The 243,793-nt window shown below is 44.4% G+C and overlaps 4 protein-coding genes across 6 annotated transcripts; all 4 read right to left on the bottom strand.

Annotated features, from left to right (window-relative positions):
- Nucleotides 1–1,147: 1,147 nt before the first annotated feature.
- Nucleotides 1,148–15,378, bottom strand: FDX2 (ferredoxin 2). Its single transcript, XM_066617403.1, has 5 exons — nt 15,265–15,378; nt 7,159–7,198; nt 6,104–6,210; nt 2,925–3,012; nt 1,148–1,925 (listed from the first exon to the last, which is right to left on the bottom strand). The coding sequence occupies exons 1-5, from the start codon at nt 15,371–15,373 to the stop codon at nt 1,769–1,771; spliced, it is 501 nt and encodes a 166-aa protein (XP_066473500.1). The 5' UTR covers nt 15,374–15,378; the 3' UTR covers nt 1,148–1,768.
- A 3,211-nt stretch (nt 15,379–18,589) lies between these two features.
- On the bottom strand, nt 18,590–59,608 carry RAVER1 (ribonucleoprotein, PTB binding 1). Of its 2 annotated transcripts, XM_066617676.1 has the most exons (14): nt 59,328–59,608; nt 43,637–43,703; nt 36,690–37,159; nt 34,326–34,517; nt 33,583–33,712; nt 32,772–32,872; nt 32,100–32,186; nt 30,359–30,470; nt 27,196–27,440; nt 25,500–25,593; nt 24,365–24,507; nt 21,961–22,086; nt 20,398–20,481; nt 18,590–20,276 (listed from the first exon to the last, which is right to left on the bottom strand). In XM_066617676.1, exons 1-14 carry the CDS (start codon nt 59,526–59,528, stop codon nt 20,130–20,132), a joined length of 2,199 nt encoding a protein of 732 aa, XP_066473773.1. In that variant the 5' UTR covers nt 59,529–59,608; the 3' UTR covers nt 18,590–20,129. The 2 variants fall into 2 exon arrangements, with proteins under 2 accessions (XP_066473773.1, XP_066473774.1); XM_066617677.1 differs by lacking the exon at nt 32,100–32,186.
- A 5,928-nt stretch (nt 59,609–65,536) lies between these two features.
- On the bottom strand, nt 65,537–129,808 carry TYK2 (tyrosine kinase 2). 2 transcript variants are annotated; one of them, XM_066613655.1, is made up of 25 exons: nt 129,726–129,808; nt 124,091–124,147; nt 119,997–120,204; nt 116,581–116,704; nt 104,430–104,583; nt 102,611–102,774; nt 99,006–99,390; nt 96,980–97,174; nt 94,371–94,528; nt 94,147–94,264; nt 93,045–93,237; nt 91,813–91,919; nt 91,196–91,372; nt 90,181–90,268; nt 88,353–88,480; nt 87,115–87,250; nt 85,602–85,753; nt 84,403–84,553; nt 81,555–81,652; nt 77,928–78,120; nt 77,001–77,119; nt 75,138–75,310; nt 74,910–75,027; nt 74,292–74,402; nt 65,537–72,031 (listed from the first exon to the last, which is right to left on the bottom strand). In XM_066613655.1, the coding sequence occupies exons 3-25, from the start codon at nt 120,181–120,183 to the stop codon at nt 71,897–71,899; spliced, it is 3,564 nt and encodes a 1,187-aa protein (XP_066469752.1). In that variant the 5' UTR covers nt 120,184–120,204; nt 124,091–124,147; nt 129,726–129,808; the 3' UTR covers nt 65,537–71,896. The 2 variants fall into 2 exon arrangements, with proteins under 2 accessions (XP_066469752.1, XP_066469753.1); XM_066613656.1 differs by lacking the exons at nt 102,611–102,774; nt 104,430–104,583; nt 116,581–116,704; ... (1 more) ...; nt 124,091–124,147; nt 129,726–129,808 and adding an exon at nt 100,056–100,134.
- Nucleotides 129,809–141,239: 11,431 nt separating this feature from the next.
- CDC37 (cell division cycle 37, HSP90 cochaperone) lies at nt 141,240–161,341 on the bottom strand. The gene is made up of 8 exons (XM_066615768.1): nt 161,186–161,341; nt 156,344–156,625; nt 155,205–155,313; nt 149,275–149,390; nt 148,227–148,349; nt 147,008–147,190; nt 145,671–145,742; nt 141,240–141,785 (listed from the first exon to the last, which is right to left on the bottom strand). Exons 1-8 carry the CDS (start codon nt 161,285–161,287, stop codon nt 141,642–141,644), a joined length of 1,131 nt encoding a protein of 376 aa, XP_066471865.1. The 5' UTR covers nt 161,288–161,341; the 3' UTR covers nt 141,240–141,641.
- Nucleotides 161,342–243,793: the final 82,452 nt, after the last annotated feature.

Here is a 243,793-nt window from a genome sequence, read left to right as displayed (position 1 = left end):
TTAGATGAGCTGCCTTCCTAGGCTGACGAGTCCCATCTACCCGGTATTGCAAGGGAGAGCAATACTTCCGTTTGCCTCCTCCCTGCTTGCAATCTCCTCCCTGCATTACAATCTCTGAGCATGAACTGGAGGTTGTCCATGACTTTGTGTACCTTGGCTCAACGATCTCCGACACTCTTTCTCTCGATACAAAGAGAGTCTGGTCCAACAAGAAGCTGACGGAACATACCAAAATCCAGGTCTACAGAGCTTGCGTCCTGAGTACACTTCTGTACTGCAGCGAGTCATGGACTCTTCACTCACAACAGGAGAGGAAACTGAGCGCTTTCCACATGCGCTGCCTCTGACGCATCCTCGGCATCACCTGTCAGGACAAAGTTCCAAACAACACAGTCCTGGAACGTGCTGGAATCCCTAGCATGTATTCACTGCTGAAACAGAGATGCCTGCGTTGGCTTGGTCATGTCGTGAGAATGGATGATGGCCGGATCCCAAAGGATCTCCTCTATGGAGAACTCGTGCAAGGAAAGCACCCTACAGGTAGACCACAGCTGCGATACAAGGACATCTGCAAGAGGGATCTGAAGGCTTTAGGAATGGACCTCAACAAGTGGGAAACCCTGGCCTCTGAGCGGCCCGCTTGGAGGCAGGCTGTGCAGCATGGCCTTTCCCAGTTTGAAGAGACACTTTGCCAACAGTCTGAGGCTAAGAGGCAAAGAAGGAAGGCCCATAGCCAGGGAGACAGACCAGGGACAGACTGCACTTGCTCCTGGTGTGGAAGGGATTGTCACTCCCGGATTGGCCTTTTCAGCCACACTAGACGCTGTGCCAGAACCACCTTTCAGAGCGCGATACCATAGTCTTTCGATACTGAAGGTTGCCAATACAATGTAAGGAATTTATTTTATTTGGTTTCTGGGATAGATAGTGGCCTTTTGCACCCTGAGCTGGACAACTTTTTTTTTCTTTTTTAAAGCTCTGAAGCTAAACATCACGTTTTTCTTTTCTCACAATACATAGCCCTGGTCAGTATCAAGTTGTTGGTTTCCTTCTGCTGGAGACTTTTCCCTGCATTCTACATCAAACTATTTTGTATGAGGGAAAAATAAACAGTAGCCTGTTTTTAACAATAACATTTATTGACAAAACCACATGGGGCACGTGAACCTCTTCCACACAGACTAGGTTGATAGCACAAATTGCAACAGAAACAGACATTTCCAATCCATGTTTCCACACTCAAATGGCAAAAGAGAAATGTAAAGGCCCCCAAAATTAACAAAACTACTACTTGTACAATGAGTGGAAAGGAAAACAAAGCTAGAACGAATACAACCAACATACATGTGCAAATAACTTGTAGGTTTTTCCTCTCCCCCTCTATGCAGTCCATGCTTGCTATGTATAGCTTTATATTTCTCTACAAGATTGCAGCTGTTGATTGCAGTACCTCCCTTAAGTGCTTGAATCATCCCCCATTCGTTGCCCAAGGGGCTTGGGGAGGAGATGGTGGGTCTTCCAGCATACTCCCTTTACCATGAATGAGGCTATGCCTTATGGAAGCTGACACTTGCAGGAAACTTGGAACTTGCTTCTCTTCTTGCATGGCCTGAACTGGTTGATTCAAAATACCTTCCGCAACACCATCCTCTTACTCACCAACATATGTCTGTTTCAACCCCACTCCTGCTTGGCTCTCTGAAGTCTGCTCTACAGACTCGAGCCATCCTCCCTTTGCAGATTGGTCCAGCTCTTAGCTTCATTGTCTTCAATGAGGTTTGGGGATATGCCCATCCACATAAAAGTTTCTAGTGATCTTGGGGAGGGTGAACTCTGCTCCTTCTAGTGCTTTGCAGAGGATGATCTGGCAGCCCAGACGCGAGTTCTCCTGCAGTAGTGGTGCCATGTCCAACATATCCTCCTCCCTAGGAGAAGGAGAGAGATGAGAGACTGCCAGGAATAAGAAAGGCCACCTAGATTACTCTTCTACTATAGGTGATACAGGGGATGACCATCATCCTTTCAAGCAAAAAGTAGGAGCTCTTACAAAGATCTCCAAGTGTTGCAAATAAGAGAGCTAAAACACCCTAATCTGGAATGGGGAAAAAGGGGGTACTATGATAATCAGTCTGAAGGATCGTGTAGGTTTATTAGAAATTTTACAGTTAAAGGCATAGTAAGTTTTAGTATTAAAGATTAACAATGTATCTTTAACAATTACCAAATGGAAGGGCTGAGATTTTAGATTAGATCAGATTAAGAGACATTTTCAAACCACGAAATACTGCAGCCCTTAATTATAATTAATTACTAAATTTTAGTGTCTTAACTCTTTGCTCTCTATTTTTTCTGATTTTATATTTCACTAATAAAGCATTTTTTTCTCATGTCCTTGAAAAATGTTTTACAGGAAGGTGCTGCAATAGTAAGAGTATTATTAAGGTATAATTGTTGATGATTGATGTTAGAAGATGGGGTTTTTGTTTTTTTAAATGATATGACCTCTGCCAGATCAGAGGCATGATCCTGTGTGTTGCTTTTCACCTGGGCAGTGCTGCTTCACAAGCAGCTTGCTAGGGGAATATCACCACCAAAAGCCCAAGCTGAATATAAAAGAAGTGTGTGCTATTTCTGAGCCTTTCTTGGTAACACTTCACACCTCAGAAAATGGCACTGCCTGCTGCTTTTGGTCTAGGGAAAGAACAATTCTTGAGCTGTCAGAGGGAAACAGCAGAGGCTTCTTCTGTGAGAATACCTGTCAATTTTTTCAACCTGGGAGAACTGAATCTTCTTCCACCAAGCTACTTCAAAGGAGGCTGATGAGGGCATCAACAGGTCAACTAAGAAGGGTCTGGCCCTACTTCCTCAAAATGAAGAAGTCTGCCACTGCTGCTTTGAAAGGAAAGAGTGATGGTGGTCCTTACCGTTCTTCAGGAGTAGGAAGCTTGTCCAGGAAATCATGGCTCACATAGACATGACAGGTTGAACAGGCCAGAGAAGCTTCACAGGCACCTGTAAAAGCAAGAAGTGGAGGTAGTTGTCACAGTCAGGCCAGATAAAGAAATGATAAAAATGTTCAGAACAAAGGGTCAACACAGCTTTATCAACCGAAGTGCTTTTGCTGCTGAGCCAAGAATAGGCAACACAAAAAAGGAAAGTAGGGTGCGTGAAGGGTTTGGTTGACTGCATCTCAAAAGGGCTATCCAAGTTGAAAAAGACACAGAGTAGAGCAACTAAGGGCGCAATCCAAACCCGCGCTGCAGCAGGCAAGCCAGGAGGCTTGCGCTGCATCCAACATGGGTTTGCAGCGAGCAGCAGCTCAGCCATGGGCAAGGGCTTCCCCTTATGGTCTCCTCAGACCTGCGCCACCTCCGGAGGTGGCACAAGTCAGAGGAGAGCGGAGCGGCTTGAAGTCCCAGCCGGGTCTCAGCCCCATTAGGCTCTGCCTAATGATCTAAGCTAGTGATGGCGAACCTATGACACACACGTCAAAGATGGCATACCATGACGTTTTGGATGACACACCAGCATTCACCAACACCCAACAACTGAGTTTCTTTTACTCATATTTCATTTTGCAATTATTTGACATTTCTTTATATAATATATTGCACCACACGATCGGACTGTATTTTTTTTCTAAATAAATATGTAAAATATTGTTTCTCTTTTGTTCAGGGGGGGGGGGAGAGTGACATGCCGGTAAAGTCATGTTAGGCATTTTCCAAATTTTTGACACGCTGAGCCCAAAAGGTTCGCCATTATTGATCTAAGCCAAAGCTTAGATGACTTTAAAGAGGGGTTAGATAAATTCATGAGGGACAGGTCTATCAACAGCTATTAGGTACGACATCTAAACATCGCCAAGAGAACCAATTGCTAAGAGGTAATGTGGGCTACAACTTCCATGCCCTGCTTGTGGACCTCCAGAAGAACTGATATAATTGTGTCATAAAAGGTCTCAGCACCATGTGCTGACAATCTGTATAATTACAGCAGCGGTTTTCAACCACTGTGACATGGCACACATGCCACGGGATCAGAGGAGGCAGGCAGCAGCTGCGCACCCTCCTGCAGGAGAAGAGGATGCTTTGAGCCTCCCCTGGCAGGCAGCACAAGCAAGGGAGCAGCCAGCGAAGGGGCTCTTCGTGGCTGCTTTGCATTCCAGGAAGCAGCTGAAGAGTCCGCTTGGAGCTTGCTCCTGCTACTGAGCACAACTCAGGCTACAACCTGATCGTCACTTTCCTGGGAGTAAGCCCCATTGGCTACTATGGGGCTTACTTCTGAGTTGACATGCATAGGGTTGGGCACAAAGGCGGTTGTTGCCTGCCTGCGTGCTGATTGCCCAACCAGAGAAGTCCGGAGGAGCCGGGAGGTGGGAGCTGCGGAGTGAGTGAGAAGAGGGAGCCAGAAGCGGGCAAGCAGGTACACATCGAGCGAGTCTGCTAAGGCCCCCAACCTAAGGACTGGCTGGCTGAGAAGGGTTCCTAAAAGTCCCTTTTCCTTGCCAGTTTGCCTGCAATTCCCCAAAGCGACCCGCCCTGCACTTTGGGGCTTTTAGAGGAAGGGCACTGGGCCACAATCCTATCCACACTTTCCTGGGAGTAAGCCCCATTGACTATAATGGGGCTTTCTTCTGAGCAGGCATGCATAGGATTGGGCTCTGGGGGTGCTATCCCATCCACACTCACCTGGAAGTAAGCCCATTGACTATAATGGGGCTTTCTTCTGAGCAGGCATACATAGGATTGGCCTTTTGGTTGCACTCTTTTTTCTCAAATACACAAGCAGGTAATTGGCATTTCTCTCCTCTTCTCCCCCAACCCACCCCCTCCTCCAGGCATATTTACCCCCCCCCCCAAATCTCACAGTCACAGTTAGCAACTCTCTTACTGTCCCTCCCCTCACTTGTCCACACCTTCCAAAGATGCAGAATCACTGCCTCACATTCTCTCTCTCTCTCTCTCTCCCCCACCCCCAGTTTAATCCTGCACTTGATCCAATCATGTCTCCTCACTGCCCCTAACCCACTATGATCAACCTGCCCTGTCCTTGCCAACACTTTCTGGCACTTTTGATAAGAATTTGAACATAGGATTTTCCCTCCTTTTCAGAAACTACATATACTTCCCTCTCCATGCTTCTTGTCAATTTTTTCGTCATGTAATGATTTAATTGTATTAATTTTATTAATTCAAGATTAACTGTAATGTAATAATTTAATGTAAATAAAAAACTGGTAGTGAGCCTTGTCAGCGTGCCACGAGCTGAAAAAGATCGAAAATGGCTGGATTACAGAATGAACCCTTTTTGCCAAGTTCAATTCTCCTTACTTTTATCCTTGTTCGTTTGGTTTTGTTATCCTCTTTTCCTTTTACTATAAATTTTTTTATAAAACTTTTCCCTTTTATTCCGAGTCTGCCTGGTTTTGGAAAATAAAGTGGATTTTCACATCTCCTCACTCTGCAGGTGTTACTAGAATGATTTTTTTTGGAGACCTCTGAGGTTCTATTGTTTGGGGGGGGGTCTGCCCAGGGAGCCCCTCTCACTAGCCTGATCTCATGGGCAGTAGCGATCCTGGCTCCAGTGCTGCCTGGGGCCACAACCACAAATTGCTATTCCCTCCCCACTGGCTGGGCAGCCCACCCCCCCACCAGTTGCACTGGCTGCCTCCCACCTGAGGCCTTCTGAGAGCCTCCTTAACTTTCAGAGGGCCTAAAAAGTAACTTCCAGTTTCCTCGGCAAATCGGAAGTGACGGTTTTAGGCCCTCTGAAGGTCTTGCAAGGCCTTCTGAGGGTCAGGGAGGCCACAAACAGCCTCTCCAGCTCTCAGATGGCTTCCAGGTGGGAGGCAGCTGGTGTGCACCACCCCCTAGATGTGCCACCTGGGATCCGGCACTGCTCAGGTACACCACTGCTCCTGGTTAGTGGATTCAATCTACCCCAAGTAAGCTGCATTTCCCAACAGGGAAGAGGGGGGAATGGGAAGGAAGTGAGCGTACTAACCACCAGGCACTAGTGCCCTGGATCAGCATGCAGTCCCTGACAGCCCCTCTGTTGACCCTGACAAATTGACATTTGGCAAGCAGGATCTGAGACTTACCTTCTAAATCAATGCCATTCCTCTGAGCCAAGTGTAGCACATCATCTCCCACTCTGCCTTGCACTGGGACCCTCTCCCCAGATCGGTCTATGAACACCACATTCACTCTGAAAATGAAGAAGAAACAACCGGAGTTGTGACACATTGCTGCAAACCACCAACCCCCTGCCATAATGCATGGCTGAATGTCAGTTTCCATTTCAAAGTAATTCAGTATGCCACTCAATATCTCAAAGCTAGCACAGATATTAATTACAAACACACTATTGAAAAAGAAGGAACAATTAACACATTTTTAGTCCTCAACTGATTAAAAACTTGTATGGGTGATTATCACCTGGCTTTTAACTGGCACTTAACTGGTTATATTTACATGTTATCGCACTGCTGTAAAAGATGCTATTGTGAGGATGTAGAATGAAGGTTTTCTTAAGTACCAGAAAAAAAAGCAACTTTTTGCTCATCAAATCTGTGAAGAAGGAAATACTCTGACCTCTGAGTTTAATTTCTAATGCCTGAGACAAAAGAAGCCTCCACTGGTAGAATTCTATTCTGCCAAATTAGTTGGTGATCATCAGGCATGAGTTAGACCATCAGCCATTTAACCCAGTACTGTCATCTAGGCTGTCATGTAGAGGCCTTACCCACCTTGCTACCTAAGATCTTTTTAACTGAAGATGCCAAGGATTCAACCAGGAACTTTCTGTATACAAAGCATGTACTTAACTACGGAGCTAGGCTCTTCCCAAACATATCAGCCTGCTAAGACTGGAACAGTCAAGTACAGCTACTGCAGAACAGTGCAATATCAAGAAATTATGCAGATGCATCTGAAATCAAGAGCAGGGGAAGCAGCTATCTGGACACCTGTACAAAAATTTTCCTGATGGGAACACTTGAAATTACCCAGTCTTACCAAGGTGTCTACATTAGCAAACCATTCATTTATGACACAGCTTCTCATTGGGCCTACATTGTCCACAGCAAGGCAGACCACTCACAAGGGAGATCCAAGATCAGTTTGATCTCAGAAAATCACATTTCTGGATACTTACACTTCTGTTGTACAGCTTTCATCTTCTGCCTGGGAGGCCACTGGAAAAAAAATCACAGTACTTTGAAAATGCTTTTATCAACATAATCTTGGGTGCAAGTCAACTTGTACATGTATTGTACTGATGTTTGTGGGGAGGGGCAGCTCCTGTCCTAAAATGCAAATCAGTACCCTGGCCAAGTTTTCTGATGTCTTAGTAAATGCAGACTGGACATTTTTGGATGGCTCCTGCTCCAACTTCTCCTATTACCAACGTCTTGTCAAGAGTCAGAGTACCAACTTTTATATTGTCAATATGGGAAAACTGAGAAAATCCATATGTTCAAAACAAACAATAAACACATGTGAACAGTCTATGTATCAAAACAGCTTCATCTGAGTACTTGGATAAGGGATGAAGTAGTATAGCTGGTGTAGCACAGTGCTTTAAACACTGGGAGCCAGAATACCCTGAGTGCATGAGGTAGATTTGACAAACCATTGACAAGTCAGATTCAGCAATATGGAGATAATTGACTGGCTTACCCTACAAATCTATGGGAAAAACTACTAAGAAATGGCAAATGGTTTGAATAAAAAAAAAATTATAGTAATGCTATTGCTATGTGTGGGAGACAATACACAGGGCACGATGAGCAAACAGAGATCATTATCAAGCATGAATCTCATAGGCACTGTCTATTCTAGCCCAGAACAAAAGATTCAACTGCTGTCCCAGGCTGCATGAGGGTTGGGGATGTCATATGAATTTTTAAGAGCTGAAGTATTATTCCATTCTTTTTCTATTATCCCAAACGCACAAAGGTAATGTTATTCCTTATCACATTTAGTAAAAACAAAATTCTTTATAAATTCCAGACTCTCACCACTCCACATTTAGGCTTATTAAGTTTAATAAAAAACTTCAAAGAGTCACTACGGGCACAATCCTAACCCCTTATGTCAGTGCTTTCCAGCACTGGCATAGTGGTACCCAGGGCCTGGCCCCTGCCTGACCGCACAACGACCCCACGCAGCTTCCAAGCCGGTGGAGGGCGCGGGGGACACGCACCGCCGCCAAGGAGGAGGACGGCCAGCCAGCCAGGGAGATGGGCTGCAGCATCCACAGAACGCCCAGGTACTGGCTTGGCGGAGGAGGAGGGGAAGGAAGCTGGCTGGTGCAGCCCTCGTGCCAATCTGCAGCACGAGCCTAGGCGTGTCTACTCAGAAGTAAGTCTCATTGTGCTCAATGGGGCTTGCTCCTGGGAAAGGGTGCATAGCCTTGCAGCCTGAGAGCCCAAGCCTATGCATGTCTACTCAGAAGTAAGTTCTATTGTGTTCAATGGGGCTTACTCCCGGGAAAGTGTCATAGCCTTGCAGCCTGAGTAGACAGGCAGAGGAAGGGCTCTGAGGCTGCAGTCCTCTCCACACTTTCCTGGGAGGAAGCCCCACTGCCTCTACTGGGACTGACTTCTGAGTAGACAGCCATAGGCTTTGGCTCTGAGGCTGCAGTCCTCTCCACACTTTCCTGGGAGGAAGCCCCATTGACTCTAATGGGACTGACTTCTGAGTAGACAGTCCTGTATTGGACTCTAAGGCTGCCATCCTATCCAAAGTAAGCCCCATTCACTAAAGTGGACTTCTGAGTAGACATGCATAGGATTGGGCTCTTAGGCTGCAATCCTAGGCACTTTCCTGGGAGTAAGCTCCATTGACTAGAATGAGACTTACTTCAGAGTAGACATACCTAGGATTGGGCTCTTAATCCTGGCAGAGATATATATCTGCACCTGTTTTCACATGCTAAGGGCAGGTGAAAAGGGATTCTAAGTGTGTACAACGTGCTGTCCAGCCTTGCCGGAGATCCTCCTCATCCTTCCCCCACCAGCATGCCCTCCACCAGCCAGCATTTGCAGCTCCTCTCCAGCAATGCACAGCAGCTGCTCAGGGCAACAGAGAACATACAATTGCATGCCAAGCGCCTTCCCAAACACACAGAGTATTCTGATACCTGAATTAAACCATATTTAATTGCTTGTTTGCAAACGTAGCTGTTTCTATGTGCACCTAAGGACCCCTCTCATGTAAGAATTCCTTTTTTGTTCTTACTCCCACAGTTGCTTAGAGTAATTTTACTACATGGAACTCATGTAAGCCATTTTTCGGAAGCCATTCACTGCTTCCTCTCCTCAAAGTAGTGCCACACTACATACTACACTCTACAAGTGCACCTGTACAGTATTTTTCCCCATGTGTAGAAAAAGTACCTAGGGGGAACGGGATGTGGAGATTGACAGCCCAATCCTATGCATGTCTACTCAGAAGAAAGTTCATCTTTAGGGGGGAAGCACATAAAAATATTTTATTTCTCCAATTAAAAAATGGTTTAAAAATAAATAAATAAATAAATGATTAACAAGTTGTGAGTTCCTGCACCTTTTTTTTTTCCTACAAAAAAAGCACTGGTGGTACCAATGGGACATGTGCTGCATCCTGCAAATGGGTGTCACTCACGGAGGCCTCCTCAAAGTAAGGGAATGTTTGTTTCCTTACCTAGGAGCTGCATTGCCCAGTGCTGGGAAGCGCTGACATAAGGGGTTAGGATTGTGCCCTATGTCACCCACGTGAAATTTCTGTGAAGATCTGCTGAAAAGCGTCAGAAATAAGGTCTGTTGCCTTTAAAACAAGCCCATACATGTCAGAGCAGAGAGCTAACCTACTCTGAATTCCAATTTTATAGTTTGCAACTACACACTGGGAAGGGGAAAGAGGGAGTGGGGTTGTTCAGGACAGAACTACCAAATCCAACTTTTATTACTAAAGGTACTCAGAGTAATTACTAAAGGTAATTACTAATTACTTAAGGTAATTACTAATTACTAATTTAGTAATTTTCCCCTGGGGGCTGGGGGCTAAGAATAGGCCCTCAGTTTGGCTGTACTTGTCGTAAGAGGCGACTAAACAGCCACCGGGTAGATGGGACTCGTCAGCCTAGGAAGGCAGCTCATCTAAGAGAAGGAAACTCTGACCTCAAACCTCCACTGCCTTGTGGCTACATCCAGTTCTGGAAAAGGCTTCAGGAGTCAACCTCGAGGCAAAATCAGGAGCCGGAGTCCCTTAGGCAGTTCATGGCTGAACACAGTCACGTTCTGGCAACTCCTGCGACGCCGCTGGAACCAACCGTATTGGCTTCTGCCTTTCCATTGGACCATTCCAGCGACGTGTAGAGGGGGGATTTGCTGCATGGGTAACAGCCTATCCTCCATACCTTCTTTACCCAGGCTTCGCGCACTGGAGAGGACACTCCAACTTCGCCATACGGCGTCGGCACAACACGGGAAGCAGCAGTTTACCGGTTATAAGTCTTTGCTCGATTGGCGTAGAGCATGACGCCAGGGGCTGCTTCCGACGGTGGGAGAGATCATTGCATCTCATTGGGCAGCTACCGCCCGCCTTAAGCTGGGCAGTCCCCAGCCAGCAAGGTGTTGCCTCGCCACGGTCCGTTAACCTCATGGGGTGCGTGGGGTTTAGGGTGAAAACCGACAAGCGGATCGACAACTCTGCACCATGCAACAGAAAACAGAAAACTACTGCCCTAAAGCTGGGCACCTGGAACGTTAGGACAATGACACCTGGCTTCTCTGATGACCTGCAAGAAATAGATGACGCACGCAAAACAGCTGTCATCGACATGGAGCTGAGCAGACTGCAGATGGACATCGTCGCCCTTCAAAAGACTAGGCTGCCAGATTCCGGATCTGTCAAGGAGAGAAATTTCTCATTTTTCTGGCAGGGAAAACCACCAAACGAAACCAGGGAACATGGCGTTGGCTTTGCGGTCAGAAATACCCTGCTGAAATCCATCATCCCACCTACTGTGGGAAGTGAAAGAATTTTGTCCCTGCAGCTCCAGTCATCAGCAGGACCTATCACTCTCATCAGTGCTTATGCACCGACTCTGTCGTCTCCAGCAGAAGCCAAAGACAAATTCTATGATGACCTGGCCACCACTGTCAAGAAAATCCCTGTAAAAGAGCCATTGTTCATCCTCGGCGATTTCAATGCTAGAGTTGGTGCTGATAACAGTTCATGGCCCACTTGCTTAGGTCAGTTTGGCACTGGGAGGATGAACGAAAATGGCCAACGCCTGCTAGAGTTTTGCTGTCATCACGGTCTCTGTGTCAGCAACACATTCTTCAACACAAAGCCCCAACATAGAGTCTCTTGGAGACATCCAAGATCAAAGCACTGGCACCAGCTCGACCTGATCCTCACCAGACGCTCCAGCCTTCCCAGCATCAAGATCACACGCAGTTATCATGGTGCTGCCTGCGACACTGACCACTCCCTGGTGTGCAGCAGAGTGAAACTGCAAACAAAGCGACTGTATCACACGAAAAAGGAAGGAAGACCTCGCATTGATACCAGCAAGACCCGGGATCAGAGAAAAGTGGAGGAATTTGCACAAGCGCTTGAGGAATCTCTTCCAGGCCCGGCCGACGCAAACGCATCCAACAGATGGGAACATTTCAAGAATACCGTTTACAACACCGCCTTGTCCATATTCGGCAAGAAGACCAACAAGGCGGCAGACTGGTTTGAAGCCCACTCTGAGGAGTTGACACCAGTCATTGAGGAAAAGAGGAGAGCTCAAGCAGCATACAAGGCCTGTCCCAGTGAGCGCAACCTGCAGGTCCTCCGAACTGCTCGCAGCAAAGTCCAACAGACTGCCAGGAGATGTGCTAACGACTACTGGCTCCAGCTCTGTTCCGAAATACAGATAGCAGCTGACACGGGCAACATCAAGGGGATGTATGATGGTATCAAGCAGGCCCTAGGTCCAACACAGAAGAAAATTGCCCCTCTGAAGTCTGCCACAGGCGAGGTCATCCAGGATCGGGCGCAGCAGATGGAACGCTGGGTGCAGCACTACTCTGAGCTATATTCCAGAGAAAATGTAGTCACCGAAGAAGCACTGAACAACATTGAGTGCCTGCCTGTGCTGGAAGAGCTTGACAGTGAACCAACCCTAGAAGAACTTCACGTGGCCCTGGACTCCCTTGCCTTTGGCAAGGCACCTGGAAAAGACAGCATCCCTGCTGAAGTCCTAAAATGCTGCAAAGAGATCATAGTCACTGAGCTGCATGAAATCCTCTGTCTCTGCTGGAGAGAAGGTGGAGTACCTCAAGACATGAGGGATGCAAACATCATCACGCTGTACAAGAACAAAGGTGACAGGGGTGACTGCAACAACTACCGCGGCATCTCTCTCCTTAGCGTTGTAGGAAAGCTGTTTGCCCGAGTTGTACTAAAGAGGCTCCAGGTACTTGCAGAGAGCGTCTATCCAGAATCGCAGTGTGGATTCCGAGCCAACAGGTCCACCACTGATATGGTATTCTCCCTTAGACAACTGCAGGAGAAATGCAGGGAACAACGACAGCCACTCTTTATAGCCTTCATAGATCTCACAAAGGCTTTCGACCTGGTCAGCAGAGACGGCCTCTTCAAGATTCTCCCCAAGATTGGATGTCCACCCAGGCTCCTCAGCATCATCAGATCTTTCCACAAGGACATGAAGGGCACTGTTGTCTTCGATGGCTCCACATCAGACCCTTTTGACATCCAAAGCGGAGTGAAGCAGGGCTGTGTTCTTGCACCAACCTTGTTTGGGATTTTCTTCGCTGTCCTGCTGAAGCAGGCCTTTGGAACTGCAACAGAAGGCATCTATCTCCGGACCAGATCAGACGGAAAGCTCTTCAACCTCTCCAGACTGAGAGCAAAATCCAAAGTCCAGCTGAAATGTCTGCGTGACTTCCTCTTTGCCGACGATGCAGCTGTCACTACCCACTCTGCCAAAGATCTCCAGCAGCTCATGGATCGGTTTAGCAAGGCCTGCCAAGATTTTGGACTGACAATCAGCCTGAAGAAAACACAGGTCATGGTTCAGGATGTGGCCTCACCTCCCTGCATTACAATCTCTGAACATGAACTGGAGGTTGTCCATGACTTTGTGTACCTTGGCTCAACGATCTCCGACACACATTCTCTCGATACCGAGCTAAACAAGCGCATCGGTAAAGCAGCTACCGCGTTTTCCAGACTCACAAAGAGAGTCTGGTCCAACAAGAAACTGACGGAACATACCAAGATCCAGGTCTACAGAGCTTGCGTCCTGAGTACACTTCTGTACTGCAGCGAGTCATGGACTCTTCGCTCACAACAGGAGAGGAAACTGAGCGCTTTCCACATGTGCTGCCTCCGACGCATCCTCGGCATCACCTGGCAGGACAAAGTTCCAAACAACACAGTCCTGGAACGTGCTGGAATCCCTAGCATGTATTCACTGCTGAAACAGAGACGCCTGCGTTGGCTTGGTCATGTCGTGAGAATGGATGATGGCCGGATCCCAAAGGATCTCCTCTATGGAGAACTCGTGCAAGGAAAGCGCCCTACAGGTAGACCACAGCTGCGATACAAGGACATCTGCAAGAGGGATCTGAAGGCCTTAGGGATGGACCTCAACAAGTGGGAAACCCTGGCCTCTGAGCGGCCCGCTTGGAGGCAGGCTGTGCAGCATGGCCTTTCCCAGTTTGAAGAGACACTTGGCCAACAGTCTGAGGCTAAGAGGCAAAGAAGGAAGGCCCATAGCCAGGGAGACAGACCAGGGACAGACTGCACTTGCTCCCGGTGTGGAAGGGATTGTCACTCCCGGATTGGCCTTTTCAGCCACACTAGACGCTGTGCCAGAACCACCTTTCAGAGCGCGATACCATAGTCTTTCGAGACTGAAGGTTGCCAATACAATACAATAATTTAGTAATTACTAAAGGTAATCAGAGCTGTAGGTACTCTGAAGTACCCTGAAGAAGTGACAAACAGCTCCAGCCAACAAAACATTATGCATCGAGGAATCTGTTAATCTTTAAACTGCCACAAGCCTTGTTGTTGACTCCCCCCTTCCTTTTCTAGAAACCTTAGATGTGATAATCAACAGATTAGTCTATTTAGATGGGGAGATCCAGGTACAGATTCAAAGTCTCAAAGCCTTACTGGCAGATCTTGAACCAGCTTTCAGAGAGCCCAATCCTATCTGATTTTCCAGTGCTGGTGCAGTTGTGCCAGTTGGGTGTGCAATGCATCCTGTGGTGGAGAGGCAGTCCCTTCGGCCTTCTTAAAGTACGGGAACATGTGTTCCCTTACTATGGGGCTGCATTGTGGCTACACCAGAGCTGGAAAGTTGCCTAACCTATTTCAGTCATTACAACAATGAAGCAGGGTGGGAGGGGGATAAAACATGCATATACTGTTCTAGGCTCCTTGGGAGGATAGATAATATGGAATTTAAGTGCAGAAAAGGGAGGGGAAGAGAAGCATCTACAAAAAACAAAATGATCTTGGTAACTGAAGCATTTCATTAAATGAAATCAGGTCAAGTATCTAAAAAACAGGGAGATCATGGGAAGGAGGGAGGGGGAAGCATTTGAAAAGAGAAAGGGAACTCTGCTCCCCTTCAGGGACCAGGCTTGGTAGTGGGTCTGCCCAAACCCCTCCCTAAAGCAGAGACATGCAGGGAATGGGGAGGCAGGTGAGACAGAGCCTCCTCACTGGAGTCCTTTGAAAAGTGCCACTGCCATGTGTTGGGAGACAGATGAGGCAGAGCCTCCCCACTGGAGTCCTTGGAAAAGCGCCACTGCCATGCGATGTGCACAAACACCCACAACCCACACGCTGTGTGTGAGGAGGCAGGTGAGGCAGAGCCTCAGCACCTGTGTCCTTTGAAAAGCACCGCCACTGTGGGAGGTGCCCAAGCACTCACGACCCATGTGCCAAGTGGGTGCTTGAGCGCCTCACATGGTGGCGGTGCTTTGTGAAGGCTTCCAGTGGGGAGGCTCTGCCTCACCTGCCTGCCCGCCCACCGCACATGGATTGCAGGTGCCTCACATGGCTGAGACCCTTTGCGAAGGACTCCAGTGGGGAGGCTCTGCCTCACCTATCTGCCTGCCCGCCCACCGCACGCCCCTGCCCTAAAGCAGCAGCCAGGGAGGAGGGCGGGACAGGTCTGAGCGCCCCTCCACCATCACAGGTGGGGGGGGTCGGAGGAAACACGCGGCGACCGCTCCCCTCCCACCTGCAGTGCGGAAGCCTCGGAACAGGAACTGCCCGGCAGCGCCGAAGAACAGCCGCAGCCGAAGGCGGGTCAGGCTCACGCCTCCGCTGGCAGCCCAGGAGGCCGCCATGATGGCGCATCACGTGACTGCCGGCCAGGCCGGGTCGGAGGTCAAGGCTGTCTCCATGCCGACAGAAGTGGGGAGGGGGAGGGGGCCAGTGTCAGCGTGGAGCAGCAACAGGCACGCTGAAGGGCGGGGGCGGAGGGGGGGTCACTTTCTGCACAGCGTTGCACATGCGCAACAGGGATCAAATGTGTACACCTGTGGGCTGGGCTAGGCAGGAATGGGTTAAATCAGGGTTTCTCAACCGCTTGAGTGCTGTCTGGTGCAGGGACATGGGGTGGCTGGAGGCGCCCAAGCACCCACAACCCATGTGGGGAAGCAGGTGAGGCAGAGCCTCCCTATGAGGGCCACGCAGCCACGGAGCCAGTTTAGGAACCCCTCCGAGAGGGTTAGAAGCACTTGTCTTATTTAACACTGCCAGCCTGCAGTAAGTAAGTCCTTTCCTGGAAGTCTCATTGAACACAACCTGAGATTGATTGAACACAACAATGAGACTGCCTTCTGCATAACCATGCACAGGATTGTGATGTTGGTCATTCTTACAACAACCTTGGGAGGCAGTTTAATAGTTTACATTATAATTAAATATTGTAATTAAATCATATTATACTAATATTGCCAGTCAAAGGATGAGGCTGAAAGGGAGCAACTTGCCTCAGACCTAATGTTGTCATGGGAGAATCACAATTCGCATGAGGGACATGTGCATGTGTGTGTTGGGGTTTTGCAATAGTTTATGAAGATTATTACCTGGGCACGAATGGGGAAGAACTATTTAGACAGAACCCAAACAGTGCCCATTTTTGATTGCAACAATTCTAGGACCAGATCACAGTGCCCCTGAGTCATTGGTTGTCAATGTTTGTTCTTCACTGTACGACTTCACATGGTCCACCTATTCAAAGTACCACCAGAAGTAACTGGTGATGACATCCTTGCCAGTTATTTCTGGGTTGAGGCCAAATGTGACATGACAAACACCAGTAAGAAGCTCAGGGTGCACAGGATGACTTATTTCCAGTGCAGAAAAGCATGCTTTGGAGCTCTGCCCACCAAGTCAAGCCTCCTACTGCTGTTTGTTGTGGCGCATTTCTGGTCTCTGCCAGGCAGCAGGTGTCCAGGCATCACCTCAGGTACCGCTGGTGGTACCCATACCACTGGTTGAGAAACACTAAGCGTATCCAGAGCATATTTTACTTTTAAAAAGAATCTGTTTTCTTGTGTTGGAACCCCAATCCAGAATTGTCTCAAAAGTTCTCTTTAAAACTGCAAGCAAGACCAACCATTTTTAAAGTTTGTACAGAAATTTGCTTCTCTTTCCCATGAGAACTGGGGGCATCCAATGAAATTGCTTGGCAATAGACCCTGGCCTGCCCCCAGCTGGGACTGACATGCAACAGCTGGTTGGACATCCAAGCCCACCTTGAAAGTAAAGTAGGGAGAACTAGGTGGTTGTAAACCAGCCAATTGGATGATGACCTCCTTCAAAGCAACCTTTTTCTATCCAGGCTTTCTAGTCTGCTAGCAAAGTTTCTTTCTGTCTTGTGGGCTCCCCAAGGCATCTGGTGGGGCACTAGTAAACCAGCCTAATCCAGCAGAGGAGTTCTTACATGTTGGTAGCAGGAAGATTATCCATTTCCCAGGAAATCCCAGTCTGACCAATAAGAAGAGTGAAGCAGAGCAAGGGCTAAGAGGCAGCAGAACCTTGTAGATCCCACTATTTTCAAGTCCTTTGGTGACATGTCTTCCCTTTGTAACATCATCATATGCTTCTTAAATTCTTCTTTTGCTTGCATTGGCAACTTCCATTTGTTTCACCAGTTTGTGCTTTGTTCTTTTCATATAGGCATATTTGTACTTTTAAAAAGAAGCCTCCTTGCCTCCCCCCCATGCATCAGCATCTTCATGAACTTATTTGAGCCTCCTGATCTGTGGTATACATTCTAGCTGAGCTTTTATTAGTGTTTTAAGTAGCCTCCAAGCATTTGGGGAAAGAGTTATGCCTCTTGGTGCTTTGTTTCAAGTTTTTAATCAAACCACTTCACTTAAAATTATTTAGTGCTTATAAAAGTTGTGGAGAGGCTGTCAAGAGAACATGGACAACACATGTTGAAATCGCAGAAAGCAGTACAGGGGAAGTGGAAAGAACTACCCTTCATGGGGCGGAGGATTCTTGCCCTTCTGCATAAGAATCAGGCATAGGATAAATTATTCAATGTAAGCATATCTGCATTATTTTAATGTCAGCTTTTCAGAGTCAGATGCACTTCCCCCCAGACGTCACCTGGTGTCTTGTTTCTATACCACACTTGTTTATAAGCCACAACAGGAAGTAGAATTATTCCCCCACATGCATTCCCCTAATGTAGAGGGTGTCATATGAATCCATAGTTTATACCCATATTGCCTGACAGCTGAATCAGCTCATTGTTTAATTTCCTTTATTGCTTGAATTTTATTGCAGATCTGATTTGTTTGCAGTTTACTTTTAAGTTGATTTTATTTTAGTTAGCTATTTTGAGAGCATCAGATACAAAACAGCTGTTGTAGGCAAGAGGCCGCCTAGGTCAGGCCAATCTAGACAAGCATTCCATTTCTCCTGGTGGCCAACCAGATTACTTTGGAAGCCCCAGCAGGAGTTGAGATATACCCAACCACCACCACCCCTCAACTGGTACTTGGAAACATACTACCTCTGAACTGAAGGTAGCATGTAACCATCATGTCAAATTTCTAAATAAAATGTTACATTCATTACCATTATCAAAAGTTGCCTTGTGTAAACCAGACTTTTATTGCTGATAATTCTGCAGTTCCACCTACCTCTTGACAAGCAGAGAAAGCTGAAGGGAATCAAAGCAAATGAAGACAACCAGCAAATCCTGCCTCCTTTTTGTCTATTGCTTTTGTTTCTCTTCCTCCTCCTCCTCTTGCTGTTAAAGACATAAGAAGCAAAGGGATGGAGAAAGCAGCCAGTAGCTCCTGCTGGCCTTCCCTGCCAGTCTGTAGGACAGGGAGCTTCAGAATTCTCAAAAGTGAGCTTGACTAACACATAGCTAGTTTTTAGATTGTGTGTAGTATGCATCCAGGCTCCAAGATATGTTACAGAGACCAGGAGGAATCTCAGTATATCTTGCTGACAAACATCTAGGCTCACTGAGTGTCAAAAACAGAAAGTTCCAGACATGCTTTTGCGGAAGTATGAAAAAAGCAGCACAAGAGTTTGATATAAATATAGCTTTACTTTGGAAAGTTGGTATCCAGCTGCCGAAGGATTTCAAACCCCACGACAAATACAGCAAACCAGCCAGTATCTACAGTAGAAACATTGTAGGATGTTTATAAAACAGAAAAAGTGTCCTATACAGGAAGAGCTATAAGTCCCCCAGAGAGAAAGCCTCAGACCCACACCATCTCCAAAAAAAGGGAGGGGAGAACCAACAACCAAAAAACCATCACTAACACAGTTCCTCACTAATGAAAGTGGGCAGTGGAGACCACCACCCACCCTGAACCAAAGCTGGTTTAAGCAACAGATGGATGCTGAGCTTTCCACCTCTCTAGCAGGTTAAACCTGGGCCTTGCTCAGACCATAGACTTCCCTGGTGGGAGGAGGTTGCACTTTTCATCTATTCTCCCTCAATTTAGGGGAAAGAGAAACATTCACAAGGTAGGAGTGGGGGCCAGAACTACCAACTTTGGTGGAACTATCCCATAACATCTTAGCTCCACTTAAGCGCTGGTACAGCTTCAAAGCAGAGCACTCTCAACAAGCCAGATGTTCATTCCTGTTACCACCAAGATACAAAATGGCTACACAATATTCTAAGTAACCCTAGTAAGCACTGCCCAAAGATTGTCCCAGCCACAGAAATTTGGCCTGAAAGCTATTAGGCTGCAGGTCCAGCATTTAAGACAGTTGTCAAAATAGAAAAACACTCTGAGGAAAAAAAACAAACTCTAAAACATTTGCACCCAAAGGATGAATTGGTCTAGATAACAAAAAAAATTTAAAAAGGATTTACAACACACACCCCAAGTTCATACACATGCTCACCAAAATCCCACACTCCTAAACTATATAAAAAGGAAATTAGAAGCATGAAAATTAAAAAATGTAGTTTACAAATTTATCATTATCAAAATAAGTAAAACAGATTAAGATTAAAAATCCAAAAAGCAAGATTGCAGGGAGGCAGAGACATTAAACTCAGCCTGGGGTCCCTAGAAGCAAGGTGATGTTGAGTGCTGAAGTTTACGGGGAACCTGCTTCCCCAATATGAAAACCTTCCTCTTAGCAGTTCACTGCATCACACTGCAGCATCTGGATAAAGGCACCTTCATAATCCAGGTAACATTCCTTTGCTAGGCGTAGTTTTAAGGCAGAATCCTTGCTCAACAGGACCATACACAGGTCCCAGGTGCAGCAATCAGAACACAGCACAAGGAGCAACACTGCATTCAGGTTTGTTTTGGTCCAGCTGCCTGATGAGCAGTAGGGGCTGTCTGTAGCTTGCAGAAGTTTCTCATGATTGCTCAAATAGCCTCCACTAAGAAAATGCTTGCTCCAGAAAAGCACCAAAGATCCATAATAGTTCATGGTGCTCACTTTAAAATACAAGATGCACTTGTACCAAGCCCAAGTTTAGAAGCCAAATCAATTATACAGAGGCTTAAAAAAACTACACACACTAAACACATTTTTACAAAATGTACACATTTAGACTTGGGGGAGGAGGAGAAGTGTTTCACTAAAAATGGATTAAAATATCCTCTTTCTCTTCAGGTACGAGTCTGCGTAGTGGCCTCCCAGGCCCTGAGAATGCTGACCAACGTAACTGCCTTCAGGGCTGGGTTCTGGGGATGGAAGCAGGTGGGAAAACGCCCGTTTCTGACCACCAACTGGAGTCTGCAAAACAAATCAAAAAGGGAAGGGAAGAGAAGTAGAGTTAAGGAACTGATAGGAAGACATGCAATAGTAAAGGAAGACCCAATGTTTTCAGAATTCCTCCTCAATTGTACCAACTCACCTTTGAGTGGGCGCTATGTGAGAGACTGGTTGGTCCTAATCCCAGTATACTGTCTCCTGCACCCACAGGTGGCATTCCAATACCCTGGAAGACAAGGCAAGAGCAGAGCCAGAATTACTCTTGACTGCAAGGTTTTTCTCACATACCCCATTATTCATCAACTCTACAAGATCTTATATCAATCAGAACAAGATAGCAAGAATCCTTAAGAGCAGCCCCACTGGATCAGGCCATGGGCTCATCTAGTTCAGCTTCCTGTATCTCACAGTGGCCCACAGATGCCTAAGGGAGCACACAAGACAACAAGATACCTGCATCTGGTTTCCACTCCCTTGCACCTGGCATTCTGAGGTAGCCTACTTCTAAAACAAGGAGGTTGCACATATCCATCATGACTTGTAACCTAGGATGAAGTTTTCCTCCAGAAATTCCCTTTGTCCAATTCCCTTTGAAAGGCATCTATGCAAGACACTATCACCACATCCTGTGGCAAGGAGTTCCACAAATTAATTATATACCAGGTAAAGAAATATTTCCTTTTGTTTATTTTAACTCTCCTGGCATTCAGTTTTAGTGGATGCCCCCTTAATGGTATGGAGGCAAGACAAAGCTGCATGGCAAGTTTCCAAAAGTGTTGGTTGGCTGTCCCGGATTGGCCTTTTCAGCTACACTAGACGTTGTGCAAGAACCACCTTTCAGAGCGCGACACCATAGTCTTTCGAGACTGAAGGTTGCCAATACAAATGGTTGGCTGCAGAAGCAGAACCCAAACTCGCTGTCAGGACCCTGCCCTTAAACCTCACACTGTACCCAAAAGAACATGAATGATCCTGCTTCCTTCCCCAGTTCCAGATTAAGAACTGAAGACGATCAGGATGGAAGGAGTTCTTTTAACCCCAGCCCAGTCTTGAGGAACCTTTTCTTTTACAAACAAAGCTATAGATCAGCAATTCAACTGCATGATCATTTTCTTTTACAAGATTTATAATTCAAAACACCCTGCTAGGTGTATCTGGAACTGTTTTTGTAAATCATATTTATGTTTATCATATTCTACTTGGCCACCATTCTTCTCTATGTACATAAGTGAGACGGCTGTTGCCAACAAGAGACTGATTGCCATAAACTCAAAAGGCACAAAGGATGATATGTAGTCCCAGAAGAAAATCAAAAGTGATTTTGAATGACACCAGATGGCATGCTGAAGCAGTGAAAGGGGAAATGCCAAGTTATTGTAGCACAATACCCAAAGATACCCCAAGTCTGTGGCATAGCACAGCAACTTAGCAACTGACTAAGCTGTGAGTCAGGACTTCCCCAGTTGCAATCTTGCCTCCACCATGAATTCACTATGACATTGGGATAGACACTTCCTCTCAGTCTCAGTCCCCATCTGCAATATGGGGATGAAAATACTTATCCTACAGGGTTATTATCAGAATAAAATAATTCATGAGAAGCTCTCTGAACTCTTAAAAGTGCTATATAATTAAGTTTATGAAGTTACTTCCTGACGCAAACAAGGAACAACTAGCAATGCAACAGAACTGCACGTAGTCTTACTTTGTTTAGGTGGCTCTGTCTGAGCCCAGCTTGAAGGCCACTGGTGAAATAGGAGGTTGGGGATCCTGAATAGAAAGGTGGAAGAGGGGGTCCCAGGTTATTCCGCTCAAACCCAGGTGATGACACCTGAAAGAGAAGCAGGATTCATACCATTCCGCTTGCAGGCAGAATTTCTTGCACCATTTTCACATTTTAAAAGTAGTGAAGAACAAAACTAAATAGATGAAGTATTAAGCCACTGTTACCAGCACTTCAAAATAACAGCTTGTGCTCAATTCTGTTGCTGGGGGGTAGGAGGAAAGAAGTAGGAGAATAGCAACAGGAGCTTGGAACTAATTTAGCATTGTGAAATGACAGCAGGATTGCAATACTTGGAAAACAGAGTGGGGGGTGGAACAAACCAACATATGCTACAGTAAAGTGCAAAAGCAGTGGAACACTGATTATCCCCACCATCCCTGAAACAGTCACAAATAAAGCCTCTTCCAAGCAATCTGAAAGCCCGGTAGGCCATATCACAGCATATTATGGCAAGAAATACAAAAGTAATTACATATTGTGTAAAGCAGCACCTTGCAAACTTGTCAGCCCTCTTTCAGTGGCTAAGGTCAGGAACAATTTTTTAGGATATACAGATGCAACCTGTGCAAAAATCCACAGATTTTTTTTTTATCTCATGAGAATCGGGTGGGGGGAATTCAAAGTTGCACACACCTTTGCCTCCTTTGCCCTGCACTGGTGTCTCACTCTGTTTCAAGGCAGCCCAAAACACTGCAAAAAGGCTCCGCCTCACACAGGCAGGGAAATAGCCATGGAGCCATGGAAGAGGTTCCCCCTGCGAACACGTGCAGCAAGGTGGAGCGCTCTCGCACTCTCTCTCACACACAGGGACAGGTGCAGTAGTAACAGAGAGGATTGTTTTAAAAAACCCAGGGAGTGTTTGCCAAATTCCCCCCCATCAGAATGAGATGGTGCAGGCTCTCCATGCTCCAGCCTACACAAACAAAACAGCCCAGCAAGCAAGTCTTCCCAGCAAGCCAAAGCATGAGATTTAGGCTACAATCCGATCCACACTTTCCTGGGAGTAAGCCCCACTGACTAGAATGGGACTTACTTCTGGGTAGGCAGGCATAGGACTGAGCTCTCAGGCTACAATCCTCTCCACACTTTCCTGGGAGTAAGCCCCACTGACTACAATGGGGCTGAGTCCCAATGCACAGGACTGGACTCTTAAAAGCTCAGCATCCCACCTGTGAAAGAAGCAGGGACAGCTGGCAACTGGGAGGGCTGAGTATGGAGCAGAGGAGGGGGAGGTGATTGAGAACCACTGTCTTAGTTTCCTTCCATCCCCAAGTGTCAGGCTGTAGTGTATTTGCGTAACTCTATGCAATTTGTGTTAAACACATCATTTCCTGGTCTGATTTAGCACAACGCATTTTTTCCTAATTGCAGCAGGTCAGGGAATCATGCATAAAAAGGCTCCACCTGTATTTTATAACACCATAAGAAATCAACACTTGAATTTAGGAATATAAATGTTTCAGTGGCAGGAGTGGGCAGCTTCCTATTAGCCCCCTGGAGCTTGGTCCTCCCTAGCGGAGAAGAAACATTTAATACGATGGATCTTTATCTGTGGTTTGTTGTGTGCAAACCCACCAAGTTGGGGCCCCATCTCTCTTGCCTGGGGATACATTCCCAATCTCAAGTTTTTGATTTGGGGGGTGGGGTAACCAGAGTTGTAGACATCTGATATAATTAGGTTTTCAAACTAGTTATGATATGAGTTTACAGGATCATTTATCAGAAAGAGAAATCTGTGCATACAGGGTAACTCTTTCCCAAAATCAGCAGTACAGTCTAAAAGCAGAGGTGGCCAAATTTGCTTAATGTAAGATCCACATATGATAAGCTTCAGAGGTTTGAGAGCTGCAAGAGAGATGCTTCAGAACTGCAGTATTTAAGCATTTAAATTCTTAATATTTACTCCCATGAACTTATGTTTTAATTCAGTGGACTCTCAGTTTATACCTGGTAAATAATGCCAAGTAAATGCCTCGTTTGTTGTGCCCGGTAAATAATAATGATGAAGTTTTTAAAACATTTAAAATTTCTTATCTATTTTTTATATTAATTGTGAGGCAAAAAGCAGCTCGGACAACATATTTCTGAGAGTTGCATATTATATGTCAAAGAGCTACATGTGGCTTGCGAGCCATGGGTTGACCATCCCTGGTCTAAAGCATTCTGAACCAATATTAAGGTCTAAATACTACCAAAGGATAAATGCAAACTCCTCCAGTGCTCTAATCCTTGTTGCTAGGTTGTACTTGGAAAGCCAGATCAATTAAAACATGATTAAATATTAAATTTAATATAAACTAAAACATGATTCTGTTGTACTCACAGGCTGATAGTCAAATGCACAGCTGTCTCCTGCCAACCCAGCAGAGGGTAGCACAGAATCAGTGATGGAAGCCTGTGGAATTCTGGGATTGGAGACATTGCCAAGCACTCCAGTCTTCAGGTTGAATGTTTTATTGGCTCCACCTGTAAAGACCCAGTTGACCATTCTCATGCAGACAGTGATGGAGAATCAAAATGGGACAGGCTACCTCCCACTTCTGACTAACCCCAGGACAGCAAAGAAGATCCTCATCACAACCATTTGAGAATTATAGGTACAGGCAGGGGTAGTCTCTTAGAAGCAGCATATACCAAACAATGCCCATCCCCACTTTGGGCTCTCTGAGAACAAGCTGCAAGTGCACTCTTGTTTGCACAGCCAGGGCCAGCCTTGTCATGCACCAGACTCAAAATGGTTGTGTGAAGCAGTACCCTTAGAGGGGTGGAGAACAGACAAGCCCCCAGCCCATTTGTCCACTGCCCTTTTCAAGTGCTCTTCCAGTGTGTGTGTGGTGGGGGGGGGATCCAATTCTGACCTGCTGAGCTGCTAGAAAAAAAAGAGGAGAGGAAAAAATGGCTCCAAATTGCTTCTTCTTGCCTACTTGGTGCTTATGAAGCACCACGTGGGCAGGGAAAGCCCATTCCCCTTCTTTTATTTACAATGAGCACAACATGCTGCCTCCCTCCACCACACTGTTTCTGTGTAATAAGCATGAATAGATATGCTGGGCCTGCTTGCTTACCCTCCCCCACAATCCCTCAAGGGTGTACACGTGAGCATGCAGAGGCAGCATGGATGCATGCAACAACCCTGCCCACAACTCCATATTGCTAAGCTGACCAGGATACTAACACAGCCACCGACAACTTGCTGCTGCATTGAGACCAGTGTTTTATTGTACTAGAGTTTGTGCACCTGGGGAGCAGAGCATGGGTTGGCAGTAATACTTCCCCTGATGAAGTGCTTTTGCCCAAAACACTGGGATTGTGCTTATTTTATTTACTGCATTTATATTCCGCCTTCCTCCTCTGCAGAAGGGTTATGCTAACCCATAAGAAATACGGAGCTAGCACCATTTTGGAGTGTTTTTTTGTGCCAAATCCCCATGATGTCTCCCAAGCTATCCCTTCCTTACCTCCAAGCTTGTTTGTGGGAAGAAGACTATGTAGGTTTAAGTAGGGATTGAGTGGAATTTTGAAGTCTTTTGGTGGCTCTCCTAGCAGAGAAACCTGTAGAAGGAAGAACTGTGAATAGCATTTCCCAGAGTGCCAGGGTACATGTTACATCCCAGCTAAGACAAGTCATACCAGTGGCATCACTATTTTATTTTTAAATGGCATTATTTAAGAGAACCCTCCAAATAGAAAAGCAACCAAGGAACATACATGCACAACCACAATGGAAACAGTCCCATGTTGCAAACTGGAAGTAAGATGTGGGTCCTGGGTAAAAAAGGTTTCAGGTGGTCTCTAAGGAAGTTGTGCAACACAGAGTAGTCCACTGAAATCCTAATTTCATTCAGACGTTTAGAATAAAAAATTGACAATGGCACAATATGTTCATCTGATAGCTGTGATAAGCATGTGAAAACATTCAACTTAGGGAAAGCTGCCATTTTGAGAAAAATAGTTGTTCTCTCCATTTAGCACCCATTCCTCTGAAACTAATTTATTGAACAAATGATCTTGCACTCAAAATGGTCAGAAGATCTCAGAGAACAATTCCAGCTAGAATTTTATGATCTAGTATTCCCGGGGTGAAGGGGGTTTCTATGTTTACCAGTTATCAAACTTATACTGAAATGTTCAATTTTACTGTACAAGTCCGGTCCAAAATTTAACTAATTCCATTGGACTAGAAGTCTTCAGCAAGCAGACAGGTCATGCCACTGCTACCATCGTTTTGAAGTTCAACCCTACACAGTTTTGGGATAGGGATCCTAGATGACATTAATTCCAGAGATTCTGGCTTTGGAGAGGTTTCTCTGACCACAACCCTGATCTCTATTCCACCTGTCAACTTGCTTTCCAGCACTCCTCTTTTCCTAGCCCCACTCCCCCAATCTATGAAAACTGAATGCACACTCATGTCCCACGCTCTGTTTCTCCTCCTCTTCCAGTTAACCCAGACAGAAAAAAGGGCAGAAGACACAGTAGGAGTACACACTGACTGGCTACCACCAGACAGGAAGAGGATCTAGTTCAGCAGTCTACCTTCTTGCTTGCTGGCTAGTCAGTCAACCAGCAAACCTGCCAGTATTAGACAGTGGAAGATGCAGCATAAGTTACTTGACACCATCATCGGTGCCTGCAGCCGCCTGTTGCTGCTATTGTGGCCAGGTGCATGGCACTATTCTAACACACATGCTGCCAGGTGGGGAAGGGCAGAGGCAGTGCAGCAGGAGCAATTGCAAAGTAGTCCACAGGTGGGGGAGGGCAGGGTGGTGGGGTCATGAGCTCTTCAAGGCATGTCCCATGTTGTGGATTGGGATTCAAGGTGGGTCCTAGCTCTTGTCAAGTTGAAGACCATTTATTTAACCTACTGGTTTAATTCCAGTAAGAATTCCAGCAATTAACATTAGGCTGGAGATCCTTGCCAGATTACAGAAGGGTACTAAATTTTTGGAGCAGGAAGAGAGCTGCAAATGAGATGGGAAGGGGAAACATGATTGGAGGCTCATATGTAGGGCAAAGCCCCTTATTCACACATTTGCAGATGAGTTTCTATAGTAACAGGGGCTAAAACTGCACCATAAAGATATCCACAAATGCAGTTTCACAACTGAATATTCAATAGATTCAACAGAACGGAAGACATAGCTCCACACTTACCCCTGATATGGGTGGTGCATTCTCTGCCTGCTTTGGCTTCTGAAGCCTGCTGATTACAGATCCAAGAATGGAGGTGGTGAGGCCTTGCAGACCAGGTGGAGTCAGCTGGGACGTCTGTGCTCCCATCACAGAGCTTTCCCTCTCCATTCCCAGTGGTCCCAGAAAGGAAGACAAGGGCAAGTTCCCTGAAGGCAATATTGGAGACTTTACAGACCCTGGGGCCATATCAGTAGGCAGAGAAGCACCTGGAAGGAGAACACCATATAAACAGATGAGAAACACTTCTACATGCCTACGTGAAGTAACCTCAGAAGAATTTGACATGAATCAATTCACTGGAAAGATACTGTCAACTACTCATCTCTTCTTTTACTGTGATCAAATATTCTATGAGCATTACAGTGCCTTTCTGACAGTAGTGGCTCATCTCTGTAGCTATAAACCAGCTGTTTCCGAGCTGATTTTTGGTGGGCCATGAACCCAGAGGAGCATGTAGCGGACTACAGCCCCACATGGGCATCCAGGCCTGCTGTGTTCACTGCTGAAGAGCAACAGAGATACTCCTCAATCCACCTCTAAAGAAAGCACCGTGAAATGAAGAGGGGCAGGGTTTTGCTTCACATGCAGGAAGCAGAGAATGATGGAAAGGGGAGGGAGAGAGTGCCTGCTTGTGTTTCACAGCTCAAAGAATCAGAGTTGGAAGGGACCTAATAGGTCATCTAGTTCAACCTCCTGCCTTAGGCAGGAAATCCTCTTAAAGCATCTCCAGCAGGTGCTTGTCAAGCCTCTGCTTGAATATCTCCAGTGCGGGAGAGTCCACCACCTCTCTCAGCAATCTCTTCCACTGCCGAACCACCTGTACCATCAGGAATTTTTTCCTGATGTCTAATCAAAATCTCCTCTTGCAGTCTGTACCCATTGGTTCTAGTTCTGCTTTCAGAGACAGTTGAGAATAAATTATTCCCTTCTTCTATATGACAGCCCATTAGGTATTTGAAGAGAACTATCATATCCCCTCTCAGCCTTCTCTTCTCCAGGCTGAACACGCCAAGTTCCCTCAACCTTTCCTCATAGGGCTTGTCCTTCAGCCCCCCCCCCCAATCATCCTCATTGCTCTTCTCTGAACCTGCTCCAGTTTGGTTTAAAGTGGGATGCCCAGAACTGGACACAATACTCCAGGTGAGGTCTAACCAGTGCAGAGTAAAGCAGAACCACAATTTTTCATGACTTGGAAGCTATGGTTCTGTTAAAGCAGGCTAAAATTGCATTTGCCTTCTTTGCAGTCAAATCACACTGCTGACTCATGTTCATCCTGTGATCCACCAAGATCTTGCAACTCCAAGATCCCACTCACATGTAGTGCTGCCAACCCATGTATCTCCCATTTTATACCTGCATCTTTGGTTGCTTTTGCCCAAGTGCAGAACTTTGCATTTATCCCTGTTAAACTTCATTTCAGTCCAGTATTCCATTTTGTCTAGGTCTTCCTGAAGGCTTCTACTGTCTGTTGTGTTAGCTAATCCTCCCAGTTTGGTGTCATCTGCAAATTTGATGAGGCTCCCTTGTATCCCCGCATCCAAGTCATTGATGAAGATATTAAAGAGAACCGGGCCAAAGACAGAGCCCTGGGGTACCCCACTCGAAACTGTCCTCCAGGTTCATGCAAGCCATTGACAAACACCCTTTGCGTATGGCCGTTCAATCAGTTCTGAATCCATCTAACAATTGTATCATCGAACCCATATTTTACCAACTTGCTGATTAGGATGTCATGTGGGACCTTGTCAAATGCTTACCTGAAGTCAAGATATATTACATCTTTCACATTCCCACTCCTTGCAAGCCAGAGAAGATTTTTGTCTCTCCAGGCAGCACACATGTAGGAAGAGAGTAAAAGCCTTCTATAGTCTGCAACTTGCCGCAGAGATAGCAAGAGATAAACAGGTGCTTCCCTCAATGTCTCTAAAAATGTATGCCCTTGGAACTAAGACCCCAACTCTTATCTACACATGCAAGCAAGCCTGGAAAGGTGGAGAGGTAGGACCAACTGTTACTCTGCAGATGCCTGATCTCATCTGATCTCGGAAGCTAAGCAGGGTCAGGCCTGGTTAGTATTTGGATGGGAGACCGCCTGGGAATACAGGGTGCTGTCGGCTTATACCATAGTCTTTCGCGACTGAAGGTTGCCAACCAACCAGGATCTCACCTTACTTGGAGAAAGTTTCAGAGGACCACAGAAATTTATGCAAAATGACTGGATTCCCCTACTCTCATCCACTTGTCTTCTCTTCTGTCTAATAGGCACAGAGGATTCACTCACTGGGGGAAGAGGCACCCACCCCTGGCAAACAAAACTGTTGTTGCCAGTGTATATGTTCCTTTTCTAAAACAAGGCTATTTACATACCACATGTATTCAGCAAAGATGCAACTCTTTTTTGTGTAGTAAAGCTAGGGGGGTCCTAATGGATTGTTGTCTTAAACAGTGGATTCTGGTGCTAAAATGTTTGGGAACCACTGCTAAGTTATTCATCTATTTCTAAAGTTGACATGGCAGGGGTGAAAGAGGATTGTAGCCAAAATAGGACCAAACACAAAGCAGATGAAGGTCTCTGGGTACTTCAGTTCTAGAGGTTTAAAGAAGCTGGAATGTTTCAAACACAAAATACCTTTGGGGGCAAGAAGCTCTCAGGTGCTATGAATCCTGGATAGTTCAAGGGTTAAAGAATCTGGATTCTTAGAGAGGCCATGTGCTGAATGAAGGATTATAAAAACAGCAAAAATACTGCTGAAGGTCCTCTGACAAGCCTAGCTCTCTCCATTTATTCTCAAATCCTCATCCCAGCTAAAAGGAGATTGTCATATCACAATCCAAATATTCTTCTCTCAATTACAAAAAGGCTTTCAAGTTGGATTAAAAAGATATATGAACCTCTTCCACTAATGAGTTATATCTTATCATCAACCAATTTTAGCATGCAGCAAGACAATTATGAAATCATAGTTTCAGTCTTTTTTCTTATATTAATGTTCCGTTTTTTCTGCCCACTTGTGAACCTTGGGCACATTTGGGAAAATCAGGCCCAATCATTTCCAATAAAAATAATGGTTCAAGGATGGCAGTCAGAAGCTATTGATAACACCCAGCACCACAAAGTACATACCTGAAGACATCTCACCCAATAGCTGACTTCCTGCCTGAGATGGTGTATTTGGGACCCCCAGAGGACCATGCTGCAGGGAACCTAGTGGAGACTCTCCCAAGATCCCTGGTTTCTGCAAACAAGGGACAAGTTTCAACACCCAATATGGAAGGCAAAGTTATGCATGCTACAAACCAAACAAACCAAGCCATGAGCCCACTTCAAGTAGCTAATCTGAAGCAATAGTGCCAAAGGCATGCTGAGGTTGAATGGATATCAGAAAGGCATACTATAGAGATAAGCAAGAAGGGAATAGGCTACAGTCACATCCACACAGGTGACCCGAGGCATTCTAGAACACAAGGAGGAACTGCACACTGAACAGGATGGGCAAGTCTTGAGAAAAATATGCTACTACACCCTTTCTGGAGAGAAAAATGCCCCAACATCTTTCAGGTGCTCCAAGGACTAGTCTCAGCCTTTCATGAAGAAAACTTAGAATTGAGTTTAGTTGTTCTGACTACAGTGTAACACAAATGCGAACAGGATTCCATTGCACAAACTGTTAGCACGCAGGAGCTTAAGCTATCTTTCTTCACTAGTGGAGTGAGCAAGGAGAAACATGAGCAGCAGCTGCCATGAGTGCTTCTTTCTACAGCTAGCCCTGAAAACAATCAGCAAGGGAAGCCTTGGTGCAGCAGTTTGTCAAGATCAAACTAGGCACTCCCATTTGCAGCTCAGGACTGTTAAGCCCTGGCTATCCAGAACCAGATTCTGGTCAGGAATTGCTGGGATGAGTTTTGCTATTCAGTTGCTACACTGACAGTACATGTAGTATTTATTATCATGAAAGCCACAATACTCAAGCCCATCTAAGTCTTCTGTGCCCTCTTACTGGAGGCAGTGAAACGGAAAAACAGAATGGAAGCCTGGAAACCCAGAGGAGAGGACAGAAGACTCAAACTGGCCAGACTCTCTTGAAAACCACTGCTTGAGCATATGCTACCAAGGAAGGAAGAGCTTTCACACTATACATAGGCTACCTGGAACCGGTGCACAGGAAGGCATCAGGAGGAAAGAAATGTGCTATCCTGAAACGCAGTTAGCCTGAGTTGTCTGTTCATTACATCTCCAGTAGTGTTATGAAAGGGAAACATATTAAACAGGCTTGTTTTCTGTATTTCTCTATCAAGTCACTGTCCCATCTTCCTACCACTCCTTGCAAAATCTTAAGCCACCAAAGCCAGAATATTTAAGCACCCAGATTTTGGCAAACCCACATCATTGCACATGATGCATGGTTCATATTGTGAAGATATGAAATATTCAGCAGAGTTCTGTTGATGGTGCACAGGCACATAAACCCTAGAGACTCCAAACCAGCCATACGAGAAGCATCAATGGAAAGGCACAAGCAACAACATGGGCCAACACACATAGGCAGAAGCTCTTCAACTAGCATCTTCCCTTTATTTTGAAAAGCTACTATGCCTGTCCTTGTTCCAGAGTCATTTTAAAGACTGATGCAAGGGACTGGGTTAGTCTATTGATTCTATTTTGGACATGAAACCACAGTTTATGGGGTCTGAAGATTTAAGGCCAGAAGTCACAAATCTAGGAGGATGTGCTATGTAGCACATCCTTTTTTGTGAGATTGGAATTAGTTAATACTAGAGATTAGTCACTGAAGTGCACCTTCATGGAACACACAAACACACACAAGTAGCATAATTTTCACACACAAGTCAGGCCCACCACTCACATGGAATATGGCCTGGTTTTCCTTGTTCTGCAGCAGTTGTGCCCAGACCTGGTTTTGGACTAAGAGTAAGTTTCCAAGCAATGCCTTCTGGAGCAGAAAGCAAAGAGAGACCAGAGAGAAGGTCAGCAAAAGCCAAAAGGGTTAAACAGGAAAAGGACAAAAGAGAGGAAGAGTCTACTTCAATCTCTTATCCAAATGCAAGTACAGCAGTATATTTAGGATATTTCAATGACTTGTAGCAGGTTTGCAGACTCCAAAGGCATAGCAGACTTCTGCATTGCACCAACCGGAGAAGCCACAGCTGCCAAAATTCTCCCATTAAAAACAGTATTGCAACTATGTACAACAAGAATATAGAGAAGGGCTAAAGAAAATAAGTCTCCTGACTTAAAGGTTCAAGAGAATAGCCCAAACAAGATCCTCCGCAAATGGAGGATTTTAACCATCTGTATAGCCAAACACACCAGCTTTCAGTAGTAACTGTAATCCTAGTCAAGCCAAAGATGTGCGTGCATGAAGTTGGTAGACCTTTAGGGCAAGTAAAGGATTTATCACCTGCCAGTTTGGGAGTGAGGAGGAAGCCAAGAGAAGACAAAAGCAGCCCATGAGCAATGACTATTAGCCATTCTTTGAAAAGGGAAAAGATAATCAAATTCCATCTGTGACCATTACCTGTTGTGCTTGTGTTTGGTTCTGGAGCGCTAGCTGAAGTAGAGCTGTGGACAGGGCTGGGTTGGTTAAGACAGGTACTGATGGAGGAGCTCCCAGGATTCCTGAAAAGAAACCAAGTTTGAGATTTTCATTTAAATAAGTAAAAAAAATCCTTTCATCCTGCAGCAATGCAGAATAAACCATAGGGCAACAGTGAAACGCTTCAGCCTTCATCTTTTGGAGGTATCTGACCATCATACTCAATTTAGTTTTTGATGGCTATGCTGGTTTTTATTTTATTTCATATGACTACACTTGTTAGGTATAAGCCCTTACATTGAGTGAACTAACAAGTGGGAATTATCATTCTAGTCTGCCTCACAAAGAATACATTTGTCAAGAGTTCCATACCAACACAGAGTACTAACTTATCTGTTTTATATCCAACTTAAAACATTTAGGAAGAATTTGTGCTTCTGATAAGCAAAAAGATTCTCACAAATTAATACAACATTATTAGTGTTGAATACTGACCTGTCTTTGTAAAACACATAAAGGCTTACATGCCTGGTTTTACGGAACAAGTACTTACATCTAGACTGGTGGTGCCCAAGATTAGAGACTATCAGATCTATGTCGCAAGCACAGACCATCCCTGTATTTCAGCTCTGACACAGTAAATGATGGCATCTGGTAGTGGCTAGATGTGCTACCAGGTTAAGGAAGCTCCAGCTTAGCTCAATGGGCTCAAAAGGCAGGAAGAAACCCAAAAGACTATCTAGCTATAGGCACCTGTCAGATGCACTCTATAAGATTGCTTGTTCATACTTGCCTTGCTTTCCACCAATGGTTCCATGGAGAAGGGGGTTGAGTAAGAGCTGAATTGATGAAGGATTCCCTAAGCTGTTTAGAATCTGAAGAAGATTGGGCTCAGGAAGAAGCCCTTTCCCACGGTTAAGTGCCTTTAAAAAGAACAACACCAAGTGAATCAAATTACATCTGGTTTCTCTCTCCGACTGGTAGAGAAAGCATCACGCTCATAACTTCTATCACGTGGGAAGAAAGCGCCAAGGTGTACAGTTGAGGCTTTGGCTTACATAGCAGTTTCACATTGCTAAACACTGCAGCAACACTGACAGACCTTCTGCTGCTTTGCGTGGTTGCAAAGAAAGATTACCAGCTTATGTACCTTGTGTGTGCAAATGCGTGTTTGTTTTGCTTTTGCTTTTTTAAAATTCAAGTGTTAACCTGCTCCAAAACTCTGTGATGCAGTGGGCTGAAAATCACCCCTGCCTTCCACCTGTCAGTACCAAGGCATATCTATCCTTTGTATAACATGGCAGATGTCCATAAGCAGCAGAAAGGCTACAGGAGAAATATTGCTGATGAGTAGGTAGAGAGAAATCTGCTTTAAAGATGCATTGTGCCAGTCCAGAGATGCGGCAACCTGTCCGAGGCCAAAATAACTATTGTGCAGACACAGGGAGCAAGCCAAACAGATGAAGAAAAGCAGGTGGTGAGGAGGCTATTTCAAACCACACACAGTCAGAGGCATAATTGTGAGCTGAGCCTTACTGTTGCCTGGGCAGCTATCAGAGCCGCTAACATGCTTCGCCCGGGAGGGCCTGGAGCACAGAAGGAGACTCTGATGTGGTTCCCAGCAAGTGGCAAGCCATTGGTGGCCTGTTGGACCATCTCTGTTATCTCAGCTGACTCGTACTCCAGGACAGCAAACCCCTTCAGCTGGCCATCCTGACCACATGCCAGCTATGCAAAAGTAAAAAAAGGCAAAAAGAAAACTTAGCATAATAGGAAGAGAAGTTGTATTTACAGTAAGTCAGAAGCAAATAAAACTGAGGGAGAATGCCTAAAGCCTCTTATAAGATTCAGCACCAATAAATGTATCAGAACAGGTCATGCACTGAACTGGACCGTTAATGGTCAGCAAATGATTGTCAGAAAATTCACTTTGCAAAGGAGTGGGGGAAGAGAACAGGCCAATGACATAGCCCACCCAGCATGTCCATCACCACAGCAGTTGCTTCCTCAACCTTCTTTTGTCTCAAGTTTTAAGATGAACTATGTGCTTCCCCCACCCCACCACCAAGAAACACTGACTGACTTGTGAGGAGGAGGAACCAGAGGTATATCATTTTCCCCTTTACTTTTGTACTCTCTATGTAAAAAAAATTGTAAGCCATCTTGGGCACCTCCTGATTACAAGGGGAAAGGCAGGATAAACATTTTAAATAATGGAACCAGTTACTGGTTTTTCATCCCTTGTAGCATCCAACAATACAGCCAAAACATCCCCTTTTGGGAAGACCCATTTAGTTAATGTCATTCACAACATTGTTAGAGAATATTGAAAAACTTTTGTTGCAGAAAAATGAAGTTACAGAAGAAATGTGAAGTATGGCAAATGTCCTCACGATTGCCACCCATTATTAGTCAGATTATCCCTTTAGGTCTTCAGGACTGCTACAGGTACATTACCCCTTATTCGGACATCTGAAATCCATACATTTTTGTCCAAAAGTTTTTTTGTAATTTTCTGTAGCGTGAAAAATAGAAGGTCTTGTGCTCATTCTCTTGTATAGTGTGGGCACAGGCTGTAAGTTCTATTATCTGTCCATGGTGTGTACCTGTACCTACATTACTGAAAAATGTCAAAGAGACCAGCAGACATATAGGTTACAATGAAAAGAGCAATAGGAAGCATTTCTCATATTTACCCAATTAGTTATAACTCGGTTACTATCTTGATTTAGGAAACTATATCCCATTTGCACTGATGGGAGTCATTTACTTTGCCCGAAAGCAACTACCCAAGCAGAGCCTGATACTTCTTGGGATATTTCCCACCCTACTAAAATTAGCATGACAAGCAGCCCAGTTGCAAGTGATTCTACAGTTTGACCCTATACCTACCTATCTCTTATGAAAAAAGTACTAGTTAAACCCCAGCCAGAGCCTGTTGGCATAAAGTTCTTAACTACACTGAGACAGACCAAACTGCAGGACTCTGAACACCACTTAGTTTTCCAAGGATGAGTCTCATGTTTTGAGGAAGCCACAAAAGACAGATGCTAACAGTGTCATATGAGACAGGATGTGAATGGAGATTTGCCAGTCATTACCACTAGACTACTTCCACATTAAACACAATTCCTGGCCATCTTGCTTTTGCAATGGCAAATCTCTCACACAAAGTGCACCTATCATTTTGTATCACAAGCACAACCTAGCATTCAACATCTTGAATGTACAGATTAACATTTATATTTGGAATGGAACTGTTGAGCAATCAATCTTTTTCCAGCTGCATTTTTGGCTCCCTGCCAATGAGTGTCACAGTGCTTACAGCAATACCTTGCACTTTCATCTGGTTATGGACCAGACAATGGATGAATGTCAGAAGATAGCCTTGTTTAGCTTGCAAGTTTATTTTGGCCATCCAAAAACTTAAATAACTATATAACAAGCAAATCTTAAACAGAAATAAAAGAAAAATGAACATAATGTCAACAATGTCATGGAAGGTTGGATGAAACAGGATGAGAGAGGAAAGCACATGGATGAAATGTGAAACATAGTTATAAATGAAAACGGCATTGTTTAAATGCAAAGCTATGAAAGTAAAGTAGATGAAAGTCAAGGTATTGCTGCATGACCAGCAGTAGCAAACTTCTGAATGTCTTCCCACAAGGCACTATGCCGGTGTACTATTCATAGGAACAGTGTGGGTGGTTGAGCTAAACAGTTCTCATTTGCAACTAAAGAGGGAATGACAGTCTGATCTTGTTGCCCAAAAGGCATCCAGGGAAACGGGTTCTAAGAACAGGCAGTCTTGCAGTGAGAATATTGCATGCATCCATTTCAGGTGGTACACTGGACACACAGAAGGCAGTCTACTTTCCAGTAGCCCCAGGCACTCACCTGACAGAATGTTGGAGGACAAATGGCAGAGAAGGCCTGTCTCAGTTCTTCTACATCACTATAACTGTGGGGCAGTTTATCTATACATAAACACTTTGAATGAATAAGATCTACAGTCAACTGGTTGACATCAGTCCAGTGAACATACAGAGTCCGTGTTCCCAGTTGTTTGCCCAGTAGGTCAGATTTTGCCCTAGCTGCCGAATCCTTTTTCATGTACTCCACAAAGCCATAGCCTTTGGAGTGTCCTGTTTTCTCACTGTACACCAAGAAGCAGCGCTCCAGATTCCCAAAGGGTCGAACCAGGTCCTCAAACTGCTGTTGTGTGTACAGTTGGGGAAGGTTGGCAATGCACAAGAGAGCATCTGTGGGTTGCAACTGCACTGAGATTTCCTTGTCGCGTAGTTTGCTCAAGTGGAATTTCTTAATGGCCGATTCTGCTTGTTCCCCATTCAACAAGGTGACGAATGCTGCAAGAGATACAGAAATGTAAACCGTATAGCAAACCAGACCAGAAACCGTATAGCAAACATACAAGTCAAAGGTTGAAGCTCTTCTATACAGTTATTTCAAAATTATATCCAACAGAAGAATTGCCTTGCTGGATCAAACAGGAAAGCCACCTGATCGATCCAGCATTGTCTTCAACAATGGCCAGTCAGATGCCTTTGGGAAGTTCATGCATAGCATGAAAGAAAAAGTCAGTCCCTCATAAGAATCTAGGCTTTTGTGGTCAGAATCATCACCAACTGGAAGAGCCTTCCTATGGGCTTTTTGACCACCACATTTCTCAAATTTAGTTTTTCCTGACGTTTCGCCTAACTATGTATGAAGGGCATTGTCAGAGGACTAAAATGCTACCTAAAAACTAAAAGTATCAGAAGCAAAGATGTAAATGCTCTAAACACATTCAGATAATAGGACTAGAACAGAAATTTCCCCAGCCAAAGTCCAAAAAAATCCTAAACCTTCAAAATAGAATCTAGCTCCTGAAAAAGCTCACTCCCATCTGAAAGAGGAGAGAAAGGGTATTTATAATCACAGGCTTCCCTGGCCCAGGAAGCTATAGCTAATCAGTTCCCGATTACCTTCTTTATGTCTCTAATTAGATCATTCATCTACCTGTTCCATCTCCTTTCTGATCAGCTACATTATTCTTCAGAGGTACCTACTGCTCCAGCCTGCTCTCCACTGAACTTCAGGATTCTGATGTTTTTGAGCACAGAGGTCAGAGCATGGCTAAAGGCCTCTTCCTTACAGATCATATTCAGATGTTGTTTCAGGATCTCTATAGCCTCTTGAAGAATTTGGGTCTGGTAGTGCTCTTCTTTAGTGCACTTGTGTCTGGGCAAAGTTGATCTGATGCCCTGTGCTCAGGGCATGCTCAGCTACCACTGACATGTCCATCTGCCCTAACCAACAATATTTCTGATGTTCTTTAAGCCTGGTGTTGATGGATCTTTTGTGGTACCAATATAAACCTTTCTGCAATTGCATGGAATTCTATAAATACCTGGTGTATCCCAGGGGTGTTTGGGATCTTTTATGGGTTTGAGGAATGTGGTCATAAAGTCCATAGTAAGAATTTAACAATTAGTGAAGTCAGTCCCTATTCATCACCAACTCCCATTACCAAGAGTGACCCAATGTTTTAATCAGACTGGTTTTGGGCAGCCAGGGATAGGAAAAATTAATGTTCTTACCTACCCCATGCCTTTTAGATATGTATGGAGATAAAATTCCAATTAAATTCACCCATTTTTACTAATACCCTTGGGAGTGCAGCAGAATCTGCTTGGTGCCATTCTAAACACTGGTTGCATCCAATTGTCCGCAGATTTGGCTCAATGCTTGTCCACTGACCCACGCTGAGCCCTGGTGACCTGTAGCCCTCTGAAAGATCTGGTCATGTCAGGAGGGCATTCCAAGGGCTTGGGTGGCCACACTTGACCTCTGCAGCCCTCAGAATGACTTCTAAGACCTCTGGGAGGCCTTAGGACAGCATTTCAGAACATTACTTCCAGTTTTCACCAAAAACCGGAAGTGACATTCTAAGGCCTCCCTGAAACCTCTGAAGTCATTCTGAGGGCTGCAAAGATTGTGCACAGCCTCCCCAGCCCTCAGAATGTCCTTCAGATATCTGCTCTGGTTGCGTTCGGGGGGGGGGGGGTTTAAAGGTGTCAGATCTGTGGATTCATTATCCACAGATTTCTGCATCCATGTGGTGTCTAGGAACGGATGCAGATACTGAAGTACCACCTGGACATTTAGTATCTTCTACAAACCAGGCAAGCTCTGTTCATCCTGGATTGCAGATCATTTATAAGTTACATTTCCTCACATTCATCCCTTGCTACTCTTACTTTTCCTGCGTTCTTAACTGTAAGAATTACTGTAATCAATTTGCTGCCTCCCCCCACAAAAACTTACTGCAGGGCTCAAACTCCCTTGAAGTTTGAGAACTGCTGCCATAGTTACTTTTCTCACCTGCAAAAACTGTCCTTTAATCTGTCCAGAGTTTAATCTGGACAGAGTTTTTTTAAAAGCTGATCTCCCATTCTTTCAGCTGACACACCCATTATTTTAACCCCCAAGTCCTTAAAAGTTTTTTTATAAAAACATTTTTGAAATCAAAGTGCAACATATCTATCAGTCACCACCATCTTTTTTTAGCTTTTAGGTGCAGCAATCTCATGTCTATAGCTGTGCTGGATTTTGAAATCATTCTTGCAGCTTAAAGTCTTGCAGCTTCCAAGTGCCTACACAACCTAGTGCAAGGTCAGAAGCAAGCCCTTGTCCATCTCTCCTTTGCACAAGTCATGTCAAGAGATATGCTTTCCAGTGCTGAGCATATTTGTGGACCCCTGAATTCCTTTCATGTAAGGAGGCTGAATTGCTTGCTTATTACATAAGGTGCCACACTGGGATACATCTTCATTGAGTGTTGAAGCTTCTGGCATGTGCTATAGAACACATTTTTGTGTGGAACTGCCACCTGAATAATTTTTGGCTCCTTTGTGGGTTTGTCAACTACTTGTTCCTACTTTGGGGGCATAGAGAGCCTGTGTCATCCTAGAGAGGAGTAATCAACAACCAGATGCCTCCTAGTACCAAACAAACTTTCCCCAAAAGCCCATTTAAAAGCTTGCTCAGTTTCTACTGAGGCAAGCTGCCTTTTAGTTATAGCTCAGGCAAGCTGCCTTTTAGTTATAGCTCCCAAATGCTCCTCAGTGATGTTCAAATCTAAGTATTTTATCTCTTCACACACTCCCAAGAGTCCCTGACTACATAGTAGGTCTTGCTTATCAAACTGTTGCCGTTCCAGGACAACTAACCCTAATCTTTTAAATATTTTATATAAAACTATCATTTCAACAGGTTCAAAGTCTGACATGCCTCATCAAATAGCCGCTCATGCTCTCTGGGGAGTTTTTGGAACATCAACCACCACTGGGTTAAGTTTTCACTTCTGTAACCAGTAGCTAGTGCCTAATTATTCACCACGCAATTCCGCAGCAACTATCAAACATGGAAAAAAATATTCAATAAGCCATTCCCAGACCACTGACCAGATGGCAAGGCAAGACCAATCAACTGCTTATCAGAGTTGGTAGCAATCATAGGGTCCCCAAACACAATCAGAAATGCACATTAGCTGTGTTTTCCCATCATCAACATCTTGTTTACATGCTGGATAAAAAGCTCATAGCTAAAGTCAAGCAGAACACCTTGTAAAGGACTGCATGTATTCATGTTTTCTTTGGGACAAATCTTAACTGATATTAAGTAGGGTCTGACTATAGAGTTAAATAACTTTGTTTCAGAAGCATAAATGATAAGTGTAGTTTTTTTTTCTCCACGTCAGTGATACAGATACAGTCATACAAAGCAAAAGTACTCTGACCTTTGTCGTACCTTCCACCTCTGGGGAAAAACTAGATAATCATGACACTCCTGGCAGATAATCGCAGATAAAGCTTCTACACCAATTGCCTAAAGTGGCCGGCCATTGGAGCTTTGGAGATATTTGTCAGAGGTGACAGTAAAAGGGGCTCAATTCTATGGGACAACAGATCACTAATTGTATGTTAGAACTAATGGAATGAATAGTCCAGTATCACAGCAACAACTTCCATGTGTGCAAGAAGCCCTGTTCATGAGAGATTTCTAACCCACAAAGATACTAGATTGTTTAAATAGGGTACCACAGGGTTTCTCAAACTGTGGGTCACGACCCACCAAGTGGGTTGCGAGCTGATGTCAGATGGGTCCCGAGAAGGTCTGAGCCGCCATCTTGGAATCTGGCAATTGAAGTGGGCACCGCCATCTTGGAAACTGGAGCCTGGCAACATAGACTGCCGACTCCACCTTTAAAGCTGTTACAGCCTTTCCCCAGCTGGAACGGCAGTCAGCTCCCCCCAGGAGCAAAAAAGCAGCAGGCACAGGCAGACAGGAGCGAGGCTCCTCCAGGAGCAGAGTGTGCTTCTTGATTTGGAGGTGGGCTGCATGCTTTGCTTTTGTTTGTGCCTGGAAAGACGGGCACTTTGTTTTCTTTGCTCTCTCCCTGAGCAGGACCTTCCCTGGTTCCTTTCCACTCCCTTCCAAGACAGTGCAGGGAGGCAGGCAGATTCTGCTTCTGTTATTACTTGCAGCAATTGCTGGGAGGGGGTGGCAATTCTCTTTTTGAATGGCTAATCTCCCCTCCTTAATTATTCAAGAGGGCCCAAGGACCTGCCCTTGCTCCTTTCACCCCTCTGCTTCCTTCCAAAGCAGTGCAGAGAAGCCACTGAACCCCACTTCCAGGCAGCACCACTGCCTTTGTTATTACTTGCAGGGATTACTTGCTTCCGAGTGTTCTCCTTGGTCATTGCAGGAGTGGGGTGGGGGTCTCTTTCAGTTCAGGAGCCATTTCTCTGCAGGTTTCTCTGCTTGTTGGAATAACAAAGGGAGGCCCCTGCCACCACCTCTCCAGCCACAAAGAGCTGCCTGATTAACTTCCAATTGAGCCACTACAAATCCTATGCAGATCTATTCAGAAGTCTACTCAGAAGTAAGCCCTACTCAGAGTTCAGTGGGACTTACTCTCAAGTAAGGAAGATCACACAGATACAAAATACTGGTGAAGAAAATGGTCAATGTGGGTATGCATAGAGGTGGACTCTGCAAGTGATAAGATGGCAGGAGGATATTGTAGTATCATATGATGCACATGGAGAACCTCCCAGCAGGTCCCTGCCCCAAGGAACTTATAAATAATTGACATAGCAGAGACAACAGAAGAAGGCAGGGGACTTCCTGAGTCTATAATCTTATGCACACTTGCTTTTGTATAAACCCCATTTATCTTTGAGAGACTTACAAGTGAATTTGCACACAACTGGGCTGCATAACACCCATGGCAAAACTCCAGCTTTTTTTTTTTTTTTTTACCTGAGTGTTAAATTTAGGAATTTAACTATTAATATAATTTGATCTCATTTTTCCTCCACTTAGGTGAAGTGTAAATAGCCTACTGTGGATTCAAATATTGCTTGACTGCTTTTTCATTTGGCTTCTGGAATACAAACAACAGACTGATTCACTTCAAATGGGGCAGTCAGACTGCAGGTTGATCTTTATTCTAATTTGCTTTATTCTTAAGCAAATTAATGGGGGGAGGAGAATATGCACTCACACAAGTTGGAGCTGCAGTGTGATGCTGAGTGGTCCATGTTGTGACACTATCCCATTTATCTGCCCACCCCTTTGCCTCTTCTCTCTCTCTTTCTGGTTCTTTCAAACCTCCCCACCTCTGCAATGACTGAACTCTTCCCTCCAGCCCTCCTCATCCCTCTGTCCCCATACCCTTAGAGTGCAATCCTATGCACACTTTCCGGGGGGGGGGGGGTAAGGAGTAAACCGAACTTAACACAATGGGGTTTACTTTTGAGTAGACATGCATAGGATTGTCCAGTTAATACAACATGTGCATAGTATGCTATACAACTCTAAGAGACTAGTTGATGACAATGTTAAGAGATGAATGTGGAAAGATGCATCTGTTGCAAAGAATGGTCTCTGAAATGCAAGGCAGGCAACAGTCCTTCCTTGGGCTCTCTTTGCAGCCTGCTGTTTGGCTTTTTTAGCTGTACTAAGACAGACACAGTTTTCTGAGCTTGACTTTCAATCTGTGGCTTTCTGTGCTCTGAGAAGCCATTGGTAGTGGGGGAGGGGAGAACTGAACGTAGCTTCTGAGTTGCAATATTTTATTTTATCATTTGCAATTTGAGTTCCTAGGTGAGAACAGTGGTGTCACTTCCTGCTTGATGACATCATTTCAGGCTCTGGGACAACAATGATGGCACTTCCTGTTTGATGATGTCACTCCCAGTCATGACATCACTTCCAGGTTGATGACATCACTTCTGGTGGGTCCCAGTCAGGTTGTCATTCTCAGAAGTGGGTCCTGACCTAAAACATGTGAGAACCACTGGGGTAGCAGATACAGTATGTCTTTGCCCATCTACACACACAGAGAGTTAGAGATACTGTATTCTGCAGTGAATGGGAACAGCCAATGGCTTTGTTGTTACCAGCACAGACACTCCCATTCTGTACATACATAGTCTCACAGGACTTTAAACTTATACCCCTTTGTCCCAACTTTTCTGACTAAAGTTGTTAGTCACCTCAAATAGGGTTCAAGGCACACAACTGAAAACAGACCACACACAGAGGACAAGACAATCCATAGCATACATAATGATCACACTAGTGTCAGCAGGCAGGAACAGTGAAGATAGATTAGTATCATCCCATCTCCCTTCAAAATATCCCTTGGGGTACTAAGAGAAGTTGAAATTGTACTGCCGAGATGCAGCAAATTTTTTTTGGTGCTCTATCACAAATTCAGCAGATCCCAAACACCAGACAACACAGGGGAATGTTGTAATGCAAATTTAACTCACCTGTTCCTTTGTATTTGTCCACAAAACAGTATTTAAGTTCGTAGTCACTCAGAAGATCATGAACTTCCTGCAAAAAGTCAACAGAAGAAATCCAGCTGAGGTAGAACAGGGAAACATTATCCCTTGATAAGAGACATACACCCCCCCCCCATGTCCAGAGGACAAAAATCCTGCAATACAATTAGCCTTCTTTCTTGGAACCAATCAAACCCCATTATGAACTATAAGACAAAGCCATCACCTCCTGAACCAGTAGACAGGAGAATGCCGCCAAGGAGTAGGTGAAACAGTACAATCGCCTCTGGAACTCTTACTACATGTTCAGATTACAAGCTTGAACAAATAAAAGCCAACCCAAACATGCCACACAATACTGCAGGTTGTCACCTAACTGGTTTGAACAGCTCCCTCTTGTTGAGCAGAATAATGAAGAACTGGCAGTGTTTGGAATGCATGAACTCAAACAAAACAGTCAGTGGCTCCTAGTGTTCTCCTATCTGGATGCAATCTTACAATACTAATGCTTCACTTCAATAAAGTAATGTGATGTTTGTTCTGGTAACTTTCAAAAGCTGCTTTTAAGAAGCTGAAGTCCAGCAATATGGCTGCAATCAACTGTAAATAGAACAGACCCTGAGTGTCTCCACTAGGACTACCCCTAGAAACTTTGCCAGTAGTTGTCTGAGTAAATAGAATATGAACATCTGCAATCTGTTATCATACATAGGGCAGCAGAAACCAAAATGGGCAAGTTTTTTTTTGTTTGTTTGTTTGTTTGGAGAAAGTCTAACAAGCCAGTCAAGGTCTGTTTGTTCACTACAACTGTGGTTCCAGAATCACTTAGCTAGGAATGCTTCATTATGAGAAACAAGAGGATTCACCTAAATATATCAGATACCAGAAAGGGCCAATGTACCGTATTTTTTGCTCCATAAGACGCACCTAGTTTTTAGAGGAGGAAAACAGGAAAAAAATATTCTGAACCAAATAGTGTAATAAAATATTTAATAAACTATAACAGAATAACATTTGAACCATGTAAAGTGAACAGCAGTCAGCAGTGGCATTAAGAACCATTATCACTGTCATTAACAAATGGAGAGACTTAAAGGTTTGAGTACTCTAGTTTTCTGGAAACCCCAAGAACTCATCATCACTAGAGTCAGAATTTATGAAGCTCACAAAAGCAGGTGCACACAAATAGGGGATCACATTATCTTACAATGATGTTCTGCCAAATCCCAATCCACTGGGCCAGCTTAAGGCTGATCAGTCCCCCTTGTGCAACTCACCAGTGCAGCAAGCAAAAGCGAGTCCCGTTCCAGTCCACAGATGCCAAGTAAATCAGTCCCATCAATCAGAGTTGCCAAATCAGAGTCCAGAACCAATAAGCCAAATTACAGTCCAAGGTCAGTCAAATCCATCAGGGTATCCAAGTCAGATTCACAATCCAGTCAGATTCCAAATTCAATAAACCCAGTCAGTCCCCTCTACTACCTCCAACCTGCACTCCTTCAAAACCCACAAACCCTTTCTGCCTCAGGTACTCCTTATATCCCTGAGGGCCCTATTGCCTTCCAGTGGCTGCAGCTGTGCAGCACACTCTGCTGAATGCCCAGGCCTTACCCTTAAAGGGGCCACTGCTGACACCACATCTACCTCCTCGCCAGTTCTTCCGTGATTCCAATACAAATGAACAAGTGGAAAGTCCAACCACAACTTGAATTCTCGAGACACAACAAACCTCTGGATTTATTGTGAGAACCAAGCCTTACCTGGGGCTTGTGCAATAAGCAAACACTGGCATTCTGACCAAGGAGACAGTTTTTTCTTTGTGATTGGGGGGGGGGGGGCTTACATTCAGATGCTGGATGAAGTGAGTGAAAGCGCCCCTCCCCTGCTGTGTGAGTGTGTGGGGGGGCAGAGCATCTGTGTGTGTAAGAGAAGGGGGCAGCCTGTGTGTGTGAGAGAGGGGGGAAAGTGTTTGTGTTGCAGAGAAGTTGTGATGCTCCAGGCTTGGGATGGGGGGGAAAGAGAGGCTGTGATGCTCCAGGCTTGGGGGGGAGAGAGAGGCTTTCCTGGGAGTAAGCCCCCCTGACTCTAATGGGACTTACTTCAGAGTAGGCATGCACAGGATTGGGCAGCAAGACTGCCACCCCACCCACGCTTTCATGGGAATAAGCCCCAGTGACTCTGAGACTTACTTCTGAGTAGACAAGCAGGCTTGGGCAGACTGCCACCCCACCCACGCTTTCCTGGGAGTGAGCCCAGTGACTCTGAGACTTACTTCTGAGTAGCCTCTGACTGCCGGGGGAAGCAGAGCAGAGCGATCGGGCAGGGGGTGGGGCCAGGGCTGGGGCGGAGTTGTTGTTTTTTTTTTTGCAGTATTCGCTCCATAAGACACACACACACTTTCCCCCCCACTTTTTTGGGGGGAAAAAGTGCGTCTTATGGAGCGAAAAATACAGTAAGTGGATGCACTATGCATATCTCATTCACTACATGGGGGGTGAGAGTAAAAAGATAAAGAGTCCATGTATTTCTTACAAAAAGAAATACCTCAACAAGAATGTAAAACAGGGCATCATTCAACAGAACACCCAGCATTAACTCTTCTTCCTGCAAAGGAGTGCTCTGATCGATCCATCAACGCTTTAGTAAAATTATGCATTATTCAAGAACAAATATTGCCAGTTTAAGGCTGTTACTACTTGAATACTGGTTCTTATAGTATCTGTAGGCACAATCTCTTTGTGAGTACACCCAAAGTACACTTGTTGCAAGGTTGAAAAGGCAACTCAAGAATAACTCGGTACTCAGGAGGTTTGCAGGTTTTTTTAATTTCATTGCAAAAAATGGACATCTCATGGGACTAGTGTCCAAAGCATGAGAGCAATTCCCAATATGGATTCCATCTTTTTATACAATTTTTGGCTTTGTCCCAAAATCTAGACTTCCCATCGGCTGAAATTTTACATCAGAAATGGGGCTAACACCTAATAGGTCACAGATAAGGTACAATTCACCTCATAAGTATATTTCAGGTTACATTTGCATTAAGGATGGAAATAGGTGGGATTTCATCTTTAAACTCAGACAAGTAAAAAGTTTCTGGACGCCGGTAGAGTGCAGTATGATACAAATATTCAAGCTTAGGTAGAAAGCAAGATAAATCACAAGTGATAAACCATTTCTTGGCATACATTCCCCTCAGACTCATCCTAATTAGGGTGGCCTGATACAGTTGCCTAGTGTTATCTTTACACCTGTTGCTTAACATATACACCGTGGGGCCCAGTTTGCAAAGCCAAGGCTTTCTGTAACACAGTAAAGCAGCTTTTGGTTCCTTTTATTAAAGAGGTTTTTAAAAGCTTTACTAAAAACAAGCATTTTGGGTTCTAAGTATTGTGACCAGTTACCTTGGGTATGGTTTGGTATCAAGGGTCACTTGGGCTCCATATTACATATGTATGCTTTTGCTCTGAAAGCATAAAGTATGAAAGCTACAGAGTTTTCCTAGTAAGCATAAATCAGTGAATGCCCTTATCCCTTGCCAAGGAGTGAGCTCATTCCTCTTCAGTAGCTGCCTAGCACCTGCTATCTCTTGAGCTACAAAGTGTAAACACCATGAGCTGAGGCTTCAGTCAGCTTCTCTCAGATTTTTAACCAAACTTGCAAAATGATTCTCTCTTAATACCAAGCAGCTTTTTACCATTCTGTGTCTGTACATGTGGGTTACAGCCTGGGGTCAAAAGTCACAGTACCTTACACTCTGTGCAAGAATAAATGCCTTCTTCCTGAAAACTGCCCTAGTGTACTAAACTTCATTACTGCCTAAAGGTGCAATCCACAAACCCTGAAATCATGAAGTTTTGTGACCCACTTTCAAGTCAAAGTGGAACTACTAAATCTACACTTTATGCTGCTTAGTTCACACTTTGCTGGTACCTAAAAGGACAAGCCCAGAAGTCATTTGTGGCCAAAATGGCATTCTTCACCATTGACCCCATGACAAGATTCATGTGGAAGTTCAGACCCAGCGTGCATTCAGCCCTATAGTCTCCATGTTTTCAGCAAGCATGGTTTTTGTCTCTATCCCATAAGTGGTCAAGTTCTAATGTACCCAAAACAAATGGAATAAAGTGGGGGAGAAGATACACCACTGTATACGCTTGCCTAATTTGCCTAGTGATAGGATCTATGGCTGAAAACCAAAGATTTAAAGTGTGACATGGCCCTTTTGGCAAGAAGGCATTTAAGAAAGCCTGCACTTACTGATTGTGCCAACCAAAGAACACAGGGCAATAACAACTGTCAGCACCATAGGAAACATCCCTTTAAAACCTGTTTTCTTTCTGATCAGTGGCCAACCAGTTCTTTAACATATGCTTTAGTGCCGTCTGAGGCAGCACTTTTACTTATTACACAAGACACCTTTCATCTCAGGTAGGGACTAGGAAGATAGCTTATCAACTCTAAGCTATGCGCGTTCATGTGCACTCACACCCCAATTGTGAACTCCTTTTCAGACAAAAGTCAAACTTCCTCAATGTCACATCCTGCAAGCCAGCTGGCTCCACATTCTCACAAGACCAGCTTTCTTAAAAAAGCCTCACGCAAAAGTGGGCAGGCAAGATCCTGCTTTAATATGTGCCACCAGAGGCAACCCACAACATTCCAACAATACAGTTCACTCCTCCAGCATAAACCTAGCCATACCCTAAGGAGGCACATGTTATTTACACTCTTGAAAAGGTAGGGATACTAATTTCTAGAAGGCTGATTGTGATTTTAACAGCAATCAACAGAACCCTGAAAACAAGTGATCCCACCCAAACAATGAGGACAGGTCACAGGGTCAGACTTTTACCTGGTAGGCTGCTAAGCCATTTCTGTGTAAAAACAATGCAAATGTACACAATGAGGATTTCCTACAAAGTTCCATTGTCCTATCTGATGAAGCAACTCATCCTGCTACATACCAGGTGCAAATTAAATACCTGTGACTGAAGGGGCAATGAAAAATATTTGTAGCCATGCCTGTAGCCAAGGATCATATCCTTTCATGAAGCAGAAATCCCAGAAGAACTGGCATTCGTGTCTATACGTATTTAATCATGGTGACAGATCAGGGAATAGTAGATCCTACCAACTGCAACTTGTTCACCTACCAAAAGAATTTCAATCAGGGAACCAATCTAGTTCTTTCAGACACAGCTGTGAATCTTGAAATTTTGAGTTTGTTTTGATTTGGTTCTCATTCAGACCTATACATACAGCACACTTGACTCCACTAGCTCATGTGCGGAAATGTAACTAGTCACACTGCAATACTGAATAACAAACGTAAGTGAATACCGTACCTTGCTCTCAACATTAGATGGCTATATATTATACAGAAACAAAAATGCTATCTTTACAGGAAGCTGGAATATCAAAACAGGGAAACAACAAAAGAACACAGGGGAACAGGTCATCCTAGAGCAAGTAATAACTGAAATGCATAGTATGATGGAAGTGTCAAGTTATTAGATTTCTCTGGCCTCTTGGAGCGAACTACTTCAGAGCCTAGAGACTTCTGTACTTTCCCAATTTGCTGCTGACCCTGAAGGCCGTACCACCACAGGTTCTCCAAGGACAGAGCCTGCTCATACTATTTATACATGGCTGAGATACCATGAAGAAAGCACCATGCAAGGACATAAAAATGCTCTTCCTTCTGCCTTCCTCCATGAAACTTCAGGTTGCCAAAGCAGACTGGAGTCTTAGGCATGATAGACGCACTAGTGAGTCATGACCCAATTTTTGGTAGGCTGTGAAACTGACAAATCAGACTACAAGCACCAAGGGTTAAACAATCTGCTACTTGGGGGAGCACTGCTACCCGATCATAATCATAGTCAGAAGCTTGAGCAGCTGGTTAAGTGGAGGGAGGGAGGGAGAGTGTGTGCAGGTATGTTTTTTCTAAAAGGTGGGTTCTGATGCTAAAGAATTTGAGAGTCACTGATCAACTCTTGAGGCCAGCAAGTATACTACTACTACACAGATTTTTCCCCCCCTTCAAATCACACCTCCTCTTTATTTTTGAAAGGTTCTGTTTTGGTTTGAGTTTACAAAAGTGCACGATAGCTTCGGCTGACAACAGTCAGTTTAACTCACTGCTTAAGATGGATTCTAAGGTACCTTTACACTTCAGTTTCATGAGGCAGCTACCTGTAGTTTGCATGTCCAAGGAAAATCTGGTATTAAATCTTGGGCTACTTCAGAGATCTACCTGCAGAGAGCCCTTGCCAGGCTGTGCCAAGACTGTGGCCAGAGGTGGTTTCCTCTTCATTGCTTCCTTACCTACAATTCTATTCCATCTCTTGAGAGCAAGGAAGATCTATACACAATTCTGCATTCAGGGCTATGAAACAAAGATGGTAGATGAACAAGCATTCTAAGTGGCCAAGGTGGTTCACGTGTCTAAATGCAGTGTCCTAGTCTCAGCTGATAAGTAGAGAAAATGAGATCAGTATCAATACCCAACCAACTACCCAGGGGAAACTGCCAGAATAATAAATGTTCTATCTATTAACTCTTCTGATAGGTTTAGGCACTAATTCAGCAGTACGTGGTTGGGCCAGCTTTCTCCAGGTGACCCATGAGTAATTTCAGGTTCTTCCTCATTCAGATGATCCCTACAAGAAATCTTAAACTCAACAAGAAACAAAAGCCATGTAATCTGAAGAGCTGGGGTAGCACAGCCAAGCTGTCAAATCAGGACTTCCGTGGTTCAAATCCTAGTATAAATTTTCACAAGGTGGTCTCAGTCTCAGCTACACTACAGTAATAACTGTATTTATTCAAACTTACACAGTTGTTGCATTATTCTTTGTTATCCTTAAATGTGAAAACACCTTGCATACTTAGAAGGCATTTTAAGTGTTGCTGAAAGTTGACCCCTTGCCACCCCCCAGGTGTCCATATGAAGTAACTCCACCTGCTCATTTGCCTGTACTGTGTAAACAAAAACTGCTCATAGCCAACCAATTCCCACTCACAGCTATGTAGTATCACTGGTCTGCTTTCAGAAAATACAAAAACATGGCAGCAAGGCAAATCTAAACACATTCAAGCTAAGATCTCTACACACATGCTGATTTCACTTAAAATAATTTTTTTCATAGGGAGGCAGGTGTGTCCATAATAGCACTATGCCCAATTTGTGGAGAACTCTGTAATAGAAAGTGGATATTAAATTTTTAAATGGTTAAGTTCACTGTTACTGTGAAAATCAAAACTAAACATTTTACAAAACAAATAAAGGCAATTTCTTCCATAGGACAAATCCTTGTGTGAAACCAGACACTAAGATAATTAAGGTAAAGCTATAAACAGACAGATAATTGCCTAGAGCAGTGTTTCTCACACATTTAGACCAGGACCCACTTTTTAGAATTAGGTCAGGACCTGCCAGAAGTGATGTCATGACCAGAAGTGATAACATCAAGCAGGAAAATTTTTCACAATCCCATTTGCTGTCATTTTTAAAAGAATATACAATATAGTAGCCTATTAAAAGTACAGGTCCATAACATTTCCCCAGATGCAGTCACATACATGGTAGCATCAAGTCTAATATATTAAAAATAAAATAGTGTAATGAATGGGGACCCACCTAGTGGGTCCTGACCCAAAGTTTGAGAAACACTGGCCTAGAGCAGAACCACAGTTCTGTATTTTCTAGAATCCAACAAAGGCTACATTCTTAAAAAGAAAAGAAAAGCAAATTTCTAGCCTTCATTGATAGAGAAAAAAGATACAAGCAGCACTTGTAAAAGTCTTCAAAGAATACCTCCCACCTCCAGAAGCAGATCTCTAACAGCAGCCTCACCTTACCTTATATGCACCGCAGATACTCAAGCACGTCGACCTCGCAGATAAGTCGAGGGCAGGTTTTGAGTCGTATACCATGGGATTTTCTATGACTCTCAGATAAGTCGGGGGTTAAACTTAGGGGGGTGTCTGACTCAGTGGCATGCGAAGGTCATTTGGTTCCCAGGGCCCATAAATTTTTGGCACGTCCCATACAATGAAATAAAAATTAAATAATATATTCTACAATTAGTTCAAATATATTATTAAGAAGCATTAATACACTATCAATCTCTTGCGATGAAATTCAGCATGCTCTGACCTCACAATTTAGTTCAGTTATCTCCACTTTTGACTATTGAAAGAGGGAGAGGTGAAGGAAGACCACTGGAAATAAGGCAAGAATTAGCAGCCATCAAAGCACCTATTCCACCTAAAGCAATTGTCCTCTCTCCTGACCCTTTTAAAATTTAATGTATTACTAGTAAGGATCAAGAAAAATATTCAGAGAAAATTTCTCAAGCATAAGCTAATTCCTCCCCCCCCCCCCCAAAAAAAATCTCTAGGAACACATATACAAGAATTTAATTTAAAATATCCATATTATAATAAACAGGACAACTAGCAAGGCTGCAAGAACGCAACTAGTAAAAAGTCAAAGTGTGAAGTACAATAAAGCAAGCCAAAAAGATTATTCACACACAACCCCCAGTGGGGGGTGGGGACCTCAGGGATGGCAATTAATCCCTTACTTCTCCCCCAGGAGGGTTTCAGTGGCTCCTGCATGGGCACAGAACATTGCAATGGGATCTCAGAGGCAGCTAAACTTTGCTGCGTAAATGCCTGATTGCCTGGGGATACTGCAGAAGCAAGCATGCTCTCCTAAAAGCTTACCACATAAGCAGCAGTTCAAGTGCTTCAGAGCTCCTGCCAGCAAATAGCAAAGGTCTCTGGCTAAAATACCTGTTGCTGCAGAATAATTCTACTTTAATTTCTACTCTCTGCTTTTCCTGTGTTTTCCACCTTTGCAAGGTCTCCAGGACTCTTCCAGTGAAAAGGACACACACACAAAAGGTGATTGCTTTTCTCTCTTTCACAGATGCTCCCCCTCCACACACACATGCAGGGACTTTTCCCCTCCAGTCCAACTTCATTGGTGAGGATAGGGGGAAATGAGGTTAGCAAGGAGCTTTGCAAGGGAGAGATTGAAGAGCGACTGTATAAAGTAAAGCGGGGAGGTGGAGAGGAAAACAAGAAGGGGGAATAGACTGGGAGCCCAACCCTAGGCATGCCTACGCAGAAGCAAGTCCCTTAATAGTCCATGGGGCTTACTCCCATGAAAGTGAGGACAGGATTGTAGCCTTAACTGTTTTAACTGCACTCACACACTTTTCCTTTTATAAAAGTAAACTCTTCCTCCCCCCCAGTACAACTTCATCAGTGGTGAATGATTATGGGGAGAGGGGCTAGCAAGCCTCAGCTTTGCAACAGAGAGTTTAAAGTTTGGATTCTATAAGGGGGGGAAGGGGCAGAAACAAGAAGGAAAGAGGAGACAGACTTAACCCTTTCAGTGGCTTGAGAAACATGGTACAGCCGTCTGCAGGCTGCCCCCCCCCTCTCTCTCAAAAGATCACTCTCCCACCTTCCACACCCTATCCAGCTTCATCTGTGGGGCAATGGGAAGGGGGTTAGCAAGTTGGGCTTCCCAACAGAGTGCTTGAAGTTTATATATGGTAGGAAGGGGGGGAACAAGAAGGAAAGAGGAGACAGACTTAACCCTTTCAATGAAGCCACTGAAACAAAGGTACAGCCTTCTGCAGGCTGCCTCTCTCTCTTCTATTTTTTTAAAAAGAACATTCCCCCCCCCCTTTATCTGTGGGGCAATGGGAAGGGGGTTAGCAAGCTGGGCTTCCCAACAGAGTGCTTGAAGTTTATATATGGTAGGAAGGGGGGGAACAAGAAGGAAAGAGGAGATGGACTCAGCTCTTTCAAATGACTGCTTCTCCCTCCCACACAGTTCATTGCCTCCTGCACATCCTGCTCTGTCTTGGGTGCCACTCCAGCAATGCCTTTGTGGGCGCTGGTGCTGAGCGAGGGGGGGCTGCTGATGGCTGTGGTGGCATCAAGCTCCTGCAGCTGGGCAACAGCCTAGAGCATGTGGAGCTCACCCCACAGGCAGCTGTGAAAGCTCTGCAGCAGCCCCAGCCTGCACAAAGCCTCCTCTCTGCAGATAACTTTCTTTCTTGTCCCAGCTCCCTCCCTCCCTCCCACAATAGTGATTGGCTGGCTGGCTCACTCGCCGCCTCCCCCCCCTCGCTGCTTGGCTGCCCCGGAGATAAGGCAGGGCAATGATTCAGGCTGTCTTTCTGGGAAGAAATTTTTTGCCTTATAGGCGAGTATCTACGCTATTTATTTTTTGCATTTTTAAACACCCTTCCTCCACAGAGCTCAGGGTGGTATACATGGATCCTTATTTCCTTTTACGGGCACAACAAACCTGTGAGGTATGTGAGGCTGAGAGATAGTCGTCAGGTCACTCAAGATCACCCAGGAAGCTTGAAGGCTGACTGGGGGTTTGAACCTGAATCTTCAAGTGCAAGTCCAGTTCCCAAACCATTACACCAGCAGCTCCCAAACTCTCTAGGAGTTAAAGAACCAGGGTAAGTGTTTGCAGGGGAGGCGCAAAGGCAGCAACATGGCTATCACAATTGCACTGCTGAAGGAGGAAGGGTTTTAAAAATTTACCTGGCGGTTGTTATGGCTCTCTGGCAGGCCTGGGGAGACCTCAACCCCCTCTGCAGCCTTCCCAACACCTCCAAAGTGCTGTAAAAGGGGGAACCACTTCTGGTTTTCCTTGCAAAACCAGAAGTGTTTTTGCCCCTTTTTATAGTACTTCAGAGGTGTGGGGAGGGCTGCAGAGGGAAGATCCACAGGCTCCCCAGACCTTCAGAGAGCCATAGCAACCCCCTGGTAAGTTTCAAACTCCCCCCCATCAGTAGCACAATGGGGATCAAATTGCTGCCATCACTGTTGCCCCACCCCTAATGGGGCAGTGACCAGGCTTCCCTGACTTTTGCCTTTCAGCACTCTACTGCTACACCAATACAAGGAAGTTCAAACCATACTGATTTATCCCCTATATATAGTGACTGGATGATGCCACCTGCTTCATTTCTGCTCTATTCACCATCTTAGCTGTTGCACTCCAAGTTTTGTTAGCTGCTCTTCCTTTGGTACATGACTGGGTCATGGCCAGACATTCATTTCCTCTACATTTTACCCACTCCTTTTCAGGGGACACACACTAATCCAAGTATTTCTCTGGAATGGAGAAGCCTTACCCTCCACAGCCCACCTAGGCATGTATTGCTCACTTCATTGTTCTCACCTGTTTTCTTCCATTGGTTCTCTTAATTTCAGATTATAATCTTGCACAGGACACCATCAATGGGCATGAGCAACATACATATCAGTGCTAGTCAAATTCCTGCTCAGCTTCATCACTAAAAGTGGTGAACACTTATTAGATCTGATTTGAGAATAACTTATGGATCTAGCTAAAACCTTATGCTGTCATTTACTAGCCCCCCATCAACTAGTCTGAATTCCAGCTACCTAGCCTTCCACTTCACCAGTCCTCCCCCAAGAGCAACTTTTCTCTACAGTCCAAGAACAGCTCCCATTTATTCTCCCTGAACTACTAGATTGTCTAATATATTTAAGAAAAAAAAATAGTTAGCTAATTCACAGGCATGCCTGCAATATCACATAGTTTTAGTATCACAAGAAACAGGAAAGGGAATGAACTTTGTAAGAGTAATTTGCTGCCACATTGCACACATGACTCAATGTGGCTACACACCTAGCTAATTAACAGCAGAGATAGGGCATCATGCCCCAAGGCAGAGCAAACTCAAGGAGCTCAAGGCGCACAAACAGATAATCTACTAATGAATTTTGAAATCATCAAGTGGTTAGTTAGAGTTCCTTATATGCCAGGAGTAGAAAAAAAAATTATGAATTTTAACATGCATGCCTTGTCTACAGCTACCTACTGAGTTCATTGCTTAAATGGAACTTGAACCCAGTTATCTCACTACAGCTTTTTACAGTGAACCTGTAACTGCTTGTTTATCAAAAGGGAAGAATGGCACTCTCGTATACAGTATAATCAACTTTATCTCAGTACCCTCCACAACTACATATTATCAATAAATACCCATGATTCCTTCCTCAATTCAGCTCTTATCTCTCCTTGGCCCTCCCCCTTGAAATAGATTGTAAGCTCACAAAGCAGGGGACCTGCCTTTGATGCTTATGTTCCATGTAGACTTATAGTACTATGACGTTTCCAGAACCCATTCCTTCACCTTCACCAACAACAACTTTTCCTGCTAAGTGATTCTACACCTCCCACCACCATGCCCTACTTCTAAAATGGCATCCATTTTCAATACACACTAGGGACTCCGCAGATAGAGGGTTTCTGCTTCACCTCTTCAAATTTAGGGCTTAGCTAACTGGACAAGACAGAAACTACATAAATTGACTCATTTTATGCAGTCCTTCCAGTTGCTTTGGAGGACAATACTGGTCTATCTTATAGTATTGTTGCACTTATAACAGCGTACATTAAATATTTTAAGTACAGGGCAGGAGGTCTGGCTCAGTTGGTAGAGCTGCTGCCTTGTATGCCTGAAGATCTGAGGCTGCCAGTTCGAAACAACCAGAAGTACCCGAGAACCGACGACACGCTGATATACTGATGAGCTGACCCTCAGTGGCAGAGAGGAGTTGCCCTCAAGTGAAGCGTGGGAGGCGAAGGGCCAGAGAGAGGCCAGACCGGGAAGCAATCCAGCTGGAATGAGGAATTCTATGAAAGACTAGAACTATTCAATGGTAAAAATCCCTACCGGGGGTTTAGAACAGCCTGCCTATGTAAACCGCCTTGGATTAAAGTCCGAGGAGAAATCTGACAACCAAAGAAAGGCGGTATATAATTACCTGTATAAATATAAATAAATACATACATATTTAAGCTATATAAATGCTCACATTTCAAGAACATGAGCAGCCCTGTTGAATCAGACCAAGCATCCATCCAATTCAAAATTATATTTCTAATACCAGGCAGTCAGAAACCACCAGGAGGCTTACAAACAGGGCATGAAGGAAATGGCCTTCCCCACTGTTCCCCATCCAAGTACAGGATGGGTCTCCTTATTCCCAATGGTTCAGGTTGAGTCTTGTTATTTGCGAGGGTTCCATTCCCAGAACTCATGTGTATGGTATAAAAACCACATTCAAGCAAAACCATTTAAAAAACAATGTCCCTTCCCTAGGCAATTTAAAAACAGCATCATTAGATAGACCATCAATCAGTCTCTCTCCAAGCACTTAAAAAGGCTTTAAGTCAATGACCTCTCCCTTCACCAAGATCAAAAGAATGCAAAGTGATTACCTTTCTCTCAGGTGCTCAGGGGGAAGGAGGGGTCACTAGCCTTGGAGTGAAGCTGTTCTAAGTGCCTTGAGAGAGTGATGGATTGTCAGCCAGCTGCCCTCTCTGGCATTAAGGAGGCCATTGTTAAACAACTTTTTTCCTTTAATTTAAAGGGCTCTTCTCATGGAGCTGAGATAAAACTGTAGGTGAAAAATCTGTGGATAATTAGGTTACACCTGTACTGTTTTGTGAATGTCTATTTAGCTAATACTGCTAATGGCAATTAACAGACAATCCATCTTGAATTGTTTAACAAACTATCGCAGCTAGACTCCATTAGCATTCTTGCAACAGTGAATTTGGTAGATTGATGATTCATTACATGTAGCTTTTTGGGGGGGGTGCTATCTTGAATCTATTGCTAAGGGCGATTTTGTTTGGGTTGTTGTTTTTTTGTTAAAAATGCAAAAAAAAACACAGCCTTTTTGGTATTCAAATATCCAAATAAACACATACCACACTTAGTGTTTAAGATATTTTCCAGAAATTACAATAGATTACTTTTCCAGCTAGAAATACTGTGGCTGCTTCTGCTGACACTTTATCATCTATATCACATACCTAGTACATTTTAAAAGCAATTATGCTTTATAACTATAATTTATTAAAATGTGCCTTTGGAATAAAAAACACCTACCACCATAATCTGCTATTTTAATCAAGAAATTATAGAAAGAAAATATCACCAAAAAATGCAGCCCATCTATTGCCCATCAACTGAACGGAGTGGCCCAACCTTACCCTCAACAGTATGAGAGAGAAAGAAATCATTTCTTCATATCATTAGTTACTGAAATCATACAGATGGAGCCCTTTGAACATTTAATAACTGCTGTGTTAAATAGATGGACCAAATGTGCCCATTTACAGGGAAATCTTTATTTTTTTTAGAGTGTTACTGGGGATTAATTTTTAAAATGCCGTTCATGCATATGCAACAATTTTAGTTAAGTACTTCTAGTTCCAGCCCCCTTCCCCCCGGACTCCATGGATTAAATCAGAGGTACGCAAACATTAATTTGTTTCAGTTTACATCCACCTTCCAACAAAGTCAAGCAATGAGCTGCCATGTAGCCTCCCACCCCACTACTTCCCAGAGCCACACCAGCTTACTTTCAACAAGGTTGCTGAATATGTGCCTTCAGACTGTGCTCTGAAACAGTCTGAAGTTCCTTGATGAAGGAACATACATGTAAACATATACAGCACAAAATGCCAGAACACTAATACTTTACCATTCCTCCCAACCCCTCCCCCCATTACTGCTTTTCTAGAGAGCAAGTGTTGCTGGATTGCTGCCATTCCACAAACTACACGACTATATGTTCCTTAGAAGCAGGCTGCTAGTCTGAAAGGCAGCATGCAGAGAAAGGCCTTCAACATCTAATAGTGTGAACAAGTTACTTTTTATCCCAAGTCTACTGCCTATCAATTTCTTTGGCAACTGGGCTTGTTCAAGTGTATACATGGGCGAAAGCAACAAGCTTCTCCCCCACCTGCTCTCCACATCACAAGGATGGAGCAAAGCACAAAGGCAGCAAGTGCTTTCAGGAAAAGGGAAGCAACTAGTACACCAAAAGTTCCATGCTAGTCTAACAGGAAAAGAACAAACTCGGACTTGTGGCAGCCCACAAATTAAAAAAAAAAAAAAGTATGATTAAATACAGAGAATCCAGCAACACCTTACAACAGCAGTTAAGAACATAAGAACAGCCCCTCTGGATCAGGCCATTGGCCCATCTAGTCCACCTTCCTGTATCTCACCCACCATCTCACAGTTCCCAAACTGTGGGTCACAACCCAGTTTTTGGTGGGTCGCAAAAGTGACAGAGCAGATGAGGCTACGGGCATCGTGGGTTAAACATGCTGCTGCTTGGGGGGTGGGGGGGTGGAACACTGCTGTCCAAGCACCACCACAGGCTCCGAGGGTGGTAAAGCGAAACCTTTTCTCTAGGTCGGTCCCAGGGCTAAGAAGTTTGGGATTCCCCTGCCTTGGAGTCTCACAGGTTTACTGCGCCACAAACTCTCCAGTGAGTCCACTCACGTGGGAGCGGGTTCACTCTGGGGCTAGTGGACAAACCTCGAGGCTCGCCAGGAAGCCTGCAGGGACCAGGCAGAGGGGAGAGAAGGCGGAGGATCAGGGAAGAGGCGGCACAAGATGGTCCGACGCAGCTTCTTGCGCTCTTTATGGGTGTTGGAAGCACAAGTTGCAGGAGCAGCTCCTACCTCCCCTGCTCCAGCGTGGCTCCAGCCCGCGCCCGCTCTCGCTCCTGCCCCGCCTCCACTGGAGGGGGGGAGCAGGCACCCCCCAGGCCCTGACCCCCCCCCCGTTACCTGGTTGGCGACGTCGGCGGGCAACCCCCGAACGAGGACTTTGCGCCGGTTGCGGAACTGCCGGGCGCTCCTCTCCAGCCGGCTCCTCACCTCCGCCGGCTCCAAGGGAGGCAGCTCCTCTTCGGGGGCGTGAGGCGCGCCGGGCTCCGGGGTGGGAAGGCGCGCCCCAACCGCAAGCCCAGCAGCCGCGACCGCCGCCATTTTGCGAACCAGCAGCGACCGCCTCACCCTCCTCCGCCGCCGCCGCCGGGCCTAGGAACGTCGAGCGAGAGAAAGAACGACAGCGGCGACGGCACTCCGGCCGCTGATTGGCTTAGAGAGACTCTCCCCGCCTCCCGGACGGCCGTTAGATTAACCGACCAATCAGAGGGCAGAGGGGGCGGGACGAGAACGCATTAACTCTTCATGGGCTGGGCGGCGCGTGCTCCAGTGGCTGAGCGCGTGCTTGTTGTTTAGCCGCCTCCATTGGAAGCTACTCTGGGCTGTGCCAGGCAATCAACAGTGCCTCCATCACCCCTGCAGGCCCTTTGCACGACCTTTGGGCCATAGTCACATTTTTTTTCCAAGTGTGCAAAAAAGAAGGGGGGGAGGAGAGAGAGAGCCTGATTCCTCAGGCAGATAGACCAGTGTTTTTCAAACAATGGGTCAGGACCCACTAGGTGGGTCGTGAGTTAATTTCAGGTGGGTCCCCATGCATTTCAGTATCTTATTTTTAATCCATTAGACTGGATGCTACCATGGTGTGTGACTGCATTTGGGGAAATGTGACAGATCTGAACTGTCTTTCTATATGCTTTTATTTACTTACAAAGTATATAAAACTTTGTAGTTGTTCTGTGGAACTCCTTGCCATGGGATGTGCTTGATGGCATTGGGCCGAGTCGCCTTTAAAAGGGGATTTGACAAATTTCTGGAGGAAAAATCCATCACAGGTTACAAGCCATGGTGTGTATGTGCAATTTTAGAAATGGGTTATGGCAGAATGCCAGATGCAAGGGAGGGCACCAGGATGCAGGTCTCTTGTTGCCTTGTATTCTCCCTGGGGCATTTGGTGGGCCACTGTGAGATACAGGAAGCTGGAGTAGGTGGGCCTATGGCCTGATATAGTGGGGCTGTTCTTATGTTCTTACATATGCTTTTAACAAAGATGGGGCGTACTCCTGGGTAAGGGCCCAACCTGTCCAAATTTCCAGCATCAGGGCAGCCGCAATGCAGCCCGGAGGTAAGGGAACAAATGTTCCCATACCTTGAGGAGGCCTCTGTGACTGCCTTCCCAACACAGAAAGCAGTGCACAACCTATAGCAGTGTTTCTCAAACTGTGGATCAGGACCCACCAGGTGGGTCAGAAGCTAGTTTCAGGTGGGTCTCCATTCATTTCAATATTTTATTTTCAATATATTAGACTTGATGCTACCATGGTATGTGACTGCATTTGGGGAAATGTTATAGATCTGTACTTTTAACAAGTTACCGTGTATATTCTTTTAACAATGGCAGTAAATGGGACTTACTCCTGGTAAGCATGGGTAGGATTGCAGCCTAGGATTGTTAAAAATGTTCTGGTTCGATGATGTCACTTCAGGTTATGACATCACTTCTAGTAGGTCCCAGCAGATTCTCATTCTAAAAAGTGGGTCCCACTGCTAAATGTGTGAGAACCACTGCCCTATAGGCACAGCAGCACTGGCACTGGAAAATTGGATAGGATTGGGCCCCAAGTATGCTAGGGTTCCAGCCTTTGAGATGTTTGGGGAATTTTTTTTTAAACAGATCAGCAACTGGTTGGGAAGGTTAGGAGGATTTTTCTTTACTTTAAATGCATTTTTAAACTTAAATTCTTAATTTACTTGATTTTGTCATATGGGAGTGTTAAAAATTTCCTGCTTGTTGATGTCACTTCTGGCCAAGACATCACTTCCAGGTTAATGACATCACTTCTGGTGGGTCCCGATGCTAAAAAGTTTGAGAACCACTGAGATAAACAATGCCAGCAGAATTCTATCCAGTTGCTCTGTTAGAAATAGGCTGTGGTAGTTGGAACATCCCGAGCTAGTGGCAGCAACAGCTCTAGCTGCAATTGATTGTAATTAGTAGTCTGTAGCCTTTTCCTCAGCTGGTAAGGTGTCATAAGATTCATTATTTTGACATTCCAGCTGTGCAGACGTTGAAAAAAAAAACCATCAGCCCAGAAAGTCTCCAAGAACAGGGCTTGGCTGTTGTTCTCAGGGAAAAGTTTGATTCAGCAGAGGAGAACATCCACAACACTATCAAGAGCTAGATTGCATGTGGTGCCTGTGTGTGAAAGGTATATGAGAGATAGCATATGATACACACACATAATATTTGTACAAGACTGCACATATAATGCTGACCAGCATGGTTTATTTTCTGGTTGTGTTTTAATATCTGTTGCACCCCCTCTGTATCCCCCACACACACACCCTCCCTCCCTCCCTTAAATCATCATCCACCACAGCACCTGGTAAGTATGCTAGAAAATACCCAGCAGGCTTCTTGAGTCATAATGCAAATGCTCCTGTAAACCAAGCAATAATATTGACTTAGTGAAATTACCATGCTGGGGGTAGCCAAGGAAAGAATTTCAGTCTCCCTTGTAAATTAGAATATCATTCTGTCCCCATCCGGATCACAGACTCACACCGATTATATTCATGGGCAGATCAAGTAAATATAAGCCATAAGACTTACTTCTTGAATTACAGCGTAATCTACATGAATAAGATCAAGAGATTTTATGCAGTTAAAAGAACTTGTTTAAGAAGGCACAGGAAGGGTTACACTACATGTTCATTATGCACTTGGTTTGTACTGATATGCTTGCTTTTTCTTCTCAAAATAGCACGGGGGGGGAGCAATCCACCATGGAGTAAGCTTTTAGCTCTTTGCTCCCACCACAGTCACAATCCGGTTTGGTCCCCCTTGTTGGAAAATGGGTACAACATTTGCAGGACACTGGGGGCAGTTTATTGGCCAGCAGACAGATAACTCAGAGGCTGCCAGTCTTGTCCAATATGACCAGTGAAGGTGCATCTTCTGCCTTGCTTCCTTCCTTTTCCCCCACTCTCTCTGACCTTCCGGCTTGCAGGAGTTTCCTCCATGAACTCTGCCAGGAGCATAATGTTGACCATGCCACGAGGTCTTGCACAATCATGCAAATAGCTTTAAGATCCCCTGTTCCAAAGCAGAGGACCTGTACCGCCAACACAGATCTACATGCCTTTAAACTGTAAGTAATGTTTTCTTTGAAATCTTTTTCTTGCCTCTTAGATTCCATCCTTTGCAGCAAACTAGCAGGGACAGATGAAGAGCAATCATAAAAAGGATGCAACACACAACACCCCTATGACTATTTACCCCAGATTGCTGGGGTAACTCAACAGTCCCAGTCTTTGCTTTTTCATCTCTTAATAGCAGCCTGGTGAGGCAATCAAGTCATCACCAAACATGTGCTTAACATATTTGGCCCTTGGACTGCAGGGGTGTGTGTGGGGGGGCATATATTTGCTTGATATTCCACATGAAAAAGTCTCCTCTGCACCTACATAAGAACAGTCCCACTGGATCAGGCCATAAGCCCATCTAGTCCAGCTTCCTGTATCTCATAGTGGCCCCACCAAATGCCCCAGGGAGCACACCTGCATCCTGGTGCCCTCCCTTGCATCTGACATAGCCCATTTCTAAAACCAGGAGGTTGCACATACACATCATGGCTTGTAACCCGTAATGGATTTTTCCTCCAGAAACTTGTCCAATCCCCTTTTAAAGGCATCCAGGCCAGATGCCGTCACCACATCCTGTGGCAAGGAGTTCCACAGACCACCCACACGCTGAGTAAAGAAATATTTTCTTTTGTCTGTCCTAACTCTCCCAACACTCAATTTTAGTGGATGTCCCCTGGTTCTGGTGTTATGTGAGAGTGTAAAGAGCATCTCCCTATGCACTTTATCCTTTACATGCATAATTTTGTATGTCTAAATCATGTCCCCCCTCAGGCATCTCTTTTCTAGGCTGAAGAGGCCCAAATGCTATAGCCTTTCCTCATAAGGAAGGTGCCCCAGCCCAGCAATCATCTTAGTCGCTCTCTTTGGCACCTTTTCCATTTCCACTATGTCTTTTTTGAGATGTGGTGACCAGAACTGGACACAATACTCCAGGTATAGCCTTACCACCGATTTGTACAACGGCATTATGATATTAGCTGTTTGTTCTCAATACCTTTTCTAATGATCCCCAGCATAGAATTGGCCTTCTTTACTGCCACCACACATTGGGTCGACACTTTCATTGACTTGTTCACCACCACCCCAAGATCTCTCTCCCGATCTGTCACAGACAGCTCAGAACCCATTAGCCTATATGTGAAGTTTTGATTTTTTGCCCCAATGTGCATGACTTTACACTTACTTACATTGAAATGCATCTGCCATTTTGCTGCCCATTCTGCCAGTTTAGAGAGATCCTTCTGGAGCTCCTCACAATCACTTCTGGTCTTCACCACTCTGAAAAGTTTGGTGTCATCTGCAAACTTAGCCACCTCACTGCTCACCTGCTTCCATCCAGGTCATTTATGAAGACGTTGAAGAGCACCGGTCCCAGGACAGATCCATGGGACTATGTATGTATTGGCAACCTTCAGTCTCGAAAGACTATGGTATCGCGCTCTGAAAGGTGGTTCTGGCACAGAATGGGACACATTGCTTTTTACCTCTCTCCATTGTGAAAATTGCCCATTCACCCACTCTCTGTTTCCTGGTCTTCAACCAGGTCTCAATCCATGAGAGGACGTGCCCTCTAATTCCCTGACTATGGAGCTTTTTCAGTAGCCTTTGGTGAGGTATCCTGTTGAACGCCTTCTGAAAGTCCAGATATATAATGTCCACGGGTTCTCCCGCATCCACAGGCCTGTTGACCTTTTCAAAGAATTCTAAAAGGTTCATGAGGCAAGACTTACCCTTACAGAAGCCATGCTGATTCTCCTTCAGCAAGGCTTGTTTGTCTATGTGTTTTGAGATTCCATCTTTGATGAAGCATTCCACCATCTTACTCAGTATAGATGTTAGGCTGATCGGCCTATAGTTTCCCGGGTCCCCCCTTTCCCTTTTTAAAGATCATTGTGACATTTGCTATCCTCCAATCCTCTGGCCCCATGGCCATTTTGAGGGACAAATTGCATATTTTAATCTATCAATGAGGTCTGAAATATCTTCTCTTAATCTATCTGACTTAATTCCTTGGTCAGGAGGGCCCGTTCAGGCAGCGGTATCTGCCCGAGGTCTTCTGCCGTGAAGACAGATGCAAAGAACTCATTCAATTTCTCTGCCATCTCCAAGTCTCCTTTTATTTCCCCCTTTCCCTCCCTTACCATCCAGAGGGCCAACCACTTCTCTGGCGGGTTTCCTGCTTCTAACATATTTGAAGAACCTAAACTAGGATTGCACCCTAGTCTTTTCCTAGGTAGAAAACTAGTTTATGTGCAAGTTTTCCTCTCCCCATATAAGGAGCATTCACAGATGCAGCACTCCCTACCGCATGTGATCACAATCTAGAAGTGGCACAATCTAGAAAATGTAATTAAACTTTCTAGATTGTGTCACTTCTAGATTGTGATCACATGTGGTAGGGAGCGTTTGTGTGGAACAGAGCCTAAATAAATGGACACACACCAAAACAGTTGTTGGAACTCTCCATGGTCTTGTCCTGAAAGATTCCTGCCAATGGCCTTTGCTTCTACATAATCTTCACTGCTTGAAGGTAACCTGCTTTCTTAATCTTCACCAATTCTCCCTTGCTGCCTCTTTTGTCTAGAATCTGGTTCCTAAATGTGTAAGTGGTGCCATCTTCATTTCTTCAAACCTACCTCTCCTGTAAAGCTTAACTCCTTTCATTCTCATCTTCAGGTGAAACAAATCCTAAAGAAATCTAACTGCATTTGTTCATGTTCAGGTCATTGCCCCTGCACTTTCCTTTCTCTCCCCCTTTGTCAGACTTTAGATTGTGAACTCACTGGGGTAGATACACATATTTTTCTCTAACATGTACATCACTAGCACAATATAAATCAACTAGCAATAATAACTATTGCTTGAAATATGTGTTCTGTAATACCACACTTTGACCTTTGTATTTTAGATAAGATTTTCTACCACAATCCTTTAAAAAAATAGTATCAAGACTCTCCAGAGCCATTAAAAGTTACATGTTTATTTAAAGAAAATTTATAGTACAATACAAGTGGATTGTTATTCTAGGTGCTGCTAGGCTAGCACAGAGTTCATTCACATTTGAGCCAAGTTTCCAGTAGAGAATTTGTTCTCTCTTTCTCTGTACAAACACAGAAATATACAGTAGTTTTAGACACATAACCAGCAAGGGAGGCTGCAGCTGAAGTTTGCTTATGCTTTCTGAGGAGAAGGAGCCTCAGATCTTCAGTGCAGTTCCAGATGCAAAAAAACACACAATGCTGTGAAGTTCTCCAATTTAGCTTTCTAAGCCGAAATATAACTTGCCAGATAAGACAAGCAGCATTGTTCTGCATTCCAGAGACAGGACTGGTAGTGCAGGCTCTTGGGGCATAACTCTGTACCAGGAAAATAAATATAAGGAGGAAGGGAAGTAAGACTAGTTTGAAAGACAATGACACAAACTGTTGTACATGCAATCCTCAAAATAAATAATTAAGGACCCAATCCTGTCCAGCTTCGAATGCTGATGCAGCTATAATGTAGCCCTGAGGTAAGAGAACGAACATTTCTTATCTTAAGGACGCCTCTGTGAATCCTCCACCAATACAGAATACAGTGCAAACCTCATTGGCACAGCTGCATCAGTGCTGGAAAGTTGGATAGGATTGGGCCCTAACTTTTGGAACTTTGGGAATACCTTACTATTATGGCATTGATACAACTTTGACTCGAGAATTTATTTGCAAATTTTTATAGATTCAAAATTCTAAAATTTTCTCCCCCTTTTCTACTAACAATTCCTTTAAAAAAAAATCAATAACTTCACAGTTAAGAGCCAAAAAAATCACTTAGGCTCACGGAGCTTGGGGTTTACCCAGTGAAATTTTGACTTATAAGTCAGCTAACATCATATTACATCATAAAGTGCTTTTGAACTACCCTCAGCTTCAAAAGTTGTTTGCCATGTGGTTGGGGACAGCTGCTGTTTGAGAAAAAGTGTCTAAAGTTACAATCCTATGCACATTTACTTGGGCATAGACTCCATTAAACTCAGTGGAATTAACATATGAATAAACAGGCACTGCATGGGTGCACAGATACCTTAGGCCAGGGATGTCAAACATAAGACCCACGGGCCGAATGCGGCCCCCAGAAGTAATTTATCTGGCCCCCGTTATAATTGGGCTCTCTAATATCTTGAAAATATGAAGATTTGCACATTTTCAGTCATTTGCAGCTAATGAGTTTCTGTGCAAGAACAAAGTGCATTTTTCTAACATCATAAGAACGTAAGAACAGCCCCACTGGATCAGGCCATAGGCCCATCTAGTCCAGCTTCCTGTAACTCACAGTGGCGCACCAAATGCCCCAGGGAGCACACCAGAGACCTGCATCCCGGTGCCCTCCCTTGCATCTGACATAGCCCCTGTGACATAGCATCTGACATAGTTTCTGGCCATCATCTGCTTAAATGATGTCACTTTCTGTTTAACAATATCATTTCCAACCCTCAGCAGGCACCATGAATACTAACGTTGGCGCTTAGTATGAAACAAGTTTGACATCCCTGCCTTAGGCTCACAGAACTAGTTTCATGAGTCTCTGGATCTTGGTCTCGGCTTGTCAGGAGTTGGCAATGACAGAACAAATTCAATAGCTTTGACCATCCTTGCAGAAGATCAGAAAAGGGATGAAGGACTGGCTTTATCTATGCTTCAGAAAACATACACAGTCCTCCAGTTTTGGTTTCTGAATTATTCTGACATGCATTTGGCCCTCAAGTTAAAAGAATTCAAAAGCAAATGCTCATGCAATACTACATGCTGTCCAGACCTCTTGAGTATGAGACAGTTCAACACACCAGCAAACTGTTTAATCAGTCTGCCCCTAGGATGGCTTTAGAGTTGTCAGCTTCCCTCTTCAGTACAGTAATCCAGATGGTAATAACATATATCTGTCATTTCACCTTATTTGGTAAGGATTTAGGACTCAAACACATCCAGCTCACACTAAATCTCTCAAAAGGTGCCCAAATGAATAATGTTCAGCACTAAACATTTTAAAACACACATACCCATCCACTTCTGAACATATGGTATTCAGAACCACACAACACCAATCCAGAGTTCAAAGTCCTGAGATACTTGGGTAAATACGGATAACAACTTCAGAAGGTGCCTAGCTCTTCATGTATACCCTTCTTTTACATCACACTTCAACTGATTTCCCTTATTTCTAGTCAGTGGACACCTAGAAGCAGGTTGGGGGCTGCTTCTAGTTCTTGTAGAACTGGACTAGTGAAAAAATGCTCAGGGATAAGCAGTTGCATCAAGTTCCAGGCATATGGCTGACTTTCACAGCATAGCAAAGAATAAGTGAAGGGCTTTAAATAACTTATATGCATCAGCCTTTTGTATTTTGCCCATCCTTTGAAAAATGGAGATGCAAATGTTGTGGAACTGTTGCCTTTGGGTAGACGATACAGAACTATTAGAGCACACACCACACGATTCCTGAACAGTTTTTATCCCAGAGCCATAATTACATTGAATAAGGCAATATAGTTGTTACCATGCTCCTGGGCTTTATGGTCTGTTCTACTGTTTTTATATTATGATGCATGTTGTATAGAATGCATGGGTGAGTGTAGAGTGTGATTGTTGGAATTGTTGTATATATTTATGCTTGTATCTCAAAGGTGCATAAATTTCATTGTGCTATAGCACAATGACAATAAAGTTACTACTACTACTACTTAATTCCTAAAAGCCAAAACAATCATTACCAGTCTTGAACACATGGGCTTAAAACAGGAAGTGGAGCGGAAGTGGTCGTGTTATGGCATCGCCACAGCTAAGAACATAAGAACAGTCCTGCTGGATCAGGCCAAAGACCCATCTAGTCCAGCCTCCTGTATCTCACAGTGGTCCACCAAATGCTTCAGGAAACACACAAGACAAGATACAACCTGTGTCCTGGTGCCCTCCCCTGCATCTGGCAATCTGAGGTAGCCTACCTCTAAAACCAGGCACTTGCACATACCTGCCATGATTTGTAATCCATGATGAACATTTCCTCCAGAAATTTGTCCAATCCCCTCTTAAAGGCATCTAGACAAAATGCCATCACTACTTCCTGTGGCAATGGGTTCCATAGACTAATTACACATTGAGTAAAGAAATATTTTTATATTTTAAACACTCAGTTTTAGTGGATGTCCCCTGGTTCTGGTGTTATGTGAGAGGGAAAAGAGTATTATTATTGAGTGTAAATTATACACTCTATCCATCTGTCAGGCACCTCTTTTCTGGACTCAAGAGACCCAACTGCTGTAGCCTTTCCTCATAAGGGAGGAGCCCCAGTAATCATTTTGGTTGCTCTCTTCTGCCCCTTTTCCATTTCCACTATATCCTTTCTAAGATGTGGCGACCAGAACTGGACACAATACTCCAGGTGTGGCCTTACCATTGATTTGTACAATGGCATTATAATATTAGCCATCTTATTATCAGTACCTTTTCTAATGATCCCAAGCATGGAATTAGCCGTCTTCACCGCTGCCGCACACTGGGTCGACACTTTCATCGAGCTGTCCACCAGCACCCAAGATCTCTCTCCTGATCTGTCACAGACAGCTTAGAACCCATTAGCCTAAAGCAGGGGTGTCCAAACATTTTGGCAGGAGAGCCACATTATCTCTCTGGGGAGAGAATGTCAGGGGACAGGGAAAAAATGAATTTACATTTAAAATTTGAATAAATTTACATAAATGAATATATTAGAGATGGAACTTCTATGAATGAATGGCGGTCATGCAACAGCTCAAGGCCTATAAAAGGTCTTGCACAAAGCAAGGCCGGCCTTTCCTTCATTGCCACTGCTGTTTCACAGATGTGAAACAGTAAGTAGTGGGGGGAGCCCTCGGCCCATAGCTCATGCAAGAGGTCGAACAGTTGCCCTCAAGCTAAGAGCAGTTGCGTCAGGCCAGTGTGGACTATATCAAGTCTTCGGAGTGCCAAAGGCTCATTGGAGATTGGGGGCTCCCTGTGGGCTGGATTGGGGGTCCCTGAGGGCTGCAAATGGCCCTAGGGCCGGTGTTTGGGCACCCCTGATTTAAAGTTTTGATTCTTTGCCCCAATGTGCATGACTTTACATTTACTTAAATTGAAACGCATCTGCCATTTTGGAGCCCAGTCTTCAGTTTGGAGAGATCCTTCTGGAGCTCTAAAGCACTTGTATACAAAGTCCCAGGAGATGATCTGCTTATTTGCTGCCGGCATGTGCAAGTTTGTGGGTGGGTGGGGGTCTGTGCAGGAGCATAGCACACCTTCAGAGCGAGTGTGCTCTCTACCATTTTTGCAGTGAAAATTCCCCAAGCAGCATTTTATCCCCCAAATGGCAATTTCCACCAATTGCCTCAATTTCCACCAATTGCCACTTTGGGGGCAAAATGCTGCTGAGGGGATCACAATTGTGATGGAAGAGGAAGTATTAAACTCCCTCTCTGATGGTGTGCTATGCTCCTGTGCTGAATCCCCACACCACCACCTTCCAGGGGCTGTGGGGTGAAACGAAAGGACCTCTTCTGATCCCACTTGCTGCTTTAAATTTGTATGTTAAAGATGAGTTTAACATCTAGTTTGAGCCTCAGGTATACTTTTGTGATGAGTCATACAGGAGGAAAGTATGTCAACAGCTGTCACCCTTTCTCTCAAAAAAGACAATTGGTCTGGGGCAAATTCATCAATGTTTTGCAAAATCAGGCTGGCCAAACACAGTCTGCATGAATTTCAGTCTGGGAGGAGGGAAGACAGACACTCCAACATGCAGGTTAGTAAGGGAGGAATTCATATCCAAAGTATTCAACACACAGACTGACACTTGACCAAGGATCTGAAATACATCTGTGAAAAGTGGACTAAATTCTGCTGAAAACAGATTTGGTGATGGTGAAGAATGACACTCAAGATCAGGAACAAAAGCAATAGCTCCTGTGGTTTAAGGAAGCAAGAAGGCATTTTCTTAAAATCTGATAAGACACATAACAAACCCTCTGAGGTGTACGTTACAGCTGGTTTTTCCCAGCAGGCGTAGCAACTAAGTTAGAGGCTAAAAGGCATTTCCCATTTTTAATTTTAATATCATTTAAGGCCAGCAACTTCTGTACTACCTCCCCTCTCATATCCTTTATATTCGTGGTTTCTGGATTGAAACAGCCAGGAATGAAGTGCTTCGGTTGGTAGTTCCAAACCAACATTTTGGAAAATGATCTGTGGTACAAGAGAAAACTCAGATTGTCTTGAAAACATAATGGACTGAGGAATTTCAGAGAGGCAGCTGCTACACGGGATGAGTTCTTATAAGATCTGCACCAAAAGGATAATCCTCCTCCATCTATTTGGGAGGCAGCAAGGATAGTTCAAGAGATTCTTTGGGAGTAAACCCAAGACTATTATACAATATAGAGATTTTAAAAAGCTTATGATCAGACACTTTGGCAAACTTAATGGCTGGTGACTCCCTCCTATACTAGTTTGTATCCAATTACCTGAGGGTGCATCTTACTCCACGTTGGACTTCTAAGGAGTAGGTGAGAACCAAAGAGAAAAAGCAAATGCAGCTGTGCTATAGGTCTAAGAGATGTGGAGCTTTAGCAATTCTGAAATATCCAGAAACCAAGCAAATGGAGAAGAAAGGCCATTCACACATCTTTGGAAGTCCAAAGCATTTGCTTTGAAAAAAGAGTAAAGGCAAGTCTCTTTTCCTTGGAAAGGTATTATAAGACCACATAAGGGCCTGACAGCTTCCCCACTGTTCAGTAAGCAGGTGGAGCCCTCAATATTCCATGCAGTGCACACTCAGTTCAAGACAAGTCTTTCCTATAGCAAGCTGGAGTGTTGCTCTTAAGTACCTTGGCCTCCTTCCCAGTGTTCTTTCAACCCAAGCTGCACACCCCATCTGTACTGGATTGACCAACAGAGCCTGGTGGTCCACTGAAATATAGTGAAGAATACAACTTCCCCACTCACTTTTCTGCACCTGTGACATGACCTCGTACTCAAATCTTGGCTTTCCAGGTCATTTTTGAAGGGCTGTGTGCATAGCAGTGGACAGAATTTCAAAACAGCCTCTGCCTTTCTTCAGGAAAGAAAAACTGGTGGGCTTTTCTGGTGGGAGTAAAAAAAATCCTGACAAGGCAGCAACTCTCTGCACTGGTGCTGGACATTAAAGTGGCAGAATCCAGAGTCTCAATATTCTGAAGCAGGTTCCATGGCACTATTGCTTTCCAGACACAGTGATAGTATCAAGTTGCACAGCGCAGATGAGTGTGGTCTTTGGGCGAGAATCAATACACCATATCCTGCTCAACACACACTGAAAACTGAAGGCGCCTGTGCTCTGTACTTTTCATGGAAGGTTTTGAGGACCGGCACAAGGTTTGTGAAGGCTGGGCGGAAGGAAGCTTCCGATTCCCAACAGTTTTTCATCAGGCGGTAAATCTGTGGAAAAAGAGGTACTGATTTAGACTAGAAGAGGCATACAAATAAGAGAGAAAGCTAGGCCAGAAGATGTCCTGGGGGTACATGTACTGACAAAGCTAAGCAGCTCTGGCCCCCTTCAGTTGCCTGGATGGAAAAGTACGTATAAGCCAGTATGCTATTAAGAAGACAGGAGAATTATATCTTTCATAAGTACAATAAAATCCTAATAAGAGTAGTGGCTCACTGAGTCATGGCTGAATAGTTTCACAGCTTCTACTGCACGAGTCACCACTAGTGGAAAGTACAACCACAATCAGAAGCTCCCATGATTCTCTTACACCTCTGATTCAGAGTTTCTACAGTATTAACTGCAACAGAACATAACTGTTGCCATATATCAAAAGTTCTAGAATCCTAAATGGACATGGACAGAAGGGCTAATGATGATAGGCTTTTTACTTCCGGATAAGAATGAAAGCCTATATGTTAAACATTAGTTTGCATAGTTTGGTTTTGGAGGAGGGTTGATGGCTGCTGCTAGGAAGGCCATGGCACCCCCTTACCCCCACTCTGGGGGCACACAAGGATTAAACAAGTGTTTAATATACAGGCCTTCATTCTTACCCAAAAGTATAAAGCCTATCATCATTAGCACTTTCTGATTAACAGAAAGGATATTTAGGATTCTAAAATTTGTGATATATGGGAACACACATTTAGAATGTTTGCCAACATGGAAGCCTAATATGAAATGTACACCCTGTTTAGCTTGCTCAGAGATATGACAGTGACTAAGGCCCAAACCAAATATGCAAAACCCTTCATGAAAATGGGCAGAATAAAAACACAACTGGGTGCAAAACCCACCTGGGTTTCCTTATACATGAGACATCTGTGAGGTTTTTGCCCCAGAGTATCCAAGTACCTCTCCCATTTTTTTTAAACTTCTCAATCCATGATTACAGAGTCCTCCACCTGAGTTTCTGAACATATGGTTGCAAAAACCACATGGTTCTCAAGGTCTTTGAGTTTGGCAAGTGAGGTGGCACTGTAGACTCTCCTCCTAGGGAGCCCTACTTCACCACAGCTCTTCTGATTTTCAGCTTTAAAGGGTAGCCATCTCCTGTCCGATGCTTGTGGTGAGTAAGAGAGAAAGATGTGAAAGTGGAGATTGTCTGAACAGTACCTGTGATAATCATTACATTGCACTGGCTCAGAGGGAAGCAATATTTCTGGTGCTCAAGGTACTCTGCTCAGCAGCTGGGGTCTTTCTTACTATCTGAGGAATCCTTTGTGGAACATGGGGAAATTGAGAGATTTCCTTGACATCTGGCAGGAAAAGGTGGCCCAGGCAGTTCTCAAAAAGAATTATGGAAGTGTAGAGCAGGAGGGCAGGAGGTCTGGTCTAGAGGGTAGAGCCTCCATTTGCCTGAAGATAACATCCACAGGTCGCCGGTTTGAGGCACCGTGCAACCTTGAAGCAGCTGACAAGCTGAGTCAAGTTATTCCATCTGCTCTGAGCGTGGGAGGATGGAGGCCAGAATGTGAAACCAGATCAGAGTGAAACATCTGAATGTTGTGGTTCTTGAAACATAGAACCTTCTTTCAATTGTAAAAATCCCTACGGAGATTTAAATAGCCTGCCTATGTAAACCACCTTGAATAAAGTCTTGAATAAAGACCAAGAAAGGCAGTATATAAATACCTGTATTATTATTATTTATTATTAGAGCAGTTCTATTACATTTCTGAGAAGCTGAAGGACATGGGCTACCACAGGTATCAGGGCGCATGCAGGAGCAAAGCCAAGGAATGCCAGGGGAATGACAAGCTGGTACAGTAGTCATTTTGGGCACTCCTGGACCATGCCCTTCTTTGATATCATAGAATTGAAAGGGACCCATAAGGTCATCAAGTTCAACCCACTGCCTGTAGCAGGAAACCCATGGCTGTGACTCACAGATGTATTATTTCCCATGGAATAGTTGCACGTTTGGTTCGAGCCTCAGTAGTGCTCAATATTCTTTACAGAGACTGAATGGGGCCATGATAATAGTTTTCATGATAAGAATCTACTGCACCAGATGAAGCATGCAGCTGCCAGTTCAGTGTAAGCCATCATAGGATCCTTGGTTAGCTTTTGAAACTGCTTCTAAATTCTGCATAAAATGTATGTTCATAAAAGATGGAAGGCTGCACCACAAAGTCAATTCCTAGATCACTGACCCACACTTTAAGAAATAGCAGTCAGAAAAAAGCAAGGGAGAACCAGACTCACTTCATAAGGACAGTCTTTTGGGCTGGGGAGCCTCTTCCCTCTATCCAACTGCTCTATAAGCCTCAGCACTGTCATTTGACCGTGAGTTGTTCCAATCATCTCAATAAATTTCTAAAGAGGGAAGAAATCTATTAGCGAGCATTTGAAAAAGAGGCAGGGAAAGACCACCTGTTACACTTCTCTTGTTTTTCATAAGACTTCAAAACGTACATAACAAATGTAGTCCTTCAGAAAAGAAAAATTATAGACAGTAGTCTTTTCCAGGTAATAATTAAGTTCCAGACACACAATTAGAATGAAACTTCACATACTTTAGCTGGGGCAGTCAGTCAAGAGCATGGGAGATATACTAAAAAAGGATGAGTATTTTTCCAACCCCCAAATATCTGTGTAGGAACCATATAGTAACCTGTTGCCGCATGACCCAGCTAATGCACCTGGACAGCGGAACTACGAAGATAAAGAACACTGAGAGTATTCAATAGTCATCTGAATGAGTGTCGTCCCCCCCACACACAGAGTCATAGGCTTAGATCCATACAAAATCCCTTTTAAAAATGTTCAGCAGTGCTGAACAAACATTTTCACCTCCCTCATATCTCCAGTGACAGGACTCACCATTGGAGGGCTCTGACTAGAATCACAATGTGTCAAGAGTTCATATAAAGTGACTCCAAAGGACCAGACATCAGAAGCATAATAGAATTTACAATCCTTCAAGCACTCTACAGCATACCTGCAAAACACAGACAACAAGGAAAGAATGGTGGTGAATATTAGTTTGTCTACTTTTATCCCACCTCACGCTAGATACTAACAAACAAAGTTCTGCAATCATGTACTTGCCAGAAGACGGGGCTGTCTCCATCTTCACAGACACGGTAATATTCATGCCCTTCAGGGATGGCTTTGGCTAGGCCGAAGTCACCAATCTTCACTACATTTTCATTCTCCAGAAGTACATTCCTGGCTGCCAGATCTCTGTGAATGTAACGCAGGGAGTGGAGATAAGCCATTCCCTGGAAAGAACAAATATAGGTTTATGTTTCCAACTCTGATCCAAAGAGGCCCAGATTATCCAACAAGTAAAAGCTACACCTGGAATTCTACTTGTAATGTAGAGTCTGTTTACATTTGTAATGGTAGACAGGGAGCAGGTTGAGTGCAGTCACTAGGTGCTGCACTCAACCTCCCTGCTCCCCACATTGCTTCTTTAATAAGAAATAACATAGGAAAAGGTGGTTCTCACTGCCATCACTCAAAGCTAAATGGCCCAGATAGAGCATCTCCAGCAGATCCCTATTGAGCCTTTGTTTGAGGATCTCCAGTGAGAGAGAATCCACCACCTCTCTCGGCAATCTGTTATACTGCCAAACTGTCTTTACCACAAGAATGTCTTCCTGTTATCCAACTGGAATCTTGCAGTTTATATCCATTTGATCTAGTTCTACTCTCAGAGGTGGTTGAAAACATGTTCTTCCATATGACACATAACTATAGCCTTCAGGTATTTGAAAAGCACTATCATATCCCCCCTTAGCCTTCTCTTCTCCAGGTTAAACATATCAAGCTCCCTCAACCTTTCCTCGTACAGCTTGTCCTCTGATCATCCTTGTCACATCAGAAGCTCTTGACATGGGGACTGAGCAAACGCAGGAAGGGGCGTGCATGAGCCAACTATTTACAACCTGTGAATATTAACCATGTTTCACCTCTGGATTGGGTACTACAGGCTGGTGTCATCCAAGACCCCAAATTCCCCACTTTTGGAAATCAGGTTGGCTTCTTGGTGACTTATAGTTCTTTGTTTACCAGTCAGTCATCAACAAAAACAGCTACCTCATCTGAATGACTCAGCAGTCCCTATGGGATGCTGAGGCATCACAAAAGCCTCTGAGGTAATGCAAAGATGATGACTTCCCCAGTGGCGTAGCTAAGGTGGTGCCGGGGGTAGCAGTTGCACCAGGCATCAGGCTTTAGGGGGGCAACAAGCTGAGCTTGACACTAGTGACCAAAATTGTGAAAATCTTTATATGTATGAATAATACCATCATGTTATATATCACTGGAAAAGTAATTTAATGCAGAGTGCTATGAAACAAACTGCACTAGAGTATCTGTATTCTATCAAAAGTTATGACCAATTAACCAGAAAATAAAAACAACTGTCCTGTGGAACAAAAAGTGGATTTGCTTAACTCCAAACTGATCTATGAGACTGATTGTTCTGAGTGCCAATAAGATGTTGTTATGATACAGCATGGAACCAATAACTTTTTATTTATTTTCTTAATTAAATTTGATTTTATCATGCATGGGGGGCTACAAAATCTTCTTTTACCCCAGCTATCAGATAGATGCCTTAGCTATGCCACTGGGGGAGGCAGCAGACCAAGTAGGTGGTGAGCAACTGGGGGGAGGAGGTGGGTTCCTCCCAATTTTTACTTTTTAAATAACCCGAGTGTGATGTCACTTCTGGTTGTGACATCACCTCCGGAGCAACATTTTGAGCTTGGCATCGGGCTACACGATCATTAGCTGCGCCACTGGACTTCCCCAATCCAAGGAAGAGCCAAAAAGCAGACTCCCATCCTCCTTCAACTATTCTAGTTTGTTTCTCTCCCAGACCAGGGAATATAATTCCAAGACAGGCATACTGCTGTGTTAGCAGTCATATTAATTCTGCATCAATAGCGGGTAGATCTTTACCTCACAAATTTGCTGGGCAAAAAGGAGAATGTGAGCCAGGCTGACATTGTGCTTGGGTAGATAATCCCTCAGGCTCCCTAAAGGCACATATTCCATGATGAGCTGCACCACCTTTTCCCCTGGAGTTGAAAGATGAAACCATTATTTTTTCCACTTCTCTAAAGACAGTACAGTTACCTGTCCAGATCTCTTCTCTTTAAAAGCCCTGCCATGAATTATCATAGGAAATGGAGATCAAGGCTACAGAATATACTTATGGCTGAGTTGAGACCTGAACCAATGATTCTCAATGTTCAAACATTATACACATATGGCAGGCATGGCTGCAGACTGAAATGCAAGATATAATGGGACAGGGCAGAAGAATACAGGTTTGGCACACAATGTCCTAAACCCTTAAGTAACCAAACATAGGTCAATTTTATCACTCCACCTCAGCATCATACAAATGTGTTCTTCTACTTGTCACCACCATCCTGAATCCATAGCCTGTTTTAAATCACTGTCATCCCCTCTCCCCAAATGAACAAAAGCAACAGATTCTTGACCAATTCCTTAAATCACTCCCCACAACTTCCTCTTTTTCCTCAACATGCAAAAGATATTTCTTTCAAAGTTTCCTCTTCATGATGAGGACCACGGAAACAGTCACTGGGGAATCCCATTTCCCTGATCCTCCTCCTCAAAGGGAAAGTTTGAAAGAAGAAACATCTTACATGTGGGGAGGAAAGAGACAGAGGTGGAGAGGAATGAAGCAAGACGTCCCAGTACTTTCTAAGGTTCAATAAGCTGCGTGGGTTCTGAAGGCAAAAAAGAACACAATGAAACCTCATCCTGTTGCTTGAAACTCTTATCCCCCAAGGCAACAGTAATGCTACATCAGCTTATGTGTCTCCCAAAGATGACACAATTCAGCAGGACTCATACCTTGCTCACTGCAGCAGCCCTTGTATTTGACAATGTTCTCATGATACAGTGTCTTCAGAATCTCAATTTCCTTTTTCCAGCTGGTTAGAAGCTGCTGGCTACAGCCGGATTTCAGTGACTTCACCGCTACCATTTCACCAGTGCCATCATTAGTGGGATCATAGCAGTACAAGCTCACTTTGCCAAAGTGACCCTAGTAGAATGAGTGAGAAAAAAACAAGCCTAGGATTTTGGTATTTCAAAAGACAAGCATGCATTCTAGTTTGAAACCCTCATTGGGTGCAACAGAGGAAGAACTGATCTCAAGGAGAAGAGAAATTAATCAGAGGACAAGGTAATCTTTGCTCAGCTCTGCTAAGGTGCCAATCTACCGAAGACACCCGTCTATAAGTCGACCTCACAGATAAGCCGAGGGCAGGTTTTGAGCCCCAAATAATGGAATTTTCTATGACCCTCGGATAAGTCGGGGGTTATATATATATATATATATATAAAAACTTAGGGGGGGTGTCTGACTACAGTTTTGTCTGATTTTACCCGAATTTTTCATTTATCTTGAAAAATAACCTTCCAGTAATTGTTACCTAAAAACTGTACAGTTTCTAATTTATTAAAAATACAATAAAACATCATAAAATGCATTTTTGACATTAACTTTTAAAATTCTGGACTTCACAACATTTGTGTGAACACTGTCAGAGTAAGTGCCTGAAAACAACATACCATTAGAACCATTAATCAAATCTTTCCTTAAAGTGCCTGGTGTGTTAAGCCACAGGCGCAACATATAACATGCAACATAAAACATGTAATTGGGAGTGTGCAGTTCAGTTCACAGCATGGAGACAAGCAACAAGGACTGAGACAGCAGGGAGACAAGCAACAAGCACAGTTGCAACCCTCTTTACTCAGAAGGAGACCCAGTGCTTTCCATGGGTGTTATTCTTAAGTACTGCTGCATTGCAGCCTGGGACTTTGTTTCAGCTAGAAATGAGGATCACATTCTGGGGTTTTAAAAACCAGACCCCTAAACTTGGCGGGGGTGTGTGTGAAATTCTTTGCAAATGACTTGTCAGGAATGTTCAGGGGCAGCAGCAAAAGAAGAAAAGAAGGCATTTTCCTTCTCTAATCTGGGAGACAAAGGGGCTTCTGGGAATTGTGGGGAGGCTTTGTGGGAGTATGTGCTGCACTTCCATAGCAGCAGCCCCATACAGATTACAATTCCCAGAAGTGCTTTCACTTCTCTTCCTGTCTGGAGAAGAGGCTACAATACCATAATTACTGGTAAAAATTCTCCTTTTTCTCCACTTGCTTTCTGCTTCTCAGCCCATTTCCACGCCCCCCCCCCCCACTTCCCCAGACAGCTGCTGATCTTCCATAAGCTTCCCAGAAGCTCCCAGAGGACCCTGCCTCACTCACTCACTGCATTGACCCGGGTATAAGTCAGCCCAGGATCTCAGGTTCCTTTTTAGGCATAAATTTTTAGACCTAAAGGTGAGTATATACAGTAAGTAAGAGACTGAATTTCACCATCAAGCCTATTTCAGAGCAGTACTTCCCAGAGATCCTTAAGGGAGGAGCTATAGCTTAGTGGCAGAGAAAACACTTAGCATGTAGAAGACACAGGTTCAATTTTTGGAATCTCCAGATAGGGAAAGACTCATCGGAAATTCTATAGAGCTGTTGTCATTCAGTACAGGAAATAGGGACCTGAATGAACTGGTCTGATTTCATATAAGGCAACTTTCTATGATCCCATCTCACAACTCAGGCAATTCTTCCAGCAAAATTAATTTTCACTCTTGTTTTATTCAATGCAATGCTCAGTATATCAAGTGGCTGACACCAAGGACTGAAAGTGCTAAAAGACCTGAAAAGGTCAAAAAACCCATGTTAGCTATACTTGACAAGGTAGTTTATGATACAAACATGGAAAAGATGCATGCCACTTCAGACATCATGCTGAACCATTGCTAAGGAAGCTTAAGTGTCATCTGCTAACAACATTTCAGTCATCAAACCATGGACTATGACTGGCTGACAAATCAGGATCAGAAACCATAGTTTGAGAATAGCTTCCAGATTGGCAAGGTGTCTGCAGTGCCGTCACTAGGGGTACGCGCAAGGGGGGTGACGCACTAAAATCACTGTGGTTAGGAGTACTACCATCACGTTATACACTGTTGGATGCGGAATTTCCAGCTGAATGCAATGCAGAAAACCAGAGTGAAATATCTCCTTTCTATCAAAAGGTATTGGCAAAAAACTGGAAAACAAAAAATGCATGGAGTTCAATGGAAAATGAAACCGAGCCATATCACGCGTTTACTTGTGAGTAGGCGAGTGTGCCTTACTCCACCTGAAATGGCAGGCTGAGAGGAATCCAACAACACCAGAATGGTCCTGACCCAATGAATGCAACCCAAAAAAAACACCTGAGAAGGAGGTCCCTCCCTCCAAGCTGGTGAATGTATTGAGCCTTATGGAAAGCGAAACGCGCCTTGGCTCCTGGGCAGGTCAGGCAAAGGAAAATGTGAGGCCACCAGAATGGTCCTGATTTGATGCAACTGGAGCTCAACAAATGCTCCAGAAGGCAGTCCCCCCCCCCCCCGAAAGAATGAAACAGAGGCTTGACAGGGTAAGGTGAAATTTTTTTCTGTTTTAGGCTGCAATCCTTCGGCAGGGCTCCCTGGGGATCGCGCTACTGCCTCCTCCCTGCCTCCTGGCTGTCCCCACCCCTTAAGGGGAAAGGGACCAGGACCCTCAGGCTGGGGTGTCACAACGCCCCAGTTTGAATACCACTGCCCTGGGGGAAGGTGACACCACTAGTGACCAAAATCACAGTTTGCAAAAATAATATCATCATGTTATATATCAATGTGTAATTTTATGCAGAATGTAATGAAACAAACTGTGTTGAAATACCTTTATTCTATCAAAAGGTACTGCCAAAAAACCAGTGGGGCAGGGTGATGGTAGATCACCACGCCCAATACCTAGAGTGTTGCCCCGCCCACTGCATGGGTGTGAGGCGCTGGCCTCCCGCATTGGGTGACACGAACCTTCGTGACGCCATTGGGTGTCTGAGCTGACAAACCACAATTGCAAGCTGCTATTTGTGTCTGAAGACCACTGTCCCAAGATGCAGGAATGCTAAGCAAACAGAAAATGCAAGGAGATAAGCAGCTCTAAACTATAGTTTGCCAGTTTAGAAGTTTTCAACTATGGGAAGAGCAAATCATGATTTGACACAATGCCGAAATTGAGCTTCAGGTATGCAGATCACATTTTCACTCTCACACTAAGACATGAAACAGATGAGAAGCCTGACATGTTTGTTTGTTGCTGGACTGCAGGTGAGGGATTGAATGTTTGAATGGGCATAGTTCCTGCACATTCAAAAAACAGCATATTGGGGAAAGATTCTGTGTTAGATTTTCCCTGACACAGTAATTTTGTATGCATGAAGAAGATTCAAACATTCAGTGCTCCACTTGCAGCCTGAAATAGTACAGTTCTGGGAAACAAATCATGAAAGACTTTAGCTTATCTTTTCAGTTCTTCTTGTTTGGCAACAAATGAAGAAAAAGAATCAAGGAAGTTTCACTCTTAACATAGGCAATTTACCTCTCCCAGATCTCGAATCTTCTTCAGGTAGCGCTTCTGAAAGACAGTAGGGTCAGATTCAGGGAATTCAGGGTTCACAGAGGTGATATCAAGGAGGTCTAGAAAATAATAGGAAAGAGATGTACATTGGTTAAAAGGGAATGTTCAAACAGCAATATATGGATAATGTTCAGGAGGCATGCAAATAGGTTGAGGGAAGAAAGGAACATGATTGTCCAAAGTGTCTAATTAAATGAGCCTTGTTAGAATCTAGTATTGGAGCCAATGTAGTGAACAGAGTTTCACATTTTGACCAAGGTGGATTGGGTTCTAAATTCCTGGCCCAGTCATGACACTCTTGGAGTAATCACTGTCTTTCAGCCTAATCTACTTCACAAGCTTAACTGTGAGGATGAAATGGGGTGGCAAAAGCTATGTTACCCTGAACACTTAGGAGGCAATGCAAATACAAAGAAATTAAAATTATAAAACTATTTAAAAGGGGAACCCATTTCTGCTCAGCCCACAGGTGTACACATTTGATCCCTGTTGCGTATATGCAACGTTGGGCAGAAATGGCTTAAGCTTGTGAAATCATTACACTAAATAGACACTCTTTACCCTTCTCACAGTCATGCTTTTATAACAGCTAAAAAGAGAAATTCATGAGCTCATCACTAACATTACCTCAAACACCTCTCAGCAACTGCCATGTGATTAAGATGATTTCTGAACATTGCATAAATTATCCAAAAGGCCAAAACCAGACATAGCCAGACATAGCCACAGCTCAATGGGATGAAACCTGAAACCACCCCAACTACATAGGATGACAGAAGAAGGGAATCTGCAAAAAACTGCAAAAAAAGGGGGCATTCAGAGGTATTAAACTCCTTGCATGCCACGTTTCTCTCTTCAGTTGAGTGCTAGTACTGGAAGGGGCCTTAGTTGAGCAAAATGTGCTTGGGGAGAGGGCTGTGGAGAAGTACGTCACAGGTAGTGGGGAGGTACTACACTTCTCATCCACACAGTCAGATCCCCCTCTCAGACACATAGAATTGCTGCCATCATATCTCGTTTTGTTCTCTTTCAGAGATGCTGTTTGCTCCCACTGAAGTGCCGATTCCTGTCAAACTTCAACTGCTTACCAGCACCTAAATGGTATCATTCTTCTCTAGCAGGTTTAAATGCTGGTTGTCTCACAATTTTTTCATACTACTATAAGTTGTACTTTTACTGCAACTCAACTATTTTTCTTCTCTTGAGTTTTAGGGATTGTCCCATAGAAAGCCAGGATGGAGTAGTGGTTCTGGAGTTGGACTTAGACCTGAAAGATCCAGGTTCAAATTCACAGTCAGACATGAAGCCTCCTGTGTAACATTGGGCCGTCACTATCTCTCTACCTCACAGGGTTGTTGTGAAGACAGAAGGAGGGAAGAAACTATGTATACCACCCTGAGCTCCTTGGAGGAAGGGCAGTATAAAAATGTGAAAAATAAACATTTAACATTTTATTATATAGCTTGTAATACTGTAGATAAAATTTATAATTTAAATTTCTACAACCCCACCTTCACTGGTTTTTCAGCCTTATCAACTGCAACCAGACCTGTTACGTGAAAACCCCCTTTTTTCTTTTTAGTTGTGATTTTCTCTCTATATCTGGTTACTATGGACTAAAATATCATGCAGGCCAAACTTCTCACACAGGTCACATTTCCAAAACTCTGGTCAAGTCACAAGCTCATGGTTACACAACCACCACCTCCCTATGGTCACACATTATGGGAGGAAGTCTGGCATCTTAAATCATTGTTTAAGTGTCTCCTACATTACTGTATTCATTGTATTGTTTTAACCCAATCACTGTTTAAGAACTGTATGCAAAAGTGTCTCCTAATCCAATCACTGTTTAAGTCCTGTATGCAAACTTGAACTGCCTTCTTGCGTTGCTGATCCATTGTATTGTTTAAGTTCCCCCATCTAGGAAGCCAGCCATTAGACCCCATTGAATTTTGCTGATAAGAGACATCCTGACCCCTTCAATGTTTTACACACTCCAACCACCCTGCTGGGTGGTAGTAAGCAAGCTACAATCCAGCTCAGCTCTGTCTGAAAACCCCTTTTTAAGGGAGGGCTTCCTCTCACATGCTCTTGCTGGCTCTCCCTCCAAGGACCAACACATCTGTGTTGTGTCAGAGGGTCCTCTCTGCAGGACTCTCCCCTCCCCCATCCAACTGCTCTACAGGACAGGTAACTATCTTGCTACTGGAACTCTTACTCTTCTTCCCCCACCCCTTTTTCTCCCCGTCTTTAGTTAGCAGCTGGGATTGGTAGATCAGGGACCCCTAAAATCCTTCCCTACAACCTTTCCTTTTTCTAATTTCCTTGGATGCACCAAATACTTTTTACATGCAACCACCATGAAAGCTAGGTACACTGGATTCAAGTACTAGGACCAAGAAACATACACTCATCATTTCTCCATGTGCATTATGTTTACCTTTGTGCTTTTGTAATAAAACTATCATCTTTTATTGAAAGTTGTCTCTCAGTCTCCATTTTAAGCAAAATGGAATTTCTCTGCATTACGCCGTCTTGTTATCTAGCCTGCGATCCTAAGGTTCCAATAAGGGCAGTGTAATAATTCCCCTAAACAAAACAGCCCTTTTTGGTAACAGACCTGCAAACTGAGGAATTGGTGACTCTTATCACACCCTAATTGGACCCTGGTTTACAGTTAACTCTTTTTATGCCATTCTGAGGCTTCAAGGGGGAGGCGAGCATTGAGAGCCATTTCACGGTATTTCAGATAAGCTGCATTAGTATCCCACAGCCCCGGCTGCTTCTTCTGCTCTGAGGTCCTTACTGTGTGGCTGCAACTGGGTAAGGTCTCGCAAGATGGTTCGGAAAGAAGGCCGCTCTTGAGGAGTATAGTTCAGGCACTGGCTGATCAAAGTAGCTAGCTCTTTGAAAGATGGCTCTGGAAGATGGTGTTTCTTTTCATAGAAACGCTCTTTCTGCAGTGAAAAGAATAGATTTTATGGATACAAATGATCATGTTGCAAACTGACGAATCTAACTAGGAGTGGAGAATCCTCAGATACTATCTTGCAAGAGGAATTTCTGTCTCTCATGGACACAGCAAAAAGTTTTAAAATATGATACATGCCTCAAAGTTCAAGATACTACACTGGGTTCACACAGTCATGGATAGGTCTCAACAACCATTCCAAGAATCCTATTTCTCTCCCCCCTCCATTATTCCAATTCCTAACCCACAGATTCCATATTATGAAAAGTAAACAATAAAGTCACCCAAGCTCAACAACATTTGCAACCATAGCATCCTATTCAGAATCCTTTAAACTTTTTAAAGCATTGTTTCAAATGTTTTATATACAGTATCTTAGTAATTCTTAACAATAATCCTATCGGGCAGGGTAGTGCTTTATTATCACCCATATTGCAGGTGGAAAGCTGAGACTAGTAGTACCTTGCCTAAAGAGCTCATAGATGACATATCTGTTGTGATATAATACCAGCTCTACAGTTTGTGTTCTCTGGCCACTTATTTGGTACTGTATTGGCAACCTTCAGTCTCGTACAGAAATCTAGATTCCCCCCAATTATTAATAACCTCTCACTGGACCCTTTCAGAAACAGTGCCGGAGCCCTCCGGTGTTTTTTGTATGCAAATTGTTGATGAAATAAGTTATCACCAGACTTCCAAACTCTAAGCTGCATGTAGCTTGGTCTTCTGAGGGCTTTGAGCTGTGCAGCCACCTGGCAGCGCAGCTGAAATGGAAAACTTAATTATGCATCTTGAAGTCAGGTCCAACAGATTAGCACAGCAGTCCTAGAGAAGAACCAATCTTGGCAGTCTTGGTCTGCATACAGTTTCCTACTTCCTGTCCAGTAGCTTGACTTCCCCATCCAGTAGCTATTCCAAAGCTTGACTGGGTGTTGGACTAGCTCCACACTCTCTGCAGGCAACTTATTCCAAATCCTGTATCAAGATCCAGAGGTAACACATGGGTTTATGAGCAAAAGGGCAGCAAAGATTACCTCAGAAGGAGTGCGTTCTTTTAGTGGCATATCTGCATCAAAGCATATCTCTAGCAGCGTTGTACCGAAGCTCCACTTGTCAGCTGCTGTGCTGAGGTTGCTTACATCTTTGACACACTCTGGGGCAATCCATGGGATCCGATCAACACGTTCTTTCCAGGAGAGGGGGTAATAAGATCAAGGATTAGCAGCTGTCTGATGAAGGATATATGAAAAAAAAATGGCAGGCAATATCTGGCCTGCATAAATGAGGTTGCATCAAGCTAGGAAGGAAAGGCCTTAGACCCAGTTCAGACACTTACTAGGGCAGCCACAGTGAGTAGATGAATGGGTATGTGCCCCTACACTCCATTTCACAGAATGTAACACCAGTATGGTGCTCCAGAGGTCTGTGCATGTAACTGTCTGTCCAATTCACACAATTCTTCCCCCTCAAAAAAGGATAAAAATTGCTAAGCTTTTGTGAACTAGGATTCTGCACATATGGAGCCTGAGTATTGCATGTTACAGACTTTGGACTAATTTCTCACAGTTGCTAATTCTGGGCTGTTCCAACTGAGGCTAATCCAGTGGAGTGGGTCTCACACGATCAAATGCTCCGAAGACAAATTCCGTACATAGAGAAAGCGGCCCTACCAGGAAGAAAGCCAGGTGAGAACCCTTCTCCTTCACTTGTTAGCTTTCTATGTGCAGGAAACATATTTGCAGAGAGGAGCATTCCATTTCAGCATGCAGTCTTAGTATAATGGGCAGCCCAATCCTAAACTAGATCAGAGCCAGAGGCCCACGCACTGCTCCATGCACTGCCACTGCCATAGTGCATGTGCTGTATGGTAGTTCATCACTGGTCGGGAGCATGCTGCAAGGTAAGGGAACAAACATTCCTTTACCTTGCAGAGAGCTCCATGACCGCCCCTCCACCACAGAATGCAGTGTGTCCCCCACTGGTATGGCTGCACCAGCACTGGAAAATTGGTTAGGACTGGGTTGTAAATTACTTCAATATTCTCGGCTATGCCCACTTTAGCTAGTCAGGCTTCAAATCTAAATGAGAATATGCCAGCTACACTAAGGAAAAGTTTAGGATCTTCCCACTTTTCTAAAGATGCGAGATAAAATCAACACAGGTCATTTTAGTACTCATTCCTTTTTGAGTAAATAAAAGATGGGGCTTCTTCTGATGTAACACTCCTCTCCAACGGAGTGAATCACAGAGTCACAGATGGTACAAATATGAGATTACCCATTAACAACTCATTGTTTAATACAGTTCTCACCACCACATATACAGAGCAACACTTCTGAAACACATGTGAAAAATATTTGTAATGATCACCCGCACCATAGGGATTAGTACCCTTTTCTGGTATCTTTCCTTTACAAATAACTTAAACTTGCACAGTTAACAATGTGCAACATAATGTGTCTATGTTAATGACTGCACAAAATATGCACTCCCAATAAAGGCAGGTGTGACAAAAAAGCTAGCCTTCATATATTGGGGGGGACATACCTTCTCGGGAGAGTACAGTAAAGCTAACTCCAGGGTCACTGAGCTTTATGAAGGGTAGTGAGCCATCTTCCAAGCCTTTCCTGGCCAACAGGATGTTCTTGGCACACACATTGCCATGTACCAGGTTTTTGTCTTCCTATTTAAACAAACAAAGTCATTCTGTGAAAAGTCCTGTCTCTGACACTCCCTTGGTGAGACACACAACAGAAGTCAGCCCTAAAAGGAAGGGTTTGACTCCATACTAGGAAGTGGGAGAAGTTTCCAAATTCAACTCTGGATAAGACTTTTGTCTTCAGCTCCATTATACTGTACTGTTGGTACTCAATTACTCCTATGAAGAAACTGGGCATAAGTAGAAAGCTTACAGATTCTGTAGTCAGAAGACATAGGTGGAATCCTTTGCCATGCCAAACATGCCCTGTAAGCACATAGTTTACGATCATGGCATGTCAACTCCCCTTCTGTTTGTAAGGGAAAATAGCCCTGTAAATTGCTGCCTTACAGGGCAGATGTTGCTGCCCACTAGAGATTAGAACACCAAGTCTGAAAAGTGATACACAATGATACAATGATACAGGAAAGCAGCCAGAAAGCATGTAAATCTGATTGTGCTCCTCAAAGCAGGACCACCATGCTCCTGGAAATGGCAAATTCAAGGCTTAAAATAATTTTACAGCAGACAACCATCTTCAGGTCCACATTCTTGGTCTATCCAAATGTAGTACTTCAAGGTGGTCTCTAGTTCTGCAACTCTCAGTGGGTTCCAAGATAATAATCTACAGCAACAATTTTCAACCTTTTCCATCTCATGGTACACTGAGATGGCACACCATTAGTTTTTGGACAACTGACAAGGCATAACATAATGCTGGCCAGGGGCTCGCATCCCCAAATGGCCCTACTAATAAATGACCCTCCCCCAAACTCCTGCAGAATACCTGCAGACCATTTCCAGCACACCAATGTGCTGTGGCATACTGGTTGAAAATCGCTGATCTACAGCATGGAAAAATTGGTTTAATCACTTCTTCTGAAGGGAACAGTAGTTCTGCAAGGACTGGCAGAGAGAATCTCTAATATAATTCTTAATACACTCACTAAATAATATTCTAAGTTCTTTGATGGAAGCCATGATAAACTCGGTCTTAAACCAGTTCATCACGGAAATCTGGCATTAGAGATATCCAATATTAACACTCCCAAAGTTCCACTCCAAGCCCACCCCACAGGAAACTTACCAGGTAACTCAGGGCACTAGCTAACTGTGCAGCAACAGTGAATTTCCAGCCCACTATTATTCGCCCTTTATTTTTTCGCAAGAAGACATCCAGGGGACCGTGCTCAATGTACTCTTCTACCATTATATCTGAGAGTGGAAAAGGGAGGAAAGCTGAAACTATCAAGGCCAAACACATACACAAAATACAAGAGGCGTACCAGTCTTGCTCCACAGCAGTAGGGTAACAGACTGGCTTCATGCCACAAGGGGACACTGGAAAAGGCTGTTTTTCCTGCTCTAATTACAGGGTGGCTCTCCTATCCGCATGTCTGGGACCCAATGATTAGACTTGCTATGTGCTCCGACCCATGTCTGGAGGGCTTCACTGAACCTCCTGGACACAACTGGAAGTGCCAGTCTGACGAAAAACCGGAAGTGCTTCTCAGAAGCCTCTTGGAGGCCTTCTGGGGTGCGCAGAGGTCGCAACACAGCCTTTCTGTATCTCAGAACACTCTGGACATGACCGGAAGGCACTTCCAGTCTTGTCTGGGGGTCATCTGAGCCCCCCCCCGGTGGATCTCAATATCTGCAGGGGATCTGGAAACTGATCCCCCATGGATACCGAGAGCCAAACTGTATAGGTCTAAGACAACCACAAAAGGAAAATGACCTACAGGTTAGGAATGGAAGACATGTGGGCAGGAGGTCTGGCTCAAGTGGTAGAGCTACCGCCAACTATGCCTGAAGATCTGGGGATGCCGGTTTGAAACAAATGGAAGTATCTGAGAGCTGTCAACATGCTGATAATGTTGATGAGCAGACCTTCAGTGAGAGAGAAGAGTTGCTGTCAGCCCAGCATTGGAGGTGAATCAGCTAGAGGGAGGCCAGACTGAGAAGGAATCCAGATGGAATGAAGGCATTCCATGAAAATTAGGACTATTGTACTATAAAAATTCCTAAGGGGTTTAGAAAAACCTGCCTATGTAAACCGCCTTGAATTAAAGTTTGAGGATATTTCTGATGACCAAGAAAGGTGGTAAATAACGACCAATTATTATTATTGTACTCCCGTCAAATCCGGCTCGTCCTCTTAGGTCATCAGAGAAGGCCTTTTTACAAGTGCCACAGCCTAGGGAGGTACGTGGGGTAGCGGCAAGAAATAAGGCCTTCTCAGTAGTGGCACCAACACTATGGAATTCCCTTCCCCTTGACTTAAGAACTGCTCCCTCTCTTGAAACTTTTCAGCGAGGCCTGAAGAACCTTCTGTTTAGACAAGCCTTCTGAGCTCCTGGCCTTTTAAACATCTTTTTAACATCTCTTAATATTTTTTTTTTTAACATCTGTTCACAGGCCTGATCCTTTTCTAATTTGCTGCACTATGCTCTTACCTGACTAGTTTTTATTCGATTACTGTTTTTATGATATGTTATGTTTTGTATCTGTTTTTAAATTATGTTTTAAATTTGTTTTAACCTTGTTTTGTAAGCCGCCTTGAGTCCCTTCGGGGAGAAAGGCAAGGTAAAAATATAATAATAATAATAATAATAATAATAATAATAATAATAATAATAATAATAATAATAATAATAATAATAACGTGACCACTAATAATTATGTGACCACTATAGAAATCTGCCAGAAATTGTTAAATGTGGTGAAGCAGTTTCAGTCTTTCTGGTACTTTGTTTCTGACAGAAGAGTATTGCTTTACATAAAACAGTATTGTTTTAATTATAAAAAAAGAAATGCAAGGATAAAATGTAATGAAATCCAAGGGGCAGCAAAGAATCTCTGAAAGCCAGACATGGCAGGAATATGCCATACAGCAGAAGGCAGTTAATACTCACTCTCTGAGCCCCGCACACAAACTCCATGCACAAAGGCCAAATGGATGTGGGAGACCTGGCTCATCAGGCTGGCCGTTTCAAAGAATGCCTACAGAGAAGAGATAAGAATTTCGCATGCAGACTGCTATCTAAGCACCACAGCTGGCCAGTCTCACCCAAGCATATCACCAGACTATCTACAACTAATGGTTGGCTTCTAGTTGGTGTTAGTGGAGTGGGGCAAGGAGCGCCATTCACAGGTCTTACAATCTTCATTTAATAAAACAAAATGAATTCACTTTCATGCATCAGCAGTCAGTTTCCAACTCACTCTTATCTGCCCTTTGTTTTTCCCACAACATGATCAAAAATGTTTAGAAGTTAGGATAAATACAACTTATAGCTACTACTTCGGAGTAAATCTGGCTGAATGCCTGTTTGGATTTGATGTCATTTACAATTTTATAATACTGTTTTGATAATACAATCCATCAACAAGCGCTGACAAACTTAAAATACATTTTGTATCTAAAGAGAAACACTAGTTCCTTCTGAGTTACTTATCACATTTAAGGAGGACACACTTTAGAGTAGACCCAGAAATCAACTTGGCAGAAAAAATAATCTGTAGGAAGGGACAGTGAGGGGAAAAAAGTACACCATTATATGCAAAAAGCATGCAAGTTCCTATTTTATCATAACTACATGTGCAAGAAGCTGGGTTTTTTTGTACATAATTTTTCCCCCGCATGTAATGTATACAGCAAAAATGCATTTGAAGGAGTGCTGAGGAATGGTCTTCAAAGCCATTTTCACCTTCTACCATTAGTCTAAATTAGGTTGCAAATTGGAGAAGTGGGTGGGGAAGGGGAGAAGAGGTCAGCACGAGACACAACCAAGGGAGGTGGCTGCCCTAACCATGGTCTTTGAAGCAAGTGAGCTTGCCAACCTACCTGGTTGCAGGCAGGCAAGCAGAATGCTATGCTCTCAGACTGCCCACTGGCTCTCCCTCTGTGGTTTCCAGTTGCTTACTCACCAAGGCAATGTCCCTGTGGCTAGGGTCCAGCATCTTGAGAACTACATGGATCTCACGGTGGTTGTTGTTCTGTTCCGTGGAGAAGCACTCCGTCTCATCATCACCAGTTGCCCCACCACACACATGCAGCACACCATCATAGATGTTGGTGCATGTCCCTTGTCCCAAGTGGGCTTTCTGAAGAAGGTTAAGACACCACTGCATCAGCAAAAGTATCCCCCTATTTTCAAGCATTTAACAAACCCTTGAAAGCCTACAAATATTTTATTCTGCCCAAAATCATGGGGGTGAATTATTTCTCCAATATAGGATTTAGTGGTCTACAGCAGAGCAATTTTTTTTAATGGTCTCCCAGAGTAGGGAAAAGAAATCAGGAAACCTCTTACCAAGCATTTCATTTGCTTTAAATGAACAAGCTCTAGTATCCTAGGAAGCAAAGAACCAAAACTGGAAAAAATTAGGAGCTCCTAAGGAACCTGGTTATTGCATGGTTTTAAGATTGGGGTTTAGTATTCTCCTTCTGTGCAAGGAGCAATAGATTCTTTCCAGGCTGTTTCACCCTGAGCCCCTGACGTTTGACCTTCTCCTCTCAATAGGTATAAACCAGCTATGCTGACCTGGGTGATCTCATTCTTTCGGATCTGATGGAAGCTCAGCTGGCTCAAGCTCAGAATCTGCCGAGAGTTGTCCTTCACTTTCCGTGTGATTAGCAAGTCTGAGACCTCTGTAGAACAACAATTAGTCCAAGGGATAAAGATCTTGAAAAAAAAAATCACACTAAAAGATTTCTAGCAGGCAGTTTAAGGAAATATCTACAAAATTTATTGACAGTTGAATGCTGAAGTCCAGGAAACCATATGAGACCTGGAAATGTACTGCACAAACATATTTTAAAAAGCATTCCACAAACGAGTGTGATCAGTAGTGCTCCCTGAAGACAGTTCCTCTTTGTTCACATTCTGCTCAACATGATCTCTTACTGGCCACTGCTTCTGAGAATCAGTAACACAAACTTCCAACCTAACACAAACTTCCTTCCACAGGTTTCAAAACATTTTCATAAAATTTAGCTTATTTCTCAGTAAAATACATATTTTTTAAAAGGTGGGTATTTTTTTCTAAGAAAAACTATGGATTCATGAACTATGGTCATGAAAAGCAAAAGGCAAGACATGTAAGAGAGGTATATGCTTACATCTAACTTACAGTGAAAAGAGAAAACTACAGCTACTGCTTCTGCATTCTACTTTCAACATAGATTTATTTAATTCCAGTCAACCAAACAGACACTATAATATTATTGGGGTCAAATATCCCTCCTGTTCAGAGACCAGACTCACTGGGAATGTAGCACCCTTTGCACTCACAGGGGCGCTGCACGGTGCCACACAGCCTCTTCTTCCTGGCTTGCTGGGCCAATGTCGTATGAGATCTCGCGCGGATACAGTAAGATCTTGCAAATATAGCATGGCATCTCATGTGATGCTGGCCCAGTGAGCTGGGAAGAAGAGGCCGTGCAGTGTCCCATACTTTGAAAATCTCTGGACTAGACCATGACTGAGAAACCAGCAATATAACTGCAACAGATTCATCACAGTCTTTGATCAGCACTTGTTGTGCCCTGGCATCCTAAATCTGACAGAAGCCAAGATTTTGGAACTTTGCACTCTGGCACCGGCATCCAAACATTACTTATATGCCTTATAGTTGGAAAAAGACCTGATGCTGTGAAATAGATCAACATTTCCTATATTGCATTCCTCTGACCCATCTACCTCCTCATTATCTGGATTTCAGTACCAATGTATGTCAAAGATGAGACAGACTTTATAAAAGGCTTGCTTTGTACCTCCTGGTTTTGGGAGGCAACATCTCTTCAAAGTGAAGGTCTCATTTCCAGATTTCAGGGTGCAGATTTTGAGATCATTCATCAGTTCTTGGACACTAGAAAACTCCTTCTCCCAGCCTTCCAGCACAAAGGAATTTTTCTTCTTCTGGATCCGGAACTGTCTGCAGCTTGAGGTGTTCTGAATTTGGAAGGTCTGGTACAACCAAGGTAGAGAATAAGAGATTCACCACCTATACAGAAAGCTGTGTCATAGCTTCAAAAATGCATACCATGAGACAGATTTACATGCAAACAAAGCACCAAACTTGAAACCCCCTATTTTACCACTGATCACAAGTCAACAGCAGCCAGGAACCTGCTGCTTACACCTTCTCCCTCCATGCTGGGAGGGGGAAAAGTGGGCTCTACTCTGATAACTTTTTAGCAACAAAATAAGCAAATACACATGTCCTACCAACTGGTTTACAGCCCAGTCCTATCTTGCAATGATGCAGCAGGGCCATACTGGATTCTACGCAGGAACTGAGCAGGCTGGAAGTCTTCTTGAGGTAAAGGGACATTTGTCCTCTTGACCTGGGGAAAGCTCCAGTAGCTGCAATGGGTCTACTCAGAACTGTGCCTGTTAAATCAATGGCACAAGTCCGAGGGGTGCCATATCAGGATTTCAGCCCAGGAAGAGAGTTATGATATGGCACATGCAGCAGTCCAAAATCCTAACCCGTTCCCGGGGATGATATACCCACCTCCCGCAACCTTCTGCACTTTCTCAACATGCTTTATGGCATGTTTGTAACAATCACTGCACCAACACATGAAGTGAACAGGAATGTGATCTTAAAAATTCTGGTATGGATTAAGAATAGTCTTGACTGTATTAAAAAGGTAAAGTGTTGAGAATTTCGGCATGCTGCCATCAACTTTGTTTCTGAACATGGTGTCTGCTGGACAGTAGCCAAGCATGCATTTAACATAAAGGCCCTCCATTTAGAATGCTGCATGCTTGTATTTGGAAAAGACTCCCCAATAGCACACCAGGACCAAGCCACCATAAGGGACAAATCTATAGAAATGAAAGCACCCATGTCACTCTGCCATGCCTCACCTGGTCTCTCCTCAGTACGGACAAAATCAATCTACTGAAGTCAACAACACTCCAGCGGAGAACATACAACCCTTCTTCCTGCTCTTCCCGCTTCAGCTTAGCCACGATGAACTCCTCCCTAAACAAAAAGATAAAATTCAGACACATATGTAATCGGTGAAGAATCACAGTCCCAAACCAAACCTGAGAAGAGATAGCTTAAGCCACTTTTGAGAGCCACTTACTGCATGGGTCCATGGATATTATTCTGAATGCTCATAACCAGCCTTGGTGGGGCTACTTCATGGCAAAGATAGTGGCTGGAATCAGCTGTCAATCTGAAGTAACCATCCACCAGTGAAACCAAAGAGAGGGCCGCCTCATAGGATGGGAGAGTCAGGTCCTGGGTAGAAAAAAAAAAAGGAACACTGAAAGTTTTTTGTGTAGGTGAAAGAAAGGCACTTGGTGTGAGTTGCCTCTTCCTATTCAGTCAAAAAAAGACAACTTGTGGTAATTAGTGAAGGCTTTAAGAACTTCCATTTTTTATGGACAAAGTATAGCTTGAAACATAGATTCATAGAGTTGTAAGCAGTATTTCCTCTAAGGCAATGATTCTCCAACCATCTAAAAAAAGCTCCACTTTACCAGCAACTCAATCCTCTGTGGTCGTAATAGTGATTGGGCAGCAGTGCTTCCCCCACAGCAGCAGCTTGTTTAACCCCTGATGCACATCGTCTAATCTACCCTGTCAGTTTCATGAACCACCAAACATTGGGTTGTGACCCACTGGTGGGCTGTGGGCTGACAGTTTAAGAACTACTGCAATATAAGGGGGTCCACACTGCTATGGGGACTTTTTCCTGACTATGCAGCACATCTCTAGACGCTCAGTATCTTCTGACTTCTGGGAATGTCAAACTCAGAACTGATTGCAAAAGAAGGCTACACCTTAGATCAGGGTTCCTCAACAACCTGATTGTTGGTGGGCCGCAAAGCTGCAACTGACAGCAGACAAGCAAAATGCATGGAGCCCTATGGAAAGTGAAACTGAGCAATATTGCATGCTTACTCATGAGTAGACAACCATGCCTTGGTCCATTACAAAGGGCAGGCTGAGAGGAATTCAACATCACCAGAATGGATCTAATCCAATGAACGCAGCTCCCCCAAAACGTGAGAAGGAAGCTTCCCCCTCCAAGCTGACAAATGTATTGAACCCTGTGGAAGGTGGGGCGAAGGGGAGTGCAAGGCTACCAGAACAGTGCCAATCTGATACAAGTGCTCCAGAAGGCAGCCTCCCCCCCCCCCACCATAGTACAGTAAAAAGATGCCTGAGCTGGTAAGACTTTTTTCTTTTTTAGTCTTGTAAAGCTAGGTTTATCCAAAAATTCTTTTCTCCCCTGGATGCTGGGGATAAGAATAGGCCCTCAGTTTGGCTGTACTTGATGTAAGAGGCGACTAAACAGCCACCGGGAAGATGGGACTCGTTAGCCTGGGAAGGCAGCTCATCTGAGAGAAGGAAAACTCTGATCCCAAACTTCCACTGCCTTGTGGCTACACCCAGTTATGGAAAAGGCTTCAGGAGTCAACCTTGAGGCAAAATCCGGAGCCGGAGTCCCTGAGGCAGTTCATGGCTGAACACAGTCATGTTCTGGCAACTCCTGCAACGCAGCTGGAACCAACCGTATTGGCTTCTGCCTTTCCACTGGACCATTCCAGCGACGTGGAGAGGGGGGATTTGCTGCATGGGAAACAGTCTATCCTCCGTATCTACTTTACCCAGGCATCGCGCACTGGAGAGGACACTCTGTTTCAGAACCACCATTCAGAGCACGATACCATAGTCTTCCAAGACTGAAGGATGCCAACAACAAAGCTAGGTGGGTCCTAATGGTGTGCAATTTTAAAAAGTGGGTTACAGTGTTAAAAGGTCTGGGAACCACAGCTTTACTGAAAAGCGTTGTTGTCTTTTACAGACTCTTTCCTCCCCACCCTCCCGTGGAACCTCAAGTCCTCTCCTAATCATTCTGGGGTTTTAATGCTGTAAAGAGGGAAGTTTTGAATCTCAATCCAGCCCAAATAAAAAACATGTTGTATTTAAAGTCAAGTTTGTCCCAAATCACACTGAACTGGTTTAAGTATAAGAACTTAAATTGAACTGGGCACTGGGTCATGTTTAAACTTTTTTGGGTGTTTTTTTTTTGGGGGGGGGTTGAGGTTTTTGCAAGCAGGCTACAGAGAGAATTCACTTGGTGAAACAGAGTTTACTGTTTCAGGTACTACTTCAGGTAGTACTGTTTCAGGTACTGTTGGGATACCAGTACTTCAGGTACTGTTTCAGGTACTACTACAGGTACTACTGTTTACTGTCTCAGGTACTACTCTGCCAGCCTGAGAGCCTTGAAAAGTTACCCAAGATTAATAACTTGTATCATTCCTTTATGCATTTCCCTGCCGCGATCAGTAGAGCCAATGATGTGGACAATGTTACGACATCAGGAAACAAACCAGGAATAGAGGAAAGCAATCTATAATTAAAGAAATTCCCTATAGATTGCTTTCCTCTATTCCTGGTTTGTTTCCCGATGACAGAGGTGCAATTTCCCACAGTCTGAGCCTCGCAGAGGCAGCATTTGGACATGCGCTGCCTCAGGGAGGCTCAGACAACCCTCCAGAACGGAGGGGAGCAGGGCATACCCTTCCCTGCGGAGGGTTCAGATTGCGTTGAGCGCCACTTGACAATGGGGATCACAGTCCCGAACCCCGTCATTAACTGGCACACGACTTTTTACCGATACCATTACAATATATGCTAAACAAAGCAATTCTGCAGAGGGGGCAGACTCCCACTTACCAGGCACTTGTTGTCTTGACGGTGGATGCTGACTTCACAATCCTTGAACACAACGTGTGTGATCTCCTGGAAGTCACAGAAGCTGACCCATTTGGGTTCACGTTGCTCCACCGGTTGGTACGGCCATCTGCGCTTGTGGTCTTTAGTCCTAGCCTTCCTCCCCAAATAACTTCTATGGGTGTGGCTTTCCAATCTCTGCAAGACAAAGTGTCAGTGCTGAAATTCTGGAGTCTTCACATCAGCATGGAATGCAACATTACAGCATGGCTATAGGTAATAATAGTAAGCCTTGATCAACTCACATCACATAATGCAGAACACTTTTACCTTCCAGTTATAGTTTAACTTTCTTCTCTCTGATACTGAACTGCCCTTTAGAGTCCTTCAGTTGCACATTCATTTCTAGAAAGTAAGGGCCACAAGTGTCATGTCATGTACCTAGTGGATCTCCAATGTTGTGAAAAGGGAACCATCTTTTTATTTCTTTAGCAAAAAGTTATCAAAGCAATTTAGATAAACTCTCCCCTTAATTACTGCAGCTTATTTTCCAGTGGGGGAGGGTCACTGGAACCACACTGCACCTATGTTCTAGTACAGGAAGTCCCCAACACGCAAGTAAGTTGCAATTGCACATTTTGAATGTTACAGATGTTGTTAGGTTCTCTGGCTTTTGCATTCAGATTTCTGAGCTTGGCACACTTTCCAAGGGCAGACTCGTTTACATCTACCCTACCATGGTATCCTCAAGGATTCCATTCTGGACCCCTCCCCCGCATAGATACTGGGGACAGCCTCTGCACGATTTTAATACTTACTCAGGAGAAGATTCTTCCTTTATTGAGGCTGCTATAAGTTCAGCAGCTCATAGCAACCTTCAGGCTGCCTCCAAGCAGCCTATTTGCTTCAAAAAAACTACATGGAGGTTAACAGGAAGCAGAACTGATGAAACCACAGATATGGGATCTATGGGTATGGGGGCTCCCCAGTATTCTGCCCAACCCTCTTCTCACTCCCACTTGAGCACTTTATCCTCAAGTTCCATCACCTTGTGTTTCTGCAAATCTGTCCCTCTAATCTGGATCCTTGTCACTCCCCCTTTTTGCCAAAAATTCTCCCTTCCTTGCTAAGGATAAACCATAAGTTCCTTCCCTCCTTTCTCTTCATCCTTCAACTTTTTCCACTTCTTTCTCTCTCCCAGGGAATACTGCAGCACTACTATTGGGTCATGTTCTCCCTTCCATTTGGGATAGCCTTCAGAACACAATATGCTTATTTGTCCGATAAATTCACCTTCTGTTAATGTATCTTCCCTTCCTGTCAACAAAATTCCCTTGCATAGTTAAAGTCCTGAAGTCTCAACCGTATTTTTTTATCCGCAGAAAACTTGGGAGTGTTGATCCACTATCCAGAAGGCCAAAGTTCTCAAATACACAAGCGAGCCACTGTTAATTTGTCTAAGGGACTATTTGTTTTCTGAGTCAGATCTGCAGGAAGAAGAGCTGCCCATCTCCCAGCAGGAACTGAGCAAGAGGCAGCAATGGGAAGAGGTCTGCCATGTACCAAATGAATTCCTCAAATCAGCTGCAGTTCTTGAAGGATGCCTTCTCAGGATATTAAACCAGGTTCAGACACATGTCAGGCGCACAAAACACATGGCACCAACAGACACTTTTAAATAATAGTTAAGCTCTGTTCCAAGTTAGGGGAAAAAACTATACTGTATATAGTTTGGTTTGACTTCCTGGTTTTAATCATTGGTAATTTGAGCTTCAAATTCACATATTACCCTGAGTTCTGGGAATGGGATGAGATAAATCAAGGCAGAAAACACATCCTCCATCTTTGATATTAAACAAAATTAAGTACCCCGGGCAGTTTCCCAACCTGAGATGCAGCAAAGTGACTACACAGTGGACACTACCCAACTCCTTTGGAAAAAGCTGAGAACTCCAATGCCCAAGCATGGAAAAGTTGGTAACCAATGCCAGCAAAAAAGTGGTGAAAAATCCACAACAAGCAAGCTTACCTCAGCAGAGATGGGCCGCCACTGAATACCATCTACACCTGTGACCAGAACTTCATGAGTGGCTGGCCTGTCATTAGAAGGAGAGGTATGGGAGTTATCCAGATGAGTATGCCCACCATTGATGTAGAGTGGCACCTTGTCGCCCTCTGAAACTGTTGCCAGTGAGAGGACTGCATACTGCTCACTCCCAAAACGCGGGGCCAAGTTCTCCAAAGTTGACAGGTACTTGTACATGATGTCCTGCTCTGTCAGCTTGCCAGTGCTCACTGTGTGCTGCTGGAAGCGCTGCAAGAACTTCTTGAAGACGTTTCTCATGCGGAACTTAGTCAGATAATTGTTCTGCTGAATCTGCCGGCAGAAGGAGCAGGGGATGCACTCCTTGAAGCTGCAAGGCACATGAAAAGCCTGTTAGAAGAACGAATTCTCATATGCGTTCAGACCATGTTTGCAATGAGGCAAGATAATGAAAACCCACTGTGGCAAAAAAAAAACCCCAATGAGATAGATGGGAAAATTAAAACCCACACTTGAAGCAAAGAGGACACTGACCTGCAGTGCTCTAGTCCCAAGCATAAGAACTCCAAAATCTTTTCTTCCACAGAAAAATGCAGGAATATAACTATACTGCCTGCCTCATATCCTGCAGTTATGAACATATGAAGCTATCTTGTACACAGTTAAGGGTACTGGTCCATCTAGCTCAGTGCCATCTACTCCAACCGGCAATCTTACTCCAGGTTCTCAGATGTCTTTCTCCAAGCCCTGATTGAACCCAGGACCTTCACCATGCAAGGCATCTGCTCTGCCGCAAAGTTATGTCCCATTCCCTTTGCCACTTAACAGTGGCAAAGCAAAAGCAGAAACTTCATATCTTGGTTCTCAGTCTTCAGTCTTTGATACCTACGTCCCACTCTTTTTCCAAAGCTGGGACTGTAGCTCTGGCTCCTAATGTAACACATTTCAGCCACTAAGCTGAATTCATGGAATGCAAGTAACAAATCCTGTACAGGTCAATGACCCACCTGCCAATTAGCTACTATCAAAACCCACCAGCATTTCTTCAGTTCTAGAGTCCAGTGCCTGGCTTGACAACCAACATGAAACAGTCTTGGGCTTTGCTGCATGGACATACTGGATCCAGCTCTTGCAGGCATCTGACCACTGTTTTTACATTACATTACAAAATCAGGGATGAAACATACTGAGAGTGTGAAAAGATAGTCACTGTGTAATGGTGAAAGCACTGATGCCTATAAAACATGCACACCACTCAAGATATTTTTATCACCCCTCAAGCTTCTCTACATTTTTTAAGATGATGAACCTCAGATTAACTTCTGTGTGCAGTGTAAGTACACACGTGTAAAAAGTGTACACAAAAATCAATGTGAAATGTGAAAGAGAGACAAGCGCACCCGAACAATCAGGTCTCAGGGATGCACCATACATCCAGTTACAATTTGTTGCCACTCACAGACATATTATTTCTGGGAATCCCCTTCACACTTAAACTTATATCAATATTACCCAGTATGGCTAAAAAAGCCCCCAGGTTCAGAGGCAGTATACCTACAATACAATTTATTGAGAAACAGGTACAGTAAAGGCTGTTGCCTTAAAGTCCTGATTGAGGATTTCTGGGAAGCATCAGGCTGGTGTTGAAGACAGAACTGCTCAACTAGATGGGTCCATGGCCCAATTCAGCAAGTCAATTCTTAAAACTCTTAGAACCAAAATTAGGTTCCAAGGCTGGGAGGACTGGATATGCTACCACAATGAGAAATGTCTCTTCCCCCCTCCACAGTCTTTACTTTAAATTTTTTTTTTCTAAATTACATTTATTTATAATAAGAAAAAGGGAAAGAAAGACATAAAAAAAACAACATTAAAGATATGTTAAAAATATAAAAAAATAAGAAGACAAAGAATACTTCTAACAGTGTAGCACGAGTAATGTTCTAATTACTTATAGCAGGGCTTTTCAATCCCTGCTAATTGGGTAAGAGGCACTTTTTCAAGTGGGTGCTCCTTTTTTTTTAGCAGGGGGAGAGTAACTGGCCCACCTCACCCCAGCACTGTCTGTTCTAGTGGCTGTCTGCTGATATTCATTTGCATCTTTTTAGATTGTGAGCCCTTTTGGGACAGGGAGCCATTTAGTTGTTTGATTTTTCTCTGTAAACCGCTTTGTGAACTTTTAGTTGAAAAGCGGTATATAAATACTGTTAATATTATTATTAATTATTATTATTATATAATAATAATCCTTTCAATCTAATTTCAAACCCACAGTTCATTACTCATTATTCTCTCTCTCATGCAGAAAGTCAATAACTGATTTCCATTTCTTCATCAAATTTTCTGTGAATTTAAGTAAGGTGGTAAGCTTTGTCCATTTCTGCAATTATATATATATAATTCTGCATTTATATATATATAATTATATATATATAATTCTGCATTTATATATATATAAAATAAAGTTTTGAATCTTTTTTCCACATATTCATCATACCCAGCAATATCTTTTTTCCACATATTCATCATACCCAGCAAGAAGTCTCCAGGTTTCACTTGCAACTTCCACTTGCAAGTTTGTTTTTAAAATCAGTTGCATCTATGCATGAATCTGTATCCAATATTTTTGCTTTAGTACATGTCCACCACATATGATAAAAAGATGCCTCCTGTTTTTTTTTTACATTTTACACTTATGTGACATTTTTGTACATCTCACAGTTTTTACTTTTTAATCTAAAGCATTACAGCTTGGGGTTGCAGAGTAGGGCAGTCTATTAAATTGATTGAGTACTCTGCAGAGGCAGACAAAAAACACACATCATTAGGTTCCAACCTGGAAGGTCACCCCCAAATGACCAATACCCAACATAAAACTGGGTTAACACCCACAGGGTACATAAGGAGAAGGTGCACATACTCTTGTTGCATGATTTGCTCTGACCTGTCATTGAAAACAACTGCTGCTTCACCAGGTCTCACCTGCTCACCTTGCTACAAGTGCAAGGTTTCAACCCTGGAATAGTGTGAGCAATTAACATAGGGACCATACCAATAAGTTGTGCTAGGGCCTGCACTTATTTTCAACTTGTCTTTTATCCGCCATGTCATCCTTTGCTAACTCCACCATCCTAATTGATTGGTGCCTCACTTTTAACTCCCCCCCCTCCATTTCTTGGATTTTCCAGCCTTCTAATAAATTTACTATATTTTTACTGTTGCCCAGTCTAAGTTCGCTAGCGAAGGAGGCAGCCTACCATGTCTTTCAGATGGTCCTATTCCGCTACTGTTTACTTTTAACGGGACCCCCTGAATTTTAATCTGAGAGGGAGGCGTTCCAAATCACACTCCTTCTGTCTGGACTTCCTAGTCCTTGGGAATTAGCAGTGAACTACCATACTGCTAATTAATTTCCCAGTTTATTTCCAGTTAACTCCATAAGAAGAGTGAAGCAGAGAGCAAGCGGAAAAGGTCCACCACTACCTGCTGCATCCCCATTTGCCCTCAAGTGCTACAGTTAATTTTCCAGTGCTCTGGAAAAGCATAGGATGCACATCACGTCACAACTCCCCACTGCACTCCCCACTTACCTGATTCTTTCTGACACTTCTTCAAGGGAAATGCCTTTCTTGAGGGCAATGTGACAGAGATGAAGGACAGCCATCCCCAGGCTCTCATTTTTAAACTGGTGAATTTCCTGCTCTGTGCGTAGGTCTTTTAAACAGGCAATATCATTAATGAAGTCATATTTCCCCTGGAAAACAGAATTAAAAGTCTGAGGGAGGTGCAATCCCAAATAAGGTTCCCAGACCCTGGACAGCTGGGTTTGAGACTCACTAGAGTGGCTGTTCCAGCTCAACTACTTGGAGGTACAGAGTTCCAAACTACAATATCGTACAGGAACTATGGATACAACTACCAATAACTGCGCAATGAAAAAATCAAAGGGGAATGGTTAAAGGGCAGAGATTTCCAAATGTTTTGGCATCAGGACCCACCTAAAAAAAGTTTCGATTTACCAGTTGCTCAAGCCTCTGTGGCTATAACGGTGATTGGGCAGCAGGGCTCCCCCCAAGTAGCAGGTTGTTTAGCACTTGATGCACATAGCCTAATCCACCCTAACAGTTTCATAAACCGCCAAAAATTGGGTCCTGACCCCAGTGAGCCACAGACCCACAATTTGGGAACCACTATTCTAGGGGAGGATTTCCATATTGTCCCGAACCAGTTCTATCTGGATCCAACGACTGGCAAACTAGTTAATACTCCCCACTATATCAGCAAATGTCCTATGCTCCCAACCACCATGCATTTTTTTCTCCTTCTACATCTTTCTCAATTCAAGGAGAACCATTCTGGTATCAGAGTGAAGTAGTTACCATTAATTCAAGTTTTACTATTTTGTATGAACCATATCTATTAGATCAAGTTTTAAAAGAATACCAAAGTGCTCAAGATACATGAGTGGCATTAAATTGTGCTCCAATAAACTTTGTGGATGGGTTTTGCTCAATTGGGTTTAAACCTCAACTGAGAGGTTTATGGGGCAGACGGAGGACCACATTTCTTAGTAGCTGAGGCAGTTTTTCCTTTCTTCAGTAGAATGTGGCTTGATTTGCTTAAAGCTCTTTTACAGGAGTCTGGCCATCTCCACTATACGGTAATTCCTGGGGAAGTACTTCCTGGGAAGGCTTGAACTATACACATCTACTCCACTTTATAGAGTCAACCCACTGCCATCTCCTGAGAATCAAGGAGCCTTCACACCCTCTCGTGGCCAAGTATCTGTGCAACACATCTGTGACCACCACATCTTTTACTTATTCCGTGCCGCTCATCAAATGTAGCTAAGGTAAGGCATAAATTCCTCTGTATTTCTTTGCCTGATCAATGATTGGTGGCTACCCTGAATGTTTTAATTTTGTTTTCTTGTTGGATTGTTTATGCCAATAAAGGTGGAATGAATGAATGAATTTTACTTATTCCTGAAGCCCTGTCTGGCAAATATTTCTTGGCATCTATTCATCCTTTTTCATCAATTGTTTAGAGGTAACCCTGATTGAAGTGGACACTTAATTCCAGATGCTAAGCACTTTGAGCCTATTTCCTTTGTATACACTTTGTTACAGAGCACCTCTTCTCTACCTGAGGTACACTGCAGCCTGGACTGCATAAACAGCTAGGGAAGATGCAAGAAGTAAGGTATGAGCGACCTACAACAAAGAATTAGACTTACTGGCTTTGAGAACACAATTCAAGAGCCATTTAGATTTCCTAGATTTGCCTAGGGAATGTTTCCAAGGAAGAATTTAGCTTTAAGAACTAAGGAAGAAAAACCCAAGAAATGCCAAACATACAGCACGCTTAACATGAACATCCTAGGATGGGAAAAAAAGAAACTATCCATACTTGTTCAAAGAGATATTCAAATGATGATTTATCCAGTAGGGCACTTCCTTGATCACCCCTGTGTGACTTGTCCTCTGAATCATTTGAGCGAAAAACACTGCGACAAACCGCTGGCTCCTTATCATTTGTTCCATGCCAGTTTCGGAAATAATACCTGTGTGAGAGAGACACACAAATCACATTGTGTTTAACTGCACTCAAGGTAGGAACATATTTTCAAGAAATACAAGGCTTTGGTTCAGAAAATGTTCTCTCATTTCAGTTTCCATCTTTAGTTTATAACAGCTATCTCTTATACTGTTGGGCAGCCAACAGGTCCAAAAAAAGTTTACTAGCTCACATATACTTGTTAGTCATCTGTGCAACAGGGATGGTTTGCAGTGGTGTTCCTGGACTTGTTTGCGCCCAGGGCACCAAATGGTTTGCTGCCCCCGCCCCTGACTTGGAAGTAATTACAGTGACATCATGATATCACTGCAATTGCTTCCGGAATTGTGCTGGAAATATAAGCCTACTTCTGGTGTGATTCCTGCTGCTCTGGGCTGCCCCCCTTCCTCTCTTCCCACCCTTAAACGATACTGAAGGCTGCCCACCTTTGCACACCTGTGAGTAAACTGCACTGAACCCAGTGGGATTTACAATGCCTCCGATTGAGCTGTGTGCATGTTTCAGTCCATTCCATTTGGCAACAACTATCTTTAGAAGAGACAAGTGTTGTCATGAACACATGTGGCAGGGGATGTTTACCTTTAATAAAAGACATATTTCCAAAGCTGTGTGCTTCTACTCTGGGGTGCGTCCTTTGTCTCCTTGGACAAAGGAGCAGCGTGGAATCGTACCTGGAGTGGCTGCCATTTTGGGCTGTGACTTTCATCTCCTTGGAGGAGACGAAAGACGAGGCTCAGAATTGCGGCCGAAGAGACAGCAAGCTGCTGCTTGCCCGGCTGTGATTCAGCACCAGACTGGGTTAACCTCCCTCCTATCCTCCTTCATAGGAGGATAGGAAAGGGATTGCCTAGAGCAGGGGTGTCCAAACCCTGGCCTGGGGGCCACAGGGGCTCCCAATCTTGAGTCTCCCTCTGGAGACTTGCTGGAGCCCGTACTGGCCCAACACAACTGCTCTCAGCACGAGGACAACTGCTTGACCTCTCACCTGAGCTTGGGACAAGGGCCCCCTCCACTACTTGCTGTGATGCAGCAGCGGCAGCAAAGGAAAGCCTGGCCTTGCTTTGTGCAAGCCCTTTTATAGGCCTTGAGCTACTGCAAGACCTTCATTCATTCATATAAGTTCCATCTCTAATAAATTCATTTATGTAAATTTATTCAAATTTAAATGTAAATTAATTCTTTTTTTCCTTGGCCCCCGACACAGTGTCAGAGAGATGACGTGGCCCTCCTGCCAAAATGTTTGGACACCCCGGCCTAGAAAAATGATTATCAAACTGTGGGTCAGGACCCATCAGGTGGGTCACGAGCTAATTTCAGGTGGGTCCCTATTCATTTCAATATATTTTAGACTTGAAGCTACCATGGTATGTGACTGCATTTGGGGAAATGTTACAGACTTGTGCTTTTAACAAACTACTATGTATATTCTTTCAACAATGGTAGTAAATGGGACTTACTCCTGAGTAAGTGTGGGTAGAATTGCAGCCTAGAACTGTTAAAACTCTTCCAGCTTGATGATGTCACTTCCAGACATCATATCAGTTCTAGTGGGTCCTGACAGATTCTCATTCTAATAAGTGGGTCCCAGTGCTAAATTTGTGAGAACCACTGGCCTAGAGTGGTAGTGTGCTGGGAGTTCTGAGCAACTCCTGGCACACTGCCACTCTAGGCAGTCCCTTTTCTCTCCTCCAGAGGGGGAGCGGCAGCCTAGAACAGCAGCATGCTGGGAGTTGCAACTCCTGGTGCGCTGCCTCTCTAGCTTGCCCCTTTCCTCTCATCGTATAAAGGAGGATTGGGGGGGGGGCAGCCCAGTCTGGCCCAGGCAGGCAGCAGCTTGCTGCCTCTTTGGCCGCAATTCTGGGTGCCCCCTCCTTTACTGAGAGGAGGTTTCTTTTTTTTCTTTTTAAAGGGAGAGTAGCCAAAGGAGCTGCTGGTTTCTTTTGCTTTTAAAAAATGGCAGGCAAGTGCGAGGCTGGCAGTGCTGTTCCCTGGGGGCCGGCACCAGGGGTATTTGCCCCCCTTGCACTCCTCTAGGTCTGCCACTGATGACTTGCAAGGGGAAAAACCCCAATACTTCCAGTTTTCAAAAGCTTCCCAGCCTGATCACTTACAGCAGTGGTTCTCAAATTTTTACCACTTTTTAGAACGAGAATCTGTCAGGACTCACTGGAAGAGATGTTATTGGAAGTGGCATCATCAAGCAGGAACATTTTAAACAACCCTAGGCTGCAATCCTACCCATACTTACCCAGGAGTAAGTCCCATTTACTATCATTTTTAAAAGCATATACATAGATGCTTTTTAAAAGAACAGATCTGTCACATTTCCCCAAATGCAGTCACATACTATGGTAGCATCAAGTCTAAAATAAAATACTGAAATATGAAATTGGCACCTGAAATTGGCTTGCAACCCACCTTGTGGGTTCCAGCTCAAAGTTTGAGAAAAACTGACTTAGAGGAAAGTGGCCACCCACCTAGATAGCTGAGGCAAGCTATTTAAAAGTCTGCTTTGAGTTAGTTTCACACATTTCATGCATTAGGGGGGATTTTCTTGCTTCAAGAAGGGGGTTGGACTACATTTCAATTTCAACCCCTTTCAATCATATTGCAAGTCAGACACTAATACAACTGGGCTGTGACCTGTAACCTGTAGTAACAGTTCTGGGCTAGTTACCTGTAGTAACTAGCTTCCAGTCTAGTGAGAAAGAATTAGCAAACACCCACCCACACACATCACATTGCCAAACACTATACTGTGAATCCCCACTTTACAGTGGAAGTCTATTCTGGAAAAATACAAAATTACAAAATACTGTAATATGAACCCAATAATGCATTTTTTTGGTAATTTGTTCCAAGACCTTAGAACAGTGGCATAGCTAAGGGAGTGTAGGGGGTAGCAGTTGCACGGGGCATCAAGCTTTAGGGGGGCAACAATCTGAGCTTGACACTAGTGACCAAAATTGTGCAAATCTTAATATGTATGAATAATACCACCACGTTATATATCATTGGAAACGTAATTTAATGCAGAGTGCAATGCAACAAACTGCACTGGAATATCTGTATTCTATCAAAAGTTATGGCCAATTAACCAGAAAATGAAAACACAACTGCCTGTGGAACAAAAAGTGGATTTTCTTAACTCAAACCTGACCTGTTGAGACTGATTGTTCTGAGTGCCAATGAGATGTTGTTATGATATAGCATGGAACCAATATATTTTTATTTATTTAATTAATTAAATTTGATTTTGTCATGCAGGGGGGGCTACAAAATCTTTGACCTCAGGTAGCAGATATATGCCTTAGCTATGCCACTGACTGGGGAGAGGCAGCAGAGCAAGTGTGTGATGGGCTGCTGGGGGGAGGACATGGGTTCCTTCCAATTTTCACTTTTTAAAAAAACCCAGGTGTGACATCACTTCCAGTTGTGACATCACTTCCAGGGCAACATTTTGAACTTGGCACCGGGCTACACGATCATTAGCTATGCCACTGCCGTGGAAGTTGCCATTTGTGCATAGAACTAAACTATTTCCTTTTCTAATTGGTGATTTTTAAAAGGTGCCTACTGCACTGTTTAGGGGGCACAGTTATCAGTTTATACAATGTTGTAATTATAAAACACGAAGTACAAAGTATCCTTCCCTCCATACACATAGCATGATTGCTGCCGACTTAGTTGCAATCTAGATGGCTTATGCTTGCACCAGCATTCACATCAGCTATATCATTCCCTCCAGACACACAGCCACAATGTTAAAAACATTGCTATTAGCTGAGAAGTTACCAAATGCTTGTATTTGCATTGCTGATCGGCTCATGAACCAACCATAAGGTTCTGCTGGCAGTGATCATGAGCCCATTGTTAAATGAATAACTTATCAAAATTGAACCTGGTTTTACCACAGAGAATCCACTGTAAAGTGATCTAATCATAAAGTGAACCCATTAAAAAGTGGGGGTCCACTATGCTATGGTCAGTCAAAGTAAGTTAGGACCAGATTTAAGAACTGTGAAAAATGTCTGTCATGTACTTTTCACAAATTCAGGGTAGATTACTACAACAGCTTCCTTCAGTCTGACAAGTCATGAACCAGTAAATGGAGAGAAGAGCAATCAGGGAGTGCATCAGAAAGGTGAAATACTAAACACAAACCCAACCCCTCCAGCCAATCTGCAAAGGAGAACACCAACACAGCTGAAATGACATCATATAAGTAGACAACTTGTGCCTAGGACAAATACACTCTCTAATCCTATGTAAGGATTTAATTTCACTGAAATGAGCATGTGCAAAGTGCAAGTACACCCAGCTGAAAGAGTCTTAGAATTCCAAAGTGAAGGAATACAGAATCCAAGCAGGCAGTTCAGACATCAGTTAGGAGAGCATGTGCACATGAACAGTGAAAAGCAGCACACTATATGGTCCAATAGAAGTGCTCAGCCTTGGAATGCTGGTAAATGAATGGAAAAGAAAGAGGGCCCAATCTGATCCTGGGCCAGCACTGATCTCCAGCGCACTATCCTAGTGATGGCCGTCACAAAAGTGGCTCTCGCAACTAACAGGGCCTACAGCAACCTGCTGATTGTCAATGCCACTTCTTCTACCCTGTCACAAAATATGAGCTTCACATTTAGATCTATATTCTAAACTTTGTTGGCTTAAAATAATCTTTGATAGCTGATTTACCAGTGCGATAAAAAGCAAGACTAACCTCAATTACGAACTCATTCAAAACCACTCTTGCTCAACCTTATATCTCCCTAACTCCAACATCTAATACGAGAATACAGGTTCATCCTCCTTATCCACAGATTTACAGTTTAACACACCATGGGTTCTGAACCCGTGGTGGTGGGCTGCATCTGAGCTCCAGGCTACGACTGGAGGTGATCTCTGGTTGCACCTGGGAGGCTTTCTGAGGCCTGCAGAGGCAATGCGCACCTCTGTGATCCTCAGAAAGGCCTCCAGACTCAGAGATTATCTCTGGAAGCATCCAGCGGTCCTATAGAACAGACCAGCAGATTTGCTTATCTGCAGGTTTCAGTATCCATGGAATGCCCAGAAACGGATCCCCTGCAGATACCAATATCCTGCCTACCTGAAAGAGTTGTTGCAAGGATTACTGAGAAAACATGAAGTGATGGGAGTAGCACAGCGTAAAATGCCAGCAATTATAGCTGCTGCAGTAATAATTGTTTAACTATTTGGGATAAATCAGAGCACGACTTTGCTTAGGCAAAACTTACAGAGGCAAAAATATACAGAAAGTAATAGAAATACATAAAACACAAGCATTTTATGACACTGCTTTTGCTGTGGAATGGCCTTTGTGAAATTCCTTCTCTGTTGATTTGTGCTGGCTCCAAGACAGATGGGTGATGAATGCGGATGACTCATCCTGCTAGCCCCTTCATGTGGCAGCAATTCCCTGACTGCACAACCTGCCTTGATAGGCGATTTGAAATCAAGTGGGCACATGGAGAGTTCTTCTCCCTTAGGCTTTCAGGCCTTGTTTACATAAAAATCAGTAGTCTCAAGCCACTGGAGCAAATCAGCCAAGGTTTCACATAATACTGAGCAATTTGTTGGCCACAACAAGTCCACTTACAAAAGGAGTCATTTCCTGCATTCTGGAAGCATCTGTCTGGTAAGGTAACAATCTAATGGCCCAATCCTATTCTTACGTTACACTGATGTTACAGAAACGCCAGCCTAGGGTGTCACAAATGTACCGTAAAGCAAGTTTATGGCACATGGTGAGTTGGCTGCACTGGTGGGAAGGCCTGTGCCATCTGGCAAGGGCTGAATTCAGGAGCAGCACCCAACAGAGCAGGTAAGTTCCCACTGGGTAGGACAGGGGGAGGGTGTAGCAGGGGTGGGAGGGGTTTAACGGTATAGGGAGAGGCCAGAGAAGAGACAGTTCAGGTCTTGGGAGGGGGGATTGGCAGCACTGACCTATGTCAAATCCTTATCCCTCTCCCAGGCTTGAAAGCCCAACACAGAGCTTCTCAGACTTACATCAGCTATTTGGATGGCACAGATCCCATTAGCCCCATTGCACAGGCTAGGGCTCTACATAGGGTAAGGGAACATTTGTTTCCAAGGAGACCTCTAGCCTGCTCCTTCCCAGTGCTGGATACAGTGTGGGCTGTGCCACCACTGGTTAGGACTGTGCAGTGAGTTGCTGCCCTCTGGCAAAGAGTTGAAAGGAAATGATGACAGAGCCATATGAACAGGGAGATAAAAGGGTTGGATGACCAAACTAGGCAGGGGGCAGATGGCAGCCACTTATGGCGTACTTACAGAGCCCCTGAAGGGGTCTCAGGGTGCCCCAGGACTCCTAAGAACACACTTTGAGAAATGCTGCACTAGACAAATTATTTCCAAGACAATTTCATGTTTGCTTCGCACATTACAAAAACCAGAGTATGCCTTCCTATTTGCCTTTGCACTTCTGAGCAGTTACAGCCACATACAGCAGTTGTTTCCAAGCCTCAGTTTGCAATGCATCATTATGTATTCATGTCCCATTTTCTATAGCGATATGGACCACAGCATAACCCAGGTTCTCTCTTCCTTGGGAAGAGAGATCACTGGAGGCGTCCAATGTCTTTATGTATTTGCTTCATGCGCAAATAAACAGACTCGGCATTTGGATGGAGTTAGGGAGTACACTCCTGAAAACAACAGATTACATTCCCAGCTGGCAATTCTGTACTCCAAAAGGTATCCTGGTCTATAGGCTGGCTGTCTCCCTCCACTTCTATTCCAGCCTCTGTCTGACTCACTCAGAATTTACCTGCCACTGTTTTCCTTTGTTCTCACACCACTAGTTATCTCCTCTCAGGCAGAGTTTACTTGGAGTTACACCAAGCTTCCAGCAGGTGTCTGTTTTTCTTCTAGGTAAATCACTCACATCTCTTTCTGGTTTCCTGCCTGCCAGCCAGTCCTCCTATTTCCAAGAAAGCAGCTTGGAAGTCAATATTCTATACTTTCAGAAGTCAGTTCATACACTACCATTCAAAATTGCACATAATTCCCTCACTCCATAAAAATATTCTCTCTGTGGAAAAGAAACTAGACCAAGTATTTTATCACTAGTTTGTGGGCAGACCTTTTAGCCTAATGAGACTTTGAATGTTTATTTCTGGTTATACTGAAATCTTCAGAAGCAGTCATTAACATTTCATTAGCAGTAAACACTGCTACTGTAAACACAACAGTAAACACTGAGCAACTCCTGCTGGGCAATAAGACTTGGAGGCTACTGGGTAGCAGTATCTCTCTCTCTCTCTCTCTTTCTCCCTTCCCCCTCTGAGTGCACCAAATGCTCCCAGGGTCAAACCCAAATAGTCTGCTTAGGGGTAAAGAACAAACTATCTCCCTCATAACATGCATCTGTATCTTGGTCAGTGGTTTGGCTCTATGTTTTGACCACACTGGTTGCCTCTGCTGGAAAGCATCATAGAGGTACAAAAACAGCATCCTGTTTGCTATACCAAAGGAAGACTGTGGTATCTGAAGGTAGGGGTACAGGGCCTCACAACAGGGCTTAAGTTTCAGAGTGCCCTCCTTTAGGAGTTGTAGTATCTAATATGTTGTAGATCCACTGAGTTGGAGAAATATTTTTGGACAAGTTCAGTATAGATGCTGGCAGCGTACACTTCCCTTCCCTCTTTCTTCCCATACACTATGCAATCCTATGCATACTTACCTGGGAATCTGCTCTGTTATGCTTAATGGGACTTCTGAATAAGCATGCATAAAATTGTGGCATAAGATTTGCACCACATAAGACTGTGGCATAAGATTTGATTGCTGTACAAACTGCCCTGGAATCTTCTGGCATATTTGCATGTATGCATCATGACCTGGGAAGAAAGTGAGTAGAGTGCCTAGCACAGGAATGGGGCGAACCTGTTTCACTTTGGTGACCCACTGTATATGTTGGTTGATCTTGGGCAATTGCTTATTTTTTGTTTTTAAGAGGAAATAACTATAACTTACTGGATCAGAGGAATGCTGCAATTTTGCAGAAACCATGTCACCATGCAAAGCTTCCTTTCAAGCAAATTTCCTCTGACAAAAAAAAATTCATTTTAGCTTACAGCATATCAGACTTCCTGTCTAGTTAATAAATTCAATTCCTGAACTAATTTTGTAATTTTTTTATTTTGTTTGACAGCAGTAGATAAGGAGTGTGACACAGATAAAATGTTCTAAGTCAGTAGTCTTCAAACCCCAGCCTGGGAGCCAAATCTAGCTCTTAGGAGTATTTTATTTGGCCCCCAAGGTTCACCAGCCTTTCAGTGCTAAAAATAACTTGAAATATGCATTTCTGGGTATATACCTCATTCAACCACTACAGGTGCTGAATGCAATGCAATCTAATGAAAAGAAGTTATTTCATTACACTGCATTACATTCAGCACCTCTAGTGGTTGAATGAGGTATATACTGATGCTGGGAGACCTGGAATATAAAGTTCATTAAACTTAAATGAGTTTATGAAACTTAAATGAATGCCTAAGAAACTGAGACAAAAAATTTGTGATTTGTGTCGTAGGTTGTTTAATGCTTTTTCAAAATCAATTCCCCCCTCTTCCTGTGCCCTCTGCTCTCCCAATCCTTTTTGAAAATCAATTTCTCCCTCTTCCTGTACAAATCAATTTTGCCCTCTGCTCCCTTCCTCCTTCCACCCCATCCACTTACTGTATTCAATAACTGTACTCCATTTATTTATTTATTTATTTGCCAGCCCTTGACACCATGTTAGATATACAATGCGGCCCTCGCACCAAAAAGTTTGGAGACCCCTATTCTAAGTTAACATGAAGACAGGGTTGAAGTGATCTTCAGGTCAATATTTAAAGTGCTGTAGGATATAAATATATGACAACGGTGAGTACTGAGTGGCTTTACCCAACATCTGATCTGGTTGCTCTTAATCGGTAATGTCACATCAGTATTCAACAACATGAGGCCCAATATTAATTCCTGAGAACCCCCTACACAGCAGAAACTGAGCTTGTCTCATCAACTACAACTACATTCCCACAAATAAAACCAGAACCAGAAACACCTAGTCCAATAGACCTCACTGAATATTCTAGCTCACCATTTCTCTAACTGTGGGTCAGAACTCACCATGAGCCAATTTCAAGTGGATTATGTAGCTCCTAGCTCAGCTGCCATTGAAAGTACAGAGCTGCTGGCCTGGGCAGGCTGCTGGCAAAAAGAGGCACGGTGCTTTGCCTTGAATAGGTGGGAAAATGGCATCCTGGAAAGGGGGGAGGGCTGTGTGGTTGGAGAAGGATCCAAGTTTGTATTTTGGTTTGACTTCCAAGTTGGAATGTTTGAATTCTGAGCTATGAAAAATAGCAAAACAAGTACACTGTGTAATGGGACCTTTTGGCTCATCGCAGCTTAGCTTTGAAGCCTAAATTGATTGCGTCACTTCCTGCCATGACATCACTTCCAGGTTAATGCAGTGGCATCACTAGGATGGGGAGGGGAGTGCAGCCCACACCAGGTGACACAAACTGGGGGCGGGGGCCGACACCACTAGTAACCACAAATCATTAAAATTGTGGTTTGCAGGAATAATATCACATTATATAGCATTTGATGTGCAATTAAAGCAGAATGCAATGGGGGGAAAAACCAGAGTGTATTATCTTTATTCTATCAAAAGATATGGTCAAAAAACCAGTGAGGGGAAGGTGAGGGTACATTACCATGCCCACCACCCAGGTTGTTGCCCTGCCCACTGCATGGGAAGAAGTCCATCATGGGGATAACATAAACCCTAGTGATGCTACTGGGTTAATGAACCCACTTCCAATGGGTCCCAACACACTCATTCTAAATAGTGGGTCCTGGGGCTAAAGAGAACCATTGTATTAGCCATTGGAACATGAAGTTATGAGTGACAGCATCAAATGCGTTGAGGTCCAGAAATAGCAGCAGAGAAGAATTCCTCCATCAGTCTCTAGACATGGATTGTCCACCTGAGCTGCCTTAGCAATATAACCAGGTCAGAAGCCTGATTGAGAAGGGCCATAGGAAAAGCTATGCTGGAGCAAGCCAAAAGGCTGACCAGTTCAGCATTCTGTTTCCCACAGTGACCCATCAGTTGCTTCTGAGAAACTCACAAGGGGGAAAAAAGGCATACTTCTCTTCCACTACTGCTGCCCTGCAATTGGCATCCAAAGTTATACTGCTGCTGAAAGTGGAGGTAGCACATTGCCATCATGTCCAGCAGACATTAGCAGAATTGTCCTTCATGACTTTGATCAGTCCCCCTTTAAAGCCATCCAAGCTAGTGACCGTCATCACATCTTACAGCAATGAATTCCACAAACTGACTACATGCTGTGTGAACAAGTACTTTACCTCCTTTTATTTGTCTGGAGTCTCCTGCCAATCAGTTTCACTGAATGACCTCCTGATTCTAGTAAAGGAGAAAGTTCTCTCTCTCCCAGTCATTCATAATTTTACAAGTCTCAATCATGTCCCTCATTAATCACCTTTTTACCCCGTGAGCTAAAAAGCTCCAAATGAGGTAGCCTTATGTTGTAAGGAAGGCATTCTAGTCCTCTGATCATTTGGCTGCCATCTTTTGAACATTTCCAGCAACACAGTACCCTCCTTGAGGGGTAGCAATCAGAAGTATGCCTCAACCAAATTCCACAACAACTATGTGCTATGAGAAAAAGGACCTCCTTTTGTCCATCCGAAATCACCCACTAATCACTTTCATTAAGCTTCCAACAACTTTCACCCCACATTCACCATAAGGTTGGAGCACACAACAAAAGAAATTTACTTTCTGAACTGCACAGTTGATTATAAGCACCACCCTAATGATAATAATACTTATCACTTGTACAGTACTTTGTGGAGTGCTTTACACACTTAGATGTCTTACCTTGTTGGAATCCTGACAACAACCCTAAAGGTAAACTAGAATTATCTTCATAATGCAGTTGGGAAACTGAGGCTGAGACAGCATGACTTGTCTACAGCCATTTAGTGAGTTGTAAAGGCAAGGCAAGATTCAAACTGGGAAAGTAATGATTAAGAAACGGAGTTGTCAGCCACTAGTCTATGCTATAGTGCAGGGGTCTCCAAACCCCGTCCGGGGGCCAGATGCAGCCCGCAGCAAGCCTCTATCCGGCCCGCAGCCAACCTCTTGTCCCCTGAAAGCCTCTGGCCCACTTGACTGAACATGACCAGAGCTATGCTCCGATTGCATCTGGAGGGTGTTCTGAGGGCCGGAGAGGCTGACTGAATGAGCCCACTCATTCATTTATTCATTCATCTAAGTTCCAACTCTAATTTATTTATTTAAATTTTATATTTAATTTTTTTTCCAGCCCTCAGCACTGCGCCAGATATTTGATGCGGCCCTCTGATCAAAAAGTTTGGAGACCCCTGCATGACAACTACGCATGCTTCCAGCTTCCACCCAGAACATACTATACTCCCTACTGTCTACAGCCGGGTCCAATGATTCAACCACATCTGTTCCAGTCCAGATAGGGACTTACACCTGAAGGATTTACAATAGGCTTCTCCTAAAATGATCACACCTAATGAACGCAGATTGACAAGACAGAACTGCTACCTAGGAACAACCTAAGATAGGAAAAATCCAGAAGAAAAGACTGACAGATCATCACTGGTTATCACCTTCAGGTCGCAGCTAAAACCACTGCAAACCACAAAGAGAAGTTTGCCTGCTTTTGCACCTCAGTTGGTTTTGCCATCACCCAGTTAGGAACTATTGACCTGATCATCCTTTTTTGTGGCTGGCATCCACAGGGCTAGGGCATTTCGGTTACAAGTTCCCCAATACATTTTACAAGTACCCAACTGAATTGCAACAAATTTTCTGTAGCAAAATTGTAACCCCAAAACTGAGGAAATAAAGGTCAAACATGCCCAGAGAGCCAAGAGAAATTATTACCTCATGCGAAAATGCAGGGTCAACTTGATGCCATTGCTGATTTCAAACACATGGTTGGGAGGGAACCATAGTCTGGTCTGTGGATCATGGAGTGCAAACAAACTGTAGCAGATTGGTGTGATCCCTGTAGAAGAGATAGTTGAAAAAAGTGGAGGAACAGCAGCTTTTCCATTATTTATATATATGTATGTATAATTTCTGAGAAGTCAGACATCTAAGCATCTATTTCCTAGCTGTCCTCCTCTCAGAGATGGAATTTTCTATCAAATGAATGCAGGGTTGAGGCAACTGTCATAACAAAGGTTGTTTTGCAGGCTATGAAGCCAAGAAAAAAACCTTTGTAGGTTACGACCAATTCTTTTTATTGCATCCTGGAGACATCTGCTAACACAGAAAAAAAGAGAGAGCTCCTTAGGGGCCACACACTTCTTTTAGAAGCAAACCCTTCCTTCCCTAACTCTCTTTCTGGAGAGTGTTCAGATTCCTACCCCAGCCTCAGTTAAACTACAAAGAGCTATATAAGCTATAGTTGTGTGGATGGCACTAAAATGAGTTACACAAAAAAATTTGTCAACCTACTCATGTATGAAACTGCAGTGATCTCCACAAGGGGTTCAGAAAGCAGGAAGTAAACACACAAGCAGTTACCACAATGGTAAATTATCAAACTTGTCCCAGAGGTAGAACTGCCACTGTTGTCTTACCAAACCTATAAGCACATTTTAAAATGTACTTGTCTTTTATAGTGGCTGTAACCATTTAGAACTTCGGAAGAAAGTCAAAAAGAACTATTTGTTTTCTCTAATATTCTCACACATTTTATTTAATTTCTATCCTGCCTTACACTGGCAAATCCAAAGATAGCAAAAAGAATAAAGCATAAGCACAATTTACAATTAAAGCAAATTCAACCATTTAAAACAATCAGAAATTGACTAAAATGCCACACTACAGTAGCAAGGGCAGCTGCCAAAGGAATAGTTCAGCTTCCCATCCCCCAAAAATACATGGCAGAGTAGATGCATCTTGTGGATATTTTTTGTTTTGTTTTGTTTCAAGCAGAGAAACATAAAGCTTCTTGGAATCCCTGAAGCAAGGAGTTCCACATCCAGTAGGTTACCAGGGAGGAGGTTCTGTCACAAGTATATGCCCATCAGGTCTCGCTCAGGGACAGCACATGAAGCAGAGTCTCCCCCAAAATCTTAACAGGTATATACATGGCATGACATTAAGATATAGGGGACCCAAACTATATAGGTAACAACCAGATAAGGAACCAATTGGAAGAGCATGAAGTTCCTGCAGAATGAGAGTAATATGCTCCCCCCATGTGGCTCCCACAAACATAGATTTGCAAAACACTGTTATAAATAATTCATTAGAATTGTATAAAATTTGTTTCCTAACTGCAGTGAGTTTTAGGACCAGCTCAGTGAGTTTTGTATGTGAACCACATTGCTATAATCTCACAGATCATACAATTTAGAAGAGAAGATCTGGCTCATTTAATTACTGCCAAACCAAATTACAGGAAAATAGTTGCTGTTAAGAAGTCAGCATACAGCACATAATGCAGAATCTGTTCTTCTTGACCCTCTCTCAAACAGCACTTTTGTTAATACTGCAAATCTCCCAAGTAGTATAATGGGCCCTTGGTATCCGCAGGGATCCATTCCAGGATCCACTGCAGAGATCGAACGCCATGGCTGGAAAGCCTCAGGGGACCTTTTGGATATGACTGGAAGTGCCTTCTGATTGCGTCTGGGTGGCGTTCGGAGGTGTGGGGGTCATGGCCATCCATGCTGAGTCACTAAAACAATCTAGTCCCTTTAAAATGTTTGAGTGAGTGTGGGGGGAGGGAGAAGAGAAAAAACACTTCCCTTACCTTAGTGTGGCAAGCTGGAGGGCTGCAGGGCAGTCTGTTGTGCTCCCTAAAGCAACATCTGGGTCATGCTGAGGCCCCCTCCCCTGGCACTGCATCATCTCAGAATGCATCACAGATGCATTTAGGAAACACTTCCGCGATGAATTCTTGGGTGATGAAGAGCCAAGGGAGAAGGAAGGGGGGCCTTGGAGCAACCTGGGTATTATTTCAGAGAGCATCATGGACTCCCTCCAGCCCTCTAGCTTGCCACACTAAGGGAAGCTTTTTTCACTTTTTGCCCAAAACAGGTTTTTGTTTTTTAAAAACCACAGATTTGACTTAATATGGTTTCTGCACCTGTGGAGGACCCTGCAACAGATCCCTTGCAGGTAACAAGGGCCTACCTGTACATAGTATTTGAGAATTACAATGTACAATGCGATTATGCCAAACCTCATTTGGCACTAGAGATAAAAAGTTCCACAGCAAAAGGCATAGCTTTCAGACAGAGCATCTCATTTCAGTACTGGGAATTTCAGAACAACAAGCTGCTTACAAGAGCCATAAAATATAATTTGGTGTGGGCGTGCGCATGCACATGTGAGTGTGTGTATCACAACCCTAGTTCAAAATTAAGTTTTATGCTAGAGGAGAAGCAGAAAAATGCAAAATGATCAGGGATTAAAAGAGAAAAAATACAGCTCACACAAGGGTCCACTCTGCTTTCTGCTCCCAACAATGGATGGTAACTTCTATTACACTCCATGCTCCCTACACTCTCCTCAAAAAGATTTAAAAATCCTTTTCCTTGCTGTTGTACCTACCTCTCTTCTTTGCTTAATTAAAATCCAGGGACATTCTGTACTTGACTTAATTTCCTGGCTGGCTTTACAATATTGATAAATTTCACTCTCTTCATCCCAAGTATACCTGGATTTTGTTCTGGTCCCTCTAGTTGTTTCCCTTTTCTATCCCAGCACACCCAGGCTGTGAAATCAGGCTTCCAAGGGCAACAGGAGACAGAGGAGATATCAATTTCCTCTCAGAGTATGAAATAAAATGTCATCTGCAGAACATTAGGAGAGTTCCAGCCATTCCTATTTGCTCTCTAATAAAGCACGGTGACTTGAAAGGGCCACATAAACTAGTAAGTCAAATTTCATTCAATGTGGGATGAGGAATTTATCCAAAAAAGCATGCAGAAATATAGTCCACTATTGTGGCTTTTCTTGACTTTCAGAAATATGAACTATACTGCCAAAAAACAGAAGCCATATAACCAGCGATCGATTTCCCATCCATGTAACTTATGCTGTGGAATTTAAGAAAGAATAGGGGATATAGCAGTTCTTAGTGGTTACAACAAAATCGTGGGTGCTGGAAAGATGGATTCTGTTCCTCGTTTTGTGAATGCAGATGATTTACTTTATCTCTTCAGGCCACTTTACCAAAAGCTAAACAGGACTAATATTTCTGCAGGAGATTTGTTAGGATAGCAAGATCTGCACATTTCCTCTAACTTAGCCAAGTCAGGACTCTGTAGGCTGCTTACCAATCTTCTGTGCAATATCAATGCAGATCTCTTCAGCACTGGGAGATCCCTGTGTGTAGGTCTGGTACTGTTCCTCCTCATTCTCACCCTTCCAGTAAAGGTATATCCTCAAACCTCCAGCAAGAGAAAAATGACATCCTTCCATGTCTGAGTCACTGTGCTTCACTACACAATGGCACAGAGGCATTGTGTCAACGTCCCAAAGGCCCTAGGTGGAAAAAACAGAAGCCTCGATAAAGGTAAGAAAATCTAACAGTTTCAGGAATTGAAACAGAACATTCAGCCGCACTGGGTCCCTTTAGGGAGAAGGGCGGGATATAAATAAAGTTTATTATTATTATTTATTATTCAGCAATGAGTATTCAGCAAATATATACAGACATACCCTTTTGAATCTATCAGGTGGAGCCCCTTCCAAACACGTGATGTCACATAACAAGACAGGATCATCATTTAGCTGGGTGAGAAAAGTGATGCATGGGTGAGGTCTACAAATTAAGGGCTGTATTGACTTCCAAGCATCACCATGTCCCATCTCAACCCCCCTACACAGACACACCGCAATGCCCTGAACAGAAACAATTCCTAAGAGAGAAGATTAAGGGACTTTAAAGAATAGAGTAGTTAAAGAAGATCATAGGCGGAGTCTGGGCAACTTGGCTAATTAGAAAGTCTTTTCCCAACTTAGCGCTATAAACTTTCAAATCTAGCACTTCCTCACTTCAACTGAGGTCTTGATTGTTAGCAGAACTTAGAAGTGAATTCACTAGTCATACCAACCAAAAGTAAGGCACACATTCCTTCTCCAGCTATTGAAATATTTCTTCATACTTAAGTAATCAGGCATTATAGATAGGTAAGAACAGCGAACATAAGCTCAAATTTATAGTGAAGCAAGAAGTGAAATAAATGTCAAAGAGAAGCCATAATAGTTGTAAAGTCTTCCTTACAATTATCTGCTTGTCAGTTATATTAGCCAGCAATAATTATACGAGCAAGCAATAAAATCCCAGTCTGGGAATGTACCTGTTTGCCAGCCCTTTGTTCGTGCATTACAAGCAAGAGCAACAGAATTCTGTTAACCAACCCAGCTGTATGTAAGTCACTGGTAAAACAGACCTCAGCTGTCTTGCTTCTGTAAGGAAGTGATTGATGCTTCAGTTTCTGCCATCAAATGTCAAGTACTCCTTCCCCATGAAAAGAAGAGGAAAGATGTTCAAGGAACTTGGCTGCAAGTTCATGCAGGACATCATGTTGGTATCCTTCAGTCTCGGAAGACTATGGTATCGCACTTTGAATGGTGGTTCTGAAACAGAGTGTCCTCTCCAGTGCGTGAAGCCTGAGTAAAGTAGATATGGAGGATAGACTGTTACCTATGCAGCAAATCCCCCCTCTCCACATTGCTGGAATGGTCCAATGGAAAGGCAGAAGCCAATACAGTTGGTTCCAGCAGCATTGCAGGAGTTGCCATAACGTGACTGTTCAGCCATGAACTGCCTCAGGGACTCCGGCTCCAGATTTTTCTCGAGGTTGACTCCTGAAGCCTTTTCCATAACTGGATGTAGCTACAAGGCAGTGGAGGTATGGGATCAGAGTTTTCCTTCTCTCAGATGAGCTGCCTTCCCAGGCTAACGAGTCTCATCTACCCGGTGGCTGTTCAGTCGCCTCTTACAACAAGTACAGCCAAACTGAGGGCCTATTCTTATCCCCCAGACCCCAGGGCTAATATATACATAATATATACATGCAGGACATATACCTAGACATAGGTTAGGACTTATTGGATTTTCTTCTCAGGCACTGCTACTTATTGCTCTGTCTAAAACAAACCTGAATGTACCTTTGGTGTGCAAAATTATATAAAGTCCTGATGGGCTTAGTTTTTCCTTTCAACAGTAACAGACACAAGTCAAGTGAATTTAGGCCAAAGTTTCTTCATCAGTACCACAGACAGACAATTGCGGAGCACCAAGTGACAGATCACATTCAGCTGACTGTCTGCCATCAGGGCAATCTATTGCTGGAGAGAATATTAACACAAAAAGGGGATTTAGAGCCAGACAGCCCTCCATATTGACTGAGATAAACAGCCAGTCTGTGGCAAACCCAAACTTTGTTTATTGGGGAGGGATGGAAGAAAGCATAACACAAGAAGTTCTTTCAGTCTGAACAAGCATGGTCAAAACAAACAGAATCTACTCTATGGTTTACTTGTCCAAACAAAAAAGTACACCAAGTTGTGGAGTGTTCTGCCACCTACTGATACACAGATTCCAGAAGCTGAGCTTCAGCAAATTCCTAATTCTGTCATTGTCCTTGAAATGTTTCCTAGGAAGTATGACTCCCTTCAAACAAAATACAAGAAAGCTTGTTTCCTCTCTAGGATGAGTCTTCAGTCTACCTACACTAGAGAGGGGCAAATGGCAACATGAGGTTGAATACCTAGCAGCCAGTGCCTTCTTTTTATTCTTCTTGAAACTGCTTAGAGGGACCAAAAAGCTGCAAGCAGAACTCTCCTTGCTTTTCGGAAGGAAAACTATGGCTAAAGCACATCAAGAAAGGAGGGAAACAGGGGAAACCTATCCCCCTCCCCTGCCTCTCTCTTTGGGAAAGAGAACCAGGGAGCAGATCTCTCCTCTACAGCACACCCACCACTGGGCCTTCCCATGTGCCTTCCCTAAAAGTAGGAAAACTGAAAATGGATCCTGCCAGGCAAAAAGGCAGGGGAAGTGGTGGTGGTAAACAGTGCCTAAGCTTGTAGGCAGGCCACTTTGATGGGTTGGGGGGAGTGAGAGGCAATATCTTGATCATTCACTTCCCACTTAGATTTATACACAAAATGAGAACAAAAGATGTGCAAAATGAGGCCCATTAAACTGACAAACAGATGCAATTCCCTGCAGACTTCCTGTTTTCCCCACCTATTTACCTTCAGTGTGGTTTAAGATTACTATGCAAGAGACAGCATGACATTTCAAAGTTGCCCTATTGTTTTATGGTCCCCCCATCAAAATTATATATTGCTTTTGAAACAAAAATCTTAAAATGACCAGGATAGTGGCCACTTCTTCATGAGCTACAGCAACAAAGAAACAAACTAATGGAAACTGAAACAGAGTTATAGTAATTTGCCATAATTTCTACCCTGTGATGCAACCAAATTACATTTTACTTGTTTCTGTTTTAATAATACATGGTTTAATTACTGTCTCATTTACATCCTTCCATAAGAGAAAGATACCTTCTACAAGAGAAAGTGCTGTTAATTGAACTGTCACAAACATACAATGTGCTAATTCACAATTCCTATCACCTCAAATAGAATTCAGAATTTTAGCAAATATCATACCATTTCAAGAACACACAAGTTTCATGCCCATTTTTTCAAAATAATCAACTTGAAGCTGAACCTCTTAAACAGAACTAATCAAAAAGCATGGTTATCCTGTTTAGTATCGCTTCTCCCCACAGACCATAGCTATCTGTATTCCCCTTCAGTCACTTCAATGAGTGTGCGATGTTTCATGCTGAAAGGTCCCAGAAAAAAACTGGAAAAATTAAGAAAAAAAGGTTTTTTCTGTTTTTTTCCTGAAGTCTTTTTTGTTTTTTTCCCAAATTTTAATTTCAAAAAATTGAAAATAGAAAAAGGAAAAAATGATTATGGAATGTTTTATTTTAACAAGATGAATAAAATATTTTAAGACAAGGTGTTCAAATATTTTCCAAATCATTTCTAAAAAATATGCATGGTATCAGATTATGTATGGTATCAGATTATGATTATGCATGGTATCAGATTATTCTAATTTCTGTGCACTGAGGGCAAGCAAGTCCTAGGTTACAAACTGAACTCCCCAATGCAAGGACAAGATGCATTTTTTTCCTTTAGGAGGTGCTGCCATTGTCACAAGAAAAGAAAAAGGTTTCAGTTTTATTTTTGCATGTGGATGGGTATGTTTTGTTCTGTTCTGTCCTCTTTTTTCAATTTTTCCAAAAATTTCTGGTTTTTTCTGAAAAAACAGAAAAAACCTGGGTTTTTTCCAAGCTTTAAAATTTCCAGAAATTTTACATCTCTATAACAAGCATGGCATTACCTTCAGGTGTTTGTAGCAGTGAGTAAGAGGTGGCCCAACTTCTCTGCCTCTTTCACACTAGCAAAGAAAGAACAGCAGATGGCAAACTTGAGTAAGTGGACAGCAAATAATCTATTGGCTATTTCAAAACATGACTAACTGAAGTTCACAGCATAGCTTAGATGCTACCATGGGGGAAGGAAAGAGGAACAATCTTACAGCTGAGCAATATCCTCATTATGGAAATATTCAAGTCTGAAGTATAGCTTACAGGACTAATTTGTGTCAGCCCAATTTCAATTCACCTGCTGCCTGTAGTAAGTCAATTGTTCTCATGCTCAGGTATCTTGTTGACTTTACATATGATTATATAGGATTCAACACACATCCCATGACCACAGCAGTTTATTTTTACGTTATATCTGTGCTGACCCCTCCTATAGGTAGGCCAAGAGTATTATAAACCAAGGATATTAAAAATAAGCAGTTTACAACTGCTCCATACCATATTTTGATTTGGGAAGGGGAGTACCGCTAATATTCAATTTGGAACCAAAGCAGTAGAACTGTGTAGAAAATGTGATTAATCAAGATCTCAAGTGAATAGGTGCAAGCCCAAGACTAGATTTAAAAGCAAGTCTAAGGCTGCAAAACTACTTGCATCCAGAAATAATCCAGTAGAAGTTACTCTGCATTAAACGCATGCAGGACTGAGCAACATACCAGGATTCTAGCTGCTTCAGTATAATCCAGAATACTCCTTTCTTTCGGTGAAACAGCTTTCACAAATTTTGGATGGGAGACTGAAAGCTGAGACAGCTGTCATGAGACAACAGAGCCAGGAGGAGGCTTTTCACAGCCTGGCCAACCTGAAACTGCTCCTGCTGGAAGCTTGGAAGGCATAACCAGATGCGACAACCACACCGTGAAGAATTCCATCCAGAAGAGAAGGGTTCTACAAGTTGCCGGTAGAACAATGATTGTAATAAACTCATTCATACTCTTCTATGGAGCTTTGTAAGCCACCTTGGGCATTTGCTTTGGCATGGGAAAGGCGGGATATAAATTTCTCACAATAAAATAAATAAACTACAAACATTTTGGAGGCAATGAGCAGCCACAGCAGTACATTACCCTCTCTCCCACCACTGGCTTCCAAATTATAGACAGAGACCCTTGATTCCAGGAATCAGGAGTAACCAAACCCGAGTAGGAGATGTGCTACAAGATCTTTTCAGATCCTTCTTCTAATTGAAATTTTATCCTTCTTTAACCATAAATATACAAATATAAAAAAATCAATAAAATATTCCTAAATATTCTACCTTCCCCCCCCCCCACTATCTATCTTGTCAGTAGTATAAGACAAGAACAAATGAAGACAGCTGTTCATGGAGCAAGAATATTACAAACCTACATAAAGAGATTACCAAATTTTCATCCCAAAAAGCTTTTACTTTCCCTTCTATAGACTTTTTTTTTCACACACTGCCAGAATGCTCATTTCCATAAATTGAGTACTTGTATCTGGAGGATAGCTTTCTGCTATGGCATAAGTCTTTCTGCAATTAAAAAAAACAACTTCTGCTTCCTGCATAATCCACTGATTCCTGGAAAGACTCTAAGCAGGTAAAGATGGAACTAAACAGACCGAATTAAAATTAAGAGTACAGTATTAAAAAGCATATGTCATAAAGATTTTATTACATGAAATTTTCTGGCCCATGCAAGTGTTGCTTTATCATCTTACATTGCAGACACTTATTTGCTTTAATTTAGTCCACTATAATAATATAATATAATAATATAGAGTCAAATACACTGTATTCTCAACAAGAAAACTTTCAGCTTTGCATCTATGACTGCATTTACCTAAGCCAAACAAACAATTTTACTTTTCTTTAACTTTTCTGGATCTTTCTTTCTGGCAGGCATACACCACATGCTGCATTAGAAGTCAAACAAGCACAATACTAAGGCAAGCCCTATCTCCCCAGTGCAACACTTGCTTGATAATAAAACCTTTGTACACACAAGTCAAGCAGCTGCCTAATCCCTGTTTTGCCAATGAAAACAATCTTAGAGACCATCTAAGAACTTCTGCCCGATATCTTTGAAAGTCAGCAGCTCTTCCATGCTAAACGAAGAACACAAAAATACATCCCAGCAAATCCCATGAGCCAAGCACCTGACGAGGGAGAAGTCTAAAGAAAAATGCAACTTGTCAAGATCCCAAGTACTAAACACATCTCCACAAGGAACAGAGTAGACCAAACTATGCTTCCCAAGTCCCTTCATGAACAAATAAAATTACCACTTAAAAGTATGAAGACAAATCTGTCTAGCCCACTAATATTCTCCCTTTTCCCTCTCCCCAGTAGCTTTTCTAGCCTCCTACACATCCTTTCCTTGTTCTCCCTCTCTACAGAGCCCTTCCTACACATAATTCACAAATGTGTTCCTCCAACCTCCACACTCCACTTCTTTCAACTCAGATACAATGGCCTGTAGAAATTTCACTTGTACCAACTTACATTGGTTTCAAGATAAGTTTTTAAATCCTAGTCCCTTCCTACAAGGCCTTCAGCTAACAACTCTCAAAACCCCAGTCTTCCACAGTGCACATCAACAGATTCTTCCTACTTCACAGTAAACAAACCTCTTCCAGAGTCAAGTCATCATACAAAACAGTTTATTAATTGCTTGCCTTGCATAATACACTTAGCACTTAGATAAAGCTTTTATAAAACAAGTTATTCCAAAGTCTCATGCACAGTAAGCAGCTGCTGAATTGCCTTACAAAGTTCTTGTAAAATCTTATTATTTTCTCCATATTGCGGGGGGGGGGGGAGAGGGAGGGAGGGCCTGAAACTCATTTTAGTACAGTAGCAATATCTAAATCAGGAGGTTTGTGATTTATAGCTTGCTCTCAAAGCCACTTTACCACACCAAATCTCTCATAGCCACAAAACAAGCCTCTTAAAGCACAATCCTATGCATTTTTACTCAGAAGTAAGTCTAATTTGCCTTAATGGGGGTTCATCACAGGAAAATGCATATAGGATTGCAACCTTAGTGACAGTCAGCCTTTCAACCAATCCTCAGAGTAGTCCCATTCCTCTTTTCTACTATTTTTCCCAGTCAGCTCCAGATCTCCTCATATAATCTACTAAAGCCAAAAGATCCCCATGCTCTACCTTCTGTCCCACTTGTGTCAAAACGCCAAGTTAGAAATGTTACAAAACTCTGTTCTTTCAAAAATTCGTAATTGAACACATAGTTTCAGACTCTTCCCATTTCCCAGAGAACTGGACTTTATAAGATATGGATATGTCCATAGATTCTATGCATTCCATACATGTATGGAAATCCATATTTAAATAAATACTTCGTAAGGTATTTTAGCACCAGCTGTTTGAATAGGAAGTATATGAAAACAAGAGATTTATCCATCTATTTTGTATCATCTACCAGGATTATCAAAAGACACAGATATGTTGCCACTAAATAGCTACATCACATGAGGCTCCAAGTATCAGTTATAAAAGCAGAGGATGTTGGGACACACTTCTCAAATGGTCTACAGGTGATTGTGTTGCATGAGTTGCATTCCAGCATCCTCTGGGTCTTTGGGAAAATACAGGAAACCACCCATCAAGAGGCACCTTATTGTGCTGCATGTGTAACGGTTTGGTAACCCAGGGCCCAATCCTATCCAATTTTCCAGTGCTGGTGCAGCTGTGCTGATGGAGCGTGCACTGCATTCTGTGGTGTGGAGGCCTCATCACAGAGGCCTCATCAAAGTATGGGAACATTTGTTCCCTCACCTAGGGGTTGCATTGTGGCTGCACCAGTGTTGGAAAGTTGAATAGGATTGGGCCCCCAGTCATGCTGGATAGTACAGTCAAGCACTAAGAAGAATTGCACTACAGTACTTGTTGACTTGAATTTCTCCATCACTGAGAAATGATAGGCTTACCAAACAGTTACCATCATGCCATAGTAAAGCAGTAAACATTATCTATGTCCATCCATTGCAAAAGACTTTACAGCACCTCTAAAAAAATTACTACCATGCACAACCCTTTGAACTGTTGGTACAGCTTGAGGTATGTCAGAAGGTCTCTGGATCAAATTTTCAGAGACTCACCATGTGGCAAGTCACTGTTTTGTCATCCTCTACACCTGTATCTGAAATATGACCTACCTTGCATGACTCATGTAGAAATTACTAAGTTGTACTAAAAATACTAAGTAAAGCACAATAAAGCACCATGCAATTTTAGGAACTTCCTAAATATCTGATGGTGAATCCAACTCTACCATGTGCTCCAAGCCTCTGACTTTCCACAAGAACTTCCCCGTATAGCCTCCAGATGTTCCTCATTTCCAGCTTCCATTGCCAATTCTTTCCCATCTCTCCCAGAAAACTACATACTGATATAGACTAAAACTCAAGGTTCATCTGATCCTATGTTCTCATTTCTAACAGTAGCCAGCTAAATACTTCTGGAAAGAAAAGAAGCCGAGGATGGTTGAAAGAAGCATCTACCTCTAGTACCTGGTATTTGGAGGTAGGTTGCCTCTGTACATTTAGCTATTGTGGCCAGTAAGAACACTGACAATAGACTGATCACTGATCAGAAACACTGAGATCTCTCTCCTTAACCATGAAACCGGACATAACACAGTCATAAGCATAGATACAAAATTTTTTCAGCTTCTATATTACAGCTCTAAGTAAATAAACAGAAGTTGTGCAAATCACATTTAGTTTACGTTATGGTCTGTTTTATTGACCATATTAAACATTTAAAAGTTTTCAAAATTACTGGAGGACGTAAACAAACACTTTCCTCACCAATCACATTCCTCTCTTCAACAATTACTCTTGCTCACACTCACTACCTCTAAAGCTCTCAACTCCACCAGGGTTTAATCTGATCCATTTTTGGTGTTCTGTATTTTGCTTAACAGACATTTGCACTCAACGTTCCCACTCTCAAGAAGCTTGGGGCACTATCCTATCCAATTTTCCAGTGCCGATGCAGCTGTGCCAACGGGGCATGTGCTCCATCCTGCAGTAGAGAGGCAATCACAGAGTCCTCCTCAATGTATGGGAACATTTGTACCCTTACCTGAGGACTGCATTGTAGCTAACACTGGTGCTGGAAAGTTGGATAGGAGTGGGCCCTTGTTTATCCTACAGGGAGGGGGAGAAAGTGTTGTAAACAAGATGATTCCTTACTGCTGGTACATCAGTCCACTTGTAGCCTCTGCACAGTCTGTTCCTCCCCTTCCCAAACCATTTTACTTAAGATGGTCATGTCCATTTGGGGGTGACATTTCCTTTGCAACTGCCTCTCCCACCGCTCATTCTCAGAAGGCCCCCTCCAGTGGCTTCTCCCTAGCAGCTGTCAGGTACACTGCCCCTGAACATGGAGGTTCTACTGGCAGCCATGGTGTCAGGTGGCAGCCCTGCCAGGCGGCTGTGCCCTCCATGAGTGGGGTCTGGCTAGCCTGCCCAGAAGCCCCTTCCTTGCTTCTCGCCCTCAAGGCTATTTCCTCCTCCCCGAGGGCTTCCCTGCCCGGGGCGCCATTTCTTCCACAGCCACCGCCCGCCCCTTCATCCCTACAATGCCGCCCCCTCGCCTACCTCACAGGCTGGGAGCGGGGGAGGGAGCCCCTTCGCAGCGCATCACCAACGCTCCTGCTCCTGCCAGCAACGCTCCAGGTAGCCACAGACTTGCTCCAGCCCCCACCCTCTAACTGCAGGTCGAAAGACCGCTTCCTATTGGCTCTATGAGACGCCTTCTTCTATTGGCTCTCTCTCTCCCCCCCCCGCCCCAGCTTTGTTTTTATTTTTCGCTTTCCTTTTCTGCCCCGGCGGGCGGCGCGCGCGCCTTTTCATTGGCTGTCGAGACAGGAGAACATGGCCTCGCGCCTCGCCGAAGCCGCTGATTGGAGCAGCCCGCGCATGACGTGCTGCGGTCTGCGAGCCATGTTGGCAGCTGGCGCGCGGCGTTGCTCTTAGAGGGAGGGGAGGAGTGGAGCGAGCGCAGCCTTCATGCAGGCAGATGCAAGGATGGAACGTTGAAACATCTACGGGTGCTCTGAACGCGTGCAGCTGCCTCTCAGCTTTGCTTGCCCCGGTGGCGTAGCTGGGGGGGCGCAGCGCTCAGGCTGGCTGGGAGACTCAGTGGGGCGGGCAAGCGGCCCCTCCCTTCGGAGCCTTTCCCGGCGGAAGGAGCAAAAAGGAATGACTCCGAAGGGAGGGGCCGCTTGCCCGCCCCACTGAGGCTCCCAGCCAGCCTGAGCGCTGCGCCCCCCTCCAGCTACGCCACCGGCTTGCCCTCTAGAAAAAGGGGCATTGGAGGTCCAGTGTGCTTGCTGCTGGGCTTTTCAAGGTGAAGGGGGAAAGAAAGACTGCTTCAGCAGCTGGGCAGAGTGGGAACTTCTCATCTCCTGAAATTCCCTCTCCTACAGTAAAGGTCCAGGATTCCAAAAAGAATTGCTCTGCCAGCTTTGTATCCCTGTATATCAAGAGAGGCAGAGACACCCTGACAAGTCCTAGTACTGTACCATTGACAGATTATCTTTAAAGTTGAGAGCACCACATAGAAGTTCGTGTCCTCAGTTTTTCCTCGGCAAATGGAAGGCTCTTCCATTCAAACAACATGGGGAGTGAGAGTTTTGCTAATTTCCTCTGACGTAGGGTGACCGTATCATTGATCCTCCAAACTGAAACACTTTGGAGAATGAAAGGGAGCATGAAATAATTGAAAAAGATATAAATAATTTTTTGAGATCTGTATTTCTGACAATTTTTTTAAAGATCTTTATATTAATTAACTGAACATTAAAAAATAACATAAGCAGAATAATTCTACTTGGTACATATTCACATACCTAAAACCAATTTAAGCATTGGGAAAACTCCTCAATTAAGGGCCCAATCCTATTCAACTTTCCAGCACTGGTGCAGCCACAATGCAGCCCCAAGGTAAGGGAACAAATGTTCCCATACCTTGAGGACACCTCTGTGACTGCCTCCCCACCACAGGATGCCCCATGGGCACAGCTACACCTGCCCTGGAAAATTGGATAGGATTGGGTCCTAAGATAGACAAGTATAATCAATTTAGGGCCCAATCCTATCCAACTTTCCAGCTCCGGTATAGCCACAATGCAGCCCCATTGTAAGGGAATACATATTCCCATGTCTTAAGAAGGCCCCAATGACTGCCCCTCCACCACAGGCACAGCACACCTCATTGACACAACTGCACCAGCACTGGAAAACTGGATAGGATTGGGCCCCTAGTATTTTAAATAAATGACCAAATAAATCGCCTATATGAAGAGGTAGAAAGCTATGTACTAGACACCAGTAGTACAAGAAACAAAAAAAGGAGATCAATACTGAAGACACAAAAGAAAAAGAGAAATTGAATTAAGAAAAAAAAGGGGGGGGATTGCCTTTATGAAGAGGCAGACAACAAAATACCAGTGTTACAATATCTGTGTAACTAAGCAAGGAGAACAACCACCAAACTGAGGACTCAAAGAGAAGAGGGAATGAACTGCAAAAAGTGAAACAGCAAACTTCCCCCTTCAAAAGGGGAGGGGCAGGAAACGAACAAAGTATGAAAACAGGCAGTGAATAAACAAGGGTGAAAACAGCATCTTGGCTTTACAGCACACATGCTCTAAGCCAAAGGTTCTCACACATTTAGCACTGGGTCCCACTTTTTAGAATGAAAATATCTCAGGACCCAATGGAAGTGATGTCATGACCAGAAGTGACAACACCAAGCAGGAAGATTTTTCACAATCCTAGGCTGCAATCCTACCCACACTTACCCAGGAGTAAGTCCTTTTTATTATCATTGTTAAAAATATACATAGTAGCTTGTTAAAAGTACAGGTCTAACTTTTCCCCAAATGCAGTCATAAACCATGGTAGCATCAAGTCTAATATATTAAAAATAAAATATTGAAATGAATGGGGACCCACCTGAAATTGGCTCGCGACCCACCTGGTGGGTCCCAATCCACAGTTCGAGAAACACTGCTCAAAGCCATTCCACCACACCAGCTCTAATAAACTGTCAAATCCATTTGGCGATGTTATGCTACTGCTTATGTTTCTAGCACAGAAAGTTTTGTGATGAGGTTCCTCCCCCCCCATCTCCATCCTCTATTATTGCAGAACTTGCAGATTGTGTAAAATGATGTAAAAGGTTCTTTCAGGTCCTCCTTTTCTACTCTCCTCCAGGTTGTCAAAGGCTTAGCATTATGCAATGGGGGCAGGGATGAATCACAGAAATGATGGAAATGGGAACCTTTACAAATACACTGGGAATAGATTATTGCAAACCAAAAAAGCTGAAAATGAAAAAATAAAGCGTGAAAAGGGGTTATGGACCTACACATTTGCTAAATAACTCACCCAGTATCAATAAGGTTGTTTTGTGCAGCCAAAGTACATGGAAAGAGAAGGACATGACTTTAACAATCTGAAGATAAGTCTAGCAACCAAACATTGTACAGAGAACAAAAATGGGCTGGTTCTTCCATTTGTTATATCTGGCTAGGAAAATGACACAGAGGGGAAGTCAAAGAAGGGTACTAGTAGCAAGGATTCTTAAAAAGGCAAAATTGACACTCCCACCCACACCCAAAAAGTTCTGCAACATCACTGGTAGCATCCACTGCTATCTTGGGGGGGAGGTGGCAGACAGATCAAGGTTACACAGGGCAGTCGTGCATTACACAGGGCAGTCGGGATCCCTTCTCCAGGGGATGGGCCCGTATCCGAGCGCACTCGGGATACTCCTCGGCGGGAGGGGGGTCGGGGGCTTCTTGTAGTGGGGGATTCGATTATTAGAAACATAGAGAGGGGGGTTTGCGACGGATGTGAGGACTGCATGGTGACTTGCCTGCCTGGTGCGAAGGTTGCGGACATCACTTCTCGTCTAGACAGGCTGGTAGACAGTGCTGGGGGAGAGGTAGCGGCTGTGGTGCATGTCGGCACCAACGACGTGGGCAAGTGTAGCTGGGAGGTCCTGGAGGCCAAATTTAGGCTTTTAGGCAGGAAGCTGAAAGCCAGGACCTCAAAGGTAGCGTTCTCTGAAGTGCTACCTGTTCCACGCGCAGGGCCAGCTAGGCAGGCGGAGATCAGGGGTCTCAATGCGTGGATGAGACGGTGGTGTAGGGAGGAGGGGTTTAGATTCGTTAGGCACTGGGGAACGTTTTGGGACAAGCAGGACCTGTACAAGAGGGACGGGCTCCATTTGAACCAGAATGGAACCAGACTGCTGGCGCATAACATTAAAAAGGTGGCAGAGCAGCTTTTAAACTGATCCCTGGGGGAAGGCCGACAGGAGCCGAGGGGCATCCGGTTCGGGACTCCTCATCCCTATGGGATGAGGATGGGGAGGTTAGAGAACAACAAGACAAAGGCAGGGTAGGAGAAGAAATTGGGAAAGGTAGGGAGATGGGATGTGATAGACGGTTTGGCACAATGAGAGGATGCGGGGACAAAGGAGTGAATAAGCAGCCCATCCTGGGGCATTCCGTGTATAAATGCTTTTATGCGAATGCCCGAAGTCTACGAGCAAAGGTGGGAGAACTGGAATGTCTGGTAACAAGGGAAAACATTGACATAGTGGGCATAACGGAAACCTGGTGGAATGCGGAGAATCAGTGGGATACCGCAATCCCGGGCTATAAACTCTACAGGAGGGACAGGCAGGGGCGTGTTGGAGGTGGGGTGGCCCTTTATGTTAAGGAAGGGATAGAATCCAGCAAAGTAGAGATTGAAGGTGGGTCCGACTCCACCGTAGAATCTCTGTGGGTTAAATTACCAGGCTTGAGCAGCGATGTAATACTGGGGGTGTGCTATCGTCCTCCAGACCAGAAATCTGATGGGGACCTTGAAATGAGGAAACAGATCAGGGAGGTGACAAGGAAGGACAGGGTTGTAATCATGGGGGACTTCAATTATCCTCTTATTGACTGGGTCAATTTGTGTTCTGGTCACGATAAGGAAACCGGATTTCTTGACGTGCTAAATGACTGTGGCTTAGATCAGCTAGTCACGGAGCCCACCAGAGGACAGGTGACTCTGGATTTAATTTTGTGCGGTACGCAGGACCTGGTTAGAGATGTAAACGTTACTGAGCCATTGGGGAACAGTGATCATGCTGCGATCCGTTTTGACGTGCACGTTGGGGGAAGAATACCAGGCAAATCTCTAACAAAAACCCTTGACTTCCGACGGGCGGACTTCCCTCAAATGAGGAGGCTGGTTAGGAGGAGGTTTAAAGGGAGGGTAAAAAGAGTCCAATCTCTCCAAAGTGCATGGAGGCTGCTTAAAACAACAGTAATAGAGGCCCAGCAGAGGTGTATACCTCAAAGAAAGAAGGGTTCCACTAAATCCAGGAGAGTGCCCGCATGGCTAACCAGCCAAGTTAGAGAGGCTGTGAAGGGCAAGGAAGCTTTCTTCCGTAAATGGAAGTCTTGCCCTAATGAAGAGAATAAAAAGGAACATAAACTGTGGCAAAAGAAATGTAAGAAGGTGATAGGGGAGGCCAAGCGAGACTATGAGGAACGCATGGCCAGCAACATTAAGGGGAATAATAAAAGCTTCTTCAAATATGTTAGAAGCAGGAAACCCGCCAGAGAAGCGGTTGGCCCTCTGGATGGTGAGGGAGGGAAAGGGGAGATAAAAGGAGACTTAGAGATGGCAGAGAAATTAAATGAGTTCTTTGCATCTGTCTTCACGGCAGAAGACCTCGGGCAGATACCGCTGCCCGAACGGCCCCTCCTAACCGAGGAGTTAAGTCAGATAGAGGTTAAAAGAGAAGATGTTTCAGACCTCATTGATAAATTAAAGATCAATAAGTCACCGGGCCCTGATGGCATACACCCAAGGGTTATTAAGGAATTGAAGAATGAAGTTGCAGATCTCTTGACTAAGGTATGCAACTTGTCCCTCAAAACGGCCACGGTACCAGAAGATTGGAGGATAGCAAATGTCACGCCTATTTTTAAAAAGGGAAAGAGGGGGGACCCGGGAAACTATAGGCCGGTCAGCCTAACATCTATACCGGGTAAGATGGTGGAATGCCTCATCAAAGATAGGATCTCAAAACACATAGACGAACAGGCCTTGCTGAGGGAGAGTCAGCATGGCTTCTGTAAGGGTAAGTCTTGCCTCACAAACCTTATAGAATTCTTTGAAAAGGTCAACAGGCATGTGGATGCGGGAGAACCCGTGGACATTATATATCTGGACTTTCAGAAGGCGTTTGACACGGTCCCTCACCAAAGGCTACTGAAAAAACTCCACAGTCAGGGAATTAGAGGACAGGTCCTCTCGTGGATTGAGAACTGGTTGGAGGCCAGGAAGCAGAGAGTGGGTGTCAATGGGCAATTTTCACAATGGAGAGAGGTGAAAAGCGGCGTGCCCCAAGGATCTGTCCTGGGACCGGTGCTTTTCAACCTCTTCATAAATGACCTGGAGACAGGGTTGAGCAGTGAAGTGGCTAAGTTTGCAGATGACACCAAACTTTTCCGAGTGGTAAAGACCAGAAGTGATTGTGAGGAGCTCCAGAAGGATCTCTCCAGACTGGCAGAATGGGCAGCAAAATGGCAGATGCGCTTCAATGTCAGTAAGTGTAAAGTCATGCACATTGGGGCAAAAAATCAAAACTTTAGATATAGGCTGATGGGTTCTGAGCTGTCTGTGACAGATCAGGAGAGAGATCTTGGGGTGGTGGTGGACAGGTCGATGAAAGTGTCGACCCAATGTGCGGCGGCAGTGAAGAAGGCCAATTCTATGCTTGGGATCATTAGGAAGGGTATTGAGAACAAAACGGTTAGTATTATAATGCCGTTGTACAAATCTATGGTAAGGCCACACCTGGAGTATTGTGTCCAGTTCTGGTCGCCGCATCTCAAAAAAGACATAGTGGAAATGGAAAAGGTGCAAAAGAGAGCGACTAAGATGATTACGGGGCTGGGGCACCTTCCTTATGAGGAAAGGCTACGGCGTTTGGGCCTCTTCAGCCTAGAAAAGAGACGCTTGAGGGGGGACATGATTGAGACATAGAAAATTATGCAGGGGATGGACAGAGTGGATAGGGAGATGCTCTTTACACTCTCACATAATACCAGAACCAGGGGACATCCACTAAAATTGAGTGTTGGGCGAGTTAGGACAGACAAAAGAAAATATTTCTTTACTCAGCGCGTGGTCGGTCTGTGGAACTCCTTGCCACAGGATGTGGTGCTGGCGTCTAGCCTAGACGCCTTTAAAAGGGGATTGGACGAGTTTCTGGAGGAAAAATCCATTATGGGGTACAAGCCATGATGTGTATGCGCAACCTCCTGATTTTAGGAATGGGTTAAGTCAGAATGCCAGATGTAGGGGAGAGCACCAGGATGAGGTCTCTTATTATCTGGTGTGCTCCCTGGGGCATTTGGTGGGCCGCTGTGAGATACAGGAAGCTGGACTAGATGGGCCTATGGCCTGATCCAGTGGGGCTGTTCTTATGTTCTTATGTTCTTATGTTATTATTTTGAAACCAAATTGTTGTTCTTTGAGGCATGACTTGGATTAGTAAACACCTCTCTGGTGCTTAGAGATTCAGACATAACTGACAGTGAATGTTTTCTCTTGAGCTTTTGTTCATAGCAACTCCACTGCTTATGCTCATCCCAGGGGAAAAAGGTGGTAGATGTAAGCTCCCTGGGGATCTCAGATCGGGGTTCCTGGAAGCTAAATCCAGGTGCCTCTCTATGCCATCATGACTTCTTACTGAAGGAGTTGTCATTGTTATCCTTTAATAACAAAAATGGGCTGGTTCTTCCATTTGTTATATCCAGCTAGGAAAATGACACAGAGAGGAAGTTACAGAATGGGACTAGAGCAAGGATTCTTAAGTCAAATTCAGATTTGACATGACACTCCTCTCCCACTCCCCCAAACATCACTGGTAGCATCCACTGCTATCTTGGGAGGGGGAGCAGGTGGCATACAGATCAAGGTTACACAGTGCAGTCGTTTGCATTCAGGGTGCAATTGTGCAACTGGGCCAGAAGGCAGTATTACAGCTACCAGTCTAGCAGCTGCAATCAGGGGCCACTGTCTACCCCTTCCCCACAAAGCCTCCATTTCTGGGGTGCAGAGTTCTAAGATATAGAATTCTCATTCCTGTATGAGAATCAAGGGTCTCCATATGAAGTATGAGACTGCTGGCATTCTCATACACAAATATAACAGAATTCAGGAATGATTAGTACAGAGGTTACTTTGGCTCTATTAGGATAGCAGGGCAGCAATTCCTAAGCTAGCAAGGCTGACTGAAGGACCATGTTGCAGCTCATCTTGCAGTGGACCCTCAATTTACAATGGTAATCTGTTCTGGAGACACTATTATACTGTGAAAATATTGCAATGTGAACTCAACAATGCACGGTTTTTCAGTTATTTGTTCCACAACCTCAGAAACTGAAGTCACTGTCAGAAAACTAAGCTATTTCCCTCTCTAAAATGTGATTAAAAGGTGTCTACTGAGCTCTTTAGGAGTCATGGTTATCAGCTTACACAATGCTTTAATTATAAAAAATAAATTAGAAGATTTCATCCTTCTCTCCATACACAGCCACGTTAAAAATGCTGCTAATGGAAGAGAAGTTACCAAATGCTTGCATTCGCATTGCTGGTTGGCTTATCTATCACCCACAAGGTCCTGTTGTGAGCCCATTGTAAAATGAGAACCTTATTGTATAGTGAATCTTGTTTTATAAGGGAGAGTCCATTTTAAAGTGATTTTGAGTATAAAGTGAACCTACTGTAAGATGAGGCTCCACTGTAAGGCTGTTGGGGTGGTTTGCTGGGCAAAAATGAGAATCTAAAAGGTCACCAATTTCAAAAAGTATTTGCATGTTGCCTTCAGAAGACATGCAGAGAACTGAGAAATTGATTATATTGAGGTAGTTGGTCATTAAAATTATGCCTAATACGTTATTGCAGGGGTGCCCAAACCCCAGCCCAGGGGCCACTTGTGGCCCTTGGGGACTCCAAGTCCAGCCCACAGGGAGCTCCCAGTCTCCAATGAGCCTCTGGCAACTTGCTGGAGCCCATGCTGGCCCAACACAACTACCTCTCATGTGAGCTGTGGGATGAGGGCTCCCCCCACTGCTTGCTGTTTCATGTTTGTGATACAGCAGCAGCAGTGAAGGAAAGGCTGGCCTTGTCTTATGCAAGGTCTTTTACAGGCCTTAAGCTATTGTAAAACCTTCATTCATTCATATAAGTACCATCTCTAATATATTCATTTATGTAAACTTGTTCAAATTTGAAATGTAAATTAATTTTTTTCCGCCCCCCCCCCCCAAACACAGTTTCGGAGAGATTATGTGGTCCTCCTACCAAAAAGTTTGGACACCCCGGGTTATTGGTATGATTTAAATGTGAGATTTATGGAGGAAAACTCCATCACAGGTTACAGGTCATGATGGATATATACAACCTCCTGGTTCTAGAAATAAGTTACCTCAGAATGCCAGGTTTAAAGGATGGCACCAGGATGCAGGTATCCTGTTGTCTTGGGACTCCCTGAGGTATCTGGTGGTCCACTGTGAGATAGAGGAAGCTGGACTAGTTAGGCCATGGCAAGATCCAGCAGGGAGGCTCTTCTTATGTCATTGAGTACAAATAACTTAGTGTTAGCCAAGATACTGTCCCCTTTTGAATCATCTGGTAATCTTAGAGTCAGCCCATAATGCTGTGCCACACAGCACTGCAAAAAACCAAGAACAGCAACGCCAGAAACTTCAGCTCCTTCAAGGACCAACTGCCCCAGAGTCCAGAAACCATGCAACCATGACCACACATCAAACCTGTTGTAAGAGTGCTCAGAAAGGCATGGTATAAGCACCGTTGTGGATTAGGCCAAGATTGCCCAACTCTTGTTTATTTATTAAGTAAACAAACAAGAGTTTGTTCTACTGTCTCACAAACAAAAATGTAAAACATCTACAGTTACACTAAAATGGAAGAAAATGCCATTTCAAATAAGACAGCTATTTTTTAAAAAGTCTACAGTCACCTTAAGATTCACCATCAGGAAATGTGAAGTAGTTGAAGTAGTTCCATCTCTTATTGGAAACACTCTTCTGAATAAATGAATCTCATGTTCAAAATTTCTCGCAGAGAATTGAGAAAGCCTCTAGATCAGTGATTTTCAACCTTTTCCATCTCATGGCACACTGACAAGACACTAAAATGGTCACGGCACACCACCAGGTTTTTGATAATTGACAAGGCACACCATGCTGCCAGTGGGGGCTCACATCTCCCATTGGCCCTATTAATAAATGACCTTCCCCCAAATTCCAGTGGCATACCTGAGGGCCACTTGTGGCACACCAGTGTGCCATGGCACAGTGGTTGAAAATGGCTGCTCTAGATGCAAGCATTCCACAAGGTGGATCCCATCACTGAAAATATCCTCCATGGGATCTGCAAGGTAGACCCTTTTCAGGAGGCTCACAATTGTGTTGCCTTCTCACCCACATCACCATGACTGTTGTTTCAGCTTGGAAGCAATTATCTTACCTCCTGTAGATGCTCTAGTGAACACACTCAGCAACAACTCTCCAATTTCTGCACAAGGCCATGAGTAATAAGCAATTGTATGGAGAGCACAGGATGTAGTGTCAAGCATAAATTCAGCTTCCTAAGAAGCTCAGCTTTTTGTTTGATTGTTTAAGGAAGTTTTTAGCCTTTATAGCTATAAAAAATATTTTAGTGTGTGTGCCTACTGAGAAGTTGAAGGGGCATCTGAAAAAAAGATTTAGAGTGAGAATAGGGCAGTGGCATCCCTCCCTATGACTTACAAAGTGAGAATTTTGCAAAATAATACATTCATGCCAACTTTCACCAACTACAGGGATTGCAAAAAGCAACTTTTGGATTTCCTGGGGATAAAGATTTATTTTTAAAAGTATTAATTACAACAGGTATGCCCAGCCATCCCCTCTGGCAAATTGGTATGATTTACAGCATGCAAGGTTGCTGCAGCAAAAAAACAGTGCCAGCAGCAATCACCTGCTGCCAAAACAGTTCAGAGGTTTTAGTTTCTTAACAGAATCATAGCCTTGATGTCCAGCATGGTTGATCTTCCCAAATACTTGTGAATCATTACTTGTTTTTTCTGCTTCAAGAGAAACAGCCTCATTGAGGAAGGCAGAGGGGACAGCGTCAGTATGCCTTGCAGAGTACTTCCCCCATGGTGTAATACTCAGTCTCTGTTGTTCTTCAGGTTTCATGAAATATTTTCTAACTTCCAACCCTTACAGACTAGGCTGCATTTATGTTCCCTTTACAGAGAGCCTGTGGCAGTGAAGCCTGCAGAGTCCCAGAAAGCATACTGCACAGTAGATGCTGAAGCAGGTAAACTACAGAGTCTGGAAACCACACAACTGGTTGTCCCACCACACTTTGCACATGTAATGAGGTGAACAGTGCATGTTAAATTAGCTGCTAAGCCTTTACTGACCCAAACAAGAAATCAGATGCAAGCATGAAACTCATAACTGACCTGACCTGAACTCATATAACTGATAAATGCTTACTCTCTGTTACCTCAGAAGGTAGAACTAGACTGAAAGACCTTAGGTACCAAGAGGATAGATTTCAGATAAACCTAAGTGGAAAAAGCAGCTCTACAATGGAACCAATTACTGGTTTGGGGCGTTGGTGCTCTTACTCATTTGAAATCTTGAAGTAAACGCTGGACAGCCAACAGTTGGGGATTCTCTAGCTCTGGATTTCCTACATGGAACAGAAGGCAGACCTAGATGGTCTAAAAGGTCCCCTCCAACTCTAAGACGCTATCTAATCCAGCACTGCTGACTAATTGGCAGCAGCAATCCCAGGTTTCAAAGAAAGAGGCCTTTCCCAGTCCAGCTACCCAGGACTCTTTCACTGGAAAGCCTGATGACTGAATTCAGAACTAAAGCAAACACACTATGTCTGGGTTACAGACCTCTCCCCACAGCTCCTTTCAGTCAATCACAAAATGAAACGAAACAGAGAGTTGATGGGTACAATCCACCTTACAACTAGGGGATCAAACCATCGACTCCATTGCAGTCTCGGCTATTCCAATCTTTTTATTTGCTCAACAACCACAGCTGGTTACCAAACAAAAAGATATAACAGCACATTTGTAACTATAACAGCAACTGGCATTACCACAGCAAAACAAAGAAGGCAGAACTGCTATGCCAAGCCCCCTTGATTCTGTGCTGTGCTCCGTGACCTCCCCTAAACTGTAACAACAGGTTTTCCAAAAAGCTTCCTGAACATTGCAGGGCTTGGGGGGAGGGGGCATTTTGATGCAAGAAGCAACAGAGCCCATTAGAAAGCAGCTCATACAACTCATGAAGTGTCTAATTGTGTAAAGCACATCATCGCTGAACAGTTTGGTGTGAAAGAAAGAAAATAACAGAAGCTGAGGGTGATAATCTGCTTTACAAATGTCTGGCGAGACATTCAAGGGTTTCCTTTGTCTTCCTCACATATATCCTTCTTTAATTCCTCATAAATGCCTTCGGTCTTCTCTGCTCCTTCTGCTCCTCGGGCATTTGGCACCCACAGGCCAGAATCAATGCATCGCTGCATGTGGTATTTTGCTTCCTGAAATGAAACACACACACACAAAATCTTGCTTAGGCACCATTTGCATGCTGTACTTTAGAAGTCCAAAGTGGGCCATAGAAATTAATTACAGTTATCTAAACAATGAACTAGCCTAAGACAGGGCCATCCAAACCCTGGCCCAGAGCGGACCTTACAGCTCTGTCGCGTTGTGGCATGTAGTCCTCCTTGATCAGGGGACAAGGACGTTCTAGGCAGTCATGTCTGCCCAGACTTCCTGTCACACAGCTTTCTAGGACACTGGGCAGCAGATACAACTGCCCAAAGCGTCCCTGCCCCTCAATCAAGGAGGACAACATGCAGCAACCTGGCAGAACAGTAAGATATGGTCCGAATGGGGATCACATTTCTGTTGTGCAGCAGAGGTGAGTTTGGGCACCTTTGGCCTAAGAAAAGAATCTTGGAACATGCTACAGTTTTGTTCTTTAAAGAGTGCTGTAGGGTGAGCAGGATGATACTGGGAGAAAGGTACTCGCCTATAGTACATCACTTCGCCTTATCTCCGGGTCAATCAGAGGGCAAAGCCTTTCAACTCGGAAAAGTTTCGTTTCTCAAGGGCAGACAGGCGCCAAGTTTCTCAAGCAGCAGGCAGGCACAGCTCCTCAGAAGCAATTTGTTAACCTTTTATTCTCCTTTCTTCTGCTGCAGCCTGGTTGTGCTTGGCAAATGCTTGCAAAGCAGGTCTGTTTTTTGAAACACCAGGATGGGAATCCTCCTTTCCATTTGAAGCAGGCTACAATTCAATCCACCCTTACTTAAGAAGGGTGGAAAGCATGGAAAGCAGTGGGTCTACTTCTGAGTAAAATGGGTTGCAAATATATGCAGCTGCATCTCTCTGCTGTGAATTGAATTGCACACTCCCAGTTATGTGTTATTAGTTGTATGTAGAGCTTCTGGCTTAACACACCAGACACCTTAAAGGTGGATTTGATTCATGGTTCTCCTGCAGTGGTTCCCAACCTTTTTCACTTGCCTATCCCTTGACAGCCCATTTCCATAAATTGTACCCTTCATATTAGCAAAATGTTTGTAATTAATAATGTCATCTCCTCATCTCCTCTATATGAAAGCCCAGACTTCATGTATTTATCAGTGTTTTCTCTTTTCATCTGTTTGAAGAACAGAAGACTCTGCCTTTCTACTGTTTTGCACCAGAAGTGTGCTGAGAAATTCTGGGTGATTGATCACTTTCCATATTATGTTTCAGCTTTTTTACTGTGCTGGTTTTCAATCACTGGTTCATACATGAATTGATGACCAAAAACTAGCTACTGGTGGGGCTTTCACAGTCAACTAGCTACCTCCCTTCCTGCCTTGCTGGTCCTTGCAAGGCATTCGTGTCTTGCAAGGCATTCTGGAGCATGACCTGCCTTTTTCTGCCATTATTCCATTCTTTTTCAAGTACCCCTAAAGGTCCTGTTGAGTGTCCCTGGGTGTACATGAATACCAGGTTGGGAAAAACTGTTTTACTGGTATGTAGTTTACAGTACACTTACTCTGATAGTGTTTACAAAAAGGTGGTGAAGACCAGAATTTAAAAAGAATAAAAATGTCTCTTATGATCTTTTACTATGTTTTTAATGAATTAGAGGCTACAGTTCTTAGGTAACAATTAGTGATGGGTTATTTTTCAGGATCTGGTCTCGAGTAAAATCAGACAAAATTATAGTCAGACACCCCCCTAAGTTTAACTCCCAACTTATCCGAGGGTCATAGAAAATTCCATGATTGTTGGCTCAAAACCTGCCCTCAACTTATCTGTGGGATCGACTTAAAGGCGAGTGCGGTGATGGGGAAAAAAATGAAGGCTGTAACTGCCTGGTCTGGTAAACCAATCTAACTCATACTGCTTGGCTGTGCTATATGTTGCAGAAAACTGCAAAACAAAAAACAAAAAAAAAACAAAAAAAAACTGCTGTTGTATCATAAGTTTCAAAACAGGTCAGTAAAACCTGGAAGTAACATTTAAACAAACTTTACACATCGTGTAAAGCACATCGTGGAAAAGAAACAAACATGTTCATTGAGGAATGGAGTTTATTTGCAATGTTCTGGTTTTTTAGCTGGTTTTTTTAACACTACTAAAGAAATTAAAAAATTTGTGTGTGCCATGGTCATAATGGAACACTACTGGAAAGGGGCCTTATGATTCACTTCTGCACTTTAAAATTTACCATTATGCCACTGGATTGATACTTTACAGCAAGAGTTGGCAACCTTTTGGGAAAGGGGTTAGATGTTCAGTGATGACATCATCACTGAAGTTCCAGGTTGCTGAGCTCCTGGAGGTATATCATGAGGGGCCCACAGAGCAAAGGCCTTTGCTGCCCAAGGGCCTTGCTTTGTCTCTCCATCTCACCTATAACCCACACCCAGCATACAGGGAATGTGTCACCCCCAATGTCTCAGCTTGGCATGGCCATGGCGATCCACTTCTTCAGCAAGAACATCTTGTCAGTGCTAGCCACTTTAAAGCCAGCGGAGCCCATGTGAGAAGTAGAAATGCCCGGCTCATCTCTGTCCACCGCACTGGCCATGGTTGGTGGAGGATGAGAAAGGTCAGTGACACAGGGACTCCATGAGCCTGGGCAGGTGGCTCCACCATTCCCCATCTAGCATATGGAAAATTGGGTGGTGGGCTTTGCCTTCCAAACCAAGCTTTGCACAGGCCAGATGACTGGGGGGGGGGGGAAGAGACATGAATCCAGCCCCCAGCCCATAGGTTGCTAACCTTTACTTTAGGGAGTAATGTAATATTTATGCATGGGTGCATGTGCTCTGTTTTACTTCCATAATAAATCATACTGTTCAGTTGGATTATGAACTGGATGCCATTTCCTCTATCAGGGGTGCCCAAGCCCTGGCCTGGGGCCACTTGTGGCCCTTGAGGACTCCCAATCTGGCCCGCTGGGAGCCCTCAGTCTCCAATGAGCTCTGGCCTTCCAGAGACTTGCTGGACCCCACAGTGGCCCGACACAACTGCTCTCAGTGTGACAGTCAACTGTTTGACCTCTCGTGTGAGCTGTGGGACGAGAGCTCCCTCCACTGCTTGTTGCTTCATGTCTGTGATGCAGCAGTGGCAGCAAAGGAAAGGCCGGCCTTGCTTTGTGCAAGGCCTTTTCTAGGCCATGAGCTATTGCAAGACCTTCATTCATTCATACAAGCTCCATCTTCAATATATTCATTTATGTAAATTTATTCAAATTTGAAATGTAAATTAACTCTCTCTTTTCCTGCCCCCGACACAGTGTCAGAGAGATGATGTGACCCTCCTGCCAAAAAGTATGGACACCTCTGCTCTAGACATTCTTTGTCAACTTGAAAAGTTGAACAGAAATGCTGACTCTGCATGTACAGAATCAACAGACCAGGCAACCAAAGTCAGCTACTTTTTTTTTTTTTTTTTTTTTTTAAGAAACAGGCTGCTGTGAAAGCATGAGAACTTTTTAAACAGGCGTGTAACTGACAACACAATTTTGTGCTGTGTGAATAAACTCGAGCTATTTGGTCCATGCATGGGGCACCAATTAAAATTCCCAGGGGACCATGTGAGAAGATGCATGTGTACAGTATCATCAATGAATGTGCCAACATTACCTAGCTATGCACTTTTTAAGAGTTCTTTGACATTATATATTTGCGCCACAGTTTTTGCCACAGTCTTGTATACGTTCTCTTTTTATTCTTTTTTTTCTCTATGCAAAACGTTAATTTAAAAAAAAATTAAAAAATTATTTAGCAAAGAGAAAAATTCTTGGAAAACATACAAGAACAGAGGATGCAATTTACTGGAGTTCTCTGAACACACAGTTCCCTGATACAAGAGAGGGCCCCAAACTTTAAACCAGCACCAAGGATACTCACAGTAGGATCCATTTTGCTAATAGCATCTTGTAGCATCTGCACATCTTTCACATCAAAACATTTCTGGAGCTCCTGGGAGAAAGAAGGTGACACCATTAGTGAAGGGGATAATCTGCATTCCACTAGTTTGTCATTCAACAGCAAGTCCAGGTCTGGTACTCCAGCTCCATTTGGGGCCACTGTTAGGAGACAGTGACTGCAGAACAGGTGATTGCACAATCACCTCCTCTCTTCCAGTTCACTGCATGATGAGCACCCAATCAGATGGTTTAAGAAAGTCCCCTCCAAGTGGACACTCTGGGTGTGAGTATGCAGGGGTGGGGAAGAGCCTTTTGCTAACATTTACCCTGAATTGCAGGGACAACAGGTTAACCATGGAGATTGAGCCATGGCAGATGTGTAAAACAGAAGATCTCAGGTTCAGTCTTTGGCATTTCCAGTTAAAAGAATCTCAGATAGCGGGCAGGGAAAAAACCTCTGCACAAGAACTCAAGGGCCACTGGCAGTCAGAGTAAATAGTGCTGGGCTAAATCAGGGCTTCCCTCAAACACATACCCCCCCCCCCCCACAACTACCAGAGACAGCAGCTTAGCACAGGAGTGGTACTTGTCCATTGTTGAGAACTTGTTCTGCATCCTTTGTCCCCAAACCACATCTCTTTCGAAGTGCAAAACAGATGCATGGTCATATTGTGCCCACTAATGTACCCTCCGCCCAGCTACCTCCACTTCCACAGGGTTTAGCCATATGGGGCAGTGCCATATGGTCACAATGGCAATGGGGCCAAGTCAACAATGGTTGAAAATAGCTGGGCCTAAATAGCCCAACAGTCCAACTCTGTGAAAGGCAACTTTATAAATTCAGTTTCTCAATCTGCAGAGCCTGAGCTCCCTCCCTCAGAGTACAGGATTTGCCTAAAGATGTTGATACCTAAAGATGTAAGCCTCATGTTCTATTGGAACTTCTCTGCCCCTACATACACCCTGCAGGGTAACAACCATGAAACAGCCGCTAGTGAAATGTGGAACTGTGGAATCAGAAAGAGTAAGAAAGAGCCAGATATTTATATATTCTGCAGTAACAGAACAGGAAGAAAACAATGTAATGGAAACTGGAATAAGAGTCATAAGCCCTCAGAATAAAGATAGATTAGAAAGCCAAGATGCTGCCCAGCAGTTTTCTCAATGTACTTGAAAGTTCTGGGACCTGAATTTGCTTGTTTTCTTTTTGAATTCTGTCCAATAGACTGTAAGCCTGCAGGCAGGGCCTGTGTTATTTTTTTAATGTTACAGAACTTTGAAAATGTTAGGTGCTTTACAACCAGCAAGCTAACTTACAGTCGGGAGTGTTTCATAGACTTCCACAGGGTCTAGACCACCTGGCCCCAGCCGTTTCTGGCGCTCTTCTTCTTCATACTCTTTCAAGGCTCTTTCAACGCGCACCTTTGCCCGGCCTCGCACCCGCTCCTTGAAGGATTCCAACTCATAATTAAAGCCCTCCATATATTGTTGATCAGCAGTCTGGATGAAATTTGGGAAGCAGATACAGAGTGAACACAAAGTGTTTGAACAAATAATTTTAACAAAGGCTGCTGCTGTCCCCAAACTACCCACCTCATACACTGGTGAAACTGGCCATAAACTGTCCACCAAAGTTTAAATGCTTCACACTGGTTGTCAACTGTACTTGAACTAGAAGACTGGAGAAAGGGGCTATCCTTAACTTCAGACCACTTAAAAATGAAAGCTAGAACACGAGGAGTGGTGGAGAGAGGAAAAATGTCTGCATGGTCCATTTACAGTCACAACCAGCACTGCACCTAGGCAGCAGTCACAGAACATAGGAGTGCTTTGACTTATTCACATACAATGCACAACAGCAAGCATTGAGAGTGTCTACAAGTTAGGGAGGTGTCTTTTGGAGGCCTTCTGAGGGTTGGGAAGGCCATGACTGGCTTTCCCGAGCCTCAGAAGGCAAGAGAAGTCCTGTTGGAGGCCTTAGAAAGGCACTTCTGCTTTTTGTGGAACCGGAAGTGCCTTTCTAAGGCCTTTGGGGGGTGTCAAAAAACATTTCTCCCAGGTGTCATTGAGTAGTTAATCCATTGCCCGCTCAGTCACCTTGCTCTAAAATGGGAGGGTGGACATTGGATGGAAATGGTCCAGGACCGTTGAGTCTAGGAAGAGTTTATTCAGGAGAGGCTGGCCCACGATCACCTTTAAGGCTTCCGGTAATACTCCTTCCTTGAGAGTTGAACTTACTATCCTCTCCACCAGTTCAACCAATCCCCCCTCCCCACCCTTGGGCAGATCATAACCACTACACTGGGCAAGGATCAAGAGGACAAACAGCAGGTCTCATTTACTGTACTACTTATTCTAAGATTATTATATCGTTACACTGATCACTCTACTAATTAGTAGTGTTCACTAATATGTCATTTTGAATGCACTGTTGTGTGTTGTCAGCTGCTCTGGACACCAAGTTTGGTAGAAGAACAAAATATAAATTAAAATCTCTTCTCATGTCATTGTTTCTGACCTGGGCAACAGGGCTCACCTTGATTTTAGAAAAAAATTGCCTGAAGCAAGCTCTAGGGTCAACCTTCAGGCTCTTGGCCAGCTCCAAGATGAACTGCATCACTATGGTCTGATGGGCCACCTGTTCCATCAGGGCATGTTTCTGAGAAAGACAACAGGAAAGCAGTTGCACTTCTAAAGACACACATAAAGTACATTTCAGCAACATATTTAGCTGAGCCTGGTTCAGGAGCACGGGTGTCCAAGCCTCCACCTCTCCCTCCCCAGCTGCATGCTTCTGAGGTTACAGGCACAGGATACCAGCTGGCCCAGAGCCAAGACAAACAAGCCTACTGCACTCTGCCTTCCTGGCCACCCTGTTCCCAGGGCTGTATCCTGCGTCAGTGCTGCCTTTTGACAAATTCATAAAGCGGTGTCCAATGTCAGCATCTCCTACTGGGCACGTAGCGGGCTGCAAGACAGCACTGGCTGACTCAGCAAGATCAGACTGCTACAATACCAGACACAAAATGACAGCTGAAATAACTCCACTGGTGGGGGAGCATTAATCCTCTAAGCAAGACCTGATAACTTGTCCATACAGAAGAACTATGTTAGCTGTTTATCAGGTATGCTGTGTCTATCAGTTTATGCTGTGCACAAACTGACTATTGCCAGTTCAAGACAATGCTTGCAAAGAAAACGTACTGCTAAAAATTGCTAACGTCTATCACAGGTTCAAAACGTCCACACTTATTACTTGGGCACCGAACCATGAGATAGGCTTTGAAATAAAAGATCTAAAATATTGGGGAAGGGTTTAAGAGTTGTTGTTTTTTTCATGATAATCAGGTTTTTTAAGCCCACTATCCTCATGTGTTCTAATGCAGCAAGGAGTTAAAGTAGTAGTCCAACAATTATATAAACGCTATTTGGGACCAGATAAGAGACCTCTGCACAAGAGGTGTCTGAGAGTCACTGTCATTCACACAGTTCAAGAAGCCATCTCACTGCTTTAGCATGCTAGACTGCTGGCTTGCAGGCTTCTCCACAGCAGCTTCTGGAGAAGCTACATTAGCCTCACTCACCTCTTCTACTTCCAGATCAATGCACCAGATGACTAAATAATTGGCTGTCTCTTCACACACAAGATGTGGGTTATCAGACAGATACTTCTGGCTGTCATCCCAGCGCCGCAGCATTCCTTTGAAATAAGAGGGAAGCAGCATCAAATCAGATTGTTCCTACGGGCGCTGAAGGGGTCAGGTTTTCTTCATCAGACTTTTGGATCAAGACCTGACACTTTAATGACGGTGCTAGAAAGTACTACTGGTATTTTGTAGTTGTAAAACATGCAATACAATAAAAGCCCAATCCTATGCATGTCTACTCAGAAGTATGTTCCATTACAGTCAATGGGGTTTGCTCCCAGGTAAGTATGGACAGAACTGCAGCCTACGTTTATTTGAGAAGGATAAATAAATCACCTGGGGGTTATGAGGGAGGGGAGAGTTGACAGCATGTTGGCTTGAAAACACCCCTAAGGATAAATATGAAGAGGCTCAGTCCACACAGCAACAGGAGTATTAAAACAATGAAGCAAAGGGTCAGCTGACACTAGTGCAGAGCAAGCCTCTCAACTTACCTGATCTGTGTTAGAACCCGGATAAGGGCTTCTGATGTATAAAGAGGGCTTTATAGAATGTGAACATTCTGCAGGTGCTCATATAAGGCCTGTAGGCTGAAAGCCTACTCATGCAAAGATTACAACTCATGTAAAGATTAAGCAAGGTATGAAAAAAGAAAATACTCCCCCATAAAAAGGAATTTCAGGTACACCTGAAAATTAGCAATAAGATTTCTTTAGATTTCTTATTGCAAAGAGGTGAAAGGATTACCAAAGGAGAATAGGGAGATTGCAGAGAAGCTAAACAAATTTTTTGCATTAGCCTCCATGGCAGATGATGCTGGATAGCTATCCATGCCCCAGACACTTATATCAGGGAAAGCATATGAAGAAAAATAAATCAAATAGGAGTGGCCAGTGATCAAGTTCCAAGGCTAAGTGAAAAATTAAAAATCAATCACCAGAGCAAAAAGACACATACAAATCATTCAAATGTTAAATTGCTGATCTTCTCTAACAAAAATATGTATTATTAATAGAAACCAGCCTCCTTACCAGAAAATTTAGCTAAACTAACAACAATTTTTACTTCATAGGAGAAACTGGTAGAAAGCAGAATCAGTATCGATTCTGCATAACAGAGGCCCGACAACAAAATGCCAAAAAGCAAGCGTGTCAAATATATTGATGGGACCACAGTAGACCTGGATTCCCAAAAGCTTTTGAAAAAGTCCCTCTCCAAAGCCTCCTGAGAAAACTTAGCATGATAAGAGGATGGCTATGTTCATGTTAGAACTAAAGCCTGAGTTTAACACAATGCCTGTTTATATAAAGATACTGTTTTTATTGTCAAGTCCTTTCCTTAAAATCCCTGCCATGTAATTTGTACTTTTCACTACTTCCCACCTGAGTTGGTATTTTTCATTGCAATATATTTTATTGACCTCAATATCTCTTTCTCGGCTTCACTGCTGGTTCAGACTTCTTCAGGATATAATGGACCACCTTATTCATGGGCTCGACATTTGCAGATCTGAATATCTGTGGATGCCGGGACTGTAGCTGAAGGGCCTCAGAGAACCTCCTGGATGCGACCAAAAGATATTTCTGGTTTGGGTCAGTGACCTCTGGTAGCATCTGGAGGTGTTCTACCTGGTGAGTAATAACCCACAGTTTGGGAAACACCAAATAGCACTGGTCCTCACAGTGATTAGTGATTTTTCGGGGGGGGGGGGGACACCTCTTGGCTCTCTCTTGTGAGAACTGCCTGATTTTATTCAATCCCTAGGGAAAGTACATATGGTTAAATAGGTAGCTAGATAAAGGTACATAGGTTGCAACCTCCTCATTGGTGGGTCATGAAACTAACAGGTTGAGTGCTGACAAGAAAAAAATGTATTGATCCCTGTGGAAAGTGAAACTGAGCCACCCAAGTGTGTTTACTCACAAGTAGGCAAACATGCCTCAGGTCCTATCAAAGGCCAGGCGAAGGGGAATGCAATGCCACCAAATGGTCCTGATCCAATGAACGTGGTTCAGAGACCAGAATAAGATCACCATTTCATAATGAGGCTTCTATACCACATTTAAGCCACTGTTCTAGGTGATAAGCAGTGGCTGTTTAACACAAACCAAGATGTTTGAATCACAGCTCCACAGCACAGCCAGGGAAAAGTGGAATCACATGAGCTCAGTGAGTCACATGCACAAACCACTGATGTAAGCACCTGGCCCACTGTCTCCTTGGCTACAGCAAGAGCTATCAGAACTAAATGAAAAAAGCATTAGGAGTTCTAAGTATAATATTTTGCCACTGTAAAATTTCATTATATGCAAAAGCTAATAGGCACCTTATCTCCTGCATGCAAAAGCACGCTAGGGTGAGAAACACTTTGTCCTAGTAAGAAGCAAGCAAGTAAGAAACACTCTGTCCTAGTAAGCCTCTAAACCAGGGTGGCCAACTTTTCAACTTTAGGGCTCCTGGACCTTTAACAATGGTGTAGAGAAGGGAATTTCAACAGATGCAGCTTGTCAACTGTGATGACAAGCTTCATCTGCTGAAATTTTCTTTTCTACACAATTGCTAAAGATCCAGGAGTCCTAAAGTTGAAAGGTCAGCCACCCCTCCTCTAAACAATGGGCACTGAGGCAAGGGGAGCTCCACTCCTCTCACCTCTGGAAAGTCCTCTGAGCCCAACAGTAAAAATCACTACTTTCAGTTTCTTCATGAAACCGCAAGTGACATTTTTAATGCCTTATAAGGTATTAGAAATGTCACTTCTGGTTTCATGGAGAAACTGGAAGTGCCGCAGGCACTCGCCTATAAGTCGACCCCACAGATAAGTCGAGGGCAGGTCTTGAGCAAACAATCATGGAATTTTCTATGACCCTCGGATAAATTGGAGGTTAAACTTAGGGGGGTGTCTGACTATAGTTTTGTCTGATTTTACCCCAGGCCAGATCCTGAAAAATAAACTACCACTAATTGTTACCTAAGAACTGTAGCCTCTAATTTATTAAAAACATAGTAAAAGATCATAAAATACATTTTTATACTTTTTAAATTCTGATCTTCACCACCCTTTTGTAAACACAATCAGAGTAAGTGCACTGTAAACTACATACCAGTAAATCAGTGGTTCCCAACCTGGTATTCATGTACTCCCAGGGACACTCAACAAGACCTTTAGGGATACTTGAAAAAGAATGGAATAATGGTAGAAAAAGGCAGATCATGCTCCAGAATACCTTGCAAGGACCAGCAAGGCAGGAAGGGAGGTAGCTAGTTGGCTTTGAAAGCCCCACCAACAGCTAGTTTTTGGTCATCAATTCATGTATGAACCAGTGATTGAAAACCAGCACAGTAAAAAAGCTGAAACATAATATGGAAAGTGATCAATCACCCAGAATTTCTCAGCAAACTTCTGGTGCAAAACAGTGGAAAGGCAGAGTCTTCTGTTCCTCAAACAGATAAAAAGAGAGAACACTGTGATTAATACATGAAGTCTGGGTTTTCATAGAGAGGAGATGAGGGCTTGTATTATTACAAACATTTTGCTAATATGAAGGGTACAATTTATGGAAATGGGCTGTCAAGGGATAGGCAAGTGAAAAAGGTTGGGAACCACTGCAGGAGAACCATGAATCAAATCCACCTTTAAGGTGTCTGGTGTGTTAAGCCAGAAGCTCTACATACAACATACAACCCATAACACATAACTGAGAGTGTGCAATTCAATTCACAGCAGAGAAATGCAGCTGCATATATTTGCAACCCTTTTTACTCAGAAGTAGACCCACTGCTTTCCATGGGTGTTATTCTTAAGTAATGCTGCATTGAATTGTAGCTTCAAATGGAAAGGGGATCCCATCCTGGTGTTGAAAAAAAAAAAAAGACCTCTGCCAAATGCAAAGCCTTTGCAAAAGGGAATCAGGTTGCAGCAGCAATAGGGAACGGAGGGGAATAAAAGGTTAACTTTGGCTGGAAAGTCCCAGGAAAGTAACTATAGCAACCAACCAGCTGCCTGCCTAAGCTTATTGGAGAAACTAAACTGTTCAGAGTTTAAAGACTCTGCCCTCTGATTGACCTGGAGATAAGGCGAAGTGCTTATTCATGGAGCTTGATTACTTGGCAAAAATTTCTATACCTGAGTAGCTACAGTAGCTTTTTTAAAAAATAAAACTGTCAGGCTCAGTCTCAGCCTGGCAGAGGACACGGATGGATGTCCATGGCCTCTGCAAGGCTCAGAGGACCCTCTGGAGGCGAGGGGAGTGGAGCTCCCCTTGCCTCCGAAGGGGGGCATGTGCAGGGTGGCCTGCAGATCCGATCCACTGATAAGTGAATCCTCAGATAAAGGGGCCCCTTGTATATTAAAAAACTCATCTTCATACAGGCAAGCTACAGACAGGCACAAGCTTAAAGCACATGCATATAAATTAACTCACAGCCACTGCTAAATCACACAAACAATTGTGATCACCAATAAGCATAAGGTTTGCAGGACGACTTTCAAAGACATCCAGTAATAATCTGCTTTTATGAAATTATTTTGATGAACTTGCAAACAATTAAACTCATTGATGTATGCTCAGGGCCTCTGAGAGGAATTTTATCAGGGGGTACAAAGTTTCTTTTAGGCCCCTTTGCAAAGGGGGAGGGATGAAACAGAGTGGGGGAAGGTGGTGACAGGTGGGCAGAATGGGGGCAGGGAGGGGTGAAAGGGTGGGGGGAGGGTAGATATAGCTGGAAAAGTCTCTGGAGCCCAGGTCTACTAACCCATGTGGCATCAGTAGGGTCCCCAGCATCCCCAGTTGTTGTAGTGTTCCCAGCAACCCGTGCGGGGAACAAGTCTGAGTAGATAGGAAAACGTAAGATTTTAGGAAATTTCTGGGCCCCCTCCTTTGGCTCCTGGGCCCCCCTTTTGACCCTGGGCCCGGGTGCAAATTACCCCCTTTACCCCCATCTTCTAGGCCCTGTGTATGCTGCTCCAGACCCATATTAAACTTGTTGTCATTTAGTATAAATGTCTTCATGTGGTAGCCTGTATGATTTCTTGTAAATAACTTCCTGAAAGGTAGGGGCATCTTCATTAGAGCAGCAGCAGAGCAAGTGAATCTCTGAGCAATAACTTCATTGAAACAGGATTATTATTGGGTGCTCATTCAACTCCTCTAATAAACATTTTGGGCTTTCATGTTCTGAACTTTAGGCAATCACAAGTGTTTATGCAATAAAGCACAAGTTGTGAGTTCTTCTACATGATTTGTCTGTTTATAGCAGTTCTGTGTGAAAACGCTTTATACAAATATTGTATTACAGGTGTGAACCGCATAACAACAGGCCACATATATGACGGTGGTCAAAGCACAACAAAGAGGCTCTTAATGAGGCAATCAGGTCTCCCATAGCCTGCAGCAGAGTGTCTGTTTACAAAACAAAGAGGCTCTTAATGCAAAGAGGCAATTCATCTCCAGTAGCCTATGCAGTCAGCCAGTGTCTCACAGGGAGTGTCTGTTTACACAACAAAGGTTGGAAGCATTAGTTTGGTTGGAATGTTCGCTTAACAACCTAATTGCATAACAATGGGAATCAGGAAAGGTATCCCTATCGTTAAGTGGCACACACCTGTATTGTGTCATTACACATATACATATTTTATTATTGTGTCACAGTTCTGCGCTTTCTCTTGTTGCTTTCTCAAGCATTCTCTCTTGATTCACAACTGTTGCTTATGCTTGGCCTTGGTCACAGAAATAGGAGCTGTGTAATTCAAAACAGACTATGATTAGTGTATAATTTTCACTTGAAAGACTCTCCAGAGTAAGAAAAAGTTCCCAATGGAAGTGGAAAGCAGATTCTTATAAACTACGTAATATCAGTGTCTGACTTACCAAAATGTTTGATTTGCTTTTCATACTTCTCCACAAACGTTTTGTGTTTCTTCTCCTTCTGCTCCTCTGACTCCTCATCCTGCTGCTCCGTTTTGACATTGAACACACTCTGCAAGAGGAAAGAAAGTTGGTTAGTACCACTGTGATCACACTGAAGCATAATTTGGCTAATGCAGAGCTGGCAGAATATTTCCAAGCTGAATAGGAAATGTCAAAAAGTAAATGTAAGAAAAATTTAGTCAGGATCCAGTGTTTACAGTCAGTGGATCGACTTTAAATGCAGATGCTTCAGTTGGACAATGCAAGCAAGGCTACTGGTCTCACGGCTAGGATCTAAACAGCTATCAAGGAAACGGGCTTGGCTTTTTGACAAGCTGACTCCCCAAGTCATATCACAAAGGCCAAATCCTAACCAACTTTCCAGCACAGGCATAGCTGTGCCAATGGAACATGTGCTGCATCCTGCAGTTGGGTGGAAGTCATGGAGGCCTCCTCAAAGTAAGGGAATACTTGTTTCCTTACCACAGCGCTGCACTGTCCTTATGTCTATGCTGGAAAGTGGATTAGGATTGCGCCCAAAATGTTTTTGAAACAGTCTCCAGTTTCAAACCCTTATGCAACATAGCATGGGGTCAGAACAGCTTGGGCTACTTGAGAAATAGCATGAAAGCCCCTGTGGTTTCATGGAGCTAGTAACATGGTTCTTTGGATTCTGACAGCCCAATCCTATGCATGTCTACTCAGAAGTAAGTCTCATTAGAGTTAATAAGGCTTACTTCCAGGAAAGTGTGGATAGGATTGGGCTGTGATCCTTTTTATTTATAAAATGTTTAGATGGTCTCTGTGAAACAAGGCTATGAACATTTTGGTTGATTTCAACAACATTTTGCATCTGTTTTGGAATCTACTGTAATATGCATCAAATTGGGAAAGTGTGGCAGGCTGAAAAAGAAAAAAATTGACTAATGCAAAAGGTCAAATCCACATTCTCTATTATCAGAAACAATTGGAGGATTAATATAATTTTGTTAACCTTTCAGGTTAGTCTGAGCCTACTCAGTTGCAAATGATTACTTATCATCAAGGCAGGGATGCAAAAGAGAAACAGATCCAACTCAAGGCAGAGTGCCTTAACCTACCTTGCTGAACCCATCTTTGCTGAGAGTGTCAACATTCCAAGGCAAGTTCTTTTCCTTCTTCCTCGCCTCCTCAGCTTTCTTCTCCCAGGTTTTCTCTTCTTTCTTGAGTTGCTGCACTTCAGCCTGCAGTCTTTCTAACTCGGTTTTACTATTCTCTGTGTTGGCCAATTCAAGTTCTTTCATCTTCTTCTGGCACTCAGCTAGCTTCCGCTTGCACTCTCTGCACCCTTTGTCCACCTCCTCTTTCTCCTTCTGGAACTGCTCCATCCTCTCAACTCGGGCCTAGAAACATCCATTGAGGATATTATTAAGAGCCAAACCTGCTGTATGAAGACACAGTCACATCATAAACAACAGAGGAAGACTAATTCACTGCTAGTTGACAATCAGAGGTCTTGTTTCTCGCTATCAATTGCAACCTGTGCTCCACAAACTGCCAATGGCAAGAAATCTTTTCCTCAGTTCTTCACAAATTACAGAAACCATAGGGAGACAGAATTAATCTGCCTGGTTACAGAGATCCATCTCTGATCCATGGAGAGCGTTTCACCTTTTACTCTGGTTTTATCTTCCAAAGTTTCTCAGGGCCCAATCCTATCCAGCTTTCCAGTACTGATGCAATTGTGCCAAAAGGGCATGCACCAAATCCTGTGGTGGAGCTGCCCATCATAGAGGCCACCTCAAGGTAAAGCAGGGCTTCTCAAACTAGGGCATCGCGCCACCCAACCTGAGGGCCCTGGCCTCTGTCGCCTTAAGGGGCAGGGTCAGAGGGAGGCAGCAATGCGATCCCAGGATTGCGTCGCTAAGCGCCCTGCAAGGGCTGGCATGTACTTACCAGTCCCTGCTGCAGCCTCCTGGGGGTGCAGAGAGCCCTGTGCGACCCTCCGCAGGGCTCCCCAACCTTCACAAAGTGAAAGCGGAGCAATCGTGCTTCACTTCTGGTTTTGTGGAGGCGGGGCATAATTATTCCACTTTCACTTTCTAGAGGCTGGGGAGCCCCGCAGATGGTTGTGCAGGGCTCCCCACACCTCCAGGAGGCTGCAGCAGGGACTGGTGAGTGCATGCCAGCCCATGCAGCCCCCTTAGCGACGCGATCCTTGGTATTGCGTTGCTGCCTTCCCCCCATTCCCACTGCCTTCCTCAGTTCCACGCAATAACTTACTGCGGTCCTCAAACTCCCCAAGGGACTGGGCCCTCAGTTATTTTACTGCTTTTTGTATTTTGCACTAATTGCTTTTTAAATGTATGTGAGCTATTTAGAAACTACCTAAAAGGTGGTACATACAATACATTAATTTGTCCTACTTATTTATTAAATAAGTATGTTTCAGCTGCATAATCTATAACAGTCAACAGAACTAAGGCACACTGGCAAAGGTTGCATTTACTGCAGTACTTTTATCACCAACTTACTGCTTGCCTGGGAAGAGTGTAATACTTAAAAGTTCTTTAGATTCCCTAGCAGCCCACAAGAGAATCTCAAGGCCATTGCTGTTGAATTCATTCAAACAAGCAATGTTATGCACACATTAACTATTCATTTTAACTATTCAGACAGAAACAGTGGGCATGAATGTCCTTGATACTGTCATTTGGTACAGTATCTGTAAGGAAATCATTTAGAATATGCTGTTTTCAACAACAGGAGTTTTTACTGATAATTTACAGTAAATAGTTAAATTTACTATTCAGTGAATAGTAAACAGTGAATTTACACAAGTAAATAGTTGAAAAGACGGTTCCCAATCCCAGAGGGCTCACAACATTTTTTTTAAGGTTGACAAACAAAACTGACAATCAAAATGTAAGCATGGCAGCAGTATAACATAACTGTTAAAGAAGAAGGGATATCATCAATTACTAGCCATTTTCAGGTCAAGTTTTGCTTTGCCATGTCTCACTCATCCTTCCAAATCACTGCCTCAGACATTAAACTCAGACCTGCAAAGCCTTAGATGGCCTGTGTCCTGCTCCTGTGTCTAGTATACAGCCTTTAATCCCTCTATGGTAAAATTCCAAACCTAATATAAGAAGGTCAGAAGCGATTATCAACTCTTCCAATCTAAAGGCTATGAATAGTCTAAAATAGGATCTGCTTGTTTTCGGCATGTTATTTTCTTTAAAACTGGGACTCCTTGAAGTTCTAACTTGCTCGGTTTACTCTTCAGACACTGGCAATTTGATATAGTCAAGGCTGGATGATAAAGAGTTTGAACTGCCGAGAATATCAGGACTGATTCTTGTGCATTTAATTCATATAATTTTTTACACCTCTAATTGAAGGCATGCATCTCTTCCATCTCAAAAATGGTATCTCTACTATATATTTCAGAATACGCAAAAATACAGACCTCAGCAGGTTAATGGACAGATACTACCCATGGTAGAAGAACACAGTTTTATGTTTCTTACTTGGTTAGAAACCAGTCATGCTACTGAAGGAAAGAAGCCAAGGATTTTAGGGGAGGTTTCTTACAAGAGGCTAGTTCCCTGTGAGGCTTGGAAACATATTTACTATACTAAACAATTTGAGAAGCCACTTAAGTTCCTGTTTGCGTATTTCTAGTACCACACACACAAAATGTCAAGAGATAGTGAATACACTACATTGTCTTCATCTGCACACTTTTGGATCAGTGGTTCCCAAACTTCTTAGCACCAGGACCCACTTTTTAAAAAATGATATTCTATTGGGACCTTACCAGATATTTGGGATATTTACCAGACCTTAATGAGCAGCTATAGTATCTGATTTTTGAATAGCCACAGGGCTTGAGGCAAATAATTATCTGATCTTTCCATCACCCTTTGGCAACCCATCAAAAATCAGGTCCAGACCCACAGTTGGAGAACAACTGTTTTAGATTGTGCACAGGTGAACTGCTTGTGAAGGACGCTATCATTCTTTACTGTCATTTACTTCTGTAAATGCCTTTCCACACAATACTACCTCTGAACAAGACCACTTAACACTGTTCACAAAGGTGCTCCTGAACAAACAAGCTAAGAGTTCCAAACTGCATAAAACAAAAGGCATACTAACAGTGATTACTTCCCAACCATGAAATATGCTTTGGTACTACATATACAGTATATTACACATACAGTATACAAACACATACAGAATACCATCTGGTGCAGGGGTCTCCAAACCCCGGCCCACGGGCCAGATGCAGCCCCTGATAAGTCTTCATCTGGCGCGACACAAGCCTCTCCATCTGGCCCATGGCAGCCCCATAATCTTCCAGTGGCAAAGGGAGCTCTGCTTCCCTTTGCCTCCAGAGGATGTTCTGAGGGCCGGGGGTGGCTGCACAAACCCTTCCCAACCCTCAGAATGTGTTCTGCGGCCTTCAGGAGGCCTTAGAAGGTTTTTCCAAAAAAGCGGAAGTGAGGTTTTAAAGCTTTAAAAGGCCTTCACAGGGTCAAGGAGGGCTTTCCCAGCCCTCCAAAGATCTTTTAAGGTTTTATGGCATCACTTCCAGTTTTTCCAAAAAAACTGGAAATGACCTTCTAAGGTTGCAAATGGGCCTCAATTGTGTCCTGGGGCCAGAGGAGATGGATGGTGGCATCATGCTTGGATGGAGGAGCTGAGGATGCCTCTCCTCTTACCTTTACTGTTGTGGGGGAGTGAAGGAACTTTTGTGTGTGTGTGTTTAAGTAATAGTGAGGGAGAATGCTGAGTGGGGAGCATTAACCTTGGGAGTTGGGACAGGAGGAAGAGGGGATGGCTGGCAAGGAGGCTCCCAGACTGCTGGGCTTTGGAGCTTCAGGAAGAGAAAAAGTCTGCAGCAGCCACCTACAATCAATTTACTTTGCCTTCTTCAGCATGGGAGAGGACAAGTGAAGGAACTGTAGATGGAAGAAGAATGTGGAGTGGGGAGCTTTAAGGCTGCAATCCTATCCACATTTTCCTGGGAGTAAGTTCCACTATACAATGGGACTTACTTCTGAGCATACATACACAGGTTGCACTCTAAGCTCAGCAGGAGGTGGGCAGCTGGCAAGGAGCGCACTGGCTTCCAGACTGCTGGGCTCTGAGCTTCGGGAAGGGAGAAAAACCTTTGCTGTAGCCATGTGCAGTTGCCTCCTTTATCATGTGTGTGGGGGCAGGTGGAATAGGTTAAGCAACATGGAGAGTGTGGGGGGGGGAGTGCTGCATAGGGAACTTTAAGGCTGGAAGGAGGAGGGAGCAGCTAGAGAGGAGGCCTGCTGCCTCCTGGCTTGTTGGGCTTTGAGCCCTGAACAAGGGGAAAAACCTGCTAGAGCAGCTGCACTCAATTGCTTGCTTTTGCCTTGATCAGGGGGGAAACAAGTGAAGGAACTGGGGAGCTTGAAGGCTGTGTAATCCTGTGCACGCTTTCCTGGGAGTAAGCACAATGGGACTTACTTCGGAGGAGACACGCACAGGATTGTGCTCTAAGCTGGGGAGGAGGATGCAGGCATGTAAATTATTTATTTGTTTGTTTCCTGGTCCTTGACACTGGGGCAGATGCGCAGCGCGGCCCTCGTGCTCAAAAGTTTGCAGACCCCCATGTGGGGGGGCAGGTGAGGCAGAGCCTCCCCGCTGGAGTCCTTCGCAAGGCCCCGCCGCCGTACGAGACGCCCAAACACCCACAACCTACTCGCACCGCGTGGGTGCCTCGAGCGGCGGCGGGGCCTTGCGAAGGACCCCAGGGGGGAGGCTCCGCCTCACCCACCCGCCCCCCTCCACGGCTGAAGCGCCTTGCGAAGGCCTCTGGCGGGAGGCTCGGCCTCCCCTGCCGTGCGGGCCGCCTCCCGAAGGCCGCCCCGCCCAGGCCTCTCCCGCCCAGCGCCCGCCCAGCGCCGCAGCCCCCGACGCACCTGGTGCCGCCACCGGAAGAGGCTGGGCGTGTCGATGTTGGGGTGAGTCTCGTCCTCATCGTCGGACACCTCGATGTGGTCCCAGACGCTGTAGTCCACCATGGCGACCCTCTCCGCCCGCCTACCGAGAATCCCCGGCTCGCCGCCGCTTCCGCCTCCGCGTCGCTTCCGGACCCGCCTCCCCTGCTCCGTCACTGCCGCCGAGAGAGAGACGGAGGCGCCGGGGCTGTGCTCAGCTCCGCGGCCAGACGCGCAGGCCTCGCCTCTGAGTGGGCGGAGAGCGCTGGTGGCACCAGACGAGCCTTTCCTGTGCTTGGCTGGCCGAAGGGGGCTCTTGAGTATTGGTGTATATCTCTCTCTCTCTCTCTCTCTCTCTCACACACACACACACACACACCCCCCCTCCCTCTTCAGAGACACACTTCCATCAGACACACACACACTCCCTCCCTCCAGAGCGACACACTTACATCAGACACACACACACACTCCCTCCGGAGCAACACACTTACATCAGACACACACTTACATCAGACACACGCACACACTCAGATGCATGCACACACATTTTCACTCACACACTCAGATGCATGCACACACATTTTCACTCACACACAGATGCATGCACACACATTTACACACACACCTACTTTCAGACATTCACACGCTCAAGACACACTCGCATACATACACACACTCAAGACACACTCACACTTACACACATATGCACACACTCAGACACACACTCCCTCCCTCCCAAGCGACACACTTACATCAGACTCAGACACACACACACCAGACACACTCAGACTCACACACACACACTGCCTCCCTCCCTCCCTCCAGAGCGACACTTACATCAGACACACTCACATTTACATCAGACACACGCACACACTCAGACACACACATTTACACGTACACACAGATGCACACACATTTACACACTTACACACACACTCACACACCTGCATTGACACACACACATTCACACTTACACTCAAGATACACACTCACATACACTTGCACACATATACACACACTCAAGACACACTCACACACACATATACACACTTGCACTCAGACACACATGCACACACTTACACTTAGAAAGAAAAGACAAAGCCGCTCACAGTGCAAATCTCTGGCATGCCTGCTCAGAAGTGTTCAGAAGTTGCCCCATCCTGCCCAACTTTCAGCACATGCCACAGGATGTGGTGACAGCATCTGGCCTGGATGCCTTTAAAAGGGAATTGGACAAGTTTCTGGAGGAAAAATCCATTATGGGTTACAAGCCATGATGTGTATGTGCAACCTCCTGATTTTAGAAATGGGCTATGTCAGAAGGCCAGATGCAAGGGAGGGCACCAGGATGAGGTCTCTTGTTATCTGGTGTGCTCCCTGGGGCATTTGGTGGGCTGCTGTGAGATACAGGAAGCTGGACTAGATGGGCCTATGGCCTGATCCAGTGGGGCTGTTCTGATGTTCTTATGTTCACCGATACAGCCACAATACAGCCCTAAGATAATAAAACAAACATTCCCTGACCTTGAGGAGGCCTCTGTGACAGCCTTGCCACCACAGGATGCAGCACATGCCTCATTGGCATGCCTGCGGCTGCACTGCCAAAGTTTCATTTTTAATTACCGGGGGGGGGGGGGAGAGATGAAGGAATGAATTCCAGTGGTGCAGTGGCCCTAAAACAGTTATCTTTAGCCTCTTGGTGCATAAAATAGACTAGCAATCTGAAAAAATCCAGGGAACAAGTTTTCATCTCTCTTTCCTCAGTAAAAAATTCAGATCAATTAGTGGGATGCCCATGTTTGGGGCCACTTTTCCCCCCTCATTTTCCCATTCCTCTCATGTCCTCTGCTACTCATAATTAAGATGCTGGACAAGAAATAGGTCTGTCTGGAATAGAAAGCATCTCTTTTCTGTCTCTGCTGATGGCAGGACCTGGCCTTTTGACAAAACATTTATCTTTTATTTAATAAATGGCTAAGTGCAAGGACAAGGCAGTAACAGAATGATTGAAGATCATAGGTGAGGTAACTATTCTAGGTGAGGCGTGTTCTAGCTTCTGACAATTTAATACAGAAAGCACTTCTGATGCTGGCTTTAGAAGAAACAGAAAGCAAAATAGAATTCTGTGACTGAAGAAGGTATTCTTTTCCTCTACCTCCAAAAAGCAAATATTTGAAAATCCAAGATATTCCTCATCTTAAAGTTCTGCTACTTGACTGATATTTATCAGTTAACTCTGCACAGTTTTGTTTTAATCTTTTCCCAAGGCAAGTCACACAATACAAATAAAGATCAGTAACATTGCAGTGAAATCAATGTGGATCCATAAAACAGGACACAGTAAATACCAACAAGGAGCTAGAATTGTCCGAAGTGGCAGTTATTACATACAGTCCCCTAGGGCCCAATCCCTTACCTTGAGGAGGCCTCCATGACTGCTCCCCACAACCACAGGATGCAGCACATATTCCATTGGCATGGCTGCATCAGCACTGGAAAGTTGAATGGAATTGGGCCCCTAATCTTCAGCAAGTGGTTTGGGACCCACCATAAAACTAGAGTGGGACAGAGTGCTGGGAACTGGCTATTATAGATGTTACAGTGAATGTCTGGCATTTGGTAACTATTGACACCTCCAGAAAATGTTCTCAAAGATACACCAGTGAATGCTGACAGTCACTTACATGGGATTATCCACATTCACTTGTGTGTGCACTCAGTGTGGAGATGCACATATATATTCTGTAGATTTCACAGCATTCAGTTGTGGTTGTCACATTTCAGCATGCACCAACACCAGCCCTAACATGAAGCAGGGTGAAGTGAGGTACTCCAGGTGGCAGACTGAGGCCTCAGGTGTAGTATAGCAGCGAACTCAGCACCTTTCCCATGAATGGCAGGCAGAGGAAAGAAGGAAAAATGACACCACGCTGCTTTTCCTACTCCCCTTTCTATAAGGAAGGAAGGAATATGGAGTGATGTTAATAGGAGAAGAAGGGAGAAGGCACTGTTTGAAGCAAACAAGTTATCATGGGCTCCACAGCCAGACAGATATCTGTCGAAAAATGAAAGTAAAATACTAAACACATTTTAAGTGCATTTGACATTGGCTGTCAAATGTTAGAGGCTACTGGATGTTAAATACTGGTGCCACAGTCTGATAAAGAATTAAGCATGCCAGCATGGATTTGTCAAAAAGAAATCTTGCCAGACAAATCTCACCTTTTTTGATTGGATTAGTAGCTTCCAGAACAGAGGGAACATAAGAACATCAGAACAGCCCCACTGGATCAGGCCATAGGCCCATCTAGTCCAGCTTCCTGTATCTCACAGCAGCCCACCAAATGCCCCAGGGAGCACACCAGATAACAAGAGACCTCATCCTGGTGCCCTCCCTTGCATCTGGCCTTCTGACATAGCCCATTTCTAAAATCAGGAGGTTGTGCATACACATCATGGCTTGTACCCCATAATGGATTTTTCCTCCAGAAACTTGTCCAATCCCCTTTTAAAGGCGTCCAGGCCAGACGCCAGCACCACATCCTGTGGCAAGGAGTTCCACAGACCAACCACACGCTGAGTAAAGAAATATTTCTTTTGTCTGTCCTAACCCGCCCAACACTCAATTTTAGTGGATGTCCCCTGGTTCTGGTATTATGTGAGAGTGTAAAGAGCATCTCCCTATCCACTCTGTCCATCCCCTGCATAATTTTGTATGTCTCAATCATGTCCCCCCTCAGGCATCTTTTCTAGGCTGAAGAGGCCCAAACGCCGTAGCCTTTCCTCATAAGGAAGGTGCCCCAGCCCCATAATCATCTTAGTTGCTCTCTTTTGCACCTTTTCCATTTCCACTATGTCTTTTTTGAGATGCGGTGACCAGAACTGGACACAATACTCCAGGTGTGGCCTTACCATAGATTTGTACAATGGCATTATAATACTAGCCGTTTTGTTCTCAATACCCTTCCTAATGATCCCAAGCATAGAATTGGCCTTCTTCACTGCCGCCGCACATTGGGTCGACACTTTCATCGACCTGTCCACCACCACCTCAAGATCTCTCTCCTGATCTGTCACAGACAGCTCAGAACCCATCAGCCTATATGTGAAGTTTTGATTTTTTGCCCCAATGTGCATGACTTTACACTTACTGACATTGAAGCGCATCTGCCATTTTGCTGCCCATTCTGCCAGTCTGGAGAGATCCTTCTGGAGCTCCTCACAATCACTTCTGGTCTTCACCATTCGGAAAAGTTTGGTGTCGTCTGCAAACTTAGCCACTTCACTGCTCAATCCTGTCTCCAGATCATTTATGAAGAGGTTGAAAAGCACCAGTCCCAGGACAGATCCTTGGGGCACACCGCTTTTCACCTCTCTCCACTGTGAAAATTGCCCATTGACACCCACTCTCTGCTTCCTGGCCTCCAACCAGTTCTCAATCCACGAGAGGACCTGTCCTCTAATTCCCTGACTGTGGAGTTTTTTTCAGTTGCCTTTGGTGAGGGACCATGTCAAACGCCTTCTGAAAGTTCAGATATATCATGTCCATGGGTTCTCCCACATCCACATGCCTGTTGACCTTTTCAAAGAATTCTATAAGGTTCGTGAGGCAAGACTTACCCTTACAGAAGCCATGCTGACTCTCCCTCAGCAAGACCTGTTCGTCTATGTGTTTTGAGATCCTATCTTTGATGAGGCATTCCACCATCTTACCCGGTATGGATGTTAGGCTGACCGGACTATAGTTTCCCGGGTCCCCCCTCTTTCCCTTTTTAAAAATAGGCGTGACATTTGCTATTCTCCAATCCTCTGGCACTGTGGCTGTTTTGAGGGACAAGTTGCATATTTTAGTCAAGAGATCTGCAACTTCATTCTTCAATTCCTTAATAACCCTTGGGTGGATGCCATCAGGGCCCGGTGACTTATTGATCTTTAATTTATCAATGAGGTCTGAAACATCTTCTCTTTTAACCTCTGTCTGACTTAACTCCTCGGTCAGGAGGGGCCGTTCGGGCAGCGGTATCTGCCCCAGGTCTTCTGCCGTGAAGACAGATGCAAAGAACTCATTTAATTTCTCTGCCATCTCTAAGTCTCCTTTTATCTCCCCTTTCCCTCCCTCACCATCCAGAGGGCCAACCGCTTCTCTGGCGGGTTTCCTGCTTCTAACATATTTGAAGAAGCTTTTATTATTCCGCTTAATGTTGCTGGCCATGCGTTCCTCATAGTCTCACTTGGCCTCCCGTATCACCTTCTTACATTTCTTTTGCCACAGTTTATGTTCCTTTTTATTCTCCTCATTAGGGCAAGACTTCCATTTACGGAAGGAAGCTTCCTTGCCCTTCACAGCCTCTCTAACTTGGCTCGTTAGCCATGCAGTGGATGCAATTTATCTCAGTATGGACGCAATCTAAACTGCACCCTGGGCCAGCGCAAGTCCCTTGCACCAACCCAGGAGGGTAACAAATGTGCTGTAAGGCACATTTGCGGCTCCTCAAGAGTCAGCTGGGCTAGCACAGGGATGTGCACTGGCCCACAGAGGCTGAATCCAGCCTCTGCGTTGACTTGAAAGGAGAGGCTTATGTCGGCCAAGCTTGGCCAACACAAGGATCTGGGAAGGGCAGGGAGGAGATGTTCCGGGGTGGGCGGAGAACAATCCTGGGGGTGGGCGGATGGGGAGTGGGAGGTGGGGCTGGGACCCAGCAGATATGCCAGATCCTAGCCACTGATCTCGAGCGGAACGGAGTGACTGCAAGGCACTCCACTCTCCTCAGATTTATGGCATCTCCTAAGATGGCGCAAGTGACCCATTGCAGCCGTGGTGGCTTATCCAGGGGTAAGGGGAAGAGTTTCCCCTTACCTCTGGCTGAGCCACTTTGGGCCCCTATCTTGCGCTGGATACAGCGCAGGCATCCTAGCCTGCCTGTTCCAGCGCAAGATAGGATTGCACTGCACAGCATTTGACAAGGTTTCCCACGATATCTTAATCAGAAGGTAAAATATGGGCTAGATCAGTGTTTTTCAATCTTTGTCCCCCAATGTACCACTTTGTCTGGTCTATCTTAAGTACCACGAATACAGGTGGTAGTCCTGCCCCTTCTGAGCCCATCACGTGGAAGCTAAAGGGGAAGGCAGAAAGTTTTGTGTTCTGACCAGCCCTGCAGTGTTGCTTGTGAGCAGGAGCCTGCCTGAAACAGAAGCTAATTCTCCAGTTAAAATCGGCTCAGGCAGTGGAGATGGAGTTTCGTGAGGAGGATCAGCTTCATGTACCATTGGACAGCGGCTCAGGTACCACTGATGGTACGCATACCACAGGTTGAGAAATGCGGGGCTAGATGATACCGTTGTTAGGTGGATTTGCAACTGGTTAGATGCCCATACACAAAGGGTGCTCATCAGTGGCTTTGTGTCAACCTGAATAATGGTTTAGAATGGAGTGTCCCAGGGCTCTGATTTGGGCCTGGTTCTCTTTAACATCTTCACCATTTTTCTGAAGGGATACAAGGGAGCCTCATCAAATTTGTGGATGATACCAAGTTGGGAGGAATAGCAAATACAACAGAAGACTGTAGATGCCTTCAAGAAGACCCTGATAGAATACTGGACTGAAATTAATAAGATGAAGTTCAACAGGAACAAATGCAAGGTTCTGCACTTTGGTCAAAATCACCAAAGATGCAAGTTATAGAATGGGAGACACCTGGCTTGGCAGCACATGTAATATGGAGTTGCAGTGGATCACAAAATGAACATGTGTTAGCAGTATGATGCAGCTGCAAAGGCTAATACCATTTTAGCTTGCTTTGGTAGTACCATAGCTTCCAAGTCTTGAGAAGTAGTGGTTCCACTTTACTCTGTATTGGTCATACCTCATCTGGAGTGTCCAGTTCTGTGCACCTTGCTTTAGAAAAGATGCAGCCAAACTAGAGTGGGTTCAGAGAAGAGCAATGAGGATGATTGTAGGGCTGTAGAACAAGCCCTATGAGGAAAGGTTGAGGGAACTTGGTATGTTTAGCCTGGCAAAGAGATGGCTGAGAGAGGTTATGATAGCACTTTTTGAGTACCTGAAGGGGGTCATATGGAAAAAGGAACATATTTATCCCCAGCTGCTTCTGAGAGCAGAACTAGATACAATAGGTACAGATTGTGAGAATGGAGATTCCTCTGAGAACATCAGGAAAATATTCTTGATGGTAAGGGCAGATCGGCAATGGAAGAGATTGCTGTGGGAGGTAGTGGATACACACTCACCAGAGATTTTCAAGTAGAGGTTTGGCAGGCACCTGCTGGAGAATTTCCTGCTACAGGTAGGGGATTGGACTAGATGATCTTGTAGTCCAACTCTATGATCCTGTGATTTTATGATCAATTTGTATTCAGTGAGCTTAAACTAGATTAAACTCAAATGGTAAACTGAGCTTTTAGCTATGGAAAAATCTAGTTAATTTTTTACATCCACATCTATAGAGAAGTATTGCCAATTCATTTTGATTTCAGTTAAGCACTGAAAAAGTGTGCCACAAGGAAAGTAATCCCATGACAAATGGGAGTGATAGAAAAATGTGATTAGTTGAAGGAAACTAAAGGCCCATTCCTATCCAACTTTCCAGTGCTGGTGCAGCTGCAATGCAGCCCTGAGGCAAGGAAACAAACGTTCCCTTACCTTGTGGAGGCCTCCATAACTACCTGCCCATCACAGGTTGCAGTGCACACCCCATTGGCATGGCTACACCAGGGCTGGAAAGTTGGATAGGATTTGGCCCTAAAAGGCTTGGCTGGTGAACAGGAAGCTCAATTGGAAATTGAGGGCCCAATCCTATCCAACTTGGGCCCTCAATTTCCAATTGAGCTTCCTGTTCACCAGCCAAGCCTTTTAGGGCCAAATCCTATCCACCTTTGCAGCACTGGTGCAGCTGCAACGCAGCACTGAGGTAAGAGAGCAAATGTTCCCCTATGCTGAGGAGGCCTCTGAGACTGTCCTTCGCCTGCAGAATGCAGCAAATGCCCCATTGGCATGGCTGCATCAGTGCTGGAAAGTTGGATTGGGCTGGGTCCTTAGTTCTCAATATATCTGACACCTAGTGGAATAAAGCAAAACAAGATTTGTCCTTGGTCCCTATTTCCCTTTAAAAACAGCATTGGTTTATAGTGTTTGTCCTTCTTTATATTCAGGCATTTATATGCAGTAACTAGAGATTTTAATATTTTACATATAAGAGGTAAAGAGCCGTGTTTCCCAGAAACATTTTTAACCATTATTTTATGCATTATAAAATAAAACTTGTTGAATTAAAAATGAGTTCAGACTTGGAGAAGTAACTTTTTTCAGAAGATCAACAATAAATTAGATAGTACTGCTTATGAATGTTAAATAGATGCTTACAGAGGTCCTCTCTCTCTCTCACACACACACACAAACACACACACAAACACACATGAACCTGATCCAGAGTGGGCCCTAAGTATTCTATTTGTATTAGGAAATTCCAATATACATACCCAATCATACAATTGGTGCATAGTGTAGCTTGGTTCTAAAATAGCAGTAGCAAAAAAGACTCCACCCCAGTTCTCAAAGCTGTCAGAAGCTGCAGCCTTAGGATCTGAAATGAAAGCTTTGAAACAGCTGTCCCATGTGGTGAGTTTCAGAACTGCAGCATGGAACATAAGCATGGGAGCAACAGGAGCAAGTTTGGCAATCAAATTCTTCAGGAACAGGAAGGACCATAAAGAGCTTCCTGTTTGGAGTAGGGCTTTGCCTGAATAACAAGGTCTTCTTTGCTCCAGTGCATACCTGTCTTCAGTTCCTGGCCCTGATTTATGATATAGCTCCTCATCCTGATTTCTGGCATCAGTTTTAGCTTGGCTCTCGAGAAGTCTGGTGGAAATGTCTTTGGAAGGGGGGGGGGTGTTTCCCTAAAATGTTGTCACCACTAAGGAAGTCCTACTTTTTGTGGTCAGTGATCTGGTCCCATTGAAGAGGCATTCAGAACAAGGCTTTACTGGAAGACCAAGCACACAGGTTCAGGTGGGTGTGGGTTGTATAGGAGGAGTTTGACCAACAGAAGAATTCTGCTTCTTCCATTTTAAGTGTACTGTACAGAGTAACACATTTTATATTTCACAAATCTTAAGCCTGGGAGCTAAAAGATGGTACTTGGGAGATCAGTGAGAGATGCCTAATAGGGTAAGGGGGGATTTGTAGGAGATGGCACCAGGTGGGTGAGGAGGAGGCAGAGTCTAGTAGAGCAAAATCTCATCTGGTTTGCTGGCCATCAACTCCAGCAGTGTAGGACAAGTGTGGTTTCTTTGCATATACTTCAGGAGAGTCTTCAAATAGGGAGGGTTGTAACCTCTGGCCACGGAGGCAGGGGCATCCCTTGCACAGGTAGTTCTGAAGCAGGGTGTTTTGGTTGTGGTCAGGGCTGGAGGTTCTTTCTGGGTTCTGAGGAAGAAGCAAGTCTAGTCCAAGGTTGTTATAAAAGAGCTTTATCTAAAATTTAAGAGCATCAACTCACAGGAGTGCCTCCAGGCATACAGAGACATATCCAGGTATAACCATATAGTATTTCAAATGACTCCACAGGAAACCAGCCTGCCTCATCACTTAGAAGCATCTTATCAAACAGATGCAGCCAACTAATTGGCTGAGCTGGTATAACCAGGTGTGTTCCCACCATTTGGAAGAAGAGCTGTCAAGCAGGTGCAGTCAGGTTGATACATGTGAAGAATAAACCTCGTAGCTTTGGGCTTTGGAGTCTCCATGCATCTTCTCACCCCATTCTCATAACACTGGGAAGGTGCAGCTGCAGTTCAGGACATTGTTTTGAGTCCAACTTCTCATGCTTCTCACGGGAACAGCTCAGTGGGAAAGCAGACAGTTCCCTGGGGATGGAAAACACACTGAAAATGGCTGGCAGGCCTTGCACCAGCCATCACACAAGGAATTCCATTCTCTGAATCAGTCTCCTCCGTTCCATCTGCCTCCAAAATGCAGGAGTCCAATTTCTGCAGGCAATTCAAACTGGGATACCACAAACCAGAATCCTCCTGATAAGTTAATAACCACAGGGAATGGACTGGAGAGACACCATCCTTTTGCTCCTTGCATGCTCCCTGAAGTCTCTGTAATGATGCTTTAGTAATGGCCTAATTGTCTTATTGATTGCTGGTTTAGGCAGTAATCTGCTTGATTAAAACCTTTTTCTGTGAGGCAAGAGTGGATATTTTTGCTTTAATAGCTTGATCAGCCTCCCCCCCCCCCCAATTTTGGTTCACTTTCCCTTTTTTTGAGGAGTTGATGTCCAGGGCAGCCTTTTTACAGTCAGTTTCCCTTGGAAGAAACTGTTATTTTATTAAAACCTATATGCCAGTTTTCAGCCAAACAGCCCCCCAAACAGTATAGAACTATTACCAAATACAAGGACAATTTTAAAATAACAATAGCAGAATAAAATTAAACTGTATAAAATGAAACCAAAAGCAACCAGCATCAAAAACGACAGATCTGATCTGAGGAGGGAAAAAAAATCATTACAAATCATTACAAATTAAACACCTGTCAAAACAATGGTCATCACCAATTTCCTCAAAGGAACTAGATGAGCCTTCCCACAGAGGGAGTTCTGATATAGTCGCCATAGCCAAGAAAATGCACAGGAGAGTGATAGTGTCATTATAAAAATCTGTTTGTTTATAAATGAAAAAGCTGACAAGAAATGTAGGAGTGTGCTACAAAGGATGGGATAAGTTAATACCAAACCATATGAAGCTGCTTTTTGTGAATGAGACCTTTGGTCCATCTATCTCAGTGTTATCTATATAGACTGGCAGTCGCTGTCCATGGTTTTAACAGGAGAATTCCCAATCCTACCTGGAGATGCCAAGAAGTGAAACTGGGACCTCTACATGCAAAGCATGTGCTTCTCCACTGAACTGCAGGTCCTCCCTGAAACTGAGAACCAGTCTAGGGCTGTGTTTCTCAACCAGTGGTATGGGTACCACCAGTGGTACTTGAGGTAGTGTCTGGTGGTACTCACAGGACCCCTGCCACCCAGCAGTGAGACCTGGAATGCGGCACAACGAACAGTAGTAGGAGACTCCAAAGCATGCTTTTCCATGCTCGAAAAAGCCCCCCGTTCATCCTTAGTCTCTTACCAGTGTTCGAAGCATCGCATCTGGCCTTCCAACCCAGAAGTAACTGGCAATGATGTCATTGTCAGTTTCTTTCGGTGGTACTTCAAATAGGTGGACCGTGTAAAGTGGTACAGTGGAGGATAAAACTTGAGAAACACTGGTCTAGGGCTTCCATTCCAACAGGCTCATATCAGATGAGATTGGTTCTATAGTAAAACCTCTGAGAATTATTTTCACCCCAACATTAATCCCCAGAAATCAAGTCTGAGGGAGAACTCTCTATACATGTGTCTTAGACAGAGGGGGACACATTGCCAGACACTGAGTTGAAGCTGCCAGATGAGGTGTTTTGGATGAGGAATCTGACAGCATGATCCTATGCATGTCTGCTCAGAAATAAGTCTAATTGTGTTCATCGGGGCTCATGACCAGGAAAGTGTGTATAGGATTGCCTCAATGTACTTACTACTTCTTCCTTTGCAATAGTTACTACTTGTTTTCAATTGTTGTCAGGCTGGGTGCTAAAGTCAGCTTGCTGTGAACCTTAGAGCAAAGTCCTGCACTGCTCCCCCATGGCACCCCACCCACCTTCCTGTGATGGTGCAATGGATGCAACCATTGCCACTGGTACTGAACCCTGCAGGAGTTAGCCCAGTGCCTGACCTCTGACACCACCCCTGGATATGAGAGAGAGAGAGAGAGAGAGAGAGAGAGAGAGAGAGAGACAGAGAGAGAGTCTCACTAGGCAGACGAGGGAAGACAGAGTTCCTTAATTTTTTATAATTTGATATTAGAAGATATACTGCTAGGTGTGGCTTTTTCATCTGTTCATGCAAACTGCACCTACCACAATACCATCTTTTATACAATTGATAAAAACTTCTTTGGTCTCTAGTAAGTCTGAAGAGCAAAGAAGAAAGAGGACATTTAAGGTAAAACAATTAAATTGGGTCACATGTTGAAGATTAGGATTAAAGGTGGATTTGATAAGGTTGAAGACTACACTACTACCAAGGAGTTCCACATCAGAGACAGCAATAGGCACAACTCTGTGGCTTTGCAAGGCCTCCAGAGTGGATGGCTCCAAGCCAGAACATTGCCTCTTTGCTTGCAACTTTTCCAGAAGAGAGGAGCTTTGGTAGTCATCAAGCTTACTTGATGACTTTGTGGATATGCACAATCCAATGCATATCTACTCAGAAGTAAGTCCTTCTGTATGAGATTGTAGCATAAGACACATCAAAGCAAATTTGGATGTCAATCATTTTGGGAATTATGGCCCCTCTTTGCAAAATGAAAACTTGGAGCTGTCCACGGTGCTACAGACCTTGCCACTTAATGTGACAGCTGATATGTGAATGCTATCAAAAGAAAAGTCCTGGAATCTATCCACCTTAACTTTAAAATCTCTGTCTGCTAATTTGATATTCTAACATCGTGAACCCTGTTGACTATGGCCAAAACCAATGTTTCTTCCATACAAATACTATCAAATGTTTGATACAATTATATCACATTTCTGCTGAAACCAGTGTTTCCCGTAGTTGACTTCCTCTAGGCTCAAATATATAATTAAATATAGAGATAAGTAGATAATGATGACGCATGTTCTACTGCGATCCTTGAGAAGGCCTAAAAATGCTTCCTTGTCCTTACCAGGAAGGAACCATCATAAGGTTTGCTTTAACTTGTAGGAATAGTCTACAGAACCTCAGAGAACTGGCAAACATAGTTTACATTTATTCAACCCGCTGGCTCCACAGGTGCCCTCTTGCAAGTGGAAAAACAATTTCAAAATGTCTTGGTTTCAGGAGTACCACCCAGTGTTTGCAACTCAAGTGGTTCTCCTCCTATGTTTAATTTCCTTTGACTGTTGTTTTCATGGCTGTTAAATGGCTTTAGTTTTACCTTCCTGCCTTCAGGAAACCCTTTATGAGTTTGTTCATTGCTGAGCAGAAATGCAATTACTGTGGATTCCAGCTGCTGGGCATCAGCGTGCTTCAGTTGAAAGGGAAGGTAGAGACAGAGTTTCAGAAATCATGCGAACAAGGAGATCATGTGAACATCTTCTTTCTCCAGTGCAGGACCAGAGCAAACTCTGTTTGTTTCATTACCCTATTACCCCAGAACCTGCCACGCAGCTTCCTAGTAAGCAAGTCCATGCCCAACTCAAATGTCTTGGTTCCTGGACTAAGAGCCTAAGACCATTTACACTTTCAAGAAGCTCCTAACTATATTTCTTGTTAGGGCATCTCTGCAAGCTGTGGGTTATATGCATGTGTGTTGTCTGTACTGAACTCTAGGCTACTGCTTCCCAAACTGTGGTTCACAGACCACAGGTGGTCTGCAAAACCCTGAAAAATGGTCCACATGATCTCACAGGAAAAAAAGATTGCCTTCAATTACTTCTAGCATTTCGCTGAGTGCACACTTCCCCACAGACCACCAGAGAGAGGGTAGAATGGACCACCTTCAGCCACAACTGGCACTGAAGTTCAACTGTGGGTGTGGGCGGTCCATTCTCTGCCCTCTCTGGTAGTCCATGGGGGGGGTTCACTTGGGAGATGCTTCCCCATGGATCACCAGAGAGGGCAGAGAATGGACCACCAGCAGCTGCAGCCAGCACTTCCAGTGTCTCACCAAGAGGGTGCTCCCCAGCGTACCACCAGAGAGGGGCACCACCCAGAGCTGCAGCTGGCAACAAAAGCAGCAACCCACAAATTTTCTCTAGAAATAATAATCTCTAATTACAGGTCCAGTCTTGTTATACGCTGATTTTTAATACACGAATTTGACTCAACGCGAATGGCCACTGTAAATGAGCAGGAATGTGCTGATCCCTGGAGAAGGAGAAAAATGCACCCCTTTAAAATCACAGTTTAAAAAAACAGCTTTTCTTACTGTTGTAGAGAGAGACGGTCAAGCAAGCCATTACAAGTATAACCTAATTATCCATAGATTTTTCTCTCTCAATGCAATGAGAAGGGCCCTTTAAATTAAAGGAAAACAGTTGTTTACCAATGAGAGAGAGCGAGAGAGCAGCAGGCTGACAATCCATCAATCATTCTCTCTTCAGGCAGCTTCAGCCCAAGACCCCTCCCTTCCCCCTGAGCACATGAAAGAAAGATACTTTGCATTGGTGAAGGGAGGGGTTGGAGTGAAGCCTTACTTAGCACCTTGAGAGAGACTGATTGGTGGATTGTCATCTTAAGGACTCTGTCTTAACATCACAAAGATCAGTAAGTCTGTTTTTAAATCAACTGAGTAAAGAAACTTTGTTTTTTAAATTGATTTGCTATAGTGCTTTTGCCATATTTTTTGCCATCTACATGAGTTCTGGGAATGGAACCCATGCAATTAATGAGACTCAGGCTGCATTACAAATGGTATCTATTGTGTGCAGGGGGGTTGGATGACAGAGTTGCATGGGACCTGCAATGATTCCAATTTTTGCCCCATGCTCTGTGGGCCCCTAAAGCAGACAAGGAGCTGCAGTTGTTCCACAGAAAATAGGAACCAGGTTTGTATTAAGGCAGGTCTGCAGGGGGAGTCAAGAAAGAAGCAGATGCTGAAGTCAGAGTCCAGAACTGGGTAAGTAGTCCAAGCAGGAGGAGCAGCAGGGCTGGCTCCAGTGGTGATGAAGTCAGGCACATGCCAGGATCTGAAGATGACTGAAGGGCTCAACTTCCTCCTGCAATATTGCCACTATTCTTACTTTGCATTGAGTACTCAAGAAGATCAGAAGCAGTGCAAAGGAGTTTGCACAGACTACCCCTTGCAAGTTAAAGAGGCACATTGAGAGCCCCTGGCACAAGAACCCCCGCCATCCTGGAGCTGGCACTGGTGACCAATATGATGGAGAACTGGAACCAAAATCTGCAGTCCTATGCATGCTCACCTGTGATTAAACCCCAGTGAACACAAAGGAGCTAGCTTCTGAGTAAATGTGCACATGGTGGCATTGCTCATCACCCTGATCAACTGGTGAATCAACAAGGTGAATTCTGAACAGTGGTTCACAACCTCTTCTTTTTACCCAAGGGGAACAGTCATCAGTTAGATCAAGGACCCGTCACAGCATATGCTCTCTCTCCCCCCCCTTTTTCAGGTTTTGCTATCAATTGCATTAACACTGAGAATAATCCCAGTATATAGTGAAAGACTGAGCAAATAATTGGTCCATGATAGCACAGCACTGTGATAAAGACAAGAAGTAGGTAGATATCTTCTGGGTTAAATCCTAATATCCCAAGCGAAGGACAACAAACCTCCTGTGGGAGATGTAAGCCTCAGAATTTGTGGAAAAATGTATTTAGAAATAAAGCTCAATTCCTGGAATGGAACTGATTTAAGTAGCTCAGCATGATTTTCAAAAGAGCTAATCTCTCCCATTTACTGGGAACATAAGACTCTGGCTATCAGCCGTAACTGACCCCTTCTTTCAGCTGCTATATTGGCCCTGGGTTTTTTTCTGATTAAACTGATCCAAAGCCTTTGAAAGACTAGCATGCCTGCTCTCAGTTCCCCCTGCTTGCCTCCCATGGCCTCCCTTCCAATTTCCCTCTCTCCTACTCCTGCTCCCTTCCCTGCTTTCCAGAGCCAAATCCTGACTATCCATCCTAAGTCACCATCTTCAAAGGAATTTGAATTGGCAGCCCCGGGGGGTGGGGGGGGGGTGGGGAGATAATGATGTGACATCTCCCTGCTTATCCAAGCACTGTTAACATTCAGGCCAGTGATGCCACAGGTGGGTGCTTTCCCAGTCAGCTCTCCTGCTCCTGCCAGGTAATTAATTATCATCATCATCATCATCATCAGTATTTATATACCGCTTTTCAACAAAAGTTCACAAAGCGGTTTACAGAGAAAAATCAAATAACTAAATGGCTCCCTGTCCCAAAAGGGCTCCCAATCTAAAAAGAGGCAAAGGAACACCAGCAGACAGCCACTAGAAAAGACACTGCTGGGGTGAGGAGAGCCAGTTACTCTCCCCCTGCTAAGTAAAAGAAGAGCACCCACTTGAGAAAGTGCCTCTTACCCAGTTAGCAAGGTAAGCTGTTGATCTTAAAGCCAATGAGATGGGTTTAACATTCTCTCCGTGGGTTTCTGTTTTACGTCTTTAAATGTACAGCAACCTGTTCATAACCTGTGGGATTAGGCAGGTTAAAACTTCAAATCAATCAACCAGCGTACTTTGCTTCTTTACCTGTTCCAAAGAAGCCCTTCTGGAATTGTATGCCTTCATCCGCTAGAACCCCTCTGATTTCCAGCTCATGATGATTGCTGTGTTTTGGAATACATTTTATCAGGCAAAGTGGAAACAAACATCATTCACACTTATGCAGAGAGCAAGGTTGCTTCAATCATGAATACCTGTACTTGTAGACACTTCAGGTAGATAAACAAGTTTAAACGTCCTAGCCTATTGGCACTTTAGAAGCTATGTGATTTATTGTGGCAGGAGCCTCCATTGGCAACAGTTACTATCAGCTTCATCAAGTACATGATGTGGATGAGCTAGACTGGATGATGTAGATGAGTGATGTAAATAAGGGTAACAATTTTAGCCTGTATTAGAAGAACTGTAGCTTCCAAATCATGAGAAATCGTGGTTCCGCTTTACTCTGGATTGGTTAGACCTCACCTGGAATACTGTGTCCACCTCTGGACACCTCACTTTAAGATGCAGCCAAACTGCAGGTTCAGAGGAGAGTAATGAGAATGATCAGAGAGCTGTAGAACAAGCCCTATAAGGAAAGGTTGAGGGAATTTGTATGTTTGGCCTGGAGAAGAGAAGAGGGAATATGATAGCACTCTTCAACTATCTGCTGTCATATGGAAGGAGCAACAAATTTGTTCTCAGCTACTTCTGAGAGCAGAACTAGATCCAATGGGTACAAACTGCAAGAGAAGAGATTCCAGTTGAACATCAGGAAGAAATTCTTGATGGTCAGGGAAGTTCTGCAGTGGAACAGATTGGTGAGGGGGTTCTGGATTCTCCCTCACTGGAGATCTTCAAGCAAAGGCTCAACAGGTACTTGTTGCAGATGATCTAGGAGGATTTCCTGCTACAAGCATGGGGTTGGACTAGATGACCTTGTGGGTCAGTCCAATTCAATGAATCTACGAAGTGCTAGATGAGTGGTATTCGAACTGGGGCATCGCGACGCCCCAGCCTGTGGGTCCTGGCCTCTGCCCCCTTAAGGGGCGGGGGCAGCCAGGAGACAGGGGGAAGGCTGCAGGGGCTTGGGTGCACTTGCCCAAGCCTTCTGCAGTCTCCTGGGGGTGCGGGGAGCCCTGCGCAACCTTCGACAGGGCTCCCCAGGTCAGGAAAAGCGAAAGTGGAGCAATCACGCCCCACTCTGCAAAACCAGAAGCGGAGCATGATCGCGCTGCTTTCCCTTCTGACGGGGCTGCAGGGACTGGGGTGCACCCTCCAGTCCCTGCAGCAGCCTTCCCTGTGTGTGGGGAGCCCTGCACGAGCGCCGCCAGGGCGCCCCAGGTCAGGGAAAGGGAGAGTGGAGTGATCTGCTCTGCCTCTGCAGAGGACTGGAGGGTGCACCCCAGTCCCTGCAGCCCCCTGAGCGATATGATCCTGGGGATCGTGTCGCTGCCTTCCCCCTGCCCCTGCCGCCTTCCCCCTGCCCCTGCCGCCTTCCCCCCCCCCGACCCCGCAAAGACTTACTGCGGGTTTCAAACCCCCGTAGAGTTTGAAAACCGCAGTGCTAGATCAACACACACCTGTGAGGAAAACCAAGTCCCACAAGGCAGGAACTGAAAGTGTGTATTTTATCCATTTAGTTGTGTCTAACTCTTGGTGACTTTAGGCCTGTGCTTCCCGTGCTACCCTGTCAAGCACAGCTTTTTTCAGTTGGTGGAACTTCATCTTTGTATCTGTTTTAATGGTATTAAGCCAGTGTGTTCTTTGTTCTTCTTCTTCTTGTTGTTCCACTGTTGTTCTTGTTGTTGTTCTTGTTCCACTGATCATTCCTAACCTCACTGATTTCTCTAGTGAATACATGCATGAAATGCTTAAACTTTTAGTAAAAATTTCTTTCACATTCTGTAAGTATAGGGTTAGAGGAGGCATGCAACAGGACTTAAGTCTGTGAGAGTACAGTACTTGATGTGCATTGATACGTAAGGGCCATAAGAGGTGGCTGATTATGAGATCATTATTTTCAACACAGGGCAAAACACTGCCTGCTGCCTTCCTTGCATAAAGGCTGCATAAATCCTATACACATTTACCTGGGAGTCCCATTGAAATATATAGAACTTACATAGTACATACATAGTCCTATGCATGTCTACTACTATATAGAACTTACATAGTTCTATATAGTAGTAGACATGCATAGGATTATCCTCCCTCTTCTCTGCCCAGCCTCCAGTGCTCAGCTACAGAACTAGATGCAGAACAGCCCCAGTCTTCCCCTGAGCTTTTAACTATTGCTTTTTCTGAAGTGGTTGATTGCCATGCCTTGCAGCAGTAACTTGAAGAGACAAGAAGTAAGGTGCAGCACTTCAAAGACCCCTACCCCAGTGCAGAGCCTAGGGTGGCTACCCCAGTTGCCCCACCCAAGGAACTGGCTTGATCAGTGCAAGGAATTGTGCAGGGAATTTTACCCCTGCTAATTGGGTAAGAGGCACTTTTTCAAGTGGGTGCTCCTTTTTTTAGCAGGGGGAGAGTAACTGGCCCACCTCACCCCAGCACTGTCTGTTCTAGTGGCTGTCTGCTGGTATTCATTTGCATTTTTTTAGATTGTGAGCCCTTGGGACAGGGAGCCATTTAGTTATTTGATTTTTCTCTGTAAACCGCTTTGTGAACTTTTAGTTGAAAAGCGGTATATAAATACTGTTAATAATAATAATAATAATAATAATAATTTTATCCCTGTCTTGAAGTGGTACAGTCCCAGAAAAGTTTTACTAATTATACTGATTTTATTAAGCAGTCCTAAGATCTACCATATCTACACACATGTGAGGCTTGCTCTTGCCTGTGTCAAAGAGGAAAGGGGCTGCTTGGTTTGGGGGTTTGGGAAAGGGGCTGGATAAGAACATAAGAACAGCCCCACTGGATCAGGCCATAGGCCCATCTAGTCCAGCTTCCTGTATCTCACAGCGGCCCACCAAATGCCCCAGGGAGCACACCAGATAACAAGAGACCTCATCCTGGTGCCCTCCCCTACATCTGGCATTCTGACTTAACCCATTTCTAAAATCAGGAGGTTGCGCATACACATCATGGCTTGTACCCCATAATGGATTTTTCCTCCAGAAACTTGTCCAATCCCCTTTTAAAGGCGTCTAGGCTAGATGCCAGCACCACATCCTGTGGCAAGGAGTTCCACAGACCGACCACACGCTGAGTAAAGAAATATTTTCTTTTGTCTGTCCTAACCCGCCCAACACTCAATTTTAGTGGATGTCCCCTGGTTCTGGTATTATGTGAGAGTGTAAAGAGCATCTCCCTATCCACTCTGTCCGTTCCCTGCATAATTTTGTATGTCTCAATCATGTCCCCCCTCAAGCATCTCTTTTCTAGGCTGAAGAGGCCCAAACGCCGTAGCCTTCCCTCATAAGGAAGGATGCCACAAGAAATATCACAGTGAGATATGGTACCTATGTTTCAGGATAAAATGTTTGTAAGTTCCTTTAATTCTGACCCTTTGATGTTCCTTGCTTGGGCTTGTCACTTGTCATGCTTTTAAAAAAATGCCTTCTTTAAACAAAGCATTTAGTACAGTATTATATATCCATTATTTATGTTTCTTTAGTTTCCTGAAGGCCTGGGTTTCAGGTTTCATCAGGCTGGGCAGACCAAGATGACCCATTAAAATCAAAGTGACTTGCAAGAAGCAATGAGGACACCCAAGGAGCTTACAGGACAATTATGAAATCATGTTACACTGTATAGTATAATGGCCATCTGTGTAGGGATGAATGGAAGTCTCTATAGGGAATATCAGACAGCAGATTGTTTCTGGGCATTGTTTACAGTAGTTCATTTCTATTGTGAGAAATGCTGAAGTCAGTACCCTCAAATCTGCAGCCAGATTACTGGGGGGATGAGGACGGGGAGGCAAGAGCTGAAATCAAGGCAGAACAGAACAATCCTATGCATCGCTTGTAGTTAAAATATGTGGGTATACCGGCCATAAAATTTGAAAACAACTGATGTTGTTTGAAGAATTAAATTCATGAATTTAACTCCTCAAACAACATCAGTTGTTTGTGAATTTTATGGCTGGTATACCTGCAGATTTTAACTGTGAGTGCTGTTGCCTATGGTTATGATAATCTGAGAATCTATATAATCCTATGCATGTTTACTCATGTTCAATGGGATTTGTGTGTTCAATAGGACTTACTTCCAGGAAAGTATGTATGGCAGTGGTTCTCACACTTTTAGCATCAGAACCCACTTTTTAGAATGAGAATCTGTCAGGACCCACCGGAAGTGATGTCATGACCAGAAGTGACATCATCAAGCAGGGAAATTTTTAGCACTCTTAGGCTCTAATCCCACCCACACTTAACCAGGAGGAGGTCCCATTGACTATCATTGTTAAAAGCTGTAACACTTCCCCAATGCAGTCACATACCATGGCAACATCAAGTCTAATATATTATGGGGACCCACCTGAAATTGGCTTGCGACCCACCTAGTGGGTCCTTACCCACACTGAAAAACACTGGTGTCAGATTGAAGTTCTAGATATGTTTAAAGTTATTTAATTTGTATTCCATATAAATAAATCAAAGTATTTTATAACATTGTAAAACAGATGCTCACTACCCCATGGGTCAGCCATCCCATGGCCTCTGCTGCAGCCACTTTCCAAGGGGTGGGGGGCAGCAGCAGGAACACGCCAGTCCTTACAAGCAGGGCCTCCAAGAAGAATTTTACCAGGGGGTACAAAATTTCTTTGGGGCCCCTTTGCAAAGGGGTGTGTGTGAAACAGAGGAGGGGAGGGTGGTGACAGGTGAGCAGAATAGGGGCAAAGCAGAACAGAGTGAGGGGAGGTGAGGGGAGAGACAGCCGGAAAAGTCTTTGGAGCCCAGGTCTACCCACCCATGTGGCATCAGTAGTGTCCCCAGCATCCCATATGGGCAACAAATCTGAGTAGACAGGAAAATGTCAGATCCCAGGAAACTTCTGGGCCCCCTCCTTTGGCTCCTCGACCCACCTTTTTGCCCTGGGAACCGGTACAAATTACCCCCTTTCCCCCCCTGCTTACAAGTCATTTACTCCTCCACATTGTGGAGCGGGAAGAGGGGGAGGAGTCGTGCCTGCCAGCTCGGGTCCCTGCTCCCACCGTTCCGCGCCTGCGGTGCTCGCTGGAGCTCATCGCAGCACAGGGGCTGGTCCGGCTCCCCCTCTTCGCCCTGAATGCTCATTACTGCGGGACATCAGTGGGCTAGAATCGTGCCTGCCGCCTCCTGTGGCTGAGAAACCGCGTGGGCTCCAGAGAGCTTTCTGGTTCTTGGTGAAAGCGGAACAGCGTTCGAGGAAGGAGCCTCGGCTGAGGAAGCACCGACTCCCCCATCAGTGCAGCGCATGTGCGGAGTGAGAAGTGCCAGGTGCCTTGAGCATCAGTGCAGCAGGCGCTATGCCTCTCGGGGCCGCGTTGAGCAAACGACAGGAATCAGCCCCAAACTTTCCATTCCTCCCCCCCAGGACCAAATCCTGCCCAACTTTCCAGCAGCGGTGCAGCCATGCCAATGGGATGTGCGCTGTGTCCTGTGGTGGGAGGGTAGTCGCTTTAGAGTCCGATCCTAGGCATGTCTACTCAGAAGTAAGTCCCATCAGAGTCAATGGGGCTTACTCCCAGGAAAGTGTGTATAGGATTAGGCTGAAAGGCTACAATCCTATCCATGCTTTCCTGGAAGTAAACCCATTGACTATAAGGGGACTTAGTTTTGAGTAGACATGCCTAGGATCGGGCTCTAAGCCTGTTCCGCTTCCTTAACCCCTCCAGGCCCCACCCTATCCACACTTACCTGGGAGTAAGCCCTATTGGCTCTAGTGGTCCTTACTTCTGGGTAGAGATGCACAGGCTTGGGCTGGGATGCCGGCTCTTTCCTGCCTGCGCGCACGGCGGAGCAAGCCCAGCCCGGATCCCCCCTTTCCGCCTGCACCAGGCGAGCGCGCCCCTCAGCCTCTCCCTGCAGCGGGAGCGACCCGCACACGCCGCTCGCCAGCGCCAGCCTTCGCCCCATCCGTGGACTCGGGGCGGGGCGGAGCTTCCCCCCCGCCCGCGGGCGCTAGTAGTGGGGCCACCCTTTCTCCGGCACGCTGCTCGGCGTCGCGTCCACACGACGCCAGAAAAACAAAAGACGCTGGCCTCGCCAATGAATGGGGTCGCCGGCGGCGCGCTGCAAACGCCAGCTGGGCGGAGGACCGAGAGGGCTGCCAGCAGCAGCGCCCTTGTTTGTGCCGATCGCCCCTGGGGACCCACGCCCGCCCTGCAAGGTAAGGCATGGCGCCGCCCCTCCCCTCGGCTGCAGTGCCTGCCTCCCTCCCTGCTGCAGGAGAGCCAAGGCATCCCCGGCCCGCTCCTGCACCAGAACGCTCGCCGGGGAAAGGGGCTTCCCGGAGCGCGCGGCTCCTGCCCGAGCAGGGAGTCCTTGCTGCAGGGAGTCCTGCCCGGCCTCTGCGGGGTTGCCTGGCTGGCTGGCGTGGGAGACGCGATCGTTCCAGCCCGCTCCCTCCCGACTATACACGGGTGTGTGTGTGAATACATGCGGTGCATCTCGCGTGCAGGGCGGTTCTCTTGACCGGGCTCTCGCACTGTAGCTGCTTCAGCGCCGCGGAAATCCTGCGCGTAGGAGGCAGGCAGGCAGGCAGGCAGATAGACAAGCGGCCATCGGCTTCAGTCGCAGCCCTTGGGCTGTGCCGGCTGGATCTGGGTGGAAACCTAGGTTCAGTCGCCAGTGCACACGTGTGGGTGTGTGTAAAAGCTGCTGCACGCGCGCGTGCTGGACCGTGGGGCAAAAGCCAGGGATTTAGCATTGGTATAGGGCAGGGGTGTCCAAAGTTTTTGGCAGGAGGGCCACATCATCTCTCTGACACCCTGTCGGGGCTGGGGGGGGGGGAGAATTAATTTACATTTAAAATTTGAATAAATTTACATAAATGAATTTATTAGGGATGCAACTTATATGAATGAATGAAGGTCTTGCAATAGCTGAAGGCCTATAAAAGGCCTTGCACAAAGCAAGGCTGGCTTTTCCTTTGCTGCCGCTACTGCATCACAGATGTGAAACAACAAGCAGTGGAGGGAGCCCTCATCCCGCAGCTCACACCAGAGGTCAAACAGTCGCCCTCACTCTAAGAGCTGATGTGTCAGGCCAGTGTGGGCTCCCAACAAATCTCTGGAGGGTCAGAGGCTCATTGGAAACTGGGGGCTCCCTGAGGGCTGCATTGAAAGGCCTAGAGGGCTGCAAGTGGCCCCCAGGCTGGGGTTTAGGCACCCCTGGTATAGGGTTTCTTCCAGAAATCAAGGTGCAAGGATCAAGGAATTCCCTCCTCCCTTTAAGAGTGCCCCCTCCAGAATTTTACACCCACTCTAGTCTCCTCTGGTGGATTTAGAAGCACTGTTGTTAAATCCACACACAGGACTGCATCTGGAGATGTGGTGTGGGTTATTGTACACATGTGTATATGGAGCATAATTTATGCTGCCTCTTGTTCTTAATGAGGTACAGTTGGTATGTGTCTGCTGCTGCAATCCTATCCACACTTACCTGGGAGTAAGTTCCATCAACCAGAATGGGACTTACTTCTGAATAGATGTACCTACGAGTATGGGGCCCTGTGTTATGCTGCAGCTGACCCTAAAATACTCACGTCCAGCACCTGCAAAATCTATGGAGGCATGAAAGGGTTGGTTGTGTGTGTATTTGAACTCAAACACTTTTGTAGCTGGTTCATGTGTGTAATGAATGTCTAACAGGTGAGGGCTCTTACCTATTGGCCCAATCATATCCAACTTTCCAGTGTTGATGCAGCTGCAATAGAGCCCCAAGGTAACTGTTCCTTTACTTTGAGGAGGCCTCTATTACCACTTACCCACTGCAGGATGCAGCACAAATCCTACTGACATGGCTACATCAGTGCTGAAAAGTTGGATAGGATTGGGCCCTGTGTCAGGTGGCAGAGAATAGACTCCACTCACCAAGTCATTTGTACACACAGGCCATTTTTCCAGACTGTCCCAATTGCGAGTGTTAAGGGACCCTCCCATGCATTTCCAGGCTTTGCTGAGGTCACTGATGATTTGTTTGTTGTGGCTGTAAGGGAGCTTCTGCATGAGTCTTGCTGCCTTTCCTTAATACAATCTCTGTCTTCCCCTCAGCACAATCCTTAATGAGCCAAAGACTTTAAGTCAATTCAGTGGGAGTTTGAAATCTGACTTGGACTCAATCATTTGTGGATCTGAGCCTGTCCATTCATTTTAGCCATCTTCACATCATCTCAGGAAGGTCTGCATGCAGGGGTGTCCTGACTGTTTCCCTTCTGCTGGATTCCCCCTCCCCCCCCATTTTGATAGTGCCTTTGCCAGTCAAGGAACTTCATTCTCTTGAAACACCTCCAACAGGCTTGGTGGCTTCACCAGTAGAGAAGCAGCCTTCCCAAGTGAGGTGTGGTAGCTGCCTCAGGTAGTAGATTTGTGGGTGTGATTGAGCTAATCCAACGTACAATCCCATAAGACTTTTTCTGCATAAGCCCCATTAAAACTGATAGAGAGGATAGCTTCTGCATGTGTGAAATTCCTGGTGGATCATGCCCCATATTAATGGGTGGGGGTGTTGTGGAATGTTCAACCAACTTGGGCATCTAAATCTCTTGGGTCTGTGATGGTTCCCACCTCTCAGTACCACTGGTAGTGATGGCATTGCTTCCTGTGCAAAGAGTGGAGGGGGGGAATCGACTTGTTTTTCTCCTTAGCAGTTTGATAACAGGCTGCTGAAGATGGGAGGGAGCATCATCTGCAAAGCAGGGCTACCCTGCGTTCCCATAACGCCAGAGGAGAGAGCGTGCTGCATTGCAAACAGTGGAAGCCCAGCTGAGCCTCTGGTACAGCAAGCATAGCTGGGGAAAGCAGGCTCCAGAAGGCTCTCGGTTTTCGCTCTCTTATTTACAGCCTTGCAAATCCAAAGTAATTCTCTTAAAGTCTTCTCTTTGTCTTTTGGGCAGTGTCGGGTTGCTGTGGCTGGAATGCTCTGGGAAACCCTTTTTAGTGCAATGCAGAAAGAAAACATTTAGCAGGAGGGAGCTGCTTAGTGCGGCTGAATGGTGTAGTTGCAGCCTGTCCGATGAACTTCATGACTGAATGTAAATTTGTGGCTGTTTCTAAGGATTGGGTACTGTGGCTACCTGCAGAAGGGAGTCAGTCCCCCCCCCCCTTAAGTCTTGGCACTCTTCCTCTGCCCACCCTCCACTTGCTTCCATCCTACCTCACTAGTGTAATTAGTTTGTGTAACCCCGTGGTTGAGAGATGTGTTGTGACCAGTGCCAGGTTACTTTGGACCTTTGCTATTCTTTCAGAACCAAATGGGGCTGCTTCTGCACTGAATGCTGAGAGAAAATCTCTAGAGTGCAGGTGACACTATATAGCCACATGATCTGTCTTATGCTCTGTCTTCTGCGGAAATAGAAATTACTCAGGAAAGCCAGAGGGTATATTCCAAGGGAAGGTTGCTTGCTATCATGAACCTATGTGTCTTGCAAAGACTGTTACATGCACAAACCGTCATCCCCACTGATTTGAGTTTTCCAGGAAAATTTGGAAAACTTTCTGGAAAATGTTCCAGTGTCCGAAATCAGTTTAGGTCTGATTTAGCCTGCCTGACTTATATTTAGTAAATAAAATTTTAAAAGTCTCTGTCAGTGATTTTCAATGCTTTGTAAACATCTCAAAAGTGTTCTTGAATAACCCAAAGTATTTGAACTGAAATAGTTGTTTAGAAATTGGTGTTTTTGGAAACTCACCCTGTGATACCTCTTCCAGAAGTAAGTCCCACTACTGATAAGTGTGCACAGGTCAATGTGCTGTGGTGAACAGGAGGCTTTTCTTATAACTTTGTTTAAAATGTATCTGGTCTTGCTTGTTTCATTCCTTCATTATGAACTCTTATAAAGACATGAGCATTTGTTGATTGGCTGGACCTCTAGAGGAACCTCCCACCCCTAGAGCAGTTTTGCACAGTAATTTGAAATTCAACAACAAATGATCAAATAAAAACATGGATGTTCATTAAAAATCAATAATTGGCATATGGTGCATTGCATCTTTTTATTTAAACTGCTTTGAACAATCATTGGAAAAGCAGCAAAGACATTAAAAAAAATATTTAAAAGGTGGACAATCCACTGGAAACCTGGGGAGAGGGACAAACCTGATAGCTGATTTGTTGGTGTGTTTCAATTACTGGTTGGGAGGCTTGGCTCACCCCTTGGTTGAGAGATGTGTTGTGACCAGTGCCAGGTTACTTTGGACCCTGGAACAAAATCCAACCACTAGCAGCTGGTGCTTCAGTGTCTGACTGAGTGGGCACTTTGGGTCTGAACTTCTGGTTTGTTTCTGGTGGCTTCTGTCTCTGTTTGCTGAGATCCTTATTTTTTGCTGGCTTTTGGTAACTAACCAAAATTTGTTGCTAACAAATGGGTGGGTTTTGTTTCTGACATCATGCTGTGTTTAGTGCAGCGTGAGAGCAGGGATATTCTCTCTTCTCCTTTTGTGTCCCCAAGAACATAAGAAGAGCCCCGCTAGATCAGGCCAAGGGCCCATCTAGTCCAGCTTCCTGTATCTCACAGTGGCCCACCAAATGCCCCAGGAAGCACACAAGACAACAGACACACCTGCGTCCTGGTGCCCTCCCCTGCATCTGGCAGTCAGAGGCAGCTTGCCTCTAAAACCAAGCGCTTGCACATACCTACCATGACTTGTAACCCATGATGAACTTTTCCTCCAGAAATTTGTCCAATCCCCTCTTAAAGGCATCCAGGCCAGATGCCATGACTGCTTCCTGTGGCAAACAGTTCCACAAACGAATTACACTCTGGGTAAAGAAATATTTTCTTCTGTCTGTCCTAACTCTCCCAACACTCAACTTTCGTGGATGTCCCCTGGTTCTGGTGTTATGTGAGAGGGAAAAGAGCATCTCTCTATCCACTCTGTCCATCCCCTGCATGATTTTGTATGTCTCAATCATGCCTCATGATTTTGTATGTCTCAATGATGCCTCAGGTGCCTCTTTTCTAGATTGAAGAGGCCCAAACTCTGTAGTCTTTCCTCATAGGGAAGTGCCCCAGCCCAGTAATCATTTTGGTTGCTCTCTTTTGCACGAGTTTTCTCTTTTGCAAGAGTGTGTCCCAAGTACACCGTGACTCCTCCAACCCTTTTCTTGCTCCTTGCTAAGGAGGAGAGTTAAGGGCTTTTCTGTGTTGTTTTCTGGAACTGTTGGAGCACCTTGGAAGTACAGCACAAATGCAGAGAACCCCCAACTTACCCCTGCTTCTCCTCTAGTTTTTGGAGGAAGGCTGAAGTTCATCATATTTCCTAGAGAGGACTGGGACACAAATGCATTTGTGAACCTCAGATTTTTATACTGCTTTTGACTTCATCTTGTATGATGGGATCCTCAGGAGAAGGTTTAGCTGGATTCATGCTGTGGCAGCAAATCAGGGAGGGCAGGATAGGAGGCATGCTGAATTAGATTCTTGGGTGCATGTGGCGGGGGGAGTGTTTGAGACTGAACAGTAAAATTGAAATTGAGGAAGTATGGGAACACAGCCAAGGTGCAAGAGGGGAAGTGAGAGTTTATTACTGATAATAAAAAAAAAACTCCCCCCCCAGAATGTTACAGTCCAGCTGTGACTCTTCTAAACCACAGGAGAACATTTAATCCAGAATCATTTTAGTAAGACATGTTTTCTCAATAGTATGACCCCAGTCAGCTGTTTTTAGATGTTTTTGTTGATATGTTTTTGCGGTGTTTTATGCATTTTAAAAGTATGGTATGGTGAGTTGCATGCCTGGCAAGTGAGGATGGACCTGTAAGTTGGTGAGAGGCCTTCCTTCACATAGAAAAGGCCCCAGATTCAGTCCTTGGCTTCTCCACATAGGACTGGGGGACCTTTGCCTGAAACCCTACAGCACAATCGTATGCATGTCTTCTCAAAAGTAAAACCAATTGAATTCAATGGAATTTTCTTCCAGGTAAGCTTGTATAGGATTGCACCCCTAGAATGCTGCTGCTCCCTAGTGGTAGTGACCTAGATGGATCAATCGTCTGACTCAGACCTAGATGTTCTGACTCAGTAGAAGGCTGCTTACTGTGCTCATGTTAACTCCAGCTATTCTTGTGGCTCCATGGTGAACTTTTGCTAATGGTTGATAGGAGAATAATGTTGCCTTGTACTTCTTCAATTCTCATTCCAGTTTGCTCACTTTAATTTTATTTGCTGCAGTTCAGTGCACCTTCCCACATGCTATGCTTTTTCATACAGAAAATATTTGTGTTGGAAAAAATGTGACTATTCAAGTGTGGTGATGGTTGCTTGCACATGTTAATTTTGCTGATTGTATGCAAGCTGGGAATTTGCTAATGTACGTACAGCCACTTTATACACAGTGAAATTTATGTTCGTGCTGTCACTATGAGAGTTTACACACTCTGCCTGGAGAGATAACTGGAGAAGACTCCCCTGCACATGGGACAGAATACATGCATGTGCATGAAGATCCAGCATAATTCATCCAGAGTAGCAACTCGGTCTTTTCACCATGGATAAATTGTAACTTTAGTGATCCTATATCCAGCAATATGCCAGTTATATCTTACCTGCGCTATAAGCGAGAAGGCATACCATGTCTCATCCCATACAGCTGTTTTGCCCCGTATAAAGTGGGCTCATAAAGCCTGAGCTAATAAGCTGGGGGGGGGGGATTCACAAACCTCTTGAATCAAAGAACTAAAAGAATGAAAATCTTTATCAAAATCAGTAAAGTTACAATTTATCCATGGTGAAAAGACCGAGTTGCTACTCTGGATGAATTATGCTGGATCTTCTGGCTACAGTACTTTGTCAAAAGAACTTTGTTTTGAAGACAGAAGGTGTAAATTGACTACATGACACTGCTGTAGCAACTTCTTGTCCCATGGATCCCCAAATCTATGAACCTATATGAATCTGCCACTATGAGCCTGATACTGTGTATTGAGATTGGCAGCAGCTCTTCAAGGTCTTTGACAGGGGTCTGTCTGTCTTTTTGGGTTCTGATGCTAGCAGAAGAGCACATACAGGTACAGAAGGTGGGACCTCAAATCTATCCAGGTGTGATCTGCTCATACTGGAGGTAGTAGTTATGTATTCTCTTCCCTCCACCCTATTTACTAATGTAGCTGGCAAATGTTGGTTTCCTGAATTGAATGCATACGATGTCATAAATATGAGTAGGTGAACCAAATGCTCAGCCGGTTATGTACTGTGTGCATATTCTTGGCCAAAGATGGTCTAGCAACTGTCTGGTTGGTGCCTGCTTTCACTGCTAGTCTTTTCTTGGGTGGGGTGAATGTTCCAGGCATTCAAGACTTACAGCACATTGCGGAAGCAGGCAGTCTGAAAAAACCGCCTGTCACTGATTATAAGATACTTCTGACAGCTACAGGTGTGTAAAGTGCAAAATGTAGCAAGGTGCAAATTCAAAATCACTTAGCAGTAGTTCACTGTTGATCCAGGCACTATTTTCTTTGGAGATTTTGTGAAGCAATGGACTATCTGTTTTCAGGGGCCCTAAGAAGTGCAGGAAACCCCTTGGGATTTAATTGGCCTGTTTCTCCCCCTTTTCCGTAACAACATCAAATTCTATTCCTTTATTGTAATAAAAGTTCATATTATTGTTCTGTAATCTGATGTTTGTTTGTAGGAGTATAATAAAAGATACATGGAGATGCTATCCAGCTGTTCCTATATGGACAGGAGTGGTAGTTTCATAATTCAGATCACTGCCCTTCTAGCACCAGGCCTCTTGGGATGCTTAAAATTGCTGCCAGTTCTTTTATAGCAATGCATAGTACTTCACACCAAGCCTTCACTGGGAAAGTAGAAACCCCCATTTAATGATATAGGCTCATCATGCAAATCCAATAGCAAAGAGCTGTTGTCAATGCATTATTGCATGCTTTTTCTGAAGTAGTTGCAGATAGACACTTACGTTTCCTTTGGCTCAGTGCCTTCTTCTCAGACTGAAACAAAAACTGAACCTATGTTGGGTCCCTTCATGGAGAAATGCGTGATAGAAATACTGAAATTAATTAAAATAAATAAAAGCTGTGTTTCAGGCTATTCATCCCATGGTAGCCTTGCTTGTCTATTCCACATAATCTTGTGATGTTTTTCCCATTGATGAAATATATATTGTAAGCACCTTTGTTACCAAAAGGGCTGTTCTGTTTAGGGGAATTATACTGCCCTTATTGGAACCTTAGGATCGCAGGCTGGATAACAAGAAGACGTAATGCAGAGAAATTCCCTTTTGCTTAAAGAGGAGATGGAGAGAAATAACTTTTAATAAAAGATTATAGTTTTATTGCAAAAGCACAAAGGTAAACATAATGCACATGTTAAAATGATAAGTATATGTTTCTTGGTCCTAATACTTGAATCCAGTGTACCTAGCTTTCATGGTGGTTGCGTGTGGAGAGTATTTGGTGCATCCGAGGAAATTAGAAAAGGGAAGGGTTGTAGGGAAGGATTTTAGGGGTCCGTGGTCTGCCAAAGCCAGTTGCTGACTAAAGATGGGGAGAGAAGGGGAGAAAAAGGGGGGGGAAGAAGGGGAAGAGTTTCAGGCGCAAGATAGTTACCTGTCCTGTAGAGAAGTTGGATGGGGGGGAAGAGTCCTGTGTGGAGGACCCTCTGACACAACACAGATGTGTTGGTCCTTGGAGGGGGAGCCAGAGAGAGCATGTGGCAGCAAGCCCTCTCTTAAAAAGGGTTTTCAGACAGACTGAGCTGGATTGTAACTTGCTTACTACCAGCTGGGTGCTTGGGAGTGTGTAAAACATTGAAAGGATTATCAGCAAAATTCAATGGCTTAAACAATACCATGAATCATCAACACAAGAAGGCAGTTCCAGTTTGCATACAGTACTTAAGCAGTGACTGAGTTAAAACAATACAATGAATAGGAGACACTTAAACAATGATTTAAGATGCCAGACTTCTTCATAGGGAGGTGGATTTAAGATGCCTATAATGTGTAACCACAGGGAGGTGGAGGTTGTGTAAGCTTGTGACTTGACCTGATTGTGGCCTGTGTGCTGAGGTTTAACCTGCATGATTTTAGACCATAGTACATAACCAGATAGAGAAAATCACAACTAAAAGGCAAAAGGGGCTTTCACTTAACACCTTGAGACAGAGATCTGTTTGTTTCTTGCTTATGAAGTGCTCTGTAAGGTACCATGTCCACAGATGGTGCCGTACCAATATTACCAGTATGACTATAAATACATTTATAGTACTTGGAAGTAATAAACATTCATTGGATTGATTTATTTTGTAGTGTAGACTGCTTTGTGAACTTGTTGAAAAGTGGTTATGGTGAACCAGTGAGGCTGCTGCAGGTGTGGTGATTGGGAGGGAGCAAGGCACACTTCTTACCTGATCTTACCAAGCCCCCCCCCCCACCTTTGTGGCTATCTGGAATGGGGTAGATTCTGCAATAGGGAAAGAAGAAGAGCAAAAAATGGGGTGCTTTTTGTTACCCAACATTCCGTCTGGGAGAGACCCTGCTTACTGGGGAGCTCGCAGCATGGATGCTGGCTGCTAGAGGAGTGATTCTGGAAGCCAACTAACCTGACTGACCCACTCTACTGTACCCACACTTGCCTTGTATTGCATTAGCCCTGAGTGACCTGCTGGAGAGCAAGGGGCTGTAGCCTGCTCAGAAAGAAACAGGCATGCAACTTGTAAAAATAACAGGAGTTAATTAAGAGAGGCAGAAAACCAGAAAGTAAATGGGCATAGGTTAAACAGACAAAAACAAGCACTTTAGAGGCAAAACTAAACGATAAAACTCAGTGTATCTAGATACAAGGCCCTCCTAGAAATTACTTATGTGGCTGCAGATTCCTTAATCTGTTCTGGGGTGGGTCGTCAAAGTAATAATATAAATTACTAGTATTAGTATTACAATATAATATAATAATAATAACTGGGTATTTATATACCGCCTTTCTGGTCATTGGATTACTCCTCTGAGGGGATTTTTACAAGTCACAGAAAGGTTCTGTCTTGCAAGAACCTTACAACATTTCACTACTAACATATACTACGAACTTCTGCTGGAACAAAACATGTGCTGCACTAAACTAGCCAGCCCATTTTAATAGGGTTTTGGAAGGATCATGACAGTACTGTTCTGAATGGCTACTCTAAAGCAGGAAACTTCACCCTCATCCCCCTGGGCTTCCTCTTGCCAATGGTTGGGTGGATGGACTTGAGGAGTGGACAGGTGTGAGCAAACTCCAGCAACTGGTCAGTGTTTTCCTCCAGTCAAACTGGTGCCATCAATCCAAATCCCAGGTTAAGCCTTTCTGGAGGTCATAATGGTGAAGGGTGTGTATATGGGGGGGGGGTTTGCCAGGATGAAGGGTTCCTGTTCAGCACAGTGAGATATTAATATTTTAAATAATAATAATCTGTGAGTCTCTAAATGTTTGTATCTGTTTGATGGAGCTTTTCAACCCAATATCTTCCTTGGGGAGCTTTAATAATGAATGATGTGAAGTTATACTGAAGTGAGTGGCTGGATTTCCATGGGGCCATCAATGTCCATCCAATCTTTAGTCCTGGGGAACTTGAAGCAAGGAACAGTTGATAACTCTGATCTTGTGAAACTTCTAGTAAACCTGCAGTGGGGTACATTGTCCTACTTAATTACATGCTCTTCTTAATCAATAACAGGAGTGCTTTTCTTTGGCAGCTTAACAGCAACAGGCCAAAATTGCCAGGGTAAAGGTACTGGTTTCCCCTACAAACATAGGAACAGAACAACTTTTCCCCTTGTCCTTGTTTCCATCTGAACTAGGCAGGGACAAGTGTTGGATGTGTTTTTTTTAGATTAATTCTCATGGTTGGACAGCCAAGAATCAGAACTTCAGAAAGGCTTCAGCCAGCCAGCTCCTTGCAAGTATAGTAGTCCCAAAAGGACAGAGCTGCCAAAGACTATATGGAAATTACTGTTTCTTTAGTGTGGTTGGTGGGTGTTAATGGAATTTGCTGTTGCTTCACAAGATGATAGAACTGGCTACAGTAAATGTTTGACGAGTGAAGGGTGTTCTGGAGTAGAAAGCTAGTTTATGGTTTTTAAAGGAAAGTGGGTCTCCTTGGAGAAATTGTGTGGTGTGTCAGCCTTTGAGACTCTAATTGCCTAGAGTTGTTTGTGTTCAGTTTTACATGATTAAGAATGGAAGCAAGGGACATAGACTCATAAGAGTTGGAAGGGGCCTAATAGTCAAACCCCCTGCCTAATAGTCCTAAGGGGCCTAGTAGTCCTAATAGGAAGGGGCCTAGTCCAACCCCCTGCCTGTTACAGTAGCAGAGTAGTGGGTGTTGCTCCCTTTTCCGGGCATGCAAAAAATGTAATGCACCCAAAATCTGTAATGCCTGTCCCTGCTTAAGTAGGCAATTTCATATCCTCCTGTTTGCCTTGGTCATCAAATGCTCAGGCTTAAGTGACGGCCAGTGACTGTTTTGCCAGATTCCAAGGCCAAGCTCTGCCTGGAGAATTATGCCCACTTTAAGCAAATTAGCTCTCCTTCTTTCCCCCAACAAATGACCCTGGTTCTGCCCTGCAGTCCTGCTGGACCCCACCTCCAGGGTAGCTCACCTGTTCAACCTGCAGAGGTCCTCTCTCCTGCCAGCAGCCTCCCACCACTACAGCAGACCCTTGGTCCTCAGCAGGTCTTGGGCACAGCAGCCACACACCAAACTCCAGTGTCTCCAGCAGTCCATTAGTCACAAAGTCGGGCAGAGTCCAAGGTCAGATTCCAAGTTAAAAGCCCAGTCAGTCAGACTCCTTCTACAACCCACAAACCCTTCCTGCCTCAGGTGCTCCTTATATCCCTGAGGGCCCTATTGCCTTCAACTGTGCAGCACACTCTGCTGGATGCCCAGGCCTTACCCTTAAAGGGGCCACTGCTGACACCACAGCTACCTCCTCGCCAGATCTTCCGTGATTCCAATACAGTGACAAAAAATCAGGTCAGAGATAGTTGCCACCCTGTCTGCTGGCAAGTCTAGTGTCTTGAGCAGCAGTGGGGCAGCAGGTAGAAATTCAATAGGCACAGTACATCACTTACTAGAGTGCGCCAACTATGTTTCTGATTGCCTTACAGCTTGTCAGGCACAGGACCCCTGCAGTGGAGGGGAAGTATCACTCTTAGATGCAGCCACCATGGCACTACTTGGTTTCTCTGGGGAGTGGGGAATGACACACTTAACAGCCCTTTAGTAAATGAATGAGAAAAAGAGGGAAGGTGTTAGGTGGTTGCCAGGCAACTCCCAGTTGCTTTCTTCTTTCCTATTCTTGGTGTGGGGGGGAGGAAAAGAATGCATAGGCAAGCACATCTTTTTAGTCTAGTGAAAAAAGGGTGCTGGCTGTCCCTGCTTTGTGCTGGGCTTTGGAAGTACTGTACTTGGAAAGCTGATTTCTGTGCATGTACTTCTGAACTCTAGCACAAGGTCAGGGGGAGTCACACCCTTCTCTAAGCTCAAGGTGGGAACTTTTGGAAATAGCTGCTTCCTAGTATCTCCCAATTCTCATGTGATCTCAGGGCTGAGATGTTGCCCTCCTCTGACTCGGGGGAGGGACAGTGTTGGTGGGCCACTGCAGATCTTATTAAGACTAGCCAGAACATGTGGACTCCCTGGGATTGCAACACCATCTGGTTAGACCCAATGACGCTGTCAGGTTGTATGGTTTGCAAAAATTCCTTCATGGGCAGGTGCAAGGATTCATTGTACTTTATATTTGGTAGGGGTGGGATGATTACACCTCTTCCTTGCCTCTCTGCTCCAAATTGCCACCCCCCCCTCAAAGTAGCTTTTTCTGGAGGGGGGGGAACCTCACCTCCTTGGTGAGAACAAGACATTGCTCTGGGTGCACCTTGAACTCTGACTAAAGGAATTCATTTATTCCTCAGTCTGAAGGAACATTCTATCATGTCAGTCCCCAGCTCCAGTCTGAAGGGATACAGTCCAAACCCAAGATTTGGACTTGGAAGATTTGGACTACCTTAGGAAGGCCTGACTCTCTCCCTGGCATCTGCAAAATCCTAGAGTTGGGGTCCACTATAGGCCTGAGACTTGACAGTGAGGTAGATTGGTTTGGGTGTGGGTGTGATGAGTTTTTGGTACTCCCACTTGTTCTTATATAATGTGTTGCAATGGACATTGAGGCGCCTGTTTGTTCTTCTTTGTCCTCTTCCTACCCCTGTACTTAAGGGAAGATCAGCTGCCCTGTGCAATCCAGCAGTGCTTAACTTTTCTAGTAGTGTAAATATTTAGATGTCTACAAGATTTACAGGGAGCCAGAGATAGCTTGCTTCTGTTTGTGGAAAGGGGGCCAACGTAGGGCTTTGGGGCTGCAATCCTATACGCATTTACCTGGGAGTAAGTCCCATATTTTAACTGAGACTTACTTCTGAGTAGTCATGCATAGGATTGTGCTATTGGAGTGGTGGCTATGTTGAAAGCAGGTCATAATGGAAGCATGGGGTTTGTCAGCATTTTGAGCTAATCCCTACTATAGGGGCCACAGACCCTCACTGGTGTCTTAGGCAAACTGGCTGAGCAGCAAGTGTTCCAATGGCTTGGTTGGCAAGTGACTGGCAGACTTAAGACAACTTTGCTTATGAGTGATGTTGATCATACTGATTTCCTGTGTAGAAAGTATATCATCTACTACAGAGATATATCATCCACTACAACTGGCTGCCAGAAGACCAGGTATATTATAAAATTTATTTTTTGAATTTATATACTGTTTCCATCATGGGAAAATTATGCCCAGGGCAGTATACAACAGTAGAATACTCAAAACAATTTAAAAAAAACTCAACTCGTATTAAAACTCAGCAATAAAACTGCAGAAAAACAAAAGGCAGCAGTTTAACAGTAGAAACCTGCACAACACTACAGCACAATTGGAATAAAATTGTGATGACTGGCAATGACAGAGACATATTATATAAGAAATGCAACATGCTTCTGACAGTCTGGAAAATAAAGCTATCCTGCAGCACATTTGCCCTTCTGGAAAAGGGTTCACCTTGCCCTTATGTGCTGCACCTCTCTGACCTTTTGAGGTTTGTCTTAAAACTTCAAGGAAGGAGACTTCCTGGATAAATTATTCCACTACCAAATTATTCTTCTGATTAAGGAATTTTTCATCCTCATTAACCTCTATCCTTGTCATTTACAACTGTTGCTTCTGTCCTGTGTCTCAGTAAGTAAGGAAAGGAACTGATTGCCCTTTTCCTTCAGAGATTGTTTCAAATTTCTCTGGATATTCTGCCCACACTCCTTTTACCATTCTGTGGTGTTCCATGCTGTCAACCCTAGACCCTTCTAGCAAATACAAGTTATGCTTTTCCAATATTTCCACGACCATAAGAACTTGCAGCTGGTGCTCTCCAGGCTTTTAATGCCAAAGTTACACCTCAAATTTTGTATGGCATTCCTGTTTGGATGCCAGCATTAAATGATTCAATTGAAAAGATACATTCTAATTTTCTATACAAGATCTTAGGTGTACCACATTGCATTCCCTTTGCGGCACTTTGCCTGGAGACAGGCCAATATAGGCTGGAGTTTCTAGCTTGGTCCAGTTTCTTAAAATACTGGGCCAAAGTGTGCTTCAGGGCTGACCAAAATCCATTGTTAAAGGGGTTATTGACTGACTCGCTGTTGTCTCCTTGCTTAGCTCTATTCAATAAGAAAATTAGACAAATGGGTCTCGAGGAAGATCTACAAGGAGCTGCTACACTTGAGACTTCTATCAGACTCTTGATAACAAGACTAATAGACATAGAAAGGCAAGAGATTTTGGCTGCAGCACAAAAAAAATGTTCACCCCTAAATTTCCATCTTAACAATACCTTTGGTCTACAACCAAAATACCTGTCCTTCTTAGAGTGCCCCTTTGAAAGGAGGGCTTTTACATTAGCCAGATGCAGAAGGTGTTGCCTTCTAATGACCTACTTGGTAGGTTTAGAAATGCCCCGAAGGAAGAACGATTTTGCAATTGTGGCCTCAGAGAGGTAGACTCTCTTCCACACATTGTTCTGCATTGTGCTTTTAATCAGGTGCTCAGAGACCAGTATCTCCCCTCATTATCAGGAAACAAAAAAGGTCTCTCTGAGATCACCTCTTTACAACTTTTGCTGGCAGGTGAATTTGAATCTGTGACCCTTCCAGTTGCTAAATTTCTACATTTGAGCAACTTGAAGTGGGCTAAGTTGCTGGTTCTAAGCAACTTGGAGTAACTGTGTAAGCAAACTGGTGTGTTTTAACTCTTATTTCCTATCTCTCTTTTAATATAAACCTTCATACATGACTGTTTGGAGATATTAGTTGTAAAACTATATGCCTAATAAAGGTTTGTTGTATGTTGTATGTTAACTTGCAGCTGGGTTTTTTTTTTCTCTCTCTTTAAAAACCTGAGATTCTGGTCCTATTTGGAGGGAAGAGCAGCAGGCTCACTCAAAAGGTCATGGGCAGAAATGTTTGAAAACAGTGTTATCAAAAAGTAAGCCCGTTTTGTTCAGAAAGAGTGGTGCTGTAAGCTTATCTTACTTACTGGAATTAAACACCTCTAATCATGGGTTAGGATGCATTTTTTGTCTCCTGCTGGTTTGTTTTGCACTTGAACCTGTGTGGGCCAGGTGGTTGGTTTCTGCCCGGCTGAGTAAATCCATGCAGTGAATTAACCAGACAAACGATGGTCTCTCATTGGGATTCAGATAGAGGCTGCTGTGCCAACTTATTGTGCTTTACAGAAATTCCCCTGGGCCGATAGATAGGTTTCCTCCCAGTCTGACAGTAAGGGCAGCGTTGGGAATACATCATGCTCTCTATATCATCCAAGGAGATTTAATTTTTGCCTGCTGCAAAGCACATGCAGTGCTGTTGACTGTCGCCTGGGCTGATAGCCAACTATGAGTGCTGCTGGCAAGTACATCTATTAGTTCTTGTCCTTTATACAGGCTTTTTTCTCCCTTTGAGCTCCCCCTCCCCCGTTTTTAAATGTATGCTATCTTCTGGCTCCCCCATCTGTTGTCTGTTTCAGAGGCAAATGTACAAACATCTTTGCATATGTGTGCACGTGGGCAGCATACTGCATGTGTGGATCTGTGGCATCAGGGGGACAAAACAGGGTATGTTCATTCTCTCTTCAAGCCAAAGAGAGAGAGAGAGAGAGAAGAGCCAAAATCCTTTCTTTCCAAATGGGGGCCAAGCTACTCATTCCATAATAGCATCCTTGGCCCTGCCATGTTTAGTTTTTTCTGAGCTGGGGGAGGGAAAGATTAACTCTTTGTTCCTGCAGGCTGGAATCCTAATGGCCATTCACTTGGGGAGTGAGCTCTACTGAACATCAGTCCTGAGTATATGTGCATAGGATCGATTGCAAGATTAAATAAAGGCAGAATTTTTAATCTGCCTTTGTCCTTCAGAAAACAGGTTCATTCTGCTAAGCACTGTTTCTAAAATATTTCAGTCTTGTCTTTCCCTGTGTAGCTTAAACAATTAATTATTCACAAAATAACTCCTTAATCTGCTGCATAATGCATGGGAAATTGATTTGAAGCACAATGGCTTTTGATCACCAACTTTCCGAAGTACAAGCCATCTCTAGTTGTTGGGGTTGAACTGTTTTGAGTTTGTATCTATTAGAGGAAAATAACCCTAAATCTGAGGGTCATTTTCGTGCCATATGATAGAGGGGTGGATGGCAGCTTGGTTGTTTCTTGCTTCCAATATTTCAGAAGGCTGAAATGTTTACTTCTTTCCTGAGAAGTTCCCTTGCTTCCTCTTCTGCCCCATAATTTCCAGAGGGAGAGTCCCAGAAAATTTCTTACAAAGGGCAACATAAAACTTTGTGGTCAACTGAATATGAAAACTGAAGTAACTCAGAAAGGAGAAGGAAGTGATAAGAAAGAGCAGGAAATGAGGTAGCAGAGTAGAGAGCAGCATTTGGCATTGTGCTATGTGTGGTGCATGTTCTAAGGCAGGACAGCTGAAGTTTGATGGTGACAGTGATGGTTGGGTACCTATGAACATGCTTCTGAAGCAATTGTGGATGGGGATTTGGAGTGGCCAGTGTTATGAATTGGCACCCAATACCCATAGCGGTGGGTTGACTCTAGTTGTATGTTTGGAACTTTGGTCAAGGCTAGGCCAAAGCAAAGCCTGTGAGCCAGATTCACAGGTTCCTTTTTCCTGTTACTTCCAAGATTCCCTCTCCCTTTCTTATTATGAGTAAAACCTAAATATGTTAATTTCCCCAAAGTGGTAATAAGTCCAGAGTTATACCCAGAGTGTTTGATCAACTGTTAAGATATTGAGATATTCTGCACCTGTCAAAAGTAAAACTCTTTGGTGCTGCTGTAGAGGAGTGGACTTGAACCAGGAATCTCCCCTATCAAGCCCTTGTGGTTGAGCCCAGCCAGGGAGTAAAATAAGAAACACAACCTGAGACCCAGCTTTGAAAGACAATAGAAGGCTGGAAAGAGCCTCAAGGAAACAAGAGACTCAATGTTAGTCTATGGGAAACGCCCTATAAAAGATCTGACCAAAGAACTGCAACTGGGAATTCCATCTCTGTGCATCTAGTTAAGTATCCCTGCCATGCTAGTTTCTGCACCTCGAATTCTTGGTCCAAAGACAGAGATCCCAGGAAGCCCTGAAGGTAATTTTGACTTCTTCACTCCATCCTGACTCCTCCATTTCTCTCTCTTACTGCCCAGCTATGAAGCCACTTAAAATTCTCCTCCTTGCTTACCCTCTCCATTCTTCTTTGGAATTGAACTGCATTGCCCTTTTCTGCAGCTGAGATAAAGTTGAAATAATCATAAAGCTGAAATTACACCTAAAATCACAGGATGTTATAACTGATGTGTGCTTAGCTGGTTTTTTTTTCTCTCTACCCTCACTTTTTCTTCAGTGATAATCCTGGTCACTCAGCTGCATCAATCTGAGCAAAGTGACTCAGCTCTTTGGATACCAGTTCGTCATAGCAGACTGGGATGGGTGAAACCTCTTAGCCATTGGCCTCCCTGTCTCTATCTTTCTTATGTGCAACCCATTAACTGTACAATCTTTCCCGCTCTTCTCTGCTTTAGTTTTTTTCTCTTTTCCAACACATATAGATGAGAACCTGGAGAATTGGTCTCTAGGCTCTAGAACTGTGAACCTTAATATAGCCAGACCTCTAAAATTTATATTGAAGAGACTGCTTGTGCCTGCATTGAAGAAACGTGTTTGAGAGTGAAAACTGTCCCCACTCCCTTAGAGGCATTGAGATAGTGATCTAGAGTCCTTGTAGTATTGAGCAAGCTCCCTTACTACAGGTAAATCATGAGGTGCTCTAGACTCAACTTCCTTCTTGGTCACCTCCACTTTCTAATTCATTGTGCATATCAACCCATTGTTATGCCTTTGCATCTTGGCCATACTCAGTTACTTTGCTTCTCATGTTTTCTCTCCTGCTTGCTCTAGAGCTCATATTTCCTAAAATACTACTTACCTTACTGGGCAAATTGCCTAAGAACTGTGCTTAGATTGGTTTGCTCAGCATGATCTCCCACAAACAGGGCAACATTGAAATCTTAATATAGGAAGGCTAGTAGGATCTGGAAGGCATCATGGAAACTTTGTGGACCGAAGACCCATGAGTGTAATGTAGGACTATAACTTGTGCAAAAGGAACAAACTTGACTGGGAGGGGGAGTTGCCTAATATTTCGAGAATGTAGGAGTCAGCATGGAACCAACCGTATTGGCTTCTGCCTTTCCATTGGACCATTTCAGCAACGTGGAGAGGGGGGATTTGCTGTATGGGTAACAGTCTATCCTCCATATCTACTCTACCCAGGCTTTGCACACTGGAGAGGACACTCTGTTCCAGAACCACCATTCAGAGCGCAATACCATAGTCTTCCAAGACTGAAGGATGCCATCAATGAGAATCTACTAAAGACCACCAGTCTAAGCAGAAGTCATGAATGGTGCTTTCCTGAAACAGAACCCTGTGAGGCAAGCCATAGTGGTAATGGGGGATTTCAACGGTCAAGATGTCTGCTGGAAGTTTCACTTGCCTAAAGTAGGAGGTCTAATAAATTATTGACTTGTCTTGTGAATAACTTCCTCCTTCAGAAGGTGGAGGAAGGAACAAGGGGGGTGTGTGTCTGCTATCCTGGACTTAATCCTTACCAACAGGGAAGATTTGGTCAAGGAAATGAAAGTTGCAGGGGCTCTGGGTGAAAGTAATCACATCATCTTGGAATTCTGAACATCATAGAAAAGGTAAGGGTAGTCAGACATATACTCTGGATTTCAGGAAAGTTGATTTTAATGGGCTCAAAGAACAAATAAATTGTATTCCATAGCTAGAATGGTTAAAAGAAGAATTGGTCCAAGAGGGATGGATGTGGATCACTAAGATGTGGATACTCCTGGTGAAGAATCCCTAATCTAGATCGTTTTCTGACTTTGTTTTGGAACAGAGACAGCCTTGGTGGACCAAGTATCCTGGGAACTAAACAAGGAGAAAGAATCTTTGTTGGATCTACTGAACCTCTCAGCAGCCTTTCATATAATCAGACATGGTATCTTTCTGAACCACTTTGCCAGAGTGGGATTTAGGGGGCACTGTTTGAAATAATTCCAGTCATTTCTTGAGAGTAGATTCCAGAAGGTGATGCTGGAGGAGTTCATGTTGACACCTTGACCTCTGGCTTGTGGTGTTCCTCAGGGAACTATATTGACCCCCCATGCTTCTATTGTTCTGGAGATCTATGATAAGGAATTGGATTGTCATCTTCTTCTGGCCAGGGTTGCACTTCCCTTGAAATATCAGGCTTGCCATTTGGGGGTGTTCATGGACTCAACTTTGATGCTTGAGGATTCATCACCTGGATGCTCAGCTGACGACTGTGGCTTGGAGCACCTTTGTCTAGCTTAGGTTGGTGTGCCAACAGCACTTTTTCTTGGAACTGTCAGACTTTGCTATGCACTGGTGATGTCAAAATTGGATTATTGTAATGTACTGTACCTGGAGCTATGAAGACTGTTCAGAAGCTGCAATGAATATAGAATGGTGCTGCTACATTACACCTCTCCTGTACCATCTACATTGGCTGCCTGCATGTTTTTGGGCACAATTCAAAGAGCTAGTGATGATCTGTAAGAGCTTTAATAGTTTGGGATTTAAATATTGTAAAGCCTGTATCTGTTGGTCCTTTGAGGGAGCCTCAAGGGAGACTTTGTTATGGTGGTCTACCTTCATTGGAAATGTGGTTGGCTGTAACTTGTGATAGGACCTTCCCTGCTGTGGCACCTGGCCATTGGAGATTAGGTTTACTCCTTCTCTGCTGCTGTTCCGGACAAGACTTAAGACTTTTTAAAAATTCTGCCTAGACTTTGAAGTAGGTAGAAAAATGTGTATGACTATTGATTTTTGTTTCTTTTTACACTGTCTGTATTACAGTATTTTTAAATTTGTTTCGTGTGTTTTTAGTTCTGCAAGCCACCTTGAGCTTCCCTGCTGGGTTAGGAAAGGCGGGAAAGATGTGCTTTAAAGTGCTTATTTCAAATTTTTCATTTGGTTATGCGATACGTTGAAATGTTCAGAATAAGCTTCTACAGTTGTAGTTCCTCTTCCCCATGACACAGTGTCATGGACACAGTTGTCAAATGAAATTATAGACATAATGGACAGAGGTAATTGTTTATAAAATGAGTGAGTTGCTTTCTTTGGCCTGAAAATGATTGCTCAAAGGAACCAACCATCACATCTGTGTTTGCTTTTGAAAACTCATAACCTGCTCAACAACTTTAAAAAACCTACAAGAAATAGCAGAGGAACAAAACAAATTTCTAGCTTGTCACAAGTACCTTGGAGTGGTGGCTGAGCAACCAAGAACAAAGTATCCTCAGTTGCTGGTGGGAGGCATCCTAAGAGGAGGGTTTGATAGAAAGAGATGGTACCTGCATTGAGGGAACCTTGGAATGATGCACTCTCTTACCAGACAACAGGCTAGTTGTTTTTCTCCACTAGCTGACAGATTGTCCTGGTTCAGGTGTCACATTAAACCACAATTCAGTCCTAGTTCTGTGTGATTTTCACAAGCCTGGAGTTTGCAAGCTCTCACCTTCCTTTTATGCATAAGAGGATGATGTTTTCTGCTCCCCTTCTCAGTTTAGAGAAGCTGGGATTTGCTGTGATATCTGAACCCTGCTCCTGGTGTATCTGGCACTGGTTTCTGCTAACTTTCTGAACAAGCCAGGAAAGATGCTGGGATTCAGAGAGGAAAGAACTTCTGGGGTGAAATTTTCACTATAAAAATAGTGCAACTGAAAAGAATGAATCCCCTCCTCCCATGGTTGCACTCAGAATTGCCAACCTTACAGTGAAAGTAGAGGCACTTGGAATGGAAACACGGGCATGCACTGATCCTAGATTATACTAGTTTTCAGGGCAGGCTAACCTGAAAAATGCTTGCTGATAATGGCATGATTTGCCTGGGGAGCCCTTTATAAACAGCTCTGTTGGAATGTCAGGCTACTGTCTGGGGTGAGCGTGTCTTGTGGTCCAAGAAGCCTAGGATACATGTAAAGCTATTCATCTTTCTTGCTGCTTTTGTTGCCTGTGGCCCCAGATCTATTGCATAGATGAAAGGACTCTCTAGAGCCTTTAAGATGGGGATATTGTCCCCATCTTTACCTTATTAGTGTAATTGTCACTGCCACTTTCATTTTATTGTTGTAGAACGGAGAGAAAGTAGAGGCAGGTGATGAAGCATACATTGGGGAAAAGCTAGATTCCTGCCCCTTTCAGAAAATCCATTGGTCTCTATGAAAATCCATGTGTGTGCTTGCACATGTCACCCCACTTACCTTCTTCTAGTTGTTTCCTATACTAATTGGGTGTGTGCGTGTGTGTGCGTGCGTGTGTGCGTGCGTGCGTGCTGCCTGTCCCAAAGAAAAAAATATATGGTATGGGTAACTTTTGGAATGTCAACTACATTAAAATGAAAGTAGTATTCAGAGAAAGGTTGAGGGTATCCAATTGCTTTGCATCTGTTCCTGATAAATTAAGGCTTGTTATGAGGATTACAAGGAGGTGAGTAGGAGTAGTGGTAGTATTCCCATATTGCAAGTCTGGGAATTGGAAGGCTGAGAGAATTGTAGCTTCTTGTCCAACCACACCTACTGAGTTTAGAGCTCAGTGGCATCACTAGGGTTCGCGTCACCCAGTGTGGGATGCCAGTGCGTCATCCCCCCCCCCATGCAATGGGCAGGGCAACACCCCAGGTGGTGGGTGCGGTGATGTACCATCACTCTGCCCCCACTGGTTTTTTGGCTGTACCTTTTGATAAAACAAAGATAGAACACATTCTGCATGAAATTATGCATTGATTGATATATAATGATGGTATTATGTTTCCAAATTATGATTTTAGTGATTTTTAGTCATTAGTGATGTCACCCCTCCCCAAGGATTTAAACTTATTAACACCTTATTGCAGCAGTTCTCAAACATTTTGCACTGGGACCCACTTTTTAGAATGACAATCTGTCCAAGACCCACCAGAAGTGATGTCATGGTGGAAGTGAAATCATCAGGCAAATTAAAATAAATAAGTATAAATAATAATAATAATTATTATTATTAAACTTTATTTATATGCCGCCCTTCTCCCCAAAGGGACCCAGGGCGGCTTACAACATATTAAAAACAGATTAAAAACATAATTTCACCACAAATAAAAACATATTAAAAACACATTAACATATACCCATAAAAACCATGGTCAGATAAAAAGTCAGATAAAAAGAGCAAAACGTAGCAAATCAGAGGAATCAGGCCTGTAAAAATACTAAAAAAGATACAGAAAAGATGTTTAAAAAGGCCATGCACTCAGAAGGCTTCTTTAAACAAAAATGTCTTCAGGCCTCGCCGAAAAGTCTCAAGAGAGGGAGCCATTCTCAATTCAAGGGGAAGGGAATTCCATAATGTTGGTGCCACTACTGAGAAGGCCCTATTTCTTGCCGCCGCCCCACGTACCTCCTTAGGCAGCGGCACTTGTAAAAAGGCCTTCTCTGATGACCTAAGAGGACGAGCCGGATTGTACGGAAGTAGGCGATCTCTGAGATAACCTGGCCCAGAGCAGTGTAGGGGTTTAAAGGTCAAAACCAGCACCTTGAATTGGGCCTGGAAATAATTAAAGTAAAACAAAAAATTAAATAAGCAGAAGAAAGCCCTGTTCCACCAAGTGAATTTCCTCTGTAGCCTGCCTGCAATAACACCCCCCCTCCAAAACCAGTAAGGTTTTCAGCCCTACCCAGTGCCCAGTTCAGTTTAAGAACTTCTGTTTAAACCAGATCACTGTCAGGATCCACCTGGCTTTGCAAGTCTCATAAAGTTCATCTTATCACCTGAAGCCTCTTTTTTGATTCTTTTTAGTTGGGGGGGGGCTGCCTTCTGGAGTACTTGTTTAGATCCAGGTGCATAGGATCAGGACCATTCTGGTAGCCTTGCACTCTCCTTCACCTGATCTTCCACAACAGCCAAGGCACGGTTGTTTACTCGCGAGTAAATGCGACCGTGAGGCTTAGTTTCACTTTCAATAGGGCTCAATACATTCATCTGCTTGGCAGGAGGGACTTCCTTCTCAGGTGTGTTTGGGGGCTGCATTCATTAGGTCAGGACCATTCTGGTGTCTTTGGATTCCTCTCTGCCTGCCCTTTCTTTCGGACTAAGGCACGTTTGCCTACTCACAAGTAAGCGCACGATACAGCTCACTTTCCATAGAGATCCATGCATTTTTTGTTCTCTGGTTTTTTGGCCATAACCTTTGATAGAAAGGAGATATTTCACTCAGGATTTTTGCATTGCATTCCGCTTGAAAATCTGCATCCAATGGTATATAATATGATGGGTTTACTCCTAACCACTGTGATATTAGCATGTCACCCCCCCAGTGCGCATCACCCCCCCGTGTGCATCACCCATTGCGGACCACACCCCCCGCACCTTCCTAGCAACGCCACTGTTAGAGCTAAAGTAAAATGTGGAAGCTTCCTGAATGCTAACTCATTAGCTGTACACGCATTTCAAAATGCATGCACATTTGCAATTGCGTGATACTATGTCCTTGATACTACGGCAAGCAGTGCTAAAAGCATAGTCTTTCTGTAATCTGGTAGCAAGTGGATGCAGCAGCTGGTAGCTGCACGAAGGGCCATTCTTGTTGAGTTTCTTGTATGAAGCTAAAAAGCGCTCTCTCTCTCCTTGCTTTCGTTTCCCCCACACTGAGCCCTGCCCTTCTTCTCTGGCTTCAGTGTATGTGCGTCATTTGGGGAGTCCCCGTGCTTGGCTGCCTTCCAAGCCAGCATGCTTTATCTGAACTGTTTGCAGTTGCTGCTGCTTGTGGTGAAGCTTGTGCTGTGATTTCCCTCCTTTCTTGCAGAGTTCAAATGACCCCCATTGGCCTAAGTGGAAAAGGAGGGTTGTGTGGCTCCCTGCTTAGATTCCCATGTTGCAAGGGCTGCCAAATCAGATATTCTTGAAGATTTTTCCTCCAATATTGCCAGGATGGCCTTCAGTTGTCACTTTGTCAGTAGATTGATGCTGATGCCTGGAAGCTCCAGAGCCATTCTGGAAGTTTGTCAGCCTTGCACATTGCCTGCTTCAAAGGCTCAGGAAGAGCATATCTTTCTCTCATCCAACTTCACAGCCACTATTTCTAAGGCTGGTGTTCCTTACTATTATTTCAGGTGGGGAACAGATACTGAGAGGTAGCAGCTTGATAGGACTTCCTAATGTGTGCCTTGGTTTGCTGGTCCCCAGCCAAAGTCTTTTCCATTAAATGACATCACATTGATGGATGTGAGAAACCTATGAAGAGATGCATCCTGGGGTAAACCTTGCTGCAGTCATGGGGGGATACGTTTGCTAATGTGGTCTCATTGAAAGGGGCCTTGGAAAAAAGTACCTGTTCCAAAACACCCACCTGTACCTGCACCCACCACAAGATGCTGTTTCTTGGAGCAGGCAAGGACCAAAGACACAGTACCAAGTGTTCATGCTAGATTTGACCAATCTATATACTGCCTGTCAATAGCAGTGGCTGATGCTATACATACGTACAACCATTCCTTTCTTTGTGAATGCTCAAACCTCTGATCCATCTTCAGACAGAGTCCCTGTAGTATGATTGGCTAGGCCCTAGTCCCGGGCCATGAAGTTTCTGCTTCAAATCCCAGAGTCTCTGATAGTAGGTATTTGAAAAATTAGGTCCACTGGTGGATTGGAGGACAGAGGAACAAGGGCAATCGGCACACCCCCATCCTCCACTGCTCCTGAGCGTGGGGAATGCTGGCTGCAGGACTTTGGCTTTCTCCACCAGTGCCTACCTCAACCCCCAAAACACTTCATGCTGTTAACAAGTTGTTTGACATGCAGCTTGGATATACACAGCCACAACTCACTTGCTCCTGGTAACCCTAAAGATGTTGATGTTAGAAATGTGAGCTGGTGAATTGTTGGCCTTGGTGATTTTTTTCCATATGTGACTTAGCTGGGTATCTCATAAATATTCAGTGTTTCTCAAACTGTGGTTTGGGACCTACCAGGTGGGTTGTGAGTCATTTTCAGGTGGGTCCTCATTCATTTCAGTATTTCATTTTTAATGTATTAGACTTGATGCTGCCATGATATGTGACTGCGTTGGGGAAATGTTATAGACCTGTACTTTTAACAGGCTACTATGTATATGCTCTTAACAATGATAGCAAATGGGACTTACTCCTGGGTAAGTGTGGGCAGGATTGCAGCCTAGGATTGTTAAAAAAAAATTTCCTGCTTGATGATGTCACTTCCAGACATCACATCACTTCCATTGGGTCCTGACATTCTAAAAAGTGGGTCCTGGTGCTAAAAGTTTGAGAACGGCTGGCAAGGTTGGTCTTGTCTAATCCGTTTGTTTGTAATGTCACGCCTATTTTTAAAAAGGGAAAGAGGGGGGACCCGGGAAACTATAGGCCGGTCAGCCTAACATCCATACCGGGTAAGATGGTGGAATGCCTCATCAAAGATAGGATCTCAAAACACATAGACGAACAGGCCTTGCTGAGGGAGAGTCAGCATGGCTTCTGTAAGGGTAAGTCTTGCCTCACCAACCTTATAGAATTCTTTGAAAAGGTCAACAGGCATGTGGATGCGGGAGAACCCGTGGACATTATATATCTGGACTTTCAGAAGGCATTTGACACGGTCCCTCACCAAAGGCTACTGAAAAAACTCCACAGTCAGGGAATTAGAGGACAGGTCCTCTCGTGGATTGAAAACTGGTTGGAGGCCAGGAAGCAGAGAGTGGGTGTCAATGGGCAATTTTCACAATGGAGAGAGGTGAAAAGTGGTGTGCCCCAAGGATCTGTCCTGGGACCGGTGCTTTTCAACCTCTTCATAAATGACCTGGAGACAGGGTTGAGCAGTGAAGTGGCTAAGTTTGCAGACGACACCAAACTTTTCCGAGTGGTAAAGACCAGAAGTGATTGTGAGGAGCTCCAGAAGGATCTCTCCAGACTGGCAGAATGGGCAGCAAAATGGCAGATGCGCTTCAATGTCAGTAAGTGTAAAGTCATGCACATTGGGGCAAAAAATCAAAACTTTAGATATAGGCTGATGGGTTCTGAGCTGTCTGTGACAGATCAGGAGAGAGATCTTGGGGTGGTGGTGGACAGGTCGATGAAAGTGTCGACCCAATGTGCGGCGGCAGTGAAGAAGGCCAATTCTATGCTTGGGATCATTAGGAAGGGTATTGAGAACAAAACGGTTAGTATTATAATGCCGTTGTACAAATCGATGGTAAGGCCACACCTGGAGTATTGTGTCCAGTTCTGGTCGCCGCATCTCAAAAAAGACATAGTGGAAATGGAAAAGGTGCAAAAGAGAGCGACTAAGCTGATTACGGGGCTGGGGCACCTTCCTTATGAGGAAAGGCTACGGCGTTTGGGCCTCTTCAGCCTAGAAAAGAGACGCTTGAGGGGGGACATGATTGAGACATACAAAATTATGCAGGGGATGGACAGAGTGGATAGGGAGATGCTCTTTACACTCTCACATAATACCAGAACCAGGGGACATCCACTAAAATTGAGTGTTGGGCGGGTTAGGACAGACAAAAGAAAATATTTCTTTACTCAGCGCGTGGTCGGTCTGTGGAACTCCCTGCCACAGGATGTGGTGCTGGCGTCTAGCCTAGACGCCTTTAAAAGGGGATTGGACGAGTTTCTGGAGGAAAAATCCATTATGGGGTACAAGCCATGATGTGTATGCGCAACCTCCTGATTTTAGGAATGGGTTAAGTCAGAATGCCAGATGTAGGGGAGAGCACCAGGACGAGGTCTCTTGTTATCTGGTGTGCTCCCTGGGGCATTTGGTGGGCCGCTGTGAGATACAGGAAGCTGGACTAGATGGGCCTATGGCCTGATCCAGTGGGGCTGTTCTTATGTTCTTATGTTCTTAGTGGCAATTGCTAGGTTCAGATGTAATATGAAATCATGTAATAACCATAGTTAGGAACTTGTACTATGTTTTGAGCAAGCAAAGCATGGTCTACAGCAAACAAAGCATGGTCTAGAATTGCCTGTCTGTTTTTGTTTCCCATCTGCTCAGCACCCAACTTCATGCATTTCCTCCCACCTCTATTGTGCTTTAAGCTCTTTTGAAGTTGAACAGTGGCCCTAACTATAACAACATGAACTATAACTGTAACTAACATGAAGACTTCACAGTTTGTGCTAGTTAGGATCTGCTGTTGTTTGCAAACCAGCTTCAGATCCCAGTTTGCCATACCCAAGCAAACCCCAGCCTGTCCACAAACACAGGTTCAGACATTAAACCATGGCTTAGCTCAGGCGTGCCCAAACCCCAGCCCAGGGCCACTTGCAGCCCTCAGGGACTCCCAATCTGGCCCGCAGGGAGCCCTCAGTCTCCAGTGAGACTCTGGCCCTCCAGAGACTTGCTGGAGCCCACGCTTGCCCCATGCGAGTGCTCTCTGCATGAGTGTGACTGTTCAACCTCTTGCGTGAGCTGTGGGATGAAGGCTCCCTCCACTGCTTGTTTCACATTTGTGATGCAGCAGAGCTATTGCAAGACCTTCGTTCGTTCATATAAGTTCCATCTCTAATATATTCATTGTGTAAATTTATGAAAATTTATTCAAATTTGAAATGTTAGTTCTTTTTTCCCAGCCCCCAACACAGTGTCAGAGAGATGATGTGGCCCTCCTGCCAAAAGGTTTGGACACCCCTGGCTTAGCTAAACATTGTGGGGTTTTTTTTGCATTTCATCTGCACACAGCCACAGAGAGATATTCAGCTGCAAGGACCCCCAAGCTGCGAGACTGCCTGAGAGTACTGGGTGACATAAACACAGCTGCACTTGGTGTGCAAGACATGTGGGAATTTAAACAGACTGCATTGCTCAGCAGCGTATGTGTTAAATTTGGCAAGTCTGAAAAAAAAAATCCCTCAAGACTGAGTAATTCCCAGTTGAGGCTTCCTTGGCACACTTGCTGCCACTCTGGTGAAATGCCTGACTCTGGTGAAATGAGTGCTGCCACTTTGGTGAAATGGCCTGACATTGAGATGACCTGTCTCGAGGGAGAAGATGCTGAGTGTTGACATCATTCAGCCAAAACAAGCCAAAATCTAATGTTTATGTAAGAACCAATGAAGTATTTCTCCTGGAATAGCACAGGAGCTAGAAAGAGAATTGGAATCAAGTCTAAAGTATTAGAAATTCTCCTCAGAATTTTACCTGTAGGGAGGGGCTGTCGCTCAGTGGCAGAGCACCTGCTGTTTTGCAAGTAGATGGTCCCAGGTTTAATTCCTCACATTTTCAGGGTCGTTGATTGGGGGTCTTTCCCAGGCCTACCTGGAGAACTGCTGCACCTCTGTGTAGACCAGGGGTGTCAAATTCGTTTCATACAGCAGGCCGAAGTTAGCATCCATGGCACCTGCTGAGGGCCCAAAGTGGTCATTAAGCATGACCAAAAATAAGCACTTTTTTCCTCACCTAGGAACTTATTAGCTGAAAATGTGCAAACCTTGATAATATTTTCAAGATAATGGAGAGCCCAATTAGCATGTGGGCCACCCTTTCAGAAGCTCCACTTCTGCCGAGCAGTGTTCCCTCTAATTTTTCCCCCTACTGTGAGGCGAAGTTAACAGCCTGAGCAGTACTTAACCGTCATCTTAAAATGGGCAATGACCAATTAGGCCATCCACATCCTCTGATCCTCCCTCGACCAGCATCTACTCTCTAATACTGCCTCCTTCAGTCACCACACTCTGATCCTTCATTAGTGACTTACTTAGAAGCATCACTTTCATCAGTTGTCTGTGCTCACTTCTGGCTTCCAAGCATCACTTCTGTCAGTGATCAGCACACCTTGACTGGTTACAGCTGGCATGAAGACGATGAGACAACAAAGGAAAGAGAGAAACTGGCTGCAACTTCTTCCTCTTTCAGCCCCTGTTAACAATTGCATGCTGTCACATGTCCAATTATCTTGTGGACCAGGTAAAGCAGCTTCTCTCCTCTGTTGTGCCCCCCTCGCAGCAACAGAAATTTAGAGGTACAGTATATTGGCATACTTGAGAGATGGTGTAGAATAGCAGCTTAGAGGACACTGCAGCTCAGGACATCCCTGGTTCAGATCTTACCTCTGCCCTGACCTCATGCTTCCTAGCTACAGGTGGAACCCCTCTCTCGGCCTCCCAGTTGTAATATAGGGAAAGTACGTATGAATCTGCCTTAGAGGGTTGTTGTAAGGATTGCATCAAGATAATACATCTGAAGCACTTTGCACACACAAAGTATTGTACAAATTCCAGGTATTGTTGCTGCCACTTCTGATCATAGAGGTTCTGTTCAGCCTTGCATGAACCCCTGCCACCAGCAGCCCCCCCCCAAAAAAAACATGCTTTAAAACCACTCCTCTCTTGGCATCATTGCCTGCTTCCAGACATACAATCCACACCATGTACTCCGAGTAAACAGGAACTGCCCTTTGCTGTATCAGACCAAAGTCCGTCAAGTACCATGTCTTGTGAGAGCGAATTTCATGAGTAGTTGTCATCATGACAATTGACAGCTTCAGGAATTGAAGAAGTCAAGCAGTTGAAAGATGTCAACAAAAGCATTACTTGGAATGCTGATGCTTTGGTGTTTTCAGGCTCTTCCTTTGGGCCGCCCAGTGAGATGTGCCTGACTCTCGTGTGTTTATACTTTGGAATGACACAAGTTTCTTGGCCACAATCGCCAAGACAGACAAGATCCCTTGCAAATGGATGCTTTGAGGATTCATGGTTGGCACTCCCCCTGCTTGCTTCCTATTAGACTGTCACACTAAGCATGGCTGAGAATGCGTGCACATTGTCTGTTTCCAGCCTTAGAGCTTTGGACTTCTGCCTTGGGCAGCGATTCTCAAACTCTTGTGTCGAGTTTGAGCTGCTCTCTGTGTTTGCAGGGTTGGGGGGGATGGTGATGAGACAATTGGAATGATCATGCCACCACAGGGACCCAGGGACTTAGTTTTTACTCACCCCTGCTGGGGCGCCCAAGGGATGTGCAGAGCCCCAGGGAGCCCTGCAGAGAGCTCCACAGGACTTCCTGCAACCCCTGGACACCACAGCAGGCAGGGATGAGTAAAAACCAAGCCCCTGGGCCCACCCTCCCATCCCGCTCCTTAAAGGGGCAAAGGCAGAGCTTTTTAGATTGGGGCGTTGTGACACTCCAGTTTGAAAACCTGTGGCCTTGGGCATCAGACCATCTGGGGCTGGCCTCAGTGTTGTGCTATTTAAGACAACCTTGGTCTGAGTGATGCTGCTTTGTGAACAAAACTATGAGAATGTTGAATAGGGTCTTTTCAATGGTAGCCACCCAAGGATCAGGAATGTCCCCGCCCCAGGAGTTTTGTATTGACTCATCTCTCCTGGCCTTTAAATATACTTAAAACCCACTTTTTCAAAGGTTTTTGGTACTGAGATGGGCTGTCTTATCTGCCTGTAGTTATCTAAGCTTTTATATTGTGGGTTTCTATGTGTAGCAAATAACACATTCATTTGACCTCCCTCCTTCTAAGGCACGTTGTATACCCTTCTTATGCTCCCACTGTTGGGCTGCAATCCTATGCACACTTACCTGGGATTAAGCCCCATTGACTATAATGGAACTTACTTCTGAGTAGACATAGGATTTGACTCTCAATTGAAGTTTTAAAAACAAAATGGTAACCAATGCAGGGAGGGTACAAATGGGATAGGAACTGTGGCCTGAGCTAAGAGCTAAAGCCCCCCCCCCCACAGCAGTTTCATAGTGTTTTACATCCCTGCACTGTTTTACAGTCCTGCACTGTTGTTGTTTTTAAGGGCTGAACTATTATGTTTTTTGTAACAAATCATAGATATAGTCCTAATAACATAAGAAGAGCCCTGCTGGATCAGGCCAAAGGCCCATCTAGTCCAGCTTCCTGAATCTCACAGTGGCCCACCAAATGCTTCAGGGAGCACACAAGACAACAAGACACCACCTGCATCCTGGTGCCCTCCCCTGCATTTGGCAATCTGAGGTAACCTACATCTAAAACCAGGAGCTTGCACATTCAGAGCGCGATACCATAGTCTTTCAAGACTGAAGCTTGCCAACAACTGCACATACCTACCATGACTTGTAACCCATGATGAACTTTTCCTCCAGAAATTTGTCCAATCCCCTCTTAAAGGCATCTAGGCAAGATGCCATGACTACTTCCTGTGGCGAGGAGTTCCACAGTCTAATCACACACTGGGTAAAGATATATTTCCTTTTGTCTGTCCTAGCTCTCCCAACATTCATTTTCAGTGGATGTTCCCTGGTTCTGGTGTTATATGAGAGGGAAAAGAGCATCTCTCTATCCACTCTGTCCATCCCCTGCATAATTTTGTATGTCTCAATCATGTCCTCCCCCAGGCACCTCTTTGCTAGACTGAAGAGCCCCCAATGCTGTAACCTTTCCTCATGAGGGAGGTGCCCCAGTCTGATAATCATTTTGGTTGCTCTCTTTTGTACCTTTTCCAGAGCACTTAAGCAAAAAGAGTCTTTTCTCTTCTGCAGCTTCCACAGTGCGGGGAGGGGGAGACAGAGGGAAAGATGAGGTGTTGCACAGAATTCACAATGTCTGCTACCTGTAGGAACATATTTTCCTAAGAAGTCTAAAAAAGAAGAGTGATCACAACAAGGATGTGGGGGCGGGAGGAGTCAGGTTGTTGCTGCTGTCACTCCAAAACCAGGATAGGATTTTATTTATTATATTTTCAAAGTGCGTATGCCACGATTTGTCTTATGACCCAAACATTGCTATACACACATAGTATTACTGTTGCAGGGTAGAAAGAAGGCAACTCAAGAAATCTCGGTACTCAGGAGTGAAAGTTTGCAGGCTTTATTTCATTGCAAGCAATGGGCATCTCAAGGGACTCATGTCCAAAGCATTGAGAGCAATTTCTCAATATTAACATAACCTTTTTATACCATTCTGTGTTCTTTGTTTGCAAATTTAGACTTCCCATTGGCTGAAGTTTGACATCATAGATGGGGCTAATAGGCTATAGATAAATAGAGACACCTGATAGGCTTGTTTCAGGTTGAGTTGGCATCCTTCAGTCTCGGAAGACTATGGTGTCACGCTCTGAATGGTGGTTCTGGAACAGAGTGTCCTCTCCAGTGCGCGAAGCCTGGGTAAAGTAGGTATGGAGGATAGGCTGTTACCCATGCAGCAAATCCCCCCTCTCCATGTCGCTGAAATGGTCCAATGGAAAGGCAGAGGCCAATACGGTTGGTTCCAGCGGCGTCGCAGGAGTTGCCAGAACGTGACTGTGTTCAGCCATGAACTGCCTCAGGGACTCCGGCTCCGGATTTTGCCTCGAGGTTGACTCCTGAAGCCTTTTCCATAACTGGATGGAGCCACAAGGCAGTGAAGGTTTGGGATCAGAGTTTTCCTTCTCTCAGATGAGCTGCCTTCCCAGGCTGACGAGCCCCATCTACCTATCCTGGTTTTGGAGTGACAGCAGCAACAACCTGACTCCTCCCGCCCCCACATCCTTGTTGTGATCACTCTTCTTTTTTAGACTTCTTAGGAAAATATGTTCCTACAGGTAGCAGACATTATGAATTCTGTGCAACACCTCATCTTTCCCTCTGTCTCCCCCTCCCCGCACTGTGGAAGCTGCAGAAGAGAAAAGACTCTTTTTGCTTAAGTGCTCTGACGTGAATGGATGGTGTCTCCTGGCAGCGGCCAGCTCTCAAAGCTGCTGCCTGTACTGCTCTTAATAGCTGTACTATTCTGAGAAGTCCCCAAAGGAGCTCTCTGTGTTGGCCTGGTGCTTTCTTTCTGTTGCTTTCTTAATGAGCAAGGCAAGAGGAGGTCCAAGTAAAGTCCAGGAATGCTCAGAGGAATGTGTTCAGGGTAACAACCTCTGAACTCTTGTCACCCCACTAATTTTGTTTCTGTATGGAAGAGGCGATTCACCAAAGGGAAAGATCAGTGATCTGGCAAGATCAGGGGCTCTTGGATTGCTACTTTTGTTCTATGGGTAAGAGACTGTGTAAACAAATAGGGTTATTTCTGATAGGTGGAGCTGAACCTGAGCCTCTCCTCCCCAACACTTCCAGCATCTAGTGGGGAGTAGGGGGAGAGAAAGAGAGAGACTTAATTTGCATATGCCTGTGTAAGAGATGTCTGCCCATCTGCTCCATCTCTGCTCAAGTTGCTATTTGGGCAACACCTCCTGCTTGGAAGGGGGCTAGTTCAGATCATTGAATCTATTTATGATGTCTATATCATGGAGATAATATAGATGTAATAAATAGATTCACTGCTAGAGAGACAGACACAGACAATGCCCTAGAACCATGCAGGCAGACAATTTCTGCCTGGGCCAGTCATTTAACTGTGTTCATGTGCTGTGACTGGATCACTGAATCTTATGTGTTGGTGGGATGCAGCAGAGTCCACTGAAAGGAGAGAAAACTCAAGCAGCAGATTATACAGGGCCCTAGCAGGGAATAGCTCCTTGGGGCATATGGTGGGCTGCTGTGAGATACAGGAAGCTGGACTAGATGGGCCTATAGCCTGATCCAGTGGGGCTGTTCTTATGTTCTTAATTGTCTGGGTGCTTTCAGTGCAGAAACAGCAACTTGATTTTATTTTGGTGGTAAAGTTACTTTCCTTGTGGCACATGGCTGTGCCCCTTTGCGTAGTTTGGGAGTTAATCCTCTGACCAAATCAGGTTCAGATTCAACCTCAAAGTGACACAACAGTGGGATTAAAATGGAGATCTACACCCTTGACTGGGCTTAGCGTAGACCCAAAGACATTTGTGGGCCTGATTGGTTTAAAAAAAAAAATGTTCCACAGTTTCACTCCTAAAAATAAAAATGTTGTAAGAAACAGTGACATTCCACACTTTGGTCTGCTTCTCACAAGAACCTGTGTCTGCACCTGTGTCTGGATCTGCAGTCCCGGAACAGTTGGGTTGCTGCAGAAGATGGTCTCCCTGCTTCCAAAGGAGGGAAAAGGTCTTTCACCTGTTTTGTGCTCCCCTGTGTCTCAGGGCAGTTCCTCTGATGCTGAGATTTTTGAATCCAAGTCCTGGTCCATGATGACTCCTGCTCCATATGACCAATATTTGCGTGGCTCTTGCACATCCCTCATTCATTTCAAGTGGAACTTGTTCAGGAGAACTCCCCAGAGGAATGTGTCTATAAGTTAGAAGAAAGTAAGGTGTATGTATAAATTCTGTGTGCCTGGTTGTTCGCAACAGTGTGAGTGTTTATGTGGTGACCCCTTGATACAGTTCATTCTTTGGCCTCTGCCTTGGAAGTAAAGGGGTTAATTTATGGGACTCTCCTCCTGGCTGTTTATTACTGATGTGCCAGCTAAGTGCCTTTTGCACATGAGTGGAACATTTTCTTGCCTGGCTTGTAAGATTCTGCTTGCAATAATTAAGACCTGAATCCTCTTGTCACTCTTAGCTTGCCAAGGTCATCTGCTAATTAAATTGCCCATTTAGTTCAAGGGGATTTCAGAGAACTGTTCCTTGCAAAGCAAGCACGCTACTAAATAAATCCCACTTTCCAGAGGATTGCTGGTGTAGGTGGCTGTACCTTTTGTGACTGTGGGAATGAACACCGGTTTGAGCACAGATTCAAACATTACCCAGCAGCAAACCTAAGATTATGTGCCTTACACAGCATTATGTTTAGAGGCTGGTCAATACCATTTAGAACTGTTGGTGTGGGTTAGGATTGTGTACATAATATTAGGGAGGTGCCGACTATTGATTTATGTTTCAAATTTTTTATAACACCCGTCCACCAAGGAGCTCACGGTGGTGTACATAGTTCTTCCTCTCCTTTTGTCCTTTTGTCCTCACAACAACCCTGTGAGGTAGGTTAGGCTGAGAGATAGTGACTGGCTCAAGGTCACTCAGGAATCTGAGCGGGGACTTGAACCTGGATCTTCCAGGTCTAACTCCTGAACCATTACACCATGCACATCTTCAAATTGTGAGTATTTTTGGCCACAGATGCAGTTGTTCAAAGGTGTACTCTTAAAACAAGCAGAATGTGAACCCCACCTACGGTCTGAAACAGTCCAGTCCCATCGGTTTTACGACCTCTGTGAGAAGCAGACCAGAATGGTTTTAGGCAAGCCATATGCTTAATCTCAGGCCACCCACTTGCCAAATTTACAATGTGGGGATAATTTCCTTACAAGGTTGTTATAAGTATTACTGCAAAATGTATGTGAATTGCTTTGCACACTCAAAAATCCTTAGTGGTAGTAGTAGTACTATTCTTCACATTTCCTGCTTTGCCTGCCATGTCTATTACTGTTATTAATACTGTTACATACTAATACTGTTATTTCTATTACTGTTCGCTGTTCACTATAGCCCTAATAGATGATTAAGTGCAATATTAGGAAAGCCAATCATGCACACCCTGCCCCAGATTAAGTCTGATATTGCACAGGCATAGCGGAGGTCAGCAAAACAGTTTAGGAAACAAGTTGTGGATGGTGCAGGTTGTGGAATGTGCATCCTCTGATATAGCCTATGTATTGGTGTTCCTATATCTACGGAGTCTTGTATAGTTGCTCATCAAGGAAGATCAGATTAAGGATGGGATGTAATTACATGTAGAACTGGTTGGTTAGTTAAGGACATAATTGCTTATAGAGCACCTTATGATTCATGGTGCAAAACAGTGGCTAAGAAACTGAGTTGTTAATCAGGACTTCCTTGGTTCAAATCTCCCTTCTGCCATGAACCCTTTTGGTGGGCTTGGGCAAGCCACTCTCTCTCGCCCCTCCCCCCAGCTGTAGTATGGGATAATAATGCTCATTTTACAGTATTGTGTGTGTGTGTGTGTGTGTGTGTGTGTGTGTGTGTGTGTAATATGAGCTGCACAGACTCTGTATGAACTACTGAAAAATGTGTTAGCCTTGATATTATCTAGAAGCTTTGATGTTGTCAAGAGTGATCTGGTGCAAAAACAGATTGTTAAACAAAAGTGACATTTAGAAAAGCTAGACTTGTGTTGAGGCATAATAAAATGAAGCTTATAACAACATTTTCCACAGTACATTGGCTTAAAGACAAGATGAGCTTAATATCATATAGCAGGGCACAAAATGTAAGAGTGGCAGAATTCTTAATTACCTGTTCATACCTAGAAAGCACAGTCCCTCTCAGTTTCTCATTTGGCACAGACAATTATAAGCAGACTTTGTCCAATGCACGTTTTGGTCATGTGCACATATTGGACGCATATTGTATCTGATGCATCAGATACAAGATCTAACAATGCACATGTGCATGCTTATTCAGCGGTGCCTAAAAATACATAAATTGCCTAAACTTTCAAAAATGGGCGGGTGTGAGGCAAACAAGGCTGCAGCAGGATACAGTTGGCCCTTGGTATCCACAGGAGATCCATTCCTGGACCCCCTGCCAGATACCAGTATCCATGGATAATGGAATCAGTGGGCCCGAAAACTGGAAGTGCCTGTCAGAAGGCTCCAGCAGGCCTTCTAAGGTGTTGGGAGGTCATGCACAACCTCCTTGCACTTCAGAAGGCACTTTGGTAAAAAACTGGAAGTGCCTGTTAGAAAGCTCTGGCCGGCCTTCTGAGGCAAATGGAGTCGCATGCAGCCCCCTCACACCTCAGAACGCCTCCCAGATACAACCAGAAGGCACTTCCAGTCATGTCTAGGAGTCATGTGAGGTTCTCCGATGCAGGTCAGCACCCTCATTGGGTCAAATTCGAGCCAAACTCAAGGATAGGGAGGGTGCACTTTATCTGAATTTTAAAAATATCGTACATCTTCAATCTGCAGTTGACACTAAAGAAGGTTACAATACCAGTAATTGAACATGGGTATATTCTCTCTTCTCTGTGTGATCCCAATTAGGAAACATGGCACAGGGGATGCATATCTATGTGGATTAATGGAGCTGTGCTGTGGTGGGTGCGGCTTACACTAACTGGAGAGAGAGAGAGAGAGAGAAATTTGCTCAGCTAACAAAATGTTATGATGGGGCAGAAAGAGGAAGATGACCTTTATAAAGGTTTGCTGTTATTTAAGGTTATTCATGTTAAACAGGGCTGTATGTATGCACTTTAAAACCCAGATTTAAAATGTTGCACAAAAATTGTGTGTCCTGGAAGCTTTAGTTGTGGACTGTGTGTTTTCTGAAGGTTAACCAAACATGCATGGCAGTTTCTCTTGCTTTGCACAACTTATTTGACTGCTCATGGACATGGGAAGGGGCATGGAGTTGAGGCTGCTCCCTGAAAATCTTATTCAGCAGCTATTCCTCCAGATGCCAAGTCTCTGCCAGACTGTGCCCATGTGCTTTCAAATACATCTTTGCCATCTTCAGGACTAGAAAGTTGCTTTTTTATTTAAAGAAAAAGGAAACTCAGAAGTTTGAGAAACTAAGCCCAATGGCCAGCACCACATTCTGTAGATTGTTTGCTCTGCTGCAAAGGGTGTACATAGCTCTGCTCATAGGTTGCATATAGAATGCATTTTCTAGAGCAATGTGGGGCAACTTCTGTCTTGCTGCTGCTACTGTGCTGTCCTGGATTGTCCTGCTTCAATAGCTTGCTAACTGTACAAGTGCAGACTCATTTCAGGATGTAGGCAGCAGCAACAAAATACAAAGAGATCACCAGGTTCTACTCATTAGTGATACACTACTAGAGCAATTAGCAGAATTTCAAACTGAAACATTCACTTCAGGAAAAAATGGAAGAGATTGTTACAGGATGGTGATGATAGGGTGGTGAATGACATAGAGGTAGAAATGGGGAAGTTAATGGGGGGGAAGTTGCAGAGAAGGGATTGTGGGTGAGGGAGGAGAAGCAATTATGGCTATATTTCCCAGACTTTTTCAACTGGCGGCTCCATTGACCTACTGGGCCATTGGCCATGGCTCCCCATTAGAGCTACAATCCTATATATTGTTAAGGGAGGCAGGTTTTTCACGAGGGAGCCAAGAACTGAGAACCACTGGATTATGAGAAGGGCTGGTGCTTCCTCTTCCCTCCCTCCTACTCCTCTGGACATTCAAGTAAGCTCTGGATTCTAGCAGGATGAAGTCAGTCATTTTTCCTTTAGCTGCTGTAGTAGCTCAGAGCAGCTTACATTGTGCACTTTCTCCTTCCCCCTTATCTTTTGTCCTCACAGCAAAGCCATCAGGTAGGCTAAACTGAGAGAGAGAGAAACTGGCTCTGTGTTGTCCAGTGAGCTGAGCAGAAATTAGAGCTCAAACCTTTCTGGCCACCGTCCCAAGATTTTGTCCACACTGGCTCTCCAGTGTGGAAATAAGTGACTGATAGAAGTCTTAAACTTGTCCCTGTTTTTGCTGCATCCAAACTAGGAGCAGCTTGTTTCTGCCCCATTCACATTTCTGCCCCATCCAGGAATAATGAGGGGATGAAGGTTTACTTTTTACAACAAATAGGGCTGTGTGTGAAGGAAGCAGAATCCCCCCTTGACCTTACCATCCCTCCTGTTTTGCTTCAGGGACTTCTTCAACTCAATTCAGTACTGCAAGTGAACTAGGCTGGGAGGAAATTTAGCTCTCCTCACCCACGCACACTTTTGGTTATACGATTAGCCTCTACCCTGCTTTATACACAAATAGGACAAATGTGAATAAACAAATGTGGATGCATTCATCTTGTGGATGCCTTTCAACTCTATGACTGACCCTCAGTCACATTTTTTTAAAAGGCTTGTGATTTATGGCATCTTATCAGATCAAGACCCTGCCTGAGTGCAACACCTGTTTAGTTTTTCAGATCTTCTACCTCTTCTAAAATAATTTGCTTACTTCTGGAGCCAGGTAATTTGAGGAACCACAGTAATTGGCACATGGGAGGGCAGGAGAGAGAGAGTAACATTATGCTGTACAGTGTGCCCCTTAACATCCTTTTGGTGCTATTTCACTTGTGCTCTGATCTGCACAGAATGAAGACAAATGGGAAGAGAAAGAAGCCAGGATGGTGAGGGATGCAAAGGGGCGAGGAAGGTAGAGGGAAGGAAATGAAGCCTCAAATGTGGGAAATGGGCTGGTTCCACTCCCCTCCCCACAAGTCCCCACGGACTTGCTTGCCATTTGGATAGGAGCTGTTCAAAACACAGGAGGCCTTGGGGATGTTGGTCATGAGGAATGCAGCATGCTTGAGGTGCCCCAACGGTGACTGTGTGAGTGCAACAAAATGCAGTAGCTATTTAACCGATGAACAAAAAGGAGAGAGGGGTTGGCCCTTCTGACTTCACTTTTCTTTCTGCCCAGCTTCTTGGGGGGCTTGCTGGGCATAGACAGGAGCCTTTCTTTTTTAGTGCAGCCTGGGGTAAGGTCTTTGCAGCTATCACACACCCAAAGGCACCTGTGGGTTCACTATGTCTCCCAGCTCCCTTCTAAGGATGGTCTCCAGGTCCCTGGGAATGAGTCTCTTGCCAAGAGCTTGCAGCTGGTACTGTTTTCTTTCCCTGACTCTCTCCTCATTTCCTGCACCCAGATGGCCATGCCCCTTCCATTCTGGTCTCGTCGTTCCTCCTAGCCTTCCCCATATGGCTCCAGTCTCTTTCACTCTCTTATTCTCTTCTGGAGACTAGGAAATGGATTCCCCTTTGCTGTCTCTGCTTTCCCCTCCGTCCCATGCCGTTGTCCCTTTCTTCAGGTTTCTTACCCTCTTTTCTGCTTAGTGATATCTGCCCAGCCCTGCCTTGCTGCTCTGAAACCCCTTTAAAGGGCCCAAACCAGCCCCACCCGCTCTCTGCCTGTGCTGCCTATTTGCCCTCCTGCTCAACTGCTTGGCGCGGGTGACAGCCAGCTGAATGTCAGGCCATGTCATTCTCCCATTTGCTCATTGTTCCCCTTTGGTGCTCACAAGAAGAAATAAGCCCTATTAACAGTTCCTGTTCAATTGGTGGGCCAGTGGTGGTTTGTAACCTACGGGGGGGGGGGATATTCCCCTGTGGCACTTGGGGCTGCTAAGGTTACAGTAGCCACAGGAAGTCTAGGGAGAGAATTTCTCCCATTCTTGTTCCCCAAATAGTCTCCTCCACTGAGAGTCTCAAGAATGATTGATACCATCTGCCTGATGAGGCCTGCAAGACTCAAGAATGCCCTGTTTAAAGTGGAACATGGATTGACCTGTACTAGAAACTGTAAAATTAAGGGCCCAATCCTACCCAGCTTTCCAGCCCTGATCAAGCTGTGCAAACTGGGCATGCATCGTGGTGGTGGTGGCAGTCATGGAGACCTCCTCAATATAAGTGAATGTTTGCTCCCTTACCTCAGCGCTACATTGGCGCTGGAATGTTGGATAGGATTGGGCCCTAAGTTACCTTGGGATGCTTCTTAATTGTATGCCTGTAAATGTATCTTAATCCTCTGCAAGGATTAAGGGCAAGCAGCACTTTTTTCAAGTGATCTCCTTTTATATTTAGCAGGTGGAAAGTAAGGGCACAATCCTAACCCCTTATGTCGGTGCTTTCCAGCATATAGGTGCTTTCCAGCACTGACATAAGGGCAATGCAGCTCTGAGTAAGGGAACAAACATTCCCTTCCTTTGAGGAGGCCTCCATGAGTGATACCCAACTGTAGGATGCAGCACATGTCCCATTGGCACCACTACGCCAGTGGTGAAAAGCACTGACCTAAGGGGTTAGGATTGCCCTAAATGTCCTTTTTCACTCCAGCACAGTGTCTTTTCTAGTGATTGTTTGTAATATGGCTGTTCTTCGGCATAGTTTTCTATTGTGAGTCCTTTGGGACAGGGAGCCATGTAGTTATTTAATTTTGTCTGTAAACTGTGACCTTTTTTGTTGAAAAAGTGGTATATAAATACTGTTAATAATGAACCACTTAGAGGAGTTTGGTTTGAAAGTCGGTATGTACAGTAAATATATTTGGAGTGTACTTGGCACCTCATGGTCCACACATAAAATCACCTTGGGTGGAATTGAAGCGCCAGATACAACTTGACTCAGTTAGCAAGAGGTCCTGAAGAAAAGTTCAAGTCCTGATCTTGCATCACACCCTTATGTAACTTACCAAATCTGGGCCAAGGGGTTTCCAGCCATCATTTGCCTTGAGCTTCTGCAACTTTCTGGGCAATCTTGTACATGAGATAAGGAGCTAAAGGATGATGCTGAAGGATATGCCAAGTTGTACCTAACAAGCTTACCCAGGGAACAACCTGCCAGCGAAAATCTCCTCCACTCTTCATTCAACACCCACAGATGAAATTTTGAAAAGTGCTTGCTTAAAATGGAAGGGAAAAAAATCAGGCAAACTAACAGTGAAAAGCTCTATGTGGGATTTACAGCGCCTGGGTGGTGGAGAAGGAATGTAGGAGCAGGAGATAAGTCAGTGCTGGTGCAAACAGAATATTCTGGTTCAGTAGAACAGGGGACCTCAGTGCTCAAATTACAGGGGAGAGGCTCAGCACCTTGCCTTTTGTGATGTCTCCCTTAGGCTGCTACTTCCTGGGAGTAAGCCCCACTGAGCACAGTGGGACTTCCTGCTGAGTAGACATGCACAGGATTGTACTATTAGTTACTCTTCTGAGAAAGCAGCAGGGAGGTGTGATCTGGCTACAGTTGGGGAGGGTTGGGGTGGGACGTGGATTAAGGGCCCCCCCTAGCTTTCTTATGATTTGAGCACTAGAAGGCTTTATCAGTTTCATGTATATGAAACTCCATGAGAAGCATGGTGTTTAGTGCAGAATTTCTGTTCTATTAAAAGGTGTTGGAAGAAGCCCAAGACAATGATTTGGAAGGCTCCAAGCAGTAATAAGCTTGTGCTTGTGCACCATATAGGGCTGCTTTCCAGGAATGAACACAAACTTTCAAGGGTATACACCATATAGGGCTATTTTCCAGAGTTTACTGGATTCTGCACACTAAGCGGTTGTTTTTTATTACTCGAGTTGTGGACATCACTGACCCCGGCTTGACTTGGGACCAGTGACTCGAAAAAAGAGCCTGGACTCGAAATGACTTGAATCCCTAGTGTGTGTGTGTGTGTGTGTGTGTGTGTGTGTGTGTGTTTGCCTACTTACACACCCCACCACTAACTTCTTTTTTTCTGTGCATTTTTACTCAAGGATTCGTGACTTGAAATGACTGAGACTCATGACTCGAAGAACTTGAAAAATAATTTCAAGTTAAGTTGTGCATGCATGCTATGACTCGTCAGATGACTCACAACTCGAACTTAGTGACTTGGGCACATTCCTGCTAATTTCCTCTGGCACCGTTATCCTCCAGCTATCCTGTTACCTCCTTTGTAACCAACCTTTGTTGCAGCTATCACATTGCTCAAAAAAAATTCCAGATTTGGGGCAAATTTCACATGTTTGAGCAGTATGTTATGGTCGGACATCCAGGTACTTATTACTTATAGCCCCTAAGGGGGCGTCTGTATTACATACATGCTTCTTGCATTTTGCATTCAGGCATATGTTTTAAACATCAGAATGAACACATCAGTCAAGAACTTCAAAGGACCAAGTCCTTGCCAGAGTTTATGCTCATACCCAGTTCAGGGCAGGACGTGTAGTCTGGAGGTGGAGCTGTCGCCTTGCCTGAAAAGCCAAGCAGGATCAGCTTGAGTCTTGACTTGGGTGAATGACTGGAAGCTGGTAGCAAGAGTCAGCTGGCAAGTGAAAGTGGAGGAGTCAGCTGGCAAGAATGAACATCTTGAGAACCAGTCTAACTAACATCTTGAAAACTAGCCTGGAACATGATTTGCAGCTGCCTGTGGAAGCTTGGAAAGCTCAAGAGCTGTGCAGCCAGGACAATGATTACCCTGTGAAACACCTGGAGAACTGGAGGGTTCTCTCACAGAACAAGACTTGTAAAAACCCCATTTGAAAAAAAGTGGGGTTTATGGTCAGCCTGCACACGTAAACCACCTTGAGTGATGAGAAAGGCAGTGTAATCAATATAACATAAATATTGTACAAAATCATGGTTGTCAGTAATTCCAGTTTAGAACACAAGCCCTGGTTTGAACTTCTAAGGGTGCAATCCTAACCCCTTACGTCAGTGCTTCCCAGCCAATGGGATGTGTGCTGCATCCTGCAGTTGGGTGTCACTCATGGAGGACTCCTCAAAGTAAGGGAATGTTTGTTCCCTTACCTCAGAGCTGCATTACCCTTATGTCAGTGCTGGAAAGCACTGACATAAGGGGTAAGGATTGTGCCCTAAATGTATAACTACAAACCATCATTTAGAGAGGCTTGTCTGCTTTAGTTTTCAGGCTTCTCTGCACATTGTGCCCAATCATAGTGAAAGTTCCTTAAACATGAATTGAGTGAGTCAGGCTGGTGGTATTTGTGATTATCCTGGAGTATGTGTACATACCAGCTCTGCTTTGAACAATCTTGGCTTCTGTTGCGGTACCTTATTCTTTCTCCATCCTTGCAGGCCTGTATAATGTACGTGTTCCATCTGTCTGCTACTCTGAAAATTACTTCAGCGCTTCTGCTTTTCTTTCCTTGACAAATTGCAGTTGTCTGCTGCTTCTCCTGAACACCGGGTACCCATTGAGCTATAACTTCATAGGTTCTGGGAGCTACTCTGAGGCACCACTAACTGTTCTGCTCCTGTAGTTCTTGATCATTGTTACACACAAGTGCCCTTTATGTATCCTTTCTATGGTGTCTTTCCTCATTGACGTGTTAACAGTCAGCTGGAATCTTGTGAACAAAATTCCTGCACATTGTTTTCCCCTGTCCTGCCAATAAGGTCTATAGTTCTTTGGCTACCCAGTGCATGTGGCTTTCAAAGATTTTTAATGGTATGAGCATCTTGTGTAGTAGTAGTAGTAGTAGTAGTAGTAGTAACTTTATTGTCATTGTGCTACAGCACAATGAAATTTATGCACCTTTGAGATACAAGCATAAATATATACTACAATTCCAACAATCACACTCCGCAAACTCACCCACACATTCTATACAACATGCATCATAATATAAAAACAGTATAACAGACCATAATGCCCAGGAGCATGGTAACAACTATGTCACCTTATTCAACGTAATTATGGTTGTGGGATAAAAACTGTTCAGGAATCGTGTGGTGCGTGCTGTAATAGTTATGTATCATCTACCCGAAAGCAACAGTTCAAAGAACTTATGAGCCAGGTGGAAGGGGTCTCTCAGAATACTATGTGACTTCTGCAGACAGCGAGATGTATAGATGTCCTTCAAAGCTGGTAGATGAAGGTTGATGATGTAATGCACGATCTTAATAATTCTCTGCAAAGCTTTTTTGTCCCCTGCAGAGCAATTTCTGTACCACACCAAGATATCGTAGGTTAAGACACTCTCAATGGTGCAATGATAGTAAGACACAAGCAGCTGCTGTGACAAATTAAGCAGCTGCTGTGACAAATTAAGCAGACAAATTAAGCAGTGACAAGTAAGCAGCCTACTGTGGCTTCCCTAATAATTGAGCATCATTTATCTGAGATTGGAATTTAATCTTTTTATGATATTGGCATGCAGAGTATTAACCTTCGTAGTTTGGTCTATTTCTGCCTTGGCAAAAGCTCTGGATGGAAAATCGGTGCTTAGTAGTTTTCTCTCAGGTTTGTATTCTGTGGGTAGCTCATAGATTTCCAAGTTATGGAGTTTCCTGCTTTAGGAGGTAGGTCTGGCCAAGTCATTTCCTATCTCTTGGAAACTGTTTAAGTAAGGCAGTCCTCTTTTGTCAGGACTTTGATGTAAGCTGACTATCCTGGGAATTCTTATAAACTTATCTCCAGATTTCTGGGTTCTAAATTACCTTGTTTATCTAAATTATCTTGATTTTGTTTGCAGAAGAACTTCCCAGTCAGTTGTACTTTATGTTAACTGTTGATTTGAGGGGGAGCACTGGATTTTTCACCCTTGGGAGTCAAAATGTGTTGGGTCAACCCTGCTCAAGGTCTCCTGAGCCTTTCTATCGGCCTGATCCTGTCCTCCCCTAGTGCTGGTGCTGGAGCTCAGTGCCAGGGCTGGGTGATGGCAAGTGTGCTGCAAGGCACATCTGCAGCACCTGGGAAGGAAGGGCTGCTGGCGCTGGACCAATGCCAGTTGGATTTGGGCCTCAGTGCCAAATGGAGACACTGCAGAAGTGTCCAGGGGTAAGTTGCACTGCTTGGTGACGGTGTGGGTTTTGGGGTCTTGTATTGGAATTGCAGAAGATCTGGCGAGGAGGTAGATGCTGTTTCAGCAGTGGCCCCTTTAAGGGTAAGGCCTGGACATCCAGCAGAGTGTGCTGCACAGCTGCAGCCACTTGAAGGCAATAGGGCACTCAGGGATATAAAGAGCACCTGAGGCAGAAAGGGTGTGTGGGTAGCAGAAGGAGGAAAAGCTTGAGGACAGACTGAAGACATTGGTGAATGGACTTTGTGACTAACAGACTGCTGGAGACACTAGAGTTTGGTGTGTGGCTGCTGTGCCCAAGACCTGCTGAGAACCAAGGGTCTGCTGTAGTGGTGGGAGGCTGCTGGCAGGAGAGAGGACCTCTGCAGGTTGAACAGGCGAGCTACCCTGGAGGTGGGGTCCAGCAGGAGTGCAGGGCAGAACCAGGGTCATTTGTTGGGGGAAAGAAGGGGAGCTAATTTGCTTAAAGTGGGCATAATTCTCCAGGTGGAGCTTGGACTGGGGATTTGGCAGAACAGGGTGGAGCGAGGCTTGGGGATTAACCAGCCTGGGAGAGGGGTGGTATCAGTGGAGCCATGTTCTGCTGGATTGTATTTTTTGTGTTGGGCTGCATTGAGGTTCTCCAGTTGCACCAGCAAAACATCCAGCATAGACTTGAGTAGCCCCATTGTGGGGCCTGCACCCTTAGTCAGGGGAAGGGGAACGAATGTCCCCTTCACCCAAGGTGACCTTTGGTGGCCTCTGCAGGCTGCAGGATACAACAGTTGCCATTTTGGCACCCCTGTACCTGGCGGCCACTTCAGGGATAGGATTAGGCTGTGTGAAAGTTTCTGGAGGCAGAATGTAAACTAAATAGGAGCATTTAAAAGTAGAGTCTACCCGAAGGAAGTACTGAAGGTGTGTAATTTTCTACTACACAGGCACAAAACAACATTTTGTTGTTGTAAAAAGTTAGACCTATTCTTGTATTTAGTTAGGTTGCTGAATAAAAAAAAAATGGTGAGTACAGCATAGCTACAATGGCATTGGCTTCCTCACAAGTTAGCTGCTTGAATGAGCATATAAGGTGGCTATGCCACACCCCCAAAATTGGAACCAAGCAGGCAAAACCAATGCCATTTTTTTTATTCAGGGCCCCCCAAAATATCCTACGTTCATTCAAACATCCTTGGCAACTTAAAAAAAATTTTTTTGTTTTGTCGACCTATGCTATCCTTTCGTAAAGGAACTTGCCAGAAGCCCAGATTGGCAGTATGACTTCTGTCATGTCTTCAAAGTTCCTAGTTTAATCTTTTCTGAGAATGGTTTCTTTTTATGTATTTACTGGATTGTTTTGAATTTCAAGCTAGCCTGTAGATATAGCCATTCTTCTTTAAGTGTTAATGAATTGCCTTAGACCAGCGGTTTTCAACCGCTATGCCGTAGTACACTGGTGTGCCGCGAGGCTGCCTTAGGTGTGCCACGGGGCCAGGGAGTCAGGCATCAGCTGCTCATGTAGGAGAAGCAGCTGCTTGGCACCTCGGGCAGCAGCAGGAGAAAAAGGAGCAGCTTGGGAAGGGGCTTGCTGGTGCCTGCCCCACCCCGCTGATTGGGCAGCCAGAGGATCCTGGAAGAGCTCCTGGTGGGCGGGAGTGAGAGTGAGCAGCGAACCAGAAGGTGGAAGCAGGTATGGAGCCAGAAGCAGCTGACTGGAAAAGGATCCTTAAGAGACCCTTTTCCTTACGTGCAATGCCCCAAAATGACCCTCCCTGCATTGCCTCTGCTGGCAAGGCTTTGGCTTTGAAAGTAAGGACACTGGGCCACAATCCTAGTCACACGTACCTAGGAGTAAGCCCCATTGACTATAATGGGGCTTACTTCTGAGTAGACGTACAGAGGCTTGGGCTCTTGGTTGCACGCTTTCTTGAATACATGAGCAGGCAATTGATGCTTTCCTTCTCCCCCACCCCACCTCCTGCACATGCATTTCCCCATTATAATGGGGTTGCAGAGGGGTTGCAGCCAACCCCTCTTACTGCCCCTCCCCTCCCTCTTCCCCACCTTCCAAAGTCCAGAATCAGTTGCCTCACATTCTCTCTCTCTCTCTCTCTCTCTCTTCCTCCCCACCCCCAGTGAATCCTGCACTTGCTTCAGTCACATCTCTTCACAGCCCCTCACCCCCCATTTCTCCAGTATGTGCTCAGTCTCACCTCTCTTTGCCAACACTTCCTGACATATCAGAGCATATCAACTGATAACAATTTGATCACCTACTTCAAAACATTGTTCCTCCTTTCCAGAAATCACATATACTTCCCTCTCCAAGCTTCTTGGGAATTTCTTACATTGTCATGTAATTATCTAAGGCTGCAATCCTAACCACACTTTCCTGAGAGTAAGCCCCACTGAACAAAATAGAACTTATTTCTGAGTAGACCTGGTTAGGATTGTGCCCTCAATGTATTAGTTATATTAATTAAATTAATTGTAGCTTAATAATGTAATTAAAAACTAGTAGTGTGCCTTGACAACTTTAGTGCCTTGTCAGTGTGTCGTGAGCTGAAAACGGTTGAAAATGGCAGCCTTAGACAGTTGACATTTTTATTTTGTCTTTGATGTCTAATAACACAAACTGTACCTATTTTGCCTTTCTATGCCTTAAAGCAGGGGTGTCCAAACTTTTTGGCAGGAGGGCCACATCATCTCTCTGACACTGTGTTGGGGATCAGGAAAAAAATTTACATATAAAATTTGAATAAATTAACATAAGTGAATATATTGGATTCAGATCCAGAAACCTTTTATTGGCATAAAATCAACATAAAAACATAAAACAGTACACTTAAACCATACCTAAAACAGCCCCATAAATCAAACCAATACATCACCCCTACTCACTTATAACGCGCCTCCTCAAAATTAAATAGAGAAATTTTGCCATCTGGTGTGTACATTCTTCATCCTTTCCTAATAGCAAGTAATGTAGCACAAGGTCCTCTGATCCATGCATGAAGGACAAAAGTGGCTTGAGCAACTGTGAACGCAGATCGTCAAACCATTTGCAAGTTAGGATCATATGTGGAAGAGATTCAATGTCCAGAGAGTTGCAACTACACACCCTTGCTTGAACACTCAGGCCATTGTATCTTCCCCATGTAAAATTAGATGGCATAACATTTCATCGTGCAGGGAGAAGGCTCTCCGTTCCTGTGAGTTAAGTAGGAAGTATAAGTAAGTGGACCATTTATCCAGAATTGGAAAAAGAATATAAATGAATATATTAGAGATGGAACTTGAATGAATGAAGATATTGCAATAGCTCAAGGCCTATAAAAGACCTTGTGCAAAAGCAAGGCTGGCCTTTCATTTGCTGCTGCTTCACAGATGTGAAATAGCAAGCAGTGGAGGGAGCCCTTGGCCTGCAGCTCGAGCAAGAGGTCGAACAGTAGGCCCTCACGCTGAGAGCAATCGCATTGGGCCAGCGCAGGCTCCAGCAATTCTCTGGTGGGCCAGAGCTCATTGGAGACTGGGGGCTCACCGCGGGCCAGATTGGGGGTCCCCGAGGGCCGCAAATGGCCCCCAGGCCAGGGTTTGAGCACCCCTGCTTTAAAGCAAGAGGAATGATTCCTTGGTGCATGAATTTGGAGGGAGTTCAGAGTGAAAAGATCTATCTCTGTCTCCAGCAGACTCCTATTCCTCAAAATGCACCAGGGAACTCTTCTTCTGTTGAGCAGGTAACTTGCTGCTGAACAGCATCCACTTGATGAACAGACTGAGTTTAGCAGGTTTTTAATCTTGCAATAGGAACCAGACTTTCTGATTTAGAACCATTACAAGATTTCCCTTGTGTCTAATTTCCTACTCATGGATATCTGTAACTGCAATGAGATCCCTATTACATGATCCCAGTGTAATGTTCTTACCTTTTTAAGCACACAGGCTTAGTTTTCATTTTACTGTTAATTTGAGAATAATTAACTTGTTTGAGCTTTATTGGTCTACTCTTGTTTTCTTGTGAAATAGCCAGGGCCAATTCTATGTTTGCTTCCTACATTGTTCCAAGGGCAGGCAGTGGAGGTTTTCTGCCTTTGTGTCTTGCTGGTGGGCTTTGTGAAAGTATTTGGGATGCAGTATCCTATGTTCTTATGTTCTCTTGATTGCAGGTCTTTTTTCATATTGTGGAGTGTCCTGTTCTGTTGCAGCATGTTCTGTGTAGGTCGTTGGGTATTGCATAGGTCTCTCTAACAGACTCCTTGCACAACTACTTTGGTTTCCTCCTTTCATCACCTTTTGTATTCTCCTGTCAGTGCTTTGCTTGGGAGCTCTGGGCTGATGCTGGACTGCTTGATTTCCCTGTGCTTTTGTAATCTGTCTGCTTCCTCTAGATCTGGTTTGCCCTCTAGCTTTTGCATTCTGCTGGTGTTTTTATTTTTGTTTCTCACTTCAGAAGCTTGACAACTTGTATCAGGCTTTCTGCAAGGTGTATTAATGTTGAAACCCATCCTGAATAAAACTTAAGGCTATATTATCAATGCAACATGTTGATGATCAGGAGGCAGGTTCACCACCTCCTGGCCTTATTTTAAAAAAAAATTATGAAAAAGGTTCTGGAGCAAGCTGGAAGGATCATGCATCCTCCATTGTGACAGCTTGTCAGAGCTTCCTTTCAGAGGCCTGCCATGTAGTTTTGAGAAACATGCCCAAAGCTGTCATTCAGCTCACTTAAAGGAGGGAGAGCAGTCCTAGCTCAGAGGCTGAGCATGTACCTTTCATCTAGAAGGCCCTGACTTTTTTCATCAAGAGGATCTCAGGAAGCCAAGCTGGGCAAGGAAGGCCCCTGCGTCCAAACTGCCTGCGGCTGGTGTTTGATAGCTTGACTGGGTGTGAGGCTGCTTCCTGTGCTCATAGACAGCACTGAGTTTCCCCCTTGGATCATCACAGAACAGGTCCCAAGGGAAGGATGAGATCAAGCAGTTGGTGAATCAGCAAGTCTGTCAGTTTGGTTGTCTCCTCAGCTGGGCACCTGTTCAAATGCAAGGCAAACCACACTTGTATGGAAAATGAAAGCTGAAATAGAAGGTCTTCTCTGAAAGTATCAGAATTTATGCTTTTGTAAACTGACCTCTTGCTTTATTCTCAGTTCAAGATCCTCAGCATGTGACCTCTATTGTTCTAGAATCTAGACCAGGGTCTAATAACACCAACTATACCTACACCATCTTAAAGCAGGGGTATCCAAACTTTCTGGCAGGAGGACCACATCATCTCTCTGACACAGTGTTGGGGGCTGGGAAAAAAAAATTAATTTACATTTAAAATTTGAATAAATTTACATGTGAATATATTAGAGATGGAACTTATATGAACGAATGAAGGTCTCGTGATAGCTCAGGGCCTATGAAAGACCTTGTGCAAAGCAAGGCTGGTCTTTCCTTTGCTGCTGTTGCTGCTTCACAGATGTGGAACAGCAAGCAGCAGAGGAAGCCCTCAATCCACAGTTCATGCAAGAGGTCAAACATTCGACCCTCGCACTAAGAGTAGTCACCTCGGGCCAGTGTGGGCTCCAGCAAGTCTCCGGAGGGCCAGAAGCTCATTCGAGATTGAGGGCTCCCCGTGGGTCAGATTGGGGGTCCCTGAGGGCTGCAAAAGGCCCCCAGGCCAGGGTTTCAACACCCCTGTTCTCAACCCAAAGAAATGTGTAGCTTTTACATTGTCATTCCCTCTCTGAAGGAAGAAAAGGCCATTACTGTGCTGGCCTCTCTTTGGGTGCAGTTGGGTTCTGGTGTCAGTTTCCAGAGCAAATGGTCATGTTCTTGACTGTAGCATCCCATCTTTGTGTATGTCTCATTATTTTTTAATAATGGGGAGGATATTTTTAAGTAACTCATCTACAGTAGCGCAAGCTCCACTTGCATGCACTTGTGTGACTTTTAGCATTCCACTTCTGTGGAAAAAAATGTCTTAAGGCCAGTTTGCCTGCTGTGGATCTCTTTTTTTTCATAGTGGAAGAAGAGAGGAAACCCCTTGAGAAGGACTTTCTCTTCTCCCCCAAGAGAGACTCTTTGACTTTAAAATTGTACAGTAGGTCAAAATTCAACAGGTGCCACATTTCTGTTTCATGGAGCTGAATGAGTCAGCTACACTGATTCAATGTCTCTTAGTTGTGTGCTTTAGAGGTGCAGAGCCCAGTGGGGAGAGGGTTATTTCCAACACCCCCTCTGGGTGAAGGTGGAAAAGAGCTATCACTTATATGAACCAGTTTATCATGGGGCATCTCATGCATGTTTTGTTCTGTCATTCTTTCTTTTCAGACCCAGGGACAAGTGTGCCCTACTCAAAGGTTCTGCATCCCTAATGGCTGGCAGGTGGTGAACTATAAAGCTTCAGAAGGGAAGGTAAACAAAGACTGCCAAGCTAGAAGGGGACATGAAGAAAAGCAGCAGCGTCCTTGCTGTGACTACTGATGAGGTGAGCAGGACAGTCAAAAACATCATCTTTTCCTTGGAGAGATCTCAGGGGGAAAAAAAGCTGGTGCATAGATGACAAGCATACTTATTCACACTGTTGATGTTACAGAAATTCTAACCCTTTCCTCCTCAATTTCCTTCCTGGTTCTGTGCACATTTGGCAATTTGTAAATGGGGCTATGTATTCAACTACATGTGTGCAGGAAATCTTGTACAGTTAAAATATAGGCATCCCCCGGTATATGCAGATCCAAGGATCTGTGGTTCACCACGTCCTCTGCAACCCCTCCCGCACCCCATTACCTTTGTTTTATGTTGATTACATTCATGGTGAAGTAAGAACATGTCTTGCTTTAACAAACGATTTAAGCAGAAAGCTAATAGTAAGATGAGCAGATAGGCAGCCTGCAGCCTAGAAGGAAGACTAAGAGCTAACAGAAAGTAGGAAACTTAAATTCGCTCTTAGGCTGCGTTATTTTTGTCAATTTGAAAAATAGGTGGAAGTAACATTTTGGGCATGCTACTAGAATGGTTCCAGCATGGTTCTTTTAAAAATGACAAAATGGTGACCCATCATTGAAATCAATTGTATGGAGGTCACCATGTTGTTATTATGGAGGCCACCATGTTCCTGCATAGAAAATAGGAGGAAGTGACGTAAGCATAGAAGTGGCCATCTTTTCTAGCTCTGAGCTGGCTTGTAAAAATTCTAGCATGGCTAGCATGCTAGAACCTAAAAAAAGAACATGGCCCCCTAGCATGTTAGAAACTTTTTTTTTTTTTAAAAAAAAGCTCTCTAGCACCTCTAGCTCTCTAGCACCTCTAGTGCTAGAAGCAAAAAAGAAAAGGATGCAGACTTAGGGCACAATCCTAACCCCTTATGTCAGTGCTTTCCAGCACTAGCATAGCAGTGCCAATGTGCTGCATCCTGCAGTTGGGTGTCGCTCATGAGGCCTGCTCAAAGTAAGGGAATGTTTGTTCCCTTACCTCAGAGCTGCACTGCCCTTATGTCAGTGCTGGAATGCACTGACATAAGGGGTTAGGATTGCGCCCTTAGTCTCCTTTCTAGGCTGTGGGCTGCCTATCTGCTCATCTTGCTATAAGCTTTGTGTTTATAGCATTTGTTAAAGCAAGACTAATGGGGTGCGGGGTGATATGGAGATAGGGTTCTCCCTTATCTGTGATTTCTGGGGGAAAGGAATGTATCCCCCACAGATACCAAGGGTTGCCTGTAATTCTAAGCCTGGCCTGCTAATAGAAAGGTTGGGCCAGGAAGTTACAGGAGGAGGAGGAAGTGCACATGGTTATAGGTGACAACATAAAATGGGAGAAAGCAGTTAAGAGTACCTTCTAAAAGGCAGCATGGAGATGGTCATCTATGTGAAGGGGCAAAACACTAGGAATGGTAATAGAAGCACCCCAGCATGTACACAGCCTTGGTGGCACCCAGTGCTGAAATGGTGCTGGGGTGTGACTATTTTTTAAAACATTGCAAGCTGTGTGGCAAAAAGGCATTCCATTCTGGCAGTCTTACTTTCTAGTGTGCTTATGTATGAGACTGGAGCCAGAAACGTTTGCTCCCTTAAGTGCTGGCTGCTGCTTTAAAGGAGGTGATCCACAGCTATGATCCTTCTCCCTCTGTCAGCAAAGCATTGACTAAGAGAGGAGAAGAGGTGCAAATCATGCTGCAGGTCACTTCCTTTAAAATGACAGTTTTCATTTTAAAAGAGATGCTCTTCAATGCAGTTCACAGTGTGATTCCCTCCTCTTCTCTTGGCAAAGTCCTTGATAAGATGTGGCAGGCTCCCACATCATTCCCTGTTTCCAGTTTTCCTGTTCTGGAATAAACAGTTTCAGCACCAAAAAAGAGGGAGATGGTACAGGAGTGCCCTCTGCTGTTTTTACTGCAGGAGTACACCCACAGCTGTCAGGAGTTTGAGGCATGGCATGTTTCCTATACACATTTGTCAAGAACCAGAATTTCCTAACTAGCAATCCTAACCTCATTTTCCTGGGAGTAAGTCCCACTGAACACAATAGGACTTACTTCTGAGTAGACCCACTTAGGATTGTGTCCTTGGGCTGCAATCCTTATATGAGAGTAAGTTGAATTCATTTAATTGGATAGAACTTAACTTCTGAGTAGATATGCTTGGCTTGCCCTGTAAGACTGAAATCTTATGGACACTTACTTGAGAGCAAGCTCTGTTGAATACCTTAGGGCTGCAAACCTATGTACAGATGCACCAATCCCATTGAACATAGTGCATCTTAGCATAGAGTTGTGCTGCCTCATTTCTAAGTAAATGTGCATAGCCTTGACTTGCACAGTGTGGGAGCTCAAGAGACCTCTTATCAAGGTCCTCTTAAAAGCAGAGGTCTTAAAAGGACCTCTGCTCCTTTTTCTGCAGAGTCATTGGCTAAGTGAACTAGAACCAGGATCTCTTCCCTTAAAGTTTTACTCTTGCTGCTGCTTCAAACACTTATTGTTGTTTTTGAAATTGCTATTTTCTTGCTAATTTTATAATCATAACCTGTTTTAAATTGCTTCTTGTTTTTGTGAGCTACCTGGGAAACCTTTTTAAATTAAGAATATAAATGAAAATAAAACAAAAAGGATACAAATATTGCAAGTTGTGTGGCAAGGGCGGAGATGTCAATCTATATTTCTTTGATCTACCATAAAATCTTAGCAGATATTATGTATCGCATCTTAAATTATCTGTTAATTATTCAAATACCTTGGAAGGCTTTAGCTAAAAGGTAGCCTGAAAGTTCTTAGAAAAGGGAGAAAGCCAGAGTCCTGTGGCCAGTCCAGCCATGTGGCCAACCCAACAGGATGCTCTAGGCAGCCATGATGTTTTAGAAGTGTGAATGAAACAAAGCCAACAAAACACACAGCCTCCGAGTTGAACACATGCATGCACCCCCAGCATCTTTGCAAACACTGTGAGAGGTTCTGGGCAATGTGAGGGATTGCTCCTCAACACCATCCTGCTTTGGGTTGCAAGCTCACCTGAGGGCATTTGTGTTTCCCTAGTTTCTTTGACGATGTAACCTCTGTTTCAGGAGGCAGGAAGAGGCTAGTTAGCAGCTCCATTTATAAGCTCCTTTGCTGAGCCTTGTTTTAACTTTCTGCTATTTTGTGGGTCCTCCCAGATCCTCCTGGAATGCAGGCCTGCTTTGAACTGTCTGTCTGAGCTTTCCTGATTCTGTCTGAACCTACTCTTTTGGCCCCTGATCCAGTAACAACGCAGAGGCTTGCCCAGGACATCATGGCATATACTTGGCCCTAGTTTGTTCATTGGCTCAGGCTGAAAGTTAGCCCAGATAGCAGACGGAGGGACACAAGCGCTTTCCTTCATCCAGATGGGTACAAGAAGAGTGCTGCTGTATCAGGCACAGGAACCAGCATATTGTTTCCCTCAGTGGTTGGCCAGATGCCTTCTGGGAAGCCCCTAAGCAAGGTAGAAGGCCATGCCCCAACCTTGCTGTTGTCCCCACTCAGCTGGTATTCTGTGGCATCCTGCCTCTAGGTAAGTGGGGGGGGACTTGCATGCAGGGGGGCTGTGACATCCCACGGGGGGCGCCATTGCGGACCTTTGCTCTGGGACGAGCTCTCAGCTCTGGGCTGAGAGGTCCGCCACTGGCTTCTGTGATCCAGCAAGGCTCTTCTTATGTTCTCCAAATGCATAATTCTGTAAGCATTTGTCATAACTCTTCCTACACCTTATTTTCCTATTCAACAAAAGCCACCAAAGTGTTTAGAATTTCTTAGAGTTTGGAACACCTCCATCATTTTGTTCTCCTTTTCTAACTCTACAGCTAACATTTTAAGTGAACTGGGTGCTCTGTGTGAACTCCTAATCATGCTGTCTCCCCTCAAGGGACACTCTTACCAGACCCCTATGAAATCAGGCTTTCTCTTGGGGAGTATCAGCTCACACACAGTGACAGCAGGAGAAGGCACTAGGGCAGCACAGCACAGGAGGGCCTTCTAATTGTTGTAAGGAAAGTCTGCCTCTGCATGTGCCTGTGTAGGTCACATGATAGAGCCTTTTGGGAACAGGGCCAGAGTGGGTGGATCAGGGGTGAAACCATGACCAGCTAATGGAGTGGGGCATGGTCTTAATGAGTCACCCTCCTCTAAGCTTCCACCTCTGTCTTGAACAATACAGTATCTTATCCACAGGAGAATATCTGTGAAGACAGCTTTGTAACCCTCAGCCATGCTAGCAGACGGGAAGCAGCCCATGTTGTCTGTCTCTATTCTTTCCATGCTGGTGACTGCCTGTGTGTGTGTGTGTGATCACACTCTGGTGCTTGCTGCTATAATTCTATTAAGTCTAGGTAGGAGGGCATTAATGAGGTACTAAAATCCTTCTGCCTGTGGGATGTTAGGGCACGATCTGTATTCATCACATCAGGGGATGAGCAATACTCTCTTGAGAGCTAAAGGGGACTTCTGATTCCTGGGGGACTTTAATAATAACACTCATTAATTCCACATGCCTGTTCATGGGGCTTCAGTTTTCCATAATGGTATTACATTTGTCCCCTGAAAGAGGAAGACCTTGGTGAAAATTGTATCCACTGCATCATGATGGAAATGTGGAGGGGCAAAACCCTCATTTGGACATCTTCAACCAGGAGTCTTGTATATATATACACAGTTAAACTTCTCTCTCTCTACGTGTGTGTGTGTGTGTGTGTGTGTGTGTGTGTGTGTGTGTGTGTGTGTGTGTGTGAGAGAGAGAGAGAGAGAGAGAGAGAGAGAGAGAGAGAGATTGTTGGTCATGTACAGTGCAAGCTTGTGGACAAAGGCCATACTTGCTATTCTCTTTTGTAAAATACTTAACAGTAAATAAGCTTGTCAATAAATAAGCAATGAGGACAGCAATCTTTTGGAGGGGGAAGTCTAGGTAGCTTTAAATCTACTTGGTAAATAAGAGCCAAAATACACGTTCTTGCACATCTCTGTATTTAAACCTGATTGCCCTTCCCCTTTTCAAAAAGAAAAAGCACCTTTGGGAGGGGTTGATGTAGAGTGGAGAAGCAGGAGGTAGGATACTTCATCCTTTGCCCATTTACCATTTTTTGTTGCAATTCTCCCTCTGTAAGCTGCTTTTTCCTGGGGTAAATTTGGTGAGGTACTGAGTGCATTGATTGCCTTGATAAATGCATACCAGTTGTGTGGGAGGGGGAGATGTTACTGGGCATGCCCTTTAGGATGCATGCAACATGTGCACATGGGGAAACCTTACTGTATGTGTAGGGACCAAGTTCAGAGGCCAATGGCACAACTCAGTGCAATAGCATGAAAGGAGGAGGGAGGCAAGGTTAAAGGTGCAACAATAGATAACTTATATTGTGGGGATAATAATACAATGGAGAAGGAGAATCAAAAATGAAATGCAGTGTAGTGTATTCAACCATCACTCACACAACTATACAAACCAGCATTTTTCAGACAATGGGTTGGGACCCACTAGGTAGGTACCAATTTCAGGTACGTCACATAACGCCTAGCTCATCTGCTGCTGAAAATACAGAACTGGAAGTACAAGGTACAGAGCTGCTGGGTGGGTGAGTGGGGGAGGTGTGATGCTTTGTCCTGAATAGGTGGGGACACTGGAAAGCGGAGAGGTCTGCATTGCTGGAGAAAGATCTGAGTGTGTTCTGCTTTGACTTCTGAGCTGGAATGTTTGAAATCTGAGCCATGCAAAACAATAGCAAAAGTGTGCTGTGTAATGGAACCTTCATCTGATTGTGGCTTAGGTTTGAAGACCAAATTGATTATTCATCTTCCAGCCTTGACATCACTTCTGGTGGGTCCTGATGGATTGTCATTCTCAAAAGTGAGTCCTTGTGCTAAAATGTTTGAGAACTGTAAGCGGTTTCTAAATAGAAAGGAAAAGAAAAAGGAACTTCTTACAAGAAGAAGAGGGTGTGTAATCGTGGATGCAAAAGTTGAGAGAAGGGAGGAGAAGCAGGATGTAGCCTCTATCTGGGTGCCAGCTGTCATGGTGGTTCTTGGGTAGTGGAGGAAATGGGGGTCCTTGATGCAGCACCAGCTGAGCAGTTTGTGTGGACGGCAGCAAGCAGGTGAACAGTAAACGGCAGACAAAGGGGTCTGTAATCCAACTTTTCATACTTCTCTATGCTATGTTCTCATAGAAGAGCATAGAGGCTATTGTGGGGTGAACTCATCAAGGGCCCTTCCCTTGTGCCTCAGTGGCCCTTGATTGCTCATCCCTGGCTTGAGGTCATAGAACCATCCACCCACAAGGTTGTCTAGTCCAACCCCCTACAGTAGCAGGAAATCTTCCTAGAGTATTTCCAGTGGGTGTCTGTCAAGCCTCTGCTTGAAGATCTTCAGTGAGGAATAACCCAGTACCACCCTTGGCAATCTGTTCCACTGCTGAACCACTCATTACCATCAAGAATTTCTTCTTGATGTCCTACTGGAATATCCTCTCTTGCAGTTTGTACCCATTGGAACTAGTTCTGCTCTCAGAGGGAAATTTGTTCCATATGACAGCCCTTCAGGTATTTGTAGAGTGCTATTATATCCTCTCAGCCTTATCTCTAGTGTAAGCATAACAAGTTCTCTCAACCATTCCTTGTAGGGCTGTAATGGAAATGCATAAGATCCCTTGAGGAGATAGGAGGTGGTGGCCCCTTTAAGGGTTTTCAGCAGAGGGTGTGTTGCACAACTGCAGCCACTAGAGACAATGAGGTCTCTAGAGCAGGGGTTCTCACCCTTTTTAGCCCAGAACCCACTTCTGAGAATGACAATCTGTCTGGGCCCACTGGAAGTGATATCAGCAACCTGGAAGTGATGTCATAGCCAAAGATGACATCAACAAACAGGAAGTGACATTACTGTGGTGTGAGAGCTGGAGGGATGTCATCGAGCAGGAAGTTCTTGCCTAGAAACTCAAACTGTAAATGACAAGAGACAGTATTTCAGCTCAGAAGCTTCTTCCAATTCTCCCTGCCCTTGCTACCACTGCTATCAAGCAAAAAATAAAACTACATCTGGAACAAAATATTTGTGTATTTATTTACTACTGTTTTTATTTCTGTTTTTATTTACAAAATCTCAAGCTACTTCTTGTATTGCACTTGAAATTAACAAACATTGATATGGCTATTGATACTGTGGTCAGCACTTGTCAGAAACAAGTGCACCCTACTCATGCACCTCAGTACAAGAAGTAGCTTGAGCTTTTGTAATTAAAGGAAATAAAAACAGTAGTATCCCCCTCAGAAGGAAGATAAGCAGGGACGCTTCCCCTCATCTCCCCCAATCCCCAGCACGTCTACTCAGAATTGACTCCCATTATTGGCAATGGGGCTTACACCCAGGTAAGAGTAGACAGAATTGCAGCCTAAGAGAGAAGTAAGAAGAGGGGAAGGGTGCACATCAGAGAAGCGGCTGGGGGAGCAGCACTCTCCCTGGGTGCTCCCCCCCATATGCCAGGCTTGCCCTCCCTCCTCTCCCACCTCCTGGGTGCTTTCTTGGCAGCCAGGCAACCAGGGATCCTCCCTCACCCCAGCAAAGATGTAAAGAGAGGACGTGCTAGCCAGGGCAGGAAAGGATCGTGGCTTCCAGGCGATTTCAGAGAGGGAGAGAGGTTGTGATGCAGAGGACAAGAACGGCAGTGGGGTGGTGGTGGCGGCGGCGGCGGCGGCGATGCTGCTTTCAAGGCAGGCTCACAAGAGGGGAGATCGCGGGGGTCTGCCTCTACTCACCCAAGCCCTGTGTGAACATAAGAACAGCCCCACTGGATCAGGCCATAGGCCCATCTAGTCCAGCTTCCTGTATCTCACAGCGGCCCACCAAATGCCCCAAGGAGCAAACCAGATAATAAGAGACCTGCATCCTGGTGCCCTCCCTTGCAT

This window comes from Tiliqua scincoides, chromosome 2 (genome assembly GCF_035046505.1).
Source record: "Tiliqua scincoides isolate rTilSci1 chromosome 2, rTilSci1.hap2, whole genome shotgun sequence".
Classification (NCBI taxonomy): Eukaryota; Metazoa; Chordata; class Lepidosauria; order Squamata; family Scincidae; genus Tiliqua; species Tiliqua scincoides.
Note: the sequence above shows the minus strand (reverse complement) of the source record. Positions and strands in the feature narration are given on the sequence as shown.

Bases quoted from the DNA above. Each gene is read 5' to 3' on its own strand.
- TYK2 (XM_066613655.1), bottom strand. From the start codon at position 120,183: ATGCCTCTGTGCCATTGTGTAGTGAAGCACAGTGACTCAGACATGGAA. The intron at 81,653-84,402 runs GTAAGGACCTCA...ATTATTTTCTAG, and splicing joins TACCCAGTTGCAGCCACACA to ACCTCCTTGATATCACCTCT. The intron at 74,403-74,909 runs GTGAGTCCTGTC...TTCCCTCTTTAG, and splicing joins CTAGTCAGAGCCCTCCAATG to AAATTTATTGAGATGATTGG.
- CDC37 (XM_066615768.1), bottom strand. From the start codon at position 161,287: ATGGTGGACTACAGCGTCTGGGACCACATCGAGGTGTCCGACGATGAG. The intron at 149,391-155,204 runs GTAAGTCAGACA...CTTATTTCAAAG, and splicing joins AAAGCAAATCAAACATTTTG to GAATGCTGCGGCGCTGGGAT. The intron at 147,191-148,226 runs GTGAGCCCTGTT...AATTTCATCCAG, and splicing joins AATTTTTTTCTAAAATCAAG to ACTGCTGATCAACAATATAT.
- FDX2 (XM_066617403.1), bottom strand. From the start codon at position 15,373: ATGGCGGCCTCCTGGGCTGCCAGCGGAGGCGTGAGCCTGACCCGCCTT. The intron at 3,013-6,103 runs GTAAGTCTCAGA...TTGCTTTTACAG, and splicing joins GAATGGCATTGATTTAGAAG to GTGCCTGTGAAGCTTCTCTG. The intron at 1,926-2,924 runs GTAAGGACCACC...TCCTTCTCCTAG, and splicing joins CTTCCTACTCCTGAAGAACG to GGAGGAGGATATGTTGGACA.
- RAVER1 (XM_066617676.1), bottom strand. From the start codon at position 59,528: ATGGCGGCGGTCGCGGCTGCTGGGCTTGCGGTTGGGGCGCGCCTTCCC. The intron at 43,704-59,327 runs GTAACGGGGGGG...GACTTTTTGCAG, and splicing joins CCGCCGACGTCGCCAACCAG to GAAGTTCATGATCTTCTGAG. The intron at 30,471-32,099 runs GTGAGTGGTGGG...CCTTGTTTGCAG, and splicing joins AAAACCAGGCCATATTCCAT to AAACCAGGGATCTTGGGAGA.